Source organism: Indicator indicator, chromosome 21 (genome assembly GCF_027791375.1).
Source record: "Indicator indicator isolate 239-I01 chromosome 21, UM_Iind_1.1, whole genome shotgun sequence".
NCBI classification, from domain to species: domain Eukaryota; kingdom Metazoa; phylum Chordata; class Aves; order Piciformes; family Indicatoridae; genus Indicator; species Indicator indicator.
In genome coordinates this window covers 10,561,044-10,810,026 of record NC_072030.1, presented here as the reverse complement: position 1 = coordinate 10,810,026, position 248,983 = coordinate 10,561,044, and the positions used below count along the sequence as shown (strand labels likewise).

Sequence of the window (248,983 nt, the reverse complement as noted above, 5' to 3'; positions counted from 1 at the left end):
TTCAGGAAAGAGATAAATCAAAAGCTGGACTAGTTGCTTAGTCTGTTTCCAGCCTATTGGATTGGGCATCTGCTGAACTCTGTGTCTGTGGCTGTCAGCCTTTCTGCTGCAAGTTAAAGCTAACCCAGTGTGGAAAAACTGCAGAGCTGTGTAGGCACACAAGGTGGGTGATCTTCCTGTCAAAGTTGTTTTCCTTTCATTTTTCTGGTAATACAAGTTTGTGGTGTCCTGCAGCATGCCCTCTTCCTCCAGAAGGAGGAAGGCTCCTCTACCCCCTCCTCATTCCACTGCCTGGTGTTGTGGGCCCTGTGGCATTCAGACTGAGCCCACTGAATAAACACCTGTAGCAAGTCTGACAATCCCCATGCAGCAGCATGCTGTTGTCAAAAGGTTAATAGAGCAAAATATCTTTGGGTGGAGCTAACACCCCCTGACGCCAAGGAAAACTCTGACTTTATGCATGGCCTTGTGGTTAGTCATCATTGATAAAGTTCAGGTCTGGATTCAAACAAAAACATGAGCTCATGCTCTGCTGATGTCAGTCTGTGACGAGATGGCAGCAGTGATGTAGCTGTGGCCATGGCTGGCTGGCCTTGCCACGTAATCTTGTTACAAAACTTTCATGAGCTCATTCCAAGCAGAGGATTCCTGAGTCAGTTGCTACAGCCTGAGCACTGCCAGAAGTTATCTGCACTTGCTATTTAGGGGGTTGTTGCCTGGAAAAGCTCGGGGATCTGCTAGACATGCAACATGTTTGTTTGCTTGACTCAGCCTTAGAGCTTGACTCACCTTAGGAAGGTGATTACCCTGGTGTACCAAAACCGTGATGAAAGAAATCAGAAAAACAGGCTGGAAGTGTGTAGGTACCATCTAGTTTGGCTGACTCACTGCAGAGCAGCAGCATCTGCCAAAACCTGGAGGTTTAAGGTCTTTGAGATGGGCTCTTGCTCAGAGTGTCCTAAACAGTATAATGCAGTGCTTACTGCTTTGTAAATGCATTTTCTGCCAAGCTTAGCTGATTCTGTTGGAAAGCCAAAGTAGAATTGGAAGCTTGAGGCAGGCTTTGAGTTTTGAGTGGTGTAAGCAGAAGTATGCCCAAGGCCTTACTCTCTGTGATGTTTGGTATGTGTTGTAAGGCCAGAAAACTTCTGAATGTTCTTGATATTCAGGTATTCTCATAGAACTCCCACCATGGGAACTTCTGGTTGAAAGGAATCCATTTCTGTTCTTAAAAGTTTGTCCTCACTGTGGAAAGCTGTCATCTGCAGAGGTAGGACAAGCACTCTTAAAGAAGCTATGAGTCAGTGGTGGATTATCATCTTGTGATTATTTATAAGGCAGGGGACTTGCACAGGGAATCCACCACGAGGCAAGGGATGAAAGGTAGCATAAAAAAACAAAAACAAAAAAAAAAAAGGAAAGAGCCATGTGAGGTGAATATGAAGGCATAAAGAAAGGGGAAATGCTCAAGAACACTGCTGACCAAGTGCATGGGAAGTTCAGCCCAAGCCATAGCAGCTCCTTGTTGCTCACTTGCTGTGGGCCCCTACAGTGCTCTTGCAGGCAGGGGAGTCCGGAAGGCTCAGTGGGGTCCTGCTGCCAGACTGCTCTGGCCCTGGAAAGGATCTGCACTGGATTCTGCTGTCTGTGCACTGCGAGGGAAGCGCTTTTATTGAGAACCACAAGGTGTCACTAGGGGCAGCATCCAGAGGATTGCAGGGCTGGCAGTGCTGCTCTTCCCCAGACCCTTGTACAGAGTTAAAGTTCTTATTTTTCCAAGCAGGGTTGGAATGAACGACAAGAACCATAACAAAACCATTGATCTATAATTAAACGAGGCCATGTGTCAGTGCTAGTTCAGAGTATTTTGTTCTGTGAACTCTCTCAGATCCGGTTGGTCAGCAGCTAGGGAAAAAACAATGATTTATAAATAGTGGTTCTGAAGAGATTTGTGTGAAAAGCAGGAAGGATGATCACAAAATAAAACATTGAATGCTTGTTAATTGCAGTATAGTGCAAATACAGGAGAGAAAAACAAGTAGTCTCTGCATATCATTAGTAACATGCACCATTTGCTGTCACACAGCTGTATATAAAGTCTTCATGTTCAGCTACAGAATACATCTAGATGAGGATCACTGTCAGCATGACAAAAATATAGTCCCTCACTGGGCACCAGGCCTGGCATCTCCCTCAGGAGGGGAAATCTCTTGAATGTGATGCTGACATTTGAAAGTGAAACTAAGTTCTAATGCTTTTCTCTCTCCTACTGCAACTTTCAGGCCCCACCTGCTGCGAGATTTAAGCAGTAAAAGTTCAACTGTACTCTTAGTATTTCTCCTGCAAGCTGTAAAATACACCCATCCTCCATTGCCTCCCAGAACGTGGCAGTCCTGAACTGCAGACTTCTTGTCTCGCCATAAAAGCCATTCTGTCCTAACTCTGTCCTCACGAGATGAAGCCATTCTGTGCCTTGAGCTGATTTTTATTATTTACAAAATAATGAAGTGTCTTGATGCAAGTATAAAGTCCCCACTGGCAATGTGATCTGATATCTCTTCCACTTACCTAGTTGTCCCTCTCCTTGGAGAGGCTGACTTCTGGTCATTCTGAGAGCAACCTTTTCAAGAAAGCATTGCAGCCTTGCTGTAACTTTTTGTCCCTAATACTGTTAGGAAATGGGAGAGAGAATACCTTGTGAATTCTTGAATGTTTGGTTTGGTGTGGGTTGGTTGGTTTGTTTGTGGAACTTGTTTTGTTTTCCCTGTGAGTTCCTAATGTGGAAGCTGCCCACTGCTGTTGCTCATCACTCTATTCCAGGTGCCTGTATGAACTATGCCTTTAATAGTCATCTTAACCTTTTTTCTGTATTTAAAAGGAAGTGAGACCTTTCCTATTTTTCTCTTGAACAGCTAACTTGAGATTATTCAAATCCTCGTTACAATCACCAGCTGAATGACACAATTAGCATCTAACACCACATTTTGTTGGATTTGTGAGGTGCTTGGGAAGGCATCCCCTGCTGCCAAGTCCTAGCATCTGGGCTGTAGCATTGCTGATCTCTTTTGTGCAGTGCTTCCAGGAGCCACTGTGTGGTGGCTTCATCCCAGCAGCATTATTTCTCATGTCTTTGGAGTGTTCTGGACGTGCAGATAGAGAACCCACACCTGGTTCCCGCTTGTAGCACCAGGCCAATCCCTTAGCGTTGCAACTGCTGTTTAAATTCTTTATGTTACTGGGACCTGATCTGACTTACTCCCCCAGCGTATTTCATTATTAATATGCTCCTGATAATGGCTCTCTGGTTTTGTCTTTCAAATGATATCTTTGGCTTGCCAAATGAGGAAAGCAGGGACCTGTGGCTGCATGGGATGAGTGATTCGAGTGACAGCAGACACAGACCTGGTTGAGGTACCCAGTGCCTTTGGCTCATCTTGACCATCCTTCAGTCTTTACCTTGCTGTTGCCATGGGACATCCTGGACACTCGATTTCCTCCCCACAGGAGCTTGGTCTTAGCAGCAAGGACATGACCTGGTTTGAGGACTCTGACAGCTGTTGTGTGTGAGGCAGGCACTGGCTGTGAGCTTGCTGGGGAAGGGCTCAGCAGCTGCAGGAGCTCAGGGAGCTGAGGAGAACAGCAGGGCACAGCGTGGGCACTGCAGTGGGCAGGGATTAGCCAAGAGCAGCACCTTGCTCTGCCTATACCATGGCTGTGCCTTCAGCCTCCCTGCAGTGAAGTTGTAAGTCACTTCTGGTGCCTAGATTTTTACTTCTGTTCCTTGTAGATGATGTGGATTACTGTAGGCACAATCAGTGTTTTATCTAGGTTTCTTAAAATATGTATATATTTGCAAAGGCTGCACTGTTTGGGTTGAATCTGAATTCCTGTTGATGGTTCTGGGAACTTTTTTTCACAGGCATGAGAATGCTGATCCAGAGTAGAAAATGCAGTATAAAAATCCTCCAGCAGATGGGGACTGGAATCGAGCTAATTTTCTTTCTTTTTTTTTTTTTTTTCTCCTTTTGTTTTTTCTTTCTTTTCCTGTAAAGATGAAAGACAGCTTCAGCCCCTCTTTCAGTCCTCTGAAACTCCAAGATGGTTTCATTTCAGCCTGTCTCTAGAGCTGAAGTGTCTGATACAACTGCTGGACTCGAGCGGTGTTTCAGGGTCATGGGTTATTCACCCAGCTTCTTTCTGTGTAGCTGCTTGCTGCAGTTCCATGTCTTTCCATTCTGCCTCTCCTGGGCCCTTTCTTATGCCATTTTTTGCTTTCTCCTCATTTTTGCATGTTTTTTACATCTCTGTTGCTTGCTGGTCCATGTGAACAATAAGATCCACATGAGTAGAGCACTGCCCACCCAGGTACAACCTGGCACCATCAGGACCTCTTACATAATAGAAACAACACTTTGTGAAGCACAGAGCCTGCATGTAGCAAGCACCAGACTGGATTGATGCCCTGTGTCAAATTTTCCATGTTTTTTTTCCAAAGAATGGAGCTGTGAGATGGCTTCTAGGGATCTCCAGGGACTGTTGAAAGCTGCTGAGCCCAGAATCATTGAATGGTAGGGGTTAGAAGGTACCTCTGGAGATCATCTAGTCCAGCCCCGCTGCCAAAGCAAGTTCACCTATAGCAGGTTGCACAGGACAGTGTCCAGGAAGGTTTTGAATTACTCCCATCACTTCTCTGGGCAGCCCATTCCATTTTTCCACTACCATTGGTAAAAAAGTTCTCTTCATGTTTGGATGGAACTTCCTATGTTCAACTTGGTGCCCATTACCTCCTGACCGGTTACTGGCAGCCACTGAAATAGGACTGGCTCCATCCTCCTGCCACCTACCTGCCCACTGGGGAGCCACCAGTGCCCCAGAGGGGTGGGATGCAGTTGAATCTACGTAGCATCAGTGTCTCGGGTGGCTTTGTGTTTTCTTTAACCCAAGGGAAATTGAATGATCAAAACAATTTTCATATGTAAATTTTCACTCCCGTTAATGGGGCAATGCTTTGCTGGAGGCCACTATAACCATCTATCAGCACAGTCTGGGGTTTGAAGTTCAACAATTCCTGCACGTGAGGGAAATCAGCAGCTGCTGCAGGGATGAGTTGAGGATGAAAAGAGCTAAGTGCTTTCCTTAGCAAGTAGGACTGTCCACATGGACAAAACCAGCGTGCAGTGCTTTCAGCAATGTGCTCTCTGAGGAAGGCAGAGTCTGCTAAAAAGTACAGATTAGCATTTTCTCTGGTTTGGTAATGAAAATATTTTCTCTAGAGTAAATCTAGCATACATGTCTGGTAAATATGGTACTTCCCAAGTGCTCAAAAGGAAGAAATCAGAGTAGGATTCTGGTTTCTTGTGTTTGTGAAAGGAGGAACTTTGAAACAAACACACATTGCATGGCTGCCGGGGGGGGTGACATGTTTATAAATGCTTCCAGGCAGGACATTACCAGAGGATTGGTGCCATCCTGTGCTCCTGTAGGCCTTTGGGATGTTGCAAGTGAAGGGTGCTGGAGCAGGACTCAGGAGGCTACAGGCAGTATGGGTGCCTGCTGTGGTTCCTTGTTTGCTGCAGGGAAAGCTGCCCTGCTTCAGTTTCCTTTCTGTAAGATGTAAATAGCAATGCTGGCCTCTTTGCAAAGTGCTCAGAGGCTGATGGATGAAGTTGTTTATGATATTGGGAGCAGAGTAAAATTATAATAACCCTTGGAGGGAATTTTTAGAAGCTGCATTATCTTTTGAAAGGAAGATCAAATACAGAGATATGCCAGATGCTCTCAAGGATCTAAATATCCTCTTTTCAGACAAAATTGTTAATCCCAACTTCCCCAAGCTTTATTTTGACAGGGTAACATGAGGGCATGTGGGAAAACAAACAGCAGCATTCCTCCTCCCCCCAGTATAAAGCATTTTATTATTCAAGGCTCTGGCTGCTTAGTCCCCAGCACAGATGTTGGGTGCCCTGGAGTCTCCATTGCTCATTCCATTGCTATGGATTTCTCCTCATTACGGATAGATGCTCTCCAGCAGCACAGCATCTCTAGATGCTTTCAGGCTGTTTTGTTCAGCTGTGGTAGTACATGATGTACCTTGTGGCCTATCTTTTTTTTTTTTTTTTTTTTTTTTTTAAAGTATAGAGTGTTTTATTTCCCAGGCAAAGGCAGCAAAGGAGTGTCAGGAGGCAGGCTCTGCAGAGCTGGTCCTGCACCCATCCCTGTGGACATGCTTAGCATCTCAGTGAAACTGGCAAAGTACCTATAGCTGCAGGAGCAGCAAGTGGTGCCAGCAAATGATTGAGGTTCTTAATTCCTAAATGGAGTATGAGTAGCTTTGGGGCTCTGCTAACCTGCCTTATGGACCTTGCTGAGGGGTGTGCTTAAACCTCAGGGGGGTCATTGTGTTTGGGCTTGGGTATAAACCCAAGCCATTTTCTAAGCAAGACTCGGGTATTTGTTCTGCAGGGAGATGCAAAGATGTCTGCCCAGGTGTCAGAGGATCTGTATCTGCTTTTACTTGAGGTTTTTCTGTTGTCCTAAAAGCTGTCTGCTTATTGAAGAAGAGTGTGTATGTTTGTTCAGTTCAGCCTGAGTCCCTCTGGATCTGACATGAGTGCTGGTTTGCAATAGTCTCCTGCTGATATCTCATGAACATCACCCTGGCACTCCTGGAAGCATGCTGGAGGCAGTGGGTGTCTCAAAGCATGCTACAGTGATCTGAAGAAGCCCCTGCAGACAATGGTGCTTAGGAGGCCAGGTATGCTCTGCTATGGCTTAATCCTCCACCTTCTCTCCTCTCATCTCTTCCTCACCTGGAAATCATTTGGCCACCTGGTTGAACACAGACAGCCCCTCGGGAGGAGGAGGGGAGGGTTTTTTTGTCAATAAAAGGGGGCAGTTAGTGCCTCCTGCCCCCTGCACATGTCCTGTCTCAGGAGCCAGGCACTGCCTGCAGACCCAGGAGCATCATCGTCCTTTCCAGGCAGCAGCCCTGAGGGCTTGGGGAAATCCTCCCTTGCGTAAGCACTAAATTAGCACTGCTGAAGGACTCCTAATCTCATTGAGGAACTTCTCATGGCTGTGGCTAAAAAACAACCTGAGCAGTGCTGACAGGTGCAGCTTTGAGCCCTGTCTGATACCGAGGAAGATCCTGGTGATTTGGTCTTCAAGTGTGCCCATGCTAGTGGTGGGTTTCTGGAGCAGAAAAGCAAATGCCATGGTCAGTGCTAACCAGTGCCTTTCTGGCTGGACAGACACAGAGACCTGTCTGTCCCTCTTCAGAACTCCAGACTCAGGCTGGGCTGAAACAAAGGGGCAGATTGTGTGGCCACAGGCACTTGAAGGTGGGACAGATGGCTGGCCATGAGCAGGAGGGTTTTTTGCTGGCCACCATCTGAGGATGCTTAAAATGTGCACTTAAGCTTCATAGTATTTCCAAAATACCTAATCTGGGGGTGTTCTATGTTGGGGGGTTTTTTTGGACTTTGTGCTGTTAGACCTGTTAGGCAGCATCCAGTGACTCAGCAGATACTTTGTCACTTGTTTGCAGCATGGTCTGCACTGGCATGAAAATGCAGGAACAGGCTGTTTGCTTCTGCACTGCTGGCAGGTAAGTTTCTGTTCTATTTCAGCAGCTCGAGTCAGTATTCCAAATCAGGTTTATTTGGATGGTAAGATCATTTGCCATGTACTAAACACCTGGAAAAAGGAAGGTTTTGTGTGTTCTTGGTGCTCAGCTCCAACCTTTTCCCCCAGCTGGTACTCAGATGGTAGCTCTGTGATGCAGCTTCCCAACACTTCTAGCAAAGAACTAGAATTTTATTTCTGCTCCAGCTTTAACATGTTGTAATCCTAAAGCCTAGCTCCCCTGCTCCTCCTAGGTTGAACATTCCTTCTTTGAAATGTCTCTGTGGTCAGAGGGACTGTCTTGAACCAGGGAGCAGATGTGACTCATTCCTGATGTATGTAGACATGCCCATGTGCAAAGACATGACAGCACATGCCTTGTGGCACTGCTAACAGAGCACAGCTAACGGCAAGAGAAATATCTCTGTGGCTGACTGAGCTCCAGCAGGGGTCTCATTTCTGCCTCTTTACCTTGCAGAAGCTTACCAGAGAGACATCTTCCCCCTCAAAGCTGTTCTGAAAATTTCAGGCTTGCAGTAATGTCAGCAATGCAAGTTGTGGGCTCAGATGGCAAAAAAATGGAGCTGGGAGCCTTGCATAAGCAAGTCCCAGCCCAACAGGAGCTGTAGGTGCAATTCACCACAGGCAAAGGCTTCGCTGTCAGGTGTTAGTGTTTGTTTTGAATTAGAGATGCTGGAGTTGAGGAACCTCTGAGAGGAAGAGCTGGGAGGTTTCTGCTTGCCTGCGTTCAGGGAGTCTGCTATCCCTGTGCAGGAAGCAGGGAGACACTTACATCCTAGGAAGCAAAATCCCACCCAGAACAAGAGGACACAGTCTCAAGCTGCACCAGGGGAGGTTTAGGCTGGAGGTGAGGAGAAAGTTCTTCACAGAGAGAGTGGTTGGCCATTGGAATGGGCTGCCCAGGGAGGTGGTGGAGTCACCATCCCTGGAGGTGTTCAAGAGAGGATTGGACGTGGCACTTGGTGCCATGGTTTAGATAGTCATGAGGTGTAGGGTGACAGGTTGGACTCGATGATCTTTGAGGTCTCTTCCAGCCTTCTTGATTCTATGATTCTATTCTATTTTTCGGAGTCCCAGGCTGTTGGGCACCTGCAGCAGAGCAGTGGAGAAGCTGCACTTGCCTGAGGTCTCCCAAATCGGACAAGTATGGCAAAATGGCACTCCCTGTTTGGAGGCTGGATGTGAGGATTGGGTTTTGGAGCATTGCTGTACTTACTGTGAGGTTCAGGTTTCAGCCTGAAATCTTCACAACCCTTCTGCCACAGCATGCCAGGGCAGTTTTAATTTCTGATGACCGTAAAAGGAAGCAAGGCTGTCAGGACATGCTCTGGATCTACAGCTGCCATTTCCCCCTGTCACTGCATGAGCTACCATGATTGAGTTTCCATGCTCAGTGCTGTGGTCCAGGATGAGTGAGAAGGAGCCCAAGATGCCAGCAAGGTAAGGTTTGGGTGAGGCTTATGGAGAGGGGAGCACATTAGCTCCAAGCAGCTAACTCCTGCTCCTTGCTTTTATTGATGTGCCTTGAAGCATTTGCCTCTGAAGGAGGATTCCCTGGGATGGAGGGAATTGCCAGGGTGATTTTCAGCTCCTCCATTGGGGACAATGTTGGTCTGAGTAATCCAACAGCCAAGTAAATGGTCAGGTTTCAGTTTGCCCATTAACAATTTTGTTAGCCTGAGCACAGCAGTGAGCAGATGCAGGTAAGAGGAGATGTGCTGTGACTCTCTGCTTCCAGACAGTTCATTTTGTCCAGGTTATAAATGAGATAAAAGGGAACATGCTGTCTGTACATAACATCAACAGCAGCCTCTGTAACAGGAGTTAGGAAGATAAACTCACAGGGTGGACGTGGTTACAAGGAATGAAGTTCAGACCTGGGCATCTTAATTGCCTTTTTGAGGAAACCTGGGTGTTTTCCCCATTTGAAAGAAGTGTGGCCAGATACCAGTGATAATCAGAGAAGGTTTGATGCGGACACCAGCTGGCACATGCAAAAAGCTCTTAGGCTGGTTCTGCCTATCCTGACTTGCAGGGTTTAAGGCTTGGCCCATTCAACCCTCCAAAATAAAGACTGGAAATCAAAAGATTGATTGATTGGGGGTTTAACTTGAACTGAAGGATGGTTCTCAGATGGAGCTCAAAAGTTAATGAATACTTTTGAGCTAGAAACAGAAAATCTCTGCAAGAAGAAGCTCCTAGAGCTACCTTCTGGAGTTTCTGGGAGCTCTTCACTTGCAGTCTCTGGAGCTTCATTTGTGAAGTGTAGGACTGGGCCTGATTAACTCAAGACCCTTCCAGTCCTTATGTATATTTTGGATTTTTAGTCATTTTTACTGGGAGAACTTAGGAGCTGAGAATGCATCACATGGCTTAAGAGCAGGGCTGGTCACCTGGCTGGTGTTGCAGTGAGGGAAAGGGCCACGAGATGCTAATGCAGGCCAAAGTGCCAAAGCTGCCTGGAAATGGTTTCAAAGTGTTCCCCCCATCCCCTGTGTGTGTAGGTAGACATTCTAAGCCATGCCTGGGGCTGACTCTGCAGATCAAGCATTGCTTCTGTGGCAACTCTTTTGGTGACAGTATGGGTAGGTCTTCTCAGCAGCCTCCTGTGCCTGTGGTGTTATAGCACATTGGGAAACTGTAATTTTTTTCATCAGGAGTGAAGTGTAGGGCAGAGCATGGTGCCTCGGGGCCATGAGCAGGACAGAATGCCTTCAGCACAACTGTGCATGATGAAGTCTGAGGAGCTCTGAACCAGCTTCTGGAGAGACAAACCTCTGCCTGCCTATACCTGACTCTGCACATGTCCTTGTCTTTGGAACATCCACCAAGCATCACCAGCAAGGCTTGCTTTCAGGATCTACTGCTCAAACTAAACTCTTTGGTAGGCACTATGCTGGGTGCCCTGTCCAGAGGGTCACAATCCTATGTGTCTTTGCCCAGCTGTGAATCTCAGCAGCTAAACCTTGCAGGCCCTGTGAAACCGATAGCAAGCAAAGGTCAGAAGAGGCAAGAAACCACTGTGTGATTTGAAGGTTCAATAAAGCAGCTCTTGAAAAGGCAGAGATGCTGGGCAAGTCCTGCTGAACTTAGTGATTTCCCTAAAGGGAAACCCCAGGTGGATTTCAAGGAAGACTTATATGTCCATGTGTTTTAAGTGGGGAACACCTGTGTCACAGTGTCCTTGTGCTGAGACTATCAGAACTGGTCAGAAAATACTCAGTGAGCCAGCAAGGTCTGACTCCCAGCCGTGTGCAGGTGTGGATGGGGCACCTCAGAGCAGAGCAGATCCTGTGCTGCCTGTGTCTGGCAGAGGTGGGAAAGGCCTTTTCAAGAGACCCCTTGCCCCTTGGCACAGCCCTGTCGTTGAGCCTCTCTGGTCCCATCCAGGAAACATGGGCGGGAGCCATGAAGCATGGCTTGGTTCTCGGTCCTGTGTGCAGCCAGGTGAGGCTGGCTGGATGTCACACGGACACCCCCGCTCTGGGGCAAACCGAGCGGCTGTGTGCTGCGCAGAAGCAGGGACTGGACTGGGGTGCGCAGAGCGTTTTTGCCACGCTCCAAGCGGCCCTGGAGCAGCCCCTATGCAGCGCAGCAGGAGCAGGGGCTGCAGTGGGCACTGCGGTGGGAAGACTGGTGGGACCCTGTCCCCAGCGTGGGGTGGCTCTACCTGACCACAGCCAGGTGCCATCGCTGTCCCTGCACGCAGGGATGTGATCGTTGTCCGCCTGGAATATCCCAGTGGCGAGACCCGGCGAGCGGCGGCGGGCGGGAGCCGGCTGATGTCAGAGCGCTGGACCCGTATCTGTGGCAACCGGCACAAATAAATAAATAACTCACGCGTGTGCGGGGCTGAGGGCGGGCCTGCTGCTCCGGGCAGCCTCCGCTGAATATCTCTTAAGCTGCTTAGCACCCCTGCTCCGATTTGTCACCTGAGCGCCTTCGTGCCCGCCGGGCGGCTGGGAGCATCCTGCCTCCGGCCCCTGCGCAGGGACCCCGGGAGCCTCCCGCTGCATACACCCCTCCATCGCTCCATCCATCCCTCCGTCCCTCCCCGGTGCGGGTAGTGGTTTGGTCCGTGCACCCCGAGCTCGATGCGAAGCTGCTGCTGGCCACTGACTCCTGCCCCACCGTGCCAGGCCAGAGGCGTCCGCCTGCTCCCCAGCGCTGCGCCCGTCCTCGGGTGGGTGTTGGGGTCCCCAGCCCAGCAGCCCAGCAGCCCAGTGCCTGCAGGAGCCCAGCGATGCTGGAGGTGCCGTAACCGAGCTGGAGATGGATGGTGTCGGCAGCAACAGGAACATGTCTTACAGTAGATGGAGTTACAACAGGTATTGTCTCTCTTGGTTTGGTTGTTTTGGGTTGGTTGGGTTTTTTGTTTGTTTGTGGTGGTTTTGTTTGTTTGTTTTGTGGTTTTTTTATAATTGCTGTTGTTTGTTTGATTTGTTTTGGTGGTGTTTTGTTTTGTTTTTTTTTTTTCTGTTTTCCTTGATACTGTAAAACTGGGAAGCTGCTAGTGTGAATTGGGCCAGACAGCTGTCCTCAGGAAAACCCAAACTTCTCCTGCCTCTGCTTTTGCAGTGTGACAGGCATCTGGGCACTCTGGGCTCCCAGTGGCTGAAACAGTGGTGCTTACTGTGTTTGACTGGAAACCAGGCTGGTAGTTCCACACTGCTGTGGCAGGACTGGGGCTGCTCCCAGCCTCAAGCAGTTGGGACACCAGACTCCCCTGGCTGCCCTTGCTGAGCAGGGTGACTGGGATGCAGTGAATGCCTGAGCACTTTTGAAAGGTGATCTCTGGTAATGACTGTTCAGAGCTGGCACCTAGATATCTTTTACCAAGATCCACCGAAGCTGGAGAAAGGAAGGGGCTAGGAAGCCAGGATGTGGCTAAGAAGTACTATTTGCACAGAAGCTGTAAGAACACCCTGCACAGCCCAGGTACCACAGAGCTGAGGGGCTGAATCACACTGAAACAGCTGAAACATTCACACTGTGTTGCACAGCAAGTTGCAGCTGTGGTTATGTGTTTTCCCTCTTCTGGGGAACAGAAAATTATGGTAGTGCTAGTTTTGCTTTTATGTGATTCACAGTTGTGCCTGACAGGTTCTTCAAGCCTGGATTAAAAAGAAAAGGCACAAACTTTTTTACTTCCTGCCTGTGTAAATGCTACAGCTGAAATGGAGCCAGATGCTCAGCAGTGTTAGCATCTCCCTGAATCACTGCTGCAAGCCACCACCAATATTCTGAAGGAATAACCTTTGGAATGGTTTTCAGTGCATAAACATGTATTGAATCGCCCACGCTCCCTGGCTGTGTGGGATTATATGGTTTATATGTGCATCTAGAGAGTTTCACTTGGTTTTGGTACATGCATATTGCCTCAGCAGAAAATACCTACAGGTGCATACAGAGGTGGCAACAGGAACAAAGATGTTTATGTATATGCAAAGCTGAGTTACACAACAAGCCGTGGTTCTGTGCCTCTGCTCTCCCACAGCAGATGCTTCCCATCTGATGCGATGTCCTCAGAAGCAGCAGCACTGACTAGTGCTGTAGGTAGTGCTCAGGTCTATCCCATGCAGCAGTTTTGAGAGCCTAACCTGAGAGTAAACAACCAGGAATGTCACAGACGTTGCTCTTGGATGCTTTCTCCCAGTGCTGTGGCCTTTGGGTTTAACCTCACATACTGCTTGTGATCTGCTTCCCAGTTTTCAGCCATCCTTACCCTGACAGTCGATGATTCCTGTCTGTTAGCTATGCATCCACACTGCACTTGTGTGTCTGCCCTGCTTGGCTTTCATCCTGCATCTTGGGGCAGAAATGTAGTATATTCAGCACCCAGGCTGGGTTTTTGGTATCTATTTTCCAGATTTGGAGGTTTTTCTTAATAAATCCAAGCTCCAAGAACCAATTCTTGTGTACTATGTGTGTTTTTCAGTGCCTGGAGGCTGAGGAGTGACTCGATGCTTTGACTCCCAGTCTTCCCTTTCTGAAAAATGGTGCAGAGTTGTTGTCACACACTCAGCTTGTCCTCCCACATCCCTCTTTTCCCCAGGCCTATGACAGGAGAAGGAGCTCTTTTGTATCCCAAACCCCAATGGCTGTTGTTTGCATTTGGAGCATGTTCACTGCCACGTCTTTGGTCTCACTGACCAAGAACAGAAAAAAGGCCTGGCAGAGCTATCTCCCACGGAGGGAAGGAAATGGGAGGTGCTTTTTTTGAGCATCTTAGAGCATCTGTGGTGTTCACCAAAGCCCATGGACATGAGCTCTCCCTTGGCCTGTGTTCCATGAGGCATGGGATGCCTTTCTGACCTGCAGGCTGCAACTCTGCTGTGACTACTTATGTGACTGTTGGGGCTTGGACAGGAATGTGAAGCTATTGCAAGGTTTCATGGAAGGTGCACTCTAGTGTAGCAGGTTGTAGGAGCTTTGCTGCTCAAGCTAAATAACATGATTTACTCCTTCCTTGAAGGACTCTTGCAACTTTGGGTGACCACAACCGATGATTTTAATGCAGGATTAATGATAATTAGCTCATTTACAAGAATCTTGTGAAAGTAAGTGATAATGTTTGGGTTATTTCTCTTTTCCAGTGGCCACAAGGTCACAGCTGCTAACAGGGTAGCTGCCCTGTGGCTGAGTGCTTCAGGCCAGAGTTCCTCCAACATTGGTTGGCAGCAAAGAGAACACAACTGGTATGATCTTGTTGACTAATGACATAATATTTGCAATTCTTAGCTCTGTCACTCAAGACCATGTGGCCTGCAGAAGCCACTGTGCTTTTATGCTTGTCCCCACCATTTCCCCAGGGCAGCAGGGTTTAGGCTCATCCCTGTCTGCACAGCTGTGTGGAGCAGAAGCATGAGCAGCCAAAGGCTCTGCAGAAGCCAGTAACTGCTCCTCTGGAAGCATGCCCAGGTTTCTTCTCTCGGTGTTGTCCTCTGTGAATCAGCACTGCAGCTACAGAGGAACAGGGCCAACGGAGCACTGCCTCCCATAAATACCACTGCATCTACCATTGTAAAAAGTGCTCAGTGTCAAATCAGATGAAGGCAGTTAAATAGAGGCTTTGGCTGCTGAACTCCATAAGATACATGATGGTAGAAACCCATGGCAAAGAGGAGAGTTGCTATGTCCCTTCTAAATGTCCAAGCCTTGCAGAGTAAAGCACTTGGGTGCAGCATGCAGATGTTTTCTACTGAGGTTTATCCAGCATGTGTTGTGTATCTCAGTGCTTGGCTCTGTGATTGTGGTCTTTTCTTAGATTTGCTATGCAGGATTGCTCTATAGCAGAGTCATCACTGCTCTTTCCTGTAAGTAGCTTGTGTAATGAAGACCAAGTCCAAACACAGACTGCAAAACTTGAGGTTGGGGAAGCACCATGCAGTGAAAAGAAGCTGCTCAATAAAGTTCACCTTAGCTGTTCTCCTAACCAAAGGAATGTTTTTTCCCCCCTCCTACATACTAGACAAGCGTGTACGTGAAAAAGAAATGAGTACAAAATGAAAAGGCTCTTATTGATCAGATGTGGCATTTCCATAGCTGACTTTCTGGCCTTCATAAGAGGCCAGCCTTATCGAAGGCACATCTTTGCCTTCCATCCATTTCAGTGCTGTGACAATTCTCTCATCACTCTGAATGTTGTCAGCCCAAAGCAGAGGACAGGCAGCAATTTAAACAAAAACTAGGGACATTCTCAAAGTCCTAGAAACACTTGGGACTTAGGGAGCCAGATGGCTAATTCCTAGAGTAAGATAATGCCATCTTTCACCCTCTGCCCTCAGTGATACTCTATTTTCTGGACACTTGCTACTCATTTCTATTAATTTCTTTTCCTCCTGAGCAATGTGTCACCTGCTCACCTTGCCCATGGTCCCTAGGTATGCAAAATGCTTCTCTTCCAGAGCAGAGCCAAACCTGCCCTTTCATGTTCTCTGTTTTCAGTGCCAAGAGATATTGCTGAATCCAGGCTCTGAAAGAGCACAGGTCAGGGAAGAGTGTAGGATTCAGTCAGCCTGTGGACACAGGAGACCAGTATGAAGGGGTAAATGCTGCAGACTGGGAATCTGCAGCAGGCTTTTGGGAAAACAGTGCAGGACAGCAGTGGACTGCAGAATTTCACAAGGTTTTTCAGGTGTTATTGGATTATGCTTAGCTCTTATGGGGAGGATCACAACTGAATGTCTAGTCTTGAAGGATTTTCTCAGAAGTAATATAAAGTTTTTCAGCAGGTTATACCTATGCATGAGTAAAGATGTTAGTGTTGCTTCTTAAAAAAGCAGCAAACCACAACAAAATGCCATCTGGGAAGACACTAAGAGCCCCAGTTTCTTTAGTCTTTCCTCACATTGCTTCCTGAGACCAATGCATTCACAGCTTTCCTCCCCTATCCTCTTTGCTTTGTTTCCATATTTATTTACTATTTTTTCCTGGAGGGCTTTAGTGCAGTTCTATCAGGGTCACAAATTGCCATGTTTGTGATAAATGTAGGTTTTATCCACCGACATTTGGCAGCATATTTGGGGGAGCTTACTCCCAGGATGTTTCAGAGGTTGGAGACAGCTGAAAACTTTTTCTATTGATCTGTTGTATCTTTGGTCTATTTTGGAAATCGGCATTGTTTGCAGCTTCCTTTTGAAGCTGTTGTTTTGCCTTTTTTATCCTGTTTGCATTTTTTACCCTGTGGCTGTATTTGTGTCTTGGTGTTGGAGAGGTTCAATCTTAGATCTCACTTTTGAAGGTTTTTAAAATTGTCTACCTTGATCTTTTCTGGGACATGCTGTCATCAATAAGTAAATAGGAATTGTCCTCCAAACCTCATCCAAAAGGGCTCTCTTTAAAGTAACTTTCCCCTTCTCTTCTTTGAAGTAGCACAAACACTTCTTACCTTCCTAGGCTTGCTGCAGTGAGCACACTTTGACTACACCAAAGAGCAGCTCCTCTCCATCAGGCTTGTCTGCTGATCTGCTGTTGGCAGATGGACAGCACAGGATGCCATGAACTTCTTTTGATAGTGTTGACTAATTCTGCTCTTAAGCGGAGGAAGCAAATGGAGGAGAAAGTCCTTTAGCCACTAACACTCTTCTTTGCCATCCTGCATTCTCAGGTGTTTCCTCCTGGACTAGAAACCTTTATAGCTGTAGTCTTTGGACAAAGCACCTGGAGGAGCAAAAAGTGGAAACTGTTCTATGGGACAAAAGGAGGGGTGGAATCAGACAACTCTCAAGTGAGGTTAGACTAAAACGTTCATCTAATGGTTAAACTTATGAAGATTTATGTATCAGTGTCACACATTTAGTTTGTTGTTTGTTAATTTTATTTCATAATGAAGTACAGAGTTTGGGAAAGATGTTTCCTTCTTTGAGTCAGCTTCCTAGGCATAATCTGCAGGAGCGTTCATGTGCATCCTCCCATGCTCAGGAGAACGTTTTGCGTTGGTTGGAGGCACATCCTTTGGGGGGTGTGAATTCTCCAGAGACTGTGTGGGAGAGAGAGGTGTGGGAGAGGAAACTTCAGATCCCACTTTGCTGAAAAAAGAAATTTTGAAGCTTCTTAAACAGAAGTAGCCTGGTAAAATATTTTAAACCTCACGTACAGCTCATGCGTAACATTCACTCTTGTATAGCATTGCAATAGGGGCAGCAAGAAAGCAGAAAAAATGACTGTGAAGAGAAGGAAATGCGATGTGGTATCAGAAATGCTGCTCTGGCATCTCTTTTTAGCACTTTTCTCTTTCCTTGTTCTTTGGTCTTATTGCAAGCTCTGTGTGAATGCCTTTTGTTACCACGTCTAAAGTACATGCTGAGTGCCTCGTCGTTAGTGCTGGGGCACAAAATTGATGGTCCCTTCTGTGCCTGAATATGTGCACCATGCAAGGAAGATAGAACACTACAACCCTGAGCTGTCAGACACTCTTTGTGCTCTTGCTGCAGCTCTCAGAATTAGATTATGTCTTAAGAAAAATCAACCATGTCTCTCATCATCTGCGTTATTGCAAAAAGAACAATTTTTCTTTCTCCAGTACGTAATTTAGGCAAATGGTACTAATGGCAGTCTGAGAAATAATGTCATGGCTAAGAACCAACAGAGACCATTTTTCTCCTTCAGAAATTAATCAGGACAGAAAAGCAGACCTGGCTGTTTACATGGTGGCTTTTGGGGTCTGGGAAAGCTTACTTATCACTACTGTGAGGGGGTGTTTCTCCAAGAAGAGAAAACAAAAAATGTTCTGTTCTTTGCAAACAAAGGCCAAAGCTCTTTTTCTTTTTTCAAACGAAGCCTGCAAGAAGAAGAGCTTACTGCTGACACAAGAAAGAGTCCTGATACCCCATCAAGGGCCCCAAGGCCTTCAAAGAGTGTCAATGTATACCTGTTGAGTTCTGTTTATTCTTCTGCTGGTGAAAACCTCCTATGTTAAGAGCCTTTGAGGTGACTAGTCTGAGTTCTGCAGTACTCACCTGTGTTTTTAGAAGAGAGGGACATTGGTCAACACTTGGATATACCTGAAAGCTGAGGTCAAGAACAGGGCAAGGCTTCAACAGTTGGTGTGAAAACAAAGATGCTCCCACAGGACTGCCTGCAGGTCTTTGATTTGCAAAATTACAACCAGTCAGCTCAAAATCCATTTAAAAAGTATTGTTGAAATTGTAATTTGTCTCTCAGAGCCTCGTACATGGACAATCAGCCAGACAAGTTACTCTGCTTGATAAAAATATTGAATCCTTTGTTTTTGTAAGCTTGTTGTGATGTATGATTTGTTCTACCCTCCTGGTGTGGCAATAATCTTCTAGTAATGTTTAGATTCTGTTACTCCAGAGACAGTGCTCTTCTCTTTTGGGAAGTCCAGTTTATTTGGAAAGCTCACTGTTTCATGTGCCACCCCCAGCATCCTCCTTCATGCTGTGCATTATTGCTGTCAGTGATGTAATAGCTCTTTAGAGCTCCTCCAGGCCTCTTCAGCTGTTGATGTGTGCTTGGTGGATTGTGCAAGCTTACCTAGATTCACTCCTGTCCTTGCAGAGTTTACTGGCAATTCTTTAAAACATTTTTTTTGGTTCCAGCTTCTTCTGCTGTAGCTTCGAGGACCTCTGAAGTATCAAAGCCAACTCCTTGATGCCTAATGTGGCTTTGCTGTGGGCATTCCTGGATCTTATTTAGCAGAGCTGTAAGCTGACATCCTGCCACAACACAAGGAATTTGTCTGGTCACTTAAAGGTGCTCCCAGAAAGCTGAGGGAGTCTGGGGCTGTGTAAGGCAGCTGGCCAGGGGGGATTAGCAGAGGCTAGTCACCAGACAGAGATTTCAGGAGGGGTTGGCTCCACACAGAACATTTCACCTGTCTGCAGGATGCTTGATTTTCTAATAACAAAACTGTATCTGTACTTTATTCCTCTCTGGATTTTTATATTTTATTTCTTCCCATGTGGTACTACTGAAGTACCACTGTGAGCTTCCCCAGGCTGAAGTTGCTGCTTGAAGTTAATTTATTGCTCCATTGTGTACTTTTTAGCATCTTAGATGGGAGAAATGAAGTGACATTATGGTGAAACAGTGCATTCAGACCTGAACAGACTTTTTGATAGGAAGGTGCCAATAAATTTAAAGGAGGAAATAAAGAGAGGGACCAGTAGGGAAACTGGTAGCTGTTCATTATTAAACCTTTGCTGTGTCACACCAGAGAGCAGGTGAGTTGATTTTTATGGACTGTTGGCTACCAAAAATGACATGAGTGGTCAGTGGATTTAATTGATTTTAAGTAGATCAGTCTAACTGAATCTCAGACACAATGCAGATTGCCTTCTGGGTAGTTTATCATTTGATCTTACTAGCAATGGGTGAGTAATGATGGGATATACTACTGAGAAGGATTCTGAAGGGGAACCAGGAATCAATGTGACTGGAGCTGGGCTCCAACATTCTGCATGAACAGAAGCTTTTAAGGTATTTGCAGTAGCTCTGTGTGTATGACAAACTGTGCTTCAAACAGGACTAAAATCCGGACACTGGTAGATAAGGGTTGTCTTCTCTTGGAAGCTAGGATTTGCCCTGGACCCTGGAGAGGGCTGTGGTGTTTTTCTCAGGTGTGTGGTTTGGTGTGTACAAATACACTGCCACAACTGTCTGGTAACTGTGTCATCCACACCACCACTACCAGCCTTTTCACCCCTTTCACCCCAAACATGCACCCGATAAACTTCTTTTTTCTCTCTGGCAAGCTTTAGTTTTCTTCTCTCCTTCCTGGAAATGCCTTACATGTATTTAATTAGTGGGGATTTTGAAATTCACTTTGGGCCACTCACACAAGGAGCGTAGGAGCCAGTCCAGGCTATGAACCCAGCTTGAGGCCAAAGCCCATTTAAGTCCCTCCTTACAACCCTTCTGTTCTTCTGCTAATCACAATAAGAAGATTAGCTTCAAGAGCAGGAGATGTTGAATGCTACAGTCAGAGATGTTCATATCAGACTCTGGGCTATTTTCATTCACCCTTTTGCAAATATAAAATGATTTCCAAAGCAACAGGCTAGCTGAGATCCAAGGCAGTTTATTCATGCTTGGAATATGTGTGTGTATACAGTAAGAAAAGGAACTTTTGTCTCAAAAATAAGAACTAGCCTTAAATCAGAGCTGAAATGTAGTGATCCAGACTTGCTAAAAGCCAGAGCTCTTGCTCCCTCTGGAAGGAGTTGAATCACACAGATGTTATTTGCTTTCTTTTATGAAAATTAATGAGCATCCAAGCAATGTTGCACTACTTTGTCAGTGTCTGGATTGTCCCTTCTGCCAAGGTCCTCCCTTCAGCTTCTGCTGCAAGTGAGCTGCTCTTTGCAAGGAAACTGAGGCTAAGCCACAGCCACTTCTGTTCATGATTTTTGGAGCTCCTAGATTTGAACTTCAGTCTGACTACAGGGCTTATTAAATCCATCGTCCTAAATACAGTACAATTCAGTGTAAATTCACTGCCTTTTGCTTGGGAGGCTGCAGGGGAAGGCAGTGATATTTCCCTGGTATTTACAGTCTCCCCTGGGCATCAGCTCCTGGCAAAGGGAAACACTGCTCTTGTTGCTTGTGCTTTCTTGTGCTCCTGAGTAAGTGAACCCAAAATCTCTCCTGCAGGCACCCTCCAAACCAGGCTGGGACTGCAGGCATCTCAGATGAGCGTGTCTGGGCAATTGAAGCTCAAATGTGATGTTGAAAGTGTTCTGTTGACTGTAGTGTCTTTACCATATGTTATGTACATTTGATTAATTCACTGGAAAAATTCTATGGACCAACAGGTTGTTTTAAAACATAATTAGAGTAAATTGTCTGCAAAAGCAGAAGCATTTGGTTTTCTTGCCCATTGCAGTGAGGCTTTTCTGTTGTCTTGACTGTGCTGTAGATTTGCTAACATAATCCAAGAGATGCTAAATTAAGAGTAAAACACAAGGATGCTGTATGTGTGGGAGACAAGTTGTGCCTGTTCCTGTCTCAACACACTGATTAACAAGTATGGGTGCTCTGAGGGGTTTTCTCTGCTCTCCCCATGTGAAAAGTTCCCACCCAGACTGGGGCAGCTGTGTCATGGGAACAGCCCTGGATCAGGGGTCCAGGGTGATGCTGAGTGCTGTTCCTGCTGTGACAAACCTGCTTGTTAAAGGAAGCTATGCCTTCATCTTTGACTCATCTTGGGGTTTTGGCATTGATAATTATCTTTCTGCTGAAAATCTCTGTCGGCTTTCCTTTTGCCCCATTAAACTCTGACACTGTCTGTGTGAGTTGAAATACATGCCTAGGTCCCTCTTTCATGGATCTTATAAATCTTGTCGAGAAAAACATGGCAAAGAGTATTAGTTAGCATCCCACCAGCTATCTTCCTGGCTGCTTGTTTGGTCCAGGCTCTGTCACAAAGAGCAGCTGCTGGTATTTTTATGCATGTATTATTCCCATGTACTGTGCAGCATAACAGTGCTTGTGCCTCCAGTAGTGGTGTGATGCTCCAGTGGTGGCATGAGGCTCCAAGTGCCTTTGCAGGTCTGGCTTCTTTGCCACATGTTTGCTCTTTTCCTGCAGCTCTAACATCAGTTTGTCTTTCAGATGTCATTTCAGTCATGGTGCAGCTGAACACAAGTTCTGAGCTATGTGTACAGTAAATGAAATGTATGTCAGTGTTGGAAATACAGAGAATAATTTTTTTTAACCAAGTTTCTTTTCACCACTCATGTGTAGGAAGTTGAAAGTCAGGGTAGGTGACTGATAATAATAGGTAAGGAGAGAGGGGGTGATAAAACAGATTATTTAGCAGAGAACAATTGTAGAGCCCTTTAATGAGCCTTTTCTGAAGTATCTAAGGTTCAGGATTTTAATATGGTGCAGAAATTGTGTAAAAGGTTTCCTAATGTTGTGTGGATTCTGTCCACAGGTGTCATCAAATTTTTCCATGCAGAAGTTACAGGAGGTCTGTAGGTTATAACTTATGCACCATTAGAACTTATGCACTGTCAAATTTTTCCATGCATAAATTACAGCAGATCTATAAGTAATAACTTCTGTTGTTGTCTGGGATAACAGAAATCCCATCCCTATGCAATGAACTATTCAAATACTTACTCAGATCCCACTGACTGGGACATAGTGAGGCTCTTGGACTAACTGAAAATTCAGCTGCACCTGAATGCTGTGCACGAGGGCAGCCTTGCTGCCTGGCAGTGCCAGCAGAAGGAAGAAGAGCAGAGGTACCAGGGGAATGTCTCACTGCAGCCCTACTGATTTGTTTATTTTCTGTTCAGCTTTGTTTTTCTTACAGCCTTGTGGGCTGACATTTAACTGCAGCTTCGTGCCCTCCATCCTGGTCCCAGGTGGGCTGATGAATACTCAGATCTATGGATTTTATAAGAGAAACAATCTCAGAATGTAAGATGCAGAACATTGCTGAGGAAGCAAGAAGTGTCATGTTTTAGGGAATTTGCTTTCTGAAGTCAGGGAGCCAGCTTTCATCCTTTGCTTGCTCAAGAATGGGAGGGATGTTTCTTATCAGATATCAGAAGATGAAAGTCTTTAGAATTAGATTTTTACAGTGAGGTTCACTCTGTGATACTCCAAGAGCTGCCGGCATGCTCTGTGCTCTCTCTGCCATCTTGTCTGCCCTCTAACTGTGAATTTTACCTTTCCTTCAGTACTTCTCACTCTTTGTGTGTTGTAGGAGAATTTTAGAGCTACTAGATGAGCCTTTTTTTTTTTCAGCCAAAACCATATTCTCATCCCTCAGTCTGGAAAGTGTTGGTGCAGGAAATACTCCTTTAAAAATACATTGAATATCAGGGAGAAGGTTTGGGTTTTCCCCATCTCTTTCAAGATGTATCTTTTGCATTCTTGGTTGGGTTGTTAGGGGTTTTTTGTTTTCTTTTCCTTTCTGTTTTGCTGTCTTCTCTTTCCCTTCAAGTTTTACTGCAGTTATGAAACATCACAAAAGAACAAATAAATCAGGCAGTATTTGTGTTGCACCTTAGCAGAGGATATATGGGGCTAGCAAGGGTGGATCTTCACAGCTGTGCACTTGGTTTAGCTCTCACATGGAGGATTCAATTGCTCTCAGCACTAAATCTGTGCTGTCTTACCAGCATATTATCTGACAGTTGGCCAGAGCAATAGGAGCTGTTATTTTGAGATGTTAATCATGTTCTGAAACAATATTACCTTGTGGTGGTTGTGCAGTGAGCACAGCTTTACAATGCTGAAAGCCTTGCATCTGCAATGGTGGGGCTGCAGCCAGGCATCTCTGCAGCAGGGGAGATTTATATCATGGCTGACCTTTTGGGGGTTTTGTTTGGTTGGTTTTGTTTAATTGGAAACACTTCTTGATTGGTTAGTAACAACAGTCATCCTTTTATTCTTGTAGTTCAAAATATTTTAAAATACTAAGCAAGATTTTTTTTTTCTTTTAAAGGGAAAATCAGATTAATTTAATTTCAGAAATAAACCCTAATTCATAAGGCTTGAGATGTTGTTGTGGCACAGTTTGCAGAGCCATGCACCCTTGCCTGCCTTGGCCTGGGTAGGATGTGCAGGGGGAGTGGTACTGATGCCAGCAACCCAGCTCTGCAGGCAGCAGTAACTAGAAACTATCAGTGGGGCTTGGAGGGCTCAGAGATTGCCGGGAGGTGCTCAAGGTGAGCACCATGAAGCACTACTCAGCATATGACACTGATTGGCAGAGTGCACTGGAGAGAGGATCCCTTGAGGTCTCTCCAAAATACCCAGCACCAGGTGCTGTGGGAAGTGGCAGATTGGTGTGCCTGACTGGTTTAGTTTAATGTGAAATAATATAGTTTCTTAGCAGTGAGTAACTGATAGCATGATGCTGATGGCATCTGATGGTGCTGTTGGGTTGCACACACTCTCCTAGGAGACCTGCTTTTGGTGGAAAAGCTTCTTAGGTCTCAGCCCCATTCTTTGCTGCCTTCTTACACTGCAGTTACTGTTGTCCTAGGAGAAGCTTGTTTTTAGATGAACTCTTTTGCAGGAAAAGCAGGACACTCTGCATGCTGGAACTCTTTCTGAAGAAGTATTAGCTCTGAGGTGTACAGATGATTAATTGATCTCATTTTTGTGTTGTTTTGTTCTGTTTCTTTTAACCATGCCATCTAAACTAGAGCATGAGCAGGAAAAGGCACCATCAAATAGTGACTGCCATATGAAGGTAAGTAGCAGTGTAGATGCTGCCAGCAAAGCCATCTCCTGAGGATCTGGCTCCAGATGCTGGAATATGCTCAGCTCATTCCAAATATCCTCTTGTCCCTGTGTGCAGAGCTGCAGACTGCTCTGCGCTCTCGAGTGCTGTCCTTCACTGTTCAGCTTGCCTGGATGGGAATGCAGATGGCATCCTGAGTGCTGCTCTCAAAGGAAAATCAGAGCAAAGACCTGAAATGAGGTGGGGAGAGGTGCTCATGGCATTTTCCTGTTTTTCCTCTCCCCCTCTCTGAGAATGTGTTACCAAAGGGTAGAGGGAATGAAGGACCCTCCTCCCAAACATGCAAACAAATCCTGCTTGTATATTCTGCTGGAGTAAGCTTAGGTGGCTCCGTGCCTCAAACCCTGCATGCATGTGCATTCTCTTTTCTCCCTCTGCCTGCAATGTTTGTCACATTCAGCTGCCTTGCTGGATGCTGCAAGGCGTAATTCCTTCACGTTTTTTGATTAAATCCATTTCTATTTAGTTGAATAAATACTCCTAATACCTACTTGTTGACTTGAGACACTCATCAGAAACACTATTCTTATCTGGAAATTAGATGAGTTTACACATGAAAAATGTGGTCTATGTCCTCAGCTGCCCACAGGCTCTAAGACAGGCAGCCCAGCTCCTGAGCACACAGCATGGCCAAGCACTGAAATTGCTCAGCACTCTTGGTGGCAGAGTTGCCTGAAAGTTAGGAATTGTGTCTCTGGAAAATGGACTGTCCTTTACCCTCCAGATATTCTGAAGCTCTGGGAAAGCCAGTCCCAGGCAGTTTTCCTGTTCATTTCCCCCCCATTTTGGGCCTGTTTTATGAGCAAGCCCCTGGGTGGCTGTTTGGTTGCCAGGAATAAGTGTTCCCAAGAAGTGTTACTCCAAAGAGCTCAATCACACAGCACCGAGCGCCTGCGGCAAAAAATAGCTCAATGTAGATTGCATGCGGTACTGAGAGGAAGCCCAATTCCCTGAGGCTCTTGTAGGAGGGGGTAAAAAAAGGCTTTTTTGTCCAACTGTGTCATATTCATGCAGTCACTCCAAAGTGTGATGGTGTGCTGCTCCTGCTCTTCAGAGGCCTCCAGGTTGTTTTTCCCTGCGTAAAAGCTATCTGAATGGCATAGTGATTAACGACATGGCAGGTCAAGCCTTCGTGTGCAGCAAGGAGGGGGCTCCTAACATGCAGATGGGATTTCTTCCTGAGACCTGCCAGGTTAAGAAACTTTATTTTTTTTTTTTTCCTCCTCACTCTGCATTTTCTCTGTTAATAGAAACTGTCATCTGTAATTGAGACTATCACATTGAAATGTGAGGGTAGTGCAGAAGTGTATGTAGCTTAACTAATGCTGAGCCTGCTCATCCCCCTTGTTAAAAGAGACAGATTTTTTCAGCAACCTTCTCCAGTCCTTTCCAGCCAGCAATGTTTTGCTATAAAACATTCAAGAGTGTTCAAAGTTCCAGAAGGACAGGGAGCTGCTTGAGAGGGTACAGAAAAGGGCTGTGAAGATGATTAGAGGACTAGAACATCTCTCTTATGAAGAAAGGCTGAGGGACTTGGGACATTTTAGCCTGGAAAAGAGAATACTGAGGTGAGGATCTTATCAATGCTTATAGTCAAAGGTTGGGTGTCAGGAGGATGAGGCCAGTCTGTTTTCAACGTTGCCCAGTGACAGGACAAGAGGTTACAGGCAGAAAATTGAATAGAAGGAGTTTCATCTAAACATGAGGAGGAACTTCTTTACTTTGAGGGTGGTAAAGCACTGGACCAGGCTGCCCAGAGAAATGTCAAAGTTATCATCTCCAGAGTCATTCAAAAACCATCTGGATGCCATCATGTGCAGCCTGATCTAGGTGACCCTGCTTTGGCAGAGGGGTTGGACTCAATGAACTCCAGAGGTCCCTTCCAACTTCTATCATTCTGTAACTCTTTGAAAAGCAAGGCAAGCCTCCTTTGCTTATGCTGCAAGGCAGAGGAAGTTTGGTGGAGTCTGGGTTGTCTCCTTCAGTCTGGGCTCTCTCTGTTGTCTTTAGAACTGATGAATGTTTGCCATTTTTCAAGCATGCCAGACCAGTAACAATGCAGGAGGCTGATGCTCCCTCTTCATGTGGCACAGTGACCCCAGCACAAACATTGTGGCTTTTAAGATGTATAGCGTGGGGTCTGTTGGGTGAACTGGACATGGGATTTCAATAAGCAGCTTAATATTCCTGTTGCTGTAGGTAGCTGAGTCTGGTTTGTCTGACTTTGATGTGGGAGAAATGCCACATGTTTCCTGTGTACAAAAGAACTGGACAGATAAAATAACTGAGCCAACAATTTTTCACAGACTTAGTACCACTCTGGTATTTATGACCCAGCAGGATTTCCTTTATAAGTCCTCCCCAAGAGTGCAGATTTTACAAAGTACCATTCCCTTGGTCAAGGTTTCAGTGTAATTTAAATTTCACAAAGGTGGTCTAACTCCAGTTCTTCACTGGCTGCATGAAAATTGTCTGGTGAAGTTAATGTTTGGAGGGGAATTTCAACCCACCACAGCTACTAAGTCATGAGGAAGAGGCTGAAGATAACTCATGTTCATTTTGAAATACCTTGTAGTTTTCTAAATGCAAGAGGCAGAAATTTGGGGGCAGATGGGGCATAGCTTTGTCTTCAAGGCTCCATGACATTAAAAAAAATAGCTTGTTTTAGCTGTCACAAAGTAATTTAGATGCTTCTGAAATATTTTTCACAGCTTTTACTCTCTTGTATCTTGTGAAATGGCTCCTATAATTAGCAGTTATCTTTTGTCATAAATGTATTTCTTAACTCACCAAGACCTGTTTTGCTGGATGCCCTTGTTTGTTGTTTAAACAGCAGACTGAGGAGATGCTGGTTACTTTACTGTCACTAATTAAGAAATTACTCCACCTGGGAGATACATTGCTCATTTTCTCTGACTTGCTTTTTCCGGTGAGTTGAGTTTAAACTCAGGTCACTTAACCATGGTTGAGTCAACAAGTTTGCAAGTATTGGTCCCTTTTTCCATAACAAATTTCCAGTTCGGTTCAGATTAAGCTGTGATTTAGGCAGAGCATCAGTCTGCTGAGCAAAGGTTTTTCAAATGATAACCCTTAGCTCAGTTGACCAATCTTCAGAATCCTTGATACAAAAAAGAAAAAAGGCTAAGTGGATAGAAGTGTAGGGAATTAGTAGCATTTTGGCTGAATACTGAAGAGGTTCCAGTGTGTTTAGAGAAGTGCTGAAATTGTTTGGCCTCCTTAAAACACTACATGCAGCTTTTCATTTGTGTGTTGTTCCAGGTCCTGCAGCATAAGTATACATTTGTATAAATGTAGCCTGAGGTTTTTGTGGAGAATTAAAGGCATAAAGGTTCCTCTGCCTGGTAACAGTCCCTCTGTCAGAAGCAGTGAGTCTTTGCAGTGAACCTGGTGCTGGAGATAAGACAGCCAGGTGTGTTGGGCAGAGGGAACACTCTTAGGAAAAGGACTGTGGGGCTGGCTGGAATGGATATAGAAATAAGGAAGCCTGGCACAACTTGGACAGGCACAGAGATATAACTCTGAATGACTTGAGTTTGAGTAAGACTCTGAAAGCAAGCCTGCAGGTGCTGACTGGGAGCCCTTTTGTGTCTTGGTACTGAAAAAGGTTTTTCTAATGCATGTGAGAGAAATTCAGACTCTTAGCTATAATTTTCTACTTCCTTAACCAATCAGGGAGAGAAATCCAAACTCCCAGCTATAATTTTCTACTTCCTTAACCAGCTTCTCAGAGAGATGAGATATAACAATCTGCAGCATGCAGAGCACAGGTGAGGGACCCAAAGAGCTCTTCCAGCATTCTAATTTGTGGTATGTGATTTCTTTATTGGTTGGCACACTTGGTTAAATAGAGTAAGTGGGTATTTTATTAAGTTATGATTGTATTGTTTGAAATACATTGGGAAAATGAATAATTGAGATCTCATAAGACTGGCTAAATTTGGAGGGAGAAAAAGGTTTGCATATTTTCAGAAGCCTATATAAAGTGGTTTAAATAATAGATGACCACATTACTGTGATTTCCCTTCCCCCCTACAGTCCATAATACATTTTAGGCATGTATTAATTTTCTTAAAGTGAAAATTCTGTAAAAGACAACACAAGGGAGTAAATATTTACAACTGGAAATCAACACCAGTGCCTTGCTGCAGGTCAGCAAGAAACGGAGAGCAAATTATCTGAAAAACCAGTCAATGATCTTCTCTCCCATGTTACATCAGCAATATCCCCCCAAAAGATGTTGACTGCTGTGTACAAGCCATTGAAGGGCTGCACACAGGCATCTTGTGTGGGTATGTAGTATGCTGAGCTAGGTTTATTTCCTTTGCCAAAAAAAATCCCCACAAAAAACATTCTTCCCTTATGTGGAGTAACTGCACTCAGTTTTTTGATGTGAACAAGTGCAAAGTAACTGCCTCTGGCTTAGAAAACAGATACCCCAGTGGAAGCTTTTGGGTGGCCTTGCATGCCTGACAGCAGTTTCTGCTGCACAGCAGTACTGTTCAGTACATACCAGGTATGACCAGAGCTGGTTGCCCTGACAATTCCCTGCTGATGAATCAGACCTGTTGTCTAGGCAACTGCCTTCAGCTCTGGCTGGAAAACGATGAGTTAAGACCAGAGCCTTGAAACTGCAAGGCCTCCAAGGGTGGTCTCATCACACTTAAGACTCTTCTAAACCTGAATCTTTACAGGCATGTGCTATAAAGACACAGTCTGAGGACATCAGGGGGAATATGGCATCAACAAGAAATGACAGATGATGTGCTGCAGTGGAGAGCTGCTGCCTCTTCCACAGTGCAGGGGTGGGGCACGCACTCCAAATGCCCACAGAAGGATGCAGCAAGTGGGTTTGGGACACTGAGTGCCCTCTTGTGCCCTACAGATGTCTGGCACTCCAATAAATGCTACACAATGTCGAACTCTTTCCCTGATGTTAAAATTTCAGTGCTGGGCAGAGCAACCTTTGATAAGGTCCAGCATAGACACTGCTTGGTAACTTAATGGAGGGGAAGTCTTTTTACAAACAGCCTGACTGATGTTGCTGCTGCCTGCTCTTGAGGATTGCCAGCAGATTTCTCCAGCAGAAAAACAAAGAAATTGTTCCTTCTGGCTTTTCACTGTAGATGCAGGCAGCACTTCTGTGCAGTGCTTTATGGCAGGTTCCAGTCTTGGGGCCATCCTGGGGTAAGGAAAGATGACAGAGGGCACAAATAGATTTTCTTCTTTTTTGGTACACACATCTTTAAAAAGGTTTCAAATAGACTTGCTGCTTCTAACACAGGGGTGGCAAAGTTGTTTGTACATCGTTAGGTGAAATCAGCTCTGATGTGAGGACCTCATTGTGCACACATTTGAGGGCACAGCTGGGCAGCTGCTGAATAGCATGAACCAGAGGTACTGAGCCTGGGAAATTCACAGAGAGGGTGTGTGTGTATATACTGACCTTTGATTGTTCTTGTTGGCTTTAAGACTTGAACATCTCTCTCACGAAGTAAGACTGAGAGAGCTGGGGCTGCTTAGTCTTGAGAAGAGAAGGCTGAGAGGGGATCTTATCAATGTCTATAAATATCTGAGGGGTAGGAGTCAGGATGAAGGTGCCAGTGGTGCCCAGGCAAGGAACAATGGGTAGAAGCTAAAACACCTGGATGCATTCCTGGGTGGCCAACCCTAGGTGATCCTGCTTTAGCAGAGAGGTTGGACAGAGTGATCTATGGAGATCCTGTCCAACCCCTAACAGTCTGTGATTGTGTGATTCTGTGATATACCAATGTGCTGAATTGACAAAGTGATCATTTCCAGAATTTGTGTAAGTGGTGAAAAGCATCTCTTCCCTCTCCTGAATTTATGGCTGTGGTGAGAGTGTCTTTTCTAGACCTGTGCTCTTCCTGTAAGGATACACCTGTGGTCTGTACTGGGGAATTCAGGTATGAAACAGAGGTGTTGGGGAAGAGAGGATGAATAAACCTGGTAGGCCAAGGAGTGAAACACAGGAAGACAGATAAATGAGAGTGAAAAAAACCAAAAATATATCTAGAGAATCATCTGGTAGAGGTTGAAAAGCATCTTCCTCCCTGGGGAAGCTCCCTGCATAGCCCATCTCCAGGGAATCAGCTGTTACCTCCTGCCTTTTGGGAACATGGCTTGAAAGGAAAAGAAAAAAAAAAGCTGAGCTGCTACTGAGAGCAACTTATAAGCTTCCATTATGTTTTCTTCCAGTAAGCATGAAGCATCTGTCTTTATTAATGGGATCCTCCAAACGTCTGTCTTCTACGTTTGCGTCAGAAGTCTGTGTGGCCAGACAGACACTATAGTACAAGCATGAAAAGACAGTAATAGAAATTCAGAAAAGAGTAGTCCTTGGGAATAGAATATAATCAAAAAAGTTGTGGCTTTGTTTTCTAGCAGGACAAAGACCATTACTTCTGTATAGTTTTTCTTGGGAGTCTGGAAGCCTGGGTATATGAGGGTTGCAGATGTTAACATGACTACAAAATCATCTGAAGCTTCTTCCCTTAAAATGTTGACTTTTGCAAGCTGTTGTATAGACTATAAAGTCCATCCACAGCTAGCCACAGGAAGAAATTACATGTGTCAGTACAGAGAGCTAAAGCATGGCTTGTAGTAACATGTAGAAACAGTCACCTGAGACCTCTGAGACAGAGCAGCTTTTTGTCGCAGCGCTTCTGCCAGAGCCATCAACAATCCTGACAGCTCTAGTTTGCTGCTGAAATGGAAATGTTTCCTGGGAGGAGATTAATTACTGCTAATAATCTTGACAGAATGCTGTCAAAACATCTTGTTTTGATTTATAGGGAGTATAGAATGCAAGTCAAAACGAATCACTGGTGCTTGCAACAAGATACTTTGGAGGTTGAAATTTAGTGTTCTCAATTCTTCATTAAAAGGAGTTCTTAGAAAAGACCTTGGGGTTTCTGATAGACAGGGTTTCTGATAGAAAATTGTTACCTAATCAATTCCAGCTCATAAGTTTCTTTCCTCTTCAGCTTATATTTTAACCAAATATATCCAAGGGATACAGAAAACTTAAAATGAAGATTATTGGTGTTTGCAAAATCTCTATATGAATATACTACTATTGGCTCTAGATTCAAATATATTGAGTTTTCTAACTAAGGCTGAGGATCAATATAATATATTTATCACTTCTGGTGGAATAACACTTTCATCCTTTTCTTGATCACATCTACTGAGACTTGTGGAGACCCTGCCTAGGAATGTGCTATGCCTTTTGGACCACTATCACAAACACTCTGAAACCCTGCATGTTGTACTAAGGATTACTAAGGTTAGTTATTGTAATCATGGAAGTCATTATTATTTACATTCAGTAATTGATATTTCCCCAGTTTCTCTTCATTGCTTTACAGTTTTATTCACTTTCTACTTTTCTGTACTGTTTTCTATAGACATAATGAGTGTTGTCATTTTCTTGGTCAATATCAGTTTAAACTCTTCTAGCAGAAAACTTCTTATGTGAAGAAAAGTTAGGTGTAGAAGCATAATTGTGGGATAGAGTAGGCAATCCACTAAATCAAGTTTTACAAGGTGAGATGTAAGATATTTGCTGTATGTAAAGTGGAAGGAGGAAACACTCTAAAATCCAGCCTGTGCTTCAAGGCAACTATCATTTGTGTTTTCTGCATATGGGTAATGCAAGACAGGATTTTAGTGACTAATGTAATATGAAATGCAATCTGCATTCCCTGCAGGATTAAGATGTTAACACTTCTATTAACTGGAGAAGAAAAGGTGGTGTCAGTTTTTTGTTTGTGGGCTAGAGGTGCATATTAATATCCAGCAAATTAACTTATACCCATATTTTGATCCTCCTAATGCCTCCAAGTCCTTCCATAGTGCTCCAACTGCCAGCAGAAAAACTCATTGATTTTTTTTCTAGCTGAGATAAACAGCACTTGTCATTATAGCCAGAATGTGCTGCCAGAAAGGTTCTAGCTGGAGCATTTGACACTCTAGCAAACTTCGGTTTCACAATGCATTCAAGGGGTAGTTGAAGGTGCCAGTAAATAATCAGGCAGCTTAGTGCCTACAAGTTTATGGCAGAACTCTTTGTAGGGCTCACTGAACTGAACCCCCCCATCCCCCAGTGCTGCTGGGGAGAGAGGAGGGAAAGAAGTGGCAGTCACCTTGCCAGCTGCAGTGAATCCATGTCCTGGCATGGAAGGGAGTGCAAGGGGCTGCCTGTTTTGTTTGTGGTTCTGGGCAATTATTCTAAATGTCTAAAACCCTTCTCTGTGTCTGAGGTTGTTAAAAAGGAATGTTTTGTCCAAACTTCAGCTTAAGAAACAGAAAGGGGATTCCCCACCCCCACTCCATTCTTTTCTCTTGTTATTTTAAGAAAACATAGTATTTGTTATACAAATACTTGCTCTCAGAGGATTTGGAGAGGTTGCCAAGGTCTGTTTCCCTCTCTTATTTGGTAAAAACAAACAAACTCCTCTTCATAAGATGAGCTTCTCTCTTTCCTCCCATTTTTAATGTGTCCTTAAGCCTCAAACTATTCTCTGGTACACGAATACAGCTAGTGGGAGACACAATTAAAACAAGGAAAAGGAAGTAGTTTTTTGCACAGCAGGTGACAGACGTGCAGCTCCTTACCAAAGAAAGCTGTGGATGCAGAAGGTTTTTGTATGTTTTCAGGAGGAGGTTTGACTCAGGGAACACCCTGAACTGAAAATACTTGGAAGCTGGAAAAAGAAGTATCTGTTTTTAAAAGGCATGTACTTGCCTTATTCTCTGGGTTCTTTACTCTGGGTGTCCACATGGTGCAGAGAGGAGATGGAGCTAGGCTGGCAGCCCCTTGGGCTGAGCCTGCACAACTCCTCTGCAGGTCTCACTGGATTTCACACTTTGCTCTGTTCATGTTTCCATGGCTTTTATGGAAACAGAATAACACCCCAGAGGCAGCTTCACCTCAGCATTTGCTGATGTAATCCCTTTGAGATGAAAGGAGCTCTGTAAGTAAATATAAAGTCATGTTCTAACCTAGTACTTCTGATGAGACAGTGAAATGATTTAGAGCCCAATAAATGGGAACAGCTCTCAGTTAGCAGTCCTCTTGCAGCTATCCACACTTGAAGCAAACAAGTGGTGTTCTCTAGAGCTCATAAAAGTCCTGCTGAAACAATGATTGAAACTGATAAGACTCTTACCTGGAAATCTCTGTGTAGACAATAAAAGGTGCCCATTCTCCAGACATAAACAATGAGCCTTTGAACTTAGCCTCAGTTCTCAGCCATCTTAGAGATCTGTGCTCAGTGGGTAGGCAGGGCAGTCTGGGAAGCCTCTTCCACCTGATGGGGAACCAGTGCACTGTGCGGATCCTGACAAACAAAGATGTAATAAACTGCAGCGTTTCCATGATGGCACAGTGGGGAGGTACACAGGACCAGTCCATCCCTAGAACACTGGTGGGCATAGACAGAGCTGTGAGCAAAGAGGACTGGTTCCTAACAGCCACCCCTACTCCTTGCCTGCCCAGCAGCATGCCTGTGTCTCCCAGCCTTCAGCCCAAATAACTACCCATAAAAGCATGAGGATTTGGGTGCTTGCCTTCTCCTACCAGCTCTGCAGGCTTAAATTAAAAAAAAAAAAAACAAAAAAAACCCCAAGCTGTTCAGGGTCAGAGAAACCCTCTGCTGTGCTCAGTTAGTGACAGAGCACTGGTTTTGTTTACCAGGGGATTGTTGGTTGCTGTCTGTCATCAACGACATTTAACTTGCTTTCTCCATAGAGACTGCCTGCAGTGAGTCTGTAAGAGCTGAATTCATGTGTAATGTCTCTTGCAACTTAATTGAGAATGTGGTTGAAGTTACAAAAGTGAGGCAATGCTGCATGCAAATGCTTTAGTGAGCAGATCTGGTGTTAGGAACCAGCATAACACACAGCATGTCATCAGGGTTTTTTTCAGATTGTAAAATCTTTGGCTGTGATGAATCAAGAACACAATTTTGCAGCATTGTACCTGTCTCAAAGGATTTGAAATTATACACTAGGGTCAGGTTTCAGCACTTGGTGAATCTTCCATTTTATATTCTGTAAACATCAGTGGTGTTTTTCTTTGAACAGAGCTGCAACTGTAGTCCTTTTATATCAAAGAATGGAATGGAATGGAATGGAATGGAATGGAATGGAATGGAATGGAATGGAATGGAATGGAATGGAATGGAATGGAATGGAATGGAAATTCTTTGTTCCTTCATTCTTTAGCCTGGAGTTATTTTCATTACAAGAAATATCTACTCTGTTGATGTTTTTGTTATCACAAGCATATTCAGAGGCAGTGATTTGATCAGCATAAGCATCGTTGATTATAATCTTAACCTTACAATCTACTGTCCTTAATAAACATCAGTAGTGTTTTCTCTGTGTCTGTTTAAGGGATTTTATTTCCTCCCTCTGAAAGGAATTTTTTCCCCCCCCAAGTTCAGATGTAGGTGAAGTGAGAATGTGGGCTTGGAGCTATGTGGGGCACTACAAGTGGGTTTAGTACATAGCACACTTGTCCCTGACTTATTTCCCTTTTCTTGTCTATAGTTGCCTCACACCTTGTGTAACTAAATGCCAGTTAGATTGTGACCTGTTTCTTAGGGTCTTCATGATGGTCTAAGTCACTGCAGAAGGTAAGAAACCATATGAATGACATCTTATGATTCACAGCCATTTTCTGCATTGTTTCTGTGAACTGCTCAGTGAACAGGAAGGGGAATGCTCTACCTAACCCACAAGGAAGCCACTTCATCCAAAATACATGTGGACATGCACAAAGGAAGCCAAGCATGCATATGGGAGGAAAACAAACTTTATCCCTGGTGAATGCAACAGATGAAATGTTTTTGTGGGCAAATAGGACTTAGGGTGGCCAAGTGCTTCTTAACTACTTCTGAAGGACCTTGGGAGCTTTCATGTCTGGAAAGACACCAAACAATGTAATACATAAAATGTTAATGATAAAAGGGGAGCAGGTGGTTTTTTCCCTCTCTTTGTAATTAATAATTAATGTGCTCAAGGCTGGAGAAGGCAGGCATTTTTTGTTTTCTGTTTCCCTCTGTAACTTAGGGAATTCTAGAGCACAGTAAACAATGGGTTTTCCATTCCAGTGAACAAGCTGTTCTGGGCTCTCAAGCTTAGCCTTTTAGCCCATTAGATTGAATCCTGCTGGAATGATGGATGCTGCAGCCACCATGCAGTGTTGGCAGTCTGGTGTGTCTCCATGCTTAATTAGTCAGTGAAACCAGCCTGAAAGGCAGCAGTTGTCTTGACAGAAGCACTGAGAGAGGTTAGTTGTCATGTGTTGAGTTTTCTGTGCAGTAAATGTATGGCTCCCAGGGGATGACTGTTGGATGGAGCTTGAAGTCAAGGAGGTGGAAGAAAGAGTGAGCATTTAGCTAAGAGGCGTGAGAAATGACTTGCAGTAAAGAGCAACCAGGATTTGGCTTTGCTGGCACAACGATTCACCAAAGGGCACTGTTTCAAGAGCATAGAGAAGGTGGCCAAATGGAACCCTGGCCTTGCTTTCTGAGCCTTTCCTCAGCATACAAAGCAGCTAGGAGCTAGCACTGTCACTACATAAGATGATGATGATGATGGTGATTTTAAATATTCTTGGTACAGCTCCTGGGCCAGAGACCAGCAGTGCTGGTGGTTCAAGCTACATGGGGAATGGACTGAAATCATGCATCCCTGAGGCCATGTCCCATGCCTAGCTGCTCCTGGGCTGTTTTTCAGAGAAGATTGGTGTGTCCCAGTCTCTGTAAGCTGAATATCAGCTCTGATTACAAGAAGCTATGCTCACAGTTTGCTCTCCCTGCAGCTAAGGCAGATGGTGTTCTGGGCTGCAGCAGAAGGAAGTACCCCAGCAGAGCAGGGGAGGTGTCCATCCCCACCCGGAGTGCTGGATCCAGCTCTAGAGGAGGTGATTCCTTGCTAGCTGCCTCTGGCTGTGACTGCAGGCTCTCTGCTTTTTCATGCTTCGCAGTACACATTGGTGATTGCACTGGGTTTGAGAAGCATGAGATTGCTTTACAGGTTATGTAAAGGTCTCTGTTTCCAGACTATCTGTTGTTTTTTGGTCTTCTTTCCTTACCTGTCTCCATTTCCAGAGTTCCATGGAGACTTTCAGCCAGCTCCCCAGGGCTCCAGCTCATATGGTGTAAACTGTTTCATCTTAGTTTTGAAACAACCAAACCAAAAAGACTCCCTGGGTGCAGTCCCTGTGTGGAGTCCTTGTATCAGCTGTCAGGGGGCAGGAGGCGCACCTGCAGTATGAGCATGGCAACAGCTGTAACAAAGACACTAATTAAAGTGACTCTCTAAATTGCACTCTCGGGTTACTGACTCATATTGTTATTAGACTTTCTCCATAGCATCTCCTCAAATAGAGGACTTCCTCCTGCCTATGTTCTTCAAGAAGAATCATTCTCTTGGAGATTAGCAGACTTTAAATGAGAAATAGCTTTTGTCCTTTTCTATTTCCAGGTCACCTGTTACTAACAAGGTCCACTAAGGTGCTTGGGGTTCATATGCCAACATTTGAGAAGCAGCAGATGGGAGGGAAAGCAATTGGGGATGGGAAGGGTGTGTTCCTTTAGTTTTTAAAATTTGAACTGGATGAGTGCTTGCAGATTTTTGGGGGCTTACTCTGGATAAATATCTAAGTGAGGAAAAGTATCTGACTCGTTTATTTTAGTTTTGTTCTGTGAATCTTTTCCAGAACTATTTAAAAAGGCCTATAAAATAATAATAATAATAATAATAATAATAATAATAATAATAATAATAACAATAATAATAATATAATTATATATATAATATATGGACAAATATAATATATAATCATATATATTATATATTATATAGTATATATATTATATATAATAATATCATCATTATTATATAATTATATATATTATATAATATAATATCTAATTATATAAATATATGGACAAAGATGATGATGATGATGATGATGATGATTATTATTATTCACTTCAAATGGTGAGGAAAACCCAAACACTTCAGGAAGCTCTCAATAATTGGAAATAATATGACTTTATAGTTGAAGTTCACTTTTCTTTCACTGTAAGGTGCGAGACTTGATAATGGCACTTAGGAGCTTTTATCAGAGGGGTATGCCGAAAATTCTGGGGGCAGCTACGCCTCAGTGTGGTCAAAGATAAAGTTCACTTTGCTGCCCTCAAGGAAGGAGGAAGCTTCAGCAGTATCAGCCTCTAAAAAGAGAGAAATATCGCCATCTTGAGGTTCTTGTTCTGTATGGTGACTAAGGTAGTGAGAGCAATGCTCAGCTACAACTAATTAAAAATAAAGTATCTTAAATTCTCCTTGAAAAGCTCTAATGGAACACAAAAATAAAGTTACAGCAGTAGAGAAAACGCCACTCTTCTTTAGCTGTACCTTTTCTTCTAAAGAGAAAAGCATTGATGAATAGCATTTGTCAGGCTGTCAGAATCCTCTTCAAATACTAGGTGGTTTTTTTTGTTAAACAAAGGGAAAAAAGTCTAAGTGATATTTTAAACATTTCTTAATCTTAGGACAGCCTAACTACCCCTTGTGCCTTCATATAAAAATTCTGCATTCATTTTTACAGGTGTCACACCACAGTAGATTCAGGTTCTTGGTAATTGTTATCATTTTGTGTTTTGACTGTGCAAGTCGATTCTCTTTTGGGAGCTGTGACTGTGTGTACATCCTACTATGCCAAGAGCCAAAACTAAAAAAACCTTGTTGTGGTTCTACTTTTCATCACCCTGACACTGATCTATGGTATGCATAGGGATGGCTTTCTGATGGTCTAAGCTGAGGGGACATAGGAACGTAATCTGAAACACTTGCCTACTCCTAATTCATGTTGAATTAAATTGTCCAAGATCTAGGTGGACAAATTGAAAACAAATATTGATTTTTTTTTTTCTTCTCCTTTAAAGTCCTTACAATTTCAGCACATGTGAGGGTTTGAAGCCCAACAGAATTTCACAATACTTCAAAGGCAAGCTGGCTTCCAGATGAAACTAAAAAAGCATCTGGGAGTGATTTCATAACTCTATGTTCTTGACCTGGTCATTGGCTTTCTGATTAACTTAACCTGCTGCTGAGTGCCTTTGCTTTGGCTTCTTTTTTCCATAAAGGAGGTGACTGAAATGCATAAATGAGATGAGATCCGTGGTTAATGCTGAATGCTCTGAGGAAACGGCTTTGCTGGGTAGATGCTAATAACAGTAATTGGCAGGAGGTCCAGGCCAGTTGGGGAAGGCAGGGTGTGTTTGCATTGCTCCATGGTGGTTCTCTGAAAGACTTCACTGCAGCTCTCTGAATGCTGAACAGCTGCTGACTGCACTCCTCTCTAAACAACCTCTGCTCAGCTAGTCAGTGCTGCTGATGTTAGTAACATCAGGGATTCATCTTACTTCTGGAGGACTTCTGTGTTTCTGCAGGTAGGGTTGTGTGCATACTTTGTACTACAGTAGCAGGTTTTTTTATGGGCTACCTAACAAAACCAGTGTCCTGGCTTTGAGACAGAGTCTATGGGAAAGAATTAATGGAAATACATAAACCACAGTGGATTTTACAATGGAACAGCTTTTCTCCTTCCCTCTGCTCTGCATTTATCAGACTTGTAGGAGTTAATTGTAGTAATTTGATTTATTTTTTAATGGGGAATGGATTTCTTCAATATTCCATTTAGTACCTCTATTTCTGTTTAAAAAAAAATTAAAACAACAACAACAAACCAAAAGCCACAGGGCAAAGATAGTGCTCAAAATAAAAGCTTTAGGAGTCCTGGTTCCTAAAGGTTGAAGGTTGTTTCAGGTCAGAGTAGAGGTCTGACTAGTCTGCTAATTTTTCTGACAGCAGCTAGTAGAAGATTCAAAGGGAACAGTGCTAAAAGCGGCCAAGAATATTTCATCACCTATTTTTCCACTCAGATTGTCAAGTCTAGTATTAAAAGAGCAATGTGGACATATTCATATATTTATCTGTATTCATGTACACAAGACTATATTGCTAGATTAAAGAAATAACTTGGCCATGCTGAGAATATCCTCCTGGCATGTAATTAAAAGAAAAACAGTTTTTACTGGAAGGTGGCATTAGCACAAAAAGCTATGTTTGGATAGGCTAGTGAAAGGGTAGAAAATATGCATCCTCATTTCTGGAACCATTACAAACCAAGGAGAAGAGATAGTAACCCTTTAAAAATGGATCAAGCCTAACTTGAGAAAGAGGCAAACCATTTATCTGATGGCCTTCCTCTGCCACTGTTGGTTGTGTGCTAGCTCTATCCCCTGGAACACACTGGATGGCAGGTGACTGAAAATGTGAGTCTCTGTTTTCCAACAGAATGGTGCTGGCTGGGAGGTGGCACTGAGTGGTTCTGGGGTATGCTGGAAATTGCTCATGGTCCGTGCTGGAGCTCTCATTATCTCAAAGTACATGATGTGAGTGCCTGGAAACAAACTGGAGCCACTTTTGCGTGAAAGCTGTGTCTTTTGAGCTTGTTGTCCCAGGTATGGTAGAGATTCTGTGATTGTCTTAGATACACAGCTAAGATCAGAGCCATGTCCATGCAGATGAGACTCAGTTTTCCCTTCTAATCCTCCCCTCCACCACCTTTTGCTCCTAGAAATCAGAGTAATGGCTCAGAGCTGGCTTGTGGGAATGAAAGAACAGAAATCTCTTGTCATTTTAAAGAACATAAACCATTTAAGTGGACCTAGCCCTTCGGTAACTCTGCTGTTCTTGTTTTCTTTCCTGTCAGGGGGAATTGTGAGCCCACAACTGTTCTTGGACTATGCCCTCTAGACAGCAAACACTGATTTAGTGCTAAATTGCAGTATTGGCAGGTCTGAGAATTTACACATCAACAGTAAGGGGTGTGTGTGTGTTATTTAAAAAAAAAATAATCAGTTTAAAAATTAGTTTAGATACTTCAGTTTCCTCCAAGACTTTTCAGCATTTCAGAAGTCATGATTTTCAAACCTTCCTCCATAAGCCTGGCAGGAGAATGCCTTTACAGAAGAGTGAATCTGCTTAACCAGAGCCATTCTTTAAGTAAAAAGGGTAAGCATCCTGAGAATCTGGATAAATATCTTGCTGTCCATACTTGTGACTTTTATGAGCTTCCTTTATGCATACTCCTCATACATCAGGCAAATTCTGCTCTAGTTAGAGCTGACTCTTAGATGTGTTTGGATGTTCCCCTGGTCACCACAGAGACTGAGGGACCTGAAGGGACTTCACTGGGGACCAGAGGTTTGGCACAAGCCTGTGGTCTGTTTCAGACTTCCCTGTTGCCTTGGTCAAGTCTTTTAGACGCTTTGTCTGGGCTCAGTGGGGAACAATGATGATGCACTAATGGTGCTCTGAGTAAAACCTCATTAATGGGTAATGAGAGTTTTCCGTACCATGGTAGCAGATGGTATGTTGGTACCTTGTGCCTTGGTTTGAGGCTCCTGCTCCTGACTTCTGATAAACCAGGTAGTGCTAATTTCTGCCTTTGTAGCTGAGGAGATTTCCAGCATGAGAGTGTTTTCCTCCTGAGGACAGACAGGTGGAGATACAGCCTGTTTACAAACACGAGAAGCTGGCCTCCTGAGAGCACCCGCGGTGCAGCAAAGGTAGGAGGGGAGGAAGAAAGCCAAGTGTGCAGTGCTATTGATATTCATTCCAAGCCACTGGGTTTGCATTTTTTCTTTTTCTTGCCAAATTATAGATCAAAGTGCAGGCCTGAATGTGCATGTTAGGAAAAAGCACTCAGATAACTTCTAGTTAATTGTGTTACAGCCTCTTATTGCATTAAGAGGTAATTGTCGATTTCATTAGAGTTAATTTTTGCAATTTTAATGTCACTATCAAAGTGAAGTACCCTAGCTGTAAGAAGCAGCACATCATCTTCCATTGTGTAATGGCCCACGTGTTACTACATGCCCAAGATCAAGACTTGGCTGTCCTTCTGAAAGACAGATTTGATTTTAACGACAAACGATTGGGTTTGGCGCAGCAATTACTGGGTGATGTTCTGGGTCTCCTTGGGCAGGAGGTCAGATTGACTCTCCAGGGCTCACATCTCTGTGGTAACACTTAAATACCTGCGGTTCTCTTTTAAAGGCATTTTTTTCAAGGGAAGCCACTTAGCTGCACTGATGTGGTATTTAGTTAGGCAAGCAGTTCCTAAATCTTTTAATGGCTATTGAGTTGTCTTGGTTTTGTGTTCTCAGAGGATGTGTTGGGCTGCTGTGATTTTGGATAGCACCTTCTGAGCAGCAGGTAGACTCTCTGAAGTCAGTGTCTTACACCAAAAGTTGTCTGCTCTGTGGGAGCAAAGCAGCATCACTTATCCTGGGCAGTGAAGGCTCCTGTTTCACAGCCCACAAGCCTTGGCTTACCTAGGCTGTTAGTAACATTGTTCCAATTTATTATTGCTTACAACAGTGGATAACTGGGAGAAAAACATTGTTCTCAAGGCACAATCTTTCCTTAGAAATAACTAGTCTACAAACAAGATCTAAAGCCAGGGAGAGAATACAATATCACCACCAAAATGCAGCTCCTGTGGGATGGGACTCCACAAGAGGTGGTTGAATCCCCATCCCTGGAGGTGTTTAAAGGACAGAGACATGTGGTGCTGAGGGACATGGTTTAGCACCAGAGATGATCTTAAAGGTCTTTTACAACTGAAATTATTCTATGGGATACTGCTGGAAAACTAGTGAGCTTTGCAGGTCCTTCCTGCTGGCCATGATGCTTGTTGCATCACATGCTTCAAAGGAAACCAAGCTCCAGACTGAGACTTTTCCATGTCGTTCCTTTGTCAAAAGACTGAACTAAGAGAGTGCAGTTTGGAGGAGGCAGGGAGTTGGCCTTCCAGATGGAGTCCTGGCTTGTAGCCAGCCAAACTCCTGATGTCTGTGTACAGCCCCAAAATTGCCTCATCTTGTGAAGCTGGGAAGTCTGCAAGTGCCTTCTAGATGAGGAAGCAGCACTGGAGTAACAAATCACCTCTGTGATTGCCAGCAATTGTTGCCCTCCCAATTGGCCCTGACCTCCCTGGCTGCACACTTTGCAGCACCTATTTGCATTCTGTGGCTTCCTTCAGTCAGGGTCTTATTGCTGAGGCTGTTCTGCCAGCAGCTACACGACGCCTGGGCATGCCAGCACAAGACAGAAAATGACATTTTGAAAGGATGTAATTTCTTTTTCAACACTGCAAAACATCCACCCATCTGTCACAAATGCCTGTCTTCTTTCCCAGCACTCCAACACCTCTGTATCAAGTCACACACAGAGTGCAGCTCAGCACAAGGGAATATATCAAATTAATGTAATAAATCATATGCCAGTTCACATTACTTACGAGTGCCAGAACCACCTCCTTTTCACCCTGTACCATCAGCATTGGGCTTTTATTTTAAGTTTATCCTAGAGAAAAGAGCTGAAGCAAAACACAAGTGGGGAGATAGCACTGAGGTGTCTCTGAAAGACCGAGCTGGCTTGCAGACAAACTGTGTGTCTGTATCCTAAAGAAAATCTGCTGTCAGATTGCAGACTCAGAGGTGGAATGCTTAAAGCCCACGTAGCTGATTACTCTCCACATCCTCCTGCTGCTCCTTTCTGTTTCAACCTCATCCTGGTACCTTTTGTCTGTGCTGGAAAATGCTGATCCCTTTCAGGAGAAGAGGCCACGTGAGCTGCCTGGTGTGCTGCCAGGATAATTGCAAGCCAAGTAATCTACATGCTGTTGATTCTGGAAATCAAGTTCAGCCTAAGTACAGTGTTACTTAACATCCTGGGGTGCTGATGTCTGTTTTTCAGTGTCACTCTGCCACTTAGAAACTGTACTTTGGAAAAGCATTCAGTAAAGTGCTGGGGAAATGTGCTCCTTGCCTGTAATGAAGTGTCAGCTGCATGGTAATTAATAATGTGCTACAAAGTTCTTGCTCAGTGAAAACTCAGTATCAGGTATGCCTATATTACTTTTGGTTCAGACTGACTTGAAATTTTGATTCATTAAGCTGTCATCAAATTGCAACAACTATCATAAGGAAGAAACATTGATTAGTAGCCTCAGAAACTGCAGGGATGTTTACACAAAACTCTGATTTGTGTCCACGAACAGGAGCTGGCTGTGAATTTGAGGTTTGTTCTTAAATGTTTCCTCACTGCTGCCATATTGATCTTCTATATAACTTAAAGTAGTCCAAGTCACATTGTTGGCTTGAGCCACATTAGAAAATGAGCATCATTAAACATGTAAGAGTCTGAAACAGGGCAAAGTCCAGAGAAAAACCTAATTGGATGTACAATACTACACATTTTGTGTATGAATTGGTACTTGTAAACTTACCCAGAGCAATTCCATTTTTATGCTACTTGACAATAGCTTTATTTTAGAAGTATAAAGAATACTGCTCTTACTATAAAGATCAGACAACTTGCTGGTTTGTCCGTGAATTAATTTGCTCAGTACCAATGTCTTCCAACCAATATCTTATTGCCACCTTCAGAAATATTCTTTGAGGCAAGAATCTGATTTCCTCTCTGGGGCATTTACATACGTATGTGTTTGGGTATCTGTGTGTCACTGCTGAGTTAGAAATCAGCCATAACAATACTGCAGAAAATTAATTTTCCTTCTGTCTCTCTCGGTCACCTTGAATGTCAACTTCCAGGAGAGAGAATTTGTCATTCTGAGAGTGCTGCTATTTTGTTGGTGAGATAAGATGAACATTGGGATTAATAAAGCACACAGAGGGCTTATCAGAAAGTTTTGTGGAGGAATTTTTGGTTTGGAGGACTATGAAAGATGTGACCAAATCAGGAACTTTTATTCCTAAGCCTTTGCAAAGTTGAAATGTCTTGAAGCATCTGTATTTATCTTTTAAAAAAGGCATCTGGATTTTATCTGACTGCTCCTCAAGAAGAGACAAAACTGAAGCACCACCCCTCAGTGGAGAAGTGATTGACACAAGGAGAACTTTTCCAGTCACTGCTGGCAAAAATACTTAAATAGTCCCACTTACAATTATTAAATTTAAAGAATTTGAGTACAGAAGACAGAGGCCCCTGCTGTAGACTGCTGGCCAGAAGGTGTGTTCATGGAAGGAGTGCAGAACACAAAAGGTGTAGTAGTAAATACTGAATGGAGAAGTCACCTGCATGTGTTGCTCCTTGTACTGGCAACTGTCAAGGGCAATGTGTGCTAAATAACCAGGCCTATAAGGCATCTCCAAAGGCCTTAGGATTTGGGGTTTTTCTTTTTTTTCCTTTTCCACCTCTCACTGGTTTTTTGTGTCCTTCTGACACTAAGGGACCCCGTTCCTGCTAATACAACACCAGAAGCTCAAGGCTCCCTTCCACTGGGCAAGGAAGAGGCAATGCTACCCCAAGGGTATGTCCATGTGATACACTGCTGAGATTCTCATGGAGCACCTAAAGAACTAACATGGCTATGAGCATACAAGATGGCATATTCTTGGCTTTGCTGCCTGGACTCTTTTGTCCTGGTGAGGAGCAACAGTGTCTCATTCTAGAGGACGCTGTGGTACAGTACAGAACTGATGCCATTTGGCATCTTGTGTGCGTAACTACACCGGAATCATGCTGAGCTTCTTCCAGCCAGACCAGCAGAGGACATGGAGACTGGCCAGGAAATTCAGACTGGATTGCCCAGAGGTTTATTCCTGGGATGATGGTCCAGCTGGACTGAAGAAACTGGCAGTCTGGGTTGGGGCTAATGAATGTGTGGGGGTCAGTGGGAGAGCTCTGCAATTCGTGTGTGGTCAGCTCACAGTGTGACGAGTGTTGAAGTATTTCAACCCACAAGCTCAGTACCTTCTTAGTCATAACTGCAGATTTAAAACAGGCTGAATTATCAGACTGCTGTAAGCAGAGAACAGTTATTAGCTGGTTGTATTTCAAAGCCTGTCCATGCCTTAAATTGTCTTCTTAGTAAAAAATTCCTGAACCAAACCAAATCCACTCCAAAATCCCCTGATCCTTTTATCTCCACTTTTGTAATCGATAAAGCTGAGTTATGGCCAGACTGTGAAAACAGCATACTCAGAATTTGCCAAGTCTTTAGCACTAATAGGTCTGTTAGCAAACTGTCAATCAAATGCTATTTGTTTCAAAGGAAAGTGTGATGACAGCTTTTCTGCCATGGAAACTCCATTATCCGTCACCTGAATGTGCTACCTAAACAATGCAATATCCTTCAAATGTCCTGAATCCTTTTATACATCTTGTCTGGTTTTAGCTGCTTTGTAAATATTTTACTTTTGCCTAAATCCCTACAAAAAAACATTTCTAGTCATGCCCACACCTGTGTCTCTGAGCCTCCACTTCAAGCAGGAGCAGACATAGTGTAGCAGGGCAGTGGGAACACCCAACTATCAGACCTTTCTCAGTCCCTGATGGACTTTTAGGGACAGGATTGGTGGCAATGGCTTTCCTATCCTATCCTATCTTAGCCTATCATGGCTGCTGTAGTGGCAAGGTTCAGGGATTTGATTATGAACCTTTTTTATAGCACCCTCAGAAAGAAGCTGATGCTGTGCTGGACGCTGAGAGAGGACACGAGTTAGCAATCAGGATCCTTGCAATGGGGAGTGAGAAGGCCACCCCACAATGTTTCACCAGAAAAATTTCTAGCCCTCAGGCCAGGGCTGAAGGACAGTTCACATAAGAATGTACTGGGTTATGTAGTGGTGAGTCTTGACTTCTTGGGAAGGCAAGTGGAGAAGTCAAGGAGTATCTTGTCCTGCACAGTGTCCAAGTGGACCAAGTCATTCTGGATTTCTGAAAGGGTGACAGTTCATGACCATGACACAGCTAGTGTCTAGATGTGCATAAATAGTTGTTACAAATGAACCTGAACCCTGATGTCTGGACCTGTGGCAGTTCTAGGATTTGGAACTTCTGAAGGCTGGTAGCACAGGCTTCCAATAGTTGGTCTGGAAGTAAAATGCAAATCAGCTTTTGAACAAGCTGTGCATTTTAGGTCCCTCATGTTTGTCCAAAAACACTTAAAGAATGTTTTTGAATAGAAATAAGTTTTTAATTTGGATTTTGGAGGAAGGATGGACTTCTTTTGAGAACTTTATTTTACTCTTGATTAAGCATCTTGCTGGCTATTCTAAAGGCTAAATGGGTAACTTAACTGAATAATGACATCTCTCATATGGGTACTGAAGGAATGTTTTATAATCCCTAATATGCTCTTCTAATTTAACAAGGAACAATATATAATTAAGGATTAAAATAAATTAAGCTGAAGCTTCAAGTAGGATGAAACCAGTGAGGGTAGGTGAAACAGGTAGGATGAAACCAGTGAGGGTAGGTGAAACAGGTAGGATGGCATTAACAGAAGGATCTCTATCAGTAAGAGGAGTGTGAAAAGGGATTCAGCCAGGCTAGAAAAAAAGGAAGTTGTATAATGGGGAAAAAAAGAGAGCTTTTCATGTTGATCCAGAAAGCAGTGTGTGATAAGGGAGGCAGCAGTTGTCTAACAGTCAGTTTGGAGCTAGAACTGTACCAGAGAGATAAGCAAGTTGCAAGGATCAAGTTGAGTGTGGTTATTAAGAAGTATCAGCAATAAGATGATTTGGCTAATGTCAGTTCAAATGAAGTGATTAAAGTTAATGGGAAAAATGCGCAGGAAATGATGACGAGGAAAGAAAAAGGAGGAGAATGAGATGAAATTTTTAGAGCCTGATTTCTGTTCTGATCCTATTCTGTTACTGAATCATTTACTCATTTTCATAAACTGGAAAACAGTGGAAATTAATTATTCTCTTGATTATGTATTTTTGTTACCAGTATCTTGAAAAGACTTTAAAAGTCAGAAAATACAGATAAACCTGCTTATTCAATCTTTCTGGATTCAAAAGATCTATTCCCACTCAGTGTTTGTGCATCTCTCCAAAGCTGTCTTTATCTTTCAAGTGTATTAATAATTATTTTCAATAAATACTTGTCATTGGTTCTGATGACAGCTCTTAGCATTTTCTCAAACCTGGCTTTAACTAAGTGATCCCCAAGCAGTCTTAAATATAAATGCACCAGGTGGGAATGTTTTTATTCAGAGAAATGAGGGCTATGCATTATCCTCCTGTGAAACAGCATACTGCTGGTTCTTCTGTTGGAAATGTCTCCCTTGCTGTTCTGCTCCTGCTACTTGTGTTTTTGTTTAACCTGAGTAGTGGACATTAACCATAGCAAACACTTGTGCTGGCACCAAGGCAATGGTGCCAGGAAGGCAGAATTGTGTAGCCTGGGGGTGTGAATGCCCACCCTCCCCCTCTGCCCACCCCACAGGCTCCTCTGGCCAGCCCAGCCCTTTCACAGTCTGGGGCAGCCAGCGTGCCAAGCTCTAAGGAGCCTCCAAGGTCCAGCCACAGAATGGGTGTTTCAGGCCACATCATTCATCAGGCTCAGTGGCCAGAAGTGGTGGAGAAGGCAAAATTGTTCTCTGATGGGATCAGACTGTCTCCACAACATCTAAAGTTTCAGATAGCACCAAGGCCACCAGAGCTTTTAGTGTTCTGTTAAGGTGTTTTGTCACTTCTTACTGTCAAACTATCATAAAACTTCTCTGTCAATGGCAGTTAACTCACTGCAAAGGAATTGTGTTACCTAAGACAGTGGCAAATTTTGTGTCTGGACACCCCTCAGTTTTGCCTTGAGACAAGTTATTACATACATAATTTATACAACTTCAATCAGCACCTGATAATGTAGACTACAGATGTTTGGAATGAAGGACAATAGGAATTTAGAGTGGGACAATAGAAATTTAGAATAGAAGTTATTCTTTCTGGGCCCCCCCCCCCCCCCTTTTTTTTTTTTTTTTCTTCCTAGGGATTTCAGAAAAAGAAATGTGAGCTACATACTAATTGGCTATTCTTAGCTTTTGTTTTTGAGTTTCATTCTCACATATAATTGTTTTAAAAGACAAACTGTAATGCTTCTGCTATAACTATACTACACTATAAATATAACTATACTAACTGCTGTAACTATAACTGTGAAGAGAGTGCTAGCACTTCCTTTATCTTAAAGAATATCCAAAACTGCAGATCAATATCAACTGAATTATAGCCAAAGGCATTTATTTTCACTGTTGGACATTGGGAAAATTAGCATCCTGGAAAAAAAACAAACAACAAAACAAAACCAAACAACTTTAATTACTTAATCTATGGAGAAACGTTTAAAAGAAAATGTGAAGAAAACTCCAGAAAGTTTCTGATGAGGCACATCAGAAACTTATAAAATGGTAGGAATTATGTAGGAATGAAAGCAAAAATCAGTTACAAAAGCCTGCATCTGTTTTTTTAGGATTCCTCATGTTGTTTTCTTTCTTTTAGTGTGCTGTTTCAAAAACCATCTAAGCCATACTTTGGTGGATACTCCAATTTTTCAGAATATTGTATGTTTATGAAAAACCTCAGTTTTATCTGTGGCCAGTGACACTTACTGTCAGATTGTCTAGACAAGGTTCTTACTACTTTAAATTGAAAGAGCATGAGAACAGCTTGGCAAAGGGATGCCTGATTGATGTGTGCATGTCAGCATTTCACAAGTACTAAAATATAGCATTTGCTTATTTGCATGGTGATGCCCAAACTGAAACATATCAGTTTAACTACCACTGGTTTATTAGCTCTTGGATCATGCTTCTAGATATATTTCAGAAATGTGAAAGAGTTTCATCAGCCTGCTGCTGTGTTTTTGTTGGGCTTTTTTGTTTCTTTGTTTTAGTTTTTGTTTTTTTTAATCCAGACACCAGCATATGGCAACTAGTATGATTGTTTTCTTCAGTGTGGTATATTGTATGCATGAACACTGCCTGAAATACCATACACCTGAATTTTGCAATTGTCCCTGGCCAGGGAAGAACACCACAGCTCATCATTGTGTCCAGGTTTGTGCCCTTAACTAGCAGCTCTGCTGTTTGCAGTCATGGCTGCAAAGGCCACAAGGGTCAGCTGTGTAGATATCTTGTCACAAGGCAACTTGAAATGTGGGGTGAGGTTTTGTTGCATGTTTTCTTCCTGCAGAACTTCTGAATATTTCTGATAAGGAGGAGCTTTTGCTAAAGAAAGCAGAGCCCTGAGCAGAAGTTGTGCAGCATGGGGGTCAGGCACTTAATGCAAGGGAGTCCCTGTTTGCTGCATTTCCAGAAGAAGCCTCAAGATTGAAAGTTTTGTGTTGATTTCATGCAGACACCAGAAATGCTTTCCTCTATTTGGTATACAGTCTGGTTTAGTTCTGCTGTTGCCACCTGATGCTGCTTCATCAGGTGGAGGGCTGAGCTGAAAGGTTAGGGAGGATCTGCAGTTAAAACCTGTGGTAGAAGTATTTATTCGTTAGGCTTAAACCTCATCCAGGAAACATCATTCAGGAGCTGGAGTTTTGTAAGGGCTGGTACATCTTCCCACCTGGGAGAGAGGGCAGCATCATGGTCACCAAAGCAGCCTGAATTTCAAATGCCAGAGCTCAGTTAAGTGAATCACGTGTTTAAAAGCTTTACAAAATGTATGATAGAGCAAACTCTTTTGGGTGTTCCTTATTTAGTGCTAATTAGGCTACCTTGACCTGCAAGGAAATTAGACTAAGCATTGCAGGGAACAGAGGAAGTATTTTTATTTCAGTTTTGTCTGGAGGGACAGTTTTTGCTGGGTACCTTCTGTAGCATCGATGTTGTCTCTTGTATTATTTTTATCATGCATGTATCATTTTGATTTACTAATTGGATTACTGTAGCCCTGAAGGTAATCAGGCCACTTGATTATTCACTCTTTACAGCTACAGTTAGAGTTTGGGAGGAGGAAACAAAACCTGCAAGCAGTCCTTGGATCTTCTGTGCACTACACTTTTTCTTTTGCTCCCATTCCTCCTTGCAGTCTGGCAGTGATAAATGGGAGCACAGAAATTAATGAAGCTAGGTATTTTTGAAAGCTTATTAGTCTCTTAACCACCCATCTGGATTGCTTAGTGTGGCAAAAGGAGAAAATATTGAGCTTAAACTAGACAGATTTTGAACCTGGAATGTTTGTCCATGCCAGTGAAAAACATTAGAGGACATGTAAAGGAGAAATGTTTGCTGATGTGTTTGTAAAAAAGAATCCAAACATTAATACACCACTAACAATGTTGGTGCCTTGGTATTTGTAGTGATTTATTCCCATAATTAGTTGGCCTGTTTTTAAAAATATGAAATCAATACTTTTTTTTTCCCTTTTTTTTTTTTTTTTTTGTGGTGGGGGGGAAGGGAGGCTTGGGGAAGGAAATGAAAGCATTTGGGGGTTTGGATGACATTTTGGATTTTTTTTTTTTTTTTTTTTTTTTACAGTTGACAGTGAGATAGGGGAAGTGCTCCACTTTGCTTCGCTATATCTTGTTCTGAGAAGTTAAGGGCCTGAATTTGCCCTTTCACTGCTTTCCAGCTGCCTTTCACTGTTTTCCAGGGCAAGCAAAGCCTTCATTATAAATATGAAAGTATTTTTTCTTACTTAGATTTTTCAGAGACAGAGATCAGAAACAAATTCTAGCATTTTTCAACTCAGCTTTGATTCTTTTATTGGGGGAGGAGGGAAGGGGGAAACCATAATGTGGGGTGGCTCTTTGGAAGGTAAGTTTGCTTCTTGGACTGATGGAGCACAACGATCTCTTCTTATAACACAGTGAATGTGCTGGTTCCTGAGCACTGCTCTCAGGGCATGACCCAGGGGCAGATGGTGTGTGCATGTGTGGTAGTTTTAGGCTGTACCTTTAAAATTTTCCACAGATCTTGAACAGAAAGTAGTAGAATGTAAATAAATTACTATTGGATGTAAAAAGAAAAATAATGATAAACTCTAAATAATCCCATTTGGAGAGATATCTTCCATAACACTTAGACAGGTAAACTATCTCTCTCTTTTTTTTGCTTCCTTGCACTGGGAGATACTAACTTGTGCTTCTGCTTGGTTTTGCTGACCTTGGCTGTGTTCTGTGTTGTGGCTGAGTATAACAAACAACCCTCTGCACTTTCTCTCCTCTATTGTTGTTGCTGGTGCAGGGTCTGCCAACACCCTTAGACAGTATACCTTGTCCAAATTGCATTTAACACAGCACAGCTCTTTCTTTTTCAACCCACCACAGCATGGGAATAAAATACTGCCTTTGCAAAGTCACTGAGAGTTTGACTGATGGCCACAAACAGGCTTGAGGTCCTTCAGGAATTTCAAAATGCATTTTTTCACCTTGGTGATGAGTGCGAAATGGTCACAGGGAGGCTGTGCAGGGTCTGCCTGGGGATGAACTGAGTCTCCTCTGTTGCCAGCAGTGGGTGAGTAGGAAATGTGTGCCTGCAGAAGCCACCTGCTCTGCTGCCCACATCCACCGCACCAGTCACATAGGCTGTACTGCTCCTCCAGCCTTCAGTCATTTGCCCCTTAGGCACTTCTGAATTGGAGGCAGCAGTTTTGTGGCACACAGTGGATTTTACTTCCACCTCCCTAAGCAGGTTTGGAACATGTGACAGCTTTTAGAAGTCATAGCATCCCACAGTATTCCAAGGCAAGCCATGCAACAGCTGCTAATGCCAGGGAGAGGAAACACATCCTTCCCCACTTGTATTCTCCACAGCAGTTAGAGAACTTGTTCCTTTGCCAGCTCCAGCTCTCCTTTTGCCATGCTATAGAAGCTAAGGTCTATGGAATTTTTCCTTAGGAAAAGTTACATATTTTTCCTAGCAGGATAGAATGGTTGGGGTTGCAAGGGACCTTTAAATGTCTTCTAGTCCAATCCCCTGTAGTAAGCACGAACATTTTCAACTACATCAGGCTGATGTGAGTGCCATCCTACCTAGATTTGCACACTTCCAATGGGGTGGGTCAGTCATCCACACCTTCTCTGGGCAACCTGCTTCCTGTGCCCAACAGTGGCTGTGAGGGGCTGCAGCATCCAAACATCCCTCCAGTGGGAAAGGGAGGCACAGTCCTGCATAAGGTCACCCAGCACTCCATAAAGGAATTACTGATGAGTTTTGTTTCCCTTTCAGTGTGTTTTCTAGTTTGCTCTCTTTTGTTTCCCTTTCAGTGTGTTTTCTAGTTTGCTCTATCCTTCTGGGAATGGAAGGATTAGGACTGTACACAAAACTGGAAACAGGTGAAATACGTATTGAATTGTTGAGGTAAAGGTGTTTATATTTTGTGCTCTATTGATTTCCTTCTAATTTCAAACCAGCTGTTTGTTCTCTCCTCCACAAAGTTTCTTTGAAACTACACTAATCATGGAAGTGTAGTTGTCAGTGTAAGTAACAGAGTACTTTTCAGAAATGAATTTCCTTTAGGGCTCATGGTCAGGCTCATGAGCAGACTGCTCTGACACTGAAGAGACTGCTACATCTTATTTTATGCTCACCTGAGGTTTTTATTCTATGTCTCACTGATCTAAAAGCCTGGCTATGAACTTATTTATTTCTGAACGAGTTATTAAGTCCATAAAATCTGTGTTCCTATGCTTGATTTACATGAAGTAGCTATTTTAAAGCAAAAACAATTAAGTATTTTTCTAATGTTAATGCAAGCAGCAGAAGCTCAATAATGAGTTTTTCACAGGAAATTAGCAGACCAGGAATTAAATCCTTGGCTCTGTGAAGTAAGCAGCAATATTTTCACTGGTTTCACAGATGTACTCCCTGGGAGCTGCAGAGTAATTACAAAATACAGAAATCTGTTTCAGAACATTGTAGCTATCTTCGAAGGCAACATTGGAACAAAGTACCAATCAAGAGTTTGACCCTGGTTTATCTTTCTTCTCCATGGGCTTAGAGTGAGCACACTGACAAACCCAAAGAAAGGCCCAGTGAGTAGAACAGATCACTGTCTGCCAAGCACAAGCCTGTCATCCTGCTGCCTTCCTCTCTGTAAGCTCACTACCTAGAAGTCTGATAGCTCAAGATTGTCAGACTGAGTCAAATTAACTGCAAATGACAGGATGATATTTATTTAGGGCAACCCTTGGCATGTTGTTAATTTACACGTTCTACTACTTGAGGATTTGCTCTTCTGTGGAAAGCGTGCTCACTAGAACACTAAGGGAAGATTTTGTGTTCTTTATTGAAACATGTTGAGCATTTTGAACAAAGGAGTAATTATAGCTGTTACAGTCAGCAGAACAATGTGAAGCAGTTTTACTTAGACTGATATGCAAGCACTTGTCAGCTTGCCATTCATACCAACCTTCTAAAATGCCACAGTAGTTACTTCCTAAATGTGTAAATGTTAAGTCACTGGAACACAGTTAAAACAATGATATTCAGGGAAAGATATTCTTGTGTTTGGATTTTGACCCCCCAGTCCATGGCAGAAAATCTCTGTGTTTCTAGAAAAGTATTAAAATAATATTCCATGCAAGTTAGATTCCTAATAGTGGCAGGGACCAACCAGGTCCTCAATGAACAAAATGGATTAAAAACTTGCTCAAGGTCAGTGTCAGGCAGTGGCTGAGCCAAGAGAAAAATCCAGATGTCCTGATGCTCAGTACAGTGCCTTTCCAGTAGGCTGTGACATCTTACATGGTGTGCAGATAATGCAGTTAAAAAATAAAAGGGGGAAGAAAAAAAAAAAAAAGGATGACATATCACCTGAACTGTGAATTGCCTCTTTTCTAGCATTAAATGAGTAGTAAAATCCTGTCACAGTGCAGTGAGACAGAGTCCCATGGTGTATGTGCTTGTGTCATGGCTGGTACTTTTAAAATACACCAAAGAAAAAGCCATGCAAAACGATCTTGAAGCTTATGTTCATTTTTAACGTCGAGTGCATTTTTTTTTTCACCTTTTACAATTCAGTGTGAATTTACTGATCTTGTTTTTCATACTTCCTTAAAGACCTAAGCCTTATTAGAACACTTGCTGTTGTTGTATAGCTTTTACCACAATTCTGCAAGGGGGTCACACTAACACATCGTTTCTCCATGATGTTCTAGAACTTGAGTAGGAACGTGGTCTTTCCTCCATGCCTTTAAAGAAAACAAAATTTAAAAAAAGAGACTTTGTAGCTATGCTGACATGTAGCCAACAATCTCATGGGCCATATTCTCATCAACCTGACTCTCACTGGTTTGAGCAGGAACAGAATTTCTTCTTTGCTTTTCATCACGAGGACTTGTTTGGGATTGAGCAAGATAGACAAAAGGAGTCTAAAATGACTCTGTGGCAGCTGTGTCATCTGAGGATCTCTCTCTCTTTGATCATGTGTTTGCCACAAAGAGATGTGTCAGGCCACGTTGTTGGTGTCCCTTATAGTTGTGAAGTTCAAAAACCTGTGTCTTGAAATAGTCTATGACTCACCTGTATCTGCAATGCTTGCCCTTGTGACTACAGGATTTTATTATTTTAATGTCCTTCTAACACAGCTGCCAGCAATTCTTCTTCAGAGCTTCTCATCTGTTCAAAATGCAGCCGTCTGCTTCCTAGCTGAAGTCAGCAACTATGCCTGTTTTGCTCTTACACTGACAGATTGCCTTTAAGTTGTCCCTTGGTTGTTTCCCCCCCCCCGACCTTAATGGATATGCTACTTGTATTTGTTTTTCTCTGAGCCTTGTACTCTGAGATTTGCATTCTAGCAATGTCAGAAACAGTAAATATCCTAAAGCTCTGTTTTAGCATGGAAAAAAAACTGTATTCTGTCTTCTGTTTCTTCCAGGAAATTAATTTCCCTTGAACAACAATCTCAGTGTATTCTGTCTACTCCCTGCCTTACACTCTCTTCTATTTTTGACATTGAAGATTGCTGCATAATCTACTGCTGAATGCACATAAACTTTAAATGTAAAACCTGTGCTTTGTTCACTCTTAAGCATTTGACTGAGAGGAATTTTTTAAAATGCAGTCATTACATTTCACAATGGCAGTTTAAGTCCTTCAGGACAAGAAGAGGGGGGTACCAGTACTGTTGGTTTAGAAGAAGGGGTCAGGAGAGTCAACTTTGACTTGAGTTTCCATGAGGCAAAGTCCAAATGTGATAATAGATGAGGACATTAGCCTGGGAAATTGGTGAATCCTGAAAGTGTTTTGTTCTGAGAAAGATTTGAGGTAATTTTAGAACATGTAGCTCTTCAGGAGAAACAAAGTATTTTGTTTGAGCAATGGGGTAACAGTCTGAGGCCTGGTTTAATGAGAAATCTGAAAGAATTCTAATTCAATTAATATTATCCTTGACTGTTCAGTAGATGACAGATGACAGACACTGCCATTGAAGCCTGTTAAGTTTTCACACCATGTAAAGTGGATTCCAGAAGTGCCCACTGCCTTTCATGCTTCCTTTGCTTCCTGAATTCAGTTCCGTTCATGCACACTCCTGCTGAAGCTTGGAAGTGCCTCAGGCTCCTTAGTACCTGGACTGTGTTATCATGCAGAGCATATGAATGCAGTAAAGCATTTCAATAGGCTTGAGTTCCAAGCATAAAAAATGGGATGTTGAATGTCAAATTTGGCAGCCCTTGGGAATTTGGATGTAAACCCCTGAACTGACTTGCCTTTGGGGAGGTTGGCATCATTATATGGGCTTGACTAAAACTTACCAGTCTCATGGCTGCTAGATTCTCATGTCCTGCACAGTAGGAGCTTAGTTCACTCCTAATTAAAATCCTGGCTTTAATCTGAGTGAAGATGGGCCAGAACATTTTTCTTATTTCTGCCCTTTCTTAGTGTCTGTGCTCCATTTCTGTTTCAACAACTCTCACAGGGGCTGTTCAGAAGCAGAGAAGGCACGTGGTGATTGCAGAAGCCCAGGCATGCATTTTATTTGTAATGTTTCCAACCGAGCAGGATTGTTTCTTGCTTCTTAGTTCCACTGCAAGAGTACCTCTACCCCATTTTCTCTTTTCAAAGAGGAGGAACAAACTGCTTGATGCACAACAGGAAGCTCCTTGCTTTGGTGGTGAAACCATACTCACTGAAAGGACCTTAGCAGCTCGAGAGACTTGACCATACTTTGAACATGTTGCCTGTTCCTTAGAGCTGTGAGTGACCTTCTGAGAGGTGACATATTTACAAAAGTAGCTCTCCATCTTTTTTGCCACAAGCACAGACATGCTGAAAATAGAATCCCCAGAGAGGACAAGTGAGAGACAGTGATTGCAACTGCTCAGAGCCACCTCACGCTGTACATGGAAAGTATGAAACCCAAACGTATGCTCAGCTGCTGGTACCAGCTGGTACATTCATTATAGTAATTGCTACCATTAGTGTGCTATTAATATTTCCCTTACAAATTTGTAAGAGAAATCAAATGAAAATGCAAAGTCTGCTCCATCTGCAACCATTTAGGTTCTTTGTGGGTCAAGCCACACAAGTAACAATTTCTAGCAATGCTACTGTCCTCTAAGGAAATTGTTCTTAGGAGAAGCTTTGTTTCTCTGAGGCACTTAGGAAATTTTGTGCTGGAGGAGAAAGGACAGCATGTAAATTTCGAGGAGCATAGGGATAGCTGTTACAGGATCTGCTTGCCTATTGCAGCAAAAGTCTATCACCTTGCAACAAGCAGCAGGGAGCTTTCTGGGCCTGTTCAGTCTTTGGTGTAGCTTTGTACAACTTGCAGACCCTGGAGCTGACAGCAAGTGCAGCCTTTTACCAAACAGGCCACATGTGCCTGGGTCTGAATAGGTGACTCAGCCTTTGCTAAACCATCTGCAGATGCTTGGCACTGGTAGGAATCTGAGGAAATGCCATTCTCACAGCTGTAAGGTGCTTCTCTGGAAGCTCTTCATCAACAGTGTTTTCCTAGAAGAGCTTTATTGTGGGCCAAGATTTGGCCCTATGATATAGGTTGTTTGTTGTTTTGGTTTGGTTTTCTTTCCTGTCCCCTATTTTTCTCCCTTTACTTGAAGAAATTCTCATCTGTGAAAGTGCTGTTGAGTCAGCATCTTTGAGCTGAAGAGCGCCAACACTTTTCATAACAAGTAGCTCGAAAAACTGGTTTAATTTCAATTTGCCTTTTCACATTAACTATGAGAATGGAGAATGTTGCTGATCTAAATGACTCTTTCATCCAAATGATGAATGCTGTAACTGAGAAAAGCCTAACTAATTTATCTATTTCCTCTCACAAGAAACGCAAAGTACTGGGAGAAGTTGCTATATTGATGGTTTGTGGTCTGATCCACTTTCCACTCTTATGGAGAAAAATGATTAATTAAGAGTATATTTGTGGTAAAATTTAATTATTTAGTGATCAGTAAATGACTTGAGACCATATGAGTACAGTCTCTGTGGCAGAATTAATATGCTAGTGGTGCACATGTGACTATAATGGGTACCGCCTCGTGGAGACCTGTGCACACAATCACCATTGCATAATGAATGCTTCCTCTGAAACCAGCTGGACCTCCTAGGTGTCTGTTCAACATTACTCCTTGCTTTTGCAGCACTTTGAGACTCTTGTGAGATGCAGACTGAAATCTCAGCAACTTGTGATTTCTTAAACCTGTCCATTTATGGGGCAAAGGCTTCCAACCCTGCCTGTTGTAAAGAACATGTGAAAACCAGAATCCTAAAGATAAAGATCCAAGAGAAATTTGAAAATAGCCACAGTTTCTATGGGAAAAGTATGATTCTTTTTAAGCCACTGCTGCAGCAGCATTGGAGCAGCATGGCATAATTTCTAGATGCATGGGATCCTCAGTGCAGATGCCATTTTCACAGGGCCTCCCAAACTCCTCTGGAAAAGGATGTCACCTCTGTGTGATAGAACAATCAGACACCTGAGGGCCCAAGCTTTTGAAAAGACTGTGGCTAAGCACAGCAGTGAGATGGCATGGGCTTCTGCATCAAGACGCTGGAGGGCAAGCTTAAATATTTTCTTGCTTCCCTCACATGCCTTTCTATAATTGTATGGAAAGTTTCAGGTCCTGTCGCAAAGGATGGTTTCACCACATGGCTTCCAAATGCCTTGACTGACTTCATGGAGAGCAGTGGGAGAAGGAGAGAAGTTCCCTGTGTCTGAGGGGGTGTGCTGCAGGGCTACTTCGAAGCACTGAAAAGCAGTTAGTATAATTTTCTTTATTTCACTTCCTAAGATGGTTGGTGCCTGCTTGAAGATGCTGCAACAAGGTGATGCTTGTTGCTGCACCGAGAGGTGTCCATCCTCTCTTTAGCAGCACTGTGGCAGTGCTCCTGTCTTGCTGGAGCGTGTGAAAGCACAGTTCTGCTTTCTGCACACCCTTCTAGCTGCCTGCAGGGCAAAGGATAGGAAAGTTGGTTCTGGGAGTTACCTTCTTCGTTATTCTGGATTTCCCCTTCATCCTCATCTAGTATCAGCTTGTTCACCCTCCAGGCTCAGTGAGAAGGTACTTGTTTGCCCATCAGATTACCTGACTCTCACACAAATTTCACATGTCCTCTGAAGCAGAGGAAGGCTACACTCTCAAAGTGAACTCTAGCCCAGGGCCAGCAAAGACCTGACTATAAAGTTTGTCCCAGCCAAAAATCCATTACTTCAAGGAGAGGCAAAATATAAAATTTGATGGATATGGAATGAAAGAGCGGTCTATTCCAGAAGTGTTATATATAGCACTGATTGAAGCAGCAAGGCTTGAGGGAGACCCTGGTTAAGTTTTAGCAGCTCATCATTAATACTGCATCTGTCACAGTTTATGATGATTTACACAGTATTACAGAAATAATGGACCTAGCTCCCAGCTGATGTAAATCTCCATTGCTCACTCCAGCTCAGTGAAGAGCTGCTAGTCCCTATGGAAATCTGGAGTTTGATTTGCAGTTTTACTGTTACATGCAGTGTTTTCCCTGCTTCCACAGGGTTTACAGTATATATTTCAAATAACACAGACAGTGTTGATAAATCCATCTGAACGCAGAGTTTTCTCTGCAGATTAATAACATGAAGCTGATCTCACAAAAGGACAAGTACCTGGCCTTGCACTGCTAATGCAATTAAACCCACTGAAGAGTTCTAGCTATGGTATTAGTTCTTAGAATTGCAGTTCTCCCAGCAAAAATGTAATTTGATGTTTATACTGCCACAGCAAATTCAATTCTATTAATTCCCAGGTTGCATCTCCTGAATGTGAGATTACTCAGCAATTTGTCTTCATGAGTTCTGCTTCCTACTAATATCTATGTGCAGTGTCTTATGATCTGAGAGATGTTGAACTGATCTGTTCATTAGCAAAATTATATTTGATGTGACCTCTGTTTCACTTCTGTCATTATCTTTTCATCCAACTACTTCCTACAGTTTGTTGATCTGAGCTAGCAACGTGGAACTTGATCTTCAGGGCCCTCTGCTTCTGAAATGTGAAGGGACAGAGACACATCTAGAGAGCCAGTGCTTGGTCTCCCTGAGGGGGCAGGAGCCTGCTTTGGCAGAGGGCCAGGGGGGCAAACCATCTTCCTGGAGGGATCTGAAGAAAGAAGACTGTAAGACTGGACAGGCTATGGAAACTAAAGTTGAAGATATCATTATGGCTGGGAGTAAAAGGGGGGAAAATTCACTAATGTTCACAAATTTGGCCTAAAGGAGAGAACATATAATTGTGTGACCTGCCAGCAATTCTTTCAAATACATCATGCAGGTCTTAAATCCAGAGCCTGTGTGCTGGTAACCCTAGACAAAGAAACTGGAAAGCTTTGGGCTTGAAATCTGATTTAAATTTAAATCATAATTGATTTTTTTCTCATTTTGATTTTTATGAACAGATGGACTATAGCTAGCAGTTGCCCTTGAGGAGTCTTTAAAAATACAGTTCTGTGAGCTGTTTCCCTGAAGATTGATACAGCTGCTATTTCTCCAGCTATCTCTGAATCATCCTCAATTACTATATGTCTTTATAAAATAATTATAGGTTTCATCCAGGAACCGAGCCCAGCTCTGTATTTTTCATAAAACATGCAGGGCTGGTTAGAAAAAGAGATGATTTTACCCAACCAAGTTTTCAATTATTTAGCTTTGAACTTTTATTCTCTTATTCTATGTTTTGCTACTATGCAGCAGCTATGCTCTCTTGGAACTGAAATAGAAAAGATTTTGGCTGCTCTATCCATCTCTTTACACTTACTAATTTGTCTGCCAGAGTAAATCACACACAGAATGAACTTCAGAGAGTTATTAGTTCAGATGAAGCTCTTCAGACTTAAACCAATAAATAAATGATGACCTTGCCCTGGAACATCTCAGCTTGTGCAAGTCAGTTTACTCTCTTTCCATGTGCATGTACGATAGAGAAGTCAGAAAAAAATCAGTTTTAAGTGTAATATGAGAATGGACTGAATGAGGGTACATGGCAATAGCTCTGGATGACAGGATGATGGAGGTTGGGTGATAGCCACATGGAATTGTTATCTGCTGATGCAAACACAGTTTACAAGAATTCATTTAGTTCTTGTCCCTGTGTATCTGCAGATAAACCTTTGACAGTGTCTTGGCCAATGACAGATACCTTGCAACAAGGAAGGCAGTAGGTGAAACCAAGACTGCCAACTGAACAGACAAGACAGCTCCTCACACATTTAGGCTGGCAGGTCTCTCTCTTCAGGTATCCTTAGGCATTTAGGATAAGAAACATTTTCCAAATGGAACATTTTTTTAAATCCCATTCCCTTATTTTGATACAATTAAAGACACCTTTTTCTCAAAGCAGAGATAAGGCTGAAGTATCATTTTTTTTTTCTTCTGGAGAAATGTAAGGAATTGGGGAGTCATATAGCTTCCATGTGCCTTTGTATAACAGAATAGGAAGGGATTGTGCTTCTCTTAAAATGACTTAGTAAAGCTACAGATTATCAGAAATGTTGTCAGTAAAGCAGATTTTCAACTCTGTAGCAGTTATCTCTCCATCTTAGTTTTCTGCATTATTTTGATGCACATAAACTGTACTTTGTATGCACTGCTATGGCAGATTGCATAATTGATCTCCTGCCTGGAGGAATTTTCAGTCTGTAGGTCTCTGAAATGAAGTATGGAAGGAGTCTAAACCCTAGCTTGTCTTCAGTCCAGTGTGCTCAGCGGCTGCAGCTGGAATTTTGCAAAGCTTTTAACAGAAGTTGCCACTTCGAACTGGGTATGTTCTGGAATAACCTCTGAACTCTGCTGTTTCCAGTGCTGGTAAACTACAAAAGTCAGCAGCCTGGCTGTTCTTTAGGGATATGATTAAAACCACTGAATTCCCTTTGGTTTAACAAAGGAATTTTCATTCTTTCACCACAGAGCGGTTTGTTGTAAGTTGATTTAACTGCCTCTCAGAACATAAAATTTTGGGTTAGACCTCTGTGCTGTTTTCTTCAAGCACTCTGATGAAGATGCTTGTTCTGAGGCAGTGAGAGAAATTCCTCCTGCTTGTGAGGACTGAGAGATATTCCTGTAATGGGAAACAGCAAGTTTAGTACCTTGAGGCTGAGTGGTCAGTAGGCACTTTAGAGACCTAGCCTTCTTAAAAATCCTACAGACTATTTAAATTATGATGGCTTACAGGTTCAGTTTAGTGTAAACTGATTTAGATTCCACACACACACACACACACACACACACCCCCCACTCCCCATGTTTGTTATTTGTGTTTATTTTGGCAGTGCTCCTCATCCACATAATGGCTCTGCCAGGGCAGACAAATATATCTGGGGGCTGTCCTGTACCACACTTTGACTGCCTTGCATGTTTACACTGTAAAAGAAAGAGAGACCTAAGGGTGAAGTGACTTCAAAATCAGGTAATTGGGTCCTGGACTGAGAACCTCAGTCAGCTGAAACTCTGTCTTCCATCCTCTTCCTAAACTGTTTCCTAGTTTGCTGCCTGTTTTGATGTCTTGCTTTGATGATTGGAATTCTCTTGTTCTTCAGGTGCTACAGGTGTTCATAACACTACCTTAGTCCATAGCATTTTCTTTTAAATAAAAGGGTGGTAAATGGATTCAGGGATTGCAGCTGATCACAAGATAAGAAACATAACCTGAGCACCTCTGGAAATAAATTTATGATGCTGAAAACCTGATGTTTTTCAAGATAAATACATTTAATCAATTCTGCTCTTGAGATTGCAGTTGGGATGGAAGCACATCTCCCTTTGTATCTGCACAGAACTAATTTCATGTCATGTTGTGCAAAGCACATAATTTATAGGCAGTGACACAAATCATTGACTGGTAGGTGGTCAAAGAGTCCAGAGTCTTCATTTTATGTTTGGACAATATGTGTCTGTGTCATGTAGGCAGGCAGGACTGCTCATACTACTTTATATTTTTTACAGCTGTTATACTGAAGAAAGAAAGTAGACTCATCTCAGAGCAGGGACAATATGCACAGAGGCCACTCCAGTCAAGATTTGTTAAGCAGGATGCCAGTATGAAAACCTGAAAAATTTCCAGGATTCTTTTCTGATTTACAGTTCAGTTAAAGGTTTCATTTTTAAAAGAAATCATATTCATTGATTTTTTCAAAAGATTGGAATGAATGAACAATTTTCTCTAAATATCCAGAGTTAGATTAAATTACAATTAATTAAAAATTGTGTCCAAGAAACCTGACACTTAGTGACATTGGGAGAGCATGACATAATACATCTCAAGGCTGGCTAGTATAACTGTGCTCTCCACTTCTATCTTGATCAGATTAGGCTGACCATACAATAAATGTGCATCAATACTTCCACCAATTCCAATGGACTTCTGGAAATGTCTATTTATTGTCACCTATTCCCTTACAGGACACAGTTTGGATCTGAGCCACAGCCTACCCTAAAATATCTTACCTCAATGTAGTAGTAGTAATAGCAACAACAACAATAATAATATTAATAATAATAATATGTTTGGGTCTGTTGAAGTGTCTGCACACAAAGTGTAAGAAGAAAACAAGGACACACAACCTCCAAGAAGAGTATTCTGTGGGGCTGGATACTTTCAGCAGAAGCTAGCACCACAGTATATTTTTTCTACAGACTGTTTTGTTTTTACAAGATGATTCGAAGTCAGATTTGCCATTCAGGAAAAACTGTGCAATATGTTTCCTTTCAAGTGCTGCTTGTTTGCTGTATGGCTGGCATGTTTTGTGCAACAAAACTCATTGCCATCAAGTGGTAAGGAGTTAGCAAATAGAAAGGAAGTATCAATACCTACCATCTGCTTGTGTACCACTTCAGGTGCTGCATACCTCCATGTGTTTCATCTGTGACTCATTTCTAATTGACAGACTTACTCCATATCCTGCTACAATATGTGGTGGCTTTGGAGGGTTTTCATTGTTGTAGGGTTGTTTGGGATTGGTTTGGTTTGGTTTTTCCCCAGCCTGCTGATATATAAACCTTTTGCCTGCAGTTTCTCTGGCTCTTTTTAGTCTATTAACTCCATCTCTGTCTTGTAGACCTGACTTTCCTGTTCTCTGGATTTATTTTTCATGTATTTTTTTTCCTCTGCAACTTGTTCTCTCCTTTTCCACATTTCCTCCTCCACATCCATTCTTCAATGTTTTCTGAACTGGCTGTGGTTTTTTCCTGTTTCTCCTTGACTTAATTTCCTTCTTTGAGTCATGGTTTTGCTTTGACATTTCTGTATAAAGGAAGGGTCTGCTTGAGAATTAAACTGGAAAACATGCCAAAAGGCCCAGAAGGTCTTTGAGTCAGTGTGTCTCAGCACATCTATATCATACTACAGTACAATACAGCACCGGTTGTAAATGGGCTGTTACATTACCACCTTATTCATGTGAAGGAAGACAGTGTAGACAAGGATCAATAAATAGAAAATGTCAGAGTGAGGAAACTGCTCAGCAGTTCCTGAGGAAGAGGCAGAGCTTTTTGCAGAGTGGATTCTCAAGAGCATTGTAATGGTTCAGACTCCATGACAGGGAGCAGAGTCCCACAGCAGGCGTAGCAGCAAAAAGTCTGTGCCAAATATCCAGCATGCACAATTGCTTCTTTATGGCTACTAGAGGTGCAATAGGTGTGTATGTTACACATAAATGGAACACACCTCAACACAGTCACATTCTCTGGGAAAAGCCCTATCGGTGCCTGTGGAGCAGACTTGGAGTGAATGCAGAAAATCAGGTAATATGCTTCCCTCCTCCAGCTTTTGTAATATGCTTTCCCCCTCAGCTCTTTTCTACTTCTTCCCCATTTCAGGTTTCCTTCTTATCTTCCAGTCAAAGTGTGCTGTCCCTCAGAGATTAACTCTGTTGCTGTCCAGAGGTAGGTTGGGCAATACTGCAGGGACAGTAAAAATCCCTTCCTCAAGACCTGAACTTTGATCTTTCCTGAAGAATCTTAACAGATTCTTAAAATTCACGAAAATGAGACAGGTCTGTGTAGGGATGAAAGGTAAACTGTGACATTGCCACATCATCCAGGCAGAAACGGGAATGATTAGTGGTACCAGCAGCAAGGCAGTAAGAGACTCCGACATTTTGAGCTGTCTCATGCCCTTTTCCCCCTCTCTGCCTGACCCAAATCAGGCCTGTGACTAAGCATCTACCACAAAAATATTTATTATTTTAAAGTGAATGCCTCATATCTTTTATCCTTTCAGATCATGTGCCTTGTTTCACATTCTCCATGGCATGTACTGAATCTACCTGTTCACTGAAGGAATGTTGTGTTGATCTCAGAGTCTCCTTTTGCTTTAGCCATAAATAAGACATTTTGTATGAATCTGGAATTAGGTCTGCTCTTATTTAGTTTGGCTTTATAACTTGCTGCTCCTGAAGGGGCCTTGAAGGATGTGGTTGCAAACCAATGTTATGATCCAGAGCAGAATAAGTGTGTTTGGCACATGAACGAACCAGGCACGTGAACCCAGATGACCATGCAACTGCAAAGATAGAGGGGAAAATGTGGTATCAGTGCAAACAAGGTGCAGCAGGGTTTTGTTTAGAAGAAAAGCATAGAATCATAGAATTGTTAGGGTTGGAAGGGACCTTGAGGACCATCCAGTTCCAACCCACCTGCCACAGGCAGGAACACCTCATGCTAGATCAAGTTTCTCAGAGCCACATCCAGCCTGGCCTTAAAAAACTCCAGGGATGGGGCTTCCATCACTTCCCTGGGCAGCTTGTCCCAGTGTCTTATCACCCTCATGGGGAAGAACTTCTTCCTAACATCCAATCTGAACCTACCCATTTCTAGTTTTGCTCCATTCTCCCTAGTCCTATCACTACCTGAAATCCTAAAAAGTCCCTCATCAGCTTTCTTCAGACACTAGAAGGCCACAATAAGGTCTCCTTGCATGGAACTGTCATTGATAAGGACATATGAAGAAATTCCAAGTAGTCAAAGTAGCAATTCCTAAGTTGGAGAGAGAACACCCAGATATATTCCCTACAGTAATTTAGGAGAAAGTATATATTGTCTGAAAAGTGTCTGAGAGGCTAGAAAAGAAGACTGGTTTATGCAAAAAAAAAAAAAGAAAGAGGATAGATTTCATGCAGCCATCTCCCTGTTTGAAAATCTGCACAGGCTCAGAGAATTTTACGTCCATGTAATTTTTATACAGTATTAATGACAGAGATGTAAACTATTTGATTTGTTTTCCTTTGCTTTTAATTCTTATCTCAAAATTACATAAGAAATGTTGCTTTACCTTATTTTCTGCCATGCAAGAAAAGTCTCTTTGAAGAATTTAATTTTTATTTTTTTTTAAGTGGAAGTCTTATTTTGATGCATTCTTTGTGTTTTCTTTGCAGTGTCCTTTGAAGGTATGAATATATGTTTTGCTTAGTAGTTAATTGGTGCTTAAATACTTAACATTTTATGTCTAGAATGGAAATTTTAAAAGCTTATCTTCCTGCCTGGCTGCCAGGAAATATATTTTGCAAACAATAGTTCCTCCATCTCTTTTGTTTTTCTTTTTTTTTTTTTTTTTGTTTTGATATCAAAATAACAAACAACACTGCTTTGATTTCTACTTGCTAGTGAGGGGACTGTGCTCAAACCACTGAAGTTAATGAGGAAAATGTGCTCATGGTCTGCCAGATGCAGCTGATAGAGTTCTCACAGAAGAAGTGTTAATAATTCAGTGTTGAGTTCTCCCCCTCTGAAGGGAAAGTGTTGTGCACAGGGCTGCAGCACAGCAGGGTCTAAGTCTGGTGCAGTTGCCCTCCTGTCTGAGGTGGCCTGCTTCATGACAGACCCTTCAGGTGGTGCCTTTTGGAGGGGCTGGCAAATGTGTAGCCAAATAGGACCATATGGAGTGCCTGGGGACCTGCAGGTGAGTGCTAGAGAGTTCTGCCAAGGATGGGAGTGAACTGGTGGTGGGAAGGTGTGCTGGAGGTGGTCTCTGGGCTGCACAGGGCTGCATGATGAGCCGACAGACCCAAAGGCTGTAGGCAGGGAGTGCCCAGATTTGGTTGCCCAGGGAGCTTCTTCACCAGTCAAAAAGAAACTGCCCTAGCATTCTCCAGTGGAAGCTGGGAGCTGCTTAGCAAGTGTCTGTTAAACTCTGACAGCCAAATCACTGAGAACCTGGTCAACAGTGAACTGCAACATTTTAAAAGAATACTCTAAAACGTAACAAAAAAAGGTCTCTTTATGCTGGACCAGGTTACTGAACACAGTGTCTCACATTTAGCTTATGCTGGACTCTTTGGCTACAGGTTCAGTCCTTTATGGAGGTAAAGTGAAAACATGGTGTGGTGAAATCAATAACATTAATAGCTCTTGTGAACAGAAATTCTCAGCCAGCTGCTTCAGTTAATTTAGTGTATCTGTATATGTGAAATTATTACCAGTTGCATTAGAGTGTAATTCAGGGAAGCACTGAGTAAGCAATGCACTCTCATCCTGTCCTTGCACTGGCAAATAGGGAGGACTCAGAAAGTGCTTGGCACATGATGCCCAGAATCCAATTTATATGCACTGTAGATGGATGCTTCAGTGAAGATCAACGGATCAATTCCCAGATTGCCCAGAGACTTTCTATATAGCTCTAGGCAAACTAAACAGTCTAGCTCTTGCCTCAGTTTATCATCCCTAATGTGAATGCGGCATTTTATGCATTAGAAAGATGATGTAAAGCAGTCATATTACAAATAGTGTCATACATTGGCCAGAAGTGCAGATGATTGCAGTAAGTCAAGCTAATAAGTGGCATAAATTTGAAAGGAAAATCAGGTGTTTCAATTGCAAGCTCAAATATATTTAACCCATTCTATTGGAAAGCATAGAAAAACAACAATTTAAATACTTATTCCTGCTCTTTTGGAAAAGCTTTACTAGCTAGAGCATTTTAAAGCAAGCAAATGAAAATAATAACTATTTAATCTTAACTACCACCTAAAGACTGACACCAAACAAAACCATTCAAATCTTTTTTTCCTTGTCCAGTGAACTCAACCTCATTTGAATCTGATTGCAACCATGCTAAAGTGTAATGGAACATTAGCTCTTTTATGTTAATTCCTTCAAAAGCTGTGGCTTTCTTTCCTTTTTTTTTTTCCCCCCTTTTCTTTCTTTCTTTTTTTTTTTCTTTAATAAAATGATTTCCTTGAGTAATGATGTTTGATGGAAGAAGAAATCTAGAGGGTAAAAAATGAAAAGGTCATTACCATGATGTTCCAAATGAGCACCTATGGCAAAGCATTTCTGGGTCTACTTACAAGTTCTGCTGGGAGCATTTCAATTTTCTGGCTCATTGTCAGGTGAAGTTAACAGCTTTTAAGGGCAGATAAGTCACGTCTGAGTTTGAAACATCCACGAGTTGGAAACATCTCTGAGATGAGACATCATTTTGCTTGGTATTTTTTTTTTTTAGCTCCCCAATAGCTAATCATGAACATTTAAAACTATATCCTCAGCTGGGGCAGGCAGTTTTAGAGCTGTAATTTCCTTGGAATTTTTTTGATATGCATTACTGCAGGCAACGTCTATCTGTGTTCTGCCTTTTACAGAACAGTTGTGAAGGATGTGCTTAGCTTCACATTAATCCTGAGGTTTTGCAGTATGAAGAACAGTTGCCTACTCACCATGCTGCAAAGGAAAGACTTTAATATGAAGAAGCATATGAAAGGGTTATCCTTTCAGCAGGCTAAGACATGTTGCTGTTAGCTAACAGCTTGTGAGAATTTCAGTGTGGCTCTCCCAGCGTTGAGTTGGAAGAGCCTGCTTTTATCCTGAAAGGACACCTCAGGGTCTTCTGTCTATACCTGTCTTATAGGAGAGAGACATCTACTTTGGATGAGAAAGTCTTTAAAAATATGTCTTTTTTTATTTGGTGTTCTAACTGCCTTGAGTGACATGTAAATAGTGTGAATGGTTCAAAATAGTTCAAAAAGATTCAGTGCAAGAGATGAGAGCAAAATTACGCTGTGAAATTTGGTTTAATAATAACCTTCAAAGGGAAAAGAAACCTTTTAAAGCAAAACCTATGTGAAATGGCATGCTGAAATGGGATAGGATTATCCACTTTTGTATTTTAGGACAATCAGAGGAAGATTCATCCTTCATGAACAATCGTTTTAGGTATTAAGATGTAAGAATAATGTTAGAGGGCAGTAAAAAGTCTGAAGGCAATATATAGCAGAATCCAATTCTAGCAGTCCCACTGGATTTAGGTAAGTGCTCAGTGGGACAGCAGTTCCAACGATGACAGGAGCTCTGGTTATTATACTGCTTTCTTACTCAAGTTTCAATGACTTTATGTACAGCAGTCACGTAGGTTAGTCTGTCTCCATGTGAGAGACTTTGTTTTCACCTTAATAACAGGGTTTATTAATTCCAGTGGAGAATTAGAGCATTGGATGTATCCAGCGCAAGATCTGGAGAGCCAAGTGTTTTACAGGATCTGCTGTCAAACTGGGCTGAAAACTTCTTTAGCAGATGTAGAAAGCAGGCCACCAGTAGCAAACACCTGGACAATAGCACAGATTTGATTTCTGGTACTGGCAAAGCGGGCTTAACAACTTTCACTCCTGAATAGTTAACGTTTTCTCATGGTTACTTAATTTATAGAAATATGTAGATGTGGTTGTCAGCCTGATATTAATTGTAAAAAATCTGATATTAGACAGAATCTCAGTGGAGCTAGGCAAGTTCAAACTGAAGTGACTAAAGCAAAAAATCCCTCTGGGTGGCAAGGGAACTCTATTCTGTTATTGCAGAGCAGATTTTATTTCCGTGTGTTACTAAATTGGTATTTATGCTTCAGCGCCTCACAATAAAGAAACAGAAAGGTACTTATTGGAATGAGAATAGATGAAATGCAGTAGAGAAAAGTGAGCTTTCAGGGAGAGATGGAGAGGATCAACCATGTAAAGGCTGCAATAAATCTTTCATGTACCAATTTGTGTCCTTCCCAGAGTTTCATCTTCAAATTGTTCACCTTTACCACAAAATTTCCTTGCTATAGTTGAAATTGGGATATAAAAAGCAATCCATTTTTTTCTTACCAGGAGAAAAAATGTTTTAACCTGAGCTTCTTTCTGTTTAAGGCACAAGGGCAAGGAACTTGGCATAAGCCTCATCTAATGCCTACAAAAACGAGCAGAATTCTCTCTCTAATGTTTTGTATAATTAAAGTATTTATGGCTAAAATTACCACTTAGGGTTTTGATTTTGTTGCATTTATGAGCATTTTCTTCTTCTTTGGTTTCTGAATGTTTTAACACCATTACCATCATCCCTGGAGTTTATTCTGAATGTGTTTCAACACATTCCAGAACTCACTGCTTAGGAAGAAATCCACTGAACTTGATGAATTTCAGCTCATTATACAAAACTTTTGCATCTGGTCCTGGTTAGTTGCAGTGTTTGATTTTCAAACAAACAAACAAACAAAATATCCCAGATATGTTCACTACTGATCTGAGCTTTATACAGAGAGGTTCATGAACTTTGTCAGGAACTCCAGGTTTGTAATGAATGCCAGTAAGATTTATCTGGCATGGTTTTACTTCAAATATGAAAGTTTGATTTTAGATAGATTGGAATGGAAAAATCTAAACACAACCACTTCTGTAGTTATGCCAGCATAAACACATCCTTATTCCTTGTCATATGGAGCTTAAAATTAGAAATGTCCAAGCCAATAAAGGAAAACCCAGAATCCTTACATGTTTGTGCCAAATCTGTCTTTTTTCTGCTATTGTAAGATTTAAAATGCCAGATAGAAGTGTTTTTTGCACTATGCTTGAGCTGATCCAGAGACAACAAACTGTCAGCTTTTGCCCTTTTTAAAGGACCCAAAAAGTAAAGACCTAATTGGTCTCTGGGATGTCATTTTAATGGGCAGGAACTGTTGGTTAGGCCATGTTACACCACAGCATAAAACCAGGATGAGTCCAAAATCTATGGTGTTCATTACTATACTTTTCCTTTTTCTGAAATCAGCCTTCCTTCAGGTCAGCTAAGAAGGCAAATGAGACATGAATATAATTCAATATCTAACCTAAGCCTACTACAGCAGGTATGAAGAGTAGGAAACCTCCTAAGCCACACAACATGCTGACCTTCCTGTTGGTAGCTCTGCACAGTGCCATGCTCTCTAGTACAGAAGCAACAGTGGCTCTAGCAAGAGGAACAATAGGAACACACAGCGATAAAACCTCTCTGAAAAGGATACTCTGTACTTTTTAAAATCAGTATATACATTTATTACTTGATTTAATATTTTATGGGCTAAATTATAAGAAATTAATTCCTCCATCATTGGTAAATTAAGCTTTTAAAAATTATTAATCTGCACAATTAGGAAAGGGTTTACATCTGTTTCTTATTTTACTGCTTGCTTAGGTTCTTCTATCTCCCTTCCAACAGAATCCTCCTGCTTTGATGTCTTGCTCTCTACCCAGATTGCCAGCAGGCTTTCAGTTGCAAATCCAGGTGTTTTCAGCTGTTAGATACAGTTGTGTTGTATTATTCATCATCTCAATCAAAAAATGTATTAGTAGGACACTTATTTTACACAGAGGACAAACCAGGATTAATTGGAAAGGTAGGACACTGCACATCAAGGACGATGGTACTCAGTGAGACGTTTGGCAGTGAAGGAGCTAGGTTTGCATCCACCTTGTGTTTTCCATCTGTTTTGTACATCCATCTCTGAACCTTTAAATCATTATTTTCCTGTCAGACTATGCTGCTGATCAGGCTGGTATCTGAAGCTAATTAAGCATGGCTTTTGAGAAGTACAATTCTCTTCACAGACAGCACCTAGAAATCATCATTGTATGTAAGGGTTGTTACACACTGGTATTTTTTTTCCTGGGTTTTATTGTAGCAGCACTTGGGGAAACTGGCACCTCTAGCAGCCAGGTCATCTCTGAGCTGCTGAAATTAGAAATGTCAGTAAGCATATCTGCAACTCAAGAGCAATCTTGAAGCTTGTTACACAGCAAAATGAACACCTTGGTCATCCTCCCAGCAAGGATTTAGCTTTAACTCTTGCCCTGTCATTCAGAATTAGCTCTGAGTGCATGCAGACAAAACAGGGTTGACATCCATAGGAGGCTAGTGAGTCAGGACCTTGCTCAGAGTTAGAGATGTGCAGTAACCCTGCTCTTAATGCTGTCAGCTGCAGAAGGCTGATGTTCATCTTTCTGCACAGCTCACCTGCTTCAGAAATGGGGGCAGAGCATTCCCAGTGAGAAAGAACCAGACCTGGAGAGTGAGGCAGTAAAAAGAGGAAGCAACCAAAGATGGTAAATAGAGAATCAGGGTGGGGGAGGATGAGGAAGAGGTTGCAGGCATAAGTAAACCCTACAAAAACAGATACAAAACCAGATAAATGTTCTTCTCTGTTCCCCATACCATTTTCCTGATTGTTCTTCTCCTCTAGCTAGCTCTCCCTAGATGGACATTATGCTCGGTGCACCCCCATCTTCCAGGACACCCTGTCAGGCTCCCATTTTGAACATCTAGGAACCCTGTATGTTTTGTATTTTTAACACAAACATGGACTTGGGCTTGCTTGTAAAGTACTTCCATATTGTATACCACTCATAGGTTCAGAGGGATCTTTTTTTCATGTGTATACATCAGCTCATCCACCAGACTTTAAATTTCTAGTTTTTTGAAAATAGCTATTCTAATCACCAGCCTTGAGAGCTTTTGACTCTGAAGACATGAAACTGCTAGTTTTCATCTTGCCTTTCCTCTTTTCTATAGAAGCCTCAGTTAATGGGCATGCTTACAAAGCACACAGCTTGGTACTGGGAGGCAGGATCTCTCTCCTGCAGCTAACTCCTCACACTGGTAACGCTGCCAGGTGCTGAAGTCCATTATTTCACAGTTCCAGACTGTGCCTGACTGGAACTGAGGTCTGTCAAGTCCATCAAGTGCCCAATGATGGTCAAGACAGCAGCAAATTACCTTATCCACATGGACGTTAGACAGTTCTTCTTCAGACAGATCTTGACTTTTTGAAAATGTTTGCATTTCGGTTTCTGGTTTTAAAACAAAAAAAATATCTCAAATGTTTATGACAGAGAAGAATATAGTAACGTTTCTGTTAAGTGTGCCATCTTCTCTTGACTTGCTGACTTCCTGGCTCCAGCCATGTTCTTCAGTGAACTGTGTGAAGAAGTATCTCCTTCAACCTGTTTTCAATTTGCTATATCATAATGTTGTCTCCCTCTCTCTTTTGTTTTTCCTGCTATAAAAATAGAACAGAAGTTCCTTTCCTACTGTTCTGCTATACTATTCCCAGTTACTTTTAAACTTCTATTTTCTTAGGTGAACCTTTTTTTTTTTTTTTTTTTTTTTTTTACTGTCTGCTCAGATATGCAACCTTTCAAAGTCTTGACCATTCACCCTTTTAGTTCTGTGGTACCTTGAAATGGGATCACCTATATTGTATCCTTTTCCTGCACGGGTTCACATCATTGAGCAAAAAAGCTACATTGCCACTTGGGAATGGTAAGAGCTTCAAGTATTTGTCACCCGGGTGTTCCTCTCTGTCTTAGTCATTCTGGGGTACAGAGGGTGCCACACTCAACTCTTTGGTGTTTTATTCCCCAATGCCTGTTCAAAAAGGTGACTTCAGCTATCTCATACCATTTTTTTCTTTATGTATTTCCTTTACACACAGTACAAATGTTGCCTACAACAAAGCTGGTGATAACAGGGGCGAGACTGCCATTACTCAAGGCAAACAAACCTTCTTCACTAGTCCTTCTCTCTTGCTAGTTCCTTTTTTCATCACATCATGTTTTTTTCCATGAAGACAAGAACTGTTTCTGCAAACATAGTCTGACAAAGGGGAGAAGGGATTTACATGGTCTGTAGTGTAAATGGGCTTCCCTTCTGCTGTGGCTGCAGAGCTATAGTGGAGCTGCTCCTGCCTGGCTGAGCAGATGGTGGCTTGCAGCACACTTGTGTGCCAAAAGCTGGGCTCCTCGGGGAGCCACGCCTGTGCTTTGCTCCCAGCCAGCCCTAACCGTGGCTTCTCCAAGAGGGCTGGCCCTCATGGGGGGCCAGGGCCGCCACAGGTGGGGTGCAGCGACCACGTCCAGCAGCTCTGCATCACTGTGAGGTGCCTTCTTAGCACACTGAGAACACGAACGTTTCCCTAAGGCCGCGTTAAGCTTTTACTAACAGACCCCAGGTCGTGGTTCCTCAGCCATTTTGGGTCGAATTGGTGAAATTTACAGATTTTGACGACAGGCCTGGACTGAGGAGAACCTAGACTCAAGCTGAGCTCTCTTCGCACCTCAGCCCGCCTCAGTCGACTACTAAGTGTGGTCTCCCGCTGCCTGTCTCAGGACCCGACCGTTAGCGTTCGTGTTAAGCCTGCCGAGCCCAGCCCTGCCCTGCCCGTCGCTGGCCGCGGAGCCCCGCACATGCCCAGTGGCGGGGCGGGCGCCGGCCGTGAGTCAGTGGCGGCGCGGCTGACGGGGCAGAGGCGGACCCGGAGCGGAGGGCGGCTCGGCTCGGCCCGGCCCGGCCCGGCCCGCCTCGCCTCGCACGGGCGATGCCTCAGCGCCGCGGCGGCGGTGGCAGCAGGGGGGCGGGCGGGTAGCGGCAGCAGGGACGCGGCGCTGCTGCCCTGCCTTTCCTTGCCCGCTGCTGGCCCTTCCTCCGCCCCCTCCCGCGCCCCCCTCCCCCGCTCCGGTGCCCGACTCAGCCGCCGCTCCGGGCAGGGAGGAACGGCTGGGAGCCGCCTCCCGCTGCCCCCGGCTGCCCCCCTCCCCATGCAGCCCGGCCCGCCGCTGGGAGCCCTCCCCGGGGGGATGTTTCTGCGGCCGCTGCCGGGATAACCGGCGCACCGTCCGCCCCCGCGCCGGACGGAGGATGCTGCCCGCGCCGTGGCGGGCTCCGACTCGGGCAGCAGCGGCCGCGTTCCCCTCCTCGGCTCCGGGCAGCGTCGCCGGGGAGAGATGACTTCAAGGCACCAGGCGGACTGGATCCCTTACAGGTAGCGGAGAGCCCCGCTGGGGGGCGGTGGGTAGAACGGTGCGGGCGGAGGCACCGGCGCTGCTCTTGGGCTGGAGCCGCTGCCCTTCGGCGGGCACCCGGAACCTGGGGCGCGGTGGGAGGTGATAGGTCCCACCTGAGGCAGCGGGGCGCGGGTCAGCCCTGTGCTTGCCGCCTGCCAACTTCGGGCTGGTCCCTCTCCGCAAAGTTCTCTATGGCTGTCAGGAGAGCGGGAGCGCCGCTGGAAGATCTCCTGACAGGGAGAGCTCTGTTCCCTGCCTCCACCACAGGGCCCCCACAGCGGGCTGGGCGGCGGCACCCGGGGCACGGCGCCCCTCAGCCGCGGGTACGCCGGCGCTGGCGGGCACTCGCTGCCCCTGCCCGTCGGGTGCTAGTGGGAGCGGGGCGGGGGACAACGGGCAGGGCGCAGAGCGTTCTCGGCCGGCAGTGCCGCCATGGCGAGGAGCGGGATCGCCATGGCAGCGCCCGGCGGGAAGCTGCCATTGGCTCCGTCGTTGCCATGGACTACGGGAGCCGCCGTGCGGCGGCTGCTGCCCGGGAGCCCCGTGCGTCAGCGGGCGGCGGGAGCCGGCCCGAGGTGCGGAGCGTAGCCCTCCGTGCGGAGCCCGGGCAGCCTCGGCCCTGCGCTTCCCTTCCCGTGCCTGTCCCGAGCGCCCGGTCTGGCGCGGGGGCGTTCGATGCTGGAATAGTTTGTCTGTGGCTTGTCGGTACGAGGAGGGAGCGAGAAGATAGAGCTCCGGGCGGGATGGGCTCTGCTGGGGAAAAGCAATAAAGCCGTTGCTCCGCCTGCCCTTCGGAGTGCCGTTAAACTTGTTGGGGGGGAGTTTAGTTGTCGTTAAAGTCCCCTTTTCAAGCGGAATTCTTGCAGAGAGAAATCACGGGCGTTTCAAAAGGTGTCCTGGACAAGATAGGAAAGCATGTTTGTTTCATTTCTTTGGTTGTAAATAAAACAGGACAGATATTGTAACATCAAGCTTTTTAAAATTAGAAATACAGGGTGTGTTTTCAAACAAAGACAGCTGTTCAGGCAGGTCAGTTGTAGTTTGCCCCATTCTAAATGACAATGTTCGTGGCAACCGTATGCCACGGTGAGTGAAACAGAAACACAAATAAATCACTTCTTAATGCAAGGGAAAAAAATTATAGATGCACAAGTGGGAGCCTGCTGCTTTAATCTGTGTGCGTGATCGTTCTAGTCAATAGAGGAGTCGGAAAGAAAGGAATCTAATGACAGCGAACCTGAGAATATCCAGTCTCTCTCCAGAAGCTCTTTCAGACCACGTGTTTTGAAAAGACATAAGGAATTGGCAATAAGGCTTCAGAAATGACTAGCGGGTGCATTCTGATGCAATTTGAAGCCTTGTAATGAAGGCAAAAATACCAGAAGAACAGCTGTTCGTGGCTCTTCCCAGCAGCAGAGGAACTGCTTCTCTGTTCTCTTGCTGTACACAAAGTTCTGCAGAGGCCAATGCCAAAAGTTTGCTGAGGGGGTTTGTAGCAGTGGCCTTGAAAGAGGAAATAAAACATCTCTTCTGTTCCTGCTCAGTGCAGTTCAGAGAAGCAAAGGGAAACAAAGTAGCAGATCTCCAGATAAACACAGATCTGATGATACTTATGTCTTTTCTAATATAATATTATTCTTCAGTAGTAACCGTACTTTTATGGCTAGAAACTGCTGAGGACTGTCCCACACCAAAAGGCAAACAAGTCAAGCTTATGCTCTAAAGTGTCTTTGTTTGGACTTGTAACAGAGGTCTCTCAAGAAGTTGAATTATTTCTCGGTCTTCAGAGCTTATTCTGTTAGAGGTGTGTCACTGCAAATCTCATTGAACTTCCATATTTAAAGCATCCTCCAGGATCCCTTAAAGGTACTTACCCAGGAAACAGTAGTTTCTGAATGCCTGTGTGACTGAGGTTGCACATGGAAACACTGTATTAGGAAATTCTATCTAAGTACCACTCTGTAGGAGTGAAATAGTCAAAAAGAAGGAGAGACCTGATGTGTCCCCCATGGAATAGTCCATCTGCTCTCTGAGAGCAAGATGCCCATCATTTAGCTGCTCTATTGCTTCAAATTCTTGTTTACTGTAGTGAGTTCAATGATTGCTGACTCTCAAAGCTTAGAGACCCGTTTCCCACCTTCTTTACAGCCTGGGTGGTATGTGATAGTCAACAATGTCCCTCCTGCTAGCGTAAGAGACAGAGCACAGGCTGTTGGGCATGATGAAGTCTGTAAAGATCTATGTGATATAGCCTGAGCCTTGTGCTAGAAAATGCTGCAAGCCCTTCTCTGAGCTTCGCAAAGCTGTTTCAGCTTCGGCATGGGCCTTAAAAGGATAGCATGACTCCTAAACCTTTATTGCTCCTCCTAGCAATCAAACACGTGCAGCTATATACCTGACTTAATTCAATTAGAGAAGTGTTCTTTTTTTCTCTGAGGTAAAATGCCATATTTGTCTTTGTAAGTGAAATAAAATAGAGGGAATCAGTTCTCTGTGTGTTGTGCACAGCTTTTTAAGCAATCCACATGTCCAAAACTCACAATACAGATTATTCTTCCACTTCTAAGATGTTGAGAATATTTTGAGTGAGTTAAGAAAAAAATTAGCAGATAATTCCTTCAGTGTCAGTGCTAGCTTTTTCATACTGAGGTGGATAAAAAATTCGTAATATTTGTGAATTTGTGAGTTTGGCATCTTGCCCTTTATGGCTTTTCTTCTTTTATATATTCTCCTTTTGAAACACTAGTAGTCATAGGGGATTTGAATTTGCTAATGTTATGAAATACAGTTGAGAAGTAGCTTTTTAAAAAGTAAATATATTGCATTTGTTTTCATGAAACTGTTTCATATATAGAAATTCAAGCCTATGATTAAGCATTTATATGAACCTATGCACCAGGTTCCAATAAGCTAGGAATTCTTCTTTAAACTGATCCTATTTTTAACAATGTTTCTGTCCTTTATTAGAAAGGAACAAAATAGTTTGCCCTTATGTAAAAAGTCAATTGCAGTTCTTGAGGTTGCCCCAAGCCCCAAAGGTGGTTTCTGATGGTAGTTAAGAGTAAAATGTAGCTTCTTCAGGAATTATGTTCTCAAGTACAACAGTCTCTGTTCAGTATCTTTTAGTAGTTTCAAGTAGAAAATACAAAGCAGAAATTTCTGGGAAGCATCCCAGATTCAGGTTTTTTTATTAAAATAAATATATTTTGATTTCATATCTTTTCCCTGAACTAATTTTTGATGTATAGAATTTCTGGAGTTGGCATACTCATTTTTTATTTTTGTGCTGGTGTGGCTCGAATAAGCAAACTCCTTCCTTATACTATGTAACTAAAGTTAAATGAAACTGTTGCTAGCTAAGATAGAAGTATCAATAAACAGTGAAGTCCCATTGGGTCCTATTATTATTATTATTATTAATAATAACAATAATAATATTTTCACTTGCTTCTCCAACAGTAAATTTTAGCTTGAAAAACAGCATTTACAAACCCCTCTAACCTGTTTAATGAGAAATATAAAAACACTGGCAGCTGAAAAGCACAGTCCACATAGGGATAAATTTGCTGCAGGTCCCCAGGGTTATCTGTAAACCCTCTGTGTAATTCTACTGGGACTTGGCCTGTATGGATAAAGCAGCCATAGCCCAAAGGGAGCCCATGAACTGTGCCATGGAGGAGCTGGCACTTTGCATGGAGGGTGCCACATAAAGCAGATTACACAGCATGCATTTGCAATGCCATAACACATCTTGGTATGTGTACAATGATGGTAATAATATGAATGATTTTATTTGTGACATTTATTATGTTCAGGGTTTTGTAGCTTTTATGAATTTGCTCTGAAGTGTTAAGGCTGTGCTTAGATATTGCAGCTATAACCAGTCACCAGTTATTTGCAAAGTGCAGGATTACAGTTGGATGAAAATTGCAGAGCAGGGCTGTGTTGTAAATTCACGAATCATGCCAATTAGAGCAGATAAGATTTCTGAAAGTGGGATGTGTAAACAAGACCTCAGACAGGAACAGGCTTGAAGGCAAGGGTGTCCCACACTTGTTTCTAAGCATTTATTTGAGGTACTGGAATATTACCTCCCCTTAAGGGAGGCAGCAGTGCAGGTGAAGTGCTCGCCCCCCGCAAGGTGCGGTTGTGACCAAGTGCGTTGCAATGCAGGCAGGCTCGCTCGGAGCTGCCTGCTGTGAGGGGTGGCACTGATAATTTAGGAGAGCTGCTTTTCTAAGGAAAAGGGTACAAAGAGCATGTGTCTCATCTAAATTAGGCTGTTGTGCCAGGTTATTGTGATGTATAAGATTAGCCTAGTTGTGTGCTTTTACAGCATTTAAGTTAGAACTCTTCTTTAGTGGGGGTCTATGCTCTTACATAGGGTGTTACTGCTGTAAGACAGACTCCAGCTGAGATCAAAGTCCTGTTCTGCGTAGCATCAGTGTTTGGGAGCTATACAAGCACATGGTCAGATGCAATTGCTACGCTGAAGCTGATAGCCTGAATCAACCAGGCAGAAAAGAGAGATGAGGAAAATGAAATATCACTTCAGTTTTACCAGTGAGGGAAGTAGAGATCTGTGGAACTTGCAAGAAACTGGCTTAAATGGAATTGGGACAAGGCTCATGGGAGATCAGCAGCAGAGCTGAGAGTGAAACCTGGTTGTCCTGTGCTTTACAGTGTGCCAAAGGGGGATTTAAGTAAGGGGCTTTGCCACCTCCTGAAGGATGGTCTTTGGGCCTTATGGCAGACAAATGACTGTACCAGCTGTTTTAGAGTATTGTCAGCCCAACCACCTTTGCAGTATTGACATCCAGATTGAGAGTAAAACTCGTTTCAGAATAGCCCAATGAGTTTCTGGTAGCAACAATCATTTGCAGGTTTCTGGAAGTGACAGTCATTGACAAGCCATCTGTGCCAGATTTGGATCACAGCTGGAAAGTGAATATAAAATGATATGTCTTCTCTTAATGTTCCTTGAGTCAGGCAGTTGGGCAGTCTTGACTCTTATGCCTGAGGGTTTTTGGACTTTCTTAAAGCTGCATCCATTTAGACATGCAAGCAGCAGCTTTTCTGGAAGGTGGTACTTTTTATCGGTAACTAAAAATTGCCATTCTGGAGAGCTGGATTCTTTTCACACTTCCTCCTCATTCCTCTTCCCCTCATACTAATGACTTATCTTATTTTCTAATTCATGCTTTTCTGTTCTTTCTCAACGGATTTCTTTTTGCCATTTGTTCCCACATCTTGCTCTCCTTGCCTCTTGTTTTGCCTGCTTCTCTCTTTCTCACTTTGAGATTATTAAAGAAAATAGTATTTTTTTTCTTGCGGGGTATATGGTACCTGCAGAATGTATTTTGTTGGTGACTTTTGAATGAATCCATCTCAACTTCTTGTATTACTCAGTATTGTTTGCAGCTTTTTTAAAGGTGAAGTGTTGGGTTTTTTTGTTGTTGTTGGGTTTTTTTTTCAGAGTATTGAGACAATTTCAGTATTTGCATCAGTTTATTCTAATATTATTGCTTTAAGAAAGTATGGATGTTAAAATCAGTGTTTGTTTTATATCTCACTTATTGCTGAAGCTTTGGTTGCTGCAGTGTAGGAAGACCAGTAACTGGGATTAGGAGATGTCTTTCTCAGTGACAGTCTGTGTTGTGCAAATGTGGGCTGGTGGGTAACTGAAGAACTGGTCTCTCCCAGTTTTGCAATCTCTTTTATCAGGACATAATGGCAGGATAATGTCAGCAAATTTTCAGGACTCTGAGCTGAGAAGATAACACCTCTTTGGGCTTTGATTTCATTTGTATTATTTGTATAGAAGTATACAGTGAGACAGTCTTCAGAATCTTCCATTTAGAAGACAGGTACAAAAGAAGGGCACAACATACAAGCAGAAAGATGTTGGCATACTTGCTTGTAATTTTTGTTACAGACCTATGATCATCAGCTTCTTTTGACTATCCTTTTCTTAAGAAAATTGTTGGGAGAGGGATAGTGACTTAACTAGGGAAGGAAATGTGCTCCCAGAAAAGGGTGTATTCAGTGTGCAAAAGTAGCTATGGGAGACAAGGTAGAAAGATTGCAGTAGTTATTTTGGACCAGTGTGAGTACATATGACAAAAGATGAAGCCATGTTTTGCTTACATAGTTGTCATAATTGTTTTGCACCAACTTGATTTTTGATGTTAACATGGCTTTTTTTTTTAATTCTTCTTTTTTTTTTTTTTTTTTTTTTTTTAAGTAGCCATGGATGCATTGTAGGTCATCTACTGAGTAGTTTTAGTTTATGTCTACATTATGTGGCTTTGTAACATTTAGGAAGGTGGTTCAATGCTCAATTTGCTCTGTAATTAAATTATTTACTAGATGTATTTTTATTTTCTTCTTTGACATTATTACAAAGCTAAAATATATCTTTACTTTCAGTGATTACAGTAAAAGTTGCATTCATACTTTAGGATTGCTAATAAACTGGGAGATTACAGATTTATCTATTATTTATCCTTCAAGGTTGACTCAATTTAAAACACCATGTTTGGGGAAATGCAGCAGGGCCTTACACAGCAGAGGACAGCAGCGACTTCTGCCAGTACTAGAGCTTTGCAGGTCTTGGATGCTGGTTCTGGGCAGTCAGACTGCCATCCTTGTACCTGGAGAGAGGTAGGGAAGCTGTGGTGTCTAACACCACCCTCTGCCTTCTGTGTAGTTGTGTGGTTGCTTGTGGGAAGCACACAAAACAGGTGCTGCAGGAGCCTTTCTGTTGACTTAACAGGGAATTGGATTGGTTCCACAAGCTTCTCTGAGGTCATGTTTTAGCTGAGCAAATAATGGCAAGCAGTCTATAACACATTAATATGAATGTGTGAGGGCATTTTACTTGTGAGTGGCATATTTACCTTGTTCTCTGACAACATGAGTGCCCAAGTTATTCTTTCATGAAGTTGATCTTTAGCTTGAGTTCTCAGATGTTTAACCAAAATCAAGTCTTAAATTGCAGATTTCAGTGGAAACCTCATGGCTCCTGTTGAGATGCCTGTTAACACAAGTCTGTGAATATCATAATTTGTAATTAATTCAACTTATTTGACAGTGGTAATGAAACCACAGCATGAAATTTCTAATGGTAATTTTAATTGTAATCACCGTTCTAACTACCTGCAGGTGAGAAATTGCAAGATGTAGAAATTCCTTGATTAACTTCAAATGATGACTAAGTTGGAAATTGTATCTGCAAGTGAAATAAGATACGTCAGTATTTGACCCATCTTTAGGGAAGGGATCAAAACAGGTCTGTCTTTCAAATTAGGTATCAGTTTGAAAGCAAAATGAATAAAGGTCAAGGTTAGGGATTTCCATTAATCATCCCTGTGCCACCACAAGAAGCATAAAGGAAATTGGTCTCTGCTTTTTCCTCGAGCTGGTTGTTGCTAACTAATACTACTGAAGTAGCATTTTCACTTGTCTGCAGGAACAACAACAACAAAAATTAATGCATTGCATCATGTTGCAATTCTTACTTCTGGAAATTTGAGTAAATTGTTGGATCAATTGTAGAAATGAAAGAATAGATATAACTTGTCTGGGCTATGACTTAGACTAACTGCTTCTGTCGGGTTGACTGCTCCTGTCAGTGGCAGCTGAAAGACTTAAGACACTTACTGTACCTTGGACTTCATCCCACTATTTTTGGCAGATATAAATCCCAAGACTCAAGCCAGGAGTGTGAATTTCCATTAAATAATGTTTTGCAGACTTAAGGATTGTAGGAACTCTTGTATGCCTAACTAAAACTTTAGGTTAGTTATATGGGTAAATAATGCATCTTTGGAGATGCTGTATCTATAGAGCAGTGTTTAATTAACATTAAAGGTGTCTCTACACACCAGTGAGTCAGACCTCAATAATTGATTCTTTCGGGTTACCAGCTTTTGAATCACTTCACTAGCTGTTGTTGCAGATTTAAAAAGTGAAGTACAAGGCTTCAGACAAAGTTTTTGTCCTTGCCCTATTCTAACACTAGGCTTAGTTTATCACCTGCCTGTAAGAGCAGAGCTCAGGTGCCTCTGCATATTGCATATTATTAAATCTATGCAAGGATGGAGAGATGGGGAACTCTGTAGCTTTTCTTGGTGTTGAATTGGTTAAATTATTTCCTTCTGTATTTGATCTCTGTGGTATGTCCATGCTGCATACTGCAGTGCAGTAGAGAGACGAGCTGCATATGAGGTAACACAGGTATTGAAAGCTGTAGAACAACATAAAAAATGCAGAAGTGATTGACTCCTTTGAGGAGCAGTGCAGTTCATCCTGTGAGGAGCTAGACACTACCATAGTTAAATTGTTTCCAGTTGATGGCTTGTTTACAGCAGGGTGGGTTATCTGTCATAGCACAGTTCACAATGGACATGTAACAATGTAAAATTCATTAGCTGCTCTAAAAGAAGAATGTTAAATTTTGGCTATTTAGAGCACTAGCCACCTATAAATGACCTAATCTATGCTCTGGCTTTTCAGAATACAATGGTAATTCTTCTTGGGTATGCCAGATATATTAATTATAGAACACTATAGTAATACCCAGAGGAAGTGGGACATCAGATCAGTGCAAAAAGATCATGACATTACTGGAAATTTGAGGCATCCTGGAAGATGCCTTTTAAATGTTAGCTATTTCAAATAATGATTCAATGTAGTATTATGGCAGTATAGATGCAGCCTGAAAAATTGTTAATTATTTCCTTGGGGCTTGAATATCACTCACAGATTTTAATAATCAAGAAAAAACAGCACAGGACAAATTTAAACTAAATAAAAGGTTCTCTCTTTTCCTTTTTTTCCTTTTCCTTTTTTTCCTTTTCCTTTTTTCCTTTTCCTTTTTTCCTTTTCCTTTTTTCCTTTTCCTTTTTTCCTTTTGCTTTTTTTCCTTTTGCTTTTTTTCCTTTTGCTTTTTTCCTTTTGCTTTTTTCCTTTTGCTTTTTTCCTTTTGCTTTTTTTCCTTTTGCTTTTTTTCCTTTTGCTTTTTTCCTTTTGCTTTTTTTCCTTTTGCTTTTTTTCCTTTTGCTTTTTTTCCTTTTGCTTTTTTCCTTTTCCTTTTTTCCTTTTCCTTTTTTTCTTTTCCTTTTTTTCCTTTTGCTTTTTTTCCTTTTGCTTTTTTTCCTTTTGCTTTTTTTCCTTTTGCTTTTTTCCTTTTGCTTTTTTCCTTTTGCTTTTTTCCTTTTGCTTTTTTCCTTTTGCTTTTTTCCTTTTGCTTTTTTCCTTTTGCTTTTTTCCTTTTGCTTTTTTTCCTTTTCCTTTTTTTCCTTTTGCTTTTTTTCCTTTTTTTCCTTTTGCTTTTTTTCCTTTTCCTTTTTTCCTTTTCCTTTTTTCCTTTTCCTTTTTTCTTTTCCTTTTTTCCTTTTCCTTTTTTCCTTTTCCTTTTTTCCTTTTCCTTTTTTCCTTTTCCTTTTTTCCTTTTCCTTTTTTCCTTTTCCTTTTTTCCTTTTCCTTTTTTCTTTTCCTTTTTTTTCCTTTTTTCTTTTCCTTTTTTCTTTTCCTTTTTTCTTTTCCTTTTTTCTTTTCCTTTTTTCCTTTTCCTTTTTTCTTTTCCTTTTTTCTTTTCCTTTTTTCTTTTCCTTTTTCTTTTCCTTTTTCTTTTCCTTTTTTCTTTTCCTTTTTTCTTTTCCTTTTTTCTTTTCCTTTTTTTCTTTTCCTTTTTTCTTTTCCTTTTTTCTTTTCCTTTTTTCCTTTTCCTTTTTTCTTTTCCTTTTTTCTTTTCCTTTTTTTCCTTTTCCTTTTTTCTTTTCCTTTTTTCTTTTACTTTTTTCTTTTCCTTTTTTCTTTTCCTTTTTTCTTTTCCTTTTTTCTTTTCCTTTTTTCTTTTCCATTTTTCTTTTCCTTTTTTCTTTTCCTTTTTTCTTTTCCTTTTTTCTTTTCCTTTTTTCTTTTCCTTTTTTCTTTTCCTTTTTTCCTTTTCCTTTTTTCTTTTCCTTTTTTCTTTTCCTTTTTCTTTTCCTTTTCCTTTTCCTTTTTTCTTTTCCTTTTTTCTTTTCCTTTTTTCTTTTCCTTTTTTCTTTTCCTTTTTTCTTTTCCTTTTTTCTTTTCCTTTTTTTCTTTTCCTTTTTTTCTTTTCCTTTTTTCTTTTCCTTTTTTTCTTTTCCTTTTTTTCTTTTCCTTTTTTCTTTTCCTTTTTTTCTTTTCCTTTTTTTCTTTTCCTTTTTTTCTTTTCCTTTTTTTCTTTTCCTTTTTTTCTTTTCCTTTTTTTCTTTTCCCTTTTTCTTTCCTGGGAAGGAACAAAAGTTTTCCAATCCTGTGCATCTTGTGTTGGAAAAATTTCCAGCCGATTCTGTTGGAAAAAATGTGCAATTATGCTTGCATAGCCTGGAAAGTGGGATATGCAAGTTCAAGCATTTAGGTCTCTGCCCTGTGTGTTTAATTCCTTAGAAGGTCTTTGTAACACCTCAGATGACTGGCTGGGCTTGCAGGTTATTTGGTGGTGTGGGTTGGGCCTGTCCTTAACACCCCCAAAATTCTCTCATGAAAATCTGGAGGTCATTGAGTTGACAGGATTTGAATTTGAGAAATTGGCATTCCCTTGCAAAGATTTCTGGCAAAATAATCCAGTGGACTCTAGACACGGAAGGAAAGATTTTAGGGCTTAGAAAATGAATTTTTCCTACAATGCATTATAATTTCTGAAAGCCATCATTTCATTGAAAGGGTACAAAACCGCAACAACTGAAGGAGGTAGTAAGGCAACTAGGAGCTCATTGGAAATGTCTACCCAGCTGCTAGGCTTTTAGTTTATTGATTGAGGCATTCCATTAAAATAAAAATATTTTGAAACAGAGGATTTAAGAACATGTGGAGGATAGTTACATTTTACCATGAGGCTGGTATAGGCCTTTCAAAGGATGAAAAGTAATCCTACACTGGAAGCCTTAAAGAGTCTGTGGCTGGATTTTCAAGAGTGTTCAGGGTTACTCTGATTATCTGCTCATGTTACTTCCTAATTGTGAGCCTCTTTGAAAAATCTCAAGTTTCTGTTGAAAATACCTAATGTGGTGGAAAGAGAATGGAGCAGAATGACTATTGTGCTGCCTAGTCAAAATGACAAACGGCATGTAATATGTTGCAGTTTTTATGTGTTCTTTGCCAAGAACAACTCATTCTCATCTGAAAAAGCTTATTTTGAAGAAAAAGGCAAGATATGTTGGAGGCATAGAAGCTTTCAGTGCACTGGGTGATGAATTGTAAATACATCCAATTGACATTGCAGGGAGTCCTCAAAGTAGGTCTGTGCATTGGGACAAAAATTCAGCCCAAATGGTTTTAGTTAACAGCCAGCTCTGCAGTTTTGCATTTACTGTGGGCTTGGATTAACAATGCAAAACATGGATGCATATTGTGATTAATAGTAAATAGAAAAACGGTGTTCTGCATGGCTTTGCTTTGCACTCTGCACTTGATGACTTCTACCTTGTTGCTAATTTTTCATCTAAATGGCTATGATAGGATTTCAGCATTTTTTATTTTCACTCCATTAGAACAGATCAACAACTAACAATGACTGTGTCACTATTACTTACTCCCCAAGTTATTTACTCAGTGAAATAAAAGACATTTCTTTCTTTTTTACATCACAAAATGCCTACCTCTGTGTTGTAATGATACTTGATACTTAAGGAAACTTAGTAATTTTTTTTTTTTCTGTGGTTCTTTCCCTTTTTGTGCAAGTCCTCTGTATCTGGAATATGATCTGCGGGGCTCTGTCCAGCTACACTATCAAATGGCTGATGCTGGTTTTGGGGAGAACATCATATGTGCTGCTAGGAGAGTGCCTGGATGTAATTGGGTTGAGTTGCATTTGTCAGTAAGTCAGTGGCAGTATTTCTTTATAATCTTTCCGCTCTTCTTAAATCTTTTCATAATCATGAAGCAGATAGATATTTGAGCTGGATTCCAGGTCTGTTCTTCCATCTAGGAACTGTCATGAAAAGTCTTTCTGAAGTAGATTTCAAATTCAAGCAGAGGTCCTTCTGTCAGCAGGTGGGAGCAAGAGAGAGCAAGCAAGATGTGTTCCCTGGGGAGCAGCATGGTTCGCAAGCATACACAGCATCAGCCATGGGTGTGAGCAGTCTTTGGTCACTGCTGCAGTCACTGTTGTGATACTGGTAGGCCTTAGAAGCACAGTGTCACAGATACTCTTATGTGCACTGGTAGCACTGCAACACTACTCCAGAATGATACACACAGAGAGGAAGCTGTTGCTGTCTTGTGCATTTCTAGCTTGCGTGTGCCAGCCAGCTTTCTTTCCATAATTCTTGGGCCGAACTCCTCCTCATCCTGTTCCGTTTCTGGCTGGGTCCTGAAAGAACAAGAAAATGGAACCCTCAGAACATGACAGAATGAAGCTGAGTGACATTCAGTGGATGAGCCTGCAGGCTGAAAAGGCTCAGCTTGTAACCTTGCATCCTACAATAAACACTAACTCATGGGCTGTGTGTTGAAATACGGGATCTATGAGGAATGTGCAAGTAGCAGTGATCATGTGCTGCACCAATCGGACGTTTTGTGCAGTGGGCAATTAGTGTTCCGTAAGGAAATGAGAACATGCACAGTCATGTATTTATCTGAGAGGAGTACAAACACATCTGCTGATGTATGAGTGCTGATTAGACCCAAAGGGGGATCTTTCACTCTTTTTTAAATGGTCCAATAGCTAAAATTGTACTTTCTGCCTTACTGAAATGCATTTGGAAATAGCTTCCTGCAGTGCCAGAAGTGGTTTAATTACACTGCTATGGTTAAAAGAGGTTTCCAGCTTTGTCTGATCCAGTTTGCTCTACCTCTGAGTACCTTTGCTTGCTTATTCCTACTGTTGACTCCTTTACCCAGCAGGCACCTGGTGATTTATGGTATGGCCATGGCTTGAGAGCTCAGTATTCCAGGTCCCTTGGCTGCCTGGCTGTGCTCTAGTGCACTGCCCCTTTGGTGTCCCACCCTCACCTGCTGTGCTTTGTCTGGGCCCCTGGGAGATGCTGCAAAGACAGAGGTGTATGACCCCTGTGTCACAGCTGGCACCACTGCACATACAGCAGAAGGGTGGCTTTTCCAGGATAAAAAATCAGTAGTGAGATCAGGGAAGGGATTATATTTGCTTTATCTTCCATTTCTACCCTTCTTGCCTCTAAAACAGATTACCTTTTAAATTTCTTTTTTATTTCTGTTTGTCTTGTTTCTAAGAAATCCAAATTAAGATAATAAGAACTATGCATATGCAGACATGAAAAAATGAGCCCAGTACAATTTCTTCACAACATGCTGGGGTTGGAAAGGATTTTCTGCATGTACCTGTAAGAAGTGGTCCTAGAACCAGTACAGCTTTTGAAGCCAGAATTCCTAAAGCTGTCATTCAGAATATTTCCCCATGTAATAATTTTACTAAGTAGAGTCCTAAACTTTCCTCTCCCCAGTGAGGCTATTTAAGGTCTTTGCCTCTACCCAGACACCACCTTCATTGTGAAATCTTTTGGATTTAGAAATTCCCATTTAATTTTAGTGGAAATGAATCACCTGAAGAAAAAAAATACAGACATCATAAATACATAAACATACTGTTCTTAAGAAACCAGGCAGAGCCCTCTCATTACATGGATACCGAATTGTCAGTGAAGGAATTTGAAGTCTGAGTGCTCTGATCAATTTTATTACAGAATCTCTGTGGTAAATCAGAATTCTTCCTGAACCTTCCAGAGGTGCACTTGTTCTATGCTTTCTGTCTTGTGCTGTAACACATGTGTTTCCTGTGGGACATGGAACTTAAATACTTCTCTGGCAAAGACCTATGTGCTTTGAATTTCATTTTATTTGCATGGCATGATGTGCAACCTGTGCTACAAAGTCAGCAATCAGTCTGACAATCACGTATTTTAATCAGGTTTTACCCACGTTTTCACTGAAAATGTTTCATAGGAGGGAAAGAGCAGGCTTGGCAGTGTGATTCTGACAAGTTTGCATGTGACACATCAGTCCCCAGTGGAGATTGCTTTTGCTGTAATTGTTGCTAACAGGCATTCTAGCAGGTGAAGTGGAATAATTAAAATAGCAACTTCAGTCACATATTAATAAAATATGAAAAGGCTGGTGAAAAGCCCTTGCTTGTAATGGATTGCTACCCATGTCACAGCACCTGAACAGCTCTTTGTTCAATAAAGACTCTTTACATCTTATTTTTCCAGCCTTCACTTTACCACGTTAAACACAAGCTTAAGACAGCCTCCTGGCAGACAGATTTGCGTGTTTTACTGTGCTCTTTGTGTCCACAAAAAGTGCTGATAAACTTTTCTTTACTGCTTGTCAACACGGTCTTTCTTTAGCGTTAATCTGATCTAGCTCAGCTGTGATCTTTTTAGTTACACAAAACAAAGATGGTTTATCTCTAGACTTCATAAATGGCACACTGGAGCAAATAAGATCATGCTTGGTTTCTTTGTTGAAAAAATGGAAAGCACAGCATCCAAGATCTGTAGTATCTTGAGTTACCTCAAGACCTGTTTCAGTCATGCTTAAACAGATGTTCTACAAAGAGCATGGCTCTCATCAGTGATGTCTCTCTAAACCTGTGCTGTGTTTGAAATTAGAAATGGAGGTGGCTCATACAGACTTTTATAATTTTATTATTAAAATGTTTGGGGTGGGAAACAAGTTGCACTTTTTCTGAATACACGGGAAATGACATTTACAGAACTCTAGATTCTGATTGTTCTTTACATCTTGAAGCTATTTTTCTCAAGCTGTGAACCCATAGGAGACAATACTTCTCACAATATAATTGAGTGTTGAAGATTCATTTAAGCTCCACAGGTTGAAATTCAGTGTAGGACTATCATTCAACTTTGCTTTAACCATGTCTTAAAATGGAGAGTTTATCTGTTCTATGCAGTAACGAGTCAGTAGAATATTTTTTCCTTTGTTACTTCTGGCCAATAATCTTATCTCTCTCTTTCAGTGGGTTCATAATATGCCTGAATCTTAGAGAAAAGAGAAGAAAAAGACAAGGGAAATGATTTTGTCTTAATTGGTAAATGAACTGCAGTGTTCCTGGTATCTGTATTTAGTGTGAAAACAGCCATTAGAATTGCAGATTTCGCTCTCCATTTTGTTTCTGGGAACTGACAAACGTACAATTTGCAATCCTATATAATTGTAAACTGATTTTAGAGAACCATAATTTCTACCAGTATCTAGAAATATATCATTTGAGTGTAAATTTTCAGTATGCTGTGCAGGGATTCATGGCACAACCTTAATGAGAGTAATACTGCTTAATTCCTTGGATATTATGCTGGTATTGTATCCTTTATCTATTTTGAGAGGTCAGATTATACTGAAAATCTGTAGTAATGCATGAGTGGCAAAGCTTGCTCGTGGTTTTGTATGATAGCTGTTCTTTTCTTTGTAAAACATGGTACCTATTTGCTTAGGAATTATCACAGGGTGAAAAAGAAAAATATTGCTCAACTTGGGTTAGAACAGTTTGAAAAATAGTAGATTGGATAAATACTGAAGGCTTCTTTTGATTTAATGCCTGTAGATACTTTTGTACAGTTATGGATGACAGCTGCTGCTTGCCAGCTTAAGAAAAATGCAACCTAGAGTTTAAAATCTAATTATTTTATACATGCTTTGTTTTGAAGAAAAGGTGACTCGTGTGTGTGTGTAAAATGTTTCTGCAAATCCTAGGATTTTTCAAAACAATAAAAAAAAACAGGTGTGGTTTTTTTCCCTCTCCTTGGTTACTGTTTGATGGAAGTGGTGATTATTTGACAAAGTTTAGAGCACAAAGATAAAAATTGTCAGCCTTTTCTTTTGGTGTTCACCATTTCACATACTGTAGGCTTTTTGTTTGCAAATACTTAACCATTTGAGTGGGCTCAGATTGCAATCTTTTTTCCCAGGAATAACATGTTTTATTAGTCTGTTCAGAATCAAAACCCTAAAAATGAGGTGGCATGCATATATTGAACCTTTTTTCCCTTATTCTTCAAGTATAGTGAAAATGATGTTCTAGAATCTGAAATGTCTTGCATGGGGGACTGACAGAAGCTCACAAACAGAACCACGCAGGCTGTTCACGTGAAGATGTTTTCATGCCTGGAACAGACAGTTATAGTTAGAAATATAATATAATTAGAGATATAATAATGGTAATTAGCTTTTAATTTTCCTGTAATTTGATAACCATGCCAACTATAACTTGTATGCTGCAGAGACTTTTGACTCTAAATCCAAAGCTTTTTAGGGACACCACTTCCCAGTTCTCTGAAGCTGAGTCTCTGTGCTTTCTGCCTGCTCTGCCATAACCTCATTTCTTGCTAGCAGAACACATTGTTGCATGTCTCATACATGTTTTAGAGCAAAATCTTCTTTCTTGGAAGGAAGGGATGGCTATATTAGTTAACTACCCAATGCTGAAAGGATCCAACATCTGACTTGTAGCAGTTAATGATAGCAGTTTCCCAAACTGTGTTACAAAATAAAGTAGTAGCTTTACAATTTTCTCTTCCATGTTTTTTATAAACACATATATCTATGTATACATAGTTAAATATGACCTGTTTGGTTATCTGTAGAGGATATTTTGGGTTTCTTATTTGCTGAAATATTAATGGCATATACTATATCTGGAAGAGCAGTGGGGAAATCCAGAGGTGTCACCCCCTCTCTGTGTTTTGTATGTTCTACCTTCTATAGTTTCCCCTGAATTTCAGTTTATGATGTACATGTGCTTTCTGGTACCGCCCTTGTGAATTGTTTTTCGAATGTACTGTTTGCCATGAGATTCCGATCGAAGAGTTGATTAAAGACTTCCTGGCTTAATGTATTAGCTTGATTGTTGATTTGAACTTAAAACTTTACACACCAGGTGGATTCATGCGTGCTCATCATTTGTATCAGGGCAGGTAATTCTAGCTGTTGGAATCTTTCTCATGTCAAGAAAGACTGCTGCAACCCTGGAAACTAAAGCTTTGTGTAAGGAAGTGTCAGTAATGGAGTCGAAAGATCACAGGGCAAATTTCCATTAACTGTTGGAGTTTGCTGAGTGGACACTTACTGGTTTGGATTGTTATTTTGTGACAGAAATTTGATGATAGGAGTGAGAGACTTAAATAGCTGAAATCTTCCTGTTGTGTGGCACAAGAAGAGCCCAGGCTTGTTTGTACTTCCTAATATGATTTCCTGCAGTACGTTTACTTGGGTAAAAGGTGCTTCATAATTGGCAGAAATAACAAAAATGGTCACAGAGCAGTCAAGAAGTATAGTTGGGACTTCAGTGATTGATAATGAAGATGGCAATAAAAATATTCCAGTAACAAATATTTGGTCAGTTTTAAATTTGGCAAATTTACGTGAAATACTTAAAGCTGGTATGCTAAACTAGGTATATAAATTCAAATTGGTGAGCACACTCAATATTTCTGAAAATCAAAGATGATTAACATATATTCCATGTACATATCTTAGTCTGCAACAAAATGGTATGTTGCATAGCAATGGTTCAGACCATTACTTGATGTGACACTTCCAAGTACTTGTAGTGAAAGCCTATTCAGAGGAGTATTTCTTTCTCAATTTGAAATACTAAAATGCATGCCAATATGTTTGGGGTTAAATAAAGAATGGTTAGAATACTGAAATATGGATTTAATGGGACAAGTTAGGATTTTTTTTTCCCAAAAAATATATCAGAGAGAGTATTTTTCCCTTTTCCGTATATTATGGAATCATAGAATTATCAGGGTTGGAAGTGACCTCAAATACCAGTTCCAAACCCCCTGCCATGGGCAGGGACACCTCACACTACATCAGGTTGCTCAGAACCACATCCAGCCTGGCCTTAAAAACTTCCAGGGATGAGGCTTCCACCACCTCCCTGGGCAACCTGTTCCAGTGTCTCACCACCCTCATGGTGAAGAACTTTTTCCTAACATATAATCTGAATCTTCTAGTTTTGCTCCATTCCCCCTAGTCCTATCACTACCTGACATCCTAAAAAGTCTCTCTCCAGAATTCTTGTAGGCTCCCTTAAGATGCTGAAAGGCCACAATTAAGGTTTCCTTGCAGCCTTCTGTTCACCAGAATGAATAACCTCAACTCTCTCAGTCTGTCTCCATAGGAGAGGTCCTATGCCATAAGATTTTACACAGTATTCATTATTATCCTTTCCCTTCTCTTGTTTCAATTATTTTTACTAGAGAAAGTTGGAAACGGACACAGGCTGGTATGTGCCTGTGGTAGTTCAACTTCCTTGGCATCAGAGTATATGGACTACCTCATCTTCATCAAGTGCTGTTAGAAATAATGACTTGGTTTTCATTATTTGGTACAAAATGTAGGCCAGATGGTGTTTGTTACTTTTTCCAGTCATCAACATCTTACCAGTCTTTGAATCTATGTCAGGTACTCGGGCACCAGGATCTCACAAACTCACATTTCCACTGAAAATGTTGTCCAAGACTGTAAAATTTGCTGCTTGTGTAGAAGGTAACTACAGAGAATGAACTCAAACCAAAATGAAAAATCTGCTTTCTTCAGTGATAGCAAAAGAATACTAAATTGGATTGTAAAGACAGTACGTGTGTGGGGAGAAAAGTGACAAAATATTTTGTCTAAGGGTTAGTATTTATCATGAAATGACATGTCTTCCCTTAGAAACTGTATTCCATAGAAACTGTAAAACCACCTGTAAAAAGGAAAAAGGAGCTTAGCTGTTTCACTTCACTAACTTCTGTCAGAGTTGTAATTCTAACTGTATGTTTTCTTCAGTTTTGGTTGTTAGAGCAGGTAGATTGTCTCTTTCACCTTCACATTTTCAATAAATTGATAGCTTAATTTTACTATTCCTTGAAATAACCAATAAATTCCTTTAAATAACCAATACACCAACTGTATCTTTTTCCTATCCTGTCCTAAACACGTAGGTGGGCAGTGGGAGCTGTTAATGAGGTGCTGCATTAGTGAATTGCCCCAGATATCATCTCTCTCAGTAGCACAGTATTCGATCCACACATTTATGCCTGTGTTTGCATGCTTACTGCAGGGAGAATCCCCACTGAACACCTGCAGTGCTGACCCTATCCTGGGGATCAGGGCTTTGTTTGTTAAACATTTCATGATTATACTGGTATTTTAAAGGCCAGCATTGTTTTCAAGTTCATTACTCTACCCGTAATGCTTCAATGAAGGTGTTTCCAAGAGGAGTTAAGACTTGTTTGTTAATCTCATTTTACAGGTGTCTTGGAGGATTATACTGTTTGATGTACTGTTCAATGTACAATAGGTTCAGTATGCTGCCAAGTGGACAAAGCCACGTTTCAAAGAACAGGTGTAAGAGAGGGAAGGAAAGGAGCCAGCAGTCTCCTGACTGCAGTGGTTTTCTCTTGACTGCAGTGGTTCACAGTCTTTCCCATGTCAGAATCACAGAGGTCTCTTCTAGGTGATCTCTTTTACCACTGCAGTAGTAGTGGAATGGGAGAGGTGGTGTGGTCCTCTGAGGTCCAGGTGGAGATCTCTTCTGCACTGTATGTTTGAGTGTAGTCTCCTTATCCAGACAGTACTTTTCCCTTGTTTCTGCTTGTTTAATTTACTGTTCGTGGTGGTCAGATGCTTTGTACATTACTGGGTTGATTTTGTTTGTGCATCTATTTTCTTGTTTTAGTGCTTGAGATTAGCTCAGCTCTAGTACTGAGAGTGAAATGGGGCTGACTGTGTCTTTGCTGTGGCTGGCAGCGATGTGTGTTCAATAAATGCACTTCCTGAAAGTCATGTCATTTGTCATCTGGATCCATCTGCATTGCAGGTAATGTATCTCCAGGTCAGGGCTGTTTTTTTTTTTTTTTTTTACTTCTCAGTTTGCTCCTATTCAGGCACTTCTCATCGATCTACTTTAAATACAATTTTAGCATAGCTCACATAATACCCAGAGGCTATTGTGTGTACTCCATCATTCATGTTTATTAAATTAATCTCTCTCTTTTGGGACATGGACTTCCTTTCTAACATTTTGTTCGTGGTTTCTGTGTATGAAATAGTCCAACCATCCACTTTACCCTTAGGTGTTCTTTTCATTACCTGCCATTTACTGCTGTGTGCTGTCTTACTCACCTCTGTGTAACTGCAGAGAATGAATCTGAACAAATACTGGTTCAATGGATCTTTCCAGGCCGATAGTGGCAGCCCTGTGCTTCAGGTTATTTAAAACATGCAATGTGCTTTAGGGAATAGTTCTGCTTTTCCTCTTGTTAGATCTTTTCCTGACTTCTTAGCACTCTCACTGAAAGCTGTCAGCCTAGAGATTTCAGATCCTGAACTGTAGTTTCTTTTTGCCCTTGTCTTCAATCTTGTGGTGAATAGCAGCACAAGGTGAATAGCAGTTTTCTGATTGAACTCAGAGCTGGATCTCATTAATGCAAAACATAGCTACAGGATCTGTAGAGCGTTTATTGTTCCTTTCAGCACTGAGTCTGTTGGACTGTTTACTTTTGGTTAGTTCTTGGTCCTGTATTCTGTAATACACCCATCCTCAAATAGATTTTTACCTCACTCTGATGATTTAGTTAACAAACAAACAAACACAACGTATTTTGAGTGAAACATGTAGAAGACTTGACTTCTACACTTTCTGCTGGTTCGATATACCCCTGAAATTGTAACTCTTTTGATGAAATGTGCTAATTAGAGCAAAAATAGTATTGTGTGGTCATGCTGAGGTTTTGGCTGGAGTTAACAATTATCTACATGGAACTAAGAAAAAAAATATGGATGTGTGTTTCTGTTGTTATATTTTCTGTCAGCTAATCTGCTAGTGTAGTCTGCTGTTGTGGTTTATTTGTGACACTGATGTTTTAGTTTTGTGTGATGTCAAAAAGGAGGAACTATTCGCAGAATATGGAAGGGACCTCTAGAGTTCTCAAGTACAATGTCTGGCTCATAGCTTGGTCATCTTTGAGGTCAGACCAGGTTGCTTGTGTCTTTACTTGGGTATTTGGGTACTTGGGAATTTGAAAATGCCAAGGATGGCAGAATGCACATCATTTCTGGACTGCCTGGTGCTAGGTCTTTTCAGAGCTGTCCCTTTCCAGGCTAAACAAGAAGCTTTCCTCACAAGATAAGGGCTCTAGCCCAGCTCCCAGATCTACATGATTACTCTCCTTTGGGGTTGCTCCAGTTGTTTAACATCTTTCTTGTACAAAGGGGTCAAAACTGGATGCAATTTTCTATGGGGTCTCACAAGTGCAGAGAAAAGGAAGGATATTCATCCCTTCCTTGACCTAATGGCTGTACCTCTGTCAGTACAGCCCAGAGTGCAGTTTGCTGCCAGGACACACTGCTGGCTCGTGTCCAGCATGCTGTCCATCAAGAACCTATCTGGTCCTATTTGACCAGCTGGTTCCCAGCCCGTATCATTGCAGGCTCCTGCCGACCCATTCCTTCAGCCTGTCAGGGTCCCTCTGGACAGCAGGCCTGCCCTGAGTATATTGACTAGTCCCCCAGCTTGTTATCATCTCTGCAAATGTGATGAGTGCACTCAGTTGTCTCCTCTTGCTCAGGTGCAGATGCTTACCATATGACTGAGGAGGGATAGAATTAAAAAATATTAACAAATGGTGTTTTGCACTGACTTACTGGAAAAAGAGAAAGGGCTAAATAGTTGGGGATTTTGGGGATTTTTAAATCTCCAAAACAGAACTGTTGGACAGACACAATGAATGTCATAGATCTTAATGTGCAATAGACATTTAGATAACCCTTCCTGAGGCAAATAGGACCAACGATTCAGGAAGGTCTCATCTGGTTCATTTACTCATTTTTAAGCTAGTTTGCCAGCCAGGATTTGAAAATAAAGCATTTGGTTCTGTAATTATTTGTGCAACTACAAATTCAATTTCTGCTTTCAGCCATCTGCCCTGCAGGCATTACTTTTAGTGCCATTTGCATCATTGGCACAGTGTGTGATCCTCTGCATCTTCATGTGTTATGTGTATGACTTGGTGCTGATAATTCTGATACAAATATCAGTGTTCATATTCCTGCTCTTTTTCCTCTATCCTTTTCCTTTGTCTCTTTTAGTGTTTTTAAGGGTCTTCAGAATAGCTGCATGGCCAGGGGAAGCAATTCTGTGTTCCTGGACAGGCATGCTTTTATTTACCACATGAGGTTCAGAGTGAAACAGTTTTATTCCTCTGAATAAGGTAATGCAGTCTTCATTTCTGCAGCAGTTCCTGGTGTCTGGTCTTTACTGGTCAGTTCAGTGGTAACTGGTGGGTGCACTGGGAATTACAGGCTGTTGCCCTCCCTGCCATATGAATATGATGTGGGAGAAATCCAGGAAGTTCTGTTGCTGCTGTTGGCAGTAGAAGGACAAACTAAGATTGAATGTCCTTGGACTGCTCCTCAATGACAAAGCTGGCCAGACTTTTGCTTGCTTAGATGACCCAGGAAAGTTACTCATTTTATCACAAAGACAGTAGCTGCAGGTTTTACTGTAAGTCAGATGACTGAGCAGCTGCTTTGGGGTCAGGAAACCTTGATGATTCCTAGCAGGAGGGAGCCGTCACAGTGTTTCAGAGTGATTTGTTTCATTTCAAGGTCGTTGATTAGGGTCTGACGTTATAATGCTCTCCCAAGGGCTTCTGGTGAGCTCAGCATAAGGCATTTGTGGGGAAGCAGACCTTGTTTTATATGGGGACTTGCAGATGTGGGGTTTTGTGCAGGTATTGGCACTTTATAGAGATGGGTGACTTCACTGGTTATGAATTCATTGAATGTCTCTTGTTTGAAGAACCTAACTGTGTGCCATTCCCTCTGGAGCATGACTTCAGCCTGCAGGTTCCTGCCCTGTTAATGGGCTTTTACAGTAGCATTTCATCAGTGCTGCTGGAAAGCTTGTTCCTGTAGGTTTAACAGTAACATTATCCAGAGCAGTTGGGTTTTATGAAACTACAGAGACCTTGTGGAAGTATAGAGTTTATAGAGAAATGTAATTGGGTGAAATGACAGATGGTATCCACTAAGCCAAGTGCTATCCCTTTGCAGGAATTTTATTTCATGTGTTTTTTAGAGACTTTGTAATGTTCAAATGGCACATTGCACCCATGCTTGTCTGTTTGAGTCAGCTGTGCTCTGAAAGGTCCCATAACCTTTCCACAGCAATGGATCAACTTCCCTCACAGCAAGAGTGGATGGAAAAGGTCTGAGTGATGTGAAAGATTAGTCTGACATAGTGTAGAGGTTTCCCCCCTTTGATCATCCATTGTTTTTTGAATTGAAGTTGACAATAACACAGAATAAACTGGAGATGAAAATACCTCTTCTAATCTTCCATTGCCTCTGGTTTGGTGTTATAAATGGGAATAATATTTTCTTACACAATTCTCCATCATTTTACAATGTGAAATGTTCGTTCCAGGATTTTTCCCTATGTACACTTATTTTTCTTGTGCAAAGGTCCCTGCTTTCACCTAGAGTTTTGGGGTACTGCTATTAGTAATGTATTGTCATGAAGCAGCAGAAAGAGAAAATGCAACCCAGTGTATGACAGTTTAGTGGTACTACAAGTCCTTTGACCAAAAGCACTTCTCGCTGCAATTAATGCAGAGATGTGATAAATATGATTTTGGACCTTTGTCCTGGTAAAAAAAGTTATTGTCATGGAAAACGTTCCTTTGTGAGGCAATGTCAGGAAGGAACAAAAACATTGCCTCATATGTCAGGCAGAAACAATAGAGCTGCTTTACTGTGTCAGACATTAACACAAGTAAAATCAGTGACTACATGCATCTTGCACTTTATAATTGAAAACATTTCTTCTTAGTTCTTTTCTTTTGCAGTGGCTTACTGAAATAGAAGCATTTTGCATGTTTAAAGAGTAAAGGTGAAGTAATTGCTGTGAAATGTGTTGAATTAAGGCTTTTCTGATTTTTCCTTCCATTGGAATCAGTCCATGTGGAATTACAGTAAAACATAGAAAGGTGTTGATTTACAGATCTTCTGCCTTCATCTCTGAAGTGAATTGCAGAGCTTCATGTAATCATGAAGCTTCATCCTTAAAACTTGATTGGTCTTGGGTTTCTTCCTAAATTATTTTTCAGGAATACAGATTAGGAAGTTCTTAGAACACTAAAATTCTTGCTTATATTTTTGTCTTATGACATGCAGCAGTATAGCAAGCCTGGTTATTTTTGTGTAGGTCTAATTTCATGTTGAAACTATCACTGTGAAATCTCTTTTGTGTCTTAAAAAAGGTAGCACAAAAAAGTATTGCTTTGACAAAAAGATGATTGTTCATTTAATGTATTTCCCTTTAGAAAATAGCAGGTGGGGATGTTTGAGTCAAATGCTGTGTTTAATAGTTGAAAATAATGCCATCTAAATTTAATACTTAAGTCTCTGTGGGTCTTCATCTGGGCTGCTAATATCAGTCTTTACAATATATAGCTATAGGCTTGACTTCTAAAGGCCAATATCCAGCAAGCTCTAATGGGTAGGTTGCTGGAGCTGTGTGTAGATGAGTGGGTCTTCTCTGGATAATTATCTGCAAAGAAATAAGTAGAAGCTCTGATTTGCTAACTGAATTTGGATTAGACTATTGCTGCAGACCTGTTGTATTGCATACAATGTAAAATTGCTTTTTGTTTTAAATTGATCAATGTCTTAGCCAAGATGCCAGGTGGATATATGATGCTTGATCAAATACGAGTAAAAAATGAACCTTGCTGGATCTATAAGATGCTTTAGCATGCTCAGCAGATTGCCCATATCTATGCACATTCTTTAATAATTCAATTTTTATGAATGATAAAGTTATATTCCTCAGTTAAGACTGAGTTTCATGCTTCTGCTGGGATTTTCAAGCATCTCGTCAAACATGTAGGCAGAATTGTTCTAATTGTTCTTGCTCTCTAAGATGATTTCCTGTAGTGGTCCTGCCATGTTAGAGTCATAATTTTTCCTCTGTTCTGTGCCTTTAGTCTCTGAACATCCCAGTAACTTGGACCAACGAGCAACAAAACCATGGCCAATTCTGAAACTGGGCAGGATAGGCTGGGTCCTCACCAAGTACCCAACTCTTTCAGAGAAAAGAGCAATTAATTTCTGTTCTTTTCAAAGACCAGGAAGGCTGTGTTTCTGCTTCTAGACTTGTGTGTTTTCCAAAGAGAGAAAAGGGTAGGTTCTCTGGATTTCAGCTCTTGAATCCTGGAGCATCTGTCAGAGTGCATGACTGCTAGATGCTGGGGCAAGATCATCTGCTAAATCTTTCTGTAAGGCTTTCTGAGATGTGAGGAAAAGGGTCAGTGGTGGTTGCACACTTGCATCTCAGAGTCTGCTGCAGATGTTTTTCAAGCAAGAGTGAGGACTTAATGGAATTGCTATGGAAACAGAGCTTATTTTATTAATGTATTTATTCATGTATGTATGTGTTTATTAAAACTCAGATAGCCCTTAATGACAAATCATGGGAGTCATCCAGTGTCAAGTGAGTTCCTCCACTGAAAATGGGGGACTGTGACATACTGGCTGCTAATCAGCAACTCCAACGTCCACTAGTCCCGTAGAAAACACTAAAGTACAAGATATGAAACTGAAATGCTCTGCTGTTATAGCAGAAGTATATATAGGCCAAGTGGATCCTCTTTTTATTTGGACTTGCACAAGCATTATTTAGGCATCAAGAAAGGGCAGAACTGCAGTTTTTCAGTGATACTGGCACTGAATAAATGTTAAAATAGGCAGTTGGTGGTAATGGGGCCTTTTTTTACACTGTACAGGATGCAGAGTGGTGTGGCTGTTGGGTGGGAGTAAGACATTCTCATACAAATCCAGTAATCTGGGCAGGGGGAGAATTGAGCTCTATTCTACCAAACCCCAGTATCAGTGCAGAAAGCTGGAGTTCAAATTTAGTTGTTGACTGTTACAGCTTAAATAATGCAAAGCTTGTAGTTGATGTATGTTTACAAAGGGATTGTGGAAAACTACTCAGAACTTTATGAAATATGAAGTAGGAGAATGAAGAACCTGAAAGTTGCAGATGAGCTTGTCAGCATGCTGCTCTTGATGCCAGCTTTGATTGCATATTCAGAAGCTTGAAAAAGTGTCTTGCAGTCAAAGGGCAATATGGAGAGGTGTTTTAGTGTTACAGCATCCATAGTTTTTGGATGGAGTTTCATTTCTTTGGCAGTCCTCTGGTGTGTCAATTGCTTTGCATTCATGGAATGCTGATTTGGTGTGAATCACAACCCACCTCTGCCTGGTTGTTTGCTGTGGTGTTAGTTAAACTGCCTGGTTTACCATGGTAAGGTTGACCATAAAGAGACCTGAGGGAGCTGTGTTTGTTTACCTGGACCTGAATGTGGCTTGTTGTGGCTTCCCAGGCAGTCACAGGTAAGGTATAGAACCTGACAGCAGACATTTCCCTGTTCCCTTGTTCTGGATAGTGCTGTGGCAGGATATGGTGTGATGGGAAAGCAAAGAGAGCTAGAATCATCCAGAGTGCTCTGACACCTTGTCTGTGGTAGGGAATTCAGAATTATAGCTAGTACTGGAAACCATTATATTCACATAAAGATTGTTATGGAACTGGTGGGTTATGGAAATGTTAGAAAAGTGTTTATAGCTCCTTTAACATATGTGAGGGAGGCAGCACAGTCTAATTTATAAACCAGAAGAGATGAGAGATCAGAGTTTTCTCCTTAGCTCTGCAAATGACCAGTGGAGTGGAGCAGCATTGGCTTTTGCCCTCTCTAGGTTTTACAGCAGAATATGCATTGCTGCCTCTGCAGTTCTTATGGTTTGTATTAACATTATTACATGGTTTTGGCTTTTGTTCAAGTATTGTCTTAAATGAGGAGGATTTGTTCAGACCATTAGGCCTGAAACTTTATACTTAGGCATCTTTTACTCAGTTGTTTGGCCAAAGATACCCCTAAGGGTAGCTCTACTTTCTAGCAGTGCAGCTAATATGTACTGCAATTGGGGTGAAGTACTCTTGAAAACCCCTGATATTCTATACCATGGAGGAATGTGTGTCACCAATTTGTATCTTTTCTGTAATTTATCAAACAACACTTGGTGTAAAGAGCATTTTATTGTGAGTGTAAGGGGTTTTTTCTTTAATTATTTTGTGAACTATGAGTAATGCAAGAGACTGTTTAATTTCATACCCAAGGCACTTGTAGAGCATAGTTTTGTTCTGTGCAACAGCAGCCTTTTGTAACATAGAATCATAGAATTGTTAGGGTTGGAAGGGACCTCTAGTTCCAACCCCCCTGCCATGGGCAAGGATACCTCACACTAGATCAGGTTGCTCAGAGCCACATCCAGCCTGGCCTTAAAAACCTCCAGGGATAAGGCTTCCACCACCTCCCTGGACAACCTGTTCCAGTGTCTCACCACCCTCATGGTGTAAAACTTCTTCCTAACATCCAATCTGAATCTACCCACTTCTAGTTTTGCTCCATTCCTCCTAGTCCTATCACTACCTATCCTAAAAAGTCCCTCCTCAGATTTCTTGTAGGCCCCCTTAAGATGCTGAAAGGTCACAATAAGGTCTCCTCAGAGCCTTCTCTTCTCCAGACTGAACAGCCCCAACTCTTTCAGTCTGTCCTCATAGGAGAGGTGCTCCAGCCCTCTGATCATCCTCATGGCCCTTCTCTGGACACGTTCCAGCACCTCCAGATCCTTCTTGTAATAGGGGCTCCAGAACTGGACACAGTACTCCAGGTGGGGTCTCAGGAAAGCAGAGTAGAGGGGAAGAATCACCTTCCTCGACCTGCTGGCTATGCTTCTCTTCATGCAGCCCAGGATGTGATTGGCTTTCTGGGCTGCAAGTGCACACTGGTGGCTCATGTTGAGCTTCTCATCCACCAGCACCCCAAGTCCTTTTCTTCAGTGCTGACCTCAAGCCAGTCACTGCCTAGCCTATATCGGTGCTTGGGATTGCCCCGACCCAGATGTAGGACCTTGCATTTGGTCTTGTTGAACCTCATGAGGTTGTCATGGGCCCACCTATCTATAACCTGAGTATGAATTGTAAAAGGCTCATTCTACCAAAAAGACTTAATTATAGGTCTTTAATAATGCTGGCCTTGGAAAGGTGGCATTCTGCATGCCTTTATTGGCTGCCCTATCTAGCTCTACTATAATGTTACTGTCTCCTAAAGAGTAATACATGGGAAGGTATTTTTTATGAAATTTCCATTCAACGCACTTTGGTTGTATGTAGGTCAGAATCCAGGTTTGTTTGTCCTGGATTTGTTCTTTTTTCTCTTTGATTTTTAACAGTGATTGTAAAAAAGAAAAGGGCTAATCTTTTTATAAAAATGTGTTGTAAGAGAAAATGAGTTCTACTTGTCAGAGGCTATTTTTTTTTCCTCTTCTCTAGCCCTATTTTCCTTGTAGATCTTGTATTACAGTTTAAAAGACTTAATTATCTATGTTCAATGTTTAACCATAATGTTCTTACCAGAGACCTTTGTTCTCTGGAAAAATTAAGCACAGTCAGTAAGTTCATAAAAGGCTTCACAGAAATAATTTTCTGATTTTAATGCTATTGGTTTTCTGATTTTAATGCTATTAGTTGCTACCATCTCATTAATGAAAATAATGAAATGCACAGGAGCTAATTCCCAACTAGCAACAATTAGCAGAAAGCAATATGGCAGTGTGGCAGCATGCACTGCTGTTTGTCTTGCAGTAAGTGTGACTTTTCAGATATGCAGGAATAAATTCTAGGTTTCAGTGTGCAAAAGGTGAGACAGTTAATTATCCTAATGCAATTTTAAGTATGCTGAGTTGCTAAGCAGCTTTCTTCCACTCCTCACTTTTTACATGTGAATTTTCAGTCAAACCCCATTGCTGTACACATTGACATTTTGCATTAGAAAACAGTGGAGAAGAAGGAAAAAAAAAACCAGCTGTAGATTATGGATTTTTTTTTGTGAACTGACTGGATGTATATTTGTTGATATTTCTGTGAGCCAGATGTTTTTCGTGGACTGCACTTGAATTCTCTTGAGACGACTTTTGTCGTTTAGGGCAGGCAGAATTCCGTGGACCATAGTGAGAGTTTTATATGGAGAATTCCTGCAGGAATTTGCTCCAGTGATTGCACGTAGGTGTTATTTTGAGTGATAACTGTGTTCCAATTACGTACTCCTTGTCTTTGCAGTGTTCTGGATGATGAGGGGAGCAGCCTGCGTCAGCAGAAGCTTGACAGACAGGTAAGATTTTGGAGGGGGACCTTCTCGCTCTCTGAAGTCTAGATCTGGGAGTAATCACTGACACATGTATCTGGTAATTGATAGAAAATTGCATCCTTTGATTAGGGAATGCAAAAGAGAAGTTTGTGAAGGTTACAGCTTACTTAGAAGTCTATCTTCCATTAAAATTTTTCTTATGACTATAATTTGAGCGATTCTCATTTACACTGCCCTGGACTTGTGTAGGCTGACATACAATGTGCTTGTTAACTCTTTGATGGACCAGAAAGGATGAGAGGTTCTGGCAGATATGCCAGCCAACAGAGGTTTGCCACAAAGGTTTTACATCCTTTTTATCTTTGTTCCATGGATTTAGCCCCTGTGGCTGTAAACAAGTGGCACTGTGTGCCATGTTGCCTGTTTTGTTACTGTATTCCTGCATGACCTGTACAGGAAGGTGAATGAGAATCTCTTCCATGAAATCTCAGGGAATTTTGCCATCAGGTTTTAATGGGGTTTGAGATTTCCAGCTTTCCTTTGTTTTTTTCTGTGGTTCCCTTTTCATAAAGCAATATTTATAATTAAGTCTTGTGAGCTTAATGCTTTTCTATACATTTGTTTTTCCATTCTTTTATCACCTTGCATGACTACCAGCATCTCACTTTCAAATTCAAACGCTTTCTATTTAAATCACAATTTTGTACTAGATTCTGATTGCTTTGAAGTCATGTTGAGGTTTTCCACACAATTTATGGAGCTGAAAGAGTCCACTGTCCATTCTTATTCTTCATTTTCAGAGCATGTCCTTTCTAGAAGCAAAGAAATCACTATATAGGAGCAGGAAATGGGGAGGTAATGGATGGTGAAATTAGCAGTTCAGTTTTCTCATTTGGAAGAGGGCTCAAAGAGAGGTGTCTGTGGTGCCATTGAGTGCTGAAGGGTTTGGTTTTCAGAAGGTCTGGCTGAGAAATTCAAGCATTCAATTCAATTTCATGTTGTGTAGTTGCTAAATGAGGCTCACGTCCAGCATTATCGCTGGATTCTAGTTTGCAGATTACCTGCTTTTAATTTACAGAAACTTAAATTGGCATCTCTGCCACATGCCCTTGCTTACCCTCCCATTGTTTCACAGCCAGTACTCACTTGTTCTCCCAGGGGTTATTTCCAAGCAAGCTCTGACAGCTGGTAGACTGCTCAGAAAGATCTATTTTCATGATCTGCTGTTTTCAGCAGAAGGTGTTTTAGCGGTGGGTTGGTTGTGGTTTTTTGGAAAGCTTTCCTATAATCTGATAGCCCAAGATCCCACTTGCCAACTGCTGCCCCTGGAAAACTGGACAAAGTGCAAAGATAGCCATTGCCTTCATCACAGGTTGCTACTGCTTGGAGTCCATTAACAGATGCTTTCCTTTGCACTTTCCTCAGCGAGCACTGCTAGAACAGAAGCAGAAGAAGAAGCGCCAGGAGCCGTTAATGGTTCAGTCCAACGTGGACAGTCGCACAAGAACTCGCAGAACGAAGCATTCAGAGGAACAAGCACCACTGGTTGAATCCTATCTTAACAGCAACAGCAGCACCATATATCATGGTATATGAGTATGATCTGTTGCATGTATGTTTACTGCAAGTCATAGTCTGATGCTTTCCACCTTAAGTTTATGCTGTTGAGAAGAGATTGTTGTTTTGGATTTTTTAGTATACAATTGATATTCTTCACTTGTGTTTGGAGATAAAGACATGGGAACTTGCAGTGCTAGCCTGACAGGAGGGAGAGGGGTACCTAGCTGCCATTTCAGTGCCCTGGGGGAGGGAGAATGACTTGTCCCTTCTGCCATGAATATTAAAGTGTCTTCAGCCTTGGTTCCTACTGAAGTCAAGCTAATGCTCTTCTACTGTATGTATTCCTCTGTAGGTAATTTTACTTAGGCCTGACAGTGTTAATAATAAGTCTGAAACCCGTTAACTAATTTCAACTAAGTCTGAATGTAATTATTTCAAAGGTATTGCAAGGTTCGTTAACACAGGTGAGTTGGTAGAGAACATTTCAAGCTTACTGTAAGTGATTTCAGATAGAGAATAATTTTTTTGTTAGTATTATTTTAATTATAGTTTTCTAATAAATATTAAAATGTCTTTTTCTCAGGGTCTGGGAGGAAAATTTCTTCCCAGTTTGACCTAGGAATTTGATTTAGCACATAATTGCCTTATATTTTTTTAATCAGATAAACCAGAATTTTTCTCTTTCCACTTTCACTCAATAGGTTATCAGAGGCACAGAACTGTTTTAAAGAGCAGTATCTTGTGCAGAAGTGCTGTCATATAGTCTAAGCTTCTGTATTGTCAGCTGAACGAGGTTTTAAATTTCAGACATGAGAAGCAGACATTATCATCCTGTGCATTGTAGCAGATTTCCTATCTGTACTGAATGATCTTTGTTTTGCAACAGTTTGGACTAGAGGGGGCTTTCTGATTTAAGTGAGATTAACTGTGCTCTTAAGGTAAAGGTGACCTTTCATGTAATAATATACCACACCATTTAGAGTTTGTTCTAGATTTGTCAAATCCTTTCAATATTTCAGAGGGTTTCAGATAAGCAAAAACCTATATTGATGTTTCACTTATTCAGCCTGGAATTTGTTCATCCCCGGGGACAGCTGTCCTTGTAATAAAGTGTTTGGTTAGCAAAAGCCAACCTAGGAGAATTTAATTACCTAGTAAAGTGTCTTATTGCCTCGTAAAATCCTTTGTTAGGAATGTTACTTTGGAAAATATTGTAAGAACTCTAAAAGTGCCCTTTTTGGTGTGGTTTTCTCTGGGAATGTGCTTAGCGTCTTAGGTTACCCTGTTCACATGGTACGGAGTTAGGTTTGGATGACCATTTTTAACTGTGGCATTCAGCTTCAAGGCTGGCACTTTTTTCCCCTTCAATGAAAACATTTGTGTGTGGGAGTGTCAGATGCATGAGACAGCTGGGCTGTTTCTAAAGAACTATTCTCCTCCTTTCCGTTCATTTGTCGCTGTTATGGGCATGCTGATTTTAAGTTAAGAATGACTCTTTGATGGGAGTTGATGGTCTGCTGAATGAACTACATTGCTTGGACCAGCAGGATTGTGAAATCAATTCCTGTACTGCAAATGCTACAAAAAGAACACTTTTTTCCACCTATCATCCTCCTCTACTCTCTTTTTTTAGCTTGTACTACTTCTGTGCAGCACAAAAGTACTTGTTGATTTCGACAAATAATTGGATGCCTGTGTAGAGATACGTCTATGGTACTTTGAGCAAAGTAGGTCAGAGATAACATCTCAGCAGTTCTGAGATGTGAGGCTTTCTGTGCTGGAAAATTTTCTTTCATACACTGACATAGCATATTCTGATGCAGTTATCTTTGCTGCAATGGTTCCCTGATGGGCAACTCTGCTCTGGAATGAAACCTCATTTCGTTCCAGAGTAATTACCAGAGTGTGGAGTAAAAAGCTACTCACTTTTGCTCTGGAATAGAACATGGGCTTGGTGAGCTATTTGTAGATAGGGGAACAGCATATTTTGCTAGTTGAACTGATCTTAAGTTTTTCTATATAAAGGAGCCCTTGGCTGCTTTTGAACCTCTGCAGGGAGTCGCAGGGTGATTACTGCTGATCCTCTGGCTGCATGTGTATTTTACTTCATCTAGCTTGGAGCCAAAGGGAAGTGCAAATAGATCTAAAGTGGAGTAGGATGGAGGGATGTTGACTAAGAGCTGTGACTGAGCTTAACTGGGGCAGCTCACAAAGGGGATAATACAGATGTGGCTTTCCTACATTTGTGTTGTGCAGGATTGAAGATGCTGGGACCAGTTTGGTTTGGTATGAAAATGTTTCTTTTTGGTTATTTTAGTAAATAACAAAATGGCTCTGCTGAAAACAGGACTCCACAGAGGAGTATTGCCAGGATGACCATAATTTTTTACTGGATACCTTCAAAGCAGAGAGCTGACATGTTAGTAAGATAAAATGGTATCTGTTCCCTGTCAAGTGTTACTAGCTATTCCTCTGAGTGCTGTAAGACTTTGAAGGAGATGGGTGCCCTTGCACTGAGGAAGTGGCTCTGCATAATTCACCATATACAAGTCTCCAGACAGATTATTTCTTCTCAGTTCCTGCCCATATTTCACCTGCAGGTAAAGGTTTTCAGATACTGCAGCTTGTAAATGACTTGCATGTAGTACATCTTTTTAGAATTGTTGGCATAATGCCTAATTAACTAATAACAACAAAAGCCTTTGAGTTATCTGTGGGAACCAACAGGAATTAGGTTGAACAGGCCAACAGGAGAGAAGATGAATCCTTGGCACTCTGGTCTGTGAGTGCTTAGTCTGAGCTGGAGCATTAGCTGGTGGTAACACAGTGCTTGCCTGTCAGCATTCTTAGATCAGGTAGGACTAAATGTGCAGGAAATTGTTTTTGTTACTTGGAAAAGATTATAGAGATCTATTTCATGGGAACAGAACCTCTTCTTTTATAATCTCTGCATCTAGGAACACACTAGTAGGAGAAACAGTTTTGTGGCAGCATTTCTGGGTAAGTCCAGGACAAACCTATGCATATGGAGGTAACAGAAAGTGTGTAAAATGGTGAATGCAGTGTTCTTTCTTTATTTCTTTATTTTTTTTTCTTCCCCACTGAAATGAAGGTAGTGACCAGTAGGTAAGAGCCTAAACTACCTGCCTGCCATTTCAAGCAATAGATATCCTTCCATTAACTTCCATGATGTTTGACTCCAGTTACTATTGCAAATGACAGCTCTGTCTCTTGCAGTACCAAATGCAATCTGATCACTATCTCATCATTATAAATGGTGAAATAAGAACCAATAACAACATTTTGTATTGCTGTTAAGTTCACATTGCATATAAAAGGCAACAAAGTCATTTATTCACTGGAATAAATTTAATCCCTCTGTGGTTTGTCTTCTCTTTCTTGTGTTCTCATTTATTTTTGATTCAGTGTCCTTCATAAGGACATATTGCTGCCTGTTTAAAATTTTTATTAAATTTCACTTGTCATTCTGGAATGCCTTGCAGTCACATCTGCTGGTTTGTTTTCATGTATCTCTTCACCACTTACTTTGCGAAGTTTGTTGAAAACCTGTACAAACATTTTAGCTTGATACAACATTGCAAAATTGCGCTATGAGTACAGTTCATTTCATTTTGGATTGCAAATACATGCTGAGCATTCCTGGAGCCAAACAGCATGCACAGATATGCTGGTTACTGCAACAATTTAATTACATTACTTAATTACCTTAAATGCAGATGATGAAGGCTAATTTTTACAGAGAAGAGTAACCTCACTTCTGTGAAAATGGTGAATTTCCATTGGGGAGTGATTTTTCTTTTCACAGCATTGAGGACAGTAGAGATTTGAATGAGTGCCAGAGATGCTTTCATTAATATTACCATACTTTGTTGCAGCTGTGGCTTTTCTTTTTTTTTTTTTTAAAGACTTGAAATTAAAAATGTTTTCAATTAGATATTCAGAGTAATTTTCATAGCGTCTTCCAATTTAAGAGATTTAGATTAATGATGTGTAAAAAAGGCAAAATTACTTTCCTGCTTTCCTTCTTTGACATTTGGCAGCACATCTAGATGACATCTAGATGGTTGTGTGTTGAACAGACTTCTGATGACAAGCCATAGCTCTGGATTGTTAAATTTGATGTGTCATTCTGCTCCCTTACCATGAATGATGAGAGTTTTCTGATGAGTATCAAGCTGTCACTTTATAAAATTACATCAGTTAACCATTAATTTAAAGGCACAGATATTTGTGTGTTCATCAAAAGAGTGTCTTGCCATCTCTGTTTTCCAGTGACCTTGAAATGAGAAGGTATTAGTTTATTTTTTGAAGATAGCAAGCAATGTTCTGGGCACAACACTATTAATACTGCGAGATCAGGCAGCACTCCAAGTATCATGTGGGCAAAATACTTAACTTCCAATAAGCATATATTCTGAAATCTCCCTTTCAGCTCTTCACCTTTATCCTTTAAAGCATCTTTTTGATTTTAGTGCAGTAAGGACTGCTGTGCTAGTACATTTCCAAAATAAACAAAACTGAGTGGCAGCAAGGATCAGAGAGCAGTGGGTAACAAGTGGTTTAGAAGTCTTTCTGTGGTCCTTGGTACTGAAAGATTTCAGAAGTAAGTCTAGAGACAAATGCTCAAAATTGCTTGAAAAATTCCCTTCCCTTTGCTTTAAAGTTCCAGTTGAGGTATATATACTTTCAGTTACTACTTCACAACTAGCTGTTATTTTCTGTCCTTGACAGTCTCAGGATCCAGGAGCAGCAGTGGCCAGGAGATCAGGGTGACCCCAGCATGAGCAATGTCCTCGCAGATGGAGCTCCATTCCACAAGCTTCAAACATGGTGCACAGAGCTTGCCCCTGCTAACGGGATTCTCTGCAGTCCCAGACATGACAAGGGATGAACTGGGGCCAGAGCCCTCCAGGGTGCTCAGTCAGGGCAGAAAGGGAATGGGGCTGGGAGACAAGGCTGCAGTGTACATATGAAGGGTCCATCAAGCAGATGAGCTCCCTACAGCATAGCATAGGGGCCTCCCAGGAGACAGCTGAGAAGCAGCATAGGTGTAGCACAACCCTGGGCTGAGCTGAAACAGAGTCTGTGGCCCATAAGCAGGGACTGGATGCATTGTGGTTTAACCCTAGTGGATCATTCGGCTCTCAGGGAGGCTCCTCAGGGCAATTAAAGCCTAATCGTGCCCTCGGAACCCTGGAACACAAAATAATTATGTAATTTCTCGCTGTCCTTAATCTTCCAAGCATAGCTTTTTCATGGATAATTTTAGCTTTCCTCATTAGTTGTCTGCTTTCCTAAAGAGTATAATTCATTGCTATTAACTCTCCATTTCACATGCTCCCCTTTCTTTCCCCCTCCCCAGGGTCAGAGAGCAGGTATGTAGGGGCTAAGAAGAGTCTTTTCTTTAATTCTTCCCTTTGTTCTTTCTGAGAAAATCTCCTTACAACAATGAGCTTTTAATAATGTTCTTAGGCACCACCAGGTACTCATGCACACTTGTTTCTTTTTCTCAGCCTGTTCATTTTAATTTTGGAATATTTTCATCTTTGCAAAATCAGTCTGGGCAACACAGTATTAGACACAAAAACTGCAGGGAGTTTATGTATCATGAAGGCCAGATGGAAAACCATGCTTTCCATTTTCATTTATTCATATAAATATCTGTGGATAAGTATCTTTCAATATTATTTTCAATTCTGTTTTGTCTGCAGCTCAGATTATTCACTTAATGACAAATTGCATCCTTTTGTTTGGTTGTGCTTTGTAGCTTTAACCGTGTGACATGCAGGGTTTTCCAACTCAGGCTTCTTTTTCTTACTTTTAGCATTTAGGCCAAGACATTGCCCTTCTCTGCTTCTTCTTTACTCACTTTATGCTCAGTTAATAGACTATTTGTTGTATGTTGTTTCTCTTTTCTTTCCATCTCAGATCCTGTATTAATAGCACAATTTTTGGTCTTTTTTTGTCCTCCCCAAAGTGTTTTCTTTCTAATACTGTAATGAGTTTAGTAGTCAGGACTTGATTTAATAAACATGGCTGAATGACACTAAAATTAAAATCATGTGAGTGTTTTATTTGAAAGCTTGCCATACATCTCAAAACTATTTCCTACAATTTAGCAGTCCAAATGAGAGTAGAACACCAGATCTGAGAGTCCAGTGTTATTTGCTGTTTGAAATTCTGTCTCACCACGACAGATACTTCTCCATTTTTGTCTTGTGTAAATGCAAATTATTGTAGAAACAAATAACGTAATAGAAAAGGAAAATCTTAGGGTTTTGTGGGTTTGGGGTTTTTTTTAAGTGAATATCTTAATAATTTAAGGTGAGGTGTATGGAGCGTTGGGCTAGATTTTCAAATGTAGTTTCCTATTATTTAAGATAACTGTCAATAGGGATTTTTAAAGTTGTCTACAAAGTATTCTTTTTTTTTTTGTACTGAAATTAATGGAGTTTTAAGTGACAGTATTTGAAACTCCATCCTTGTATAGCTGCATTTAAGGTTTTCACATCCAGTTAAGGACACAATCATATTCTCATAACAGTGAATACTGTCTAGGGAGGTCAGTTTATCTCATTTCCCTTATTCAGGCTGTCTTGTTGGGGAACTGTAAATTGCTTTATGGGGCTATCTAGAGCCTGTGGAGAATGCAGGTTAGAGTTTGTCTCACGGTTCCTATCCTGCTGAGAAAGAGAATTCTCGTCAAACTATTATTATGTAGTGATCCAAAGATGTAGCAAAGGGCAGAGGGGGAGACATTTGATCCCTGACAGCACAGTTGGGGATAAACATTGCCTCTCTGAATTGCTTCATCTCCGCAAAGGCAAACTAGGAGGAGTGCTGGTTCAGTAAGTTCAAAGCTTCACATGCTAATGACCACCTGGCTGCTGAGTGAGTGCAGAGGGGGTGTTAGAAACGGTCATTCTTACATCTCTCCAGGGCAGGAGAAAGACCTGGAAACAGAAAACAGAATTTTTTACTTTGCTCCACATGTAAATCTGTTGGACTCACTGAACAAGGCAGGTCCATAGAGCTCTCTCTGGAGGTCATCAGGCTTCAGAAGGTAGCCCCTTGCCCTTGCCTGAGGAAAGATCCAAGTGTTGCCTGGCCCTGTTGACAGAACTGCTGTGCTGCGTAAGCTTCTTACCCACCACACTATGGTGGCCAGCCTGTACACGTGAGGAGTTAGCACTTACAGACAGGGGAGGCCAGTGCTTATCCTGTGCTTAAATGCAAGCATGTAGCCAAGTCCCCTGGGACTCTGTGCTGTCTTGAATTGAATTTGTACCGCCAGTAGCAAAACTGCATCATTTCTTTGGTATCTGCAGTCACAAGAGAAAACATCAGTGAGTGGATGTGCATTAGCTGAGGCCTGCTCTTTGCTGAATAGTTCGTAGCTAAGAATTTGACAATTTTGTGGTAGAGATGGTATTTTGGCATTAGATTTGGAATTATTTTAGAGACGGTGCTTTAAATGTAATGGTAAAGCTCAGAAAAACATCCTTTAGAAACAGGAAATTCTGTGCCTGTCCCTTTCATGAGTCCAGTTGCAGTATCTGCACATTTGCAGTTTAAATCTTATTTGCAGTCTCCATCACTTAGGTCTGAAGGTCCTGTTTCCTATAGACAGCAGTGATGGTATAGGCTCAAAAGGGCTACTGGACTGAAATCGTGTTCTCTGCCTTGTAGAAAGTAAAGCAATGGAAATATTCTCTTCTCTGTCCTTCGGACCTCCATCCCTGTACCAGAAACCTAATGAATCAAGAATCAAGAAGGTTGGAAGAGACCTCAAGGATCATCGAGTCCAACCTGTCACCCTACACCTCATGCCTATCTAAACCATGGCACCAAGTGCCACGTCCAATCCCCTCTTGAACACCTCCAGGGATGGTGACTCCACCACCTCCCTGGGCAGCACATTCCAATGGCCAACCACTCTCTCTGTGAAGAACTTTCTCCTCACCTCCAGCTTAAACCTCCCCTGGCGCAGCTTGAGACTGTGTCCTCTTGTTCTGGTGCTGGTTGCCTGGGAGAAGAGACCAAACCCCTCCTGGCTACAACCTCCCTTCAGGTAGTTGTAGACAGCAATGAGGTCTCCCCTGAGCCTCCTCTTCTCCAGGCTAAACAGTCCCAGCTCCCTCAGCCTCTCCTTGTAGGGCTTGTGCTCAAGGCCTCTCACCAGCCTCGTTGCCCTTCTCTGGACATGCTCCAGGAATTCAACATCTTTCCTAAACTGAGGGGCCCAGAACTGGACACAGTACTCAAGGTGTGGCCTAACCAGTGCTGTGTACAGGGGTACAATGACCTCCCTGCTCCTGCTGGCCACACTATGCCTGATGCAGGCCAGGATGCCATTGGCTCTCTTGGCCACCTGGGCACACTGCTGGCTCATGTTCAGGCACCTGTCAACCAGTACCCCCAGGTCCCTTTCCACCTGGCTGCTCTCCAGCCACTCTGACCCCAGCCTGTAGCTCTGCATGGGGTTGTGGTGGCCAAAGTGCAGCACCCGGCACTTGGATTTGTTGGACTCTGCCCATCTGTCCAGCCTGTCAAGGTCCCTCTGCAGAGCCCTTCTACCTTCTAACAGATCAACACCTGCTCCCAGCTTGGTGTCATCTGCAAATTTACTGATGATGGACTCAATCCCCTCATCCAGATCATCAATAAAGATATTGAACAGGATGGGGCCCAGCACTGATCCCTGGGGGACACCACTAGTGACTGGCCTCCAGCTGGATGTGGCACCATTCACCACCACTCTCTGGGCTCGGCCCTTCAGCCAGTTCCTAACCCAGCGCAGAGTGCTGCTGTCCAAGCCACAGGCTGACAGCTTGGCCAGGAGTTTGCTGTGGGGGACAGTGTCAAAGGCCTTGCTGAAGTCCAGGTAGACTACATCCACAGCCTGAGACACCTTGCTCAAAGTTATGAGACAAAAGTATTTCAAAAAGCTTCAGGCTTTTACATGTTAGATCAAAGGATGGCTGATAAGTGAAGATAAGTCTTTAACTCTTCAATTAGCAATGTCAGAATGTTTCATCCTTTGCTGATTAATCATTGCTTTGGACCAAGTAAATGATGTTTCATCTGAGTGAATGAATAGGGCCATATTTAAACTAATTTAGAGACCTGTCTGCTTATTTAATATAGGTGATTTCTAAAGCACTGAATTTAATTATAATGTGGATTATAATCTTTAAACAAATTAAAAGCACACACTAGTTTTTGAAGAGAGACTGACCCACAACTAGAGGATAGATTTCTGGGTTGGCAGATCAGTTTTTAAACACCACAGGGTGGGGACTCTTTGGTTTCCTGCTCAGTCCCAGGCTGCTGTGCCCATGGAACTGGGACCCAGTGTACTGTCTTTTCTGTGCCCTTCTCCCTGGCCCCCTATGTGCTCACTCCTTTGCTTAGGTCTTACTAGTTTCCAGTGCTCTGCAATGGGACTGCAGTCTTGTGATTAGTGTACGATGAAGGCAGGAGTTGGGCAGTGACAATCTGTTTCTTTGGGCTTTTAGTTGTTCTCTACAAATTTAATGTATATCCTCTATAAAATGTGAGCTTTTCCTCTGCATAATGAGGGAAAAGTGTTTATTGAGTGCCTCAGATTCTCGTTGTGTTGTGGATGTAATGCTGTTGATGACAGATTGCTGTGCTGGGGAGTGTAGCTGTGCATCTGTAAGCCACAGTCTACACAGACATGGCTAAAGCCATTTCATCTTCCTCCTCTGAGAATCTTCTTGGTTTTTCTGTTGCTATTCATGCTCATGAAGGATTTGGTAAACAGAAAAGTTGCCTCACAGAACAGAAGCCTAGGGAAAATTTCCCCCTTCAAAGAGAGCTTACTGGCAGTCCACATGTCTTTGAGCATCATTTGATCTTTTGGGGGTTCTTGAAGTTTGTTGGGATATTTTTGAAGTAATTTTATGGATAACTACTTCTTTCCAGTAAGGTTCCTTAGTGGATTTTTTTTTTATCCTTTTAAAGAAAGCACTTTAGTTCTGGTAAAAAGAAGAGGATGGTGGCCCTAAGTGCCAAGGTAATAACTCCTCTGAGACAAGCCACAGTCACCATGTGAAGCCAGTGGGGTTTAGCAATAAACAGGGAGAGCAGCAGCTAGGACCAAAATCCCTCAGTGCCCACCTACAGGTTGTTTGGTTTGGGGTGTGAAGTTTGATGATTCCTTTATGCATTTTATGAAGGTAATTGCCTTTGTAACTTCAGTATTATTTCACTTCAAGGCTTGGCCTGGCCAGAAGAAAGAGTTACTCTGTGTGTGTTGCTTTTACAAATTCAAATATTGACCTCAAAGTGTGTCATGCTTTTAGGAAAATTATAAAGCTTCTTTGTACTTTGAAAACAGCTCATATTGCATCAATTATACTGACAATCACAGTTTATGTCAAGCATATTATGTTGAGACTTCTAAGGAATTAATTTGTATATGTTACAAAGTAGGAGGAGTTTTTAATTTCATCTTGGGTGTAGTTTTCCTCATAAAGGCATGGCCATTCTACCCCTCATACTGTGTCAGATACAGTTGTGCAAGATGTGTTTTAAAAAGAAGCTTCTAATGTTTCCTTGTTTAAGGGGTTAGGATATAGCTTTAAGCATAGGCACTGCAAAATCTAAATAAATTTCTTCTGCCTTTGTGCTGCCACTTTTGATGACCAGTCTGGCAGAGTTTCATTATGAGGAAAAGTGCTTCCTGTAATAGCTCAACATGTTAATATTCTGATGTCACTTTTGGCCTGAAAGTTAGGAGTGGGTATTTTATTGGAAGGAGGTTAAAAAAGTAGGAAGTACATCCCAGCTAATCTAACACTTTCAGGTTTTTTACAGTAGCTTTGCAAATTCTGATTTATTTGATTCTCCTCTTTGCATGAATTTCTGGAATACCAAGCAAACTCTGCTATGTCTGCTTACTCTTTTATGCCGTCACAGAGTCCTCAATTCATTCTCTCTTCTCTCTCTCTGTGTTTCTCTTTTTTTCTCTCTCTGTTTTTCTTTTTGATGGGGTATCCTGAATCTCTCAAGCAGTGCAGGAGACCGAGCAGGAGGATGTAAAGGTGGTAGTGGATGCCCAAGCTCCGAAACCAGCTAAAAAATCCAAGGCAGCAGCTGCGAGCTGCCAGAGTGGCAGCACCAGAAAGGAGAAAAAAGGGAAGCACAAAGGTTAGCTGCATGCGGCTGAATGCCAGATGTTGAATTAATTGCAAAGTACTTCTTTTACTTTATTTTAAAAAAATTTCTTTGCGTTTCTGAAAATTGCCTAAAAGTGATTTCTTGAAATGTGTATGAGATTGGAGTGACTTGGTCTTTGTCTCTACTTATACAACCTGGGAGTGAAGGCTGGCTGGTAACTGTAAGCCTGAGTCTTTTCCAAAGGAGAATGTTTTTTCAAGTTGTAGAGGAGGGAGTAAGTACTGATGGAAAGCTGCTGGTGTTTCCCTGCTCTATTAAAAGAAATGAGAACCATCTTGCACTGGTGTGGTTCTTTAGACTATCTGCATGTAATATAATTTGGAGAAACAGCCTGAAATTGCAGTCATTTCTGATCAGGCTCTTACTGAGGTTTAAACTATGCAAATTAGAGGTCAAGTGGCCATTTCAACAAAAGCAAGATAACGTCCTCACAGGGGTTCTTCAAGCTGTTGCTTCAGTGTTGCTCTACCCCACCCTGTGGAATACATTTGTATGAAAAAATCTTCTGCAGTGACATTGGGGAAGATTAGGTAGCCAAAAAAATACCCCGAAAGTGCATTATTGATAACCTCAAAAAGGTAGGTAGAAATGATGTTGCCATGATTAGGTTTGCTATTTCAGCTGCACAAACTGGATAAAAGAAATAATGTGCAGCTTTGGAGGTATACATTTGCACTCAGAAAATGAGAGAAGTTTTTTGTACCACATACAGTTTCTTTTTATTAGATGGTGAATGACTAATTAAATTAATAAATACCTTTCCAAGAATTCTTGGGTAAGGCCACTGCAACATTATCCTGCCTAGACTGTACTGTATTCCTGTCTTGTGTATGTCCAACAGTTTCTTCATCACTGCTTAAGTAAGAAAATTGTATATCCTTGACAAGTCTATTTAAAGATAGCATTGATTAACAAAGGTAATTATTGAGGTCAGAATATTGAGGCTTATCTAAAGTGGTTTTGCAGGACTTAACCCTACCTTATCAAAATTCTTTATGCAACCTTTGCATATTGCAGTTTAATTCTTGAAATCCACATCTACAATGTCTCTGTGCCTCTTTGGCTTCAAAGGAAGCCCTAGGGTAGCCAAGCTTTAGAGTCTGGCTCTGAAGCAAAGACTTTATTCATATATTTGAAAAAAAAAGATGTGTATCAATACCTAGGCTTAAAATCATAAGTAAAAGACAAAGGTAAAATAAACTGAATGTAAAAACCATTGTCAAAATAAGAGAAAGGTAACGATGCCAAATTTTATTTTGAAGTACGTCTTGCTGAAGAATGAAAATTCTGTGCTAGTTTAGAAGAAAACCTTAGGATGGAACGGAGCCTTGTGCAGGGTAGTACTTAAATCATGGTTACTGCATAACCTTGAGGCTGTTTCATCTCATATAATGCCTGCTTTGCTTTTATGAGGTGTCTGTGTTCATGCTGTGCTTAGAACTTAAGAGACTCTGCAGGTCAGTTACAGCAGGTTTGATTTGACACATTTGCATTGTGTAACACTGATCTGTGCATGTGTTCACATGTTTTATAGGCAGTTTTCTGATGAACTCTTGACTAAAATATTCCATGAAGAAAACCCTAGTTGCAGGCCTAGTGAGGCACATAGCAGAAAGCAGTGATCATTTGAGGTGTGATTTCCAAGGCTGTTCTGCAGAACTGCTCATGTGCATGCTGGTGGTGTGCTTGCTGGGTAGCTCTTCAAACTTACCTGCTAGATATAAGCAAGTTAGTCCATGAGCAGTGTGTGCTTACATGAAGGAGTTGTACAATTTTTTTTATCAGCAGGTAACACCCAGTATTTTTCTCATATAACAATAATATTTTTATTCATTTTCTGGAAAATTCCCCAAGCCAGGTGAATGTTGGGATATTTTTAATAGAAGCAAGTTGTGGTAGTGAAAGCAATGCCACTTCATGCAGACCAAGAGCTTTGCATCCTGATGCTGCTCTGGGTGTTGGCAACCAGTGCTGTGAGCTGTGCAAACCCCTGCTCCAGCTGCTCATCCTGCTCTGTTATGCTGTGCATTGTCTTCCTTAGCCTTCAGCTAAGGAAGTTGCATCTGATGGATGTTTCCACTGGATAGAGGTGCTATTCATCAATTATACTAAAGAACATTGTGAGTACTTCCTCTCCTGAAGTTTTTGTTGATGATTAGTAATAAATCTAAAGTAACAACATCCCTGTCAGTTACAGGACATTCAAAGTATACATGTAGCTCCTTCTCATCCAGCTCATCTACTGTTTCCAGACACTAATATTTAACCCTTCATTCATGTATAATTTCACCCTTGGAATCATGTATATTTTACCTTTGATAGTGCTGTAAACTTGGACTGTTTGCAGAAGATTATATCTGGGTTTCCAGTCTTGCATCCTTATTCTTAGGAAAATATTTTATTATTGGATGAAAAAGTATAACCAAACGTGGCATTAAACTTCCAGAGGAATTTTATTGATCAGTCCACTGTAGAGACAGCTAATTTGTGTCATTTAGGCAGGAAGAAAATAGAAGTGGTAGGAGAACCCTGTAGTGGAACTTGTAACATTTTTTTCAGTTGTTTTTTTAAATGACTCTATTTTTAGGATAATGACTCTTAAAAACCAGATTTTGTAATAGTATTGGATGGATTTGCTAGTAACTTAAACCAAGGAAAATGGATGAAGGTTAAATATTTTTTTTTCCATTTTGTGGCACAAGAGATTTTGCTGGAGGACGTTCATTGGTAATTAGACCAAAATTTGGAAGTTTTAGGTTCTGCTTTTAGCTTTGCAGTTGCTTAGAGCTCCATCTCCACTGTGACTACTGTCACTATAACCTTTGAATGTCCTGGAAACAAGCAGGATGAGCGCTGGGGAGCGAATCCACTTTACATGCTGAAATAGCATTTTGAAGGTTTCTGTTAGTATTTAGCATTACCTTTCTAAGCACAGCCAAGCTCCTTCTGCTTTAAGAAAAAGGATCCTTTAGACCAGATCCTATGAATAATAAGCTAATTCAGAGCAAAAAAATGTTGAATTATACATGAGTAGCTCTGGAAGCCGTAGCATAATGATCATACGCTGGTCTTAGATGTGTAATGCTTTTTAAAGTGGCTCGCAGAACGATGAAGCTCTGATCGCAACAATGTGCTAAAGACAAATGTGAGGGAAACATTAGGTTTAATGAGGTTATGCTGACATAAAGCAAGAAAAAGAATGTGGCTAATTGCTCATGTAGAGCTGGTTGTCTCTCTCAAGTTTGGGGTCAGTGCATTTTGTAATTCCGTGATGGGTAGTATGATAGTCAGCATTTTTTTCCTACATCTGTGATTATTCCTGGTATTTCATTCTTAATGATGGTATCCAGTATACACTGTGCCTATTATTAAACCAAAACATCACTTCTGTGGGACAAAGCAGTAAATTAATGACATTTTCTAGTAGCTTCGCTCATTAAACTGGTATTTCTGAAAGCTTTGGTCTCTCGGTTTCTTGTTTGACATAATACTCAGTACTGGAAATAAACCCAAAATGGATCAAATGCTTATGTAAAATGGTTGTCTTTCCAGTGGAGATAGTGGAGCAAATTCTGGTTTGATTTGTGATGCTTATAAGGCATGAATAAGGATATTAGTGAATCTGGTTCAACAGAAAAATAAAGCTTACAAGGGAAAACAATTGCAGCAGGGACCTATGAAAAGTATGCACTCTGCATAATATTTGACATCTTTAGATGTCAAAAACCTTGATGATCCTTTAAAATCTGAGATTCCTGAAAGCATTACAGGTGCAGTAAGCAGGGGATCTAGTTGAGGATACATAGGGGTTTGGACTAGATGACCTTCAGCAGTCCCTTCCAACCCAGACCATTCTAGGATTCTACATAGTGGTGTGGGTTTTTTTGTTTGTTTGGGTTTTCCCCCCGTAGTATAGATTTGTGAAAAAATTAATAAATACATTGGATAAAAGTGCTTTTTGGGGGGCTGTGTGCAATAAATGAGGCAAAAACAAATCAGGAAGATAAAATGGAACCTTAAAAATCAATAATCAAAAAAACATGCAAAGCCAGGAGTTATGTGAAAGTGAACTGTGATACGAAAAGTCAGGAAGCATTCTGTGAAAAGTTGATTTTGGTTGGTTTTGTGTGGGTTTTTTTTTTTTTGTTTGTTTGTTTGTTCTGTAGCACTCTTGCACTTCTAGCATGTAAGTACATCACAGGAAAATGTGCTCTGAACCGCACTGCTTCACTCACTGCCATAGGCATTCCGAGTGGAGACTTTTGTCACCTGAAATCAGGAATCTGTATGTGTTTAAAACTGCCAGATAAACAATACTTCCCCAGTAGTTTTTCTCTTATGTTGTACATTAAATGTAAATAGTACGTTGGGTACTCCCTGCTGTCTTTATGAGAGTCAGAAAGCAAAGGAGCTGCTCTGGCACACAGCACTTTTCCTGCCAGGATGGCTATTTCATGTTTTGATTTGGTTGGCTTCTTCCGTGTTTCTTTTCTCCCTTTCACGCCTGTCTGTCTGTTTTGATTTGTGCATCCTGTCCCATTTTTATATGAAACAAGCAACTACATTAACACTGGCTGACTAAGAACGCAGCACCATTTGTTGGATGAGAAGCATCATTTCTCACTACAACACTTCCTTTCTGACGGTGGGAGAGAAGTTCATGCAGAGTAGATTTATCTTGGCATCCCTACATGTTAAAGAGAAAGGGTAGGAGAAACAGTAAGTGAGTTTTCACCACGAAAAATCCTGTTATTTCTAGATCTGACAACCCATTCTGGTTGTGCTTTGGCAACACATGAACTTGATTGTGAAGAAGTCATTCTGGCCTCCCTAGGATATAGATTTATGAAAGCACAGTTACTGCCACAGTTTTCTAGATTACATTAAAGTGAATGTAGAGCTGGGTGCTCAAAAACTTTAGCTTTTAGTGACCTGATCTGGTGTTAGCAATAGTCTTTGTATGTAGTCAAATACTTGAATAATGTTTTGGAGAGCTGACTCACTATGCTTGTGCCTGTAATTTCCTGCTGGGTAGTTTGTCACTTAATTTAGTCTGTGACTAATTTTTTCAAGACTACCACTGTGTGTCATGCACTATTGTCAACAAAATCTTTCCTCATTCATGTTAGCTCTTGTGCTCATCTGTAAATTGTGGCCACATACATCTCTGAACTTTCTGTGGTCATAAATAGCTTGGTAGTATGTAGTGTTTTCCTCCCTTTTAATCTTCTCTCCCAACCCCTCAACCCACTAAAGATTTTAAATGTTGTCTCTTGATTATCTTTTGAGCAATGAAATAACCAAAATTGCAGCTTTAGCCCTTCTTCTTTAATTTTCTTAATCTGCTGTAGTCATTAGACTATGATGACTTTGAGAATTGACAATTTCTTTAGTAGGTTGTCTAGAAATGCTCAACTTCTGTCCAGTTTGAAGAGGAAGTGCCACTTGGACCAATTCTGTTACAAATTCTGGGTTTAGACATGACAGTTCAACAGACTGATCTAAGCCTTGTGTTCAGCATGACTATGCCCTTAGTTTCCCACTTGCAAATAGGGTTAGGATGTGTATTTTTTCTTTCAAAATCATTTAAGACTGTGAAGCTGAAATAAAAATCCATAAGGCTTGAATGGATACCTAGAACTGCACTTGTAATACTCTACTATTACTGTGGGTGAAAAAACCTTACCTCAAAACAACCTCTAGATCTGTAGGGCCAAGCAGTAGGGATCCATAGCTTCCATCCTCTGTAATCTGTACTTGCTTTGTCAGAAAGAAATTTGATAATTATAGGGAAACTGAGATGGCTCAGCTGTGTTCATTCTAGCATCTAACTATAGGACAACATATCAAAAGGGTTGGAAACTTCAGCAGAAAGCTGCCTAGGCTGTAGGATAGAGAGCTGTATGCCATGAAGAGAATTCCTTAACTGCTGGATTGGAAGAGTAAAACAAGGTCTCAACAGCATATCCTTGAAGTGTATTGTCTTTACTAAATCCAGTGAGACTGAATAGATTTTGGGTTAATTTAGAAGCTGAAGTTTCAGACAGGCATATTTTGGCATGGTAAAGTGAACAAAAGCTTAAGAGTTGTTTCTTAGACATAAATATTGTCTTGAAGATTTTAGGTGGTAACAGAATATGAGCATTGATAAATAGTAGTTTATAGGATGGAAATACTAGTAAATGCCAGTTTTCTGTTGCAATTTTTTCATTATCTCTTGTTTTTCATTTCTGTAACCTCAGGGTTTTATCTGAGACATGACCATGTCAAAGTTTAGCAGAAGGCCTTTACTGAAGGGACTGATGTTCTGGGGATTGTTTCAGTCTTCTTTTTTCTTCCCTGCCCTCCTTCACAGTTGCCTCATAAAAATTTCTTTTTTATCTTAGCAAGTATTCAAGGACATCTCTGTCAGTTTTTTTTTTTTCTATATTTTGGGAAAAGCTGTAAAAGCGCTGACTGTAGCAATAAAGACTTGCTTTTTGGCACAGCCCACTCAGGTTCTTTGCCTCTTTTGACCCTGTCCTTAAACTGGGAAACTTATAACTAGAGACATGAATGATTTGCTTTATTGCACAGTGAACCATCCTTCCAGTTAGTGGGTGGGCGAAAGGGAGTCATTGAGGCAGAGAAAGTGAGAACATAGACAGAGATCCACCTTGAGGATCCTAATTATGCAAGCATGGAAGTGTTTTCAGACATTAGGTAGGTGATGGTAAAGCTCTGTTTTAAACTATGAGTTATACCTCATGATAGAATAAAAGGAACATGTATGTATGCTTGCATTTAATCCTATTTTGCACATGCAGGTGTAGCTACAGAGATGTGCACACACCCACAAATATTAAACAGTTCATGTTGCTTTTACCACAAACCATCCACAGTATTCTAATGCAGCAGAGGTTTTTTTTCGCCCCCCTCTTTGTCTGGCCACATCTTCCTTTGCCTTAAATGGGGTCACTGGTGGAACCATTCATAATTCTTAATCACACACTGTACCAGTGATGCACTCTTTAGAATAGTGAAATGGATTTTTCTTCTCTAAAAGTGTGACCTGCCAGCGTAGCCTTTGTCCTAGCACCTAATAATACATGATGTCCTGACAGCACGAGATGGGAGTGCAGATGTTCTGCAGGCATCAGTAAAAAGCAGCCTCAGTACAATGTCTAACACTGTCAAAGGCATTTGATTTGCTGCAGATCAATGTCTACTTTGAAGAATAATAATTAAGGTAATTTGTTTCTTTTGAAATAGGTTCTCAAAATTAGATTTGTATCATCCAAAGCTTACTCAGAGGCTAGATAGATATGTATGAGTATCTTGTTAGCTCATGGATGCTTAACACTTGTGAAATTCAGAGTACTGAGGTAAGAACCTAACTTCAGGCAGTCACTTTAATGGTAAGGTTTAATATGGTTAAAACTGTTATAAATACCACAGTGGATCTGAACAGCAACCTGTCTGTCCTAGAGCACCTTTCCTGTAGTGCATATCCTGAGATAAAGAAAAATGCAGTTCTGTTCACTGCCAGATTATACCTGCAACATAGGAAATTAAATTTTTCATTCTGCAGCACACAGAGCTTCTGTCTGAAATTGTCATCCTACAAAGATGTGAAGAACTTTTCTATGGACTTTATTTAGTCCTTCAAGGTTGGGTGGACAGATGGTTTATTTATTGTTGTTTGTTGTTGTTGTTACTATAAGCAAATCAGAATTTACAGAGCTGATGCAGAAGTTGCCAAGTAAAGGTCAGTGATACAGCTGAGTCAATAAATCCTCGTAGTTTTGAGCTCTGTGAATTTAGTTCTTCTGCAGTGTCAGATTGCATTTTGTTAGGTAGTTGCACAGCCAGTGCTGTTCCTGAGGGTGTGGACTGCTCCCCTTTCCACTTCTGCTTCGTATTGCAGTGGCAGTGACAGCAAGTGTGGCAAGGTACCCTTAAGTGTGCCAAATGAATCACCCAGTTGTGTTTTAATGCAAGTTGACAGCTCCTCATAAAGCAGGTTGAAATGGTAATCTTGCAGACTTCTTTTTTTGAAGTTTGAAAAAATCCAAATCCCTGCAGCTTCTTCTTACAGGATTTATTCAGCTCTGTTTGGTGTGAGAAGCACAATATTCTTGTACTGAGCTAACTCTTTGTAATGCTTGCTAATTCTTCACAATGTTGCTTGCCTATTAACAAAAATTTCAGAAGAGCAGCAGTATGCAGGCTTAGGTTATTTACTGTATCTGCACATGAAAATATTACATTTGGTGCAATTGTATTGGTACAAAAATGCTTTTTTATACAGTTACTTTTGTAATACATACCAGCACTAAGTTTTAACTAAGAGATGAAGCACATTTGCAATCTGATGTTTTAACTTGCTTTCCTGAAGAAACAGATGAAGTTGGCTTGTGATTAGAACAGACACCACCCTGTCTGGGTGTCTTCGGAAGGCACAGAATCCCAGCATGGCTCAGGTTGGCAGGTGCCTCTGGGCACTGTCTAGTCCCATGCCCCTGTGCAAAGCAGATTGCCCAGGACTGTGCCTGGTCCGGATTTGAACATCTCAGAAGATGGATGTTTTAGGCAGGGAATATGTATTATCTTCTTTATAGTTTCACACTGATGTTGAACTATATAGTATATATAACTATGTATATAAACTATATACACTAGCTCAGTGGGCATATTTGAGCTTGTTAGCATGGTGCTCATCCTGTTGTATGCACTGCTGGATCTACTTGAGAATTTCCCAGGTTTCTGAAACTCTGAAGCATCATTTCATAATAGCCGTGTTGTTTATTAGGGGATATGGCATAATGGAGGTCTCAGGTTTATCTGCTTCTGGACCATTTGCTTTGTCCTTATGAAAGCTGCATCTGTTTTCTTTGTCATTCCTCTGCAGTGAATTCCTTTTCTGTTTAGTTTTCAGTGTTTCTGGTGCATGGATGGGTGTGCTTTGGGGGTGAGGAGAGCAGCAGTGAAATCCTGATTACCTCTTGGAGAGTCTCAAGTGCAATATGTGGGAAGTAAGATGTTTGCCTTGGAGGCTTGTTTAGTCTTGTTTAGAAGTGCTATTGAACGTGAACCTCTGATTCTTAGAAAAGATGGGTTTGGGGAGTGAGCAATTCTCTTTTCATTAACTTCTTGACACAAAGACAGCTAAGGCTTTTGCTGTTGTCTGACAGGGATTGATGGCCCAGCTGCTTTTCAAGATGATGTTCAGAAGATAGGAAGTCAAGTGCAGATTCTTACTGTTGGACAGTCTAGCCATGATGAGAATGATGGAGAGAAGATGGCTAGTGGCCAACAACAGCAAAGCAAACAAGACCTTAGAACAGCAATGCAGAAAAAAGGTAAGTCCCCCAAGCTGCCTTCATTTTCTCATTGTTTGCTTTATGTATGTTGCCTCCTTTTCTTATCCTCAGCCCTAGCCTAAGCACACATTGTTACTCTGTGCTGCTTCTCCTTAGAGCCTATTTGGTTTACTCTGTTATCTCAAAAAATTATAATGAAGTTCTCTCTCATCCCAAGCAACAAGAGCTCTCGGGGCTGTGGCTTTCCCATCTGCACTGCAGTACTGCTATTGAGGTACCAGGCAGATGCTAATGCTCACACCCATCTGTTCACATTTTTATATTGTACAACTCTGGAAATCACTTCCTTGAGGGTTAAACAGCGTATGGAATAGCAACACTCAGAATATGCCTTTTAGTTGTGTTGTCAGTTAAATGTTGTTCATGGTTTTACAATGTGTGTTCATGCTTCAGAGGTGAAAATTGCATCACTGTGTATTCTGCAGCATTTCCTATGCATAGATCTCGAATGTTCTGGGGCTTTTTTGTGTTGCATTTTTTTTCCTTTTTTTTCTCTAGAGGCATGCATGATTTGGGAGATAGATTGTGTGTGTACACATTCATGCATCTGTCTCTTCCTTCCTGTACTCTTACTATTTCTCATTAGGCATTAACAGTAGGAAGGAGAGAAAAATCCTAAAATCCTCACAAAGCTTTTTCTAAAGACATTTGCTTTGGAGTTGTTCTTCCTCAGTGTACTGCTTTTGAAGCAAAGATGGCTCAAGCCAAGAGTGCTCTGATGCTTTAAGAATCAGCTCTTTGTGTATAAAGAGCAAAATGTAAGTGCAAACTTGACTCACCCAGAATAGACCATTCATACCTAAATGCCCGCCTCTTGTCTGCAGAGCAGTTCTCACTAAGATTCATTTTTTGGGGGACATCACTCTGCAGATGTGAGCAGCTTCAGCTGAAATGGACAGATTTTCTTCAAGTGTGGTATTTCCTGGGCATTTGACTCAGAGGGATGTTGGCATGACTAACAGGTTCTGATCTGTGTGGTGATTGTGTTGCCTTAGACTGTGGCTCAGAATATTTAATCATCAGGCACACTACTTACTAAAGCTGATTGACTTAAAACCTATCAACAGATTTCTCAAATTAGGTCAGAACACTCAGATTTTTACTCTGGGGAACCTTTCTATTTTTGATGGGTTTTCCAGGTTAAGATATATTTTTATTCCCCACATTTTTTTGTTAGCTTTTTAATAGAAGTAGTGGATGGGCATTTTTTGTGTGTTTGTTTTCATTTGATTTTGTTTTGCTTTGTTGCTTCATATGCTTAAATACACAATATGACCTTTTTTCACCAGGTCTTAGCATACTCCTTGATCAGAACAGACACTAAGACCTTTTCTCACCAGGTCTTAGCATACTCCTTGTTCAGACCAGACACTAAGAGTGGAGCACTAGTATGCTTCAAGTCACGGAGGGATGGAAGGGTGCTTTTTAAAAAAAGAATGCTGAAGTATTTCATTAACAACAGAGCTATGCTCTATGAGACACTAAGGAAGGTATTAAGACTGCAACTAGCAGCACCATCATAAGATATTTTTACTATGCATATGTCGTTTGTGACTTCATACTAGCAGAGGAGGCTTGTTAGAAAGCTTTGAGTGTCCAAGTGTTCATGGGGAACTTTATGTTGAGCTAAGGCTTTTCCTGGGGGTCCCTACTAGCATGTCCCTCTTGGTCAAAAAAGCATTTAGAATTGCTGTCTCCCATCAGTCTTTCTCTTGCATGGAACAGGAGCTAAAGCGGAGCACAGAGCTAAATGCTAATAGTCCTAATGGCAAAGGTCAGCTCCCATCAGATTTGCAGAGCACTGATTTGTGCCCATTCTGCTCTTTGACACTAGCTTTGTGGAGAGAATCCTCTCAGCATCTGTCTCTGCTTCTCCAGTGAGCCAAGTTCTATTAAGAGACAAGAGGTTATAGGCTACCTGAGTGTGAGAAGAATATACCACTTGCAAGAAAATGCCAAATGTTTTCTTTGATTTCTCCATCTGTTGGAAATTGCCATAGTAGAATAATTTTTTTTCCTACAACAAATATTCATCCTTTTGATTTCAGAACTCTTAATATGTCAAGTTCCTCTCTAGCAAATGAGTCACTAGGACAGAGACAGACTTCCATAAGTTTTAACATTGAAAACTAACATTCTTCACGTTTATCAGTTTGCAATATGTCTTTATAAAGACTTGGAATGAAAAATGTGGTCTTAGTTCTTCTTTACCACCTGAAGTTACAAGTGCTTTGAGATTTGGGGAAGGAATAGATTTGATTTCTAGTTTAGAACAGGACTCTCTGAGGGATTCTTCCCCACAGGTCAGGAGTGCAGACTTTTCTAAGGCTGGCACAGAATTTTCACCACAAATGTGTTGGCGATCACAGTAGAAACAAACTCTGAAGTGTGGCTTTAGTGCACAACTGCCAACTGAGGACCTGGACTGTCTCTGTTACCCATGCATAGCTGACTAGAATGTGGTTGTCATTATTAAGGAATAATGTTTGTGATTAATGAGTGTGTGATTAATAATGAGTGAGTTCTACAGGCTTTGAAAATATCTGTTGACCTGTGAACTCAGGCCTCCTTTGCATAACCAGATCCTATTGAAAGTTGTTGCTGTCATGCTGTGTGGTTTATGTCCAGAGTGGAGGAACTGAAGAAATGAATAACAAGACCATTCATGGTGCAGCTAAAGGGAATACAAGCATTACATGTGCTTCTGTTTTATACACTCACTGCTTTGGTGTTGTTTCATTATCCAGTGTGTATCTGGTGGCAAAAGCTATTTTAAAGCAGTATGCATTGGAGTTATTGGAAGCAGCAATAACACACTATGTGCTTAAATGCCTTTTTTGGTGTCCTTTTTCTTGTGCTGTTCCAAATTTTAAATGAAAAAAAAATAATTACTGATACTATCTCTAATGTTTAGATTTATGTATATTATTTTGGTTCAGTCTCTGCCTGTTGCAGAGCCTAAGCTACATGAAGGTCTCTCTGCATAGACCTGGAAGTTACAGAAGAACAGTTTAGAGAGCCCAAGAACGATGATGAGCACATGCTGGGCGCAGGGATTTAGGCAGAATTTAGGCCATCTGCATACTTTTTTCAGTGTTACTGAGTGAATATTTGTGTAGACTCTATGTACATCACTTGTGTCTATCAGGTGTTCTATTTTGTGTGTCAGAACTGAGAAGTAGGGCAAAGCACTCCTGTGCAGGGCACGTTGTACACAGAAGGCTTTGTGGCACAGCAGCTTAGCATGGATGATGTTTTCGGAAGCTTCAGCTTCTTCACTTGATTGAAAGTACTAAAAAAGAAGGTGGCAGCAGGTATAAGGTGAATTTGATTGTGCAGAAAGATAAAATATCCAAGGCTGAGAATTCAAGCAGCAGCATTACGGCCCCATCCAGTAAACCTTCAGCCCTGTGTGGAGTCCTGTTGGCAAGTTAGGCTTGTTCACTCAATGAAGGGTTTGCAAAATCAAGCCCATGGATTTTTTCCTTTCCCAGATCCCCATGCAAATACATCCTGGTCCTCTTCCACATCCCAATCCAGTCTTGTCGCCCTGGATCATGTTCCTGGTAAGTACAGAAGGAAAAAGTTAATTATGCCCATGCTGCTTGGCTCTGGAAATCTTTGCATTTAGTTTCTCCTTCTGCATTGAACTTGCCAATAGTGGAGATTCTGAATCAAGTGTTTTGGTGGGTTCTTTCGTTGTTTGTTTGTTTTTTGTTTTTTTGTTTTTTTTTTTTTAGGAAAAAGCATTGTGTAGTTAGCCTCTAATATGTGGAACTTAAGAGTTTGAACCTGCATACAGGATGGCTTCATCTGCATGATATTCCTTGAAAAACTAGGCCTGGCCTGTGTCCCACTATTGATGCTTTCTGCTGCTAAGTTCTATTTGATGTTCAAAGTTGTGTTTCCCTTTGAAATGTCTGAGGTTTTGAATTCTTCTAAAGTCAGATTTTTAAGTGCTGTAAGGCAGTTCCTTTGGCCTGGGCTGATACTGATTTTACATTAAATAAATATGCATGAGAACATTTCCTTGATGTGAACATTTCTCAGTCTATGATCTGCTCTTCGTCAGATCACAGGGGAACACTTAAAAGCGTGCTGCAGAAGGGCTTGTATTTTAATTGTTGAGGTTTCCAAATGGCTGTGATAGGTTGTCCACTCAGCTCCAGTTTCAGGTTTAAGACTTTGTGTTGTGTTTGAAGCACTTGATTGGATGAAGAAGGTCTGAATTTAATTCCTAACTGGACAGTGCTCCTGTATCGCTGGGTAACTAGAACCTCTTTGGGGACTGCAACCATGATACTTCTTTCCTCATTTGCTGAAATGTTTTGGCTTCTCAGGGCAGGTACTGTCTCACCCACTTGTAACACTGCTCTCACAGTGAACTCCCTCCCACACACCCTGGCAGCAGTGTCATCAGTGACGACTTACAGCAAGTATGGGCAGCTTTGATGTATTAGTATTTCATATAAGTGTGCTGCTTTCTCCTCAGGTATTTCAAGCAGCATGAATTTTGATGAGGAAGAAGATGAAGAGGATGAAGACAGCTCCAGTTCTTCACAGTTAAACAGTAACACTCGACCTGGTTCTGCCACGAGCAAGAAATCAAATAAGGTAAGGGGTGAGTGCCAAAGAAGGGGCATGCAGGCTGCTATATGCTGTGTGGTTTCAGACTGCAGTCATGATGGGCCTGGCTTTCTAGTTTTGATTTTAATAAGCACTAGAGTATCTCCAAGGTGATTATTGTGGTAGCTCCCAGGGCTCCCAGGAGGAAGCAAGGAAAATAATGACTTGGAGAAAAGAATAACAAATACTGTCTGAACTTGAATGAAGAAAAAGGTAAACAGTAGATATTTACCTTTCTACTTCTTGCAGGTGCTTAGAAGAATCTTTTGTTTCTATTGCCTTTTTCTGAGCATTTCCCTGCCCTTTTCTCCCTGTTACCATTGAAACATAAAATAAGACTTTGGCTTGTTCAAATATTCCAAATCACAAGGTCTTGTTAAACCAGTTTATGGGGTCCCACTCTTTTACATACCATACCAACTTCTCATCTCTGTTGTATCTCTGTCTTGCTTAATCTGTCTCTCCTATGTCTTCTTTTTGTCAAAGACCATCACTGTCCATGGGTATGGTCTTTCTGAAAAAAGAAGTGTGGTGAGATGGAAAAGTGTCAGCCAGGGTGTGCTTTTTAACATTACAGCACTCTGGCTGTGCAGCTGCACTGTTCTGCTTTGCCAGGTGTGTCTGTATGTTGAGCACCAGCGGCACAGAGGACTGCTCCATAGGTCTTCTGCAGCCAAGAGCTTGACCAGCTGGATGGGGAGAGATCCCTAGTATGATAAGGTGCCTTCAGGGCTGCTGAGGGGTTAGAATGGAGAAGACAATATGCCTATAGGTTTTATTTTTTTCAAGTGCAGCTTCTGACAAATGCTATTCCTTTGTACTTGTAGTCTTGTAAATCAAAATGGAGGAAACCTGACTTTTGCTTTCTGTTTTAGGAAGCGGCCTCAGCCCCCAGTCCTTCCACAAATGAGCCTCTCATAGATGTTGATGATCTGGAGGAATTTGCCATAAGACCTGCTCCACAGGGTGTCACTGTCAAATGCAGAATCACAAGAGACAAGAAGGGAATGGACCGAGGGATGTACCCTACTTATTACCTCCACTTGGAAAGGGAGCATGGTAAAAAGGTCATAAAATAACTTGAATGGCATACCAGTTGCATCTGAATATTAAAAACAAACAAACATTATTAGAAGTCTGAAGAAGTCTTGCAAATAAAATACAATGTTATATTTTAAATATATTTTCACTTTCACTGAGATCTACCCTTTGGTCTTGCAAAAGCAAAACAATAGTATCCCTTTGTTCTACTGCCTTTCTTCACATGTCTAAACTTTAGTCTTAAATAATCCATGCATGTCACCTTTATGTGATAGTCAGCATCTGGGGCTCTCTGCATCCTCTGGCCTTGAAAAGCATCTATTTCCAATTCAACTGGAAGAGCCAGAGCAACTTAGAATGAAACAGTCAATAAAATAGGTCAGATTTAATTATTTAAGCCGTAAATAATGGACTCAGTGGTTGAGAAGTCACTTTGCCTTTCCAGATTTTTATCTGGTTTTGCTAAGCCTCAGGAGACCTTCTGTTACTTTGCTAATGATGCTGGAAGATAAAAAAATTGCCTATGGTTTCCTTATATCAAAGCAGGGAGTGGTGTGTGCTAATTCCTTTGGCATTCTCAAATATGTTTGGTTTTTTGCACTGCTTAGGTGTTTTTGTTAGCTGGAAGGAAACGAAAGAAGAGTAAAACCTCTAATTACCTCATCTCCATAGACCCAACTGACCTGTCTCGAGGTGGAGAGAGTTTTATTGGAAAACTGAGGTAAACACTGCTACATCTAAGAATTTTCTTTATATTATAAACTTCATTTGAAATTAAGAAGCCTGTAAGCCACTATGATTTCATTAAAGGCTTCACTACATCATGTGATAATGGTCTTAAAGCTCCATCAGTATCCAATTCATGTTTTCAAAATGTCTCAAGTACTTACAAGATCACTTTTAATAAAAAGTAATGCTTAGTTACTAAAAATAATATTAAAAAGAGTAATATTTATTATAAGTTTATTAGAACGAATGTTTAAAGGCCAGATTCTCAAGGGTTGAACACAGTTTGTCTTGATGGGGTTTTTAGAAGTGTACAAGTAGATTGTGTCTAGCCCCTATGGATATGAGCACCTTAGAATGGAAGTCCTGTCTGCTACATAGCCTGAAAATTTGGGTTTGCCCGTTTCTTCAGATCCTCATTAGAGTTATCTGGAAGTAGTGGAATTCTTTCAGCACCACGTTTCTTTTATCTGTCACCCCATCCAACCTCAGTCTGTTGATAGCTATGTGGAGCCTCTCAATGTGTATTTAGATTGTGTGCCTGAGGAAAGGGGCTGTGCTGCTAATTGCCCTTTGCCTGTGTGGATCTTGCAATGTCGTGCAGTGCAGACACAGAATAAGGATCACAGAATCACAGGGTTGGTAGGGACCTCAAAGATCATCCAGTTCCAACCCTCCTACCATGGGCAGGGACACCTCCACTAGATCAGGTTGCTCAGAGCCCCATCCAGCCTGGCCTTAAAAACGTCATGTGGGTTTAGTATGTTCTGAGTTGTATTTTGCATTCCTTGGTGTCATCTCCATGTCAGTAGGAAAGGCTGATCTTATTTATAACTTTATGAAAATCTCTCTCTGTATTCTAATGGAGTTACCAGTCAGGTAAGAAAGCATGTAGTCTGTAGAGAGTAGACTTGTTTTAAAGACCAAGCAAACAAACAAACTAGCCTTACCTGAGTGTCTCCTCATTGCTTTCTTGAATTTGCTGGTTTGCAAGATGTCATGAGTGTAATGATAAGGAACCTTTAGTATACTCTGCTTTACTGTACCTTTACCTTTGTGTTATGGCCTTTAATCCAGAAGCTGCCATTTAGTTGGGATTAAAATGAACAACTATTTGTGCTCTATATTCTCTCTCTTTCCTTTGGGGCAGAGCAGTGAAGGATAGATGTCTCAGGCAATGTTAGTGACAAATGGTGACTGGAATTTCTGGTTTTTTGATAGATCAAATCTTATGGGAACTAAGTTTACAGTTTATGACAATGGAGTAAATCCAGTGAAAACAACATCAAGCCTGGAGGCGAGTATCCTGCGTCAAGAGCTAGCTGCTATTTGTTATGTAAGTACTGCTCACAGGCAAAACATGCAAGAAAGGGCAGTTCACTTGCAGAAATAGCACACTGGATTTCCTTCTCACTTATGATTATGTAAATCAGCATTCATACTTTGATGTAATCACAGAATGGTAGGGGTTGGAAGGGACCTCTGGAGATCATCTAGAACAACCTCACTCTTAAAAGCAGATTTGTTTAGATCAGGTTGCACAGGAATCTGTCCAGATGGGCTTTGAAAGTCTGCAGAGAAGGAGATTCCACAATCTCTCTGGGCATCCTGATACAGTGGTCCAGCACCCTCAAAGTAAAGAAGTTTTTTTCTTATGTTTAAGTGGAACTTCCTGTGTTCTAGTTTGTGTGTGTTGCCCCTTGTCCTATCGCTGGGCACCACTGAAAAGAATTCAGCCCCATCCTCTTGACACTTGCCCCTTAGTTATTTATAAGCATGGGTAAACTGCTGATCTTCACTAGAGAAACCAGGAAATTCATTGGAAAGTAGAGGTGAAAAATGTGCAGAGAACCAGGCTGCACAGTTCATACTTCTGGTCGGAAGTTGTCGGAGCTTCTTCCTAACCCCCTGGAAGGGGTAGAATGCTTCAGAGCCTGGAGACATCACTCAGGGAGCCTCCTGAGCTGGAAGGAATTGTGCATATGGAATTAATGCACTAAAGTATGATCATTTGTGATGGCATTTTGGAGGAGGCCTCTCTGATCCTAGCTGAACAGCTAGGCCTCCCAATATACCCTTGGCCTAAAATAACATTTAATTCCTGAAGCAAAAACTGTAATATAAACAATCATTTGAAAGCACCACTGTGCCTCTCAGTGCCTCCCAGCTCATCTGCTCAAGTACCTGCTTCCACCAGCTCCCTCAGCCTTGCTGCTGGATCATCTCTGCAGGTCTAGTTCATACAGGCAGAGGCTGGTAATGCATCTGTTGTTGACTGCAATATACATCTTGAGAACGCTCAACGTGGAGCTCACCTTAGGGCAAGCTTCAAGCAACAGGAATGAAGTTAGTGCAGGGATAGAGCTCTATCAGGTGCTGTGAGGGTTTTTCTCCTCCCACCAGGGCCAGCTGGTGTATTAATAACCCTGCAGCAGCACCTAATGGCTGCCTTCAGAATCGCCTGGCAAAGTTACTCCACCATTTGTAGCAGGGTTTTCTGTGCTGGATGCTTTTATTTCTACAGTACCTCACAATTCAATTGCTATCAGATTCTGCAAGCTGGGATCTCAGCTGATTATCAGAGGTGTGACTCAGATTTCAGTAAAGCCATAAAACTACTCAGGTCTCCATCACTGGTGTTGTGCTCCAGTGCAGGGGGTCCTGTGCTCTGGGCTTTCTATGGAGTGATAGTTTCTACAGAAGATACTAAGGACAAGACACAGCTGTGTAGATCACATCCAGAAAGGGAAATGGCTGAAAGAAAACTGTGACAGTTAAATTGTGAATCTCCTGGGAGCTGCTGGGATACACACCTTGCTGATTCTCTCATGGCAGCTCTTGCCACTGTGGAAAATGTTTACAGCATTTTCTGAAAGCGTGTGAGATTTTAGAAGCAGCCCTGGGGAGCAGCTCTGCGTTCCTTCAATCCAGTTTATTGTGACACCTGTACCTTCTGTGCACAGAACAGCATACTGGTGGAGCTAGGGCACAGGGTGCAGCTTCTAAGCAATGCTGGGCCAAGTCCTCAGCTGATGTAAGTCATTGGCATGCTGGTTGAGTCAAAAGGGATCTGCCAGCTAAAAACACTGAGTTCTCATGTAATCCAAGATTGTCAGTGGCACTAAAATAGTGTGAAACCAGAGTTTGGCCAAATGTAATGCCAAATGTAGTCTTGAATTTACACACATGAAATAGTTGAGGAGGGAAAGAAAAGAGAAGCAGAGAAGGAGACAGGAGATAAGGAGAATTCATTTTATTTGGATGCAGGTAGATTGGAGAGGTCTGCTTTTAATTAAAGCTTCTCTTTTGTCCCAAGTGTTTTCCTCATCTGTTCTGTGTAAAATTTCAGTTCTGTACCTTGATGGAGCAAAAGGGTAGCATTTGCCAATGAAAAGGTTGATATAACTGGTGACTGATGTAATGTGCAGCTAGGAACCATTCCCTCATCATTTAGCAGAAGTACTGATTTTAGTGTTTCTGAGTAAATCCAAAGAATGTAACCCTGTTTTTTTCAAAGTGGTAACACTGCTTGTTGGGAGGGAAGTGATTCAGCAACATCTTCAACCAGTCAGCATCTAAATTCATTGTACACAGCATAATTGCAGCTTGATGAGAAGAAAAGCTTCTAAGGCATTACAGAGAAGACCAAACTGAGCAGTAGTTAGTGGGAAATAAGCATAAGGATGAATCTTTTCTTAGAAATCATGCTCTGCTGTGCTGATTCTCTCTTATAAAATCTGCTGGCAATCATTTTCGTTTGAGTCTCACCATGATCCAGATCCAAGTATACACTTCCAGCTGAATTGATAATACTGGTTTACTCTGCCAAAGGCCATGACATAAATGATGCAGAAAAGAGGTGGAATCTTCCCATTAATGCAGTTATGAAGCTGTATGAATATACCTGGATTGCTTCAATAGTATTTGGTGAAGTAACTCAGTGGAAATTTTCTTGCATGCATTAAGATCTTTAGCGAGTTGTATAAAATCCTCAGGTGATTTGGTGCAGCAACCAAAGATATTTCAAAGGTCTGATGGATGACGAAACTTCTGCATTAGTAAATTTGAGGTGGGTATTTTCAGATGTTACCAGTGAGTTGAGATGTGTGGGTTTTTACTTGCAAAAGTAGAGGTGTTTTTAAATGTTTAATTTTCTTTACAATCAAGACATTTCAATTAAATATATAAAGGCAGAAAGAAGTGAACATGTCACTTCTAAATGTCCTGGTGGTAGAGCCACACCAGCTGGAGCCCAAGGGTGTCCAGTTCTTGGCACTTTGTGGTATGTTGCTGGGAATATGCCAATGGGAACTTTCCACCTGAGATGCCTTAATGTGTGTCCACAGCCCTTTCACTGGGGAAAGGTAGAGGGGGAAAATCTGTGACTGAGTAAAACAAAAGTGGCACAGACCATGAGGAGGTGGACCTTCAGAGGTGTCACTGTTTCATTTACTGGAATTAATGCTAAAACAGGCACTTCCACTTCCACTGAGTGGAAGAAAATGTTACATAAAATTAAGACTTTAGTCCTGATCAGGTTTTAGTGGTTGAGTTTTGACAGGTCAGTGCAATACTAGAGCAACTTTTGTGAAAAGCTGGTCAGAAAGCCATCAAGTCATGTTTAATAGAAGAACTTGTACCTTCCATGGATTTATTTTTGCTGCTTATGTTACTTCTTTACTTTCCCTGCCTTCATAGCTTGAAAATTAACATCCATGCTAATATGTTTGTTTTTTACCATGATAATCTCTAAGCATAACATATCTGAAGACTTTGAAAACCACAGCACTGCTAACAGATGCTCTTCCTGGCAGCTTCTTCTTGTTTGCTTTTCTGCTGGCTCTGGAATAAATGGGAGTCGGTTCCATCTATTTAATTTTGTCTCTCATCAAAATGTGTGATTGCATTTTATGATTTTTAAATTATAGCTACTTTATTTTGGGAGCTAGCAGTAGCCAAGCAATCTGGTTAGTTCATATCCTTTTTTTAACAAAGGGATTTACAAAAAAACAAAAATGTATTCAGGTTGCTGGCAGCCAGTGCTAGGAGCATTTTTGGAAACCTCTCTATTTCCATTTTTCCTGTTGTTGGAGCTTCTAAGACAAAGCTAGAGTGTTTGGCAGTGCCAGTGAAGGTAGGAGTTTCAAGATGTTTTTCTGAGTTGACTAACAAATAAGTTCCCTGGGCTGTCACTGTGCCTCTCTGTGGAAGAAATTAACTTTAAAAATACAGAAGATGATGAACTCTTTTCTAAATATTTTTAGGAAACAAACGTCTTGGGGTTTAAAGGACCTCGTAAAATGAGTGTGATCATACCAGGAATGAATATGGACCATGAAAGAGTTTCCATCAGACCACGAAATGTAAGTCATACCATCAGCCAACAGTAAAAATTGTTTGCATTCTTTTTCAGTGAAATTCGGGGCTTTTGCATTTCTGAAGGTTTAGAGGTTAAAAAACCAGAGTATTTGAACAATTGCAGAATAATGGGATGTATGACTCACAAAAGCACTGCAAATAGTGTCTTTTGATAACAAAAGATGCACCTAACCTTTCCTAAGCTCTGGAAAGGATCCAGAATGTGAATGCACATTCACATTAGACTCAGAGCTCGCTGTTGTGATGCTGTTTTGAGAGTTGAGTGTGACCAATTAATCTTTGGGCTAGTATTTATGAAGGTTTTGGGGGTTTTGGTGAATTTATCTTTCGTCTCGCAAGAGTGTTCAACTGAATTGTGTATCTGTGGTGCGTACAGGAACATGAGACACTTCTTGCAAGATGGCAGAACAAAAATACAGAGAGTGTGATTGAGCTGCATAACAAAACACCAGTCTGGAATGATGACACCCAGTCCTATGTTTTAAATTTCCATGGGCGAGTCACACAGGCCTCAGTGAAAAACTTCCAAATCATTCATGACAATGATCGTAAGTACAGCTCTCAGTCAGTAGAGTGCAAAACCAGTACTGCATGCACAGCCTGACAGTGATTCTGCTCTTGCTGGTGTTACTTGAGCAGGTTTAATTTATTGCATGGGTCCAACTCAGCCATGTGGCTGAGACGTTGATGCGAGTTGGGTGTTCAAATGCTCGCGCTTGAGGCAACTGATTCTGTTATGTGCTATCATAGTTTTCTCCCTTGGCTGCTCAGCTTGTGAACTGAGGAACACTTTGGAGTCTTTCCTGCTCTCAGAGCTGTGGTACTCCCAGTCAGCAGGACCATGGGGCAGTATCCCTCTGCTCAAGCACTTACGTCACACAATCCTGCCTTAGTGTTTTGCTTCACTCTGGCACCCTTATGCTGCCCAGAGACAGTGGCACTCAGACAGGTCCCACTGCACATTTACATTGCCATTGCTGTCTTTGTATCCTTAGCCCATCAGAACACCCCAAAAATGTCAGGACTGCCTTTCACACCATCACAGGGAGCTTACTGACGTGCTGCTCTCTGCCAGCAATGCCCAGCCCCTTTTATTCTCAGGTTTAAGTACACTTCTAGGAGCAGGGTTAAAGACACGTGTGCAAGTGGAGTGATGCTGCCCTACTTTACACTGCCTTCAGGCAGGCATAGTCACTAGTGCTGGAGCACACTGGGCTGTACCAGTGCTATGCTTAGACCGTAGAGGAAGAGTGGAAACTGATGAAAGTGGCTGTGCCACCCTCCAAGAGCAACATTGAATTTGAGGAACTCTTGTATGCATTTGCTGCATTTTATAAGGTGAAACAATTCCACTTGCTTCTGCAACTGAACAGTTCAAACTGTGAATGAGGCTGAGATTTCCTCTTGCTGACAGAGTACAAAAGGGGAAAAGAGGAAGAATTTCTGAATATGATAAACCAGACATGATTAAGTCTAGATTACAGTTATGTCTTCTCTTCCCCTGTTGTCCTTGCTTGTCCACTTGTCTGAAGTTAAGTAGGAAGAGAATTAATTCGTTCTTGGTACATGTGAAGCTTGGTACTAGATCTATATAAGAGGTTTGAGCAAGCTGCACAGAAGCAATTTTTTCTCTCTGCTTACAGAACCCACTTTTTATCTGTGTCTTGCAATCCTTCATCACTCAGCTGTTCAACTCTCCTTGCTTCTCCCTCTGGTCTCAGCACACCCACTTGCATACGTGTTGCAGAGCTTGAGGAGTGAGCACAGTTTGTGTTTTGTTGAACTGGCTCAGAAGATGATGTTGCATGCATAATTATTTAATAAGGGCAGCAAACAAAATTAATGCTTTGTCACCTTTCATGACCTTTCTTGCAGCTGACTATATAGTGATGCAGTTTGGCCGCGTGGCTGAGGATGTGTTCACCATGGACTACAACTACCCAATGTGCGCACTACAAGCCTTTGCTATTGCCCTTTCCAGTTTTGACAGCAAGCTGGCTTGTGAGTAAAAGGGCATGGGTGAGCATCCTCCCAAAGGAAGCAGTTTGCCATATGATTCCCAATTCCTGCTGGTGTCACATTCGGTTCATGCTAAACAGGTCAGGGAAAGTGCAGTTGTGGAGGACAAGTCTGTTGCTGAAGAGAAAGTCAAAGGAATCTTCTAAAAATTCAGGACTTTCAGGAAAAAATACTTTCCTTTTTTTTTTTTTTCTGTCATATTTTTTCTGGATGTGGCATCACTTTGTGTAAATAGAAGTTCTGTATCATGTCCTCAATTCTGTCACAGAGCCGTGCCATGAGGTACTGTACCGTGGCTCTAGCAGCACCATGACAATGGTGTCTTTTTTAAATCCAGAAGGGGTGTGCAGGCTCAGACAATTTCTTTTTACATTTAAGAATTATTCCGAGGCTGCAATCGTACCTCAAGGTTGCATTCCTACATCGACTAATCAGAGCTTCACATCATCCAACGTAAGGGAAAGATCACAAGAAAAGATGCACTTTTTGGAATGTGCAAGGATCTCATGTAGTAGAAAGCCAAGCCTGAAGGTAGAAGACCTATATGGGACTGAACTTGATGCATTGCTGTTGTGTACGTGGTAGGGCATGATGAATTGTAATTGCAGTAGGAGGAAACGGAGAAGTAGAAAGCACAAAAAACAATGTTGCACAAGTCACTTGAATTCTAAGCTGTCATTATGTTTTAACATCTACAGGCTTTTTAATTTGTTTCAAATGAAAATGTATTTGGAGTACAGAAAAAGAAAAGGGAAATGTTTAGATGCCAAGAAAGCATAACTTATGTTGAATTTGGCTTGAGCGTGCTGGGAATTTATATCCTTGGGAATTCAGACACATATTTTCTATGAAGTGATATAAACAGTTGGATAAAGGCTCTCTGCAGAGAATCTTACTATTTTGAACAGACTGTGTAAAGCTGAGGAAGGTAAATGGAACTATTTTATTAAATTTGTCTGGCCTTTGCGATTTTACAATTTGTTGATTGTATTTTTTGACCTTTCAGCTACAGCCACTTCTAATATTTATTTCCCATTGTAAGAACACTTGGTATCGATTGAAACTGTGTATGTTGTTCCCTAATGTAAACGTGCCAGCTACTGAGCTAAATCCTTCTAGGCAAATCTAGTGTATGCTGCATACAAATGAGACACTGGCAGGGCAGAAAATACCTTATAACAGGCTGGGGTTTTCTTTTTGGTTTTCTGATTTATCTGCAATATGTAAACAAATACCATTTCATAACAGAAGCAAAGAACAAGCCATTCCCTTCTCTTCTGAACATCTCACAAGCCAAGAACTGCAACTGAAAGCACACTGTAACAATCACCTTTAAAAATGAGCCTTTCTGCCATCATTCTGTACAATGCTATCCTGAACAGCACACAGTTACAGAATTCACATGTAGTTCACCAGAAGGGCACTGAAATGCGAGTGAAGGAGTAGTTGTGTTTTATACTCTGTCTTCAGATCCTCCTTTTTATTCTTTATAGACTCTTGCATTGCACAACCAAAGATTACATAATGAGAAAATGAGATCAGATCTATTTGTCTCATAGCCGTCAATCCCTTTTTGACTATAGGGGACAGGCCATAAGGAGAGGTTGTGCTGTTTGGACTGTGTAACTCTACCTAATAAAAGAAATATGCTCTCTTCTTCACATTTGCCTTCAGGTCTCCTTCCCAGTATAGGGAAAAGGCAATTTCAGATGGACATAATTAATCCCCAGCATTTTTTCTAAATTTTTATATATATACATATATATATATATGGGGAAAAAAATTGCTGGCTTTGAACAGTGTTATGTTGATGGACTCAGCCTGTCAAATGTCATCTTTAAATAACAGACCTTTTCTCAGACCTTTTTGCAGGAAGCCCTTCCACACAGTGGCATAAAATGGAAAGCCACCTTTTGTTTGAGAGAACTGAGCAGGCAGTTCCCTCATGAACTATTGAAACAATGAGTCATGAGCTGCAGTGTGATACCTTGGCATTGCACATGGGTGCTTTATTTTTCTCTGTAGTTGGTGGTTTCCCACCACTTCACGTCTCCATCTGTGAACTGACTTTGGACTTTAAGAGAGCAGGCTCTTAGGCCTTTCATTACCTGATGTCATTCTTCAAAAACTAGCTCCAATGGTAACCAGATTTCTTTTGTTTAGACTACTGCAAAACCAGGAGGGAGTTCCCACTGCTGGTGTTTAGGTGTGATGTGGATTTCAAGAGCTCTGCAGCATGGGATCCATTGAGTCTGCTTGGCCTTAATTCAGTGGCTCACCAGTCACCTGTTTTCTCTAAAGCCTGAGAGAGTGGCACCTGACATAGTTTTCTGCCTCTCTCTGTGCACAACACTGTGTCAAAGGAACTAAGTGTCTTACAGTGCAAATTCACAATCTGTTGGCTCGAGGAGCGGAGTTCCTTCAGGAAGAGTTATTTTTAATGTGGATGCTAACAATGGCCTGAGTTGTGTCATGGCCCCACAGGGAGCTGGCACGAAAAGGAAGCTCGTGTGCAGTGAACTCCTGCACAAGGGTGAGAACGAGGGGCTGGGGAAAGGCAGAGCATTCAGCTTCTTGGGACAGTTTTGCTGCCAGCACATTGTGTGACTTCACTCTCACTGCATGTTCTTCCCAGACAGGTATTTTTTTTAAACTGTAAGCATGCCAGGAGGAAAGGGTGACTCAAATTCCCATCATCTTAACAGAATCACAGAGGGGTATCAGCCAATGAGCTGCTGAGAAAAAAAACTCCCCACCATAAACTGGGATCACTAGAGGGGGATGTTAACCTGAGGAGGTTAACATGAGGAGCTCTCATTAAAGCTAATCCAGTTACAATAGGATTTGTTTCTAGTGGCCTTTGCCCAAATACTGATTCCTCACTGTCCTTGAGCGAGGTATTGTGTTCTTTGCATTTGCCCATCACCATCTGCTCCAGAAGCAGCTGCTTTTAGTCTTCTGATGGATATTTTCTGGTGGAAGTCACTCCTGCTTTTCAATGCAAGGTGCTACCACAAGCTTCCTAGCACATCTCCGAATTTTGTTTTCCTAACTTGATAAAGTCACAGCATGTTCTACCTTAACATAGAGGCATAGCTGAGATTACACTATCCTCACAAAATTAGGCTTGTGCAAACTTGGCACAGCAGTAAAATCCTGGCACCATGCGTGCTAAAGTAACCAAGGAGTAGCTGGGTAGTAGCATGCTCTTATCAGTAGTAGCTTCTGCAGGGCCTGCATGTCCATGTGCAACTGGACATAACCTTGTTTACTTCATGTGACAATATAATGGCACTGAACTGTGTATTTCCTTCACATAGTCCTAGTGAGTGTTTAGATACAGTAGATTTAATATTATTTAAAATTCCAGTATTGATGATTTTTTTTTTTTTTGCAGCTGCTGTTGATTTTGGCAGAGAGTTGTAAACAAATTCCTTGCCTGAATTGCTTATAGGCAAATACTGCATGCTTTAATGAGAGTTCTTAATATAACTTGTCACTCCATTTACATCAAACAGTTTCTTCCTGGCACTTTATCTAATTTTCTTCATCTCTGATGTTCTGTTCCTTCTCATTCTCTTCACAATCCCTTTATCTTTTCTTCAAGGTTGTGCAACTCAAAAGTGTTTATTTTGACAACATTACTCAGTGATCTCTCCACAGATGAATAATGCCTTCGGTGCTCATCCAGTGATGCTTCTACAATAGAAGCCTTATCAGAAGGGTGAATTTGGCCCTTTGGCTTTTCAGTAGAGTGAATTAACACATTAAAAGGTAGCAGATAAAAAAAAAAACTTACCTAAAAATGTAATCAGAATTTTTCTCAAGTAAACATTCCATAATCAGAGTTTCCAAACCATTGGCTGCAAATCAATGAGCAGAACTGTCCACAAGCCTGAAGGCAGTCTGTTAGACAGATTGCCTTTGTAGTGCTGCCTTATTTTTCCTTTTTCAGAAGGTTGAAAGTGATTGCGTGTTGGTGCCCTAAAACAGAGGTTTGTTTTTAGATAGACATCCCCCCACTCCTGTTGTAGGATAATATATGGCACATAAAATAGTAATGTTGCAGGCTATTGTGAATTCTGATGCTAAGAAGTCTGTGAAGATGATTCTGTAATAGTTCCTGGGCAAGACTCTCACTATTCAAGTTGCCTTATGTAGTGCTGCCTTTCCCAGCTGGCTGTCCTCATGGGTTACTGGAATGGAAGGAGCTTTAGTGGAAGGGCTCTGTAATAAACTCTGATAGCTGCAGCATTGAAAAATATTGTAGACACCGCTGAGTTTTACCAGTCATGGTGAACCAATGCCATCAGTTTGAGCTTTCTGGTTTTTTGCTCCCTTTTGGTAAGGGGAAGCAGGGACTTTCAACAAGCAGAGACATCAGTGAAGTCTCTAGAAGTACTGAGTATACTTTCCTACCTGTAAAAAGCTTACCCCTACCTGAGTGCTGCCCATTAAAAAAGGAGGAAACTAACTTAGTCTTTAGTACAGCAAAATCACTCCCAAATTCTTGTATCTTAGCTTTTTACGAATTTTATTATTAATTTATGAGTGATTTCACATAAGGATATGTCAAGGACTGGATGGCACAAGCTGAACAAGAATTCTTGTGCTGAAGAGATGACCCCTCTAGACCAGTATCAGAGTATTTTCTCTTTTATTGTTGTGGTAGGATAAGACAGGGGTTTGCCTGGTGTTCTGGGCAGAAAGAGTTTCTCCTGATATGTGGCATGCATCACAGGGGGTTTGATTCTGTGGTATCCTAACTAGTTCCCCCATACTATCCTGTTGCTCTCCTAAAACATCATTTGCAAGATTTTCCCTGATTTTAGAGAAGCTTGTACTCACCAATGAAATATCCTTGCTGGGCAAATAAGGCCAGCACATGTCACCTTTATTAGAATTATAGACTGATGGCTCTCAGATGTCTCAGAAGGCCTCATTTTGGTTACTAAAAGAGTTTTATACATATCAGCTTTGCTCTAGAATTACTCTAGCTGTAGATGCAGGCCTCTCTTGTACGTGCTACTTAGTGAAAACAGGTCTGTTGCTCTCCCTGTGTGAAATGTACCTTCCAGGGCTCTTTCTGTTGCACAACTATCTAGATATTTTGGTATTTTGCTGTGAACTACATAGCTCAGTAGCTGATACTCACAAATGCCTGTGTATTGGATGAAAATGCATTAAAAGTTATTTTATAAGTTGTATTTTATTTAACTGCCTAAAAAATTCAAACTCCCCTTTTTCAGTCAGGGTATGTTCCTCCCTGCCTTCACTGAGAAGACTTGAATGAACTGCTGGCTCTCTTGAACCTGTTTAATGGAACCAGTACACTGGTTTGCTAAATTGGTTTAGGCAGAGGATACAGTTCAGAAAAGTTATGCTTGCATTTTTGAGAAAACCCCTTCTTAATTACTCTTATTGGATGGCTCAACACTGAGAGCTTATCATGGTTTTATTTAGGTCTACAACAGCAGTTTGAAAATTACTCTGACAAAAGCCTGCTAGCACAACAACTGGAATGAAGTCCTACCTGTGGGTCAGAGCCTAGCAAGGTAAATACTCCTGCATCTACTCTGTGCTTAAGTAGTCCCTGCCTGCAAAAAAAGTGCTGAGGAGTCACAAATCTGTGATAAAATCAGCCTAGCCTTTTAGGCTATCCAACAGCTGGCCTGAAGATAGGTCACCTGGGCTTTAATCCCCACTGACTGTGACCTTGTGCAAAAATCTTGTAAGCTCTTTGTGCCTCAGCTCCAAAGAACTGAATTGAAATAAGAGTTTTCAGACCTGTCTGTGTCTGTCCCTGGTCTGCTGAGAGGCTTCTCAGGAGTGTTTTTGAGGCTGGTGGGTGGCAGGTGGTGTTGGCATGCTAAGTATCCTATTTAATTCTCACTGAAGAAACCACAGTAATATATGAAGGGTTTCCTGCTAGGGATGTAGGAATTGAATAGCTAACCAGTCTCTTAGGGTCAGATCTGTTGGGTTCTATGGAAATATAGTCAATTATTTCAGTGAGCATTGCGTTTTTTACCTACTATCACTTTTGATCATTAAATGTGCAGGGAAAAATGTAAGGGCAATCCATCTGAGAGATTTTTCTTCACCAAATGATGTGTTGTTGGCTGTGTTTTAGTTTGCACCATCAGTTGTTTTAAAACTTATTCCTGAATACACTGCAGAGGTTGAGCTGCCTATTTAGCCTTTTCTGTAGCAAACTCAAGACACTGGGCTGCAAATTCCCTTTTTGTACCTTTGGGTTGGTTTTGTCTCCTTTCTTGAATGTGACTCAGTTGCTCAGCACTGTTGTTACAGCAGACACTGACTGTCACACACATCTGATTTAAAAACAGTCTCATGATTCATGGCTACCTTTATCCTCACATGGGATGTTTACAATGGAATCTGTTTCTCCCATTTGACCCTGTGTCTGTGGCTTCTTGCTGAGGTTATCCCAGTTGGCACAATGCCATTAGAAATATCACTAACTTATAAAATGAATGCCCTCAGAGGAACAGAATGTAGTTTATAAATAGTTTTACAGATGTTTTTAGCTGACTGGGTAAAATGGCAAGGAAATTATTCGTTCAAAATTTCCTCTTCTTAAGCTCATCTTGAAGTTTGAGCTCTCATTTGAGCAGTATGCTCCTGATGCTGCAGCTCCAGCTGTGCAAGCAGAATTCAGCTTGGCCTACACAGACTTGGCTGCAGGCATCTGTCACTGTGATCAGGACACAGTAAGTGATGGGATTTCCAAAGTCCTAACAGGACTGCACTTCTGATTCTTTTAGGCACTCTCAAACATCACATAAGACATCATGTACCTTACATATGTTAACTTACCAAATAACAGCAGGAGCATTTTCACTCCCTTTGATTGTTTTTTTGTTTGTTTGTTTGTTTTTTTTTAAGGCTATCCTTACTGTCCAGGCAAGTGTAATTCTATCAGATGTTTAGCCTTGATGTCTTGGAAAATTACATCATGAGGTGGCTTATTTTGCAGAAAATCTCACAAGTACAAAACCACAGTAAAGTTTTGTGACACTGGGCTTTGGGCACTGCTCAGGCTATATGAAGTTCAGCCTTCAAGCAAGTTTGTACCTTGTAACAGGAGGTTTTTCATTCCAGTCAGGGGACATCAGAAGATGTAATCATTACAATCCTGTTCTCTTCCCTAGGAAGAATCTCTTGTCCTCACCAGCTAGAAGTAGAGCTGTATTGATCCTGATGTTTCTTTAAGCATCATGGTATTTTTTAATGGTTTAAAAATGCTCTCAAGATGTACTTTGAGCTCAGAGGAGAGAGTCTGTGAAGCAGCTGTAAGTGTACCAAGATGATTTGGTTGAGAGGCAGCTGCCTTTTCTCAGCTGACATAGAGCAGTGCTTGATAGTCCTGCTGTGGAAAGATGATGTAGCTCTTACAGTGTGCTCTCCTTGGGGTTTGCCTTACGATACTGCTGCCTGTGCACCACTATCTTTATTTCTGAAGGTCAGTACTTACAGTGCTAAACACAAAGACAGCAGTTTTTCTACTCATGTCTGCCTCATTTTCTGCTGCCTTACATGTGATATTTGATACTGAAAATAGAAATTTTTCAACTAAGAAAAAAACAGGATTTCTAGGCAAAATCATTAACTTTCAGTCCTATGTGCCTGGATTGACAGAAGGCTTTTGCTTTCAACCAGATATATTAAATACTGGAAGAGTAGGAAACATCCTGTGATACCCTGTTGCATACATGTGGGACAAAGTGTGAGGACCTGGTCCAAAGTGGCACCACTTGTTTGTTTGTGGGGTTTTTTTGGTGGGGGTGGGGAGCACTTTCTGCTGACTCTTTTATGCTTAGTGCAGTCTCTTCCATCTTGGGGCCAATCTGTGTAAGTATCAGCCTTAAATATCCACGAACTAAACCAAATACTTCACATCAGCTAGTAAAGCCTCACAAGAAGCAGCCCAGGAGCAGCAGGTAAGCATCATTATAATGGCAGTGAAACTGTGATTTGCAGCTTATAAAGGAAAACAGAAAAAACAAGCAAAGAGTTATTTTTATAGCCAGCACTAAAACTAAGTTCTTAGTCCCTGAACCTGTATTCTAGCTACTGCTGTGGGTGATCAACTAGCAGACAGAGGTCTCTGTTTTGAACTTTATTGTGAAGACTCAACAGTTTCACTTCAGTTTGGAATACTGCAAAGTCAGCATTGCTACAGTGTTGTGCACATTAATTCATCAGGATGGCCCAGAGCAAACATGAGGGTGCTGTGCAAGTGTCAGGAACTGCAAAGTTCCTTGGCAAGTATCTTCAATCAGGCCCACTGACTCTTCCTGAGTGGGGCTCCATTTTATTTGGAGAGTCAGTGTTTTACAGTGTAGGCGGAAAATACACAAAACCTATATACTGGTAATTCTAACTTCTGGTTTAAAGCAGAGCTACATCAGTGACACAATTTTTCTAACAATGTTGTCTTAAAAAGCTGTTTGTGGAATACAGCTCTTCACAGCTGTGGTGGATTCTCAAGCTGCTGAATTTGGCAACACTATGACAAGGGGCTTTGCTGTTGCTTTTCTTTTTGTTCTAAAACCCAACTCTGTTTGCAAAAGCTCTGCTTATTCTGTCTTTTGGACTACACAGCACAAGTCCGTGAGGATGAATTTCATTTGGTGTCACTTCAAATACTTTCTTAGAGGTACTAAATGATTTTCAGCTTCTCAGTTATCTGTGTTGCTACATTTTCCTTGTTTCATTTTAAGCTCCCTGATTTTCCCATCTATAACTTCCTCTTGTTTCAAACATGTCACGGGACACTCCAGAAAGCTAGTCAGTGAAACCTATAAAGTTAATGTCTATGAATTAAAGTGTGTTAAATCCCTGTGTATATGTTCTCATTTCAAAGTGGGGTGGCCTTCAATTCTGCTTGCATAATCCTCCATGGGGGCAGTCATCACATGGTGCAGTTCAAGGTTGTTCAGCTTCTGACCAAGATACTGATGAGCATACGTAAAGGATTCACCCTGCTGCATTCTTAGGGTGGCAGTTCTGATTTACAGGACAGTTAGCTTCTTGAACTGTACTTGCAAAGCTCAGCACCTACATCCTAAAGGCTATGTTTCTGAAGTCCTCTCTCTCTTCCCTGGGTTCTCTTATCAAGCATTTGTGATACATGAGGTTAGAAACAATATTCTTATTAGTATGTGCCAGTAAAAATCTTTTAAATAGAGGCTGTTGCACTAGATTGTTCTGTGACCTCAAAGTGAATCACAATATCCTTAGTTACAGTCAGCTGGAAGAGGAAGGAATCCAACATATGCACACTAATTGCTAAGGTAATGATTTAGGTCATAAGATTCTTACATGTCTATCTGTTTTCCAAACACTATTTGATAACTAACCCTCTTTACAGCACTGATCTTATACCTTGTACTTTTGTTTGTTTGTTTGTTTCCCTGATCCCATGGAAAGCCTGAAAAGATCTGTAACCATTAATGAACATCCAGGAAGAATTAAGCACTTGTGTGGGTTTTTCAATCTAGTTTAATCAGGGTATTTAATTTAAACAACACATGTGCTGTTTCTTTTAGCTTTAATAAAAAGTATAGCCATTTAATTTGCTAGTTGGGAAACACTGTAAGTAAAGGAGCATGTGCTTTTAACAAGCCTGACTGCTTTCACTGGCTGCTCACCTGAGCTTCTACAGTTTATCAAAGACCCAGATTTGCTAATGTTCTGACCTATGATTTTGATTTTTTTTAACAGAAGTTAAGTTCTTTGAGAATCTTGATTTTTGTTCACATAAGCTCCTCTAGAAGATGTCTTCTAGATATCGTCTCCTAAATATCAATACAGGCTGGGGCATGATGAAATTGAGAGAAGTCCTACAGAAAAGGACTTGGGGGTGCTGGTGGATGAAAAGCTGGGCATGAGCCAACAATGTGTTCTGGGCTTGAAGCCCAGAAGGCCAATTGCATCCTGGACTGCATCAGAAGTGAGGCCAGCAGTTCAAGAGAGGTGATTCTGCCAGGAGCCTTCGACACAGGAAGGACATGGACCTGATGGATGGAGCGGGTCCAGAGGAAGGCCACAAAAATGGTCAGGGGGGCTAGATCACCTCTGCTATGAGGACAGGCTGTGGTTGTTCAGCCTGGAGAAGACTCCAGGGAGACCTAATATCAGCCTTCCCCCTGAAGGGGTCCTATAAGAAGGCTGCAGAGGAACTGTTTCCAAAGGCCTGTGGCGATAGGACAAGGGGCAATGGTTTGAAATTGGAGAAGAGCAGATTTAGATTGGATGTTAGGAACAAGTTCTTTACCATGAAGGTGCTGGAACGCTGGAACAGGTTGCCCAGGGAGGTAGTTGAGGACCCATCCCTGAAGATATTCAAGGTCAGGATCGACAAGGCTCTGAGCTACCTGATCTAGTGAAGGATGTCCCAGCTGACTGCATGAGGGCTGGACTAGATGACCTTTGAAGGTCCCTTCCACCCCAAACCATTCTATGATTCTAAAATTCTCCAAATGGTGAACATTCTCTGCTAAAAGTGAACAATTAATCGTGATGAATGCCTTTAGCTCTGCCACAGGTTTTAAAAGGAGTCCTAACAGGTGGTCTCTGTTAAAGGAAAACTCACTGGGTTTTCATTTCATTTGTGTTTTCCTCACTAGTGCTGCGATAGAATTATTTTTCATCTCACACCCCAGTGCAGCTTGGTGTGCTTGGTGTGTCTGTGAGGATTGTGGTGGCCCACCAAACTCACACAGCCAAATTCTGGAGTTACCTATGCTAAGGGGCCTATAAAGAAATTCTGGACTTCAACTTGTGTGTCAAAAATGACCTTTTAGTAGGGAGGCTGGAAGATAGCAAGGTCAAAAAACCAGATTTGACTTAGGATGCAGCCCGTGGTAGTCTTAATATTGCACTTTGGAGCATGGACTTTGTTATTCACAAAGACTTACAGTGTTTTAGCTTCTTAATCCATGAAAATAGCCGCTTAAAAACTCTATCTTATATTTAATGAAGAAAGCCACTTTTTCATGCTTTTACAATTATGTCTTACACAAAATTAAATGCACAAATTTGCCCAAATGAAAACAGTCAAACCTTTGAAATTTCACGTACCTTTAAAAGCAGCAGGAATTTGAAGTACACCATAAGCACATATTTGTATTGATAGGTAAAATTCTGTGAGTCTGCCTTTCTGTTGGCTGAAGTAGACCTGAGATGGCATCTCTGTTTCTCATGGCAATGGGTTGGACTACTGCTCCACCTGCAGCAGCTGTGGGACATCATAGATGTGATAGACCACTGGTATGGGATAAGGGCAGGCTGTATACCTGGCACGTTACATAGCAGTATGAATCTGTCCAGCCTCTTTCTACAGAAGAACCAGAACTGTCCATCTTCACATCCTTTGCACTCAGTCTGTCCACTCATGTGGCTTTTAGAAGTGTTTACATTGTGAGAGCATTGTTACAGAGACACAAAGATGGACAGATGCTATTACTTGGAGTAGACTGAGAGCAGTCCTTTAACAGCTTGCAGTTCAGGTAGATGATGCAACTGATTGTTACCATGGGAATGAAATTGGTACAGGGAGATAAACACAGAGACATCTTTGGGAACAAAACCCACAGGAATGACAGTTTATGACTTTACCTTCAGAATCTAAATAACATCCACTAATGACCCTACCACCCAAGTGCTTTCATGTTGCGTTTTCTCAGCGTGCCTGTTTCATCTGAATCACTGGCTTGCTGCTTTCTCAGTGCTGCATTTTCATTTTCTGACTCCAAAGACAGATCCTCTTGGGCTGACTCTTCTGCTTCACTGCAGCTTTCAGAGTGCAATCCAGCATTCTCTGCTAGGACAGCAGGATCATCATCCTCATAACAACAGCAGCACTCCTCAGAGCTTTGGCTGTGCCGAAGGTCCCTCTCCTCTTCACTGTTGCCAGTTACCTCATCCTTTTTCTGCGTTAAATCATGACTGACTCTTCCCCTGGTGAGATCAGAAAGCAGGCCTTCATTGCACAGATACTCCTCTTCTATGCCCTCCATTCTTTCTGCCAGCTCTTCTGCAGAGGGCTGGCTCAGGTCGGGGTAATCTACAAGGATGGTATCCTGCTTGCGCTTGAAGCAATCAGAATTATCATAGACGGGGTAGGTCTCTTCTGGATAACCTTAGGAGCAAAGTGATATGCAGCTTGAAGTATTACCAGCATCTAGAAGTAGTACTGACTTCAGTAATGGATGCACAAGTTTGCCAGAACAGTTGTTAGCACTGCCAATAAGTGTCATATATTTAATGCCATGTATATGTCCCAGTGTTAAACCCATGGCAAGACTGTGCAAAACAGGATTTCTTGGGAGAGGATGAGAAAATTCCACTTATTGTTAGGGAGCAAGGGTATCAACTCTGAATTTCAGGAGTGACTGAGCTTTGCTGAGAGCTATGGGACCTAACAGGTGAAAATGTATGTCTTAGATCTTTAAACAGATCCTTTTTTGTTTGGTTGGTTTGTTTCTGTCTACTGATTGACAGATTAAAGTTTTGAAGACTTTTGCTATAAACCACATTGTTTATCTAGTTGGAAAACCAGATATGTCAATGACTTGGTGCATTTCATTTTAAAAAATGAAACTTGACTTGCAAAACCAGAGCTCAAGGCCACTGTTTGTGCTGTATGTTTTGGATCATTTTTGAAAGGTTCTTAAAAAGCAAGAAATTAAGTCTGCGTTTAAAATTATGATAGTGAGCAGCTCAAGTAGGATAGCTTGAAAACACATTTATGTAACACATAAACACCAAGGAACAGAAAGGACACGAAAACAGATCACTTGAAAAAGACAGTTCCTGGAGTTGATTTCTACAACACTGGAGCAAAGAAAGAATGACTAATCAAAAGTAAAAACTGTAAGTTATCCAAAACAAACTGAGTCTGATTTCCAAGGGTTTTATGATTCTAGGATTTTGCAAGAAATCTAGCCCAGGAAAGAGATAAACCTAGAGCAGCCAAGACCCAGCAGCAGATGGAGCATATGTGAATATTCATATGCCACTTTGGCAGCAGATAGTGTAGTGTTTATGCTACAGGAAATGCTCAGTGTCTCAAAATCTATTTTCTTTCTCTTATGGTTGGGAAAACAAACCACCTCTTGTAAAGTTTTGAACACTGACTTCTGAAAGGAAGGATAAATTTAACAATTTGAAAGGGTAATCCTTACTTAGTTTTACTCACCAGACTAATGGTAAGAAAGGCTCTTGCTTACCTTCCCAGTCCTCCATGTAAGGAGCTTCTTCAGCTTCCTTCTCAGGAGAGATGCCATCTATGAATTTGCCTTCTTTCATAACTCTAGTAATTTCTCGAAGCTGCTGAAGTAACCTTTTCTCCTGGTCTGTTGTAACATTTTGAGCTCTGCTAGAAAATATTAGACACCAGAATTCAGTTCACTATTATGACAAACTACAAGCAGAGTTTGAACCAACCTGTTTGGTTCATCCCAACACTCTGAAGAAGTATGGCTGGAGTATGATCACTATTCAGTATCTGCATGTGGTGTGCACTGTGGCTTGGGATAAAGGTTTGTCCATTTCAGATAGCCTGCAAACTTAAAACAGGTAAAAGAAGACAGGCACAGCCAATGGGAGAGCATAAGGAAATGACACACAAGCAAGACTTAGGGGACAGAAGACACTGGCAGAAATTTCTGGCCTTTGCAAGAGTGGGAGGTGAGAATCAGATGGCCAGGCCCTGTTTGATGCATTAGGAAGAAATGTAATTCAGTACCTATGCTGCATTTAAAACAACTTGGGACTGATCAAAATGTCTCACACAGACATTAGTCTCAAGAGTCTAATGATCCCTAATTATGACCATTAAAGGTATTAAATCTGCAAAGGCTCATTAAGATATGTCAGCTGGATAGATCATTCTGTCATACAGAGTCAACAATGATGCCCAACAGGGAAGTGGGGGGAGAAGCAGGAAGATTTCAAAATGAAAAGAAGGTGTTACATTTAACTTTAACTTGCCCTTCAGAATCAGAGGGGGTGTGGGAGAGGACTGAGCTTTTTATCAGATTAAAAACAAACTATAATTTTGACTGGTTCTACACAGCTGATTCTAGTAATTACCACTGCTCAGGTAATACAATTGCTTACCGTTGTAGGAAAAAGGCTTCCAACAGATAAGATCATGTAATCATTACATGTTATTTTCTCTGGAAAAAAAACCAGTCTCCTAAAAATCTATGGACAAAAATCAAAATATTTGGATGGTGGTGATCTGAGCTCAAATAACTCATTCAATAGGTCAGAATAAGAAACACACTGGCTCAAGGTAGGGGTGATAATGGTTCCGACTGTTGTGCTTGTTTGATCTTGAGTTTCAAGCTGATATTGAGCAAGTGTTTGATCTCTGTGTAAGTGCCAGTTCAAGCCTCTCAGAGGACTGAAGCACTACTCTGGAGCTCTTTTGTATCTCACTGTCTTAGGTAGGAGCTATTGCCCCTAGTTTCTCAGAGAGACTGGCCCTTGGCATACACAGAATGTTGAACTGACAGTGGTATGGGAGGTCAGGCAGATGATCTCTGGTGATCTCCAGACAATCAGCTAGACAGATAATCTCCAAGATTAGACAGCTGCTCTTTGACTCTCAGGGGTTAGATGGGAAGAGTGGAGCTGGACACAAGTAAATGATTTTCGATTTAGCTGATGGGTATCCACCTAAACCTTGTTTCAGGAACTTGAAAACTTGCATCATCCATCTTCAGTTTTTCCTCCTCCTACTGTCATGACTAGAGCAGCACTTTAATAGGTATTTTCTGATACTCTACATGTATGGAAATGATGGTGACATGACAGTTACTCCATGAAAGACAGCAGAGTCATACTGTTAAAACCAAAAAGATTAGCTTCATACTGCTGGTTCGTTTGATGGTGATCAAAGGTGCTGACCCAGGGCTAGATTTTGTGCACTGCTGCACATACACACACACACACACACACTCACTTGTTTGTAACTGAATTTAGCTCAGGAGCAGGCCCACTGGGTTCATGAGCAGCTACTCCGATTAAACAGTTTGACTGAAATCACAAGGTTAAACATCACTTCTCTGCACTTCCCCTGAAGGGGAGTTTGCCCCACAGGTTGAAAAGTTGATAGGTCCCAACGCTATATAGAGGTTGCAGTGAGTACCCTCAAGTCATGGTGGAAGTTTGTTTCACAGAAGAAGTGAAGGTGTGAGGCAGTAACTTCTCAAAAGCCTGGGTTATGCAGATGTAGAATTTGAGATGTGAGTTAAGAGGCAGACAAAAGGAACTACTCTCATCAGCTTACATCAGCTAGCTGTCTTTGACAGAAGCTGTAATAGACCTGCTGCATGCATCCACCCTTTATAGACAAGTGTTTTTAATTTGAATAGGTATCACCTGGGTGCAGACAGGCTTGTCTGGTTAGCACAGTGGGGAGACAGGTGAGCTCAGATAATGGGATCAATCAAGGCAGCTGCCTCACTCAAGCATTTCATACAGGAAAATTCCTAACTCATGGGATACCCGTGTTAGAAAGTGCTGCTGTCTTACTGCAACACAAGGTCTCTCTATTTCAGAACATTCCTCCTCCAGACACCTTGCTTAAAAGACCAGTTTCCCTGCTGGCAGGGACAAACCAAAGCCCATGCACTATCTCTACTTCCATTAAGGCCTCTAAGAAGTCTTACTGTAGGCTGTTGGCAATGTGTAAGATCTCACTGCCCACACATGGAAGGTTTACCAGGGCATAATTCACTTTTGAATACCAAGAGAACAGATGCAAAATATTTACAGTGTGAGGAAAGGTCATTATTTTTGCTCTCTGTGTTTGTAGCTTCAACACAGTTATTTTCATAATGCTTACACTTTGTAGCGTCCCAAAGTGCTCACCAATGGGTAAAATAAAGGTTTCTTATTCTTACACTTTGATCAGAACATATTAATAAATAGAGATCAAGTTAATTTTTGTTCTCTTCCTGTTTCCTTTTTATTTAAACTTATCAACATCTAGATTGAATAAACTTATCCCTGCATTCTGCTCTACTTATGCTTTTACAACCATGCATTTTATTTTAAGACATTCATCCAGTATTACCGAACTTGATAAGTTCACAGTGCAGATTAAGAAAGCTTCTAAGTCTGGGTATATTTGAAAAACAGCTATTTGCTCCATCTAGAGGTGCTTTCCCCCTTCTCTTTACAGAGGATATACACAAAATTCTTTATTAGAATCAGAATCTGATTTCCCCTGAGACCTTTAGATCCATCTATATAAATAGTTTGGTGAACAAAGAAGGGAAGTTCTACTAAATAGAGGCTCTAAGCCAATAACACAGAGTGGAACAAATCTGGATCAGACCCTAAACCCATTTTCTCAGTAACAAAAAATATCCTATTCTGATTTAGCACAGTATCTGGGCAGCTCATAAGCCTGCTTCTGGCAGCTTAAAGGTATCTGTAGAGCACCTTGTCAGCCCTCCAAAACAAAGATGACCCCAGTCAAAACAGCATCCTTCAGTTTCACTAGCAAAACCAGGGCAGCTTAGGGGTTCTCCCCCTGGAACCTGGCCTAACACAGACAGGTCTGGCACCTGGTCTTGCTGAGACAAGCGCAGCTCTGATATTGGGCATGGCGCAAAGGGGACAAAACTACAGGCTCCAAAAGAACAGAGTCTGAAGTTTGAGTGAACATAACCTGCAAGTTCAGCACAGAACTGTTCCCACAGAATGGATTACAACAGGCACTGGCTGATCCAGACAAAGCTAATGTGTTCCAACCTGAACAGATATCTCTTTTGCTTGCTAATGTCACCTTAATACTCATGGTATTTAAATCTGCCAACACTGCAGCTGTGCAGTGTTGTCTACAGTCCTTATGTCTACAGTCCTCATGAAAAATATAGACTTGTCAACAGTGTTTCTTTATAATGCAGAATAGTGATCTCAGATTTATAGCAAACATTAATGAACATAATAAATTTTTTAAGTCCCGATTTTACTACTCCTTTTCCCCCCCCTTTCATATGTAGAAGCAAATGCATGGATTTACTGGTTATGGGATGGAACTAACTCATGGAATCAGATTATTATACAATTCTGCTCTTAAAGAAGTATTTATGGGTAGTCTAACAGGCACTTATATAGTTTATAACAGCATTTCTACTTAGAAAATAAACCAGAGAAGTAGAACATAACATAAACCAAATAGGTCTCTTAGGAATCATTCAGAATATTACTTGGGTCACACAAGACAGGCTGTTTTATGTGCTTTAAGTGCAGATGTTTTATCTCCTGTTTACACACACCTGTCATTATCTTCCAAAAAGGGCACTGTACAATGGTGAGGGGTAGGGATATTTGCAATTCTGTTTAAGGAAAATGAAGTTGGAAAAACATTATTTATTTTAGATATGGAAGCAGAAAAGAGAAAAACTTCAGACCAAAAATTGTGATGTGTAAAAGCTAAATTCTGCATTTTGAAGGAGCAATAAAAATGCTATTTTAACATAGCCAATGTACAAAAGTTTAATTTCTAGTCAGAGCAGAATGTCTCCTTAAAATGCCATCATTTGAAGCATACCTGTCACAGTTAGGTCCCACTCTGTTGATTAATTTTTCCATAGCCTCTTCTGTCTCTCTCAGTTTTTCCTGGAGTTGATTGAGCTCATAATCAGCTGTAAAACAAGCAAAGACCCAAAGCATGAGCTTTGACATGTATCCCTGTGCCATTCTCACAGGTAACACATCCTGTACCAAACCAAACTGGCTGTGAAGAAACTAAAGCACTCTGCTTTAATAGTTCTACCTACTTCTCTTGGTATAAGAAGGTGAAGACTATTGCCAGTGGTAAAGCACCTTTTTTCCAAGGCTCTTGAGCAACCTCCCAGTAAACAGAGTGAGAAGGCCACTGTAAATGCCCTGGAGTTAGGGAAAATACCCTTTAATTTTTTTTTCTCCCAAGAAAGCTATAGTATTTTAATGTCTATTGCAAAATTAACAGTTCTCAAGGAATTCCCCTGTTAAGTCCTTGAGAAGAGAGACAAAAGGTCATTTGTGCTTTTTCTAATGTGTCTAAGGTTTGAGAAACCACATCTTTATCAAAGAGGTTCTCTGGCTTGTTAGCATCCAGCCCTGCCTGGGTGTGTCAGGGCAGCAGGGAGTGCTAATGTTCTGCCAGGCTGACTAGGATGAACAGGAGCCACGTGGTGTCTGCCTGGGGAGCAAAGCACAGGATGTCCATGGCTGCACTTGTCTTTCAAAACGTGTCCATAGCACAGTAGCAGACACACCTGCATATATGCAGGGACATCCAGACTAGCTTTAATTTAGCCTAAAGCATTAACAGTAAAGATGCAACAGCATAGAGATCCACAGAAATGCTTGAGCTCCTTGTTTGGCTTTTGTAGCTCACACTCAAAACCCTGTAATTGAGACTTTGCTGTCCCCCACTGCAGAACAAAATGAACCAGCCTGGGTTAGTTGCTCCAGGCACACTCATTTAAGCAGCACAACAGTACAACCGAAATCCAATATTGTAGGAATGGAGAAAGACATCCACCAACACCCTGCCTTTAGAAAGATCTCTATTCTGCAGAGAATGCCATCACTTAATGTATCACTGATGTCATAATTTCCCATGTCTAAGACTTGAAAAATAGAGGAAGGGAAAAAGCAAAGCAAAAGGAAGTTGCTCTCTTCAAGTCACTAAGTAGCTACTCAGTCTTCAGGTTCCTAGACCAGTGACTCGGCCCCTGCTCTGCTACAGCTTGCCATGAGTGCTTTTGGAATACAAATGGAGAGCTCCAGAAAAAGGCAGAATAATTTTCATCACTAATTCTCTGGGTTATAATGACAGTAAATGTTTAACTTCCTGCAAAGTTAGTTTCTCTTACTAAGCATTAGAGAAAAAAAAAATACAATTACCATTGCTAATAAATTGCACAAAATTGCCAGGCACAGTGCAGTGTAAGTGCACTGAAAAGACAATCTATAGCACTGAGCACATTAGGTATTCCTAATATACACATTAATGTCAGGTAATTACAGCTATGTTAAGAGAATTACCTTACTGTTAGCACGTTTATAAAGCCCTAAGTACTTTTCTTCCCTATTACAATTTAGCCAGCCAAACACCACACATTTAGATAGTGTTACAGTAACTACTCATCCAATCTTCAACAGTAAGCTTATTCATTTATCTAATAAATGTCTACAAATAGTTGGATCTATCCCACTGCTGTTTAGGTAAAATCACAATATTTCAGAATACTGTTTGCTTGTTTTATTGCACTCATGAAAACTCTGAGCGTTGCAAAAAGGGAAGGGAAAAGGTAGGGAAATGCCTGGTGATGGCTAAGAATTCACAAACTCAAACAGATGAAACTAGCTTTTAATAATATCTTTATATACTATTACTAGAATATCACAGATTATGGAATAATTATAGATGGACATCCTATTATCCATTTTCAACTATTATCTACATAGCTTTTCAGCAAATCCATAGAGTTAATTCAGTGAACTTCATGAAAAGCCACTGCTCCCAGGAGGGATTGAGATCAGGCTACAACTGCAGAACATCATTAGCTGAATGAGATTAGAAAATGACCACGCAGTAACTCACTTGAAATCTTGCTCATTCCATCACAGAAGCTTCTGGCTTGCTCTTTATGGGAGAGAACAGCAGCTTTACAGTGTGCCCAGAACTTGAAGAACATGGTTGGACCACACCTCTCCAGAGTTACACAGCTACACAGATATATTATACCTCAGAATTCATACTCACTGATTTTCCTCTTCGCATTTCCAGGTGCAGCAGTAGGGCATTTCCGCTCTCCAGCAGTAGTTTTTCCCTTGGAAGCCAGCTGATGAGTGAAAACAGATGACCCTTCTATGAGTTACCACCATAGTACTATATAAGCCCCAAAGGCAACAGAAAAAAAGGATAAAAACCCCCTAAAATATGCCAGAAAGTAACCACAGAAAAATATTTCCAGCAGTGAAACCAGATGACCATGAAAAATGCCTGGGAGATCTTGCCAGCTGAAAACTCCTGAAATACACTTGGAATAAATTATATTTTTAAGCACAGTGAAGGCATAACTTATCACAAATAACTCTGCTTCAAAATGATTTATCTGTTCCATTTTTCTGTGTATAGGAGGGGGAAAAAAAACCCCAACACACCAGGCAATTATTGTGAAATAAGGGACAGGTTTTGAAGGAATTATGTGACTCTGCTTGTCTCTCTTGCAGGACTTTCTGCCATTATTCCTTACCAACTTTGTACCTGCAGCAAAGACACTGCCTGGCTCTGTACAGCAGATGCAGGCTATCCAATTCTCTTGTCTTCCCTGTGTTTGACTAGTTTACCCAATTCACTTTGTCCTTGCCTCTGTCTGACCGGAGCAGGCTCAACTGTTTGGACACTGCTCATTCTGGACTCTCACTCAAAGGAAAAATCATTTCTACAAGTCCACTTTTCCCTCCTCCCACACAGCTCACTGTCATTGCCAACATGCAAGTCACATCTCTGTAACAAAAAGCTGTGAGAAGCTCAAATTATGTGTGAAACTCTTGAGGGGAACTTGGGCTGTGCTTTTTTTTAAGCTAACTTTCTATCACCTCCTCAGCTGAGGTAGTTCTAGCATGGTCAATACAACCTTACAAACTCCCCTTCAACAACGTGGTGGTGTTCTTGTTCTAGAAAGTATACAAAGAACTGTACTCCCTCTCTCACACTTTGTAACACAGGATGTGATATATACAGTACACATAGTATGCAGTCACATCCAAGAGAAAAGAAGACTATGTGTACATTCAAAATTAATATAACATTGTTCTAGACATGAACATTTTCCAGGGGTGAAAAAAAAAGTCCTTAAAAAATGGTAATAGGTCAGAGGTCAATACAGGACCACAACAACCCATCCCTGCTTTCTCAGCTCCAGTCTTTGCAATAGCAAAACCCACAGGACACTTCAGTCTTCCAACCATCAGTCTAAGGTCCAGCAGAAGCTGTTGGGTTTATTTTGAGCATGGCTGAAATGGAACCAGGTATAGAAATGAAACTGCCATTTCTGTTTCAAGGTTTATTTCAGTTACTTCCCCAAGTTTTAAAATTTATGTTGGTCTTACCTTGAATAGAATGTACAAGATATATAAGAAGATGCCAAATCCATATATAGGGATAATCTGCCCCACAAGACCTCTCCCAGTTCCACCAGTACTTCCACTACCACCACCACCTGCCTTGGCTTTGGCAACTGCTTCAGCAAGGTGAGACCTTGGAAAGTGAGGGGCAGCTGGACTGTTGGGAGTGGCCTGGTAATGCATCCTTGGTGGAAAGCGCCCCAGCTTCCCTGCAAAAAAACACACAAACATTATTATCTTCTATTACTTTTCCTCTCTGCTTCCTAAAACTGCAGCAGGTGTGGCTGACCTATTTTCTCTACTTTTTAATGCAACCCCACTGGTGAATAAAGTAACTTGTTTGACTGTAATTACTAAGTCTGTAAACTCAATCCTTGGTCACTTCCTATACACAGTTCTAGGAGTTAGGTATGAATAATTACTCTCAATTTTAAGAACAGAAAAATTGGCAGGGCAATTTACAAGACACTTGTTTACTTTTTGTTTTAACAGTTATGTATGTGTCCAAAGATCTAGTATCAGTATCCCTAGCAGGATGAAAACCCAAACTCTTAAAACCCAAACTCTTACTTCTGGTCCTCTACTCAAAAAAAAAAAAACCCACCCCAACATCCTATCTGTTTTAGACAAAGGCATGCCAATGTATAAACCACTACCCACAAAACATCCTGATACAAGACTGCAGTGTTTGCCCAGTACAGCTGTTGCTGTGGCTATTGCCATAACAAGTAGTATTTTACCTGATTTTCACCAAATGTGTAATGAAACATAAAGTGCATTATGCATTTAAAAATGCATGAAGTAAAGCACTGTTAAAAGAGAGATTGACTATAACCTGGGACACAATTATCTTTGGCATTTTAGATGGAAAAGAACTGGTTTCTAGTCTTGAGAGAGGCAGAGATAATTTGAAACAAGAAAGGGGAGTGAGTATAAATGCATGCATGGATGCTAGAGTAAGACTGCAGAGAGACTGAAACAGTACTGTGGACAATTTCACTCAACAGAAAGGTACTAGAATTGCAATAAATCTGAGCTCACACATTATTCTATTTTCTTGCTACCAGCAATTCAGCAATTTTGCCATGAAATTCACTATTTTACTCCTCTGTGTACTTGACATCCTGCTTTCTGACTCCATATCCAGTTTGGACTTGCACCTGCACTCCCTTCCATCGATTAGGACTGAACTGAACTACTCAGCCTATGAGTATAGAGCAGGAGATGCTGGATGGAAGCACTGGAGATGAGGACTGCTAAACTAGCTAGGCTGCAGCTCACCCCTGGCACATGCAGCAGGAAAGCCAGGCAGCTTGGACACTAGTCAGTGGTGCTGGGGCAGGCTGTGTATACCTGCATAATGAAAACAAACCCCAGGTTTGAAACAGCACTGAAAAAAAAATAACTTTACTTCTGTGAGTACCCAGCTGCAAATATTTTTATGAGAAGCAAGACAAGAGGAAATTAGATTAAATCAACATTTGCTCTTGCTAGGAAATACCACCATAGGCAGCTAAATTCCTGAGCACAGATAATGCCAGTAAATACATATTAGGGAGTGATATCAATATTTGTGAAAGTGCCTGGGTGTACCACCACTGACCAAACCCACTCTCAGAGCAGCTCAGGCTTAACTTTGAGGAAGCTGTTATAATGCACTTTAATTTCAGTGAATTATTCAAAGTCTGTGATGGAAAGCATAGCATCTTATTTACAAGAGAGTCTCATTGCTGCAGCAGGAATGCCTTGTGGCAGTAGGTCACTGTGGAAATAAGCATGATGTCGTGTAGTGAGCTGTATCACTGAGATGGGGGTGAAACAGCAGGGTAGATAAACCTAAATAAACCTAAATTGGAAAACATCTTATGCAAATACTCTTTATTAAAAAAAAAAAAAAGGTGAAGAAAGCAAAAAATAAAAGACAGAGGTGAAACGGTATTTAAAGGGAATAGTTTTCTATATTACCCACAAGGTCTTGATTGTGCTTTAAAAGATTCAATTCAATTAATCAGGCCAAAAGGGCACACACTAGTAATTTCATTATCAAAACAATTTTAAAAGGGAATTTCATGGCTCCTAGTTCTAAATCTCTAAAGTTTTATAATGATTTCCTTATTTTTTTTAAAAACAAATATTATTTTCTATATTTTTTTTTTTCAAAGAACCCTTGCAAATTATTGAGGAAATTGATGGCACAGGCAGCTTAAAAGCACCATACACACAAAGCTGTCAAATATGCAGTGCATAAATGGAGCCATTTGGATGCAACTGCCAATTAAACAAGGTATCTTGTGCTACTAAAAAACCCAACCCTAGCACACACACTGGCAGGTGATATAACTGGAGTCCACATTTCCAGGGAAGAAACAAACCAGTTTCAAATGGAAGCAACCACATCCTCCTCATCAATAAAATCAGGGGACACTTCTATGTGAACAAAGAAGGGGACATGTTGGGTCCTTGTTTGCTGCACCGTCCAGCTGCCAGGGTAGATGGTGAGCACTTCAGCAGGACATTTTCCATGCTATGGGAAGGGAAGAGCACTAACCTCCATTTAGCTTTGAAGGATGTCTCAGTGCTGCTCTGATTTTGAAATGTTTCTCAACTCCCCTGTGACAGCCTGAGGGTTGACTTCTCCCAGACCTGACTGCTGCATACATAACCCCACCAAACCTGGCTGTGCAGTGTTGTTACCTAAGGTTTACCCAACATGTTCAATAGCTTGTCAGTTTAATCCTTCAGTCAACTTTGCAAACCAGCTAGAGGGCAAGCACAGCCTGCTTTGTCTTATCCTGTCCCTTCAAATAGCTTCAAATCCAAAAATGAAATTATGCCCAAAATGACATCTGTGTTAAGAGACTGTAGGCAAATGAAGTCCTTAATAGCAGTATCATCTCAGAATTACTGCTTTTTTTCTTTTAACAATACTAACACTCATCTGCAAAAAGCTGATCTTAGAAAGCTTATTTATAGCACACCCAATACAACAGCCAAGCAGCTCATCATATTCAGACCACCCAAGTATCTTTTTTGCCAAGACAGCTGTTATAAGTTCCACCTAATGTGGTTTAGGAATTGTTACTGAGCCCAACTCGACTATAGATTTTTAGACTTAACTCTTTGTCTAGATAGCATGCCTGCAACATCTGGACACCTGTAAGAAGCTGGGCTGCACACATAGATATATATAGTAAAAAGATAAGTTTGGCATACAGTAGATATGGGCTGTTGCTACATCAAGTTTGCACTCCACTCATCAGGAGATTTATGACAGATGACTTCATTTTTAAACTGTGCATGTTCTTCAGACCCCAGGAAATGTAGGAGGAGGGTTAGAGATAGGAAATGGCAGTCTGGGAAGTGTGTGTGACTTGTCCCAGCTGACAGCAAAAGATACTCTTCTCATTGCTCCTCAAACCTCAACCAAGCTGCTCCTCAGTGGGACAGCACCCACAGTTCAACTCATGCTCTGCTGTAGGAGCTCTGCCTTTTTCCTTTGTCTCCATCCCTACACCATGGTTACATTGCCTTGGTTTGGAAATGCTAATATTGTGGGGTTTTCTGAGACAAAATCAACTAAACAAAAACCCCCCAGTCCATCAGCAAAGCAGCTGGATGGTTTACAAAAGCTTTAACTGGAAAAGTACCTGCCAGTGGGATGCAGAACTATCCTCCTGGGTCAGCAATGCAAATTCCAGTCCTCAAACTGATCTTCAAACTCTGTCTCCTACAATTAGGGATGCTGAGGTGCCGTTTACGTTTTCCTGGTAAAATGTTTGTTGTAGTGGCTGAAAAAGCAAACTGCTGCCTTTTCTGACAGTCACAGGGATCAAAAATGACAACATGCTTCTGTGACAACCAGAACTGAGAGTACATTTTCCTCCCATGCACTGTTGGACTTGATATTTAAGGAAGATGTGTGCTTTAAGCAAAGCTTTTGTTAAGTAGGATATGCAAGACTCCCCTCTCTGGTCGGTGCCAATAAAGAGGCAGTCATACTGAAGCCTCTGCCTCAGGACACTTGAATCAATCTTTAGCCCCTCTCAGCAGTGTATTTTCATAAAACATTTATTTTCTCTCTCACTTCAATGAGATGAATTGGCCAAAGGGTTCTAAACCTGCAAGTGGCAACAGAGAGAAACACCAGGATAAAGCAACTTGATCTTCTGCAGACTGAAAGTCTCCTCCTAGGTTTTCTTGCCACCGTGTTTAGTATCATAGCTTAGAACAATCTGTATAGAAACTGTTTTCTTGACATTTAATCTAAATTCTCTTTCAAGCCACTATATAATTTCTGTTGCTATTCTTTAAAACCCTCTAATTTCCCCAACATCTCTTCCCACAGAAAGCCCAAGCAATGAATCCATTTTATATGCTACAAGTTCACTTTTTGGTTTGTTGTTGAGGTCACTCTATTTCAGTATTACACACCATCACAAGAGCCAGGTTTTAGATTTCTTACATTTTCAGTCACTTACATTTTTCTCTTCTAAATCTTTGTATAAATAATTCAGATTCTGGCAGACAGTGTAACACCAAGATGAACTGGAAAAACAGTATGCATTTGTTTAGTTCTTGCTCTTTTACTGACATTTACAAAATAGCTCTAGCTGTGTTCCCAACAACACAACTTCAGAAACCCACCCAGAAAAGGTCACAAGGAATGAGAGGTTTGAAATCCCTTTACTTTAAACCCCTGCACAACTGTTCTTAATGCACCAGTCAAATATTCAAACATTTTAAATTAAATATTGCAGGTGAACTTAAAAAAAACCACACACATAAAAACTACCCAACATGGAAATATCTTAATTTTCTTAAATAAGGACTCCTGCAGGCAATTGATGTGTGCATTGCACAAATCCAAGCTGGGCAGAGGTGTCACCTGAACAGCCATGCATTTTTTCTCATAAAGCTGATACTACTTGATTGTTCCTAAGAATGCAGACAGACTATACCCCTATTGTCATGGAGCTGTAAGGTTCTTCTTAAACAAGCAACTTAGAGGGGAGCTTTACAAAATGGCATGGCATATATTTATGAACATTAGACTTAAAAGAACTTTTTTAACTGTCAGTAGCTCTTTTTTCCCCCCTCTTTTCCAAAAGATTTTTAAAAAAAATAAAATTCTAATGCCTGCCCATGAAGTAAACGACAAATGTGATACATTCACAGTAATTCTTTAAATAAATTCTTTCATATACATGAAACGATTACTGGGAAAAAGAACCCTGCCTGCAAGATAATATTAACTTCTATAGTGCTATGCTCACAATCTTCCTAAAAGAGACCTTGCATAATGGCTTTATTAGAGAAGCATTCCCAAGCTTAAAGTCTGTTTCAATAAAAAGCCTTCTGTTAACATCGAGTTCTAACAAATGGTAGTAAACTTTAAGAATGTTTTATTCAGAGGCATTTTGCCCCCAAGACTACAATAAGCACTTTATTAACTTCAAGAATGACATGATTACTTCAAGCCCCTGAAACTTCTGTCAGGTAACTGCAGTTATCAGTTCACTGAAGAGGACAACTAATGACAGAGATATGAATTGAACTGTTCAATCAAGATTTATTCTTCCAATAAAAAAATAACTTCAGGTGAAATAAAGTTTGTTCTACAGAGCAGGTGTTATGAAATTCTCGCTATTAAATTGAAAATATGGACTATAAATTCTTATCTGAAATGGATCAGCTGAGGTGAAGTATTATGTCCTCAGCCAAAGACAGGTGCTGGGGTACAGCAGAGCACACTGAGCACTTGCTCTGGATTAGGCACACACTGTGCTGTGCTGTCATTTCCTTCAGGATGATGGAAAGAGTATTTATACTACATATTGATGATGTAAAGAGTATTTATGTTACCTGTTTTAAGCATTCAACTGTGGCAGCAATTAGTCAGCTTATGACAGCACTGCTTAAAGCAGGCTGTGCTAGAACAATCATTCATCAGACAGATGTCACTGCAAAGAATTAGTCTTTTGGTTGTGGTTTTTTGTTTGTTTTTTTAAAGTTAATTTTTCTGCCAGATCAATTTCATCCAGTCCATCCTGCAGCTGAAGAAATAAACACCAGAACATTAAATTACAACTGCCCAAGACTGCACTGCTGTGGGAAAATCTGATCACAGAATAGTGAGATTTAAAAGGACTTCCGGACATCATCTAGTCCAACCACACTGCTAAAGCAGGCACACCTAGATTGAATTACACAGGAAGACATCCAGGTTGGTTTGGAAAGAGGAGACACCACAACCTCTCTGGGCAGCCTGTTTCTGTTTGTCAGATGTCTGTCATCTGGTGACATTGGAGTTAGGAGCTGAAGAGGGGCAGAAGTTAAGGGAGGACCAGTATCACTTCCAAGAGCATTGGCTCCCATCCCTGCATCTGGCAGGTGAGTCCACAGCCCGTGCTCTCTGATGAGCCTTTGTGGAGCCCTTCGCAGTAATGCTTTTGACATGCTGCCAAAAAATTCAGCTACCACTCAGGTTTTCAGCATTAAGAGATTCTGCAGTGAAATTATAAACATATAGACCTACAGTACTGGTGAACCTATATATGAGCCAGGCAGGACTCAGGACCAACAGCAAAACCATGGGTGAAATGCAAAGAGTAAATTTATCTTCATTACCTCACCAGCCATGGGATCCTTGAAGCAATACCCCAGCAGAGGCACACAAGCAGGGATGTGGTCAATGTAGAGCATGGTCCACGCTAGAGGATCACCAAACCTGCTGTTCCCACCTTTTATCTGGATTCACACAGGTGTAATTTACGACTATGCTTTGACCCACAGCAGGGCAAGAATCTCAAGCACATTTAACAGGTTGCTTAAAGTCTATCACAGACCTATCTTATCAAAACACTTTCTACTTGTCAAACAACAGTAAACAACCATTAGTATGATAGCATGGTATGACAGATAGTACGATACACCCCAGGAGCAAATCACTTAAGCTTGTTTACAACCGTCCTTGCCAGTCTGCCATTACTGCAACTCATATTCAAGTTCTTAAAGACCAGGAATACACACAGTCACCATGGAAGGGCAGCCACGGTTAAACACAGTACTACTGTTTTCAGCAGTAACTTCAGTTTTGATGTCCTTGAAAACCCTGGTCAAATGAAATCAATGTCATTGAAGCATATGGTCACACATGAACCAGCTGTTGCAAGCCTGCCAAAGATGGAATCCACCAAACATGGGTCCCTGTGGGCCAGTATCCACCGCAAGCTACAAGTCCTCTGTACTTCCACCAGCCTCTCCTCTGGCTTGCAGGCAGCCCTGGGCAAAACTCTTTCTCTGCCAAGACCTGGGGCTATGACACTACCTGTGTGAAGTGTCTTGGGTAGAAAAAAAATACATTAAAACTCAATGGGCATGAAAATAATGGGAGATGCTTGTATGAATCCATTCTTCTAGAACTTAAGAGGGGACACATGGAGAGGGAGGAAAAAGAAGCAGGACTGCATGGATAAGGATATGAGCCTAAATGAGTCATCATGTAGCACATCTTTAGGAGAATCAGGTGCATGAAAGCCAAGCTTTAAATGCTAGAATAGGAAACTAAACAATGAAGACAATTCAAATGAACTTTTATTTCATATGCAACAATAAAAGCATTCCATACATAAAAAAAATAAAATACTAGAGCTTTCAAATAAAAAGGATATATCACAATGAAAAAAAAATAGTATGTCTCAGTTCAGCAGCTTTAGTATCTTGCATCAACCGAATAAAATTTAAATGGTAGTATTTTAATCTACCGGGGATTTAAAACACAAGAAAGAGGTAGATCACGGCAGCTGAGCCACTCCGCACGTCACTAAGCGCAGGTATGAGCGAATGAGCCGGGTGCCACTCACGGGAACAATGAGCTACACTACGCTTTCATACCAGGCAGCACAGCACCTCCAAGCCGCGCTGTGCAGCCCAGGCTCTCTCACAAACCTCCCAGCCAGCGGGAGCAGCACCCCGGGGCCGCGGCGCTCACGGGCCGGGCCCAGCGCGGCCCACAGCCGAGAGCCCGGCGAGCCCGTCCCGGCCTCACCGCCAAGCCACCACCCGCACTTTACGCTCGGTCCCTTCGCCGTTCCAGGGCGGTGGGGACGGGCAGCGAGGAGCGACCCTCCCTCGCCTCAGCAAGCCGCCGGCGGCAGAGCCCACGGCAGCCTCTTACCCTCGGGCGGCGCGGGCGCTGCGAGCGGCGCAGCCCCGGGCTCCTGCCTCCCGCCGCCCCGAGACAAGAAGGTCCTCGGCAGGAGGAGGGAGACGCAGAGCACCAGGCAGGAGACCATGGCCACCCTGCAGCACGTCGAGTACGCCATGGCGCAGAGCTGTCACCGTGCCGGTACCGTGCCGCCGGCCTCTGCGCAGGTGCAGGCAGAGCGCAGGCGCAGTGCAGAGCAGCGGCCGGCGGGAACCTGAGGGGAGCTTGGGTCGGGCACCCGGTGGGCTTCGCCTAGGGCAGTGGCATGGGACGGCGCTGGGGAGCGGGAGGCTTCTGGTATGGGTTGGGTTACTGTAGAAGCGGCCCCGAAACCCCAAAACGCAGGGGCAGGAGCGGACATTTGGAACCCCTCTCTCCGTTCCCACTATTAAGTGCTTCCCAGACTGCGTCCGTCCTCACGTGGCTATAGCGCTGCAAACTTAGCGGGAGGGAAAAGGAAAAAAAAGGAAAAAAAGAAAGTTTTTTTTCTTTCTTTCTTTCTTTTTCCCTCCCCAGTGAAGGGTTGCATTGGTGTTACAAGTGGCCTCTGCTGGGGGCAGCGATGGCAGGATGGAGTAGGTGGGCCCCAGGTGCTGAGAGCTGCAGCACCTTTCACTGGCACCAGTGGGTACCGGCGTGCTTCGAGCCCGGGCAGAGCCTTACCGGCGATGAGACAGCTGCTGGGAGCACAGTTGGGTACAGGGGCAGGAAAGTGTCTGGGCCCAAGGAACTAATTGAGGCCATGGCTCACCTGCGCTCGATACGGAATTGTTGTGTCTAAGCACATAGAACAAAGCCCAGACCATGTTTAAAATCAATTCAATTTGCTCTTAAGTATCTAACACATTTAGAAATTATAAATGTGTACAGGTTTTCAATAAAAAAAGCTTGAAATCTGTTTATTGTTACAGCATTTGTTTAGGCTGCTGCTTTGGAAAGTCATCCTGAAACCACCTTCCTACTGTATTAACAATAAAAGATGAAAGAGGGAGGTTCATTGTCTGTACTCGCACATTTTCACTGAGTTAAGCAAAAAACTGCCAGTCATGTCAAATTAAATTATATGGGTTTGTATTTCCATTATATTTATATTGCACTGTATTACTGTAGTTGAATTAGACTATTTTCCATGGGGTCTGGGCTGTGACTACTGAATTTAACTCACTTTACGCAAGAGCTACTCTTAATTAGAGTTGAGCTGAGAGCAGAATTTCTTTCACTACCACTGCAGACCACTACTGCAGCAAAATACCACAGACACTTGACAAAAGGGATATCTTCTGTCTGAACAACTGAAACAGGATGGATGATTCCAGAAATTATTCTTACTGAGCACCTCAGCCCTAGGGAAGTGGCAGCCCTTGGCTACATTCTACCATTCATTACTGGACTAACCAGGCTGGACTAGCTGCTTCCATGTCTCCTTCACCCACCACTCATTCACTATTCTCAGGCAACTCACGTTAGGACTTTTGGGGCTCATTCTGCTCCTGGAAATCAGAACTGTGGGAAGTATTTGTTTCAAAGGCTATGTCTCTCCTAAACTTGCCAGCAGCTCTTGATGCCTGCACTTAGCAAAGTTAGCAGGTTGGGGCACCAAACAAAGCATCTTGCTGATTGGAAATGAATTGTCAGTCCACTAACAACAACAATTTACTCAATATGTCACAAAAAATGTGTTGCTGTTGTCTGGCAATGATGTTCTACCATGCACAGCAGCTTTTGTCTCTTCATTCAGGAAAGAAAGTTTTTTAGCATAGCACAGTGGTGAGTTTGCAACTGGTTAGGACAGCATCTGATGATGGTGGAGTTACCCAAAGCATCAGTTCTTCAGTCAAAAGCAAAATTACGTTCTGTGACCACAGGGGACCACCGCTGGCCTGGCACAGCACTCCTAGGGAATAATTTCTCTTTCTATTGTAACTCTTGGGATGTGCAGGAAGGACAAACAGCAACTGTTGTTGTGGTGCCACTAGCTGAGCCTTTCAGACATTAGCTGCAGCTGTCAGAGGATCATTTAAGTGCCACAGGTGTCATCAAGGCCATTGATTCAAAACACTGATATTTAGGAGCTGCCTTGGTGAACAGGTCTGGATGAAGCATTTCACACTGGGATTATACATAAAGACTACATAGTTGTAGTGATTTGTTGTGAAGTCTTCAATCATCAGAAGTTAGGTTTTTGAAAAAGGAATACTTGATAAACCTATTTTTCTTCTACAGCCAAACAGAATTCCTGGTTCAGCTTGCTGTGGAATCCATTTTTAGTCACACAAAATAACTGTTGAAAAGAACATCCTGACAAAGAAGATGAAGAGGATGTTTTAAATAATTTTACTTCCTGGAATGGGAAAAATACTCTGATCCGAGTATGTGTTTTTCAGACCACAGTCTGAGTACCACGAATTCACTGATTGCTTACTTGGGCCTCAAAAAGGTCACCCTTGTGAAGTGGATTTTGCTGTATTTAGATTGCTCTGAATTGTGTTGTTATCACATAGGAAGAGATGTTTTCATAGAGTGATTCCCTCATAAGTGCCATAAATGTCTTGTTTGATTTATGCTTCTAAACTTATATAAGTACAGCCTTTATAGCGTTCAAACCCAGCACTTACATGGTAAAATGCCTTCCAGGTACTATAATAGCTATTCAGCAGGTATCACTAGCAATCTCCAACAAATGATTCATTTTGAACTTCTGGAAAGGAACATTAGAAATTAATTTCATTTTCTTCCTATTTATTTAACCCTGATAGTCTGCCACTTACCTGCCCCTTTGGTTTCCCAGTTTCTCCTTATTGTGGGATAAATGTTGAGAAAAGTTTTTAAAGACTTGTTTCCCTTTGTTTTTCTCCTTTTTTTCTGAGGATGTTCTTGGACTACTGTATTTTGCAAGAAAGCTCAAATCCCAGGAAATGACAGTGTAAACTGAGGAAATATACCTGTTCATGCTATTAATCATGCTGGCAGTATCAGCATTGAAGCTACTCTCCATTTTTCCTTTAAGAGGAGGGTCATCCTCAGAAGCTAGAACCTTTTAATATGTGTAGGTAAAGATCTGCATAAGCCACAGTCTGTGGCTTAATGACTACCAAACTGGATTGTTTAAACCCATATTCAGCAATTCTGAAAACCAAGAAAGGCATTAATGCTTGAGTACAATTGCTGATAATTCAGTGAAGAGCAAATCAATGTGAAAGAACTTGAATGAATAATCTTAAGCCTGTCTCTTTCTCTCTCTCTCTTTTTTTGTCTGCTCATTCTTTGCCATACATAAATTGCTAGAAAAATGAACAAGCTTTATAAATGTAAATTAGGAACAAATTTCTTAACTTAATCAAACTAACAAATGACTTAGGAACCTTCTCATATGTTTAGATGTTGTCAAAAGCTGTCCTATCACATCTTCTTCTCACCTAATTTAAGAAAGTATTTGTGTGCATACTTCCTAGTGCAGAGTCTCTTAGTAGTCAAGGGGCAAGTACTGCAGGATTAGGTAAATACACACATCAGCAGGAAGCCTGAGAGCTTTTTTCTGAGGAAGTCTGTAATGCCTTGGTAATTGCCAAACCTGTTGATTAGCTGCAGAGCAGGGAAGAATCAGTGGTTAGGCTGCATGGGCAGTACCTGCTGGGACGATCTCTGTGGTGTGTTGTACTAGCTACCTGAAACGAGAGTTCTGGGTGCAGCTCAAGAGCTGGCAGCAATGCTAAGCCAGGTAAAAATGGGTCACATCCTCTGTGCCTTCCATGGGTAGCCTAGAACAAGGCTGTGGTTTATTCTCTTCTGTGTGTGAGGATATCTTGGCACATCTTCAAGTCTTTTCCATCCTGAGAACTGGATTTGCCCCTAAATGAGCAGTGTTGACTAGAGGCTGCCTTTGTGTTTTCCAGCTCTGTGGTGAGTTGGTAAGGTAACATCAGGCAACAGAGGGTTGCTTACACAGTGTGATCAGGAACACGTTAAGGGGGATGGTTTAACCTGTGGTCAAGGTGATGCCTTGCAGAGCGAAGACCCTTTCGCTGCATCGTTCTTCTTCTTGATCAGCAGAAAGCAAGCTCAAACTTTAATTCTGTGGGCCCTTCTGTCACAAAAATAAAATAAGGGATGTGGTATTCTGCTCCAATTAATTAAACAAACTGATATAAATTCCCTGCTTAAATTGTACTTTGCATATCCATAATCTCTGCACTACATTTTATGTATACTTTACCCTTGGGTAAAAATTTGTGAGCACATAAATGCTTTCTCATATAATCTTGCTAAAGCACGCTCTTCTCTATAAATATTCATACCACTGCCAAAACGTTTGCAAGCTTTCCCCAAAGGTGAAATATGTGTAATGTACTTTGCCTTCTGGGTATAAATATTATCCAATACATTTTGGTTAATATGAATACACTAATTATTCTTGTAACCCTTTTTAAAAGGGTCATCCTCATGATGTGAATTTTTTAAAAATGTAATTACAGTAATTGGATACTTAATCTAATTAAAATTGGCTTTATCTTTAATGGGAATTTTTCTAAAGAGGCAGAATGACAATTGACTTTCTGATAATCACTGTTTTCTTTCAGCTAGAGGATGCATTTAGTACAGTGGGAACCAGAGAACATGGCCTTTTTACTACATGCCAGCCACCTTTAGGGCTAGTTAAACTATAATTTTATCTATTACCAGGCAAAACTTTCACTTTACTTGGACATAAAAGTTCCTCATCATGAATTGATTTTGTTGTGGCTCAGGTACAGATAATTCAAGGAGTGTTTATTGTGCTAACTGTGATGCAAAGCCTCTCTTAGAGAAGTTGTTGTACGGGGGAGAGTGCCAGCCTCACAGAACCATCCTCTTTTGGTGGCTGTAGGGAGTCACATGTGTGATGAGCCTAACTCTTTCGGAGGTTCACTGGGATGGACCCCAGCTTGCTTGAAGTATGTGTAAATTCACCCTGAAGTCAACAGAACTTCAGTGCAGAGATGTTTTGGGTTATCTCCTGGGTGTATGATTTGGATCAGCATTTCTCACGTGCTGGACTGGCAGGACTGTCACTGTTGTAAAGGTGAAAATTGAGTCCACAGGGCCAGTTTTAGGGAGCATTCTTTACTGTGGGAAACTAAGGAGAACAAGGCAATGCAAATGCTAGGGGTTGTGTAACAGTAAGTCTGAAGAAGTGAATTCATGTTGCTGGCTTCAGATTCTTGTGACATACGCATTTATGTTTGGCAGTACTTCAGAAACTTTGTAGGAGGTGAGAAAACGGAGTGTTGTACTGGTCAGCAGCATGAACTGGCATATTTTCAGAGCTTAAGATCCTTCTAGTTAGTGTTTTTGCTTTGTGTTTTGCTATTAGCTACTCAGTACAGGGTTGCTGGGAGGATAATGGCTTGTTAGAAAAACCTGAGCTCTTCAGAAATAAATTTTGTGTGTGTCGTAGGAATTCCTGTCCTTGTCTACCAGGCCAGTTCAAGCTATGCTTCTTGTAGTAGCTTGTGGTTGAGGAACCTTTGCAGATGCCCAATTGAATGCTTAGAAAACCAGAAGCAATTTGGTTTTGCAGTCTGTCTTGGGTTAAAGCTCTGCATTGCTGATGTTCACCCCATGTAGCTGATTGGGGAACTAATATCAAACATTGCCCTAAGCATGACAGAAAAGTTTTGGTTGCTGAAGGGAATAAATCTGTTCAGGAAGGGAAAAAAAAACTGTTGCTCCTCTTCTCTTTGCAGGCATGCAAATATTCCTCATCCTTCAGTGGCACAGTTGCAGGAAGAGATTTAAATAACTGACCTTGGTATGTACATAGCCTACAGTAACACAGGAAAAGTTTTCTTCTCTAAGAGAAGATTTGAAAGCATCACAGTGGCTAGAGGTACAGGAGGTGTGCTTGGAACTGGGGGAAATCTTTCAGTTGCAGACAGAACCACTGGGTAGTCAATGCTAATTATCACAGGGTGGCTCAGGGAAGGCCAAGAAAGCAGACAAAACCTGATTCAATACCATCTCCTCTCGAATTAAAACTGCAATACAAACCTCTTTACTGCTAAAACCCCATCATCTGAGAATATCTCTCTCTGGGTTATTGCTCTGGGTTATTGGGAGCAAGGAAAGTAATGCTGCACCATTTCTTGGTGGGCAATTCATGATGTGTTTGGGGCACTTCTGTTTTGTAAAGAAACACCAAACCACTGGAGCACTTAGTTGAGCTCACCATCTCCTTTTGCTAGGAGTAGTCCACGACAGCCCAAACATCTCACTCATTCTTGTTCCTTAGCAAAACCCTTTGGTAACAGGGAGCTGTGCAGCCATTTCATGGAAACCAGGTATCACAGCAACTCTTTGCACCTTACATTTTAGAGGTTTGTTGGCTTTTGTATTTGCTCTTAAAAAAGTTTCATCTTATTTGGAAGCACAACTTCAGTTTTTCCAGGAGATGGCAGTGCCACTACAGAAAATAGCAGAGTAGCTGAGCTTCTAAGGTGACTGCTCTCTAATTTGCCAGCTCAGAACTCATATATAACAAGTTTGATTTTTTTTTTTTTTAAATAGATGATCAGATAATTATACTTCAATGACTGTCAAAAGCAATAATGATAGCACTCATTACAACTTTAAAGTGTGTCTGGTTTCCCAAGGGCTCACAACAAACGTTAATTCACCTCAATGGAAACAGGAGACATAATTAGGCAGTAACTCATTTCTATCACATACAGTATGTGCTATAATTAATTTTTGCTTCTCGTGTTTCCAGTGGATGTTGAACTGCCCTCCTAACACCCATCTCCTCTGCCCCTACCTGGGATAAGCACAGGTGTTGCAAGAGTTGGAGTAGAAGGCAAGCAGCGAGTAGACCCTGGATTCAATCCGAGGAAATGGCATAGCACATCTGGCAGCAGCTGGCAGATCTGAAGTATAAAATAAGTGAATAAATGTACTGAAAATTAATAAGGAACACAGCACTGCACCAGATGCAGTGGTATGCTAACTACATTGCTAAGTAGATTGCAATATGCTAACTAGACCATCTGAAACGTATTCTTGCTTTCATGAACTGTGTAAGCTGATGCCTTTAATTTCAGGTTGAGCTTGATTTCTGATTATTTTTTGTCACATCATATTTCTAGGGTTTTGTGTTATGATTACATGTGATTTACTAAAAATAACAAGATCAATGAAAAGATGCAGAACTTACTGTGCTTCTCTTTCCATTCATTTATTATATTTTTCCTAAGTCTTTCATTACCAAAAAAAAAAAAAAAAAAAAAAAAAAGAAGCTCTATTCACACTAGAAAGGCTACCTACCAGTTCAGTGAGAAGAAGGCAAGCAAAGAGTTATTCTACACCCTGCTAACATATTCATATAAAACTCATCCAATTTTGTTAAGACCTTTTGTGGAGAATCAAAAGTTAGTGAAGATTGTATTGTAATTCCTCTTCCTGACCTGAAAGTCACACAGCTGGATTCAAGTAGGCCAGAAATATGTGCTTTATAGAAACACCTTGTGGCTGGGGTTTTTTTTGAAGCTCTGAAAGTTTATACTGCTGACCCTGCCCTCCGTACTGACAACTGAGTCTCTGGTAGGAACTCATGGCAGAAGACAATTTGTCGCAACTGTCAAATAGCTGGCAGAAGGAAAGATCCACCTTGTTTCATCAATGTCAGCCTCTGCGTTTTCCTTGTAATAGGGCAAGAGTTACACACTGCTCATTAGACCTGAGAGATTCCGGGTTTGTGGGACACAATGAAAATTTAAATACCCCGGAGGAAAATAATTTGCTGCTTGATCCAACAGCACCTTTTGAAGTCAGTGTAAAACTGTTCATTAGCATCAATGAGATTTAGATTAGATCCTTGTTTCATAGTCAGCAGTAATGTAAACATAATTAGCTGGTCAACATCATCTTTTGCAAGCCATAGGAATCTGTGGAAAGCCGTGTCAACAGCAATCTCATTTGTTGTAACAGCAGCAGCACCTCAGTGCTCTTTCCAGCCTTATGGGCATGCGTGTTACATCATTTGTATCCCTCCTAGATGGTGCTAAAACCTGCCCCACACTACGTGACAATGTGTCACAAAACACTCACTACACATTTGACTGGTGGGTGCTGGAGAAGGAGGTGTAACAATTGTGATGATGGAGGTAACCAAGGTACAAGAAGGAAAGGCAGGTGTTGTATATAATAATATATATCAGTTACTTTCAATTTGCAGTGTGAATGATGATGGGGAAGTAACTGGTAATGGTATTTTGCATTACACAGGTGATAAAAAGCTCAGGAAATTGATGTGTGTTGTGGAGAACCTCCTCATTATTTATGCTTTTCAATTTATTGCATAGACTTTACAACAATATACCTAAATAAGGTACTTAAATAATAACTTTTCAAATATAACATTCCACATATTAAACTGTGCACCTGTAGGACAGGTGAACACTTAAGAACTAATCAGAAAGAAGCTCAGGTCCTATCCTGTTAGGAAAAAAGAAAAAAACTATAAATCATGCTGATTTCTGACTAAGCAGCACTCCAACCAGCCTTGTGTCCATCACATGACTATGCTGGTGGGTAAGAAGTCAGGTAAGCAGGGCTTGAAAACTGCAAGTGAACAGAGCCTCCTCATTTTATATCCACTGAGGATTTAGTTCAGTATTTGTATGAAATGCTGTTATTAATGCAAGCAATGCCAGCACAGGTGTCACAGACCACATTGCTCAGAGGTGTAACTCTGTACACACAAACAACAAGCTAATGCTAAACAGGACAGGTACTTGTAGAATGTGAGGCATCAGAACTGGAAAAAAAGAGCACAGCAGGTTTCTGTCACATATGAGAAACAGCCAAGTATGAGGGGTAAAACACTTCTCATGCACATACCTGAGAGAACTCAGATGCACAGACCATAAAACTCCAACGAGATCCTGGAGGAACCCTCTCCTCAACAACGGTGGAGCTGGAAACAAGCTAGAAGAGTAAGACCAATAGGGTGTGCACAGTCATCTGTTATCACCAAGGTGATTTTCATAAGTGAGGCCCTATGCCTTTGAAGGCACATGCACCTCCCACACAAGTTCAAGTGCAGATTACTCTGAGGTGTGATTAAAATGCCATTCTTCTCATGCAAGAAAGGCATGGACAGCCCAGCTCCCTACAGCACACTATGCCTCTGCAGCTCTGCAGTGCAGGTAGGACGAGTCACCAGAAGACAGGCAGATCAAAGAACTGAACATTAACAAAGGTCACACAGCACTGATTTGTTACTTTCCATGCGTCTTTACTTAAATCATTCAACCTCTCTGAGTCTTTGTTTGTTTGTTTTTCTTTTTTTCCCTGCTTGGTTGGTTTCCTCCAGTTGCTACCAGGGCTTAACTATGGTTCCCACTTTATATGTTTAGAGCTTGGTTGAAGCCTCTGAACACAACAGTGTTGCCATTGCTGATAGATGCTGCCCACAAATGAGGAAAGGAGTAAAAAAATCCCACTCTCAGAAACTGTTAGAGGAGCCTCAAAGAGAGACAATGTAGCTGCAAGAACACAGTGATGAAGAAAGAATCAAGAGTTTGGGAAGGAAAAAAAGGATAGAAATGGCAGCTTGTGATTTTCAGTGTTAAAGGCTGGGAAGACGCTAAAGTTTAAATAATCTTTGGACGTGCAGCTGTAGGGATGGTTAACACAGAGTTCCCATTAGAAGTCTCTCAGGAGATCTTGTAAGATTAAATAAAATTAGCCCAAAGGCCCACATTCTACCTTGAAATCAGGCATCCTCCACTGAAACAGAAAAGCCCCTGAAGAGCATAAGGTCAGCCCAGCTGTGTGGTCTGGAAGTCACACTGTGCTTGTCTTCCCCAAGCAGCCTCCCCTCTCCCCACCTTCTGCTTATCCTGGCTGCTCTGTTACTCTAGTCCTGGCCTCTCAGGCTGACCCTCACATGTTTGGTTCTGCTCATACATGCAGCTACACTGAAAAATTCACAGAGCAAGGCAGTTGACTGATCCCATGAGGACCAAGACTGGCACTGCTGTGGCATGTGTGTGCCTTAAGTGACTGTTCTTGAAAACCTGAAAAGGGCAGGCACCTGCCCTTCAGCTCAGTATGGCTGTGAGAGCTGGGGCTCACACAGCAGTGACAAGTAACTACAGTGAGTACATCTTGTGTAGAACTAGAACTCGATGTAGGTACAAAATCTGGTGTTCTCCCTTTTACATTACATGATAGAAAAAGTAAAAAGAGAAAACCTCCCAAGAGTTATTACTGAGTGTGAGCTGATGCTGCAGGTTTTCCTTTCTGTCCCCAGACATCCCTGCCAGACCCCCAGGCTATGCTGCAGAGCATTGCATGGTGCCTCAGCCTGCTTTCCAGGGTGTTACAGCTCTAGTGAGGATGTGCTTGTCCTGATGGCAGATGGATGTCTGGTGGAACCACTGCTGAGCTGGGTGCAGGAGATCTGCAAGCCCTGGCATTGCAGCATGCCCAGTTCATCTAACACACCAGCCAAACTTCTATGCCACTCATTAACTGCCTGCATTTGGCAAGCCCCAGGCACTGCCAAGTACCTGCACCTGCAAGTAATTCCCTGGGAGTCATTGGTGCAGCTTGGAGCTCAGCAGCCTCTCTGCTGGTCCATTAACTCCCAGAGATGTTTATTATGAAGCTAAAATTTATTCAACCAAATCACATAACAAATAGAAAGTAGAAGATAAATATTAGGGCTGCACTTGGTAGAAACAGTAAAGGAAATGCTGTTTACCAGGGTAGAGGTGAATGATGCTTAGTTTGTGTCAAAGCTATCACAGGAGGAGACCTCACTGCATTGCTGCAAAGCACAGCTTTAATCAGACTTTTCCTCTCTGAAACTTAAGAATATTTCTGTGCAAAACTTGTTTTGTTTTTTCTTTATAAAAACTGAAAAGTGGTACCTTTCCATTTTAGTAACAGAGTAGTTTTCCAATAGTCTGTAGGGCAAATGAGTGGTTGAAAATATTCAATGTACTTCCAGACAGCAACCTGAGCCAGTCCTTTGGTGCAGAGCCTTATTTAGGTAATGTCCAACTCCCATTAAAAAATTACACCACTGGGAGCTGGTCACCCATGCTCTAGTCACTGCAAATGCCATAACCAGTTAAAGGCAGGTGCCACAGGATTCAAGTCCAGATTTTGGAATGTGGCTAGCTAATTTACAGAGCACCCAGGGGAGTCCCATGCTGGCTTTGAGGCCACTTTGGTGGGGTCATGCCACTTGGGGTCACTGGCAGTACTAAAACCTGCTTCATGTCTCCCCATTTCAGGAGCATGTTTTTGACCACAGACACTGACAGTGACCAGACGTGCCAGCACTCACGACGTTGTGGGGATCTAAGGACAAAGCTGGGGCTCTGAAGCCTTGCCAAAAGTCAACAGGATTTAGGCTAAGGAGGCTCGTGCATTTGAAGACACTCAGGTGCCTGAATCCAGCTGGCTGGGGCCTGGGACAGAGTGCCTGTGCTTGGATCCAACCTGCTGCACTGGCAGATAGCTCAAGACATGGTGTAGCATCTGCAGGAGTGCATCTATACACATCCATCATCAATAAAGGACAGTTTATAGATTGAAACAGAGGATAATGGGAGGACAGTAATTTAAATCATAGCACTTTATTGGACTTAAGGATTCCTAACATCCTCTCAGCTTCCTAATTGCTAATATACTTAGTACTAATTTTATCAATAGTCCATGATACAGAAAATTACTTCACATCAGCTCATTAGTTAATTAATTATAAAAGGGGGACACGCAACAAAGCCAAAGAAGATTGAGGACCCAAACTCACCCTGGAGTGAAAAGAGCAGCTCTGCCTCTGTTGCAGTGATGCTAACTCCCACTGGCCTGTATGATTTGGGGAGATTCACAGAATGGTTCATAGAGTGGTTTGGGTTGGAAGGGACCTTAAAGATCATCTAGTGACAACCCCTCCATCATGGGCAGGGACACCTTCCACTAGGCCAGGTTGCTCAAGGCCTCATCCAATCTGAGCTTTTCAAGATCCTTATTCACAGCAGTGCAGCTTTACAAAGTAGCAGCAAGAAGGAGATGAGACACCCATGCCAGGACCAGCTCTTCTTTTCAGCTTTTTGAGACAAGGGACAAGGTAGCTCCTCAGTGAATTGCAGCTCAGAGCTGCAGCTGGCAGAACTGTGGCTGAATAAGAGAAACTACAGAATTAAAATTAATATAAATATACACCATTAAAAAAAAAAAAAACCAAACTCTAAATAGCCAAATGAGTATACTAAGATATGATATATAAAATTACTTTTTCTGTGAGAGTGGATATCTTAGCTAAACCAAAGGAGAAAAATATTAGTTACAACTGCCCAGACAAGCACTCTGAGCTGTGTTGTTTGAGTGCTTTTGGTCTGACTGGTTTTGGCAAGTGTGTTTTGAAGGATTCTGATTACTCTACTCAACAAATACAAGGTCATTTCAAGCCACCACACTTTGCTTCTAAAAGACATCTAGAAAGGGACAGGAGGCCATTTAATATAGCTCACCAGATACGCAGTGAGCTTCTAAGCAATGGGTTGTCCACTTCTGGAGGTCAATCCACTTATTAACAAGGAAGCTTAAGTAGAAATGTTCCCTGGGTTTTGGTTGGGGCTTTTTGTTTGTTTCTTTTTTTGCTGGTCAAAGTGGGGCAGGGAATAGAGTAAAGTTCCTGCTCTCACCTAGGGGTTTCATCACACAGCAGTCTTCCCTTTTACAGCCCAGTGAGTCAAAATTTGATTTCTTCTCTAGTATTACCATCACCTACAGAGCATCATGATCACACTTTCTTCCCAACACTGGCAAGCAGATGGATTTATTTTGATTTCATTTTCTAGGATCTTCAGGTATGTGCATTTTACTGGGCTAGAGACTCCTCTGCCCAGCCCATTCTCAGTCTTTCTCTTCAGCTTCTGCATGTGACATATATAAAAGTATCCTTACTACTGAAGAAAATGCAATCACCCCAGTGAAGTGAACAACGAGAATTTTAGATTTGCAGCCTTTCAATTTAATATCTACAGAGAAACCCAAACTCCAGGGTTTGCTTCATGCTGATTATCCTTCTAAGAGTAAAAAAAAAAAAAACAAAAAAAAACCCACATAATTTTTTGCTTTAACCCTAAGTTCCCCATTGTTTCTGTGCAAACCATCTGTAGACACAGTCAGACAACTTTTTCCTCCTGTTGAAGACAAAAGTGAGGATTTTTGGCAGCCACAAACTGTTCTGATCACCACCGTTTACCCCTTCTCTCCCCCCAGCCTATGCTTACCCCCCTGGTTTCATGTGATGATTTATTGCTAAAGAGTGTATTTTCTGGTAGAAGAGAAGAAGGGAGGGGGGGATGTGTAGTACCAAACAAACTCCAGTGGCTCTATTCAAAGTGTAATGCTTCTTATCACAAATAATTTAAAAAATGCAAGAACCCCAATTTGCAGCTAGGAGGCCCACTTGAGGGATCAGTTAAAATTTACTCCTTTATACGCATGCCAACTTTGACTTCAAAAAGACTTTATTCCCAAGGATAAACAACCCAATATTTGTGTAATATAATTAAGTGAAGGCATCTTTAAATGTCATACCAGCTTGTGCCATGCTTTAAATTGTTATGCATCAACAGAATTTAACGAGATGGCCAAGGATCCTGCTTCCTGCGTGAATGCGATAAGCCACAAATACTGTATAGCTCTTTAATAGATTGCCAAAATAAAGCATTTTGTATGCAAATTATTCATGGAGTGGCAAAGCTAATACAGTGCCAAAATTACGCCCACTGGTCCTCTGCAATTAGTAGTTAAGTTGAAGTATCTTCAAACTGCAGAATTTCTTTCAGTGTCTCCCAATACTTGAAACATTTTTTCATTTGTGAAAATAGGAACTAGCAGCTTTCATTTTTTCCCTTTAAGGTTTCGGGTGTGCCTGTGCTACAGCAGAGGGGTGGCGAGTGGGATCTAATCAGAATAATTGCACATAGGCTATCCAGGAAATAAATATGAAAGTCCAGTGACTTGCAAGAAAGTTGAAGGAGAAAGAAAAGAAAGAAAAGAAAAACCAAACCAAACCAAAACAAAACCTTATTTCCCACTCCCCAGCCTGTGTTCCTAAAATAAAGTGTGTGAGCCCTGTGAAGTGGGGCTGGAAAAGCTAACCAAGAAACCACAGCAAGGTTGAAGTGAGAATACAAACATCTGCCTGACAGCTTGGAAGGGCTGATGATGACCCCTGTGTACAGCACCTTCTCTTCTCCTCCAGAGATCTCCCTGTCCAACAAACACCTGTGTCCTCCTGACAGCTCTGGTGGGAAACTTCCTGAGGGTGCAGTGAACAGAGGAGCCACCAGCATGAAAGGCTAGCATCTGTAAATCATTTAACCTATAGCTTCCTTGACAAGAAATTATTTGAAATGTTCTTTTCCAGCAGTTTTGGGGATACGCCATCCAGACCCAGTTTCATGTTAAGTACACAAATAACTGTCAGGCATGTCACCTGGGAAATACTTCCAAAATTCTCAGTTTTTCTTCTGAAGAAATTCTATTCTCCCCTGGCCACCAGCAACAGGGATCCTTTGCAAGAAAGGGACAAGAGAGAGAAAGAAGGAAAGAAAAAGGATTTTCCAGTCTCCAAATTTGCAGTGAGAATCCTCTTGCCCTCTTTTTCAGCTTTCTAAGATCATCTCCCAGGGGCCACTGAGGGAGCCATGCAAGGCAGGGAAAGCAGAATTGCTCCTTCACGGAGATGTTTTTGTAGAAACTTTAAATAGTCAAATTAAGTAACTACAAATTGTCCAGGCAACTGCAGCCCTCTTTGGTGTAAGTTGCAATAGTGCATTGAGATGAAGCTCAGTGAAGAAGTGGAGGAGCAGGTGGGTCCTGTAGATCATGTCCCCATTCTGTAGAGTTAATGCCAACTGTATTTTTCATTTACAACCTAATCATCAGAAGAGTATGGTAGATGTCAGGGGCCTGGCACAGTGATTTAAGGAGTCTGTGTCAAATCGCTTGGACCTCAATGGCCTTTCAAAGCTAACCTGGAGGATTTACTACCAGCCACAGAACAAATGTAATTTCAGTCACAAACTGTTTTATGAAATGTTGTGGAATACCATAAACAACAGTATTCAGTCCAGTGAACTCCAAAAGCTGTGATCTACAGCTTTTTCTTAACCTGGAGGGCAGTGGAGGGGGGAACCTAAACCAAACACTCCCCTCTTCCATACTTTGATATCAAGAGGAGAGACAGATAGCAGGTCTTATGGCAGAAAATGACAGTCCCTTGGAAAAACAAATAAAAGCAGCTCCCACCATTAACAGCACAGCTCTTGCATTTTGTCCTTTCTGGCAGTGATGCTGATTTAAATGTGTCCTGCCTTGTAGCCATGCAGGTTTAAGTGTCTGCCCCGCAGAGGCGAGCATTGGCTCAGCATCTCTGCCAGACAAGATCCAGAGGAAGGCACGAGGAGCACGCTGCCCCAGCATCTCTGTGCCCTGGCTGGTGGCAGTCCTGCCAGCACTGGCACTATGGGATGGACCTGCCAGCTGCTATTGGCCTGGGCCCCTCGCTGACAACTTGTCATGGATTTTGTTAAATAAAAAATAAAAAAAAAAAAAAACACCCGACAGCCAATGAAAATCAATCTTCTGATGCTCCGCTGCCTTAAATACCAGTAGAGCAAACAAACAGCCCTAAACAATACAGCAGAACCCATATATCAATTACCCTAAATGCTCAAGCATTTTTACTTCACAGCCTGCAACATCCGACTGTGGTACCCGCACCCACTGCGCTGAGATGATAATGGTGCCGCATTGTTCCTGGGCGCCTGGCGGCCAGATAAGGGCTGCCTGTGCTTAGATGATAATGAAAGTGGGCAGACTTAACATTGTGATTGGAAAATTTCTTGGGTCTCAGAAAAAGGTTCTATTAAGCCCACTGACCCCAATTGAATATTAATTAGCTAATTAACAGATTTATTGTTCCACGCAATTTCTGGAGAGGCAATTTTTTTTTCAAGTGCCATTATTTTTTTAAATTATTTTTTGCGTTGTGTATAATTGAATCTTTGCAGCTGCCAGCATCTTCTGCATGATTTGGCAAAAAAAAGAAAGAAAAAGCACTTATAGCTTTCCCTTTTTTTTTTTTTCAGGCCCAAATGTTTCCAATCGCTTTAGTGAGTGTTTGGGGGTGGGGGGAGGAGAGGAGGGGGGTAAAGGCAGCTGATTTATATTGCATTCTACAGATTTATTTATTCTTACAAGCTTAGCTTAAAAATATCCATGCTCTCCAACCCCCACCTACCCTTCCCCCCCTTATTATGATTCACTGGTCTATCTTTTGGCCTGAGGTTACTCCTCGCTGCACTATTATTCCTAGGAAAGACACTGAGGTCTGTGCCCTGCCCCTCTCTACCTCCTTTTAAGCACTGTGCATCCTTCCTCTCATCTTACCTGTTTGCTTCTGCTCTTTTCTGCCATGCAAGTACTTTGTGCCCAGCTGGGGAGGGCAGGGGACCTGGGTGTGCTGGTCTCTGACCTCCCTGCAGGAGGGTCCCTTTGCAGACATCAAGACAGTTCAAATTCTTTTCCAATAGGATTTTTCTAAATACCGAATTATTGGTAAAGAGAGTCAGGGTGGTATTTTACCATATGGGAGATTTCTGACAGTTTGAAACAAGTTTATTTGGCACAGACCACTCCAAGAGCCTCACACCTAAGTGAGCAAGGGCCTGTATGATGCTGTTACTGCAGCAGAGGGTTTGTTGCAGATTTTTTAACAGATCATTTACTGCATCATATCTTTTCCTAAAGAAGCAAACTGCCACTGAAATAAAGCATAGTATATTTGTGAGTACTGTCCACAAACACTAAGGTAAGCACCCTTGAAAGTTGCAGAATTAAAAAATCAAGATATTCTTACAGTGTTACAAGCTGTAATGGGAAAATGTCAACAGAGACCATCATTATACTGCTAGAAGTAGAAAAGATAGAAATAATCTTGTGTTAGACAACAGAAAACATGGAATTCTTGTGGTGCAAGGGAGCATGCAGATCAAGTAAATCCACACACCTGGGCCTAGTGCTACTTCTTGTGTCCAAATCAAGGATTTGTGTAATCTGCTGTAGAAGGTGTGGCTCCAAACTGAGACCTGGACCCTCTAACAGTGCCTTCTTTTAGGGCATGTATTTTCTTCTTTTCTGACCATTGCATAAATGCACTAGGACAAATACATATGACTAAAAATTACAAAAAAACCCCACCAACCCCCAAAACAAAAAAAGCCCACCTGCTGAAAAGCTTTTTGGTACTTACAGAAGTGAAACCACTTTTGCCTCATCCCACATGGACAGATGAGATTATAATAGGGACAAGCTTGTAGCTGCCACAGCTACAGGTGGGTTCAAGGATGGTGAATGCTCACAGATAGTTTCTCCCCAAGACTGATGAATTTTTGTTACTCTCACCCCCCCCCCCCTTTTTTTTTTTTCCTCCAGATGAAACTGCCAGCATTCAATGAAAGAATTAATTTGTAGCTTCTATGCAATTCAGATTTCTACAGCTCACAGTCATGTTTGGAAACCTGTGAAGCAGGTCCTTAATGACTCAAGACACTGTGTGCATCCACAGAAATGCCAAATTAAACGAGTCAAAACACACCCATCAGGTATTGCTTTTGATTGTTACAGGTGACAGTAGAGCAGATTATGGAGTAGACTTGCACAGTAACATAAAAATACCCAGCTTGTCACCCCTTTTCTGAGGAGCAGACATTCAGTTTCACTCAAGGTCCAGAACTAAGTTGTACAATGCAGTTGTACAAGCCACCAGAGGCAGCTCTGAGCCCTGACTACATTTGGATCCAACCAAGGTTTTCACCAGTCGTGGGAAGCAGAAGTGCTGGAGTCTGGATGCTCCTTTGCCTCACAGAGATATAACTGAGCTGAAATACTCAAATCTGGATACAAGTCCCCTGTTCACAAGGTTTTGGCCATGACCTACCTCAGGTCCCATGAAATATTAGTCACAAGACTGCTCTAGGGGAATCAGGACATTTTAATGAAGTGCTGCTGTCATAAGCTTATTTTCATTTAGCTTTCTCTGCCTTTTGTACAGCTATATCCTATCCTGTCAGAGAGGTAGTGGTTAAACCACATGATCATTTACTTCAAAATATTAGGTGAAATACTACTGGGACTCCAAATGAAAAGTAATAAAACCACCAAGAAATGTAATTTCTATTTAAATATAAACCCATAAGAAATAGGGAAGGAGAAACAGAAGACTTGCACTAGGATTATAGAGATATGTGAACTGTGCCAGTTAAAGAGACTGGACTAGACTCATCAAAAGGTTGGTGGATATTATTTCATATTGACTTTGACCTTCTACTCTAATGTAATTACTAGGAACAATTTAAATAACTTTTTTTTTTTTTAACTGGAAATAAAAAGAAGAAAGAAAAAAGAAAGCATTTTCCATTGCTTAAAACTAGAAAACAAAATGTTTGATTGAGGTCATCTTGACATCCATTAGTGTGATAAATGAAGTGGAATTCAAGGCTGCTCCATTATCAAGGTTCATTTTCGTTGTTCAGATCTGGTTTTTCCCCCCCCCCTCCTTTTTTTTCTTTTTTTTTTTTTTTTTTTTTTGAAACAACATGGCCTCAGACTCAAGGCTGATTACAATAATTACATTTTCTACCCATAATAGTACAAATGATTCAAAGAGTTATTCAGAATGTTTCAATGTCAGCACTTAGATAAATGCTCCTTCTTTCCCAGGGATTGCATTTTTTTTTTTTATGCAGGAGGTTAGTTAGCAGCAGCACTCACGCTAGAGCTGTCAGAGGGCTGGGAATTTACGTGCCCACTAACTACATTCACAATTGTGTGCTACTCGGCGTGGCAACCAGACTGAATGGGACACCAGATAATTTATAACTGCTCCCCAATACAAGAAGAACAATTATATTGTGTGCAGTATAAAACGGCCATTATTTAGCTCCATTTTTTTAAATTATTTGAACAAAATGCCTATCCATTGCCGGGCTATTTTCTTCTTGGGTCTAATTAGATACCCGAGGAATACAGGATAGATAAATTTTAGCCAGCAAATATATTTATGGAATTTTAATTCCCTTCTTGTATCCCTCTGCCATAAACCTTGTAAGCCTTCTCCAGGAGGTTTTTAATCTTAAAGGTAAAAAAAAAAAAAAAAAAAAAGGTGAGAGAAAGCAATAGTTGTACAAAAGGTAACTGCCATCTTTCTGATGAGTAGTAAGACCCTGGCTGTACATCTCTCCTCTTGCACCATAAAATTACTGCTGCGTGTTGTAGGAGAATAAGTTTGTTTCTGCACCCTTCACAGTTGGCCTCTCCTCCTAGGGAAGAGTGGGGCCATCACTGGGCAGAGCTTCAGAGGGTCCTCAAGCAGGCTGGGGTCACAAGGACCCTCCAGTGCTTGATCTGAAGCCTCCATCCCTTGCCTTGAGCCTCCTCTTGGCTTTTGCAGTGAGCAGCTCATATTCCTGTGGAGGAAACTTTTTCTTTTCTTTTGCTAAAATCCTCCAGGTAGTAACTTCAGCATCTCATAGAAAACAAAACAAGCCCCAAAACAGGTAGTAAGCTCCTGACTACCCACTTTCCTTTGGGGATGAAGGAGGCAGGGAGCTTCCTAGGGATGAGCAAAGTACATATGTGAGTAGGAATCAGAGGAGAGATGGCTTTTGCCAACTTCTCTATCGTTTGCACCTGAACAGGAGTTCAGCTAGAGAAGGGACAGAGAGATGGACAGAAAGTTCAGACTTGTTAGTAGCTGAGCCCAGTTTAAGACATTGTTGAAACTTACATTTTGTCGATTTTGAAAGGAAATTAGCTTTTGAAAACCCAGGATGGGCTTTCAATCAAAGTCTAAAATTAGCCTTTCTTCCCCTGAATGAAACCTTAAAATATCTAACCTATATCAATCTAATCCAGCTGTCTCAGAGTCAGTGTCACCCTCTGTACTGCCAGGTCACAAAACATTGCATTAACCCTTGCCTTGGGAAGGATATCTTTTATCAAACTGCATCTGCACCCATCTAACTAAAGCAAATATAGGCACATCTCTTCTAATGGGAAGAAAAAAAAAATTGTCATGGGGAGGCAGGGAAAGCAACTGCAGCAGTGTCCTGCCAGCATTTCAGCAAGGCTGTGCCCCAGCAGCTCCCACCTGCTCTTTCCTTCAGAGAATCCAAGGGCACGGATGCAGAAGAGAGCTGGGATGAGAGGCTGTGCTGAGTGCAATTAATTTATATCTCCATTTAAATAAAACCCTCTTGCAGTCATAGCTGGGGAGGAGACAGCGCCACTTGGCAAACAAAACTCTATTAAGTGCACTCCACTAGAAATGTTTATACTTTGTCCCTGAGAAATGTTTATGCTGGAGTACAGTATTTAACTTATCAATTTGAAAATGAATGACGAGGAGAGGAGTACAGAGGTTTTCTTATTTCAGAAACATTTGTTAAGTGCCTTTCATTTGCAACAGATCCAAAGTCAGGGTGAGTCATCTCCATCTAGAGGAGTCTACAGTGACCAGAGCAATGCTGAGCATGCTGGTAGAGACACTCCAACAACTATACACCCCAAAAATGAATGAAGGTTTGGGGAAAGGTCTTACTTTCTTCTTACCCTCTCCTGGTGCTGACTTTGCCTCAGGAGTCTAAAATTACAATACAGCAACAAGACCAAGGCTTTGAAATGTATGAGATTGTAGTTGTGAGCATGAATTTCCAAAAGACCTCTCAAATAACATCTCCCAGTTAAACTCCTAATTCTAAAGGTCAGTGCACCCCCCCCACAGCCTTCCCCTGCATTTCCAGTGCAGGGTGCTGTCACACATGGTGCGACCGCAGGGTGCAGGAGTAGCATATATCCCTGGCCAGCATGTGCATTGTGATGAAAATAATAATAATAATTAAAACCCAGTAATGCATGCACACAGAGTGTGAGAAATGCACCCGACCTCTGAGGAAGCCAGAAAACTCCACACCTCCTGGCTGCGAGCACTAAGTGAGGTTTAAAAGCTTGTCACCCTTTCCTGCATGCGTGTCAAGGGCAGAGGTGCTGTCAGATTGAAGGAGAATAATTTACAAAGCAAGGGTGTAATTTATCAAATTCTGGGAAGCTCATCACTTTGCTTTGGACAGGAACTTGCAGCAGAAATAGCCTGTGGTGATGTGCATGTTATAAAAGAGGGAGCTACCCGAGAAGTGTCCTGTATTGCACAGAAACAGAAAGCAGCTTATTTTAGAATAATTTTGCATTCCCTATTGTTCATTTGGTCTCCTCCTGCTAGGCAAACTAAAAAGAAAAGCTCTCTGAGAAAAGCTGCATGCCTTGGCCCACTGTTTCCATACACAATCATACAGATATGCATAACTGCCATACCAGCAGCTTCAGCCTTCACTCTTCTTCTCCCACCTGGAGTTTCCATCAAATCAAACTGTAGTGATGCAAACATGGAGTAGCTGGGAGGAACACTGAGCCAAGCTCCTGAGCAGGTGGTATGTCTCCAAGGCTAAGATCTCAGAGCTCATCCCAACTGGTTCCCAACCACTTATCCACTGTCTTTGCATTGGCAACCATGGGACTGAAGAAAATCACCACCCCACCCCTGAAAAGCCCCAGTCTCCAAAGACAGACCATTCTCCAAGGGACCAGCACACCTCCCAGAAGTACAGGGACAAGACACATGGAGTGGCAGAAAGCAGAGCTTCCTGCCTGAAAGGTCCCCACATGCACCAGTGGCTCAACCATGGGAGCAGAGATGCACAGTCAAGAGAAACATGGAATGCTGCCTGGCTTGTCCCTGAGCAGAGGAAACTCATCCTCTATAAACAGTGCCTGCTCCCGAGCGGGGAAACCGCAGGGTCCCTCCTGTTACCCAGAGCTGAGATTTATATGGCAGGAGGCGGGGGAGCACGAGCACGCAGGCTGGAGCAACTGGATACCCTTGGATTTATGCTCCATTTGGGATGATAATGAGGTGGTTAATACAGAAATACAAGTCAGCAATAAACCACTGACTTTTATAGATCTCGGTGTGAATCTGAATCATCATTTGGCGACCAGGAGATGGGAGATATAGAGCAGCCCATCCTGCCTGGCTCCTCTCACGGCTCCCTGGGAGAGCAGCAGCACAAGGGAGCCCGCGAGCGCTGAGGCCGATAAATCCCACCTGGCTCTGCAGGGACACTGTCCACAGGACAGATTTGCTAATGGAACATGGATCAACCATCTCAATTAAAGGCCTGTTCTTTGTACGTAGAGATCCCTTTTCCTCCACACAATTTGTGCCCACTTTTAAGCCCCTTCATTACACTGGAAATGTACACTGGCAGCTGAGGGCAGATTTTGCTGCTAGCTTTAATAGGAGGACTGGAAACAACTTGTTTACTGAAGATTGGGAAGGAGCACTCACTACCACTAAATGATTTACTTTCAGGTCATGTAAAGTCATATAGGCTTTCATTAATCTGTTTACAGCTTTGAAAAAAGTAATAATTAAAAAAAAAAAAATCACACAGACATGTGTTACAGACACCTGAAAGTTCATATGTATTAAGGAAAAAAAAAAAAAAAAAAGGGGGGGGTGGGGGTGAAAAAAGCAGATACTAGACAAATTGATGGCAGAAAAGGTCCCTCAAGGGCTATTATACAACTCTTCCTTAGAGCTGCCCCCAAAGCACAGACCCTGGAGGATGGAAAAACGTGAAAAGGAGATGCCCAGCCCTGGGTGCTCCTTGCTGCTGTGCTGCTCTTGCAGACCTGCTTCGTCACCCCAGGCCTGATTCGGGTGAGTCGTGGCTCTGTGGTGGGCTGGAAGAGCCAACAAACTTTATATGAATATCTTCCAAAGTGAAATGGTGACTTTAGGGTACCAAGCTTTAGCAGAAAGCCTGATTGCTGAGAGCAGGCAGTGTCAGCAGCTCCCAGCAGCACAGATGCCTGTGAGCTGCAACCAGTGGAGCTTCCCCAGCAGCAAGGCAATAAAATTACAAGCAGCTTCCAAAAGTATTCCTCTTTGTGTGTGTGTGCATTTTTCTGTGAGAGAGACTTAAGAGCTGAAGTGATATTTCATTAAGGTAGCTGGAGCTAATCCTTCCCATCCCTATTCTTCTCAGGCAGGACTGGACCCCAAACCTGCCCCTTCCTCCCAGAGCAGAATATAGGAGGATTTATATGATGGAAGAGAAAAAGATAAAATGCTAGAGGAAATGGTCCTGAAATGCTGAAATAGAAATGAAGGACTGAAATAATCTACCCATACTTTATGCAGTGGCAGAGATATAAAAAATACTGTTTGTTGGGGTTTTTATTGAGAATCCTTTTTCTTCCCAAGAAAATTGTTTATGCAGAATCTCCCGAGAAGCTTCATTTTTTATTTATATATCCATATATATGAGTGGTGGTAATTTGAAGTCCTCCAAACAATCACCTGTAAATTACAGTCTTTCTAAGCAGCAATATATATCCACAAATCAGTCCCAGGACACTGAAGTTATATGTGAAAAGGTCTATTTATGTCACTCCAGGCAGAGAAAAAAAATTTTGCTTGGTTTTATATAAAAGAAAATATCTTATTAACATGTATAGTTAATTGGATAATAAAAAAAACAAACCTTTAAAAGACCTGGGATGACTAGAAAGTTAATCTAGTGAACTCCCGAGCAGCGTGATTTACCAGGACAGTGATGCCTCTCCCTCATCCACAGGCACAGATTTATCTGCTGTGCAGTCCCTGGGTATGGCTCTTGTGCTACCAGCACACGCTAGGAGAACTGGTGTGGTGCTGGGGAAGGGGCAATCACACTGCTGAGTTCTGGGCTGGAGCAAGGAAGTCACCAGAAGTGACTGTTCAAAAGAACCCTGCAAAACCCATGGCAGAGGCCACACAAGGGGGTGCCAGCTTGGAGAGGGACACAGGGAAGACAAGACCACCCCCCCAAACCTCTCCAAATTCCCCCCATCCCAAATCCCTCCCCTGCTTCCTCAGCATCCCTGGAGCCCACTCCTGTGTCAGCCACTCAATATCCACAGCAAAGATGTGCTGGTCTGAGCTAGTGCTAGTGGAGATAAGATCTGAGCTCATTTTACCTGCCTGGTGTAGGCAACCATCACCACACAGCCCAGCAGGTGTTGCTCATCACACCTTCCTGCTGAATTAGCCTCTGCCCACATTGCCTCCCTAGTCTGGGAAGAAGTGGGCAGCAATGGGCAGAGTTAACTCTGGCCAGATGGGCACCACCAGTGATCTGTGTGAGGAAGGACAACAGTTCAAAGCATGGCATGTTTGTACCTGCAGCTTTCCCACAGCCTTCATCTCACCCATGGTCCATATCTCCTGATGGAAGTGCAACATTTTGGGGGGTGTGAGAGGCAGGCTTCAGGAGTGCTACTAGGTCAAGTTACCAGCAATAAGGGAATTGAGTTTCCATGACCCAGGGCCTCAGCACTTGTAGCAGCAGGTTGCAGACCATACCCATGCAGTTTTTTAAAATACACATTTCCTCCAAGCAAGTTTTTGGAAGAAGCTGCTCACAAAGCCAGTAAATGACATAACCAAAAGTACCACTGAAGAAATGAACACTTAAGTGGCAGGAGTACTTCCTAGAGGACAAAACATCTGATTGCTGCAGCTTTTCCTGCCATAAATTACTTTCCTGGCTTCCCTCTCCTCCTCCTGCCCAGCTGAGTGCTGCTGAGGATGCGAAAGAAAACTTCCAGTTGTAATGGGTCAAACATACAAAATGAAAAATGACCAGGCAGATGTATCCAGGGCATTTTCTCAACCACTCAGGTGAGTTTAAACATGAGGTTGCAGCAGCCCTGCTTAGATCATAGAATAGAGTTATATAATGTTTGCTTTGGTTGGAAAAGAACCTTGAAGGTCATTAAGTCCAACCATTGACCCAACACCATCCTGGCCATTAAACCATGTCCTGAAGTCACACGTTTGTCTTATTTTCATCTTCCATCAATGAGCAAGGTTTGCCTACATGATCTATCAGGTGAATACTAAGCCTATCTACACAAGCCATAGAATTATAAAATCATAGAAACATTAAGGTTGGAAAGACTTCTAAAATTATGAAGTCTAACCATCAACATCACCACATCCACTAAACAGTGTCCCAAAGTACCACATCTTCCTGTTTCTTGAACACCACCTCCCTGGGCAGCCTGTTCCCATGCCTGACCACTCCTTCAGTAAAGAAATTTTTCCTTATACCCAGTCTAAGCTTTCCCTGGTGCAACCTGAGGCCATTTCCTCTTACCCTATTGCTAGTTACCTGGGAAAAGAGACTGACCCCACCTTGCTACAGCCTCCTTTCACATGGTTGTAGAGAGCAAGAATATCTGACCTCGGCCTCATTTTCTGCAGGATAAACAGCCCCATTCCATCAGTCACTCCTTACCAGACCTGTTCTTCAGTCCCTTCAGCAGCCTTGTTGCCCTTCTTTGAACACTCTCCAGCAACTCAATGTCTGTCTTGCAGTGAGGAGCCTTGCACCCTGGGAAATGGGAAGTTTCTAGCACCTTTGCTATATACAGCTGGGGTGCTCTGATGAGGTATAGCGGGTGAGGTACTAGAGTGGCAACAGGTGTGAGCCATGGACAGCCTGAGGACAGCCAGTGTGCTCTCACTCATCCCAAACCAAAGAGAAAAAAGCAAAATCCAGTAATTCTGGACACCAGCAGGTTTGGGGGAAGCACAGCCCCTTCACAGACGTTCAGAAATAGAAGCCATGTTTGCTGAAGAAATTATTCTCTGTGAATTATTTGCTCTACTAATGAGCTGCTTTCCCCCACGTCTCATGCTCACCTCTCCTCCCACAAGCATGGTTATCAACCAGGCTATGCTCTGCAGATATTAGCAGAGTCACCCTGAACTTAGAACTCTGCCAGCCCCCTTAAACTGGGGGTGGTGAGGGAAAGATCCCCCAGATCTTCACATAAGCAGGGAGCCTCTGCCACAGCCCTGGGCTTGTTGTCACAGGCTGTCATGCCTCAGGGATGCTCTTCTGGAGCCATGCCAGAGCCACCTGGTGCCACGGTCTGTCTGCAGCCATTTCATAGCAGGCAAGCAAAGGGAGCATATGCTGGGGACTGTGGGGGGACAGAGGAGTGGGACACTGGTGCTTGGAGCAGGTGGTGATGCCCAGGAATCACCATAAACCTCACTTGAGAGCTGGTGCCGTTTTTCCAACAGGATGTGACTCATCCCCACCCCAGGTTCCTTCCCTGTGGCATCCTCACAGCCAGGACAGTGCTGCAGGACAAAGCCCACAAGGCAACCCTGTCCCAGGAGCTCTGGCACACAACAGCAAGGCAGGGCAGAGGTGGGTTCTGCTCTCTGTGGTGTCTCCCCAGAACTGCCCAGGGACAGCCTGGCCAAGCTTTGGGCTTGATTCTGCAATCCCCTTCCCCCATTGCTGGCCAAAGTTAGCATGGAGCTGATGTGTTCTGACCTGGGGGAAGTTACACCCAAACCCAAGAGCTTTCCCTGCTGTAGCACAGGGGATGGGGTGGGGACAGAAAATGTCATCAGGCTTGAAAAGCTTCAATAATTGAAAGGATTTTGGTCTTGCAGTAAGAGCAGACTTTGATTATTGCTAACTGATGTTTAGATGAGGATATTTTTTTGTAGTTTTTGCCTTTTTAAGGAGAGTTTAATGTTGACAATGTCCTCATTCCTCCAGAGCACTGTGACACAGCTGGGCATCACAGCAGCCTGGCAAGTGCCAAGCTCCTGGCCATCAATTGCCCAGTGGCTTGATATCCTCCAGCTCCTTCTTCCCTTCCAGCTCCAGACATTGATGAATTTCAAGTTAAAAGACCAGCCAAATTTATTGTCTTCCATTAGCCTAATACAATACAATTTATTTTTAAGCAGTTTCTCTCATGCAAAAGCATCCCAAAATGATTCACTGCACATGACAGATGCTGCCTGCAAATCTGGGCAGTTTATACCCTCCCATTGCACCATGACAGAGGTTGTCCTGCTGGCTGGACCACAACCATGCAGATTTAATTCTCCACCAAATGGCATCATTGTGCTTTATCTCAAGAAGATGCAATCAAATCAAGGTAAATAGAGCCAACAACAGATATAGGCAGAGCCAGGGAAGAGACCAATGTGGATTAAAACGCACTGCAAATAGAGATGCTCAAGAAGCTGTGAGGAGAAGGAAAAATGCAAGGAGTGGGCAAGGCAGTGGGTTGACACTGATGATGCAGAAAGTATGAGCTGCTATGGAGGATCTGAGAGCAGAATCTACCCTGGTGCATTTCCACAAACAAGCAATTCCCCCCAAAAGCACTTAGAAAAGTTTGCTGGTCAAACATCTCCCCTGAGCTGTGGTCAGGAGACACTTACTCAGATGATGGGAGGGAAAGCTACCACCACAACAATATGGCTTGGTCCTCCTTCTGCAGCCCCATCTAAACATGACAAGTAACTTCTTAAGGTTGAAGGTGGTGGAGCACTGGAATAGGCTGCCCAGAGAGATGGTGGAGGCTCTGTCTCAGGAATCATTCAAAGCCTATCTGGATGCCATCCTATTCAACATGCTGTAGGTGAACTTGCTCTGGCAGGGGGGCTGGACTTGATGATCTCAAGAGGTCCCTTCCAACCCCTATCATTCTGTGATGCTATGGTTTCATACTTCACACAGTTCTATCCAGTGATGTACTCATCATGGTGCTTCAGCTGTTTCCAAAAAGGACAGTGATGCTCAAGAAAGGACTTATTAGAAAGCTCTTTCATTACTGAAAAGCCAGAATAGAGTTATTTAGGGAGAAATTAAATCATGGAAGTAAAGAGCCATGAAAGTATGAGAGTGTGTGGCTTGGACTTTGGCTTTCCTTGCTCCTGGCTGAACTCTCCAGTGCAGGCTGCCTGGAAAGTGAAGGCAGCAGCATGGACTCCAGGGCATAAAGGCTCTGGAAAAGAGTTGGTCACCTGTATGGCATCAGAGAAGCCTGCATGACCCAGTAAAGTGCCATCATACACCCACAAGCCCAGATAACACCCGCAGTGGGTGTCCTTCCCTGCTGTGCCATGCCCAGCCACCAGCTCTGGCTGAGCAGGGGCTGACCCCTCCTCCTCCCCAGTATGCCAGTGCCACCAGCTCTGCACTGCAACCCCTTGCCAAACTGGGGCCATCCTCAGCCCATGCTGCAGGTTTGGGGGCACCACTGGGCACATGCTCATGGATTTCAGATGTTTTATCTGGAAAAATGGGTCCCTAGGTGTTGTTTCAAGTCGGATGCCCCGAAAATCAAAGCACCCCACATGATTAATAGCGAAAAAGTTGCCTTCAGTGCCTTGATTCTCTTCTTTTTTATTCTTTCTCTTTTTTTTTCTCTTTTCCCATAAAGAAACAGACAGCTTGTGCCATGTGAGAAATAAATTTTTCTTTCTAATTTTCTCCTTGTCTGTAGAACATTTATAAAGTGGAAAAGCCAGCGGCAAAGTATGTCAGAATTGTCTTTTAAGGGGTTAACATTTGTAAGATGAATGCTGTGAGAACTTTTTTTTTTTTTTTAATTAAAAAATATATTTCTGGAGCAAAAACACAAGCAATAAAGAGTGTTTGCCTGTTGGGAGGCTTGTTTTGTAATGTGGTATGAATAACCAGCTGACAATTCGCTTTTTTGTTTTCTCTTCGTATGGGCAATGGCCACGAGCCAGCCAACTTTATTGTCCTTGAAATGTCACAATTTTGAGTATGCACAGAATTCTTAACTGCCCAAATTACTGCATAACATCCCTTTTTATTATATGGCAACAATGTGATCCTGGGCTCAAAGACTTACTAGTTAAGAAGATTATGTGTTTTCCTCTTTCTGTTTTGTTAAAGTGCCAAGTCTTGCATTTTTGGCATCTTCTAAAGAATAAAATGTCTTCTGAAATATTCTCTCCAAGCACAGAAGTTACCTCAGAGGAGCTCGGCAGTGCAGGGTTTTTCAGTACTTTCTCGTTTGCTCAGAAGTTCAGACGCATTTCTTTTCCTCAAAAGCTTCCAATTTTTGCCTCTTTGTCTGTATTGACAGCAAAAAAAAAAAAAAATTGTCCTTCATAAGTTTGTGTTGCTTTACTTTACTGATAATTTATTTCTCGCTGACTTGTTCTTTTTTTTTTCCTTTCTCGACTGATGAACGTTGGTGCTAGCAGTGAGCATGAGCAGGCAGGCAGTGGGCAGTGGGTAGAATCAGAGAATCATAGAATTCTTAGGGTTGGAAAGAACCTCAAGGATGATCTAGTTCCAACCCCCTGCCATGGGACAGGACACCTCACACTAGATCAGGTTGCTCAGAGCCACACCCAACCTGGCTGCAAAAACCTCCACGGATGAGGCTTCCACCACCTCCCTGGGCAACCTAATTCTAGAGTCTCACCACCCTCATGGTGAAGAACTTCTTCCTAACATCCAATCCGAATCTACCCACTTCTAATTTTGCTCCATTCCCCCTAGTCCTATCACTACCTGACATCCTAAAAAATCCCTCACCAGGTTTCTTGCAGGCCCCCTTAAGGGGGGCCCCAACTCTTTCAGTCTGTCCCCATAGGAGAGGTGCTCCAGCCCTCTGATCATCCTTGTGGTCCTTCTTTGGACACATTCCAGCACCTCCAGATCCTTCTTGTAGTAGGGACTCCAGAATTGGATGCAGTACTCCAGGTGGGGTCTCAGGACAGCAGAGTAGAGGGGGAGAATCACCTCCCTCAATCTGCTGGGACAGGCAGGGAGCTGGCAGACAGTGGACAGGTGATGGGCAGACTCTCCCACCTCACCCTGCCTGCTGTCTTAGCTGCATCCCTGTATCCACTGTTGCAGCAGTCCTGTCCTGCAGAATGTCCATTTCCACACAGCCCATGCTGGGATGCACTCAGGCCCCTAGCCCACCTCACCAGCATCCCCATGGCTCACCCATGTTGGTTACACAAGTGTACCAAGAGAACTGGCATTGTTTGGGCAAAATTTAGCCCCAACACAAGTACAAAACACTCTGTCAGTGGGAGATGTTGCTGGTGTGACAGTGGTGGCTCCTGTAGGTCTGGTCCCCAGCAAGCAGGGTCATGACACAGCAGGGTCCATCACTCCAGCCCTGGGCGTCAGCATGGCAAGAAATGGTGTGACTTTTCAGAGCCAGCTCCTCCAGTGCTTTGTGCTTCCCTGGGAAGGGAGCCTTTTAGATATGTTTTTACCAGCTGACATTTAAGTCTGAATAAACAACTATTATGCATGTACTAAATATTCATGTTTTACAACATTGCCATTACACTGAGGAATTATTTATGTGCCTGCTGCTCCCCACCAGGGTGAGGGGACGCAGTGTGGCGTGGCTGGTGGCTGCCCCGAGCCTGCCAGAGCATGGCTCAGCAGCAATGTGGATGCTTCTTTCTTGCCAAAGGCTATGGGTTCCCAGAGCTTTCTTGGGTGCAGAGACAAAAATGCTCTGCTCTGGAGGATGCTGTGTCCTGAACCTCTGTGTTCCCATAAGGATTTTTGGGATGCCTTTCCCCCTTCTGTGTGGCAGGCTCCTATTACTGCACTCTTTGTACTACCCAAGCAAAGCTCTCCACAGAATCTCTGGGCTGCCTTTGGCAAGAATTTAATAAACTATAATAATAATTTTAAAAAAGGACAGACAAAGACAAAGATATGCTGTTTCAGGAAACCACACCACAAAGAGACAGCCCCTTTTTGCCTTCAGTTACATTTCATTAGTGTAGTGCCATTGTTACAGAGAGAATTTGAGTGTTGAGCATGAAAGGAGTTGTTTATGTTAAATAACACATTACTGAAAAGCCATTCTTAAAAGTGATGGTAAAGACGGCATGGTTTGCACCATGCCCAAATGCTGTGGAGTTCTGCAGCACGGCTGTACACCTGTCCTCAGCTCCAACAGTCTGCTGTGGGCAGCACCAGTGTGGGATGGACACTGCTGGCAAAGGGCACAGGGAAGTAGTTTGAGAGTGAAAACACCCAGGAGCTGCAGAGGGAGAGGCAGACTGGAAGGAATTGGGAATAGGCAATCAGCAAGTTCCCTGTCTCAGCACTGGCAGCACACACAGGCACACGCTGCCAGGGTGCACCCGTGTGAGGACACAGGACAAGCCCTGGAGTGAGATGCTGGTTTTGAACAACATGGTTTTCATTAAATAAACCCCTCAGCTTTCTACAGTTTCTACAGGGGTGTTAAGACCTGTAAGTAAACACCTGAATCTGTTTAATAACAATAAAGCTCTTCCCAAGGTCACATTCTTAGTAAAACTACCCATGAAAGCTCAGGCTGCATCAGCAAGAGCTCTTTCCAGCAGTATTGCCAGCGAGGCAGAGAAGGTGATGCAAGCTCCAGCTGCCCATCCTCAGGCAGATGGCGGGCAGCACCTGCCCAACCAGCACTGGCTTGGCCTGCCTGCACTGGGAGAACTGGTTTGCCCGAGTGGTCTTGCTTTGACACAGCTAGGCAATATAGAGATGTGACTTGTGTGCATTTTACAGCACTGAGAACCAAAAGGGTTAGCAGGCACCCACCAGGGGTGAAAGCCAGCAGTTCCTGGCCCTGTCCCACCACTCCCCCCAGCCCAGCAGCCAGCGTGACTCCATGTGGTCACTGGGGAAAATCCTTCCCAAGAGCTGCTGAGGAGCTGGGTTATTTTGGGGAGCACCCTTGGAATGACTGCTTGGAGGACTTTACTCACAGTTCCCCACCCCCACCACTGCAGCAATTTGTGAGGTGCAGGCCCTCACAATGATGGCAGAGAGATATCAGCACGTCCTGGCATGGGAGCACTCCCTAAAAGCCTGAGGAACCTGTTGGTGGTGCAAATGTCTGCTGCTGTGTCCATATGTCTGCTGATTTCCATACTCCAGACATTTACTGTAGATCTTTGCCACCAGGGAAAACTACTGTCTACGACTCAGCTCGATTACTGGAAGAGCAGCAGCATGTTTGTGCTGTTGTGAATATTGCATTTCCAGGACCTGCTCTATGGCTTCTGAAATCCTTCTTTCGGCTCCCCACATCTCCCCCAGCCAATTAGGGAACGTGCCTGGTAGGGGTGATGCCCCCCCCACCATGTGGCAAGGCCACACCGAGAGACTGGCACCGAACGGTGCGAGCCATCCCTCCTTGGCATCGGGAAGCAGGGATCGCAAGCCAATGGCAGAGGGATGAAATGCAAATATAGCATTTCTTGTAAAGGAAATTAAGCTAACACCGAGGTAACAAACCGCTGTTAATATTAGATTAACTTGTTTGGCAAGATATGAAATGGGGTGAGCTGGATTGCTGATAGCAGAGTGCTCCACAGCGCTAATGCTGCTCAGGGAAGTGTAACATCCCTCTGACAGACAGAGGCATGCACTAAAAAAAAAGAAAAAAAAAAAATGAGACTGGAGGAAGAGCCAGAATCGGTGCAGCAATTACACCAGCATTAAAGATGAATGGAGAAGAAGTCTGAGATTTTGATTGCCTTTAAATACTGGCTTGCTTTTAATCTCAAAATCAGACTCTGCTGTGATAAGCCATTAGCCCCAACTACAACAAAAAAAAAAAAAAAAAAGAGAAAATATCCTCGATTTTAACAGTTGTAATAAGAATTTTAAATACCACTTTGATCTAAGATAAAGAGGTAGATTGTGCAGAAGTTGATGCCAGTTGAGTGTGGCTGGCAGCTGGTGGCATAGGGACCAACTTTGGGCAGGATGAAGACTTGAGCAGAGGGGTCACAGCCAGCCGTGTCCTCAACGCAGGGACTGAGGCACAAGCTTAAATGTCATACTATATGCCAGTGGTCACTAAACTGATTAAGCAGTGGTTATCTTTAGCAGTAAAAAGGCTGTCTGCTAATACTAGATGATTAGAGTCTAAAATGCCATTTACTCTGCTCTGATTCCTTGAATGAATATTTATGCCAAGTGATGACTATAACACCATCAAAAGGTTTCCGTGCTCTGCTCTGCAGAGTGGAAGTGATTATTCAACAGCAGGTCTGCTCTCCAGCACTTGTTTCTATTAAGCAAATTTGCAGTGTTCAGGCAAAAATTCATGATTGCATTGTACTCCTGGGATTTTTAGTTTTAAAGCAATCCCACTACCAGTGCTCTCTGGGCCGTGGGCTGTGGCAGGTGGGCCTTGTCTGCTGCACACGCAGGACAGAGGGGTACAGATGCTGCACAATTCCTTCCTTGTATTGTTTCTTTCTTTCTTTTTCTTTTTAATATAGGACAACTGGACATTTGCTGCACCCCATTCAATTCCCAAGAACCTGTGTCCTGTCCCAGCCTTCCCTCCCACCCAGCCAGCCATCAGCCAGGGCTTTTATATGAAATACATCATGAAATTGCTTGTAGGCATCAGGGATAAGATCTACAAGCACAGTGACAGCTCCAGAGGGCTGCCCACCAGCAGTGAAGGCTGTGGCAGGAAGCACTGCCTGCGTGTCACAGCAAGGGCAAGTGAAGGGAGGCAATGAGTTGCCATCACGTGTGGGTCATGGCCCAGGGTGTGACTAACCCCACCACCTACTCTCTTCCCTGGACAGAAGGGCGTTTTGGCAAGGTACAAACCCCCTCTGTGCTCCCCAGCAGCAGTGAGGGAAGGGTGCAGACTGGCCCTCATTAGGGACCGTTACACAAGGTGAAGAGACGCTGACATCCAAGCAGCATGGTCTGGTGTGCACAACTGGAAGGGAAGTCATTCTTTCTTGGACATGCAGGGCTTGGTTCCTGCTGTGCCTTGGAGACAGAGGTGCTCTTCATGGGGGCTCGTTTTCTCATAATGCACTGCCCTGACATTTACCTTTCCAGGGGAAGAGACTCATGTTCTGGCAACATCTCCTGTGACTGCTGGACCTCAATGTGCTCCCTGCTCTTAGACAACACTGCTTTCAACCTTGGCTCCAAGCTTCCTCCACACCACACTGCTGTGCTGACAGAACCATATAAATAGCATCCACTGAGACTAGACCTTGCCATAGCTGTTTCAACCTACTGGTTATTTCATCCCATTTAGCAGTCTCTTGTCCATTTTTTTCATCCAAGTTCCTGGGCTATCTTCTGCTTCATCATTCTGCTAGGTTTGCTGACCCAATCTGTTGCATTGCCACATATAAAAACCCCACCAAACCACCCCTATACCCATACACATCCAAACAGGCCCAGCTCAGCTACATCTGCCCTGCAGAGCATGGGGACTCAAGTACACAGCAAGACATGGCTCACACTAACCAAGTGCAATTTTCATTCATCTAGCGGTAGAGAGGAATTCCCCACACAAGCAACTCTCTCCTCCAGCATGTCTCTACCTCTGGGGTGACACTTCTGTGGCTTTCCCACTGATGTCTGAGAGAGAGCCATTAGGTGGCATGAGCCAAGCAGCTCTGAAAAGTTATATTTTCTTCCTCTCTTCCTTCTGATGTATGGTGACCACATAAACCAAGTTAGAAATTCTTTCTAGAAGGCTGAAGTACCATTCTCCAAAGGGCTTCATTTTAAACTGGTACCAAACCCCTCCTAAAGAATTGGAATTGAATCTGAATAAAGTGCCCCCCTCACCTTGCTTGGTGTGGGGTTATGCTTTGTTTTGACTGCTCCCATCCTGCCCACGGGACAATATCTGTGTGCTGCCATTGTGTGTTTAATTGCAGCAAAGCCCATGGGCAAGTGCGTGGCCATCACTCTGGGGCACAGGCACAGGCAGTGACCATCTGACAGCCCATTCCAAAGCAAGGAATTGAAATGTTTGGGCAACAAGCTGTTCCTTCAGTAGCCCCAGTGTGGCCACTTGCAATAGCCTCTACAAAAGGAGCATCAACTCCACAGTTTCCCAAAAGAGCCCTCCCCTCCAACCCCAAAAGGCACGAAAATGGAACAGCAATTAAAACACCACCTATCCACAGGTGGCTATAGGTGGCTTTTTAATTGCCATTCCATTTTCATTAGAATAAGTGAGGGTGGGACCATACCTTTGATAATGGGGATCCCAACCTAAAACATCTGTTCATGAAGAAAAATCACTCAACCAATCCACATGTCTGAGAAAGCTTCAGTTGACAGGCAATATTTTAAATCACACCAAGGGTCTGATGAGGTTTTGCTTCTGTTTAACCATTATTCAATACAGATATACAAAGAAGTATTTCATGCAACAGGCAGAGCAGCATCAAGATGCACTGCATTTGGTGTTTGCAATTCCAAAAACACACACATGACCCAAGAGCAGTAACTGATTAATCCAAAGCAGAAAAAAAGTACTTGGTGCCTACTTACTGGAGGAAAGGGTATAAACCTAAAAAACAGGCAAGAAGAGAAAATAAATAGCATTGCAGCCATCCTTTAGAGCCACTGGTGCACTGTATTAAAGTGACAAAACACAAGAAATTTGTTTGGTACAGTCCAGTGGGTTGCACACAAATTGCATAACCTTGAAAATCATTGCACAGAGCACCGCAGCAGGAACGCAGTTCAGAGCTTTTCTCTGGGAGATGCTTCAAATCTGACTGCTTTCCTTACGTGGGAGGTCAAAGCACTTGGCACAGAGTAAGCAAAAATAGCTGCAAAGAGGGATGCTGCGTCAGCGCCTGCTCACGTTTGAACCCTGACATCAGCTCTCACAGCAGCTCAGACCTCCACAAGTGATGCCCTGCAGGAAAACCCCACTGCCTATTAAAGCCTGGAAATTAATATTCTGATCAATGCCGGGACACCTGTAGCAGGGCTGGCAGGAGCCTGTTCCTTGCAGCTCAGCCTGGAGACACTGTGTCAGCTGGCCAACAAGCACTCCTAGCCATGGAAATGACCTAAATGGATAGAGGTGAAAAGCAAGAGGCCTCTCAGCTGCAGTTCAGTTCAGCATAGCCCAGCAGTCATAGTGAGACCCAGTAACATGGACAGTTCCCAGCCATCACCCTGCCCACAGCTCATTCCTTCCTCTGCACAGCACAGGGGGATTTTGGGCACAAGTCTCCACACAGTTCAGAGAGGTCTGCATTTCTAACCCCAGTTTCTGCCTGAGAGCTCCTGCCTCTGCATTATCCAGGCAGTTGGCAGGGATCTATGAGTGTGTTTCTAACAGTCTGCTCAACATCAAGCACAGGAAATAGAGGCTGTCGCCACACGGGGAACAAACCACAGCTAGGATGACCAGGAAACATTCATAATTTTTAATTCACACCAGTAATAAAATTGCATTACATTTTTCATAAAATAAATGTTCCAGTTTATATACAGAAAACGGACTGTACAGAGCCCTCCCCCAGACCCCAAAAACTCACAAACATACAGGCAATGCAGTGCTCAGCTAAGCAGGCACAACTGTACATCTAAAATTGTAACTGCTTTGTGTTGGGGGTGGGGGGGAAGTACTACAATGTATATAGTCCTCTCTGGACCAAGAATTAAAAAAATATTGCAGGCAAGCTGACAGGCACCCTCGCTGCTCCTGCGGCCGAGCGCCCATCCCACAGTGCTTCAGCGAAGCAGGGTTTGTTATTGAACCTGGGACTCGAAGCTCCCGTTCAGCTGCCCTTCCTCATAGTCCATCTGACACAAGATCATGTTGTTCTTCAGGAAAAACTTGTCTCCCACACAGAATCTGGAAGATAAAAAGAATGAGAGGGTGTTAAGTATGAACAGAGAAGGAATATGAGATTGTTTGGGTCTGAAGGCAACTCTGGGGACCAGACTGCAGTTTCCAGCTCTGCTGGTGGCGCTGGACCCTGGGAGCGCCCACATGCTTCTCCTCCATCTCCCCTTCTCTGTATAGGCCCTAGGGTTTTGCTGTCCCCCTTCCCAGCGTGGTGGTGCTCAGGTCCCAGGCCAGGGCTGGACGAAGCAGCTCGAGGAACATGTCCTGGTCCCCTCAGGTCCCATGCCAGCAGTGGGAGGGGGCCAGGAGTAGTGGAGGGATTTATCCCTGCAGCAGACGAGACATGTCGGCTCTACAACCGGGAAATCAAACAGGCGATATTACACAGAGACTATTTGAAGTTTTTGCTGGTATCCACATCGCCAGGGTTCCCTAGGGTGAGGCAGTATTTACACTAATTTCCAGGCAAGGACTGGCTATTAAGTCCTTCCTCACCCCCTTGTGTACAGTGCAGAACAATAAATAGAAATTTCCTGGTGGCTGCACTCCTAACCTTTATCTTCATTGAGCGAAGGGCACTGCTCTCTATATACCATGTAAATTGTTCTGTTTGTCTGGAAGTTGACAGAGAGGCTTGTGATATTTAACAATTTTATTTGACCATTAAGGTCAAAAAAGTTCCACATATAAGATCAGAGAGGTGTGAATTGACAGCCAATAACTTTTTTGCCCTTCCTGCTTGCTCAAGAATTAGAAGCTAATCTTTACTTCTTAAGATAACAAATAATGCTCTTTGCATCCAATTCAGGAGCTGTTTTTTGTCCATTACACTACTGGGGCAACGACAGACCAGAGCACCAAGTCTGAGATCAGTTCCAGGTCCCTAAAGCAGAGAAGCACTATGCCAAAAAGCAGTGCTGAACCCAGAGGAATAGGTAGGTACTGGCCTCTGGCAAGGCCAAATAATTACTGGGCTTTGAAGGAAGATCATTGGAGATGACTCTATCCTCAGGAGACCTAGCACACCTCAAATTCCCATTTACTCTGCTCTGCCTACTCCTTGTCAAAAATGCTTTCTAGATTTCTAAGTCAGGCAGCTTCAGGCATTGCATCTCCATAAAACTAAGTATCCTCTGCTGCAAGAACAGGAGTGATGATTTTAGAGCCGACATGGGTGCAAGTTTTTTTCAGCTCCACACCTGCAAATAAGCTGATTAATTTGCCAAGTTGCTACAAACAGAACTGGATGGTGGTTCTCAGTTTATGTGATTTCACTGGTGACCTTCCATCAACATCACGGGGTTGGAAGGGACCTCTGGAGATCATTGAGTCCAACCCCCCTGCCAGAGCAGGACCAATGCTTTAGTAGTTCTGAAATTCAACTTTCGTATATTAAGAGGCTAAAAATTAATCTCAATTTACAATAACAGCTTCTAAGCTAAACTGCATTGCACATGCTCTCCTTACCACCACCTTCCCCACCAGTAGGTTTACTCACTCTAAGCAGCAGACACAGCTCCTTGGTTTTTACTATTAATCCCCACCCTAAGTACTATAGAAATATCCAGAAAGAGAAATGCAAACCTCACTCTTGCCACCAGCACCATCAACAGGTGCCTCTTGCCAAACTCAGTTTGGGTCTAGAGGAGCCAAAAGGAAGAGCTGGAGAATGAGGGGTGTGGGGGGAAGGTGTGTGAGTACATGGGAGCTGAAATGCACAGCAGGGGTACACTGAGACCCTGTGAAGTTTGGGGAGAAAGGCTTGATTCACTGGAAAGGTAGCTTTTTCTTTCCACCTACCAGTCAAGCAAAACCAGCAGGAAACTGGGATTTTCCCAGCTGATGCATCTACTAGAGACAGAGGATTTAAGAGGGCAATTTCCACCAACTTTCACCTCTCACTTGTCCCAGTCTGCAGTTCTCTTCAGAGTGAGATGTGGGGCTGCACTGCCAGCTCCATGCTCAGAGCCTGTCTGCTGCAGAGCCCATCTGGCTGATCGAGCTCCAGCTGGCAGCAGAGAGAGGCAGGAGCCAAACCTACTCTGCCACTTCCACAGAGTGATTTTCTTCTGAACAAAACCACATTTTAGATAAAGCAATGCAAGCAAACCCTGTAAATGCTGACCTATAGCCAGCTGCAGTGGTGACCAACTTTTATTCAGTATTGTGACAAGCAATGTTGACCTTACAACAGCTTAAAGCACAGTAGGCTGAGTAGTGTTGTAGGACTTGCTGCAAACCTGATGTTTTGCAGAATGAAGCTAATGAAAACACTGCACACTTGGTAAAAATATTAGAGATTTTGCTGTGGTGCATTTAACACTCTACACAGTCTAGCTATAGAAGGACAAGAAGGAAGGTAGCTACAGAAAGTTCTTCATAATCAATTTTTTTTTATGGCTGAAGAATGAGGTGGGGTTTCAGGTGGTGTTTCCAATTTGGGACTAGCTTTGCACCTCTGCAATTTTGACTTTAGGGTTACTTGAACTCAGTTCTTGGTTCACCTTCCAATGTTATTTGTTACAGAAGCACTTCCATTCTGCCCTTTCAGGCTAAAATCTCTAGAGGACAAACCATAAAAGTTTGTTGCCTTCAGATCTCAGCCAAAAATAACAATCTGCACATAGCTCTACACTGTCTACTCAGCCCATCTTTCAGAGAAACCCTGCTCCTCCCAAACTGGGCAAATCCTTTGTGCATCAAAGCGTGACTCTGCCAGAATGGGGGATTACCTGTGCTTTCCTGCCAGGCTGCGACAGTGTGTGGAGGTTGTTTTAAGGGCAAAGTAGGACCACACTTTGCACTGAGTGCAGTAACAGTGTTGGCAGTCGCAGAGGCAAGAGGGAAAGGTGCTTTGGAGCCTTTGTAATAAAGAGTGGCATTTAAAAGACATTCCTGAAAATGAAAACTAGGCAGGGCTAAGCTTTTCTGTGAGAGAAGCCAGGGTAAAGTAGCAGTTTGATTTCAAATACTCATCCAACAGACTCCAAGGCCAACCCAGCACTCCTGCCTGTGCAGCCCCAAGCCCTGACTTGCTTCTGGCAGAAGACACGTTTGAGATGCTCAAGCCCTAGCATCAGTATGGAGTTTGGGAGCACTCCTCTCCTGCCCAGCCTTCATTAGCATGCTCCAGAAAGCTGAGCTTGAGGGCTGAGCACCAGCAGTACCTTGCCACTCTTCCAACACTGGAGACAAACCCTACCAACCACCAGCAACTTCAGCTATGTGGAGAGCCCATCTTGGGGAGGCAAGGTCTTGGCCCTGTAGATAGCCACACACTGCTGATGGGGAGTCACAGCTGTTGCAGGAGTGTGTTCGAGTGGCAAAACAGAAGTGGGCAACTGAAAGATATAGTGTGGCTTCCAGAAAGGAGCCCAAGGCCAGGAGCCACTAGATGTCACTGCCGCTTCGGCACTGCCTCTGTGGACACACCGGTAGTACTCATAGGAGTTTTGTACCTCCAACAAACACCACCTCTGCCTTCAGTAATGGGATTGAGTAAAGCCACCTGAGCTGCAAATGGCTCACCCAGGTCTCCTCCTGCATGCTCTGGCACCAGCCACCACAACCCCATTCATCCTCAACTATGCTACTGTCAGAGGGCATGGACTCCAGTTTGCATGGTCTCCTAAGTTCAGTGGGAAAGGTGGGAGGGGTTTGCATCCACATACACACCCTGTATTGCTACTCAAGAGACCCCACTGTGACTTTTGCTTCAAGGTGAGTGATGAAATTTTAAGTCAGGGTTTCAGCTTGACTTTTGCAGAATTAGGTTCTCCATCTTCCCATGAGTTTTGTCATCTCTCTTGCACTTTCACACAGGATGAAGCATTGCCTCCTAGTTTCATCTTTGGGAAACACAACCACAAATCCAGAACAGGAACCCCAGCAGAGCCCTGGGCAGTTACTACAGACTGACTAAACAAGCAGAAAGAACAACAATCACTTTCTTGGACAAAGAAGGAGGGATGCATCAGAAGACAACATTGCATCACATCTGGCTCTAAGGGCTTGCATTCTGCCTACAAGGACCAAAAACAGCGTGCTGGGAATACTTTTCGCAGCTGGCCCATATTCAGCTGGCAACAAGCAGCCCAAGTGAAAACTTTGTGCGTGACCCTTTATTACAGTCCTTGAAGTGCATTTCCCACCAGGTAAAACCCTACACACATACACTCAAAATTATACCAAGATCCCCTATTAATTATACAACAACTGAAGGGATTTGTTCCTAGTGTTGGAAATAGCTCATCTACAGTATTTTGCTCCTTCTGGCCCCTTCTCTTTGTCCTTTGCCATTTCCAGTTTTGAGCCTGTTAGAAACTTGATTTAAGCAAAATAACATCAGTTTGCCAGAGGAGGTCCATTCTCTGTCATCTGTGTTCTGCAAAAAGGGCAGATCCTGAAAGGACGCCGAAGCAGTTTGTTTTATTCAGCAGCAGCTGTGCTGCATACAGCCATGGCCAGATCTGCAGTCTCCGTGCTCGCTCTCGTCCCTCCAACTCCCACCAGCTCCAAAGGGATTTGCAGTAAGGGCACTACAGGTACTTACATGGATCACCCAGCTCAGCCTAATAAAACAGCCTGAGCCACACCAGCAGGCTGTGAGCCCCAGACAGGTAGCATGGATCAAACATTTCCCTGATTTTGCAGGCAAAGGTATAAATTGGCTTGTGTTTGTGTGTGTAATAACTGCGTCCTCACCGCTGGTTGCAGAGCTGACAGGCAAAGCAGTCCAAATGGTAAACATTATCTCTGGCCCTCATCACCATCTCAAAGGCAGGGATCAGTTTACTGCAGGCAGCACAATTCCCGGTGGTACCAAAGAGCCTGCCAAAGAAGCACAATCATTAGAAGCCATTTTAATTAAATGGTGGAAGGACTAATTAAGTGTAATTAGCAGTATCAAATACTGTATTGCACCAATAAATAGAAGTTGCAGTCTCCATTTCACTGACCAACCAGTGTGCAGGAACTTGGGATAAAACTGCCTGGTGTGCAGGCTCCGACTGTTGAGATGAAACTTCATTTGGTTTGTGAGCCTAGGGCTAATTTGCTGTCTAATGAAGAAAAGCATTAAACACTCCAAGCACTATTTTGGGGCTCACAAAATTTCAGTCAAAAACTATTGGTCTCTGCAGCAGTGGGGTGGGTGATCAGAGCTGCTCCAGATGTGCCTGCCCCATCTGCAGTGGGATGCAGAAAACTTTGCCAACCCTAGCAGGCAATGCTATGACATAGCTTGGGAAGAACCTCACTTACCTGCTGTTTGAAATGAAAATGAACAGTTTCTCTTGCAATGAGTAGTACACAAGCATCTGCAAGGCATCTCAGAGCGGAAACCCTCCTCCCTTGGCTGCACACCCCTCCTCCAGCCTCTGCATCCCTCCCGGGAGCCAGCTAAGCCCTTCCACCACAGCCTGAACAGCATGCTCAGCCGTTCCACTTCAGCTCCCCAGTCCTCGAGGACAGCCCTTCAGCACTGGAAGCTTTGCCATTTTCGTCTTGGCTTTCACTATCTGTCTCCCCAGATGTCTGCTGCTGTTACAGCTCCCGACGGGGACTTAACCAAGACTGCAGCATCCTTCCCCTGGTCCCCTTCTCCAAGATGTCCCCACAGTCCCCTACACGTGCCAGCACACCACTGGGACATTAAAGCCACACAAACCAGTTAGGGCATGAATCAACAGGCCAACAAACCCAAGTTTCGCTGTAGGCTGTGGTCAATATGCATGTGGTTAGTTTGCTGAGGAGATGATAAAAATCATATTCTTGGGGCAGTGAGCCTCAAGACCTACGATTCCTGCTGACCATTAGCTCTGCGTGTGCAACGCGCCACTGCCTGCAGACAGATTTGGGCTCAAGGTTTGTTTCAAGCCATTGGTTCTGGCTGATTCCACAACATGCCGACGAGAAGCATCAGGAAAATCTATAACCAATTTCTAAACCTGCAATTTGCCAAGCTAATCAATACTAATTATTGCTGGCTAGTAACTGTGAATTAAAACACCCAGCAATGTTATAGAAACCTCCACATGAGACTTCCACCCTCCCACAGTGCTATGCTACCAAAGCCAGCTTGCTCTTCAGCTATAAAAAAAGGTTACCCTTATTTTTCACTAGAAGTGATACCAATGGTCTTTCATTAAGCCCCGGCTGGAAAAGCCCAAGACTTCCTATGAAGAGACAGAACCTCATTTTCCCTGGAAGTTAAACAATCCAAACCAAACGAAATTTCTCGTACAGGACAGAAAAATCACAAAGGGAATAGCAAAATTTCTTCCCCTACAACTTCATCATATGAGAGTTGAAAGGCAGAGTAAAATTCCAGCTATATAGTTTGTGCTAGCAAACTCAGCCCATGTAATAGGCAATGGGGTAGTCCCTGTTTCCCTGCAAGGCTGGCTCAGGCTTGCTCCTGCTCCCACAGGCAGGCAGGGGTTGCAGGGGAAGCAGTTGAGCACAGCGCTTGGCTGCCTCAGGCCAGCAGGCTGGACTGCAAAATCGTGGCACTGAAAAGTGTCCAGGTCTCCTCCACCCTGCAAAGCCCTAGCTCTCATTCAGCACCCACTTACAAATCAAGCCCTTAACACAAACATCCCTCCCTCCCTCCCCCAGTGTAGCTGCCCCCTTCTGCAGTACCTCACTGGAGCAGCACAGCAAAACCTGACAGTTTTTGCTGGGGTTTTGCTGTTTTCTGTATACTCAGGAATCCATGTTTAGAGTAGCCAAGTCACAGCAAACTCAAAAAAAAAAAATGAGTCCAATACGTTAGGCAGGGAAACTGGGAGGTTAATCCTAGATTTGCTCTGTGCCCAGCACTGCTACATGCACAAGTATAAAATATCCATTATTCATTAGCATCACAGTTGTGTGGAGCTCAATCTAGATTAAACAAAATAAAGGGGCCCCAGACAGCACCATTTGCATTGTTAAGCAGGCGCTTTTCTTCAGCCTTCAAATAGGAGACTTTTCTAAATGGAAATGATGGGGAAATTTGGACAGATGTTCACTTAACTATTTAAACAGTTAGCTTAAGAAACATGAAAAATGTATTTGGCATCGTATTCACCTGTCTCCTGTCAGGGGTTTTAGGGGTAAACCAATTGTTAAACAGCTTTGACCGTTTGCATAAGATCTGAAGCTTATGTGTTCTGTCCAGCTGAAATCGTGTTGCCGTCTAATGTCTACATAAACGTAGCTTCCAGCTAGTCAGCATGCTAATCTTTTCCTCTTCTATCAAGTTTCACAGTCCTCCATACCCTCCCTTTCCCAACACATGAACAGTTCACACTTATTCTAGCACTTCCTAATTTTAATCTGCTTTTCAGGGAGTGATTTAGTGCCTTGTAGATTCACCATGCTTCCAAAAATACGCTGGAACTTGTAGATCAGTGAACAGGATTTTTTTTTATATCTGCTGAAAGAAAAAAGCAAAACAAACACAGACTTCTGTCTTTTTTCTTTCCTTGCTAAAAACCTGCCACCTCTGATACCTGCATACACAGAAGCTACTTGAGCTGAAACTTTCTGAGGTGGGGAGCTTAATATTATCAGAAGAGGAAGAGAAGACAAGGAGCAGGAGGAAAATCTTCCACCTCAAGCCCCATCTGTGGTTAAATTTAAAATAACCCCCCATGCATTCTGTCCTCCAGACAACTTCAGAACAGATGCAATATTCTCTTGGACATTCACACACAAAAAGTTGAAGTGCATTAGGAAAATGTATCAGCATCTACTTACCACATTGGAGCCATTGGCATAAAATGAGCTGGAAATACAGAAAGATTTGAGATGGGAGTTTTTTGCTTCTGCTAAACACCCCCCTCCTTTTCCCCTCCTCCCCCCCCTGCCCCCCCACGTTCCTTTGAAGTTAAAAGGCAACAATTTTAAAGCAGAGATTTATTCCCCCTTATGTAACAGGAAGATCTCGCCAGCTTGTAAATAAGCATAGACTATGCAGATTTAAAATTTAGCACAATTAAACTTTTACCCTGTGGTAGTAATTATGTTTAATGGCTCTTAGCCTGAACTTAACCATGCCTATTGTTGTCAGCCAGTCTAAAAGCAGGAGTTTGTCCAAGGACAATTTTGTGTAGTTTATAGGCACACTAAAATCCCTGCTATGCGCTGTTCTCATTGGCCATTGATGTCAGTGTGTATAGTGAAAATTAAAGCTAATTGGCATCCAGGAGCAGCAGTGAATGCAAATGAATTAATGGGAAAAGAAGGGAGTGCTCCTGGAAGCAGTAGCAACTGCCAAAGGATGCTACTTATGTAGCCTGGGCTAAAGACTAGTCTTCTGCATGATGATCCAGACCTCACCAGCTCTATGAACACACTTGAATTCAAACTCCAGGAAAGGCACAGCTCCTTGCAGGTTTTTGAGGGGGAAAAAAGGATGATAAAGGGTCCTTACTGTAGGGAAAACAATAAGAAACATCTCATACGGACATACGGACACATCAGGTTTAGCATCTGTTAACAGATTTTTAACTTCTCTGACCAAAACGTGCAGAGTGGCTAAACTGAAAACCTGATTGCTTGTTTCTGCCACCATTAAAAACATCAATCTGGTTTAGTCATTGCCTACAAAGAAAGAGTCCTCATTTCTTCTCCTCTTTCTGGCCTGGTGCCTGACTAGCTAGCAGCTTGCAACTGAGTGAGAGGAAGAAAATCTTCCCTCCACAGAAAGAGTGAAAATTTTGGAGCTGTTAACTTCACTGGAGACAAACCCAAGGAGCCAGACAGGCACACAGGAATAATGAGTAGTACAGAAAGGATAGGTTGGGAGTATCAGGTGGATTTATTTATTTTAAACAATGTAAGAATAAGACAAGTTCAAATTAAACAGTTGAGCTGAGACTGGTGATTCCCCCAATTAAAAGGCTTGGTCAACACTGTAAGAATTATGAGTTAAAAGAGGACTACAAACTTATCTACATTTGTGGATACTGTGTGCAGCTATGTATTTCTCTCTATATTTGTCTACCTAGATTATCTGTATGTTTAAGTTTTTGAAGAGATACTAAAGCCCATGTTCACGTCTTCTCCATCTAGTAGATGAAATAGGTTTTCATAGAATCATCACAGAATCATAGAAGACCTTGAGTTGGAAGGGACCTTAATGATCATCTAGTTTTCCCATACTCCTTCCCTATATGCCTGATGCTATTTATTTCCTAGCTCCATCAGGATCTACTGTGGAACATGACTTGCTTTATGTCATGAAAAGAAAAGGTTTTGTCTCTGCATCTGAAACAAACACCCAACTAGTCCTCCAGTGAAGAGGGCTCTTAGCAACTTGCAAGCAGTATTTTTCTCATCTGTGGATACTAGAAATTGAGCTACAAGTCTGATTTGCCCAAAGTACTGAATATGCCAGTAATTGCAGGAAAGCCTGAGCATCACTTAAAAAGATAAAAAGAATAAGCTTAAAAGCAACTTTAGGCTCAAGGTTCACAGCTTCCCTACAATCAGCCTTCGTGTAATATTCAGAGCAAGCCTTAGCAATAGGTGTTCCAGCATGGTAAATACACACTAGCCACTGCACCCTCTTGGGCAGGACACTGCTGTCAGTGCTGCAGTGGGAAGTCATATCAGCTGAAGGAAAGGAAATTCATTTTGATACTAATGAAGCTGGTCAAGCTGTCCTCTCATGAATCCTTCAAGTTCAATCCTAAAGAAGTTACACTGTGCATGCCAAAGGGTTTGCCATTCATGGATGGCATAGCAGGAGGAGTTGAACCAAAGCAGTACAAAAAAGCCCTCTGGTTGAGTGACCGCACTAGTTCAGAGATTACTGGGTGTAAACTTCAAGGTTGCTCAAGGGCATCTGTTTTCAGTTGAAGCATACATCCAAATGTTCACTTACTTTAACTCTTTTGGTCCCTCCCTCTGTATTTTCAGTTGATATTTACAGTGGGGTTGAAACTCTTTGCAGGTAGGAGTAGTCCAAGTACTCCTCCCCTGCCCCAGCCTTGCTTATGGTATAACTGAAGCTACTGCCCTTAAGCCCCATCTTGGCTTCTCTGGCACAGCTGAACACACATGTGACAATTTCCTCTTAGGAGAGTTTAAAAACAGCACTCAGAAAACTGCAAGGCTGAGATCACTAGAGGTGTGCTAGTCTACCACATCTGGGCAGAATTATTCCCCATGAGCTTTCCTCCTCACTGGGGGGTTGTGGAGAAGGAACAAAATGAGAAAGGGCGGGGAGAAGAGCAAATGAACAAACCAAGCATTCCTTGTTTATCTTGAAAGGCATGGGTTGTGAGAAACTCCTGGACATGCTCCTAAGGAGGAAAAAAAGTCTGTGCTTTAACATCACACAGCACAGCAACGTTGACAAGACATTGCATTTGGAGCCTAATTAGTTCTCATTAATAGCTGTACAGATACCAAGTGCAGAAGTGAGGGTACCCTACATAGCATGCAAGATGCTCCCTGTTGAGATGCAAGAACAGCACTTCAATTTAGCAACATTTTTAGGCTCTAAGTGGATATCATTTGTTCAGCCACACTGCATTTATACTGCCTCTCACACTAAATGTGTCCCTTAAAAGGCAGGCAGGGCATGCTGCAGTCCTCCAGCAGGGAAAAACCCAAAGACTCCTTGCTGCTCCAAAGGGGTTGCAGTCTCTGCAGGTTGAAGCTCCGTTCAGAGTATAAGTGATGTCTCTGGGAAATTGAATTGAGTTCTGCTAGCTGTGGTATATGGTTCCTGAAGACTTGTGCTTACACATCCAACTGTGGTTTAATGGCTTGGCTTAGGGCCTTTGTTACTGACCTGGGGAAGCCCACCAGAAGGCAGGCATTTGCCTACATTCTCCTGTGCTGGACACTCATGTTTGTGCAAGAACACTTTTCACATCCCACAACAAAATTAAGCCCTGCACATTTGCTGGATATGGTACACTTCATCTAAAGGGCTTCCAAAGCAATTCACTAACAGCACAAACCTGCTGGGGCATTCAGAGCCGAGCAACAACCAGTATCCAACAACTAGAAACCCCAGTACCAGGCAGCTGACTTACTTGGACTGGGAGCTGCCTAGGGTGCAGTTCAAGCTTCTGTAATGCAGTGCTGAGGGGCACCAGTGCCAGGGGTGGCACTCCTGTTGGGGTACACAGGGCTCCTCCTCCTGCCAGAGGCACTGACACCATGTTTGGGTAGCAGCACTGACCCATGCTGAGCTTGCAGCACTGATCAAAACACACAGGAAGCTGGGTGAAAAGAATTTCCATTAAATCCACTGAGAACAGCATCAGGGTGTCCTGGAAAGCCCTTCTCTCTTACTGATTTGCCATCATCTCTTAATGCGGGTTTTGAGCTTTCTTTGGAGTCTAATTAAGGCCCTAATCAGTTTAAATGATGAAAAACTTTCCCAACACCATCATATCAAACATGCAGAAGTGACAGCTCTGCTCCTGTCAAAGTAAGCCTGATTCTCCTTTGCTCATGTGAGGGCACCATGCTGAGTAAAAAGGGAAAACCACGTTCTTCATCAGCACTTCACAGTGAAATTTAAGTTGTCAGTTCCTCCCGGGAAATCCTGATGCAACACCCAAACCGTCCCTGTGAACCCGAGCTTGGTGAAGGTTTAATTACGCCTAGGAACAAACAGACATTGCTGCGTGGGGGCTGTGAGGAGCCACCCGAGCTGCATGCTAAGCTTTGCTGTCCCAGAAGCAGTTTCTTCAATAGCATTTGCTTATCAAAAATAATTAGAGGTAGGAATGCTGGAACTGAGATTATGAAACAAATGGTAAATCTATTTGCTCTGATGAAATGTATCGAAAGATACATCCAGACACAGCTGGAGACTGAGGTGATACCGCAAGGATAACAACTCCAGATCCAATTTCATCTTTCATGATTAAAAAATGAGCAAGAAAGTGTTTTATGAGATGTGAAGGTTAACAAATGTTCCTTCACAACCAATGACGACAGTTTATCTTTTGAAACAAATGATCAGGCTACGGTCTGCCAGCAGCTCCTGAAATACATCTGAAAGATTTCTTCTAAAGACCCACTGAGGACCGGTGCAGGCAGCCTGCAGCCCACTGTGCTGCCCACACCGTGGGCAAAGGCGGCCCCAAAGCCAAGCCCATGCAGCAGGGCAGGAGCCAGCCACGCTCCTGTCCCAGCACTCTGCCCTGCACTGAGGACACAAGCCCAGAAGTACATCCCTGTCCCCAGTCCTGGTGCTGGAGCGAGTGCAGAGGAGGGCGACGAAGCTGGTGAAGGGCCTGGAGAACAAATCTTAGGAGGAGCGACAGAGGGAGCTGGGGCTGTTTAGTTTGGAAGAGAGGAGGGTGAGGGGAGACCTCATTGCTCTCTACAACTAGCTGAAAGGACGTTGTAGAAGGGCTGGTGCTGGTCTCTTCTTACAGGTAATTAGTGATAGAACAAGGGGGAGTAGCCTCAAGCTACGACTGGGTAGGTTTAGACTGGACATTAGGAGAAAATTTTTCACAGAAAGAGGAGTCAGGCATTGGAGTGGGCTGCCCAGGGAGGTGATCGAGTCACCAACCCTGGATGTGTTTAAAGGTGGTTTGGATGTGGTGCTTGGGGCTATGGTTTAGGGGTGAACCTTATCGAGTAAGGTTATTGGTTGCAGTTGGTCATCCTGAGTGTCCTTTCCAACCTGAATGTTTCTGTGATTCTGTGATCCCCAGCCCAGTGAGACCTGTCCAGAAGAGGGGTGGCACAAGCAGGGTCCCAGACCCTGACAAGCATTTCAGCTGACTTCCTGAGCTGCCCAGACTGTTCCCCAAGCCTTTGCTGTCTGTAGCCAAGGAGCTGCACATTGCTGCCTGGTGCTGGGGGGCAATGGCCAGGTCTGAGCAGACCCAGGGAGAAACAAGTTGCTCCAGGCTTGGAAGTGAGGGCTGAGCAAGGGGAGGAGAAAGCACATCTCAGCACATATGGAAGCACATGTTCCTAAATGACACAATCAGCTCACAGCCAAATTCAAAGAAACATTGGTCTATACAGAGATGATGAAACATTGATTTCTCCTCCTGGTCATTACACAGCAATAATCCTTTTGGACTTCAGCTATGAAAGATGCATATATTTACATTTCCTCATGCCTTATGAAGAGCAGCTGAGCAAGATGGGATTGCTTAGTCTGGAGAAGAGGAGGCTCCAGGGAGACATTCTTCATCTCTACAACTACCTGAAAGGATGTTTGAGCTAGGTGGAGGTTGGTCTCTCACATAACTAGTGATAGGACAAAGGGAAATGGTCTCAAGTTGCACCAGGGGAGGTTTAGATTGGGTATTAGGAAAAATTTCTTTACTGAAGGAGTACTCAGGCATTGGAACAGGCTGCCCAGGGAAGCAGTGGGTTCACCATCCCTGAAGGTGTTAAAAAATGGCACTTTAGGACATGGTTTAGTAGTTTTGGTAGCGTTGGGTTGATGGTTGGACTTGATGACCTTAGAGGTCTTTTCAAATCTTAATGATTCTATTTGTAGGTACAGAATCAGATATGGTGGTTGACCTACTAAGTATCAGTGCAATATTCACCCTGTTCTTATTCAAAGGCATAAAAGGAAGTAGCCAACAATAAACTCATTTGACTGTCCTCCAGGTAAAGTATTTCCTTTATGGTGTGAGTAGAGTGTGAAGTATGAAAACTTATTTTTAGGAATGAATTTTGCTAAATTTTGACCAGTGGAACAAATACTGAGTTGTTTAAAGTGGTAAAAAAGATATGAAAGAGGCTCTAAAACTATTAGTGAAGGAATTATATAATGATGGGAACAGGTAATTCTCCAAGAAGATAAATTCAAATTACCAGGAGTAAACAGACAGTAGAGAAAATGGTGATGGCAAAGTTAGTTCCTTCTATTAATAGAACTGTTACAATTGAAAGAGAAGGAACTATTATGTGTTGAAGGCAACAGAAGATGTTTTAAAGTCAAACACAAAACCAAAAAAGCCCACCACTTTATACTTCCTTCAAACATGGTACTGCAGAGCAATGCCCTTAATCCTATCCTAGAACCCTGAAAGGGTTTTTAGCAGAACCTCCAAAAAAACAGTATAAATCTAAATTTACTTATTAGCAAGAACATGAACCAGCTCTAAAGCTGGCTAATACCTAGTTAACAACTGTGTTAACAGCTAGTTAACAACTGTGTTACAGAATTAGTGTTATTCCTTCCTACCTGAGTCTTGGTCACATTTCCTGGGATTTGACAATTACATGGTTTTCTCCATCAAAAAAAAAAAAAAAAATCAAGTGAGAAATATTTATAGTGATTAAAGGTTCAATAACAGACTAAATCCAGACAGGGGAAAAATATTTAATGTGAAGGCCTCCTAAGCCTTCCCTCTACAATGTAACCATGCTGTACAAATAGCAATGGACTCATCCTTGGTGGGCTGGGGATTATACTAACACACAAATGGAGGCAGAGGGGCTATGAGACCTCTTCCTGGCACAGAATAAGTTTGTTTCAGAGATCACACTTTGCTACTGTGCCAGAAACTGCACAGCCATGGTCAAACACCAGCTCCAACTGTTGCCTTCAATGTTTTCATGTAACGAATTCCCTCTCTTCTCAAAGATGTGACATGAGCCATTCCCTGGGGTCTCCAACACCTGGCTTCCAACACAGGCTTCTGGTGTGCCCCCAAAAGTTGTGTCATCTGGGGCCCAGTGAGAAAATCACAAATCAAGTTTTTCCACCTCAAAGAAGCATTCTCAGGATAAACCAAGGAAAGAAAGAAATGCTCTGCAGCTGCAGTGATAAAAAGGTCCTTCTAAGTTTAATAGCATCAGTACTGCTCTCCTTTGGCACTTTAACGTGTCTGGTTTGATGCTGCACATTATTTTTGTTATGAAACCAGAACAAACCAAAATCAATACAGTGCTCATTAAATGGACAAAACATGGGGTAGCTCATAGGTCTCAAAAAGCAAATATAAACAGGGATCACCACCCATCTGAATATTTCTAGTAGGGTTCTGTAGCACATAGGATAATGCTGAATATCCACCTTTCAGATCAGATTAAAAAGATAACAACCAAACCCTAACAACAAAGACAGCACTGGTTATCAAATGCACAAATGACAAAATCCTGAAGAGGAGGATGACTGATGGAGAGATCTGGACCACTTGGCAAGTTGGATGCAAATAAGATAAAAAGTACAAACAACATAGAACGTAAAGAAATACTCCAGAAAATAATGCAGGCTGTGCTTTATGGAAGCAAGAAGATTCCTGAAAGAAGCTCTCCTGAGAGGTTTTGGGACTCCTTGTGATTGGTACCTACAACAACCCAATTGTGATACTACAATGAAAAGAAATGAATGCAATCTCAGCAATGGAAGATCAAGAGCTGTTATATTCTCCATTGACACATTAGTAAGTGTACAGCTGAGTTGAAGGAGGGTCAGGGAAGAACCAAAATGCTAATCTGAGGGTAAAAATCTGTGTTACAGAACTTTCTGGAGCTCATTTTTTTTCCAGTTTAGCACAGACAGGATTAAGCACACTTCCAGAGCAAGTGACTCGTGGCATTAGTAAATATGCAAGGTACAAAAACTATTTCATGACACTGCACCTTTTATACCTTTCCAAAGGCTTCTTGTCCTGTCTTTTCCCCTTCAGATGTGCTCCACCCTTCCCCAAGCTCCTCCTCATATTTTGGGGAAGTATCCCACCTAATCTATGCTATTTTATGCATGCCCTGGAGAGTTTCAGCTCAAACAAGAGCAAATCCCCTCAGTGTGGGCAGGACATGCTGCCTGGCTGAAAGGCAAGGTGGCAGCTCCAAATGGCCACTAAGAAAATTATTTTTATCTTTTTGTCTCAGTGCTTTATCTCTCATCTTTAGAAGGAGAAACTTTTTGTTTTTAAAGTTTACTAAGAAAATATTTACTGAAGATTTTCAGGTGTACATTTTACATTGAAACACATGAAGCCTCTGATCATTGAGATTAATCTAGCCAGCCTCTGGACAACTCAAGGTTAGGTGGCATTTTACCTCCCTATCTTAAACCAGCATGTTGATTTTTGTTTTGCTTCAGATGTATTTGCTGGTTGAAGTTTCATAGGAAATGCTATCAGCGAAATAAGAAAAAAAAAGAGAACACACACATTAGCTGGAGATCACGTACAGTCTTCCAAAGGAAAAAGAAAACAAAGCTTGGGAGTGCCTTGCAGTCTGTCCCTCATAAGTATGTTTGGATTAGGTCTACTCTCTTATTAAAAGTCATTGCTGTTTATCTAAAGTATATTGTACAAAATCTCCACACACATTAGGCAAAAAGTCCCATGTGTTGTTATGTATTACAGGCACACTGACAGGTTAGTTCTAACTCAGAGTTAGTGATGGTCTCTGCAGACTTCCTTGAGAAGAAAAAAATTTTGAAGTTGATCTGTAATTTTGGAGTGTTTTGCTCTGTTTACTTAGGGAAGAGACAAGAGCCCCCTGGGAGGAACCTTATACTAAGAGTCTATCTGAAAGCTATCGCTGAAAAAGAAAAGCTCCAGGGTTTGGTCAGGACTCAGTCAATACGCAGGAGCATAACATCAAAGATATGGAAGAAGAATTAACAGTCTTTTCCTAATTTTCTCAGCAAGTACTGTTTGTTCTTGTTGGTTCATCACAGTAAAGAGTTAAGTCATGTCCTCCTCCTACTACCTTGACATGATAATAGGATTCCACCTCCCTGACAACAAAATACATTAAGTGCAAATAAAAAGCCATGCTTAGACAGAGGGAGAAACTCCAACCTCTTCTGGGCAGAGCTGTCCATGCACAAGTACATGTTTTCACAGTGGAGGTTTAGAAAGACAAACAGCTGGCAGCACACTGAGAGGCTTTGGGAAGAGCCCACAGTACGTTCTCATATTTACCTCAGGTAATCTCTGCGGCAAAGAATGAGATTTGCTTTTGTGTAAAGAGTTGATCCAACCTCTCCAAGACGACAGTCACAGCAGGCACACTTTAGGCAGTCCTCATGCCAATACTTATCCAAAGCCTTCAGCAGGTACCGGTCCTTGATCTTCCGGTTGCAGCCAGCACAGCCCTTCTGCTTCCCTTTAGGTTGTACGGATAACATCGGCACACCTGCAGTGCAAACAAAGCGTTTCCTTTAGCAGGCATCCAAACAGCTTGAATTTAGGGTAGCACTGAAAGCTATAGGCAGATCTGTGAGCAAATACTGCTGCTGCTTTCATTACAGGGAGTTCACCTTGCAAGAAGCTGATAGTCAAAGGAATTTAAACTTCATGCTGTTGTGGGTTAAGTGGGAATGTGACACTTGCAGGAGCATAGCCCTTTTTTCCTAAGGGTAGGGCTGACACAAAGCACCAGACTTTTTAATTAACATCTTGCAGCAGAATAAACTGGCTGCAATTCCAACATTGGCTTTTTCCCTCATTACCGGTACCCTTGTGTTGTTAATTACCTGTCACAGGCAATTATGAAGATCAGAAGGACCACCACTGTACGTACCACCATCCCAACATCTTGGTTGGATCAAGCTTGATGGGGAAAGGAGAGGAACAGGTATAAAACATGTGGCACACTACTGGTTTTCCTTTTTTGTGAACCTTGCTGGCCACAGAGGCCCCACTGAAAGGCAGAGCAAGCCCAGGGGCTGCTCTAAAATGAATTTCATTCAAAACCCTTGAGGACTGCTGAGAATAACCCAACCAGTGCCTCTCTACCACTAGTGAAGCCATGTTCTTTAACTGAAGCAGAACTTTACTTCTCCTCTTGTATAGCTGGAAAAGGTAGTACAAAGTCAAGATTCTTTTCCTCCCTGGAAATCTCTACTGGGACAGCAATGCAAGCATGAGCCAGGTGGGTATGATGTGGGGACAGGGCAGTCAAGTCACTAGTCTGGTGGAGACTTGCTGTGGCCACGTTCCTCACACTGCTGTCTCCATTTTTAAACTCTCCCCCAAGCAGCTAGTGCCTCCTATGGTGAGCACTGACACAGGTGTGACACCTGCCACAACAGTAAGGCAGGAGAGGATTTTATGGAATCAACAGGCAAGGTGGAAAAATAAACAAGGACTGTACTGTGGAGGAGGAAGGGGACAGGAAATAATGAAAGAAGAAACGAACTCCCCGAGACGCCAGAATCCCATTTTCTCTGGAGCTTTGGTTTTATTTTGCTACGGCTTTTTATTTCCACTAGTGTCAATCACAAAAAATGACAATGCTGGTCCTGTAACAAGTATGCCATGGGCTTAACCACTGCAGAAATGATGAGGGGACACTGGCTCCAGTAGCAGGTGTCACTGGTTATACACTCTTCCCCAAAGTTCAACCACCATTTCTGTAGGAAGCGGCAGATGCCCCAGAAAGCAGCAGCTTGAAAATGGAATTATTAACAGTCCCTTAACCAGAGAGGACCGAGTCAGTGCCACTGTAATAAGTGACATTTGCTGCTTTCCTTAAAAGCCAGGGTGACCTGACAGTGGCTAATGCTCAGCACATGTAAAACTCTCCACTCCTACAGTAATAATTGCTTTGTCAGAGCTGTGAGCAGATGACAATAGCACTTAAGACACCTCTACACAAACAGCAAGGTATTGATCCATTTGTTGCCAAAGTGGTCTCAGCAGCACGGAGACAGGTCAAGTAACATTCAGAAACTCTTAAAGCTTAAAGAGTCCTCTTGCTCTTGCTGCAGCACACTTGAAACCACATGCAAAGTCGATACAAGCAAACTTTTGATGCCAGTGACAAGTATGCAATAATTAAGTGAAAACTTAATTCTGTGTTTAACTGCCACACATGCAATACATAATGCTTCTGAGAGAAATTCTACATACATAGCCACAGAGAAACACCTGCACATTTGGAAAGAGGGAAAAGGCAGGGAAGTATCGGAAATGTATTGCAGGTGCTAGAGGTCAGACTGCAGCAGTCCTGTGCTCTCAGTAAGAGCTTCTTATGAGAATGAGGGAAGTGGCTGCATGGTCCTGGACACAATACATTTTTTTTCCTAAGAGTACATTTCAGGAGCAAAACCAAGCTTCACTTTTTGAACAATTTCTGTTTCAGAAAACTTAAGAGCCGTCATCCCGTGCTCTCTCCAACTCCACACCAGGAAAATGAAACATTGTGAGAGGAGAATGCTTTCTTCTGAGGCAGAGAAGGGTGCACACAAACTGCATTTGTGTGCATTTGCAAACTGTGCAAGATCAGCACCAATGATGAAAGAAAATAGTTGGCACCTATGAAAACTAAGACCTAAATGTGCAAATTATATTTTCAGATAGGAGCCCTGGACACCAATGAGTCATTACCCACCTACAAAACAGGCTTTCTAAATGTGAGCTGTGTACCCTTAGAGACAGAAGAAGGTTTCTTACAAGAGGGGTCATCATACAATTCTTTTACAAGGTTCATCTAGGTACCTTTAAGATCCTGTGTCTGGAGGTGCTACAGATTTCAAATTCAGATTCTAGATAACCAAAGCCCCTTAAGCCCCCTTGCAAGAGAACTGCTGTGGCTCTGGATGTTGAGATCATCCCTGAGACTGAGAAACACCAGACAGTCAGCCAGACAGGATAGTCCAAGGCCCTCGAGCACTTCTGAAACCAGTGCCCTTTAAGGGTTACAGCTGCACTCATCCAGTGCAAGAGGCCCACTGTGACAGCAGCACAGTCAAGTGCAAGGACAGTTGTGCAGGGCTGAAATGCTGGCTGGACCATTAGGAGAGGTTGGTTTGATCAGTAAAGGCAGGTTGGCAGGTTAGGAGGGTCCCCTGAGGTGGCAAGCAGATCCAGAGGGCTGTGGACTGGCCGTACTTGTGGTTCTTGTCCTGTTTGTGGCCCTGGCAGACCCTCACTCACCGCAGCCATCTCAGTTCCCTGCTATTGCAAGCACACCATTGTCTTACGAGAGGCTTCTGTGAAGAAAAGGAATGAAGTGCTTTGATTTTCCTCTAATAACTAGCAAAGGAACAGATGGATATATTTTTAAACAGTACCTTAAGCAAGTAAAAAAGCTATGTATTTGGTCAGTGTTCAGCAGGGGGCTTTCTAATGAAAAAAGGTACCATTTCAGAGATCATATGATGTTCAAAGCTGCTATTCCCACTCAGATAATAACGAGCAAGGTCAGCCTCTGCTGGTCAGGTTCAGTGTTTTGAAATTACATTTTGGTCTGTGAGGCTTCCCTCCAACATCCCAGCCAACCGGTCTGCACGCAGCACACACGCCACGACAGAAAGTTGCAGCTGCAATTAGCTGGTGAGTTGACACAGCAGGCAAGGCGTGAAACAAAATTTCAAAAACTGCCAAACTTGATCAGCAAGGGTTCCTCAAATGCTTGCCATGTCATTTCTAAGCAACAAGAGAGCAGCATCTCAGAAGGTTAACCCCTTTCATGGTCAGAGGCTTGCGGAGAGAGGACACAGCCACAACCAAAGGCCACCTTCCTCCTCCTGCAGCCCTTCCAGCAAACCCTGAGCAGTCCAAGCTTTGCAGGTAGAAACCACCTGGAGAGCTGCTCTTTTATTTCTGGAAATTTCCACACTGCAAGAAGGAGATGCTGCTTCATTTCTCTGTGTAGATTTTCCCCCAGTACTCACAAAAAAAATGCCCAAATACCTAGTTCAATTTGATCAGGGGCATGTGGTGTCTAACCAGGGCTTGTCAAGAAACAAAGGGCTCAGCTTCGATAAATTCCGTGTGTGCTCTGTGGGCGAGGATTGGAAAATGGGAAGTAGTGCTGCAGAAGTGGAAAAATTAACAGCTGGACACTCACTCACTGAAATACATGATCACAAAGGGAATGCTGATTGATTACTTAATTCTGAAAGTACCATCAAGTTGCTCTCTCCTCTCCTGTTGCTAGCCATCCATGGCTATCTTTTCTTAGAAGCAGTAGATGAAGCCTTTCTATTTTCAGCTACTTCCACTCCCTTCTTTGCCCTCTACAACTTAATAGACTTGCTGCTGGTAAATACAAAACAAAACCTGTTCTGAGTGCTCAGAGCTCCAATGCACATTAAAAAATTATAGACACCACCTCTGGACATACTGAAATTTATGGCTGTGTCTAAAGAGGCTGTTATTGTAGTGAGTAATCTAAACTTTACCTCTATTCACAGTCAGACAAACCAGCTTTAATCAGCCTGTATCTTCTCAGTCGGGGTCTTTTGGTGAAATTATTCAGCTGCCTTTATAACACAAGTGTCCACTAAGTACACCTTTAAATTTTTCTAAGCCATTTTACTGATATTTCCATTCACATGGCAATCAGTTGCAGTCCCTCCAAGGGCATTGTTCATAAAGCCTTGTTTCCAGGAGAGCCTGGGAACTTTTTATAAATGGCAGCCTTTTTAAATAACAGTTATCTGCAACGGCCCTGTGGTGCACAGCTCCACAGTGCTCCGGTCTGCAAGAGAGCTACTGGTCCCCTCTGAAAGCATGGAAGTTCACCACCTAATTTCTTTAATGCAACTCTAAAGGTTAATTGGTCTGAAAGAGTAATGTGGGACTGCTAGCTAATGATATATGCCTCAAGGCTTTGCAGCTTGCCTGTATTTTATACAGTCAGGTCCAGAGCATAAAACAAAGGTGATATCACAGGACTTTGCAGACCCCCTCCAACTTCCCCCAGCCCCCCGTGGCCTCCCCCTCTCCCACCCGAGCCCTGCTACACCACACGTGCTGCGGGAAAGAGGCAGGAGCTGAAGGCAGTTCTCCTCCACCTGCATTTCATGCCTTGTTAGAGGGGGCTTCAAGAAGTGCCACCACTGCAATCCTCATTACCACGGCAGAGAACTAAAAACAACCCTAATGAGGAGAGCCAGAGCATACAGTGCGGGCTGGGAGGAGAGACATCCTCCCACACTCCCCAAGGAATCTGGCCAAAATCTTCAATTTGCCATTTATGACAGCTAATTAGTTATTCTATTCAAAATCTTTGCTTTAAATAAAAGAACTAATTATACACAAAGGTCAGTCCCCCACCTCCTGTGAAGCACACATAATTGGCTTATTTCCCCAACATTGTGTGTATGTTTTACACAATGCTCCCAGGCAGATGGCTTTAACTCTTTCCCTCTGCAAGTTTTTGGTGGTTTTTTTTGGTTGGTTGGAGGGTTTTTTGTTGTTTGTTTAGAGCTTTAAAATAAACAAACAAATAAATAAATAATCACAAAACTTTCCTTCAAATTAGCTACCTCTACCATAAAAGCTTACTCAGCAACAAGGTAGCTAACTACACACACACACACACACACAACTGCTCCCTGAAAGGTTTGTGAGAACTGCCCTGGTGCAGTTGTACAATACCTTGCATAACGTAGCACTGGAAGTAAGGTTTTATTCTCAAATTCTTGCTTGAGCAGAGCCTTCCAGTTATCACATTTCTGAACAACCCTTCTGCCAACCACAATTATTGTGGGTTTATGTTACACTTCTTTCTTCTGCCCTTTTCTTTTTTTTACAGATTTTTTTTTCTTGGCCTTTTTTGTTGTTGTTATTGTTTTTTCTTTGTAATTTTTGTCAGTGGTGATTACAGAGATGCAGCATTCCAGTGCTAAAAGCAATTCCGGAGTTTTGCAGTTGGGCAATTGAGCCTAGGTTTCAGAGTTCCACTTGAGGGGAAAAAATGTTTATTTCTAGCATCAACACTCTTTAAATGAGCTGACCTCCTTTCGCCTGTTAACAAAAACCTCAGCATTTGGCTGCAAAAGATGAAAAAGAAACTGAAGAGTAGGAGTAATCTTATTAACTCCTGTCTCATCACAATAAATAAGCTGCAGTCTTATGTCTTTTATCAGAGGATCTGATATCATTTAAAAGCATTAGAGACCTGCATCACCCATTTAAGTAAATGCAGACAGTCATTGCCAAAAAGATGCAGTGAATTTAATTCCCTTAAAAAGAAACTCACTTTGTGTTCCCAGTATTGTATTACTCACCTTCTATGAATATTACACCCTGTGAAACAAGTTAAACCATGCACTTCCTCTGAACTCACAGCAAGCTGTCTTGGGCATCTTCACCAAGAATTTCATTTGAAGAATTATGGCTAGCAAGGTGAAACTCATCATCTCGTCTGTATACCCAATTAAAACATTACATTTGGAACATCAAGTACTTGCAACCAAATGCTTATGAACAAGCCTTAGACCATTCATCAAAATTATTCAATGAGTAACCACAATCTTTTTTTCATTTCCAGTTTCATGCTGCAGTCTACAGCTGGTGATTTTTACTGTGGCTTTAGCAATTCATTTGTGGTATTCTTTCTTCTGAATCACCCGTGAGCTGATTTCCCAAGCATGGCAAAAAAAGTTATTTGGAGAAGGCAGTTAATGGGAGAAACAACATTTTTATCAGTACTTCTATTTTAACTATACTATAATCCTCCTCTCAAAACCAGAATTTTTTGGGACCCTACAGTTCAGAACAAACTTTAGAGAAAACACAGTTTAGTCTAGTGTCCCCAGGCAGTTGCAGTTGCCTAAAAGTGACCCAAAGCTTCATGAGCAGCTTAGAGCCCTCCAGTAGACCCTGCTTTCAAGCCATTTGTCAAGAGATACCAAGATATCCAAAACAATCATTGGCATCCTTTGAATTTGTATCAACATCAGTCCTGATTCAAGACATGAGGTTGAAGGTTAGAATCCAGATTTTCATTTTCCCCAAAGGTTTTGGGACTTCCAGTATTTGCTTTAAGATCTTTCTTGCAGAGCAGTTTTTACCAGAAGACAACCTGTAGCTAGACAGGAAAACATGGCAGGAGGACTAAATGTAAACCATAATCATTGTTACTGCAAACCAGCATCTATAAATCATCCTGGTAAACAGCATTTGCCCTCTGCTCATAAAATATGCTTGTTTGAGCTTTAATTTTTTTATAATTGGCATATGTCCAAGGATTATTCTTAGCATATGTAATGTTTCATTTTCACTGTCTGAAGCTCTGAGAACATTAAAAAGATGTACAGATTTCTTCCACCTTCAACCCCAGAACGTTCGATTAAGTTTTCTCAATTAGTCACAATTTAACATCCTACAGTCTGGCAATGGTCCTGATTTCAGGTGGCCAGTTGCTTTTTATAATGTCTGAAGTAGAAAAAAAGTCTGGCAATGGACAGAACTATCCTCAGACCACCTTTCCAGCAGTATAAACACATCACAGGTGACAAAGTTGTTATTAGGGATGACTAGCCTGAAATTCATCCTATATTCCTCAATATCCCAATCAATTTGCAGGTGTCCACTGAAAACACTCAGCTCAAAGGTTTTCTATTCAGGGGGTTTGGGTGTCAAACAGATCAATGGAAGAAGAATCTCTGAGTAAATAGTCACAAAGGTAAGCATGCATCCCTTGCTTTTAGACTCATTTAAGTAGAATCTATGTACTAATGTTGAATCCAGGGAGGTTTTTTGTCCCTTTCCTTTCCAAAAAGAAAAGAAAATAAAACGTAAAACCCCCTGTATCGAGTTAAAAATCTCAAAGAGTGTTTGAGAAGTAAAAAACTCAAGTCAATTTCTTTCCAGGCACATGTGTAATACTACACAACTCTCACCTTCCAGTTACAACACACCGTTTAACATCCTGCAGCTGAGGGTCGGAGACACGACACGCGACGTAGCAGAGCTCAGGTTTAGCAGTGAGACACTAACGTCACCCTGACAGATTTGGTAGGCTAAATATGTGAATACTTTAAGGAGAACAGAACTATATCATTGCACCATCATCATCATCTTTTCTTCTGCCTCTTTGCAGACATACACAATGTCAGCTGAAGCTTTCGGCAACCTTAATAGAATTTCAGTGCCCACTGCCAAACGGCCATTTGATGTTCTGCTCTGTGTACACTGATGAAGCAATCTGTCACAGGCCCTAATGCAGGCAGTGGTGACTAGCCAATCTAAAGCTTTCACAGGCTTATAGAAATTTCTCAAGACTTTTGGAGCCTATACTAATTTGTGCAAGACCACAAAAGAATTTGGAATCCCAGCGCTCTGTTTTTAATGAAATAAGAATACGCTCTTTCAAACATTTCTAGAGGAAATCCTACTCAGGCCAAGAGCATGTTTTACACCATCGATCAGCAGAAAGTTGTGCTGGCAACTCTGAAACAGCAAAAGCTATTGTGATTGCAAGTTACTGTAGCATGAAAATAACTGCCCCTCCTGCCCCCATCCAAACTTATTGCAAAGCCAAGCACTGACACTCCTGCCCTGTGTAAGATTAGTATAATAAATATACAAGGACCACGGGGTTTTTCTGCATATTTTCTTCATTTCCAAGAGACAAGTAAAAATTCACCTATAAAGAATGCAAGAGGGAGTCTATCTACTTAATGCAATCCATGTAAGTGATACAATTGCTGCTGACCTTCTTGAAGTCATGCCATACACCTCCCCTGTGATTCAGAAAGATGCAGCTATTCCTCAAATCTAGCCTTCTCTCCCTTCCCTAGCAAAACCAGACCAGCCCATCTGCTATTAAAAGTTAAAAGGAGAAGGGCAAGGAAAGCTATTTCCTTCTCTTCTTGTTGAAAGGAAAAAAACACAACAGACAGTTCTCTGCAGGACCATTTGCATGCTGAGCTGTCAGACCATGCACTTTCCATTAAAGAGATAGCATCCCTTTTCATAAGTCCATTTGGGATCCATTTTAGTGTTATCTAAAAATCAAATCTACATGGTAATCCTTTTAATGTACTCTTGACTTTTAAAAACAGCTTTATGTTCCTTCAGGAAATGTTTTAAGCCATTACTCAGTAATTACTACTCACCCATGAAAACACTGATCTTTTACAATATATAATCAGTTTGCTGACTTAAAAAATAAAGCAGACTGGAATTTTGTCTCATGAAAGTAGGAAAGAAAAACCAAGGTGAAGAGAGCATTCCATTTCTCCACTTCCCCCCACCTCCAGAATTTCCAAGTGGTGGTTTTGGTTTTTTGTGTGTGTTTTTTTTTTGTTTGTTTGTTTGTTTTTGTTTGTTTGTTTTGTTTTGTTTTGTATAAGAGAGGGGCCTAAGTGGCCTGGGTGAGGAGAGTCTCAATCTCAGTTTTGCATTGGTGATTACTGTGCAGGTAACCAATAACTAATTACTGATTTAGGATGTGGAAGTTGTATCATTGTGGATATAAACAATACCCTAACCTTTTGCAAGCCCTGAAGTTTTGAATGACTCTGTACAACCTCCTAAAAAGTTGGCAACATAGAAAAGCCATGGAATTTGTGGAGGTGCTTTGGTAAGCTTCAGCTGTACCTGAACAAGCTCCAGAAGAGGTGGCAAAAATGGTTCACATCTAGTGCAACTTTACTGGATTTATCTGGATCGTACCTGCAGTCAACAGGACAACCTATTTCAGGGGCCTAAAGTTACCTTGAAAATTCTTAAGGTTTTGCCTTGCTCCTTTCTAAAATCCTCTGCTCACCCAGAGATGGCTAGGAGGAAGGGGAGATTTTGAACAGGACAGTAAGCCAGCACTGTCTTGCCCTTCCTAGGAGAAAGTGGACAAAGGTGCATTTTGCTCAGTTGCAGCTCCTATCTGAGAATAACCAGACAAAAGCCCACAATTTCTGTGATGAAGATGCTCAAACTACTGGAGGTCCCTGGATATCCTGGCCTTGCATCCAGTTTAACAGATCCTATATGTTTATGCAAAGTATAGCCCACCAAAACTGGAATCATCCTTCCCATCCCTCCACTGACCCCAGAGAGCACAGCACCCTGCACACTTGACTGCTTTAGCAAAGGCAGTTTAATATTTCAAGACTAGAAAAAGGACAGGGGGAAGTTTCTCAGAAAGAATTTGCTGTACCTTGCAAATAACTAAAGTTGTCATTCCCTTAATGCCACAAAGATAGAGAAGACTGAGAAAGCAGAGGCTAAATACTTCCATTGCTTCTGTTCTTCTGTTTACTGAGGTCTGTCTAAAGGCTTACTTACCAACAGTTTGCTTCCGTAGGCAGATTTTACTCTACCCCATTTTGCCACTGCAATTAGGAGTGAGAAAGTCCTGCTCTTGGCCATTTCCCCTTTCATTCACAGGGAAAGGTATGCAGACCCCAGTGCAACACTGTTCATTAACCATTTGTTATAGCTGCAGTTGGCTAGTAACTATATGCCTCAAACTAATTTTTGTTATTCACAACTGATTAAGTCAGGGCTCACAAGCCACAGCTGGCCATTAATGCGACCCTTCTTTACAAGAAATTATGCTGATAAGAACTAAAAGTGGTTTCTTGGCATTAGCTGTTGTATACTCATTCTATAATGAGTTCCTTTGAGGTGACGTATAGAGACAGGATTTGAGCACTATTAGCCTGGACAACAGGAAAGACCCAAGCAAAATTGCAAGACTTTTTTTTTTTTTTTTTTTTTATCCTTTTGTTTCTTTGTGTGTGTGTGTGAAATGCCCAAGAAAGGCTGTGAAAACTCAGCTGCAAGTCACCATATATTCCAGAATAACGTGAGCACTAATGGTCTGGGGTAAGTTAGCATGACATTTAGTTTGCATTAAAGCATCTTAGGAGTCACATGAAATACACCGTAACAGAGCATATTCTACTCTATTAAGCATCCAGGAGCACTGCAGTATTCAGAATATGGATGAGAAGTTGGAATTGCACAAGACATTCCTCTTCTTACGGTTGACCACTGAGTTGAATTCAAGCTGATCCTAAGGGAGCCGTTTTCATTAACCTACAGTAGCTCTCTAATCCTATTCCTTGAATTTCAGACCACCACCACTACAAGAATTTATGATCTGCTGCCTTGGCTTTGGATGGTACTCACACTTTACTCTTTTCCTCAATGCGTCCTGCTCCTCTGGATCATTACCACTGCTTTGTGCAGCAACTGATCCCCTTAAAGTGGCAGTCTGCTCTTCAATTCAGCTATTTATGCTCCATTTAATTCTCACCAACACACAGGAAGATGCTGATGGCTACACTTGGTTAAAAACAATAAAAACCCCCACACGTATGACCTAGCCCAGCATGCAGAAATGAAAGGCTCCTGAAATGTACCTCCTGACGTCTGGCTTGGATGTGTAACTACTAATGCTTTGCCTGAAACCTCAGACTAAAAAGACTTTCTAAACCACTAACCTTCAGCTCCAAAAATGCTACACTTCTGGGCCAAAAAATCTTACTGAGCAGCTTTTCCTCCACTACATTTCCATGGCAGTCCTACTGCTTGATTTGCTCAGTTTTTGTCCACCTCATCATGAGATTCCTGACTGTTGAAAAGAACTCCTTCACTGAACTAATGAAATAAGGAATCTTAAGTGCCCTGCAATCCTTTTTAGAGAAGTCTGTATCTCCAGATGAGTCTCAATTTCACAGCATCAGGGAACTGTGTGCCAATGCGCTGAACCGGAACGCCAGGGCTAGCCAGAGCTGCAGACAACAATGCTAACATCAGGGTTATTTTAGATTAGAGCACTTCCAAATCAATTTTGGATTCAAACTTTTAAATGCACTCTCCAGAAAGAATCTGCACTGACTGAGTATTTTCAAGGCTAATTTTCTAAGCTTGAATGAAACTCATTGTTATCTAAGAAAAAGAGTCAGCTAAACTTTGCCACCAAGGCTGTGGGTCATAGTCAGAAAATCAGGAAGATGACAGTCCTAAAAAGGAATAAACTACCTAAGAAAGCATCTGTAAAACTGCAAACAAAAAGCATGACTGATGCTGTTGGGAAGTGATTTTAACTGAGACCAGAAGCTGTCATAACATTTGGGATCCTAGGGACTCCTCTGATATATTAGGTGCCCCATCTTCCATCATGAGTCCCACTCTAGCAGGGGGTAAGGGCATGCTCTAGGCTACATGAGGCAGCAGGGCTGCACTCCAGGAATGTTCATCACACTGCAGTGGGATAAAAAAGGAGCTGAACATCCACAGACTGATGGTAGGTTTTTGCCAGACTAAAAATCCTGCAGAATTAAGACAGATCCTCAGCACTCTACAGAAAGAAAGTGATTGTGATGAGAGAAGGGAATGTCTAAGACAGATGGGAGAGTTAAGGTTAAAGTTCAGACCAGAAGCAATTAAGACAGGAAAGAGTACTCTGCAACTTGACACAGGTTTGCTTTGTATTCAGAACTTTTCACTAGCATTAAGCATCTTAACTTGTGCATAGAGAGATTATAATTAAAACCTGACAAGCTTAAATTAGCCATTTATAAAAGGTGCTCCAGAAAGCTTTTAAAGTAGACTAAACACATCTATTAAAATGGAAGAAAGGAAAAAAAAAAAAACAGAGCCATTTCAATTACAATGGTTTTCCTACATAGATATCTCAAGAGATTAGACAAATCTAAAATCAAAGTTCTGCAACTGTCCAAAGCCACTTAAAAGAGCGGAGAGGGAGGAAGTGTGGCAATTAGAAAAACCCTTAAAACCTGCTCTGTTTAATAGCCCACAGTCCTTTGGATGACCATAAGCACTCCAGAAAACCCATAAAAATAATACTTTTCAAAAAATATATAAAAATAATTAAAAAAATAATTTCCTTATTTCCCCTTGGAATTTTGAGCACTTCAGGGAGTGCTCTATTATGGTTCCCCAGGGATGGGGAATTATGTCAATCTGCTACGAGCTGGGCAGTTAGCAAGAGAGACAGCCCAAGAGCTGTCTTTCACTGGGCCATGCCAATTAGAGCAGAGGGAGCATTTTCACCTCACACTGGTTGTTTAGATAAATTCCTAGCATTTCAATGCCATGCAATTTTCCTATGAGTTCAAGAAACATCACCTAAAGAAAATTTGCTCTGTACAAAAAGAAATGTATCCACTAGTGTCAAATGACACCAAGTGATTTATTCACCCTTTAAAGAAAATATCTATAAATATTTTGATATATCAAGAAAAAATTCATTATAAATATCTGTAAAGCAGGTTTGTGTGGTAAAAGTCATTAAGAGCAGGGCTGCTCCAAAGTCCACCTTATTACTTCTACATGTATTAGATTCCTTCTTCCCTGCCTTGTCTTCTTGCAAAGTGAATGTGGTACTCAAGAAATATGGTTGGACATACAGCTGGGCTAGAAGCAGCAAGCTTCTAGCAGCAATAGCACACATCTCCAGCCCTGCCATGCCCTCCTCTCTCTGCTGCACAGGCCAAGGCAAAAATTCCAGCACACTTTCCAGGGAGGAAACAGCTACAAACATTTACCTGTTACCCTAAAGAGCTCCTGAACAACCCTACATTATTCCTAGCTCTGATTGCTCCCAGGACTACATCAGCCTCTCTGCAAGCCTCATTTTTAAAGCTCTGGAGCAGATGCTTTTATATGGATGAAGTACATGATATGGGTATTTTCACAGGCCATAGGGGGCCCTTTTCATAGCCTGTTGCCATCGCTGAACACTTGGAAGCTACACAATTGCAGCATCCTACTTTTGGGTGAGAAAGGGAGGCAGATAGGAAGTGGAAGAATAAAAGTCAGCACAACCTTATATAAAATACAGTGCAGACACAGGTACAGCAGTTCTTCAAAGGAAGGAGAGAGCCAGTGCCTGTCACTGAGAAAAATAATCGAGCTGTAGCAGCAATGATGGCTCTAAACCCATGTCATTTATCTACAGCCTACATTCATTGCTTCCACATGCAGAATGCAATCCTTTTCTCCAGTCTGCCTCAACTCTACTGCACTCCATGTGGTACCTCTTTTCAGGAGTGTGTAAATTATCTAAGCACAGGAGAAAAGAATGATACTTTAAAGCAAGCCATGATCTGCCACAGCAAAGTGTACAATGAGTAATTTGTTACTTGGAGTGATAGGAGGCTGCTTGGGTTTTGGTGGGTTCTGATTTTTTTTTTTTTTTTTTGCCTACCAGTTCTGTTTGAAGTGGTAATGTGCATACAGAAATCTTAATTTATGTTGCTTTATCTTTATATACCAGTAGTGTACTTATTCCCTATTAATAGGGAATCAAAAATTTGATAAGGACAACCAGCACCTGCTCCAGATCCAATACCTAATGGAAGTGTGTGAATAACTGTTTGCAAAAGCAAAATCTTTTTGAGCCCTTAACTAAACTGCTTACAAATAGGAATTGGGTGAAAAAGAATAGATATCAGCATTTCAGGCACCCCAAAGTTCAAGTGAAAAAATCTATCCCATTTTTAGTTACCCATAGCAGAAATTTCACAGCAACTGCCAAGTGTGCGACTGCCACTCTGCTTTCAGAGAATTAAGAAGCAGAAGACTTCTCTGGAGACTTCTCACTTCTTATGCAGGTTCAGCCTTATTTTCACTTCATTCCCAAACCTACTGCAGCTGACACCCAGCCCCAGACCCAAACAGGTCCATCAGACCACACAAGAGAAGGGGCAGATCTGCACTTGAAGCCAACATTGTCAAGGAAGCTGACAGCCAGCTTCTCCTCCCAGTATTGGAATGGGACCATGGCTGTATCATCTACAACCTGTCCCCCTCTGCCTGCTCCTGCCCACAGCTACCTGAGACAGGGGCTGTTTCCTGTGGAACTGTCTGGAATGAATTCCTCTCCCAGGTGAGAGCCTCTGCTCCAGTCGGAGAGGAGTTTTGCTCAGTTGTCTCTGAACTCCTTGGCGGTGACAACTCCTTGTTGCCTTCTCCTCTCCGAGACTCAAAACACATTGCCCTCACTCAGCCTCTCCCCGTATGTGCCACCACCAAGATGGTGCTTGCTAGGCTCTCTCTAGTCTGCCCACGGGACACCTGACCAGCTTCAAGTGATGGATACTTACCTTGTGTTCAAATGCCTAGAGCTGATTTCACAACTGACACACTGACCTCTGCAAAGCAAAATTTTGTCACTTTTGCCTGATATCACCAACAATTCAAATCAGATACCTCCAAAATAGTTTTGTTGTTGTTGTTTTAATGAGCTCTACCACAAATTACTCCTACAGCCTGAGCAATCAGAAAATTCCATTTAAAAAAATATGCTTCCAGTGCTGATACTAAATATCTTTTGCCTAGAGACCTCCATAGTGCAACCACAGACAGAGGGATGAAACATGGCCATCTCCAGAGACAAGTGAAGCCAACAAATAGCATGCATACAGTACTATTTAAATGGCCAAGAAAATCAGGGGAGCCCCTTCCTCTGTATGAGTGCTCTCTGACATCCTGTATCTATGCAAAACAGGCACCAATTCCATGTTTAAGACCTGTCCATCCCTTTCTCTGAAGTCAGCCCTCAGTAATGCTAACAGTTCATCTGCTGCTACAAAGGTCAAGGGCTCTGCCAGTCCTCTGGAGATTTGAGCTACTGGTTCCACGGAGTCTGCCAGTATCAAACCTGACACTTAGATTAGTAGTTATTCCCCAGACATATCTAGTTTCCCATTTCTTCAGTTTCTAGTGTCAAAATACACTTGCAGTACAATATGCAAACCTCTACAGACAATATCCTCTCTGCTTTTCAGTTGTTGTTGGAGGAATGCCTATTTTTTGCAGAAAAAAGGGGTACTTCATGATAATGTATTATCATGCTAATACACCCCTCAGCTCATATTTTCATTATAGAGCATAAAAAATGGTAAAGCTGCATCCCACAGTTAGCATCACATTATCAGCATACAGAGAAATATTTTGGAAGTTAACATTTAGACAGATGCCTTGTGCTATAAAACACCAGAAAATAATCAGCCTGTGGTACACAGCTCATGGATGGCTTCATCACAGCTCCATTTGGTGGCTTTACTTGAAGCAAGACACTGCAACACTATGTGTCACCCTGGTAAGGCCTGAGTCAGCATCAGTACCCTAACATTATCATCTTCTGAGAGCAGTGAAGAGTTAAACCAAGGGACCACTTCTTCCCATTCCACATGATAAAATTGCAGTAATCCTGTGCCCCTACCACTTAACACAGCCTTAATATAGTAAAATCATTACTCACTTTGACTCATCGTGGACAGGGTTTACCTTATTTTCATCCTAAATGATGAAGTAACAATTTCCACTGGTGCTGCTCCTCCAATCCAGCACCACTGTCACACACCCAGGAAACACTCCTGCCACACCACAGAAGAGCCACTGCCCCACTCTCTTGAGATGCCAACGTCTTAAAAGTCTCACAAATAGAAGAGTCAACTTGGGTCACCTCTTGCCCAGTTGGAAGGAATTTTTAGCAAGGAAAGCAACAGAATGAAACTACAGAATAAAAACCTACAGAACTGGTTATCCAAGACCATGTATTTACGTAGCTTGCAGATACTGTTTGTATCATTGAAGATGCTTTAACACTTTTACATGAGCCCAAAGCTCCATTAGAAGACTGTACACAAAAGCTGCTCTTATGCAGCAAGTGGTGGCAGAGAACAACTTGTCCTTATTGGCTCCCCTAGGGTAAATGGGCACCAACTCTGTTCCACTACGTTCCTTACATGGCTGTCTTCATCCCTTTCCCTCTCCTTCTGTTCACCAAAGGACAAGTTGAATTCTGGGACTTTGTATAAAACTGCTGCTATCTATTTTTGAGTTACTAATTAATGGACACTTCTGCAGAAAAGGTCCAAGTTTGGATATGGCACACCTTGTAAAGTGTCAAGAAAAGAGAAATAAGGCACAGCAATGCAGAGGTTCAGGCCACAGGAATGGCAAGAGGATATAAAATGGTTCTTTAAGTGCTGATATACTTGTGTGTTTTGAAGGAAAAATGCCTACAGGAATCACAGCAAGAGTCACCTCTATGTAAAGACTTTGCATATAAAAAGACATTTATCGTTCTCAATTAATGGCATTCTGGTAGACACGTTTGCATTTCTAAGTGTCTGATTCAACAGAAATGGAATGGCTGGGGGTCTCATATTTCACTCTGAAAATGGCCATAAAAGGATCTCCAAAAAATAAAAAAATAAAATAAGATCCACATTTCCTAGAAAATGTCCTCTTGATTCCTTACAGTCCTGGTCAGTACAGCAAGGCTTTCCAAATAGAAGACAAAGCAAATTGCCACTACAGCTCCTTCACGGAATTCGGTGACATCCACATCGAGAGCCAGTAATAGATCTTTATCACATCCTCCCATGGATTATTAGGGAAACCTAATGTGGCAGAACACTCTATAGCAGGTTTCTGGAAAAATGAATAGCTAGAAGTCTCAAAAAAAAAAAAAAAAATCAGACTTTGCAAGCAAGATGTGTATAATGTGATTGGATTTTAAACCAACATAACAAAAATAGGGTCTAAAAAGAGACAGAGAATAGATATCTTGATCTCTGTTTGGCTGGCAGAAAATCTAGAAAGGAAAAGCCTCTTCAGTGACATTTGTGTAACTGAAGCACCAATAAATTCTTCCTACATACATGTAGGTATGAACAGGTTGCTGGTGGCACAGCACACCTGTGGCCGGGACTGATACACAAATGTTTGACACTTTTGAACCTCCCCAAGGCTAAGGAGAAAAAAACCCCCAACCATTAATGCAACCATGAGCAGCTAAGGACCATATTAAAAAAAAAAAAAAAAAAAAAAAAAAACCAAAACCAAAACAGTAGGAATGCTGATACTTAAGGCCCAAAGCTATTCCAGTGCTTATGTCCCCGAGGCAAGAGGAGATCTTTCCCACAAGCATCAGACATCAAACCCTTCCAACCCTCTCCACCGTGGAAACGCTGACATGAATTGTTAAGCAGTCAACACACCTCCACCGAGCACAGAGACAGTGCACAGGCAGACTGACTGAACTTTGACATGGGAAGGGTGGGAGAAACAAGCTGCAATCCCAGAGGCACTTCAGCTCCCACAACGAGTGATCTTTGGAAAGCTCCCGTGTGAAGGTGCGAGAAGCCTTTGCTTTTGTTCCAGCTTAACTCGGTTTCTGCTCCAGTCCTGGTGCCGCTGCATTCTGCAGCTGCCTCTGTGGACTCCTCCGATCTCCTGGCTCTCCATTTTTAAGTCAAAGAACATGAATTAAAGAGAACAATTTTACCCATATTGACTCTTTCTGCTGCTGGAAAGAGCTGCAGACTGCTTGCTTTACCAGAAATTGCAACACTGGTTAGTTTGGTGAGTTAGCTGTTGGGTTTTCCTGGTTGGTTGTTTGTTGGTTTTGTTTGTTGTTTTAGGGTTGGATTGTTTTGGTCAGTTTGGTTGTTTGGGTTTGCTGTTTGGTTGTTTGGGTTTTTTGGGGCTTTGTTTGGGGTTTTTGTTTGTTTAATTAAGACTACCCCATTGAGAATGAAACCTTGCTATTGAGTTATACTGTAGTTCACAGTTCTGAGGACTTCAAATAAAAATGCCTAACCACCTATTCAACTATATAAATCTACATGTTGTGAGTATTCCCACCTGGTGGTCTGATGCTACACCTGTAAGTAAATAATTCAGTACTCAAATAATAGCAGCTGAATTTTAAAAGCACCCACAAAAGCTACTAGCATTAACTGCAGCTTTTGGTAGTCAGAACTGGTTTCTTGGTTGGGAAATGCAATTTACTACCACAGGGGAAGTACTGGTGTTGAAAACTGATTCAGCAACACCTCCAAATATGAAAGTTGTTCCTCAGTCCTAGCCAGTGCCTGCAAACCCACCATGGACCATGGCTCCCAACACCTTCACACGCAGCTCCGCAACCACCTCCAGACTCACAGGACAAGCTCACCTTAAAAACCCTTGGGAAGAGCAGGGATGTCACCAGCTCTCCAGTTTGGATTAACAGTTGCACTATGAACAAGAAAATCTAGGTTAAAATCGCAGTTCTGCTATTGATTTTCCACATTAAAATCTCTGCATAGACAGCTTCACCCGTGATGGGGAAACAGCAATGGCAGTTATCTCCAAGAGATTTCAAGTAATCTCCAGCACTCTGAAAGTACCAAGCTGCTTTGTGAGTGTAAGCGCGCTGTCAGATGCAAAAGATTTAACGTGACAGGCTCTACTTACCTTGTCCTAAGATCCTTTAGCAAAGGCCAGGTAGATTAATGAGATTAAACTTTCCACTGGATTATTTCAAAACTTCCATGAAGTCCCCACAACTAATTCCTCTGAAAGCACAAGTTTACATTTTGTTTTCAGCAAAAAAAAAAAAAAAAAAAAAAAAAAGGAAAAAAACCCAACAAACCCAAACCCTTTGGAAGCTGTGAGGCTCTCTGGCATATAGGACATAGATATACATTGCCAGCAAAAAGGCAGTTTCCCCTCCTTTTAAATGATGGGAAGTCGATTTGCATCATAATTACAACCAAGGCCCTGTAAAGTTACTTTTAGTTAAAACAGTAAACTACTATAATAAAAGTGTACCTGGGGAATATTTAGAGAAAGCACTAATGATTTCTTCCCTAGTGGTTAATAAATTCACTTCCAGATCAATTTGTTCATGATAGAAACTTGAGAGCATAAACAGTTACACAAGCACATTAGAGTGTGTCTTTCTCAGTATAAATGATTTATTACAATGATTAGCAGCACATAAACAATTTAAAATACAACTCTAATTAGCTTTTTGGAAGAAAAGGAGAGAAACCTTCCTGACTCCCTCTACACATTATGTTTTACTTTTCTAAGTGTGTACTTTTTAATTAAATCCAAATGTCACAATAAATTTAAAGTGTTTTATTGCCACTCTGGCTAACTAAGCCATTCATGCAAACACCCATTATATTAAACCAGATGCAGGACTGAAAGAGGTTGAGGGGAGAGGAAAAGAAAAGGGGGGAAAGGCAATTACTTCTATATTTGACAAGAGATTTGTACAAATGTTTAAAGACAAGAAGATCTTTGGCAAGTTTTCTCTGTTTTATCCAGGGAGGCCAGCCAGCTAATTGCTCTTTAATACCTGTTTCCAAGTTCAAAAACGTCACACCCTGTTAAACTTTCCATATCTAAAGCAAAAGGAGGAGAAGAGTGAGAGAAAGGCAGGGAAACCAGTCTGCATCAGATCTAGCAGAGTCTACCACATAACCAGCCAAAGCAAACTGCCTCTTGACCTGTAAACATCTACACACAAATATTGCCCTTGCATGTCTGGGGATAAGAAAAAGTCCTCTTTAAAAAGGTTGAGAACTATCCCACAAGAAGGATGTCAAGGAGCCTTCGCTGTTCATGATGACATCTGGCCATGAAGTGCCACCTCCTTTCTCTGTCTCCAGTGTAGAGCAAGCTGCAGTCTGTGAGGTGGGGAGGTGCTCACCCAAATTGCTCCCCAAGCTCACACATGCTCTGGTGCCACCAGCATGGCCAGGGACCTTGCCACTGCAGGCACCTGTGAGCATCTGCCCATTATTTATGGGGAAATAGGATGGGAAAGGCTTTCAAATACGGTCCACACAGCGTGAGTGCAGCTGAACTGGTGATGAGATGAAGATCCAGGATGGGATGGCTGCCGAGCATGGCCCGCCCATGGGTCTGGCTCTGGGTGCTCCACAAAGGCACAGGGTAGGGGGGAGCTGTGAGCTTGGTGTACTGCAAGCTGTGTTGGGAGGGACAGAAGAAGGGAAATCCAGTCCCAGAGTCTCCCTGACCCAGGTGGTGATCCCAAAGCCTCGGGGCTGCTCCGCAGCACTTTGTTTTACTGCTACATCAGCAGCCTGGTCTAAACAGGACAGATTTAGCATAGTTCAGACAAAAGGCACTCACTAAAGGAAGCAGCTATGATTATTAAAATAGGTTAAAGAAAACGGGCACTGCAAAGATAAAGCTTTTGACCTCAGCGTGCAGCTCTCTCAAGAACACTTTGGCATAATTTATCTAAATTAAAAACCAAACACCAAATTCTAGAATGGCACAAAAAGATCATTTTAAAAATATGATTAAAAAAGCAGGTCAAGGGTTGGAAATTAGTAATTACTACTACAATTAACCAAAATCAGACAGAGGCACATAAATTGTGCATATTACTGCAGTTCACGTCGGAAAGGCAAATGTGAGCAGAGCGCAGAAGAAAAAGGCTGCAAGTAGCAGACCCGCTCGTATAATTAACCTCTGCCACAGCAGAAGACCCACTCTTGTAAGTTTGTGTGATTTGTTTCTGGAGAGAAGTGCTGCTAGTCACTACAGCCAGCTATTAGACCCAGCTCTTCACCAGTTACTCAATTCTTTGGAAATGGATTTTTTTATTTTCTTCCGGTCTAAGATCTTAGTGCACCTTCACCCCATTAGTACTAAATCTGCCCTTCACCTCCTATTTTAATAGTTCTGAAAAAAAGATGAGAAAGGCCAACTTCTGAGCATCCCGGTATTGAGAAAAGGTCATTTGCCAAAAATGCCACCTGCTAGAGTCCATATTGTTTGAGTGCAAAAGCCTATTGAGAACTGCAAAGGACAAAACATAAAGGTTTTCTAAAACAGACTACTTAACACTGGATAGAGACAGAAATACTCTGTATGCAACTAACATCCTTCAGATGATTTTCCTTAGGTTTTGGTTTGGACAAAAGATAATTTAACAATTAGCACTTTGTTCCCACTTCAATCTCAGAAGGGCTCTTTGTGAGCTTCCTTGGAGCAATTCTGAAAGAGCGCAGTGGGAAGGAACAGACTGACTACTGTTTTGAACTATGACCAAAATGAACTATTCTCTAGGTCCTCCCTTGAAGCTATCATCTACTTTAGGTTAGATGTGGAAAATCTAGGTTCAAATCTTATTCAGGCTCCAGTTTAATTTTGAGAGCTCAGAAGGCTCCACAAATCATTTTAAGTTAAAGTAATGAAAATAGGTGAACTTGAGAAGGTGGACAGGCAAGAATGATCTCTTCCAAAATAGGGAAGAATCCATCTGTTCCCTTTTAAAGTGCATAACAGTCTTTGTAGCAGTAATGAAAATTCAGGGATGTAAGTCATGGACATCAGAGCAGTCTATTAGAGAGAGGAGTGGGGCTGTATTACAGAATACTGCAAGCGGTGGAGATTATATAAAAGGGATGCTGCAAAGGCAGCATAGCAGAGGGCAAGTCAAATGATTCAAGGAGTCAAGAATCTCAGTTTTTCAAAAATGGATGGAGAAATTAAGATTCCTATCTTTTGAAGAACCAGGATGAATACAGAGCCACAGGGATATCTGAAAGAAGTCAGAAAGATGGAGGTATAAAGCAGGACATGCTCCTCAGATGCGGGAGGCAAATGGCTGCAGCTCCAGGTGAAGAACAGGCTACAACCAGTACAGAGACAACAAGGAGGAGGGCTCTGTCACCGTGCTCAGGAAGGTCTCTGCTCTTGCTCTCTTCATTTCACACATCAAATCATGCCTTTCAGCCACGCACCCTCAAACAGAAGCAAGACATGGCCTCCATGCCAAGTACCTCAGGTGAGGCAGAGTTGGTCAGGTCACAAAGCACGCTGGCCCTGGCCAGGGTCTGTTTGGGGTGGTTCTTCAGCTGCCCATGGCTTGCAGCAGGGGCTTCTGTCTCCCAGCTCCATGTCAGCACACACCACCGGTTCTCTCCACCGTATGTTCCACAGGACAACCATGAAAGACTGAGTGCTTACAAGCACCCTTCTATCCCACAGAAAGCTGGCCATGAATGGGCCTTATGCATAGGACTGTGGCACAAAGAGGAGGAATGCTACACTCCCCATCTCCCGCTTCTCCCTTTGGGTCCAGCTCCTATGATGCACCCTATGCAAAATCAGCCAAAACCATTCAAGACCCAAGAAAAGCCTAAAGAGCAGCTGGTTAGTCACTGTGTAAAATAAAAACTAAGTGTTGACATATCCTTAACTACTTAGGAATATTTTTCTGTATACATTTTAAAATGTCAGGTTCCACACAGATCCTATTTACCTCTGTATCAGTTCTTCCGACTTAGAGCCAGTAACACCTGAAACTCACAAAAGAAACCCCAGTATGTCCTGCTACCAACCCATGCATGCCCCTCTCCTCCTCTTCCCTAAGTAATCAAACTTATCTCCTCCCATAAAAAAAGACCCAGTTTCCTTTAACATTTCCAAAGAGACTTATGTTCTTTACTGCATATCTCCCTGTTAATGTTTTTTAAAAAGGAGCTGTCAACCACTCTTGCAGCAGAGCATGTGTTTCATTTGCTTTATGCATTGTTCCTAAATTGCTTATCTCTATTTTAGAGGAAAAACACTTTGCCAAAATATGTATTATACAGTAAATCCAGCAAGCGGGAAGGTGAGGATGACATATTAAATTGCATAAGTGATACAGAAAGCCTTAGCCAGATTAGCATTTGACACAGTACAACACAAAATCTTACTCTCAAAGTATACTGGAAACAGACTGACAGCCAGCACCCATCCTGATCTGCCCTTGGGTATGGTACTGAAGGAATAATCACATGAACTTACATTATTTTTTGCAATTCAGGACATAGTGTTCAGGCCTGAAGTCTGGAGACCAGAATTTTATCCCATTTGCTATATGGGGAAAGTTATTTTACTTTCTTTGCCCTTCTCAACTGATTGTTTGGGGATTTTTGGTTGTTTTGGTTGGCTGGTTGTTTCAGTTTTTTGGTGCTGGGGTTTGGTTTGGTTTTGTTTTCCTTTTTGGATGCTTAATTCAAACATTCCAACTGAGAGCTAATACATTGCTCTTTATGCATACGCTGCCTTACATAGCATAGTACCAAACAAATACAAACACAATCAGAATCAAGGCCTGCTGGTTTTGTTCCCTATGTGATCTTTGTGATTTCTTCCAGGATCTGAGAAGCATCCCTAGCATTTATTTCATGAAAATACTGTCATTCAGCATCCACAGGGTATGTTGGACCTTTCCTTCATTGGGTCAGCACCTCTGTTAAACTCAGGAGTAAACATGAAGGTGGAAGGAGGGCTCTGAGAGCTTGCAGGGAAATGCTGAGTAAACACAGCCCTGCTATCAACACTGCTCCTCTGATGACAAACTCATTCAGATGTTAAAGTTGCCTCAAGCACTCTATCACGATATGCAGCGTGAGGAAAGTTCAAAATCAACTCCTCCTCCTGCATTCTCATACAACTTCAAACAGTAATATGCACTTACCTGGCTTGCTTTACAGATCTTGCTTTGATAAGCAAAATTTTAACTAGGTTAATACCATATGAAGAGTATTCATTTATTTGAAACAACATAAGCTTGTCACAGCCGGTACTGTAGGAACCACTCACACAGCCCTCCTGCAGCAGGAACCAGCATAGTAATCTTCACAACTGACTTGCTCTGTAGATAGAATGGAAACTTAAGCCAAGACCAAGAAATATTTGCTTTCTTTGATTAAACATTACCAAGGAGTGTTCTTTGAAGAGTCAGTGCTGTCAGCTTGCACGCTAAATGAAAACAGCACACATTGAGAAACCCTAAGCACAGATCAGGATTTGGCAAGGATTTTGTTGAGCTCAAATTTTTACCTAGTTCTTTGGGATGGGAGGGAGTGGGAAACAAGTCATCATTTGAGACTTAAACATAAGGAGCTTGCTCAGTGATGAAGAAGGAGCCTGCCATCCCAAGAAGAAATAAGGCAGGATGAAAACAAGCAAAAGCAAACACTAAGTATCCGTGAAGTATAGCACAGGGGTTACTGTTACATGTCCACAGTTCCTTAGTTCAATGCACTGTTTAATTTGATGAAAAGCTTGTAATGGCAAAAGACAGTCAAAATATTTGTCACGAGAGGCAATCAGAGCTTTGTTTACTGTACAAAAATGGATCCATTGTGTACAGTGAAACATGCGAAAATTAAACTACAGTGACCACGAGGCAGCCTGACAGAGCAGGTGGGGGAAGGAGGGACCAGACTGTTGGTTTTTGGTGTAACTTTTCAACTCTTGCAGACAGAAAACTGATTTCATGGTTGGTCACCAACAGGAGACATCAAAATCATTCTCTCTTCCTCTGCCTTGGGTGGTGCAGTTGCTCTCACCTTTAGCTTGCCCAGGATCCTGACAGGGCATATTTTGATTCTGAGTGATCACTGGCAGACTACAACTCTGGATGGAAGTGTGGCAACCATGTATGAGCACTACCCAGTAACTGCCCACAGGTAACACAGAAATTTCCCTGGGCACAATTAAAGCTGAGCAGCACATTACTGCAGCATGGTTTCTCTAGTTGCTCTAACTCAGAGCATGTCAGACTTTCCAGCATGTCTTCCTCCTGGACTCACAACAGTTGAGAGACCGGAAAAAAAAAGTAAGAAAAAGCCAAATAAAACCCACACCAAGGCTTTAGGTTAGCTTTAGATCTTGGCCTACAGCTACATCACCTTCACTCCAAGACAGCACTAGGAAGAATCCCCAAGAAATTGCCCTGAACCCTCTAACATACACACACCCCCGAGGCCCTTGAGGTCATTCACTCATGGACAGCACTGAAGCCTCAAGAAGGGCCTAGGTGCTGTGACTGCATCCCCAGAAAGGCCTTTAGCTTAGCAGACACTAGAGAAGGCAAGAAATCAGGAATTCCTGTCTTTGTTTTGAGGCAGCAGCGTGCTCACTGACTTACACCAGCTGACCCCTGAGTCCTGGCTGAAGGTTTAGTGTTCATGTGGCACCTTCCCTGGTTGCACCACCTGCTAGAGGCAACTGCTGGCTTGGCAGAGAGGCTGGCAAGCAGAAGCAGGTCCTCAGAAGTACACCTCAAGCTTAGCTCATTTTCTTTGCATAAGGTGCCCAGCAGAACTTCCCATTTCAGGCTCAGCTGCAGCAATAGCACTGCCTGCTTTGGTGCACTCACAGACAGCACCAGAATACACCAGTTTGCAGTTAGACATTTGCTTCCCACAGAGCCCATCATTACATCAGGTGGTTGCATTTAGCAGGACCTTGTTAGAAAAGCTGCTCTAAGATTAGTAACTTGATGTGTGGCACCACAAAGCCCACAGCACTGTGCAAGTCAGCACCAGCTGTTTCCCACATTAACGCATGGTATCCTTAAGCATTGATGTTCACATGAAACCAGATTAAAAATCTTAGGCCTGCTACCTTTTCTGAAAAAGGGACAGCAATAACATCACACCAAACTCATGTTATTTGGCCTGAGATTTCTACCTCGTTCAGAAAAGCACCATGCTGCCATTTCCACTACAAGCAACCCCCTCTCATTAAG

The 248,983-nt window shown here is 42.2% G+C and overlaps 3 protein-coding genes across 3 annotated transcripts; 1 reads left to right on the top strand and 2 right to left on the bottom strand.

Moving 5' to 3' along the window:
- The first annotated feature begins 11,916 nt into the window (after nucleotides 1-11,916).
- TUB (TUB bipartite transcription factor) lies at nucleotides 11,917-139,976 on the top strand. Its single transcript, XM_054390484.1, has 13 exons — nucleotides 11,917-11,972; nucleotides 104,020-104,071; nucleotides 105,473-105,635; nucleotides 116,666-116,803; nucleotides 126,007-126,174; nucleotides 129,690-129,761; nucleotides 130,688-130,809; nucleotides 131,697-131,888; nucleotides 132,471-132,583; nucleotides 133,810-133,924; nucleotides 137,853-137,951; nucleotides 138,344-138,515; nucleotides 139,843-139,976. Exons 1-13 carry the CDS (start codon nucleotides 11,917-11,919, stop codon nucleotides 139,974-139,976), a joined length of 1,596 nt encoding a protein of 531 aa, XP_054246459.1.
- An 11,688-nt stretch (nucleotides 139,977-151,664) lies between these two features.
- Nucleotides 151,665-169,484, bottom strand: RIC3 (RIC3 acetylcholine receptor chaperone). The gene is made up of 6 exons (XM_054390755.1): nucleotides 169,337-169,484; nucleotides 161,146-161,369; nucleotides 159,794-159,872; nucleotides 157,589-157,682; nucleotides 153,246-153,394; nucleotides 151,665-152,155 (listed from the first exon to the last, which is right to left on the bottom strand). The coding sequence occupies exons 1-6, from the start codon at nucleotides 169,482-169,484 to the stop codon at nucleotides 151,665-151,667; spliced, it is 1,185 nt and encodes a 394-aa protein (XP_054246730.1).
- A 36,433-nt stretch (nucleotides 169,485-205,917) lies between these two features.
- LMO1 (LIM domain only 1) lies at nucleotides 205,918-226,457 on the bottom strand. Its single transcript, XM_054390515.1, has 4 exons — nucleotides 226,439-226,457; nucleotides 222,898-223,111; nucleotides 210,722-210,847; nucleotides 205,918-206,023 (listed from the first exon to the last, which is right to left on the bottom strand). The coding sequence occupies exons 2-4, from the start codon at nucleotides 223,101-223,103 to the stop codon at nucleotides 205,918-205,920; spliced, it is 438 nt and encodes a 145-aa protein (XP_054246490.1). The 5' UTR covers nucleotides 223,104-223,111; nucleotides 226,439-226,457.
- Nucleotides 226,458-248,983: the final 22,526 nt, after the last annotated feature.

What these genes read in the sequence shown, in the direction of transcription:
- RIC3 (XM_054390755.1), bottom strand. Translation starts at nt 169,484, where the DNA reads ATGGCGTACTCGACGTGCTGCAGGGTGGCCATGGTCTCCTGCCTGGTG. An exon ending in AGCGCCCGCGCCGCCCGAGG is followed by an intron (nt 161,370 to 169,336) that starts GTAAGAGGCTGC and finishes GTTTTTTTGCAG; the next exon opens with GGAAGCTGGGGCGCTTTCCA. An exon ending in TCTTGTACATTCTATTCAAG is followed by an intron (nt 159,873 to 161,145) that starts GTAAGACCAACA and finishes TTCACTCATCAG; the next exon opens with CTGGCTTCCAAGGGAAAAAC.
- LMO1 (XM_054390515.1), bottom strand. Translation starts at nt 223,103, where the DNA reads ATGTTATCCGTACAACCTAAAGGGAAGCAGAAGGGCTGTGCTGGCTGC. An exon ending in TGCCGCAGAGATTACCTGAG is followed by an intron (nt 210,848 to 222,897) that starts GTAAATATGAGA and finishes CTTCTTTGGCAG; the next exon opens with GCTCTTTGGTACCACCGGGA. An exon ending in TGTCAGCTCTGCAACCAGCG is followed by an intron (nt 206,024 to 210,721) that starts GTGAGGACGCAG and finishes TTTATCTTCCAG; the next exon opens with ATTCTGTGTGGGAGACAAGT.
- TUB (XM_054390484.1), top strand. Translation starts at nt 11,917, where the DNA reads ATGGATGGTGTCGGCAGCAACAGGAACATGTCTTACAGTAGATGGAGT. An exon ending in CGCCCTGGATCATGTTCCTG is followed by an intron (nt 129,762 to 130,687) that starts GTAAGTACAGAA and finishes CTTTCTCCTCAG; the next exon opens with GTATTTCAAGCAGCATGAAT. An exon ending in CGAGCAAGAAATCAAATAAG is followed by an intron (nt 130,810 to 131,696) that starts GTAAGGGGTGAG and finishes TTTCTGTTTTAG; the next exon opens with GAAGCGGCCTCAGCCCCCAG.